The 249024-nt window shown below is 42.9% G+C and overlaps 1 protein-coding gene across 1 annotated transcript; it reads left to right on the forward strand.

The window, feature by feature from the left end:
- The first annotated feature begins 102308 nt into the window (after positions 1–102308).
- CLNK (cytokine dependent hematopoietic cell linker) lies at positions 102309–243264 on the forward strand. Its single transcript, XM_072946278.1, has 19 exons — positions 102309–102376; positions 117176–117228; positions 166296–166367; positions 174836–174864; positions 181314–181351; positions 186445–186586; positions 187794–187900; positions 192858–192903; positions 204559–204584; positions 204797–204816; positions 206356–206466; positions 213060–213087; positions 217860–217878; positions 219621–219702; positions 223369–223409; positions 226501–226634; positions 230138–230215; positions 235233–235388; positions 243121–243264. The coding sequence occupies exons 2-19, from the start codon at positions 117218–117220 to the stop codon at positions 243262–243264; spliced, it is 1284 nt and encodes a 427-aa protein (XP_072802379.1). The 5' UTR covers positions 102309–102376; positions 117176–117217.
- The last annotated feature ends 5760 nt before the right edge of the window (positions 243265–249024 follow it).

Here is a 249024-nt window from a genome sequence, read left to right on the forward strand (position 1 = left end):
TGGGAACCACTACTCTGGATTCTAAGCTATCCAACTAACCCCCTTCCATCCAAGAAACACATTCATATACTGAAATGCAAGCTCTGTGAGACCAAGGCCCCAGTCATATTTATCACTTGAGTCCTCAATACTTCATAATGCACCACGTACAAAAAGAGCCATTGATGAACTGTGCAAGCCAATAAATGAATCAGAGAACAGTGCTGATAACTTATTTTTAAAGCAAACCCAAGTAAAAGCACCTAATTTGTAAATTTGAATTTGAAGCACTACATATGAAATATCAGACATTGTTCTTCCTCATAATAGTTCTGTCCTTTTAGTATTTTTTGTTTCTACTCTGAGTTATATTTTATATGCAGGAAAGTGTGTAAAATACACAATATAGCATCGCAGAATATAATCTAATGTTTTTAAATGAAGTAAACATGTGAGTAACTAGCATCCAGATTAAGAAATATAATATTTCCTTGCTTACGTAGAAGCCACTATGTCTCACCTGCTCTGCCTCCGCCCTCGAGAAGATCTGTAATAATCACTCCCTCCCTTGTTTTCCCGTCCATGCATGGATCCTTCAAGAAATGCCATTAGGTTGTGCCTGTTTTTGAATTACAGTGAATAGGTCTTTGGGACTTCATTCTTCCTCTTTGGATGAAATCCATCCATACTGACGCATGTAGCTGCAGTTCATTTTCTCTGCTGTAGAATTACATTGTATCAGTGTGCCTTTTTTTTTTTTTTTTGATCCATTCTATTTTGGGGCATTTGTATTGTTTGCACATTCCCCAGCTACAGCAGTCATTGTCTCATGACCACACTTGAGCCAAATAGACCCAGTTTCCCCTCCCCTGGCCCCATTTAATTATTTTGAAGCAATTCAAGGTCTCATACAATTCCATCCACAATCTGTAAAGTTCTTTTGAAGAATAGACATTCTTAATTCTAATTGGCCACATTAAGCAATCTTATTTAGGCAGGACTGGCCTTTTAGACTAGTTAAAATTTTTTTCCTACTACAAGTTTATAAAGAAATGTTTTTATTTTATTTCTATTTTTTAAATTTTTTTACCTTTCATGTATAGATCTCAATCCACCTGAAACTGGTGTCTGTGTAGGAGAGTTAATTACATTTCTTGTTCTGTACGGTTACCAAGTTGTCTATAGGACACTGAGGGAAACTTCCATCAGTTCACCACTGGCCTGCACTACCATGTCCACCATATTTAAAGCTTCTGGATCTACACGGGTTTGGTGTCTGAGCTTTCTGCTGTGGTCAGCTTGCTCATACTACATAGCCCTTTCATCAATAACTTGTGTCCTCATAAGTACTTAAGATTTATAATCTGGTAGAGCAAGTATTCCCTTCCTTCTCTTCCTGGAGAACCACTGATACTCTTAACCTTTGAAATTTCCATGTAATTTTCTAGAATTAGCTCACTATGTTGCAAAGACATTGTGATTTTGGTTAATGTGGCTAGGTTATCTGTGCAGTATTGACTGTGTGAATCCATGCGCATAATACATATCTATTTTTAGGTCTTCCTTGGTATATTTTAATAGAGTTCTGGGTCTCTTTGAAAGACCTGTATAACTTTTTTTGTATTTATTGTTAGGTAGTTATATCTTTATGCTATTGTAAACTTATAAATTTGACTTCTGTTTGTTAGCATATAGAAAACAATTGATTTTTATATTGATTTTGTATCTAGCAGCTGTGCTGAATTCTTATTAATTCTAATATTGTATTATAATTTTTTTAATATTTGTAGCCATCTATTGTTGCATAATAAATTGTCCCAAACTCTAGTGGTTGAAAGCAGTAATAATAATTTATTATTGTTCATGCTTTCTATGGATCAGGAATTCATATAGGGTACCATGGAGAGTAATGTCTCCACTCTGCAATGTCCTCAGCTGACGGCTGGGGACTGGCATCATTTGAAGTCTTGTTCTCTTCCCTGCAATTGCTGCTGACTCAGCTGAGAACTTATCCGAGGCTATTGGCTAGAACACTCACATGTAGCCTCTCCAGCTGTCCTGGGCTTCCTCCCAATATGGTGGCTGGATTCCAAAAGCAAGTGTCCTGAGAGGCGGAGAACCATAGCACTATTTCTGCTGGACTCCATTAGTCTGGGTAGTCACAAATCCCCTCCCAGTTTCAAAGAAAGGGAACTCAGAGGCCCCCACTCCCTGGGGGAGTCAGTTACATTCTAAACAGCATCATATAAGATGCCATTGCTGGGGCTGTGTCAGAACCTACAACTTCCCGCAACATTGTGTGCACAGAGAAATTATCTACAGATAACGACAGTTCTGTTCCCTCTTTAACTATCTTTGTTTAGTTTGTTTTTGCCTTGCCGTACTACACCAGCAGGTCACTTTAATACCATGCCAAATAAAGGGATGAGGGGGAGATCCTTGTATTTGTTTCCCTTCATCTCAGAGGGACTCCTTTTAAACACCCCACCATCAAGAATCACTTTTGTTGCAGGTTTGTTTGGCTGTACATAGCATTGTAACACCCATGTGCCCCAGCAAGGAAGGATTTGCTGCCCAGCTGTAGAGATGTGGTCAGAAGACAGGTTCCAGCTGTCAGCCCTTCAGGGTATGCTGAGTTGCAGACAACTGTCTCAGCTTGAGGTCATGCCCTTCCCGGAGCAGCCTGCCTTGGGAGACCAAGACAATTGCAGGTATGAAGGTCTGGCCATTTTGGCCCAACATGGGATCCTCTGACGCATGGTACTAGATCCAGAGATCTCCACTGTATTTTCTGAGGTTCCTTCCTGCTTTGAACCACTTCCCTTCACAGGTGTTGATCCCTAAGGCATATCTTGCAGCCCAAACTCCATCTAAGTGCCTGCTTCCAGAAAACCCACCCTGCAGCCCCTGGCACAGGAAGTGATAGAACAAAGTGGGTATGAGAGGAGACTTGGAGATGAATGGTCAATCTCTTGGCTGGAATAGGACCCCATCCCTGGTAGTAGGTGGAACACAAGGAGCTTTGGAAGAAGATGGTGACCCAGTTGTTACAACGTTTACCAGAGGTGAATTCTGAAACTATCTTGATGGAAGACAATGCATTACAGGGAGAGGTGTATCAGGTATTTGAGATGGCTGGAGAAAACAGTAGCCATAAATTTAAGGGAACTAGATAATATATCATTTTGCTAGGGCTGCCATAATAGAATACCCCAGATTGGGGAGTTTAAACAATATAGATTTACTTTCTCACAGTTCCAGTAGCTGAGCCCAAGATGAAGGTATTGTCAGGGCTGGCTTCTGTGAGACCACTCTCCTTATCTTGGCTTGGTCTGGGGAAACCTCTTTTCTTGGCCACCTTCTCACTGGCCTTTACATGGCCTTTCCTCTGCGTGTGCACCCCGGTGCACTTCTTATAAGGACAGCAGTCCTATTGCATCAGGGCCCCACCCTCATGAGCTCATTCAACTTTTATTATCCTTCAAATACTGTCACATTGGGAGTTAAGGGTACAGCATATGAATTTGGAGGGAATACAATTCAGTCCACAAGAAATAGCTATTGCTAAAGCAGCACTGATGCTCTACAAAATGATAATGAACAGCAGCATATAAAATCATTGAAGCTAGAACACTCCCTCACACTATACACAAAAATAAACTCAAAATGGCTTAAAGACTTAAACATAAGACAAGACACAATAAACCTCCTAGAAGAAAACATAGGCAAAACATTACCTCACATACATCTTAGGAATGTTCTCCTAGGGCAGTCTACACAAGCAGTAGAAATAAAAGCAAAAATAAACAAATGGGGCCTAATTAAACTTATAAGCTTTTGCACAACAAAGGAAACCACAAGCAAAACAAAACAACAACCTACAGAATGGGAGAAAATATTTGCAAAAGATGAAATGGACAAGGGCTTTATCTCCAGAATATATAAACAGCTCATACAACTTAATAAGAAAAAAACAAACAACCCAATCCAAAAATGGGCAGAAGTTCTAAACAATCAATTCTCCAATGAAGACGTATGAATCACCAATAGGCACATGAAAAAGTGCTCAATATCACTAATTATCAGAGAAATGCAGATCAAAACTACAGTGAGGTATCACTTCACACCAATCAGAATAACCATCATTCAAAAGTCCACAAATGATAAATGCAGGAGAGGGTGTGGAGAAAAGGGAATCCTCCTATACTGCTGGTGGGAATGTAGTTTGGTGCAGCTATTGTGGAAAACAGTATAGAGATTCCTCAAAAGACTAAAAATAGACTTACCATATGACCCAGGAATCCCATTCCTGGGCATATATCCAGACAGAACCCTAATTCAAAAAGACAAGTGCACCCTAGTGTTCACAGCAGCATTATTTACAATAGCCGAGATATGGAAACAACCTAAATGTCCAACAACAGATGACTGGATAAAGAAGAAGTGGTATATTTATACAATGGACTACTACTCAGCCATAAAAACTGATAAAATAATGCCATTTGCAGCAACATGGATGTCCCTGGAGAATGTCACTCTAAGTGAAATAAGCCAGAAAGAGAAAGAAAAATACTATATGAGATCGCTCATATGTGGAATCTAAAAAAAATTAAAAGACAAATGAACTTACATATAAAACAGAAACTGACTCACAGACATAGAATATAGACTTGTGGTTACCAGGGAGGAGGAGGGTGGGAAAGGATAAACTGGGAGTTAAAGATTTGCAGATACTGACTGGTATGTGTAAAATAGATAAACAAGATTATACTGTACAGCACAGAGAAATATATTCAAGATCTTGTAGCAGCTCATGTTGAAAAAGAATATGAAAAAGAATATATGTATGTTCATGTATGACTGAAGATTGTGCTGTACACCAGAAATCAACACAACATTGTAAACTGACTATACCTCAATTAAAAGAAGGCAAAGACATTAAAATAAATGTTTGAAGTATAAAAAAATATATATGTGTTGAATCAGAAAAACACCAGCGCTGATGGGGACTTTGGATATTGTCCATCTCTCACATTAGGGAGAAAAAAATATGACCTCTGTCAAAGATAAATAAAGTCGGACACTGCTTAAGCTGGCAAGAATGGATTTTAATCAGTAATGTCCTATTGCAATAGGAAAAGAGTCCAGTCTAGTCAAGAAGATTGCTCAGCAGAGTCTGACTAGAGTCTACTCAGGAGTCTACTCAGGAGACTAGTCTTTGCTACATCTGAAGATCAAACAAATGATTATAAATCAATAAAAAATGTTTAAAAATAAATAAGGATCAAACAACTGGCCCAAGGTCATCCAAGAAAATATGGGAATACATTGGACCAGGACCCTAATTTACTGACTGCCACTGGCTGGTAACAATTTATGAACAGAAAGTATATACTGCCAAAGATCATTTCCCACCCATACGAAAGAGCCCCAAATCTAGAAAGCCAGCTACTTGAGCCATTCCGGCTAAAATAAAATAATAATATGAATCCTCTGTTCACTCGCTCTGATGAAAGTGACATATGGAGAAGCTTCTTTCTCAGCACACAATCCATAATTCAAACAGAAGCGCTGCCTACTTCCTCATTAGCTAAATTGTATTCATTGCAGAAAGCAGCTTTTGGTAGCAATATCGATCAGCAGGAAGTAAGATGGAAAAAATTAGCACAACTTGAAAACTCCAGTCTCTGGGGTGGAACTTGCCATCTGGGAGAGACTTATTAGGAAAGAAAGAAGGAAGCCTGTCCCTGCATTACTTTCCCACTTTCGCGTGTGCAGTCAGTCCTGGTTAATCTGAGCCCACCAACATGGAGTTTGTGTTAACTCAGAGATGACGTTTGTCATCCAGATGTTCCACCAAGACATTTAACTTGCAACCTTAAAGTTTCTAATGCAAGTTAGGTACGTTGTCCTTCACTTCTTGAATTGCTTTTATATGTGGCCATGTGTGTAATACCTACAATGTACACAGTGAGCAAAATGAGGGCATTTCATTTCTATTTTTTTTAATTCTCGCATTTCAGTTGCTTTGATAATTTTATCCTCCTTTCCTCATTTTAAATTAATACCATTTTATATGACAAGAACCATTTCCTTTTTATGGTGTGCTATTTTACTTCAAAAAGCTTCTTTCCACCTAAGTAACAGAGATAGATTTTTAAGTAAATTGTTAAGGTAAAAATGCAATAAAATAAGGGTCTGAGGCATGGTACTCTCCTCTGAGAAATTCGCAGAAAAATCTTATACAAAACATTTATTATTGAGGAATCATATTATCTTCCCTTTTGTGTGTTTCAATAACTGAATAATTAGCACTCTGCAAGTAAACTGAAATGAAATTACACTCTCCTAAATCCATTATCTAAGTTATTTTTAATAATTTCCTGTTTACTCGCAGTTTCAAAATTGTTTATATTTCACTCCACTTTTTTTTTAATCAGTTCACTCCTTCAGATGCAATGTAAATGGATTGACTAAAGATGTAAACTGTTTCCAAAGAACAGGAATTGACCCACATAATTGAGTGAGAATTTGAAGTTAATGGGAGAGGGGTTCTGTCATGAGGCAGAGACAATAGTAGGAGGTAAATAGCCTGTAATGATTCATTTCTTCCACTCACACTTCTGTGTTTGCTATAAATTTCCAATTTGTTTGAAGTGATTTCAAATTAAAGCTAATTATCAACTATCTCTCCATGCTTTTACTGCAGTAAATATATGATAGATATCTCCATGTCGACACACTGTGTTGGGGGAAACCCAAAGAGAAATAAGAGCTAGGCTCCTGCCATCTGAAGGGCTTGCGTGCTACTTGGAGAGGAAAATAGAAAATGGGTACAGAAATAATACATGGTGATCTATTAGTTTCCTGCAGCTGCTGTGACAAATGTCCACAAACTGGGTGGCTTAAAATGATAGAAATGTATTCTCTCATGGCTCTGGAAGACAGAAGTCCAAATCAAGCTGTCAGCAGGGCTGTAGTCCCTCCAGGGGCCTTAGGGGAGAATCTCTCCTTGCCTCTTCCAGCTTCTGCTGGTTCCTGGACATCCTTGGTGATCACTGATTTGTAACTGCATCAGTCCAGTCTCTGCCTCCATCCTCACAGGGTGCACTTCTCTGTGTCCTAGTGTGTCCTACTCTCTAGTTATAAGGGTACCAATCATTGGATTTAGGGCCCACCCTAATCTAGTGCAAAGGCCCTATTTCCAAATAAGGCCACATTCTGAGGTTCGCAGTAGAGATGAAACCTGGGAGGGGGAACACTAGTTAACCTACTACAGGTGGTAAAAAGTGATGCTGAGAAAGAAAGGTATGATCTGAGTTGGACTGAAAACCCCCAGAAACAGAAAGCAGGGTACCAGGCATCACGGAAAACAGGACTATGCGTTCTTTATCACTGTTCACCCCGAGCTTCTCACTTCTCCTGGGACAAGTGGTAGTCTTTTGAAACTCTGTAAAATGGTAAATGGATGTTTGCCTCTGTAATTTTTATTGAGACCCAAAAGCTGGGACCATCAAGGTGCATTGCTCATATGTTCTATCAGGAGGAGCTAAGTCCGTCTCTGCCAGACTGCAGGAGAGATGGACAAAACAAGTCCTGAGACCCAAAGCTCACCCCCAGCCTAACTGTCCATCGGTACAGCCCAGAGTCATTAAGTAGATTTTTTATTTTTTGGAAAGTTGTCAGTCTAGAAGGATGGACTGAGAATTTTCCTCCTCTCTCTGGGGAGGTTGGAACAGGTATGAGAGGAGGCCTTGAGTTCCAGTCCTGACACTGGGCTTCACAAAATGTGGTAAGAACTTTCTGATGAATTGATTCATGCCTCAAATAGAAGGGCACAGGAATGGTGCTGGATGCTTACCTCCGTGGGAAAGGCTGGCTGGATCTGCCCCAGCAGCAGACAGGGGACAGAGAACTGCAGTGGGAACAGCACTTCTCCAACAGTGCAGCAAGGTTAGGCTTCCTTTGTGTCTAGGGGATACTGCATAGAGCAGATGGATTAGCGTGGTCTCAAAAGGACCCTCTTCAATAGGTCTGCCTGCAGGAGACAGCGAGAAGCCAGCAGAAAATGACTGGAAGAATCTCATCAGAGGTAAGAATAGAAGCAGAGTCAAGAGCCATCAGAAGAATCAAGAATTACCCTTCTCAGGAAGTAGCGCAGAATGAGGAATCCAGCCTTTGTACTGTAAGATACTCTTCAAACACCCCAGGAGGGAAGGTCAACCTTAAGACATTTGTCATGTCAAAGAGCATTTAACACTTAAGGGAGCCCTACACCTGCACCAGCTACATAAAACTATACCAAATTTTTCCTCATCCCTCCTCATGTTAGGAGAGGAGTCAGAAATGGTGAATGCAGCAGAGAGGGAAAGTGGGAGCATTAACAGTAAAGATAAGCTAAGTTATGCTGTGATCACACACGCATGCACACACATATGCACCTCCTTAACTTAAAACAAAGACTTCTTTCTCACTCATGTTTCATGTCCACCCCAGAAGCTCTGCTAATTACATTATCCAGAGACACAAGCTGAATACTGTTGGTGTATCCAGGAAGGGAAAATGAAGCATTAACTGATTTTTATAGTTCCATCAAAATGGTACACAGCTCATTGGCTAAAGAAAGTCACATGGCCACAGCTAACTTTAAATGGAGGTCCAAGCGTGGTCTTACAGTTCTGAGAAGGAAAGAGAGCTGGAATGTCTGTGGGAAGTGCTAAGGAATACCAAAACAAGCAATGATAACACAACAGGCTGCATCCTTCCTTTCTTGCTGCTGGTTTCAGAGCCTTTTTACTGGACACAGAATAAGGCAGTGGAGCAGACCAAGAGCCCATATGCAAAGCCAGCTGACCTGTCATCAGAGAACTTCCCAGTCAAGACTAATCTAGTCCAGCTGAACCACAGTCACCCTGCAGAGAGGGCAACTGAGAATTTTTGCTCACTGCTGAAAGCCATTAAGTTTGAAATGGTTTGTTACAGAGCATTGTTACAAAAATAGCTGACTGATACATACATGAAAGTGGTTTAAAAACTCTTTCCAGACATCACCCAAATTTTGGAAAGGGAGAGATGACTCTCCCTCTTGATGGGCTTGATGGCAGAGGAGGGGAACATTTTTAAAGTGTTGTAGGTTACACTGTATCAAATTCAGCTTATTCAACAGATCAGTTGTGACTCTTCTCCTTTACCCATTCTGTCATTTTCCCTGCAGGTTTTCTCCATGTAAAACTCTCTGCTATCCTTTGATGACCCAAGTAACATGTTACCTCCTTCAAAGAATATTGTGACTTGGCCAGGCCTTGCAGTGATGCCTTCCCACAGCACTTCATTCAAGCCTCCACTTAAGGACTGAAGATTTTTATCTACTAGGCTGGATTTGGTGATGTCTTCTGTACTGGGAGAACTATAGAAGATTTTTTTCATATATCTACCTCCTCTCCTAGACCACATCCTCCTAATTCATTCACTCCATCATTTACTTAACATGTATTTATTGACTATCGACTGATGGTACAAGCAGGAACAAGACAAGACAGTGTACTCATTTTCAGACGTTTTATGTACATCACCACATATCTGTTAGGTTGTGTAGCTAAGCAACTCTAGGGAAGAAATTCATTGGTGGGGTTAGATTGTCAACTCAGCATTGGGCTTTATGTGTGTTTAGGGACAACCCAACGGAAAAAGCCAATGGAGATTAAAATCATAGAGATTTTTCAGGAAGATCTTAGCTACCATTATATCAGGGATTCATCTGTATGGCAGCTATGGATTTGGGTAACATAATATATCAAGTATACCTGAGGGAAAAGGTTCCTCAGACACCACAGAAAATACATAAAACACAAAATTTGAATATAAGTACCTGGAGATCAGAAATATCTTTCTGACCACTGTTCTATTCTCAGTCCCTAAAATAGTGCATTATAAGAAAGTACTCAGTAAGTGTTTGTGAAAGTTCAAAGAAATTAATGAGTTTGAGGGCCAGACAGAGAAAGAGAAACATGATATCAGACCTCGGAGAAGTGTCTAAATCAAGATTTGACCTAATGTCTCTGATTTCAAAGCTTTCAGTCTCTCTAATGCATGCCTCTGCCTTGTTAAAGGTAAAATGATGACTTAGAGAAAGGCCAAAGGCAAAAATGCAGTGCAGATGCATGTAGCTAATCCAGGTTATGTAAAATCCAGTCCAATCCATGTCCCTTTTGCCAATTTCTCTTGATTGCCCTAAGAGAATCTTTTCTTCTTATGAATCAGACCCTAAAAGAGAAAAGCATACTATTATCACTTGACGAAGAATTAGACCTGTAGTGGAAAAGCTGAGCGACTTTTTGTATTTTTGTTATTTTCTCAAACACACACATACATGCACACCCACACACAATCACACATATGGGAGACAGAAAGAAAGAGGAAATGAAAATGGGAGGAAGGAAGGAAAGAAAGGAGATAGAAAAGGAAGGAAGAGAGACAGATGAAAGGACAGGAAAACAGCAACCTCAATTTCCCTAAAACTCTGTCATTTAAACCTAATTACACCAATAATGAGGCACACTTATTTTAATGGAGATTTTGATTGTACAATTTTTAACAATTAGAATGTGGCAGAGAGCAGTATTATTCAAAAGCTAATTACAAACTGTACTTGTTAAAAAGTCAGAAGAGAAATTCCTGAGCACTGGTCTGCTCTCCTGAAGACCCCCATCTGAGACGTTCTGGATGCAGCAGTGATTAGCTCGAGATCTCTCTTTGCAGGGGACGTCCTGGGTGCACAGGGAATTCAAGGTAGGAATCCACCGTCCAGGACAGAGAAAGGTAAAAATGAAAGAGCCAGGGCTTTGAAATAATACAGAAATAAACTATAAGCACAAATGCCACTCTTTGACTTCCCAGCTGTGCAGAATGGGAGGCTCACTTAACCTCCCCAAATCTCTGTGGCATGAAGATGGGGGTGCCTTCCCCAGAGCACTGTTGGGTGGGCTGTCTGTGAAGTATGGACAATCCAAGCACGTAGCTGGCATTTAGCGTGTGGAGGGAAGTCACCAGTACAGAAGGGACGTTTGTCATGTGGACATTGTCATAGGGCCTGAGAATGACATCTGTGTTATAAATTGAATTGTGTCCGCCCCCCAAAATTAATGTTGTAAGTCCTAAACCCGGCTACCTGTGAATGAGACCTTATTTAGAAATAGGCTCTTTGCAGATGTGGTCATTAGGATGCAGCCCAGTGCAGTATGAGTGGTGTCCTTATAAAAAGCTGGCCCTATAAAGACAGAGACACAGGGGGAAGGCCACATGAAGACGGAGGCAGGGATTGGAATGATGTGCCCACAGGCCAAGGAGCTCCAAGGAGCAAAGTAAAAGGACTGCAATGGATTCTTCTAGAGGCTTCAGAGAAAGCACGGCCCTGTGGGCGCCTTGATGTCAGATGTCCAGCCTCCAGAACCATGAGGGACTCAGGTTCTGTTATCTAGAGCCACTCAGTGTGTGGTGTGTCGTCAAGTCACCCCTGGGGAATTAACAGTCTGTAAGGCATTTAGTTCCCCTCCCCTCAACCCACCTGTACTATTTCCTATTGTCAGGGCTGATTCCTCTCCTAGGCCTTGGGTTCCAGCCCCAGGAAAGGATTTGCTAATGGTTTGACCATAAGCACAATGGCAGTGCCTGGACCATGGCTCACCAACAGATGCCCCCATCACTTCTCACCCCCAGTCAGTCTCTTTGAAGTCTGAGTAACCATTTCAAAATGCAAGTTACATTATCAATGTGACCGCCACCAAACCCTTGCCAGGCTTCCCCACGTGCTTAAGATAAAGACAAGACACTTCCATGGCCTGTGAGGGCGGGCCTTGCCCTCCCGTCCGTCGGGGCCTTGGCCTCTGCTGCTGGGTCTTGGTCCTGCAGCCACGCAGAGGGAACACAGTGCCAGTGAGCGACCGAAGGCCAGGCTCAGCCCCTCTCCGCACGACGCCCTGCTGTCGTCATGGCCTTTCCTAGTTCGTGCCCACCTCCATGCAGGTCGGACACCATTCCTCGGGGCGAAATTAGGTCAGGCCTCCCTTGCATGTTATTGTTACCACAGGTGCCTTTTCTTCGTGGTATTCACCAGTTCTCATTTACATATGTATGTCATCACTACATTGATGCTTCTTGAGACCCCCACCATGTTACAAACTCTAAGAAGACGGGAACTGAGCTAGTTTTCTCAGCACTGTGTCTCTGAGCACTGTACCTACCATGCAAAAAAGGCTCAACATATGTTGGATGGGCAGTTAGGCTGATGGATGGGAGATGGATGGAGGGTCGGACGGATGGATGGAGGGATGGACGTCTTAACCAAAGCGTAGGATAGGTCTTTGGCTCAAGGAGTTGGAAATTTCCATTACTGAGGACTGGCAAGAACAGGTGCCCTAAATCTAAGCCTGACATCGGCTTGCCCTTGCCCTCTCTTGTTCCCATGGTCATACTGGCTGGGGACTTGCTACAGCATCTTTTGGAATTTCTGTCCTGGTTTCTGTCTACTTCCCTGGCTTAAGACCCATTGTTCACCTTGACCTCAATGCCCTACACATTCTAATAGTCTTCTTGACAGTCATTTTGTGGAATAAATGTAGTTTTAATGCCAGATATATATGAGTCCAAAGCCCAGCTTTCTCAAGTATATGCTATGTGGTTTTGCTTGAGTTATTTGCACTTCTTCAGTCCTCACAATAGCTATGAAATTATATATTATTATTCTTTTCATAGATTATGAGAGACTATCTATGTAAAAAAAATAAAGGAACTCTGTTTCAGAGAACATGATTGACTTCCCCAAAGTTAAAAAAAATGAAATTAAAAAAGCTGAGATTTCCAACTAAGTTCAATACTTATTTTCCCCTTCTTGATTGCAATTCATATATATATAGATTTTTTAAATCCAGAATATATTCCATTGTTTTCCAAGGATTACAGCACCTTCAGGCACATACACATTTGTTCCTGGTCTGAATTTAAGCTTTTCTTCATGCCTGATGTTCAGTTTAAATCCTCTGCTCCCACCTACTAAGAGAAAAAAAGGGTAAAATAATGAAGAGACCTGGAACAAATGAAAAGAGAAGTCATATCACAAGAAATCTTGATTACTCCACTTGAAATGCTGTGTTATTGCAGAATGTGTGCTGGGAGCTTTGGAGGGAAGTATTCAAAAAATTAGCCAAGGTTAAATAATTCAAGTGTGAATGTACCCGAGCTGAGCAGATTATAACATTCAAAGAGAAGTTTTACACAGGATGGAGAAAAATGTTATAAAATTAAAATTAATGAGGATAAGTTTGACATTCTTGCGTTAGCTTGGATCGACATGGATATGAAGAAACTGCACATCCTGCTGGGGAAAGGGAGGTGGAATGTCAGTGTGATGTTGGCTGATGCCTTCCCTGCATGTGGAGACAATCTCGACCTGCCCTGGGTGCTTTTCACATGAAAACCCACACTTTTCTTCGTTCAAGTTCAACTTTCTCACAGCTCCTCTGTCTCATCCTCTCAGAGCTAGGTCCATTTTTATTTTCCCTTTGGAGTCTTTTTGTTCTGTACTCAGAACCAATCCTGAATTAAGACGGAAGACACATAACCAGGATGGTGTATTTGAAAAGGCAGAGACGGAGAGTCATGTGGACTTGGATTTGTGTTCTGGCTTGGAAGAGCTGTGTGATGCTGCATTTTTCAGTCTCAGTTTCCATGTCTTTACCACGATGGTAAGAAGCCTTTGTCACAGACTTGTTTGGAGGATTGATTGCAGTTTAATGCTTGGGAACGATATTTAACACAGAGTCTGACCCTCAGTTGGGGGTCTTGGTTGCAAGCAATGCAAGATGACTCTGAATATTGACACAGAGAAAAGTTTCTTTTTTTAAAGAATATTGGGCAGCTCACTTGGGGAAAGGCTGGAAGACAAACTCAATACGGATTTCCAGCAATGTTCTAAACCAAGGGTGCTGGGGAAATGGCTGCCGCCCACAAAGAACTAGAGGAAAGGGCTCCAGCTTCCGCCCCAGAAATCCCACCTGGCCAACTCCAGCTTCTCAAGGAACTCAGCAATGTCCTCAGTGGAGGGGAAGCTCAAAAACCTTACATCCCGCCTTGGACAGGTGCTCACACTACTTGCCTCTTGGTGCTGCTCATCTGGTCCTCAGAGCAAAACACACTTGTCCCTTGTTCACTTAATTTCCACCACGACTGAGAAAAAGCACCAGACGAAAGCAGAGCTGAGTGCCTTCCCCTCAGACGCTTCTTTCTCTGTGCACAGTCTGTCTCCCCCACCTGCTGGACTGTCAGCTCCACGAGAGTCGAGCCAGTTTCTTTATTACTACGTTATCTGTGCCTAGAAGTGGGACCAGCAAAGGTGCTCAATAAGTATTCGGTGAATGAATAAATAAATACAAGTTGTAAATGGGGTAAATATCCCCTCCTAGGAGTCCTTCCCTGTTAGAGAGTTACATAGAGCAAATCTCTGGGAAGTCTTAACCTCCAAGTCCTCGTATCTCAGGTATGAGGCAGCGACTGGGAAGGGAAGGGGAAAATAATGATAAAAGCAGCTCTGCCCAAGAATTTAAAAGCATACATGGGCCTGGCTGACAATGCAAAACTGTGTTATCTAGTCCATTAAAATGATGCCAGTGTGTCCCCAAGGTTGTCCCATGAAACCCTCCACCTGCTCACTGCTCATTTCCTGCTCACTGACCCATGTGGTCCAAGGTCTTTCTCTCCTGGAGAAGAGCCCTGGGCAGAGGAAATGAACAGGGGCTGAGGAAACCCACAACACCCACTCACCCACTGTGATTCCTCTTTTTTTTTTCCTCACCCTGTTCAGTCTAGAGCCAGGGATCAACAGAAATTTAAGGAAAACTGACAGCATCAGATAAGCATGCAGGGTAACTGTGAGCACTTACTATAAGCAAGGCAGAGTCTAAGTGCCTCACACTCCGGCCTCACTTAACTCTCACAAACCTCTTTGAGGAAGACACCACTGCTATCCCATTTTACAGATAAGAAGGCTGCAACACAGAAGGGTCCAAACTTCCCAAGATCACACAACTAGTAGGAGGTTGAGCCAGACTCCAGATTCAAGCCATGTGACAAGAACAGAGGAAAAAGGGATTGGTTAAAAAGTAGGCAATGTTTTGCTTTATTCCTTGTATCACCCTTCCGGGTGATGCCAGCAAAGATTCATGACACAATCACATCCCCCAGATAAGAACTGGCCGAGAGAGAGAGAGAGAGAGAGAGAGAAATCAGAGAAGAAGGAGAATTCTTGGAGATTAAAATAAATATTTCCAAATTTTAAAAAATATCTTAGAATAGTTAAAGATTATAATTTAGCGGTGTAAATTGGAAGTTACTGGGTATCAATTGTAAAATGTAACTTGGAAGCACTGATACTAATATACCCAGACCCACTGGTCCAGCGACTGTTCTTCTGAGAGAGGTGCTTAGTCATGCACACTGTGCAGACCTTGGGGCGCCGTCCATCACTGCTGGCAACCCCAAGACTCTAGGAGATTCTTAAATGCCCGTTACTAAGCAAATGATGCAAAGTTTGTTCATCTTTATTATGGAATACTATTTAGAATTTTTTTTAAGGATGGCACAAATATGCGTATGATGTGGAAACATTCAAAAACTATTTTGTCTAAGAGCAAATTGCTATAATTCTATTTGGTGAAGGGTGAGGATGCACGTGTAGGTGTGAAGGTATGTGTGTTGGGTGGGTCTGGAAGGCTATATACAAACAGGATCCTAGAACTGAAAAGTGGCGAGGACAAGGACGGAGAGGTGAGAGGAAGAGCCAAGCCAGGGAAAGGGCTCTCCCCAGGCTGAATTTCCGTGTTGTGCTGAGTTTGTCTTCAAAGAGCATGTGCAACTTTTCTAATTTAAAAAATAAAAGAAAGGACTTTGCCAAAAGGTGTGCAGAGCTCAGGGATAGGAAATGTGAGCTCCAGTCCAGACTGCCACTTAATCTGTCAAATAAACAGAGGAGCTGACAGCCTGTAGGAGATGGTGGTGGGGTGCGGGGTGGGGGGCTGAGGAGCCAAGCTGGTGGGCAGAGAATTGCACCCACACACAAGGAGACACCTCAAAACGCGTCCACTGTTTTCTTGTTTCTCATGTGGATGGCATTCAGGAGGAACGCAACTTCTCTCCTAAAGTAAGCCTGAAGGGTCTTGCAAGGTCTCCTTTCTCTGTCCATGAGCAACATGTCGGATTCCTCTTTCGGCTTGATTTCTCTTAAGATCATGCCTGTGTTTTATGCTGCTTCTGCCTATTTCTGAAAATAACATTCTGCCTTCTCCACCTTGGACTGCACTGTTCTCTGCATCTGGGGAAAACTGAACACTTAACAGCCTGGATTGTCTCGCACGTCGCCACAAAGGACAGGAAAAGGCCTGGGAGAGTAAAGGAGGGTGTTCACTGCATAGCACTTTAGCCCCACCCCACCTTTAATTTGCATATTTCCGTGTCTCTGTAATAAATAAGCTTTGTTTTCAAACAGAGAGACACAGAACGAGAGAACACACACACGACGCACAGGCACAAGCACTCACACTCCAGCGGAAACATCCATCTTTTCATTTCAACCCGGCTTCAGCTGACACTGGTCCAGTCTCCAGGATCCTCAGACTTGGTCCAGGAAAGGTTGGGCCTGAACAGCTTCTGTGGATGAATGACTCTCTTGTGAGTGACAGCTCAGGGATTTGCCGGAGGCTCCCAGACTTGCAAATCCAACACCCAGACAAAGAGGGACCTGGGCCAACGAAAAGGGCCTGAGCCAGGAGTCAGGACTCGAGTCTCAGACTGAGACAGGACATAAACAGCTTCTAAATCCTGGCCAGGCCCCTGACTTCACGTGACGAGCAAGCAACTCAACCTTCTGAGCCTGTGTCTACTTCCTGAGGCGGTGGTGAAGTCTCACCAGTCAGGTGGTTTGAAGCAAAAGAAACTGGTGGCCTCTCAGTTCAGGAGAACAGAAGTCTGAGGTCAAGGTGTCACATGGCTGCTTCCTTCTGGAGGCGCCAGGGGAGGATCTCCCAGGCCTTTCTCCCTGCTCCTGGTGATTGCCTTGAACACGCATCACTCCGTTCTGTCTCTGTCTTTATGCGATGTCGTCCTTGTGTGTCTCTGTATCCCAATTTCCCTCTTCTTATAAGGACACTAGTCTTTGGATTAGGATCCACATGACTCCATTATGACCTTATCTTGAAGCAATTGCATCAGCAAATTCCCTATTTTCAAATAAGGTCACAGTCACAGGTACCCAGGGGTGATGACTCAAACACAGATATTATTTTGGGGGGGGCACAATTCTACCTACCTCAGAGCTCAAGTCCCCACCCCCACAGTATTTGTTGTGAGAGTAAATTTTTTAAAATCATGACTGTAGAAGCTAATCCACATAAGTATTCATATATATAGATGAACAATAATGATGATCTTTGTAACTGACTTTCTGATTCCAAATCCCCACAATGAAAATGCAGGGGTCTTTTTATCACCCAAAGGTATTTCTAGAGTTTACAATGTGAAAAGCACCACGCTGGAGGCCAGGGGCTCATGGAGAACAGAAGACCCCACAGAAAGAGGAGAAGGAGCTGGCCCAGCCCTGGCCCCACCGGACTCATCCCCATCAGGCTAGTGGCGCAAATCCAGGATTCCCCCAGTCCTGGCCCAGATGAGAGGTTCTCTCAGAGCCTGGGGATTGGACCAACTCAGCTCTGTGGTCCTGGCTGGAATCCAGGGGTCCTGGTCTTGGCAGCATTTGTGTTCCAAGAATGCAAATTCAGGCTGTCTCTTTCCCTTTCCCAGTTGCAAGACAGTTCTGGAAGAGGTTCAGAAAAGAGCTCAGAAGGGCCCCCACTTTTCTGAGTTGGGGGTTTGGAAGCCTATTTCCAAGTGACTGAGGTGCTGGGTGCAGGGCAGACTGTCTTAACTGGGCACAGACCACAGAGTTATCCTCAGACTCAGCTCCCTTCCCGCCTCCCTCGCCTCTGCCCTCCCCATCTATCCACCCCCTCAATCTCTTCTCTCCCCAGAACTGGGCTGTGAAATCTTCCCCTGCCAGTGCTTCAGTTTTCATCTCCTTTCCACTGCAGCTGTGCTGTCACTGCCCCTCTGTCCCTCCCCAGGGACCCCCAGGGGACCAGGTGAGCCCCTCTTCCCATCCACAGTCAGACAGCCTGACTGGTCTTTCACAGGAGTCACCTGCTCTGTCCTTGGCTGGGAAAACCTCTCCTCCCCAATCCCCTCCAAAATGTTGATGCTGATAGTAAGCTTCACAGACTAACGAAGACAGTGGGCTCAAAGTCCTCGAGCCTTTCTGTGTGTCAGGCATTTTGCAACTTTTTGTGACAAAAAAAAAAGACTAAATAATTTGCTCAAAGCAGGTGGAGAATCCAGGCTCAACCTCCCCTATCCACCATTCTGTAGACTCCAGACTGAAGCCCAGCTGGGCGCCCAACAGGGCAGTTTAGGGGAACTTGCACTGCTCTCTGGATCTAAGTTCTGGTCTGCGGGGACCCCTTGCAGCACCAGTCAGTCACCCTCCACCCCCTCCCCCATTTTATTGAGCTGCAGGAAAAGAATGGAAGAACCACATTCACACACAGTGTGTAGAACACAGGCAGCATCTGCATTTTCTTTCAATTGAAGTTGTAAAGACACGATTCAGCACCTGAGGGATTCCCACTGAGGGTGGCCTCTCACCTGACGCAGACTGGCGCTCTCCACTCGGATATTGTCAAGCTCCTCTCAGTCTGAGTTGGGGGTTGCATTTTATTTTATTTTTTAATTATTTTATTTTTAATCAATTTTGAAGGGGAGGTAATTAGGTTTATTATCTATTTATTTATTCATTTTTATTTCAAGCCATAAAATATCAGGGTTTATTAATTTTTTTTAATTGAAGTATAGTCAGTTACAATGTGTCAATTTCTGCTATACAGCACAATGTCCCAGTCATGTGTATATATATATACATGTGTTCATTATCATATTCTTTTTCATTAAAGGTTATTATAAAATATTGAATATAGTTCCCTCTGCTATAAGAAGAAAGTTGGTTTTTATTTATTTCTATATATGGTGGTTGTCATTTGTGAATCTCAAACTCCCAAATTTATCCATACCATATGACATCACTCATATGTGGAATCTTAAAAAAACAAAAAAAGAGGACACTAATGAACTCATCTGCAAAACAGAAACAGACTTGCAAACATAGTAAACAATCTTAGGTTTATTTGTTTACTTAGTTATTTAATGGAGGTACTGGAGATTAAACCCAGGACCTTGTGAATGCTAAGCACGTGCTCTACCACTGAGCTACATCCTCCCCACAAGTCTTGCATTTTAAATGCTTGGAGATCTAATGTAGAAATCTTTCCACGGGGTTCTTTATCTGGATTGGTATCTGGTTTATATCTATATCCATGACACCCATTTTACCTACATCCGAATCACACCTGCCCCCAGAAACAGGTGTTCTCAAATGCGGGGTGAGCAGGCATTCACTGCTTGCACGACCCTCGTTCCACTGAAACAACTCCCAGAGCCCCCTTGCTCAACGCCACTGCTCCACCCCCAGCTCAATGACTTTTGCATGAACATAAATGGATCCTGCTGTCATTAGTTTTCATTAAGCATGATAAGACCTCGACAGATATGATCGATGACAATAGTACAGCACTGTGCAGCCTCACCCAGGCCAGAAGGCTCTGACTTTGAACTGCCGGACAGTTGGTCCCATATGCATTGAACCTCATTGCACTGCATTCATGGAGGTTTCCACATCAAATGGTGTCCTTATAAAGGAATTTTTCTCCAGCCAGTCATCAAAAAGAAATTTGATCCTGCTAACAGGGGAGCTACCTACAATGACCCCCCCAATCAGAAGGACCAAGTGGACCAAGGAGAGCACACAACTGTCTTGGCTGCACCCTCAGTACAGCTTCCTTCCTTCTACAAACCTTAATCCACGCTGCAAAGATTCATCCAAACTGCAAAATTGTGGATAGCTTTTCTTCCCCGATGAAATTGTCACTGGAACACATTGCCTAATAAGGTAAGTGTTACGTGAAAGAGGTGAACACTTGTCGGTAACGACACCTCCATGCTCTGGAAAAACTACAGAGACAGGAAGACTGAAATCCCAGTTTCACAGTTCAGACTGAATGTCCATTGTGAGCCATAGAGTCTACAGATAGTCCAGGTGAACAGAGGAGTTTTTCAAGAAATAAACTCTAGTTCTAAAACCAGGAGACCAGAGCTAAAGACCAAGGTTACCCACTAGTAGTTCAATGGCATGGAAATTCACTTCATCTCTGAAACAAGGACCTGCAGTGACGTCCATGGGCCTAACTTGGCACATTAACCTCCATGAGCCTCCTGCTCCGTAGAAACATATTAAAAGTGATCAATTATGAGTGCGTTGTCCTGAAGACAACTTTGTCAATATTGTATGCTGAAATATTTTCTTTGACCTCAAGTTTATTATTTTTCTTCTGATTTTAGAAGAAATGAAAACATTTTTGTGGGCCCTTCCAAGCGAAAATGGACCCTAGGACCCACTGTGGTAGTGGAAGGGTCAGCTTTGCTTTCCAAACTGAAACTTCTCCTTATAATTAAAAGAGTAGAAGAGTATTAATTCCTGCATCTGAGAATCTTGAAGGTGATTAAATGAAATATTGTATGCATGTGACCCAATCCCCAGGTGAGTACCTGAAATATTTAAACTTGAGTCTCAGCGAGTGAAAGGCAGACTGGGCTTGAGTTCAGAGACTTGGAGCAAAGAATGAGCCGTGCCTGGGCATCTCTGGAGGGTGCATGTGGACAGCCAGAGCACAAAGGACAGAAAGGGGAGGAAAAAGTGCCCCACACAGGGCAGCCATGCTGTTCTCCCAGTGCTCCAAGCCCCTGGGCTGGGAGACCAGATGGGGCACACTAATACGATGGCCAGAGCCCCAGCTTCGCCTTGCGAGTGGGACAAGGTTGCAGGAAGGCTTCCTCCGAGCAAAGATACCCTATCCATTGCTGCTGTGCAAACTCATTTTCTCTAAAATACTTCCTCCTGTTCAGGTCCTTCACTTATAAATAATTTGTTGTTAGTGTTACTGTAGTGATTTTTTTTCCAAAGTAGAGGAAAGGATGAGTTTCACTTTTGAAGTCAACAAAAGTAAGGAGTACACATTGCCCAGGGAGGGGCAGCATTTTGGAGCTAGAAGCGACCTTGAGATGCAAGGACCCCAGGGAATTTACAGAAACCTTGGGGAGGGCTTCAGGGTCCAACCAGCCCTCTCTGAACCTCAAGAGTCATAGGACCACGACTGACATCCAGGTGGCAGGCGAAGTGTCTAGAGCACAGGAGAGGCACATTCAGGGACGCTTGCCTCTTCTGACAGCAGAGAAACTTCCGTCTTTCAAAGGATGCTCACTTGTGAGAAACACACGCCCACCAGCCGACTATCTCTGAACAAGGGCATTTGGAACGCAGTGGCTCCCCCTTGACCTATACAAGAAACTCCTTCCATGAGTCACCATGGGGCTCACTACCACCCGAGTCCCTCTTCCAGATGGGGCTCCTGTCCACTTCAGTTCTCCTTTCCAGCTACAATGTGCCTTCGACACAAGAGCAAGTTTACAGTACTTCTAAGGGGCTCTAAACACAGGCTCAAGAACAGAAGGCTGCAGCTATAGCTGGCAGTGGGAAGATGAGAGCCAAACAAGGAAGCAGCCCACGGTGCTCTGTGTAACAACAGAGCTCATCTAAAGCAAGGGCTGTGTGCATCCGCACACTTGAGCCTAGGAGACCTCACCCCAGCCCGCGCCCACTCCAGCACACAGACACCAACGGGTCAAGTGTGAAAATAAGAGGAGGGGGTAATTAATGGAATGGCATGTTTTAACAGACCACCAGCCCAGGAAGGGACCAGGAGGAGAAGCACGTACTGGAGGCTCTTCCTGAGAATGGAAGCTGAAGCCAAGAGAGGGATGATCCACTGTGAGACACAGATGCAGCCCAGCCTCTCTGAGCATCGTCACCTCCTGTTTTAGGATAGGCTTTGGATATACAAAAAATTATAAGCTAAAAGTCAACATGCTTATAGTCTGTAACTTAAAAAAAGAACTAATCTTGGTAGACAAAAAAAGAAACCCAAACAAACAAACAAACAAACAAACAAAAGAAACCTTGATTTAAACCGAGCCATTCCCTCTTACTCACTCTGAGACTTCCGGTGGAATCGTTAACCGCTTGCTGCCTCCGTGCTCTCCTACACAAAACGGAATGAGCAGTGTCATCTCCCAGAATTAAGTGGCCATTATTCTTCATAGCTTATGTAAAATCCGTGAAACACAGTAATTAATAATAAACACAACAACAGGAAAATAAAAGTAATATGTCCACCATTTAAAGAAAACTTTGGTTCAACATTTTACAAAGGAAGCTGGGCAGCCTTCTGGGTTTCAGGATTTAGTGTGTAAGTTAAAGAAGCAACGTGAGCAGTGCTTGAAAAGCCGGATGGTCTGGGCTCTGAACTCCAGCCCCGCCATTTCCTGTTGATATTAGGAATGTTAACGGACCTCTCTGTGCCTCAGTTTCTCCATTTGCAAATGGTATGCATAGGGTTGAAATGGAGCTGTCTGTTAAGCACACTAACATAAAACACTCATAAGAGTGCCTGGAATGTTACAGCTATTACACAATTATTAGCTATTACACTCTTAAAATGGTTTATTCCTAATCCAATCTGGACTCCAGTGGGCCTTAGAGATAAACATGATCAGGTATTCAGATAGTCTTTGGAGTTTCGTCTACAAGAGAGGTGGTTGAGAGTATTACACACTCATGTATGTATGTCTCCAAGGTAGGGATCTCCATGAGCTAATTTAGTGGAGTAACAGTGTTTTTCTTTATTTGCTTATAAGACTTTCTGACCTTGGAATCTGTAAGTAAAACTCATTGCTATGTTGAAATTCTAATGCTCAGTGTGATGGGATTTGGAGATGATGCCTTTGGGCGGTGCTTAGGCCATAAGGATGGAGTCATCATGAATGGAATTGGAGCCCTTATAAGACACCCAGTCTATGATGCTTTGTTATAACAGCCTCAATGGATGAAGGCACTCATAAAGTATTAAGATTCCCAATTACTTAAATATAACCTAATTTTTGTTCAGTAAGTTTTATTAACTGCATTCCATTTGCCAAAGTATCAAGCTGGGTGTTTGTGTAGGGGACACACATAATTCTTGGCTATGTCATTCAGTCACTCATATCTCAAACCTACCCAATTATAGAAAAGTTCATTTAACCTCAAAATAGAGGATTCTTTTTTCCCAAATGTAGGTAACTTTCAAACATTTAAAAGCTCAGCCTTGATCTGAGCAAAATTTTCAATTTTTTTAGTAAAAGTATTTTTTCAAAGTGAGTTCCAGGTCAACATCCCATCTCTCGTTTTTCAAAAGCTTTCATTGCATGTCTCAAGTGCCAGGGCCACTTTGCGGCCCTTAAATCAGAGGTGACTTGTACCTCGTCTCAGTCCCCGTCATGTTGTAACACCAGTGGACATGTTTCCCCCATGTCCTAAGTCATGTTTTGAACTTGGAGAGAAGAATCTGACTGTTTGCCAGGACATTTCTAGAACCGTATCATACATATAAAACCTGGTTTTTGATGAGAAAACCTAGTGTTGTTAATCTTCCAAGAGAATAAGTTGGATTTTTTTAAGGGCACGTGATAAGTTGTTGAAATAAATCTCATTCATTCAAAGTTATGATGTTCTTTGTTAGAGTATTCTTAGAGCATTTTTTGGTAAGTGCCCCTCATGAATGAGGGGCTGAATGGCATAGATGGAACACAAGACATCAAATAAGGGCACAGCCATCATATAGAACTAAGTTTAAATTTCAGGTTTTTAATTGAATCAAATCACAGCTATCAGGGAGGAAATTAAATTCTCCTAGTGTCTGGAAGGTTAGCCTGTAGCCTGAGCCAATGTGGCATTGCTAGATGAAACAACCTGGGTGGGGACCCTGACTGCACCTCTTCTGTCTATAACCTTGGGCAGCCTCACTTGACCTCTCTGAGCTACTCATCCTTCGCATATCTGAACTAAGAAAAATACCGTCTCTAAGGAGTGTGATGTGGGCCCTTCAAATGTTAGCCCATCCTCTCCAAAAGAGAACAAATCAAAACAAAACAAAAAAAAACTTTTCATTCTGCACCTGGCATTTAGGCTAAAAACAATTATTTCCCCCAGTGCTGACCCCCTCATTGGTGAAGTTGAGTACACAAGCAAATGTGCTCTGGCAAAGCAGAATGTTTTTTCAGCTGAAATGGTGGTGGTTCAATTAACTTAGCAGTTTGCAAAGAAGATTCATTCAAAACACTGAAAAGCAAACATTGGCAAAATGGAAAGTTATTTCCTAGCTTGCTTTGAAGATATTTTAAACACTGAAGCTCAACAGAAAAAGAGCTATAAGACGGCTTCTTGGTCCAACCAAAGTAGAAGTAGACTCAGATCGAATTAATTCACATAGAAACAAGGGCGTTTCCCACTTGGATTGTGTGGCTCTATGTTCCTGTTTACCAAGATGCTGGGTTCTGGGTCCCGGCATTCCCTCATGATCACTTATTCTTCTATGTAATATTTATCCTCTTTCTTTCTTTCTTTCTTTCTTTCTTTCTTTCTTTCTTTCTTTCTTTCTTTCTTTCTTTCTTTCTTTCTTTCTTCTTTCTTTCTTTCTCTCTTTCTTTCTCTCTTTCTTCTTTCTTTCTTTCTTTCTTTCTCTCTTTCTTTCTCTCTTTCTCTCTCTTTCTCTCTTTCTTTCTTTCTTCTTTCTTTCTTTCTTTCTCTCTTTCTTTCTTTCTTTCTTCTTTCTTTCTTTCTTTCTTTCTCTCTTTCTCTCTTTCTTTCTTTCTTTCTTTCTTTCTCTCTTTCTCTCTTTCTTTCTCTCTTCCTTTCTTTCTTCCTTTCTTTCTATTAAATGCCTTATTCTAGCCCTTGTCCCCTCTACTAGACCAAGAGCCACCTGAAGGCAAAATATCTTAACTCCAAATCAAAAAGAGTGAATAGCACATGGGCAGGTGGTCAGAAAGAAAGCAGAAATAACAAGCCTACAGGTTAGTCAAGGGCTAACAAATCAGCCATATTGGCTGGGCTGGAGTCAAGACATCAGGTTTTAGTCCTGGCTCCAATGCATGGAAAAGTCAGCCATCACCTTTCCGCCCCAGTTTTTCACCTGCGAAATGAGAATTACGTCTCCTAGGTCAGAAACTAGGTATGAGATCAGGTATGCCCTGTTAAGAGTGGGACACCTGAATGTTGCTGGATCTCTTCCTCTTAATAATCATATGATGGACACTGACAGCGAAGGGGGGCGGAGCCAATGACAAAAAAATATAAAATCAGAGAAACCTCTGTTGAGCATCTGCAGGGTATAGGTCCTTCCATGCACCAAGGCAAACTAGCCTGGGGCTCACTCTTTGGTTCCTGCAGTGGCCACCCTGGTGCTTGCGTGAACCTGGGAGTGAGTGCCTCCTTCCATGCCTCTTGCCACCTGCCTGCTGAGGCTCCTGTATCTGTGGTCTCAGGCTGCCCTAACCAATGATTACAAACTGTGTGGTTTACAACACAAAGTATTATCCTATCACAGATTTGGAGGCTGGAAATCCAAAACCAAGATGTCACAAGGCCTCGCCTCCTCCAGAGTCTCTAGGTAAGAAAGCTCCTTGCTTCTCTTGGCTTCTGGTGTCTCCAGGTGTTCATGGACTGTGGCTGCCTCACTTCAATCTCTGCCTCTATCTTTGCACAACTGTCCCCTCTTCTTCCGTGTGTCTGGTTTTAGGACATTTGTCATTGGATTTAGGGATCACCAGGGTAATCCAGGATCTTTAATGAGATCTGCAAAGATTCTCATCTACTCACAGTTTCTGGGGACTAGGACATGCTCATATATTTTGGGGGGTCACCACTTAACTCAATTCTCTTTTTCCCCTCTAACCTCCTTCTCACACTTCTTTCCTAAATCCCTTGCTTTGCAACAACAAAAAGTCACCATTATGCATGCTTGCAAAAGCAGAAACAGGGAGTCCTGTTAAGATAGGGAACATTCTCATTTTGATGGATGAGAATATTGACAAGACCTTATAATTCTCATTTGTGATTATAACACTCATCAAAAGTGTCATTAATTAATTTTAGACTGGAAACTCAATGAGGACAGGAACTGGCTCCCCTTAGAAGCATTAGCTCTAACACTGGCTCATCGGTGCTCAGAAAATGTCCCTGAAGTATATGGGTGGAGGGGGGTTGGGAAGTTAATATATCCCATTACACAGTTTCTAAGAGCATGGTCTAGGATCTACACTCACCTGCTGGGTTTAGACCAACAGGAGCATCCTAGGATGGAATGGGACTAGAAATCAGAAGAGCCAGATTCTGATCCTGTTGCCAAGTCCCAGTGTTTGCATCTGTAAAATGGGGAACTAATTCCTGTCCTGCCATTCCCCAAGCTCCTTATGATTTCTGGTGAGTGCATCCTAGGTCATTGGTTCTGAGCAGAAATACACAGAGGGCAAGAGGAGGAAATTACAAAAGGTAAGTAAGCCTGTTTGATAGACTTGAGCCAAATTATTTTGCACACTATCCTGACATTCAAATCCTCCTTCCTGCTGTCTTTCATGGGAAAGTCTTCCAGGAGGCACTGGAAAAGAGGAGATGAGGAGCCAGAGCCCCCATGCTCAGGAAGCCAGGCCAGGAGCCCAAGCCATGCTTTTCTCTGCAGCCAGATTCCTCCTCCTGCCTTGTTTTTCTGTCATGCATGTAATATCAGCTTGCAGTGAGATGCAATTAAAATGTGTGCCATGGAGCGTGAGCATCTTTACATTCTAATTACAGGTTAATAGAATGGACCCAGAGAGATTGCTTAATTAACCTCGGAAGAAGATACGTATGTTTAACAATCTTTCAATACAGGAGCTACATTCCCTCCAAGAAGATTGTATTGGAAGGGGGTTAAATTCAGGTAGGGGATTTATTTTTGAGTGAATAGGTACTATCCACATCAAGCTCACCAAAAATTAGGGTCCACCAAATGTATATTCAACTCCAATTTGTGAGTACTGCTGGTATTGTGAAAGTGCGTAATGTCTCCCACCCTGAATATAGTTTGGTGCAGCCATTATGGAAAACAGTATGGGGATTCCTAAAAAAACTAAAAATAGACTTACCATGTGATCCAGCAATCCCACTCCTGGGTATATATCTGGAAGGAACTCTAATTCGAAAAGGTACATGCACCCCAATGTTCATAGCAGCACTATATGCAATAGCCAAGACATGGAAGCAACCTAAATGCCCATTAACTGATGACTGGATAAAGAAATTGTGGTATATGTATACAATGGAATACCACTCAGCCATGAAAAGAATTTTTAAAAATGCCATTTGCAACAACATGAATAGACCTAGAGATCATCATTCTAAGTGAAATGAGCCAGAAAGAGAAAGAAAAATACCACATGATATCACTCATATGTGGAATCTGAAAGAAAAAGAAAAAAAGAAAATGAAAAAGGACACTATGAACTTATCTACAAAACAGAAACAGACTCCCAGACATAGTAAACAATCTTATGATTACTGGGGAAAGGGAATGGGGAGGGATAAATTTGAGAGTCTGAGATTTGCAAATGTTAGCCACTATATATAAAAATAGATTAAAAAATAAGTTTCTTCTGTATAGCACAGGGAACTATGTTCTATATCTTGTGGTGACTTTTAATAAAAAAGAATATGAAAATGAATGTACATATGTATAGGCATGACTAAGACATTATGCTCTACACCAGAAACTGACACATTGTAACTGACAGTACTTCAATTTAAAAAAAATCTCCATAATCTCTCCCACCCCAAATACACACGTTTTACATTTGAAACATTCATTCAGCACATAATTACTGAGTATATTCAACATATAATCATGGCCAGAAACCAATTATCTGATACGTCAGCGTCATCTGAGTCCCTGATGGTGACCCACCTGATCTACCACAATCACCTCCTAAATAATGTCTCTTACTCACATTTCTCCCAGTCCTAATCTGAGCACCACACTGTGAAGGCAGTGAACAGTTCAGTCGCATGATAATATCCTCTGGTTTAACCACACAAGAGGTCCTCACTGAATGGAAAGTGAACTCAAAATTCCTCAACATGATTTTCTAGATTTGTTGAAAGGTCTTGACTGCAGTTACTTGATCACATCATCTCCCATCTTCTCTCTGCTCCTTTCACCTCACAGGTAAGGTGTTTCTCAGACTATGGGTTGATGTGCCACCTGAGTCAGAGTCACTGAGCTGCCTGATGAAAAGGTAAATGCTGGCCTCTGGGCCGGACAGGCTAAATCTGAACCCCTGAAGGTAAATCCCTGAGATGTCTTTCTGTGAAGGATTCCAGGTAATTCTGATGCACTAAAGTAGAAGGACCCATGCTTGAGGAGTACAGAGCATTCAGCTCGATTCTGAAAGCTCCATTCTGTTTCTCACCTCTATAAATCCACACTGATTTCCCTGCCAAGATGCCTCTTCCCCTCCTCTCTTCTCAGTGAACTCCTCTCACCTTCCAAGTCCCCTCAAATGTCGCCTCTTGGGAGGAAAATTTCTACTTCCTTCCATTTAGTGCTTACATGACTCTCCTTCCTTTTGGGCACCTCCCCTCTTTGCTCTCCATTTCCGTTTATAATATCCAGTGTATTATATTGAAGAGATTCATATTCTTCACCACATTTCCAAGTTCTTGCAGAGAAAAAAAGTATTTGTCTCAAGATTTTCTGCTTGGAGCGCAGAGACTTGTATCTTTGACATTCATAGAGTATCGATGTCCCTTGAAATTAGGACAATGATAATGTGAACGTGACCGAGAACTAGAGAGAGTGTGGTTTGAAATGCAACTCCACCACCATTTTGTGGGGAGTAGACTATGTAAGCCTTAGTTTCCCTATAAAATTGGATTAATTTAACTTACTTGTAATAGACTTATTAATTTCTATAATTTTTTAACTTTTTAAATATATCTTACTGGAGATTAAACCCAGGACCTTGTGCCTGCTAAGCATGAGTTGTACTACTGAGCTATACCCAGCCCCCCAGTAGCTACTATTCTTCATCCTCCAAGTATCCACACCCTTTGCCTGCAACTATGAAGTTCCTCACTAAAGAAGCACAACCTGTCCCCCTACCCTGTGAATCTGGACCAGCCTAGTGATATGCTTTGGCCAACATAACGTGAAAAATATAATCCAAATGGAGGCTTGATAAAGTTCTAATACAGATCTGCTTGTGCCCTTGCAGGTCTTCTACTACCGCTGACACATCCTGGGGCTCACCTGCTGGAGGATGAGAGGCACGTGGAGTAGACTCACTCGAACCAAAGTCTGGCTGGATCAGCCAATAACCAGCTGACCCTCAGACACGAGTGAGCTGGCTATGATCAGCAGAACCGCCTTGTTTTCTCTCATCGAACTCCAGCAATAATCATCTCTTACAGTGGCTTTTGTAGCTTTGTGTTTTGCAGCATTATTACTGTCATAGATAACTGAAACATAAAACCACTGGGTTGTTGGAGAGATTAAATGGGCTGCACGCAAACATGTTTAGCTCAGCAGTTGGTATCCTTCAAGCTCTCGATTAATGGTATTGTTGCAATTCTTGACATAGTTCCATGTTGTTTTCCATAAAGGTATCTTTGGGAATTTGGCTCACGTTTGTCCCTTTCCTGTTGGTTTGACTCCTTCCTCTTGGCCCATGGCATTAAATAGACCCTCAGTTTCTCATAAATATGGTCAAAGGAGCAGGAGGCTACTTTTAGACACCTCCCTTGGCATCTAGCAGAGCTTTCAAATCAGCAGGTTCTGCAGATCTCCTACTGTTCTTCAAGGTAAGACTCATCGTTAAGCCAATAAATGTGCGTTGAGCCAATGTTATGTTCTAATGTACTGTGGGTATAAAGACATACAAGACAGACAGTTCCTGCTTTCTTAGAGCAAACAGAATTTTGATATACTGGTGACTACACTTAATCATTCTTTATTTCTTAATTTATTCATTAACTCATTTAATTCATTTAACATTATTAAAGACCCATTGGTACTGGGACTACAATAGGCACATTTCCCATTTTTTCAAAAGAAACTTTAACAAATTCCTGATTTTTATGTAAAACTTCCAGATTTTGAAATATTGAACCAAATTGAAAAAAAAAAACATTAAAGTTTTGTATGGGTCAAGAAAAAAAAAATCAAGGGCCACTGTTTGAGAAGCGGCTTTGTAACTCTCATAGTTGAAATCATTAAAATCATCTCTGTGCACTTTATCCCCCCTTTCAAATTATGAATCCATGTGAGAGATCAGTGGGTTTATCTTGGTGTCTCCTAGGTGTTCTGCACTGTGCTTTCAAGTCACAAGTGTCTATAAATATTTATGAAATGGCCAGTGAGACACAGTCTCTGTATTTTAGGAATTACAAAGTAATCACAGAGATAAGACAGATAAGACATGTTCACAAATAACTATTACACGTTAATGCTTATGGTGAAGGTACGAACAACAAACATTGCTGTTTACTGAGTCCCTGCTATATGCTAGGCTTTGTCTGAGTCTGGAGATACACTCCTAATTTAATTATCCCAGAAATTCTGCAAAATGTTGAAACCCAGATGTCACTCGCCTAAGTATCCTTAAATGTTCTTGTCTTCTGAGGTCACATGTCCTGAAGTTTCAATAAAATAGCTTATACCTCATTCTCCATAAAGTACAGAACCCATCGTCTGCCATGAGAGGTCTAGTGACTTCACCTCCTATTCCATTCTAGCTCCAGTTTCCTTCCTCTGCTGGGCTGCAGATCTCATTTCTGTCTCATTTCCTACAGTGGACTTGTTGTCATACAACTCAGATATCCAGACAGCCCCTTTCTCCTTTAGTTCTCCAAAGTGACCACAAAATAAATACTTTTCAGAGATTGCTGGAGGTTTGGGATTAACAGGTAAGGATTTTACTGAACACACCATAGAATGATATTCCTAAAAAAATAAATATTTGGGCATACTTAGCCACTTTGCCTTGCATAATATTGGGGAAATCTCACCGGCATCTTCTCATTCCTGATTACTTTCTATCATGTTACGCAGGGCCCCCTCTCCAAGACGGCCTCAAATATCTTGAGCTCTGCTACTTCTACCACTTTTCCACAACTACGTCCAGCTTCTTTAGCTGCCCTTGGGAACATCTAATTCCTGTGAAGTTCTTAGCAGAACATAACACTTCTTGTGATGGTTAATTGTATGCGCCAACTTGTCTGGGCTATGGTATCTACTTCTTTGGTCAAGCAGCAGTCTAAATATTGTTATGAAAGTATTTTAAAATGGGATTAACATTTAACTCATTAGATGTTGAATAAAGCAGATAATCCTTCATGATGTGGGTAGGCTTATTCCGATTAGCTGAAAACCTTAAAGAGAAAAGACTGGTGTCCCCCAATGAGGAAGGATGCCTCCAGACTGCCTTTGGACTCAAGACTGCAACATCAACTCTTGATAGACTTTCCGGGCTGCCTCCCTGAGGATTTTAGATTTGCCAAATTCATAGCTGAATGAGCCAATTCTTTAAAATAAAATTCATATATATATGAATATGTGTGTGTGTAAGAGAACGTGTGTCCTATTATTTCTGTTCCTCTAAGAACCTTAACTATTTTGTCCTTGCTCTTCTACTTTGACATTGCCTTTGGGCAGAGGAAGTCATCAGCTTTCACACCCAATTGGATCCATCAAGGCATATTGGTAAATATAGCCAACTAACCCTAAAGACACTTTTCCAATCCTTAAGAAAGCAGAACAAAGTGTAGGCAGATGGTTGTTGAAGAGCATTTTCCCTCTTGAATATAGTTTCATTTTGCTTTGGTTTGCTGATTTGAAAGTAGAGAAAATGAAAATCAGAGGGACTAGATCATTTCCTTCAAGCTATTCAACGGCCAGCCTGGACTTATGAATTTCAAAGTTCATGTTCCTCCACCCCACATCACTGCCCCAAAAATGTCAGAAGAACTAAGGGAGAAGACTATTTTGCATCTTGGCTCAGTTAGGAAAAGCTTCACTGAGTGCTGCAAGCACGGGGGCTCTGAAGAGGGGGTTGTCTGTTCCAGGGATGGTGGGTGGGATGATGGCGGGAGGAAAGGCAGGGAGGTAGAGAAGTAAAATGTTTATTCAGGGAAATAGAAAATAAAGATATCTGGCTGGAATATAGAATTCACTCTGGGAATATTAGAATAGTTTGGAAAGCTAGAACGGGCATAGCCAGAGAAGAAATTGAATGCCAGGACAACTACTATGATGAAAAACTAACACAGGTATACATAGTATTCACAGTCACAGGCCCCCTAACTCTGGTGTTACCTAGAAGAAAGGAAGCGAATAGCCTTAATTGCACAGAAATCAAGACGATGACAAAGACATAATTCATAATTTGCAACCCCTCTCGCATATTAAACAACCTGCAAAGCGTATCAACTTGAAGGTCATTTTTAGATCGTGAAAAAGACACTTGGCAAAGTTAAATTGTTTTTCTCTCAAGCTTCCAAAAACTCTGTGCCAGTGTGTTACTGTCTATCATCATGAAGATGCTACTGATGAGGAACTGTCTAGAAACAGGTGAGATTTCAATGGGCCCTGCTCACCTGAAATTGCTCCCTCCTGCAAGGTGCTACCTGAAATCTCACAGCTGCCGTTACTTTCCTAAGCTCAAGGCTTTGACCCCTGGGAGATGTCCTCCTCTGCTTAGAATCCATTTTGTCTTCTCATTCCCCTTAAAAGAAGAGGCAATTGAATCAGACAGTAATCAGGAGATGCAGGGTCTTCCAAGCCACGGGAAAGGCATTGTCTGTCTTCATCCTGACATTTTCCCTCAGCTCTCTCTCCTTGAGCCTGGCCACCATGTCCCCCGTCAGCTTCTCATATTTCCTGTGCTTGCTCCCCATCACGGCACTGACTTTTCCACAGGTTGATCCCTCCGCCTGAAGTGCTCTCCCTCCACTCTTCTTTCCCATTTATTTCCTACTCATCATTCAGATTGGGTGAAAAGGCTGCATTTTACAGGAAACCCCTTCATGGTGGCTGGATGTGGGCAAGCCTCCTAGATTACACCAACATGGCAGCCTGTACAGGGGATTTCTCATCTCTGGCATCCCTCAGGGCCGTCGGCACACCTGTCTCCATCTGACTTCTTACTCTTCCTTCAGATCACTGGACGTGTGACCTGCTACCTGCTACTCCCATCCCCACCAACGTCCCACACTGACTATTCTGGCTGCTTCCCCTTTGACTCACTTATTTTAAGCCAATTATATCACACACTATGGTAGACAGATATCTTAGTGAGTTCAAGCAGCTATAACAGAATATCATAGATTGAGTGGCTTATAAACATCAGAGATCTATTTCTTATAACTCTGGGGGCTGAGAAGTTCAAGATCAATGCACCAGCAGATTTGGTGTCTGGTAAGAGCCCCCTCCTTGGGTCACAGACTCCATCTTTAACCTGTGTCCTTACATGACAGAAGAGAAAAGGATCTCCTGAGGTTTCTTTGATAAGGGCACTAATCCCATTCATGAGGACTGCAACCTCATGATCTAATCATCTTCTAAAGACTCCACCTCCAAATACCTTCACCCGGGGGGATGGGTTTCTACATATGAATTTGAGGGGGAGGGGCAACTATTACATAACAACTTTAATAGCAGTGATACCTCCAAAGACAGTCTCATCTGAATCTGCAGAACCTTTGAATTTGTTATTTTACAAGACAAAAGGGACTGTACAGACTTATTAAAGATCTGAATCTAGACAGATAATTCTGGATGTTCTTGGAGGGTACAGTGTAATTGCCCACCACGTGAAGGAGTGAAAAGAGGGAAGCAAATGACCCACAATCAGAAAAAGACATGTGACAATAGAAGCAGAGCTTGGAGCTATGCACTTTGAAGATGAAGGAGGAAACCGTGGGCCAATGAACGTGGGCAGCCTCTGGAATCTGGAAAAGGCAAAGAAGCAGATTCTTCTCTACAGCCTCCAGAGGAACACCCTTTGATTTTAACCCAATGAGGCCAGGCTGTACTTCTGACCTCCAGAATAACAAGATAATAATCTTGTGTTGATTTAAGCCACAAAGTGTGTGGTGATCACTTGCAATAGCAACAGCAATTGCACACACAGCCTTGCTTCATTGTAATATAACGTCTTTTCCCCATCACAAGGCTACGCCTTCTCAAGAAGAGGCATCCTGCCTTAGCCACTTTTGTATTCTCAGTTCATGTCCCAAGTAAACTCATGAGATACACGTTGGGTTTTTTTTAAACTAAATAAATGCATAAATAAATGAATCACTCAGTCTACCAAATTTACTCTTAAAGACATTTTTTTGTTGGTTTTGGTTGTTTAACTCTTTAAACATATTGAATGTTTTCTTAAAATAATAGCATGCTTAGAGAGAAGAGCCAGTCTCATCTGCTGGACAGCTTGATGAATTTTCACAAAGTGCACACATCTGGCTAATCAACCTCCAGCTCAAGAAACAGAACATTAACTTGGCCTCCAGAGACCCTCACATCCCTGCTTCTGCTCAATGCTCACACCCCATTATCTTTCTAGCAGTTTGTACCACAATGTGCTTCTTTTTCAAATAATGCATTCACATGGTGAAGAACTCAAATGTCCAAAAAATATATACAGTGAAAAGTAAGTTGTTTTGACCTTATTCTATGCTGATTCTCCCCAGAAGCAACCATTGTTAATAACTTATTGTGAATCCTTTCTGAGACAACTTTTGTGTATGTCAGTATATACCCTGTGGCTTTTGAATCACTTTCTGCAGAAGGTTGTCATTGGGTTAACACTTACCTTTCATTTTTGCTCTAAGTGATTGTGCTAAAGCTATGTATTTTGAGAGCTAACACATGCAGTGTAATTCTCAAGAAAAATGACTTCACCGTAGCAGGGAGAAGGCTCACATTGCTGTGCTCACTGGCCTAATGTCCATCTCTGGTCCATCCCTCCTGCCAGATTCACCTGCTCTAATTTACAAAAACAAAAGAAAAAGAGGGGGGAGGGTGGGATCTTAACATGACTGAAAACAACACAGCTCTTGAAGAGAGCACATGAGTAACAGTTACTTGGAGGTGGAATTAGCACCCTGTTGCCAAAATCCGCCTTCTGTTTAAAGGCAGGAAAACGCAGCCATATGATTCACTGGTGGTGTGTGTGCATCGGGTGTTGGGTTCCAACTGCAGGTTGAAGTTGTCTGTTTGCTGGGAAAGGCCAGATGCAAGAGAGAATGCAAGGCCCCTGTCTGGGACTGCAGCCAGATAAAGCCACGGCACCACTTCAGCTGACTATAGCAAATCCAAAGCACAGTAGTTCTGTTACCCTAACTGCCTGAGAAGAGTGAGCCTCTTTCATCCTTTATGCTGATTTGGGACCTGCCAAATCACCTTCCCTTAGAACTCACTTCTGTACCCCCAAGAAGGCAGCGGAGGGCTATGGGCAAAGCATGGATCTTCAAGTCAGAACACGTGGGTCCAAACCATCCTCAACCACTTACAAGCCTTGTGACCTTGAGAAGGTCACTTAGTCTCAGGATTTCATAATGTGTACAGAGAAAGAAAAAGAATGCCTTACCTTGTCAGGTAGTTACGTATATTAAAGGAGATGATGTATGCAAAGCCACCTGTAACCAAAAGAATGCAATTATTAACTTCCAAGGATTTTCCACCGGAATTTTTTTTGGACTACTGGATTGAACTATTTTTTTTTAATTGGGGTATAGTCAGTTTACAGTGTTGTGTCAATTTCTGGTGTACAGCACAATGTTTCAGTTATACAGGAATATATATATATTCATTTTCATATTCATTTTCACTGTAAGCTACTACAAGATATTGAATATATTTCCCTGTGCTATATACTATAAAATTTTTTATCTATTTTATATATATCAGTCAGTATCTGCAAATCTCAAATTCCTACTTTATCCCTTCTCACCCCCTTCCCCTCTGGCAACCACAAATCTGTATTCTGTGTCTGTGAGTCTGTTTCTGTTTTACATATGAGTTCATTTGTCTTGTTTTTTTTTTTAGTTTCCACATATGAGTGATACCATACAGTATTTTTCTTTCTTTCTGGCTTAATTGACTTAGAATGAAATTCTCCAGATCCATCCATGTTGCTGCAGATGGCATCATTATTTTATTCTTTTTATGGCTGAGTAGTATTTCATTGTATAAATATACCACAACTTCCTTATCCAGTCATCTGTTGATGGACATTTAGGTTGTTTCCATGTCTTGGCTATTGTAAATAGTATGCTATGAACATTGGTGTTGCACTGGAATTTTTTTAATTAAAAAAAGAACTTACCTACTTTTTCTATAAACAATCTTTCCTCTTTGCATATACATTATCACCATTACCCCAAGTATTTAGGGAACAGACACGAAATTTGGGATCATCTTCACTCTCTTCTTTCCTTTGATGTCTCTCAATTAACCACCAAGTTCCCCCATCCCTCCTTACAATATCTTTTATCCTGTTCCTCTATTCCTGCCCCAACTCAAGCATATCCCTTCTTCCATCTAGTGAAGTGCTTCTCAGCCACAAGCAATTTTACCCCAGGGCACAATTGGCCAGTGTCTGGGGACATTTTTTTGTTGTCACTACAGAGGAGCTGCTATTGGAGCGTGAAGATGCCGCTAAATATCCTACAAGGAAAACTGGAGACCCTACAACAAAGCATTATCTGACCCAATGATCAAAAATGCCAGGGGTGAGATACTCTGATCTAACCTGTCTTTTCATCTACTCTTCTTTCCTGGACCTCTGCCAGACTAATCTTCCTAAAACTTTCTCTTATGCTCTATAACTCATGTTGACTCTATGTTCCCTAGAAGGTCAAACCCAAAATATGTTTACATTTTTATCCAAAGAAAATAAACATTAATCTAGTAGTAATTAACTTTTGAGCAATAAATATGTGCTAGAAATTGTTCTAAGTACTTAATATACACGAACTCATTTTATCTTCAAAACAATGCTATTAGGATTAAATTCAGGTGTTCATTGGTTCTGGTGTTATAAGATTCATTCTTTAACTGAGCTTGAGATGTAATAGGCACTCAAGTAAGGATTTGTTGAGCAACAATAGTTAATATCAAATGGACCTGCTAATATTTGTTGGGTTTGTTACATAACAGATACATCTATCACTTCACTTCATCAGCAAGATCAAACATCTCTCTCTGTAACAGGAAGGAAGTCCAAGTGTCCAACTTAGTCATGGTTGGTCAGGTTTTCATATGGCTTAAAACCCATGAAGAGACAGAGATTAAAATAAAATAGGCCATTTTAAAATTCTACAATAGGAGGATTGCTGTGGGGATAAGAACTCTAGATGCATATGAATATTTTGGTATTTTTCTTCTGTACCTTGACTGAAAAGGAGTATCTGAGGAGTGGTAGTCTTGAATCTTTGAAGAATGTATCTCCTGTTCACTGGAGCACATGTATCTCAGCAAGGTTTCCAATGTATTAACCACATCACCCTCATTCCATGGGCTCATCAACATTGTGGACCAGCATGATGTTCAGCAGAATGTCCAGCATGACCTAGACTCTTCATACTAAGACAGAAGATGAGAGAATTAGTGTATACATATAGTATGGTGGTGTATATATATCTCTTCTTTATCTATTCATCTGTTGACAGACACTTAGGTTGTTTGCATATCATATCTTGGCTATTGTAAATAATGCTGCTATGAACACTGAGGTGTATATATCTTTTCAAATGAGAGTTTTTATTTTCTTTGGATAAATATCCAGGAGTGACACTGTTGGATCATACAATAGTTCTGTTATTAGTTTTCTGAGAAACTCTGGGCACTTTGATGACATTTAAATTGACTAAACCATCTATTTGTTAACAACGAACTTGAACCTTTTTCAGATTCAGACTCCAGTTAATTAAAAAGCATACCATTCCTCCCCAAGTGATGAACAAGAGTCATCACTCTAAGCCTTTGTGGTTTTCAGGGATAATCCAGGTGGTAAAATAAAACAGTAAATTGGGTATCCAAAAAATTCTGACTCCTTATTTCCCTCATGGAATATCCTTGCTACTCACAGAGTGGTCCATGGACCAGCAGTCATTGCAGCTCCGGGAACCCTGTTAGAAATGCAGAATCTCAAGACCTGCCTCAGACCTACTGAATCAGAATCTGCTCTGCAGCAAGATCCCTTCAGGCGGTTCTTACTCTTATTACGGTTTGAGAAGTGCTGCCATATATGACCTTGGGCAATTAGTTAACCCCTCTGAGCCTGATGTGCTTCATCTGTAAAAGAAGGCAATTATAGCTAGAAGACTCCTTAGATCTCTTCAAGTTCTAAAATGCCATGACAAATCTGATTGGAGTTTGATCTTTAAAAGTTAACGCTGTGCCTCCCATAGAAAGTGCATTGAACTTCTGGCCCTTCTTATGAATGAACATTCTGCTTCCTGCAAACTTGACTTCCATCTGTGATGGGCAATTAAAGTCATGGTTGAAAGGAGATTTCTGATAGCCTAAATGTAAAAGGCATCCTTATTAATGTGTCAGCTCTGCACCTTAAGGCTAAAGTAACTTGCAGGCATCTCAGGGTAATATGTAAATGTGCTAGACCAACACTTATCAGAGTTTGAGAAGTGATGCGGGTGAGGCCAGCAAGGACTATTACCAATTTTACCATTTAGTGACTTGACCCTCAGCGAAGGACTGATGGCTCCTGGTTAGCCAGAATAATTTATGGAAATATGTCATTTAGATCCAGCCATCAGCAAGATAGTGATGGTGAAACGAGAAGAAAATATCTGGGGTGAGTAAAAGATGGAAGCTTTAAGATTGAACACCAAATCATCACCCACTCTTTCTCTATGGATCATTTGAAGCCCCAGGCCCTCATCTAAACTGAAACTTCCCAAATGATTAAAAACCCCAAAGTCATTTAATGGTGGTCTGCACATAGAGTTTCACATAAAAAATTCAAGTCAAAGTTTATCATCAAAAGATGTGTTCACTTCTTGTAGTGATCACAAGAATGAAGTTGCAAGGCCAGTGAAAACTACACAGAAATCATTGTTTCAAAAATAGTAACAAGATTAATACCAACATGCCAACAGAAATAATTGCAATTAGGCCTTATTATTTCTTAGTGCCAGTAACTTCTCGTGTACTTCATTCATCCTTAAAACAAAATAACGAAGCAAGGCTATTACTATGCCCATTAAACAGATGAGAAAACTGAAGCTTTGATCAGGAGATGTTCCAAATGTGGTGTAGCGGAAACAGGAACCCAGATAATCTGACCGCAAAACCTCTGTTTCTATACTGCCTTGCATTCTTTAATCCTCCAATCTTTGCCACCTGCCTCGTAAGTCTTCTTAATGAACATGCATTTAAAAATTATCATCCCTATTTTATAAATGAGGAGAGGTCGATTCCCAATTTATATCTGGGAAGAAGAGGCACATGTCTACTTGACTGGAGAGACTTACCTCTGTCCATAGTGCCCACCACCTCTCAGCACAAGGTCTGGGCTAGATCTTTTCCCCACTTGTTACAACTATTAGCTAGTCAGCAAAGAGATGCATATAATCCCCATCAGATCTCCTCTCCAGGTGACTTGGCAGGGCCCTACTTGGTACATGATAAAAATGAGGTTACAACTTCAACCTAAGAAGAAATGAACGTTCCCACTCTCACGGAAATAGAACCACGTGTAACAATATTGTTTGATGAATGATTTATCGGAAGAGCTATGCTCCAGATGCAGTCAGCGCTTCATTCATGCTGCAGAAATGTCCTAGGTGGTTGTCATGTCCATTCTATCAGTGAAGAGCCTTGGTTGAAACGTGTGCGGAGACGTGGCAGACACCATGGGTGCCCACTCTTACCTCTTATCCCAGCAGCACTTGCCACCCATGGACATGCCTCACTTCCAGTTGCCAGTATGCAGCTTCACTCCCTGAAGGCTCGGTTTCCTCTGGCAGACAAATGTTCTCTGCCTGCGTACCAGACAGGCAAGCAATGTTGGGAGTTATTGCCACACTCACCCCCACCCAGCCACCCTCAGACAATGCCTGGTGGGAGCTGATGGTGGGATCCAACGGCTTCATGCCCCAGCTTCCTACCCCCTCTAGTAAGTAACTCTGAGAAGTGTTCCACACTTTCTCTCAGAATTTGTAGTGTGATAAGCTATCCCCTACAGTGCTATAATCAAAAATTGTTTGATTACACCCCCCTTATTAGCTTCCTTTCCTTCTTTGTCTCACTTTTCCATTCCCCCAGTTTTTTCCCCCCTGGGGATCACCTTCCAAATAAACTATTTGCACTTGAAACCTTAATTTTGGTTTCTCCTGAAAGCAAATTCTAAGTCATGATAGATGATTTGCTCAAGCTGACACCCGTACTGTGGGCTGAGTGCCAGCTTTACACCAATCACTAGACTTAATGTCAGAGATATGACGCTAAACAAGACAGGCAGGACTCCTACCTTCATTGAATCTACAGACTAGTGGACAAGACATTGAAAAAGTAATTGCAAGCCATCACAGTGGCATGAAAGATTCCAGTCTAGAAGAGATTCATACGTAGTGTTCCATTTATTTTGATATTATTTTGGTAAAGAGGGAGTCAGGATGGGGGAAATGCTGTAAGCAGGAGGAACAGCATATCAGAAGGTAAAACCAAAGGACCACATGGTGCATTGGAGCAGGGAGACAATTAATGCGGATACAGAGGAGAGTGACAATGAGATGAGTGATGAGGATGGGGAGGTGGGCAGAGGCCAGAGCCCAGTTTGTGACTTTATCCTCAGGACGATGAAAATCTGTTGAAGAATTTTTAAGCAAGGCAACAGAAAGACCACTCTGGCTAAAATATGGAGACCTGATAGGGAGGAATCGCAGTTGGAAGGCCAGTTAAGAGATCTTAGACCTCTAGTCCAGGGTTTTTACAATAAGCACACTTGGCTTCCTTTTGCTGACTGTGTCACTTAGGGATTTAGTTTAGCAGCACACAAGAGAAAATCCATATAGTGGTGACTTTAAAGAGTTGCCAGTTTACTTATTTATTTTTTTCTTTCATAACAAGAAATTCAAGAGTAAGTGTTTTTGGCTTTGGTTTAAAGTCCTTGTGAGTATCTTGCTGTTGTCCTCATGGTCACAAGGCACTCCAATCCCAACCATTATCTCTTCATTCCAGATAAGCAAACACGAAAAGGAAAGGTGGGAAAACAGATGTTTGGCCGGCCAAGTCCACTTTTTAAGGATTTTTCATAACAGTCCATCCAATGATCTCTGCTTACATGAAAGTTGTCCCAGATTATCTCATGTGGATCATCCCCAGTCACTGGGGAAAATGGAAGATGCAGTTTTTAGCTGGTTACATTGCCACGGAACAAACACCCTTTCATTATTAAGGAAGGAAGGGGAAATGGATATTGGGAAAGCAATTAGCAGCCTCCGCCAAATCTACGTCTACAATAAAACAGTCAGATTAGATGAAGCAACAAAACCACAGACTATAGCAAGAGAAAAGCTCATAACAATGATAATAATTCTAATACTGCCTCTGTTTGCAGAGCATTTGTACTTTTCAAAGTACGTTTTGCGAATTCAATTCCCCCGTTTAATACACTTAATAAAACAGTGGTGCATAAAGATATGGATGTTTCACTAAGCAGAAATAACCCAAGAAGAGCTGAAAGCATGACAAGTTGCAGTGGCAGAGCAGCAACTTGTCACTGAGCTTCAAACTGCTTCTTTGCCACAGATTCTTTTTTCTTAGCTTCCATCTAACATTTGTGGTTGGTTATGTCTTCCTGAAGCAGGTGCCTTGGGGTGGTCACTTAAAGAAGGGACTGAAGGTACTAGAGTACGGTGGAAAAGGAGAGACCTGACTTCAACTCTGGCCTGTGCATTCCACGACTGTGGAAAAATGAGCAAGTTCCTTGTCCTTTGAGCCTTAGTCTCCTCTTTTGCAAAATCTGGTGACGTGAACCTGCCTTCCAGGTTTCACAAAGTTTCAGGACAATTCCTGGCTCAAGATATGTTCGTTTTAGAGCCTGTGCATGCTTCCCTCCTTAGGTTACTGCTGTTGATTAGACCCTGGGAAGAATGTTAGGGCAACAAATTAATAGACAGTGAGTGGTAAATTTTGACTTGGCATGGAAGGAAAAAGGTGCTTCTGTGACCTAACACTAAAAGGTAGCTGACTTTTGGCATAGAATGAGGATGTCTGCCCTATATTCCACACACCAGAGGCAGCTAGGAGCACCACAGGGTGTTAGACCATGAGGTACCCCGACCCCAGCAGCCTCTTTAGACAGAGAAGCACTGGACTGAGTGCGGGGAGAGAGAGAAGGGTGGTGACATCTCTAAAGAGAAGGCCTCTGACTTTTATTCTCCCTTAAAATGGGAAGTTTGAAGCATGACCAAAGTCTACTTACCTAAAATAGTCTCTTTCCCCTGCAAGGAGCTTTGGGACATGTGGTTGCTACAGCGACTCACAGCTCCCGAGGAGAAAATCCCCAGGGCTCAGGGACTGGCCTGCGGGACAGGATGGCTCCTGGATGTGCCTTCTGCTTCCTGCTGTGAGTCCAAAGCACTTTCTCTGAACTGCTGTGGTCTTGCCATCCCCTCTCACACGCCTGCAGCTTCTGAAACAACATTAACTGGATCCACCCCCTGCTGAGCCTGATGAAGTTGCTTGCTCGAAATTGCCAGGAGGGGACAGAGGAGATGGTTCATGTATATCTCAGAATGGCTGATGCCTGGCCTGAGCAGACAACCCAAACCAATCACTCACCCAAAGAGAACTCCACGATGTCTCTAAGCTCGGCTCTGAAGACCAAGGCTGATAGAGCAGGGGTCCTTTCTGGAGGATTCCACAGTCAGATGGGGGAGGGTCACAGGTAGGAGGAAAAGGAAGGGCCCCCAACTGCCTGAGAATCCTGGGGAGGGTCTCTGCAGAGGTGTTTTGCTTGTTTGAGCGAGTGAGTGAGTGAGTGAGAAACAGCAGAATAAGATATCAGATCAGGGAGGGAGAATGCCCAAAGGCATAGAAGAGAGACAGATGTAGCTTGGCACAGTCCAGTGGCTGGAAACTTGTTTTTGGAAAGATATGCTGGGTACCATCATGAATACAGAGCTAAAAGATGTAGCAATTTATTCTACAGTCAATAAGGAGTCAGTGAAGGATATCAACCACAGGTGGGATGTATTAAGATATTTATTTAAGCTAATAGTTGAGCAGGGTGTAGAAGGACCTAGAGTAGAGCTCCACGGGAGTGAGGAAGATGGACTTAAGGAAGTAATGTGAGAGTCCAGGGCACCTGAGAGGGACCAGTGAAGATCCTCTCCTGGGCGGCAGTGATGAGCATCAAGTGAGGGAAGGAGCCCCATTTTACGACGTGCAGACACAGGTGTCATGTTGAGTAATGTTCGTGACAATTCTATTTCCACTTTACAGATGGGAGGACTGAAAAGAAGACACGTCTCACCCTAGGGGCAGAATCAGGACTTCTGGGTCACGGTAACAATTTGTCAACCAAGGGCAACGTGTGGGCTCAAAGTTTGCAGTGAGGCAGGCCTTAGGGTGGAAATCATAGGTTGTCTCTGGAATTCCTGCCAGGTTGATGAGTATGCCCAATGCTTTTTAAAAGAGACCTTTTGCACAGATGAAGAGGAATTTCAAGGTTACATCTGGGGCCATGCATTTAATCTATCTTCGTTTAGGGGAGACTAGGAAGATAGATTTTGAAATGAAGTCCCCGGAAGTCAAGTATCTTTTCTCGGTCTCCCTCCTAAATCACTCTAGGAATCGCTTCTTGCTTCATCAACTCGTCTGAAGCAGATGTGTTTAGAAAGTACTAGTGATATTTGCTGGAAAATATAATCATTTCTTAATATTTGTATTCACGTCTTTGAGCTGTTAGCTTATTTCTGGATATTAATTTAGATCCACTCCTAATTTTAATTATAAGTAGGATTTAATAGCATTGAGGTTTTTATTTTATTTTATTTTATTTTATTTCACTCTTTTTTTCTTCTTCTTGTAGGAAAGAATGTTAGCGTCAGCAATCCAGGATTTACAGTATCTGTATTTATTCTAGGACTTAACAATGAATGGGGATTAATATTTGGGTAGGGAGTATGGGAGTGCATTCACTGTGCCTTTTGAAATTAATTAAAAATGTTTTAAGATTTTTTAATGGGTTATTTAGTTAAATCACTCTGAAGTAATGAACTAGCACAAGCCAAGCTTTAATGTAAGTCTTAGGCACTTGAGTGTTTTACAGTGTCTGGTTCTGCCCACTTCAATCAATGTTTGTTAACTCATTTCTTCCTGTCTCATCTCTCGTTTAGCAGCCAGCATCGTTCTTCTTTTCCTCCCATTGTACATTAGACGGAAGCACTGCTCAATTTCTTGCACCTTCTCTCACACACCTCACCAGTTCGTGTCCAAGTGCCTCTTACTGCCTCTGCTTGAACGCCCTTTCCATGTCCTTGTGCACCTGGAAAATTCCCACCCATTATTCAAAACTTGCTCATCCTCTTCTTAAGCAAAACCTTCAATGAATCTTCTAGACAGAATTTATACATTCCCCCTGTTGTCACTTCTATCCCTCAAACAACTGCATTTGTATTTATTAATGAGCTGCTCCATTTGTGCAGAAATGCCTGTCTCTCTTTCCAGACTATGAGCCATTTCAAGTGTGATTTGCTCCTGTGTGCACCCCCGAGCTTAGCATAGCCTTCAGAAAGAGTGCTGACTCAAAAGCTGAGCCCGGCTCCCTACCCCGCCTCTTCCGGGGGGGTGACGTAACTACACAATGAAAGATGCCTTTTTCTTTTTAACCTGCCAAGTAGATTATACTTTCAATTTGTCAACCGTATGGGCTGAATTCAATCACATGTTGGCAGTTTACTTAGTGCAGTTCCTGAACGCCAACGGAAGGAAATGGCAGAAAACGCTATCGATTTTATAGTTCAGAATTTACAATTTTCTATTTTAAGGAACTCCATTGACACCAAGAATTGAAATGCAATAACAATGATATGGTCTGACTAACCTGTGTGAGCAATATAGCTGAATTTTTGCTGCACTGGAAGCTTTCCTACTTTTTGCCGTGAAGGAATAGGAAGAAAAGACTTTGATAAGTGGCAAAGCCCTACTATTTCTTTTCTTGTTTGGTTTCTCGTGGTACCCGGGGTGGTACCCTTGCGCAGCAAGGATGAAGTGTATTTTAGAGACATGCAATGAGGTTGAGAAACCATGGTCTACATGGACTATTTTTTTTTATAAAGTTCGAGAATTTAACAAACGTATACCTAAAGCTTACTCCAACTGCAAAATTCCCCAGGGAGTTCACATAACCATTTTTTTTTGACATCTAGGATTTCATAAACTATACTGTCAAAAATGATTCTCTAGACTCAGAAACATCTGTCTTACTTTCCTTATTTCCCACTTCATTTTCTGTTACAGCATCTTGGGTGAAACATTTGTTTAACATACACCTCCTGCAGCGTTCACATTCCAGTGCTGTCACATGTGAGCTGGGTGATCCTTGGCCAGTAGTTCACCTCTCCCAGCTTTAGTTTCCTCATATAAGAGTAATCTCATCACGCAGTAGCTGAATTAGGCACCTTGCGCAATGTCTGCCAGGAAGAGTGTGATTAAGGGTGGTGAGGTCCTGCCTCCTTCCCACCATCCCCTCTTCCTTCCCCCTTGAAAGGAAGTAAAAGTAAACTTCTGTGCTTAAGCTTTCCATTCTAAAGAATGCCAAGTTCTGATTTAGCTTTTAATCCCTCGTGAATTAAGAAACCAGATAGCCAAGTTTATTTAAATTATATAAGAGAAACAATAAATGGAATTAATGAAAACAAAAACAGAAAATTTCCAGGAATTTACTTAAAATTTTATACCCAGAACAAAACCAGGGATCAGTAGAGTAGTGCTGAAGCCACATTTAACAGGTGTCATCCTATACAAAACAAATATTCACTCAACAAACCTTATTGCTTTACCTACTGAGTTCTGATCAATGTATTGGATTCTGTGGAATCCCAGATAAATTAAGACAGATGTACCCTCTCCACAATCTAAGAGCTAACAATTTAGTACAGGAACAAAGACACCTAGACTTGTAATCATCTGTCTTCCCACTTTGGTAGTGAAGCAGGCATCCAGGTGTGGCAGGGAGGAAAACAGAAGTCCGAGCTTATGTGTTTCTCCACCCTTTTAGGGAAAAGTGGGTGAGAGTAATTAGAGAATGCTTTGCTGAAAAGCAAGAGACAGAATGGCTAATGACCTGAAAGCTACAGAGAGTACTCAACAGGTCCTAGGCTGGGGAGGACCCAGACAGCATGACCAGATTTGTGTTTTGGAAATGTGATATTCAGAAAGCTGACCTTTGAGTTTTTATAAAATCTTCAATGTATAGCTAGTTGTATTGCAATTTTCCATAACTTCATTATACAGTATGTTCTCAGTATCTACAAATATCATGAGTGTAGTGAGAGGTCTCATTTTTTCCAAGCCACTGCAGCCCAGCATCAACAAGTAAGACTGAGGATGAGGACATTTTCTGGAGATGAGGACAGAGTTGTCAGAGGGTGGTAGGGAACAAACGTCTGTGGGTGACAGAAATAGACAGGAAGATTTTATTGCTTCTAGCTTTGAAGTGGAAAAGATTTCAAATCTATTTTCCCCAGTTTTCTATGGCTTACTTCCAGGAAATAATCTCTTTGTTATGATCATTGTTTTGCATGCCTTCATTCATCTGTTCATTCATTCGATGGAAGGAAAAGATCATTTACTGAGTGCCTATTAAGTTCCAGGCACAGGGTTGAGGCATTTTCACATGTATCATTTCATTAAATTTTCCCCAGATCCCTCTGAGATAGATGTTGTCTCTTCCGTGTTATTGTTAATGAGACCGGGACTCAGAGCTGGCATCCTTTGTCAAAGGTCGCAGGATTGATCAGCCTTGATTCTCAGTCACCATTACTTCTAGAGCTGCCATGTTTATCCAAATGGTTTATTCAAATGGTACCTTGCAGGGCTGTGTAGTGTGACAGCCTGATTACACTTGTATGTGACGCCAAAGCCCAGTGAATTCCATCCAGGATCCTGCTATACCCAGGGGCATCTTCCCACCAGTTTTCAATTGTATTCATTTGCAGCCCTGAAGCATTGCAGAAAGGACTCCGTCTACTAGAAAGTCAGTAAATTCACAGTAGTAACTCACTTGCTGTAGATATTTGTTTTGTTCTCATAAAAATTAATCTGCGTAGAAAAGCAAAGAATAAAAGTTGTTTTGAGGATTGTTACTTGGGTTTTCAGTCTATAATTCCATCTCATTTACCCAGAATCCTGAGCTGCCCAAAATTCTCTAAGAAAAACAGGGAAAAGCAAATAAAAACGTTAGAGCCTCCCGAATACCTTCTGAAGCACAGGCAAGTGATCCTCGAGGCCGGCTTAGTGCTTCCCTTTGCCCCTTCAGTCATTTTCTGCTAACTTAGAACCTATTTACTCTTCAGTTAGGAAGGATTCTAACACGCCTGATTATGGACTGACCGGCCCACAGCACAGATGAAGCACCAAATTAGGCGATCTGAGAGATGCTGATGCAGGAAACAGGAAGTCACGGTGGAGATGGAAGCAGGATGAGAAGAAGGCAGAAAGAAACCAAAAAGCCTACCGTTGGCTCTCTTTCAGGTGAGGGCAGACATCCATCCAGACATCAAATGGCCCTGGGGGATTCACTCTAGGGGAGGAGTCAGCAAACCAGGCCCACAGGCCACGTCCAACCAGCAAGCCTGTTTGTATGAATGAAGTTATATTGGATCACAAATTAATTTATCATGGCTGTGTCCTCGCTGTGATGGTAAAGCTGAGTGGTTGCAAAAGAGACCTTACAGCCCAGAAAGCCAAAACTATTCATTTTATGACTTATTCCAGAAAAGGCAGGCCTGCTCTAGAATAATCAGCCTTACATGGATTTCCCCCATCATTGGTTTAAGCTCAGTTCTGCGGGTCACCCCTGGTCTGTAAGTCTCTGGAGCAGCTGCAATTATCTCATAACCACAATATTCACGTGGTACTCAGAGCATCATCCACTGAGCAAAGATTCCCTAAAATACAAAGGCCTTGGAAAGAGGTTGATGCTTAAAATAGTAATTTTCCTACATGCACCACAATATTCATAGCAGCACTATTTACAACAGTCAAGACATGGAAGATGCTTAAATATCCATTGACAGATGACTGAATAAAGAAGACGTGGTACACACACACACACACACACACACACACACACACACACAATGGAATACTACTCAGCCATAAAAAAGAATAAAATAATGCCATTTGCAGCAACATGGATGGACCTAAAAGCATCATACTAAGCAAAGTAAGCCAGAAAGAGAAAGAAAAATACCATATGATACCACTTATATGTGGAATCTTAAAAAGGGTGAGGAGGGGTCACAAATGAACTTATTTACCAAACAGACACAGACTCACAGACATAGAAGACAAACTTATGGGTACCAGAGGGGAAATGGGGTGGGTAGGGGTAAATTTTGGGAGTTAGGGATTTGCAGGTACAAACTGCTATATATAAAATAGACAAACAGAAAGGTTGTACTGTACAGCACAGGGAACTATATTCAATACCTTGTAATGTCCTATAATAAAAAGAATATGAAAAGGAATATATGTATGTATAACTGAATTACTATGCTGTACACCAGAAACTAACACAAAATTGTAAATCTACTATATTTCAACAAAAAATAGTAATCTTCCCTTTCAGGAAAACTCACTCATGTGTTATTAATGGGAGTCTGCCTGGAATATTCTCTTGGCTACCTGTATGGTGGGCATTTCCATTTCATTCGGGACTCTGCTCAAATACCACTGCTTCAAGGAGCCCCCTGACAGTCCCAGACCCTGGCCTGCTTAGCCACGCTCCATCTCCTGATCCCCCTTGCTCTGCTTTATCTTCCTTCAAAGCACTGAGCGCTCCCTCCTGTCCTGTCGTATTGTAGAAGCATCTGTGCATCGTTGGTCCCTCTCACCAGAATCCATGGTCCGTGGGGCTGGGATCTTGCACGAATCATCATTAACTACAGTCACAGCCCTTGCGACCTTACCCTGCTGGCTTACCCTGCATGTCAAACGACTAAATGAACAGAGTCCAGCAATGGCACCAACAAATGAAATGTTACCTTCATCTCATTAATACTCAGGAGGCTCAGAAAGAAACAAGAAAGCAGGAAACATGAGCTCATTGAGACATGAGCTGTTTCTTTACCTCTGTGACATACCGAGAAGTCTAATGGAATCATGGAAGGAAACATTTATTCTATTGTATGGTGAGAATCTGAGAAAGAGTTTCAAATGCATGGAGTCACACCGGTCTGGGTTCAAATTCCAGGTCTGCTTCCTAATATTTGACCTTTTTATTTATAAAATATGTGAATATGTACGCATATGTACATTATTCAAATATATATTATATATAATCAACATACATTCACATATTTAATATGTTAAATATATTTCATATATCCAAATACTTTATTCAAATATTAAATGGACTTGGAATTTGAACCTAAAAAAATATTTTTATGCTCATATATATATATTTATATATTCATATATTTATATATATTTATTTATACATGTGTATGTATTCATGATTAGTTACCATGAAGAGTTATTATGAAGGAAGGTGATGTAGGTAAAGTCGCTGAGAGCTTGGTCCTCCACGTGCTCGCTGTTGGTTTGCTTCCACTTCCCTTGGAGAAGTGAGAGATTGCTCCTCAGACCTGCCTTTGTGGTTCTCCACGAAACTCTCAGTTCCTGACTTTTCATTTGGAAAGTAAAAATGAGAACCAAAAGTCATCTTCCAGGGGAGCCCCTTGGCTCACTGTCTCCTTTGTTGGAAGGGGAAGTGGGAGGCTGATTCACCTTGGTGGGAATTTCCGGGTTGCTTTGGAAGATGGCTGCAATTTGTGGACTGTTTTCCACAGTCTTGTTGGTTTGTCCCAGCTTGACTTGAGGCGGCCCTGGGAGCAGCTGCCTCATTAAACGAAAGCCCGCTGTCTGCCTTCAAAGGCCAGGGCTGGGCACCTGCGAAGACTGCTGGTCACGCCCTGCACGGGACCAGCACTTGTCATCAGAGGGGACAGGTCTCTAACGCAAGGGCAGGTGCCCATCCCCTGTGCCCTGCCAAGTGGTGCAATCACTCTAGAAGTTTTTGGGGAAAAAATTATCTTTCAGCATAAAAGGCAAATTTCATGCTCTAATCAAGATAACTGTCAGTTTTTTCTGTTTTGTTTTAGTTTTTGTTTTAATGCCACTGATAAAAGGCGTTCAGCGGAAAGGGTGCTCTAGGAGAAGAAAGGAGAAGGGAAGGAATGCTCTCACCTAGACACTACCTCACTGTGGGGAGGGAAACAGAATGAAATAAAATGAAATGAAAGGATTGCTTCTCGATTCTGAGGAAGGGTCGCCCACTCAGCAAACCAGGCGCCCTTCTGAAACGTTGGAACTTCTAATTATGACAAATAAGCTTGGCTTCAGACTAACTTCCACCCCTAAGATTTACAACCTCCAGCTGCTTGGAGATCTTAGTTCTTCAAGGTCCTTCCCATTATTGTAGTCAATTCTTGTTTGTCTGCAGTGTTGAGGAAATGGGGGATTTCTAGTCCATTGAGTAATTCAGGTAAGTAGTGACAAGTAAAACCAGACATGGTTTCAAATCCTGAATCTGTTACTTCATGGCTGTGTGAACTTGGACCAAATCTTTGTCTCCCTGAGCTCAGTGTTATCTCCCTGAGCTCAATTTGTAAGATGTGCAAAATATTGTCTAACTTTAAAGGTTGGTTGGGAAACCGAAGAAAGAATCTCTATTTTCAAAGTACCTACAATAGCGTGTCTTGCAGTCACCTATCTTATTCTGTAATCTCATGGGAAGGGTATAGCTCAGTGGTAGAGTATGTACTTAGCACACACAAGGTCCTGGGTTCAATCCCCAGTACCTCCATTTAAAAAATAAATAAACCTAATTACTTCCCCCCCAAAACAAAAACAAAAAATAAATAAATTCCGTAATCTCTTGACACCACACTTTAGGAATATAGAAAAGTGGCTCCGGACCATAACTTAGAAATCTAAAATAGGAGTGAGATTTAAGGGGACATGAAAACTATCTTCAAGTAAGTGTAGGGCGTTAGGTAGGAGATGGTTAAACTTGTGTAGGTGACATGAAGGAGAAAAAAAAAAAAAGCAAGGATTATCAATTATGGGAGACATACTTTAGCTTAAAATTGGGCCAATATGGAATGCTAATTAAAAGTGAGTTGAGAAGTCAGAGCTCAGTTCTTTAGTGAGCTGTGTGACCTTGGGAAAGCTGCTTCACTTCCTAGGTCTGTTTTGTTTCTGAAAATGTAACCAGTCATAGTCCTTATGACCAATTTATGACTTAGATATTAAATGCATAGTGATATAAATCACTCTGTGCCTGGCTCTTAAAAACATAATAAAGTAGAATGTAATGCAAAAAAAATAATGTAAAAAAATAATAATTATGGCAGCTGTCACAATTCTCTAACATGCAAAGAGAGTCATCTAGAGAAGTAGTAATAATTCCTGGTCATTGTTGTGAGGCTAATTCAGAAGTAACTGGACGGAGGGAGGGTAGAGCTCAGTGGTAGAGCACATGCTTAACATGCACGAGGTCCTGGGTTCTATCCCTAGTACCTCCATTAAAATAAATAAATATAAGTAAAATAAGTAAACTTAATTACCCCCAAATTAATTAAGCAATTAATTAATTAATTAAATGTAACTATTTTCCAGGGGATTAAAGCAAACCAAGATCATTGTCCTAGAAGATTTTCAAGATCCATTCAAACCTCGGGCATCTTTCATTCCAACCTTACCGTTATTGAAAACATGTTTTTTGTCAGTGCTGTTTTGAACTTTGTTGTTGCAGTGCTTTACATATAACTGTATTGAGATATAATTCTCATAACATAAAATTCACCCCATTAAAGTGTGCAGTTCAGTGGGGTTTAGAATACCCACCCATAGAGCTGTGCAACCATCACTAATATCTCATTTTAGAACATCTTCATGACCCCCTAGAAACTTCCACACTCATTAGCAGTCCCTCCCCGTTTCCCCTACCCCTTCTCCCTGACAGCCATCAATCTACCTTCTGTCTCTGTGGATTTTCCTAGTCTGGACATTTCTCATAAAAGGATTCATTGGTCTTCTGTGACTGGCTTCTTTCACTTAGCATAATATTTCCTGATTCATCCACGTTGCAGCATGTATCGGTACATTATTATTTCTTATGACCGAGTAATTCTCCATGAATGAGTATATCACACTTAGTTTATTCAGCTATCAGTTGATAGACATTTGAGTGGTTTCCACTTTTTGGCTACTATGAATAATGCTGCTTATAAACATTTGTATACAAGTTTTTGTGTGAAAGCATGTTTTCCTTCCTCTTGGGTATATAACTAGAAATAAAACTTCTAGTCATAGGGTGACTCTGTTTAGTATTTTATTCATATCCTCCAAAAAAAAGCCTTTTTGATTTCAGCCATACTAATGGGAGTGAACTGATGATACCCAGGTGAGACTGTGAGTTACGTTCTCCTAATGACTAATAATGTTAAGCACTGTTTTCATCAGCTTATCGGCCATTTGTGTATCTCCTTTAAAGACACCGTCTATATGTTTTGGAGAAACGTCTATTCACATTTTTGGCCCATTTTTTGGTTAGGTTATTTGGTTTTGTATTGTTGGAGTTTAAGAATTTGTTGTCTATTCTGGATACAAACTTCTTATCAAATACTTTCTACCATTTTGTGGCTGACCCTTCACATTCTTACTGGTATCTTTTGAACAAAACGCCTTTAATTTTGATGAAGTCCAATTAATATATACTTTTTTATTTTGGTTACTTGTACATTTGATGCCGTCTCTGAGAAAAATTGCCTGATCCAACGTTACAAATGTACACTCTTATATTTTAGTCCAAGAGTTTTATAGTTTTAGGTGATACATTTAGGCCTACAATGCATTTGAGTTAATTTTTTCAGACATGGTGTAAAGTAGAGAATCCAATTGCATTCTTCTGCATGTGTATATCCAGTTGTCCCAGAAAAGATCTGTTGAAAAGATTATTCTTCCTTCACTGAACTGTCTTATTAAGAATCAACTGGTGATAAATGTGAGGGTTTATTTTTGTACTCGATTCTATTCTGTTGCTTTAAATGCCCATTTTTATGGCAGTGCCCTACTGTCCTGATTACTATAGATTTTCAGTAAGTTTTGAAGTCAAAATATGTGAGTTCTCCCAAAAATACTGCTCTTTTTCAGTATAGTTTTGGCTAATCTGGGTTTCTTGCATTTCTATATACATTTCATGGTCAGTTTACCAGTTTCTTTGAAATGAATCTGCTGGGACTTTGATCGGGTGTTTATTGAATCTGTAGATGAATTTTGGAAGTATTGCCATCTTGAAATATTGTCTTCTGATACAAGAACATAGAATATGTTTCCACTTATTTAGGTCTTTAATTTCTTTCAACAATGCTGTATGATATTACAAATATTTCATGTATTTTGTTAAGTTTACTCTTAAATATGTTTACATTTTTGACACTCCTACAAATAAAGTCATTTTCTTAATTTCATTTTCAAATTATTTATTACTAGTATATAGAAATGCAATTGATTTTAGTATATCGGTCTTGTATTGATTTAGGCTTATGGTGGGCAAACCGGTTACCCACGTACCACAGTAAATAGAAAACTGGGATTTCAATCTGATAAATTCACAAGTAAAAGATGCCAAGTTGTGTGTGTGTGTGTATGAGTGTGTGTGTGTGTGTCAATCTCCAAAAAGCATGGGTTAGAATTACATTTTAAGCCAGTATTTATCAGAAAAGTGTGTTAATTTTGCTTTTCTCTTTGGAAGACATTGCCAGAGGACTTAGAAATCTGAATGATGGGTAGGAGCAGACAGGTGAGAGCAACAGCGTGACGACGGACCCGCGGGCAGGAACACGCTCTGCTCCGCTTGGCACTGCCAGCTCCCCTACAGTTTTATGCCATTTTTACTTTCTTGTAATAAAAGAGCACTGAGCACAGAAGTACTTTTCTTCATCAACGACATGCTAGAACAGTAAGGGAAAAAATCCTAAGTCTTTTTCAATGCATTGTGTTCAGACCCATGTTTTTAGATTGTAGTGAAATCTAAAGAAATCAACAGCATACCATCTGTGCTTCTTGTTTCACACAGTCTTGGTATATTCTCCCCCAAACCACTTCTGCTCCTGCTCCCTAGGGACTCTATTCCATTTTCAATTTTAACACCATTCTTGTTTTCAAAATCACTCATGCAGCACACAGAAGTAGAAATGTAGGCTACTTGAGTCAGCCTGAAAAAGTAACTATCCAGTGCACCCCCATCCGTAAATGACGGCTGTGACACGCTTACACCTTGTGCACACCTCCCTTGTAGCCTTTCTCCCATGGCGTACAACTATCGGTTCATATATCCATCCCCATGAACCCTTGGAGGAAAAAGAAAGCATGCTTTTCCGTTGCAGCCTCCCCAGAGCATCTCACACATTGTCTGGCTCATACTAAATGCTGAGAAAATGTTTTCAAATGAGTGTGCAAGGGAACTGTCTTTTGAGACCCTCCTTTACCCTTCCTGAGTCCCCAGACAGCTTTACAAACACAACTGCTTTGGCATAATTTTTCTAAGCATTTCTTCTGACATTTCTGTTGGGAAATAACTTTACCAAAAGTCAACAGAGTTATTGAGCACCCGCTGTGTGAAAGACTCTACCATATGTTATGGGGTGTATAGAGAACCGAGCTTTTGATCTAACTGGGGGCACAATTTATTTACCTGATAAAAGTAGGTGCAAACATGAGCCCAGTATGTACTGTGTATGAGGCATGGTACTTTAATGAATGTAACGCATTTAGTCCTTGCAGAAAACTCATGAGATGGGCGCTGACATCGTCCTCTTCAACAGGGGAGGGTGACCCACAGGTGGGCTAAGTAGCTTGTACAAGGTCATTCAACTCATCAACAGCTGGGCCAGGATTTGATCCCAGACAATCTGACTTCAGGACATATTCACATAATTCAATGCACTACTCTGCACATACAAGACCACACGTGATCACTGGCAGGAAAAGTTTTGTTTTGCTTTTTTTTTATTTCTTCAGCAATTTAGAGGAGCAGGTGACCCCTTTAGGCTGGGATATTCACTGAAGGACTCAAGCAGGTGGAAGATTTGAGCTGGCTGCAGAAAATTAAGTCAAATTTAAAGACAGAGGCAGGGAAGTCTAAACAACAGGAAAGCATGGGCAACACTTTAGAGGTGGGGCGGGGGGAGTGGTCCAGTCATTCTGAGGTAATAATGATTAACAGGGCTCAATGAACTAGTCTAGGCAATAAAGATTGAATAAGACAAACATCATGCTCTCATGGACCTTATAGAATAAACTCAAAAATAAGCAAAGAATGATTGTCCAGTGGTTAAATGGACTATGAAAAAAATTGTAAAAGAGGATAGAAAGGGGCAAAGGAGGTGTTGCTGTAGTATGCAGTGCTTGAAGGAAACAGCCTCTCTGAAAACAGGTGACATTTCACCAGAAACCCAAAGGAAGAAGAGGAGGGGGTCACATGGAAACATGGGGATGAGGCATTTTCAGGAAGAAGGAACAGAAAATCTAAAGACAAATATGGTAATAATATCACTTTTATGTGGAATCTTAAAAATACAACAAACTAGTGAATATGACAAAAAAGAGGAAGATTCACAGATAAGAACAAACTACTGGTCACCAGTAGGGAGAGGGGATTGGGACAATAGAAGTGGGGAGAGTGAGAGGCACAAACTATTAGGTGTAAGATAAAATTCAAGGATGTATTGTCCAACACGAAGCATAGAGTCAATGTCTGTGATAACTGTAAATGGAAAGTAAACTTTAAAATTGCATAATTAAAAAAAAATTTAAGAGACCCTGAGGTAGAGGATTCTTGAGTCTGAGGAAAGTTAGGAGGTCTGTACAGCTGGAGAAGAGCAAGTGAAGAGGAGAAGGAGAAATCTGGGAGGTAAGACCCAAAGGACAGATGAGGCCAGGTTCTGCAGTCTCACAGACCATCACAAAGGTTCTGAATTTAAAACGGAAAATGCAGAAGACCCATGCCTTGCTTCTGCGAGCCTTCTGGCTGAAGGCTCCTGGAATCAAAGAGTAAATGAACAGGTAACCAGGCATGTTGGAGCAGCCATCTTCCTAGAGAAGCAGTGAGTACTGAAGCTGAAGGATTGGATCATAGGTGGTCTTGGTTGCAGTGTTGGCAAACTTGGGCTGTGAGGCTTTGACCCTCTGTCAATCAAAGGGTTGAAAGAGGACACTATACCAAATGCATGATACGCGGCTCATGTTTCCAGTCTCAGATGTCTTCCTGTTCTATGAGTAATATGAGCACTGATGATTTTTAGATCTTTTTAAAGTATATTTGACCAGGTGAGACACAGGAAACCAAAGAAACACCAAAGCAGCAAGAGCATACCCACCACTGACCCTGGGGCAGGTAAGAGGCAGTTCAGGCCATTTTATCATAATGGCGGCAGACATCTTTGAGCATCTCCTGTAAGGCAGGCACTCTGATACATGCTTTCCTCAGATTATCTTCTGACTCTTTCTAAGAGTGGTGGATATGGAACCTGAGATGACGAGAAGTGAGATAACTTTCCCATGAGAAAGGTAAAGTCTGGGAGTGTTTTCATTAATATTTTATACTCCTTTTTTATATCAACATACACTAGCATAAATATTTACAGTTATGTTACTTAACCCGGAGTTTATGAACAATTCCTAGCAAGTCCTAAGGAATTGTTTACAATGGATAAACTAATAATTTCTCTGCAAAAACTAGTAATAATATGTTGAAAACTGTGTTCAGGTTAGGAGAGAAAGTACAGGAACATTGGGTCAACTGAGACACAGGAGGAAGCTTAGGAGAATGTGAGAACTGCATTCCTCAGTTCAATTTTGATGACATTGGGCCTCCCAAAAAATGGTCACAAAATCAAATTCAAAGTTTTTAAGCTAAGACAAATAGTTTAAATATTTAGTTTCCTATACAGGATTCTTATGAGCATCCAAATAATTACTCTGAAGGAAATTCTGTGACAATGCCAGCCTCATCCGTCACTTCCCAGGGGCTAAGAATAGCTTGCCCACAACTAGAGAGTCTTAAGCTACACTAACCTCAGGGTCACCTCGCTCATCCTGGGGTCTATCTTGTTGCCCAAGTCTGAACTTCATCTGATGACCAGTGTGGCCACTGTGAGAGGAGAAACAGATTCTCCACATTAGCCTTCCCTCAAAACCCCACATTTCCCTCCCAAAGAAAACAGGACTTCCTTCTGGCTCAGGATGTTGTGTTCAGTGTTTCGGGCTGGAAATTTTTCCTATCAAATGTGACTACCCCAGAGTTCTCTATAGAAGTCAAATATGAGAGTAATGAGTCCTTCACACTAATCATACAATATACAAGCAGAGGCAGGGTGTCAGAGAACTTCCTCCTGGCAGCATCTTTTATCCGTCAGTTTGATTTCACTTAGCAGAAAAGGCATCAAGGCAAAGGGGTAGCCACCCCTTTCTTCCTGACTGTGACTAAAGGTGACTCCCACGGATGCCACTCTTCTTATTTGTACAGTGAATGGATTCCTATCACATAAACACTTACTTGTCTTATCAGATATAATTGGCAAAAACATTTTTAATAAGAGTTCAAAGGAAACCACATCAGTTGTAGGTGACTTTGCAAAATTGAGTGCTGATGAAATTCAACAACAACAAAAAACTGGTTTACTTTCTACATTTTCAGGCACAGAATAGAGAAGGGAACCAACCATTTCAAAATAAGTAAGACGGACTGTCCTTAGACTTGTCCTAAGAATTAAATAGAAAGGTCATGAAGAATGAAAACATGATGAGCTAAGAGAACGGCATTGGCCTTCATCATTGCATCATTCCTCCTCTTGGTTCCACCTCTGTTATCCACCTGTGTATCCATCAGTCTGTCTATCTCACCTTCTGTTGTCTTATCTGTATCCATCGTCCATATATATTTATAAACTCTGCATGTAGCTGTCTATCCAGCTATCTCTCTCCACTCTTATTTTTATTATTTTTCTTTATTTTACAGGAATACACTGAATACTTGGGGCATCAATCAGTCCCTCTATTAGAAAGGATATTGTAATCAATAAAATCAATCAATCAGTAAAACTGCTCTCAACTTACATCAACGATGGAGAGAGTGTGACAATTGCTTATAGTGACAAGTTAGTGGGATAAAGGCTACAAACGAGGTTAGCACAGGTTCTTTGGGGACTCTGAGGGGTGAGGCTTGAAGGAGACTCAGTGAATGGACAGAAATTAAACAGTCAGGAAAGGGAAGAGGAACAGAATGCAGAGAGAACAGAGAGCTCCAAAATATGGAGTTATAAGAGTTGGAATCTGGTCAGTCTGGAAAGGTGCATGTTGGACCAAATTAAATTTTTGGTTCCACTTTGAAGTTGTTTTCCAACAAGAGTCATGAGTGTAACTGGAACTCTGCCCAGAGCACCTGCAATCCAAATGTAAATACTGTGCTGTGGCTTAATTCACTTTCCCAGAAACAGGTGAATGCTGATGTCATGTAAAACATTCAGACTGTCAACACAGACTCGAGTGTACTGTCAGTTTAGATTATAAACATGAATGCTGGGATGTCATCTGACATTATCTGAAAAACAAGTTACCTTTAAGAGAGGAACTGGTTGGGGGCAAAGAGGAAAGATAGAAGAAAACAATGGGAGAAAGCCAGCCCAGCCCCAGATTCATGCATTCTCTATCACTACTTGGACAGTTTGCTTTTCCATTTAATATGTTGCTTTCTCAGGTGAAAACAACTGAAAATTTCAGTTATTACCCAAGTAGGATTAAGAATTTGGTTTCTATACTGACGTGCAGATATAAACACGCTTTTCTCTTTGGATTTGGTCTTTTAAACACAGCCTATTAAAAGTTGCTTTAATTGGCATTTTGTTAGAAAGTTAATGCAAATTTCCCAAAAATAGCTTGTGAGAGAAGCAGATAAGAACACAAAAGAAAAATACATTCTAATTGCACACATTCTTTTTCTTTCATTCAAGCTTCTTTTCAAAGGCAGTTTTAAAAATAGAGGCTCAGTAACTTAGCCTCGGGCAGTGCTGTCTCTCTGGTGGTCTCCATTACTCCTTGAGGGGTCTCCTTGGCTCCTGCTTCAATTCTTCTGCTCATATATTGTGGTTAGAAGGCTTTCTTACGCAGCCAACCCGTACTGTTGATGACACATTGTGTATTTCTCCTTGCTGCACACAATTTCGGTTTGTTTGACCCTTTTCTGTTTATCCCTTTTATGAGAAACTACATTTTCATGTGTGTTCTTTGAAAACCGTTCACGAATCCTGTATTGGAGAGGTTTCACTGCAGTCAACTTTGATTCTTTTCACAAACACAAAAGACTCACGTTGCCCATCTTTGCTGGATAACAAAGGTGAGATATACACATAGTCCTCACCTCCAAAACGTTCATTGTCTGGTGGGCAAGACAGATGAACAGAAAATTACAATAAAAATCAGTATATGTGTGAACAAAAAATACAGTGAGCCTCATCAGTAAACAAAGAATGCTGTGGCCATCAAATCATCAGCCATTACCTGCTACCCCCAACAGTGAAAGGTGGGAACACAGGATGCAGACCAGCAGGCAGCCCTGTGTCTGCAGCCACCCCCAACGTTGCCCCCTGAGGGAACTCAGGATGGGAAAGAACAAGATACTGGCCCGACATAACTAGGTGCATATCGAAGGAATGATTTCAATGAGCCCAGACCTTTGCACCTTCCCATACATAGAAAAGTGCTAAATTCCTTAACTTGAGCTACCTGATCTTTTTCTAACAATGATCTTTTGGTATTCTGACTACCTGGCCTTTATTACAAAAACTTATATACTGGTTTCTGCCTTGCCACTTTGGCGCAGTCCCTCAGAGCGATCTGAGAGGCTGTCATCCAGCACTAAAGTCCTCAGAAATGTCCACCGAATAAAACATGAATCTCAGCTTTTAGGTTGTGTGTTTTATTTCAGTCGACAAGTGAAAACTTGACGATCTCTACAGAGACAAAGAGAAAGGTAAAGAAAGACAACCCTGGAGAAGGGGAAAGGACCGTCTATCCTTCCTGCCCAAACATGGAAGGTCTCAGATGTCATGAAATGGGTTACTGGGCTGGTCCAAAGTCCCTGTAATAGGCCCTTTATTTGCATACTCTTCCTTTACGTACTATCTTTGTATAATAGCCATATAATTGCCTTTCTCCTGAAGCCACAAAGAAGCCACTGAATATTTAAATTAAAACCTACCTGATTTGGCGTCTGTCTCTCTCTAGCTGGGTTTCTCCTTCTGTTCTGCCTCACACTCTATTTATATGTTGGTGCCCTGCTCCTTCTCAAACCCACACACCTGCTCTTCTCTCTCTGGAGCAAGTGGCCTGGTAAGACCACCAAGGTGTGACACAGGGCACAAGAGGCTGTCACACACCGTGATCACTGTCATGACTGTCATGGTGACTGTCACACATGTGGAGCACTTGGCAAAGATGTTTAATGTGTAGTGTGGGCATTTCACCAACACGCCTAAGAAAACCTCCTATCAACTCCAAGGAGGTGAGATTATTCTCTCTGCTTTGCAGATGAGAAGTGGGAGCTCAGAGAATTCCTACGTGTGACCAAGGTCACTCAGCTGGGCCACATTTAAGCCCTTTCTGGTGAGAACTGAAGCATACACAGGGGATGTCAAACTGACACTGGGTTCATCAAAACCGGAGCTCAGAGCCTGGCTCACAAGATCGGTGTGTCTAGAAGTGGTTCTGGAAGTGCCCACATCCCTCCTTCCTGCTTCAATCCTAGAAGGGCTGGCTGTGGGGAGGAGGAAGAGGCAGAGGGCAGGAAGCCAGCAGAACTGACAAGACAAGCCTGAGTGCCCTCCCTGCAGCGAGGAGGATGGTCCTGCCGTCTTTGTTCACCACTGCACTGATCTTGTTTGGCATGTGAGGGATGCTCTGCCTCTCACGGGAGAGCCAGCTTTGTTCAAGATCTTGTAGACACTGGAGGGGATTTAGACCCAGGCCTCTGAAGTGATAAGCCTGTGCCCCTCTGCTCTGCCAAGGCTACAGGCAACACATGAGCTGAAAGTTCTGAGTGTCAACTCAGCTTTGCTCTGGTAGCTTCTGACCTTCTGCACGGGCTCTGGAAATACAGCCTCCTTGTCACCCACAAGCCCAGCTGTCCACATGACAGCACAGTACCAGTCCCAAGCCCTCGTCTCTTTCTGGCTGTCTGTCCTCCAAGGTTGATAACTAGATTTCTACCCAACCCCTGGGTCCACGTCCCTATTAATTGTCCTTTACTCTCATTAGCTGCAATTTTTCAAAGACAAGGCCCTTAACTTTCTCTTCCATGGCTTCCTTTCTATCCTCAGGTAGAAGTTTCTGCTAAAACCAGATATGAAGCTTGAGGCCGCCTCCCTGACGTAAGACCTAGCTGATGCTCCCGTCTTACCACCTGCTAACTGGTAGGAATGGCCTGTTTTCATGTGTCTCTTATTCTTTCACTCAAGCCTTATTTTATTAATTTATACAGTTTTACCCGGCTGCTAACTAAAATATGCACCAGGAAATGACACCCTACAACCTGCTGAATAAAGTCTCAACTTCTTAACACATAGAGTGTGTCCATGATGATGACATGAACCCCTGACCTCTACCCAGCCTCATCTCTCACCATCTCCTGCTACACACGTGATGACACAGGACCAACCACCAAACTGCTCGGACTTCCCTGAACACATCATTCTGTTCACCCCACTCCCCATTTACATGTCTTGAGATGTTCTTTTCCCTGCTTGGTAAACTTCTATTCAACCTTCAAAACTAGAGCACATGCCACTTCCTCGAAGAGGGTGAAATCTGCCTGTCTCCTTGAGAAAGAGAATGTGTGTTTCTACTATCTACTGACAGTCTGTACAACCCCTGCTCCTTCCGTGAATATTTGTCTTTCCATTCACCTGTCCCCAGAGTTCCATGCAGTGGGTACATTGATAGAAGCATGAACTGAAATCCATTTGACTGTTTGGTAGCTTATTCCAGGGTATAAAAATGACAGTCCTGGGGGCCTGCATGATTGTCAGACATCCTAAATAGATCATGGTGCGCTTTCCGACTGAACTGCCCATGGTCCCAAAACCCTTTGTAAAGTGATGCTCCAGGCATCTACCACTAATCAATATGAAATGGAAGATGAACCTCTGTTGATCAAAAGATTCCATGACCCAGAAGGCAAGCCTCATCCTGGGAGAAGATATTTGAAAACGTACATAACAAAAGATCAGCATCCAGATTTTACATAGAATCCTGTCAATTAGGGAAAGAAAAGAAATGGCGCATTCCCTACTTTACTCTAGGAAGGAAGATTCCTGATCTAGGGGAGGGAGAGACAAGTTCCCTGAGCTTAGCCTTTGGAACATAAGGAAAGAGAGCCATGGGGACAGGCAACTGTTTGATGTCAACAGCAGGTGTGAGTCGGGCTTGTGGCCACTCCTCAGCTCTGCTCACCTGCTTTGTCCCAGAGTCAGCAGACTCCGGGCTCCTGCCAGCAACTGCGTGTCCTTGTGAGTAACTACCAGGGACTTCAACCTGATTTGGTTCCCCTTGACCACTGCACCCATCAGACAGACCAAGATACTTACAGAGCAAGATCCTCACATTGGGGTCCAGAAAGGGAAGAGATTTCCGAACAAGCACTGACACAAAACTTTGATGGTGGAGAAAATCCGGTGCTTCTGTTTGTTATGGCAGCTGGGATTTGGCCGTAATCTAGAAGACTCAGGGTGAATGCAGTTGCAAGTTGTTTAGCTGTGTCTCTGGCTAAATCTCGGTGCCGTCCATGGTAAGTCCATTAAACTTTCCTTTGGCTAAGCTTCCCTCGACTATGAAAAGAATTGTCAAAAAACTGGCCCCCATGGTAGAGAGCTGGAATAAAGAAGAGGTTTCCCTCTGAGCTGAGGGATGTCAGGAGTCCCTCAGCTGATGGAACAATGTTTTTGCTTTTGCTGTCATGTTCAGAGAGGTGGTAAGAACTGGTTCAAATTCAGAATGGTAGAACTGTAAGATTATTGGTAGACTGATAGCATTGCAGGTGGGAAGATGGCCAGGCTTTGGCGTCAGGCAGCCCAGGTTCAAGCTTTGCAAGTCATGGAATTGGGGGCAATATCCTTAATCACTCTCAAGTTTCTCTAACTCAATGACAAAACCAGGTGAAGGATGTCTCTCCACATGGTTGTTGTTGGGAGGAAATGAGATAATGCCTGGAGAATCCCAGTGTGGTGCAGGCATATGGTGGATGCTCGTTGAGTAGTAGTCTGTCTCCTTTCCTTATTAGCACTCCTGAAAAGAAAAATGAGAAGAGTATGTTTGCCTAATGGGATCGTTGTAAAAAGCCATAGACTTAACTTTTAAAATGCACTTTAAGGAAGTAACAGGCAACATGCATCCAGAAGTGACTGCTTAAGAGAAGGGCACAGATACGGGGTGGACACACAGGAACATCAGCTCTCTGGGTCCACGGTCTCCTCCGTTCATTCTCTGGTAGGTCTGTTAACTTGGCAGTAACATAGGGCTAATATTTTCTGAAAAGTGATAAAAAACATCTCTGGATAAAATACAACAGGCATCAGATAAATAAACCCTATGAATTATGGGACCAGCAAGGGACAGCATACCACCTGGCACAAAGCAGACACCTTGAATGGATGAGCACATTAATGGGTCTTTGGAAAACACATAAATGCAGAACAGGGAAGGCAGCAGATAAAAATAATAATCATAGAAGGTGACATGTTATCATTCATTGATTGGGCTAGGAATTTTGATATACCCATTTCCTCTATACCTAGCCTGTGGGGAAGGAAATGAATATTCTATTCCTCATTTTATGGATAAGAAAACTGAGGCGCTGAGAAGTTCCCTAACTTATCTAGTATCACATAATTAATACAGAATGAGGCAAGAATTTGATTGTCTTCCAAGCAGTTCTTCTTCAGGCTACCCCCAGCCAAGACTGACTCTGGACAGTAAAGCAGAGAAGGTGGGATATTGTCTGGAGTGCAGCGTGGCAGTGGCTTGAAGGGCATGGTGCCCAGGGCGGGTGGGAGGGGTGCTGTGGGACAGGGTGCAGAGGCAGACACAGGGAATGTGCTGGTTTCAGGGCTCCTGTCATGGAAAGGGGCGGGGGTGGGGTGGGTAAAGCAGATGCTGGAGAGGAACCTGGAGATGGAAGCTGTGGTTAAAACCTGGAGGGAGGAACAGGGGGGTGTTCACAGAAGACATGGACTTAGCCACAGCCATAAATAAAAGGGAAACCTCTTGCAGATTTTTTTTTCGGCTACTCATCAGTTTTTCTGAATCTTGGGTTGTGCTTCTGAAATCTCTTGCACAAGGAATTTCCTAAAATGAAATGTTGCAGTATTGACTGCCCTACTCATTCCCACCAAGAGGGGATGCCATAAATAACTCACATTACCCTTTTTAGGATCATGTTGGCAAAAAGCTAATAACAGATACAACTGCCTGACACTTCAAGGAAGTGATGTTTCAAAAATAGGAGCCCATGAAGAGGCAGGGAGAGAAAGGGAAAACACCTGACTCACTCTGCTTCCGGTGGCTATTTATTTTAAAGATAAGGTCCTTTTTTTTTTGCCTAAAGTTGCTGGCATATTTATATATATATACTTAAAACGTGGGAGATACCATTTCCAGGTTCTTAATTCATCAGTTCTCACCTCTTCTATCAGTCCTCAAAAAACTTCAGTTGTTCTGTGATAGTCTTGGCATTTCAGAGTTGAAAGGGATTTAAAGGGCATATAGTCCCCACTCAGAGCTTGAATCCTTCTCTCTGGGTGTTTATCTAACTTCAGCCAAAATCCTTCCAGTGACAATGGCAACCCCCACACCCTGCAAACCCACTCCTCCCACAACTGGTATTCCCCAAGTATAGCTTGTAAACCTGTGGGGGCTACACTTGCTATTAGGATGAGGAGCAAAAAGCCTTAGTGATCTCCCCAAGCTCAGTCTCACCACAGGGCCTTTGCACATACTGCTACCTCTGTGTACTCCCCATGTTTAGTTAAATTCACTCAAACTTCAGTGCTGTGTTGGATATAGCTTGCATGGACCCACAAGAGTTGACTACTACATTTCCAGGATTGGTTCCTTCTGGTTGTTAAACAGAATTATTTTTTTTTAATTACGTAAACTTATGAATAAATTATATTAAAACAAAGGTAATAAATACTCAAAATTCATCATTTCCTGATTCTTTTACTATACTGCTCAATGTCTATGTCCTTTTTTCCTAGATTTATTGAGATTTAATTGGCATATTACATTGTGTAAGTTTAAGGTGCACAACCTGTTGATTTGATACACATATTGTATGTGATTACGACCAGAGTGTTAGCTAGTATCTTCACCATGTCACATAATTACCATTCCTTTTTTGTGATGAGAACATTTAAGATCAGCTCTCTTAGCAATTTTCAGGTATATAATACAGTATCGTTATTATCACCACGCAGCACATTAGATTCCCCAGAACTTAGTCATCTTAAAACTGGAAATTTGTACCCTTTGAACAACATCTCCCCATTTCCTCCACCCCCAGTCCCTGGCAACCACTATTCAACTCTGTTCTTATGAGTTCAGCTTTTTTTAAATTTCACACATAAGTAATATCACACAGTATCTGTGTTCTTAAGGTCATTCTATGTGATAGACATGACCTTAAGAAATGACCTGTATGATGACAGTTACTGCACTGGTCTTTCCAACTCCACATTCAGATGTATCACATCGAGAACCTGAAAGCAGACATACAGAGATCATTTACACCATAGAAACTGGTGAATGCTACACAACCGGGCTCTTCCTCTCCTCTTCCAGAGAGCCAGTTGTCAGCCCTTTAGCTGCACACCACTGCTTCAAAATTGCCTTCACCCTCACTTCCTGTGGGTGCCTTTCTGGATCTCCAGTCTGGGTCAGATTCTCATGTGATGTGATATCATAAGACTGAATTCCTCTCTGCAAAGTCTTCTTTTTTTGTAATTACACATGAACAGTAAATGACACTCCTAAATATGGAGAATCTACACTTCAGGAGGACAGAATTCTTGCTGGGTTTTGCACACAATTATTATGCCCTTGGCAACGAAATGCTGTCAAGCTCATGAGAAGTTCTCAATAAATATCTGTAAACTGAATGTCAAACTCAAATATTAGAAACCTTTAACTTGAACTGAAATCTTCAGATCTCTTTAAAAGAGAACAATAATGTATTGTCTTTACTATGTCTGTGAGTCTGTTTCTGTTTTGTAGATGAGTAGAAAGGGGTGGGAAGGGGTAAATTTGGAAGTTTGAGATTTGCAAATGTCAACCACTACATATAAAAATAGATAAAAAACAAATTTCTTCTGTATAGCACGAGGAACTATATTCAATATCTTGTAATAATCTTTAATAAAAACAAATATGAAAACAAATATATGTATTTATATGCATGACTGGGACATTATGCTGTACACCAGAAATTGACACATTGTATCTGAGTGTACTTCAATAAAAAATTATAGTAATGTATTATCTTAACACATGAATGAGAGTTTCTTTTAGGAAGAAGCTATCTTCTTTTGAAGTAATATTGATAAGCTATTTGAAGTTAAAAAGAATGTCTAGGACTGGGTGTTAGCAGGAGGTGAGACACAAAGGATGTGGCTAACCCCACCCACTTCCCTGTCTGTGCCGCCCCGCCCTAGCATGAGAAGAAATGAATGGGTAGCCTCATAGCTTGAGGGCAGAGGACTAGGAGCTGTGAACCATCCAGTAAGAGATCACCTATGGCTGGGTGGCCAGAAAGTGTTTAAGAGAAAAGATGTCTAATACTTTAGTTGAAACTTTCATTGACATGAGGTAGGTAATGCTAGTCCTCCTATCTAACTATACTCAGACTATGGTGTAAAGTCCACTAGACACACAACAGCTGTGTGTGTGCACATGAGTGTAAGCTAAAGGAAGGACAATATTTCATTCTCAAGTTGATGTCACAATTGAATCTGCATGTGATGGCAAGATAATTCATAAACTGAAATGATTAAACATATTCAGGGGTCGAGAACTAGAGGTGTTCATAATTGTGTAAGCCCGGGAATTTAGGAAAGTCTCCTTGGCAGTTGTAAGGTTCCAGCTCATGAAGCATGTAAGATGTGGGGTTGTTTATTGTTGTCATTGTTTTTCCTTAAATCTTAAGGTGCTGGAAGACTGGGAAACACTGATTTCAGTGGTGGTCCTGTTTCTAAACCTAGAAAACAGAAAGTAGGTCATTTGTGGCTGAAAGTCCCCTTTGAGAAAGGGGAAAGGGAAAAGTTAGGGCCATCCATACCTGTATCCATATGCCAGATTAAAAATGTATCACTTCAGTGTGGTATATCTATACAATGGAATACTACTCAGTGATAAAAAAGAATGAAGTTTTGCTATTTGCAGCAACATGGATGGATTTGGAGGGCATGATGCTAAGTGAAATAAGTCAGACAGAGAAAGACAAATAGTGTATGATATCACTTATATATGGAATCTAAAAAAAAATAACAAACTAGCAGATATAACAAAAAAGAAATAAACTGATAGATGTAGAGGACAAACTAGTGGTTACCAGTGGGGAGAGGGAAGGGGGTAGGGGCAATACAGGGGTAAGGGATTAAGAGGAACAAACTATTATGTATAAAATAAACAACAAGGACATATTGTACAACCCAGAGAATACAACCAATATTTTATAATAACTACAAGTGGAGTATAACCTTGAACAATTGTGAATCACTATACTGTACACCTGTAACATATAACTGTATACCTTAATTTAAAAATAAATAAAATTACAAATTAAAAAATGCATCACTTCAGTTCAAGGCTTTTATACTCATCCAACAAGAATTAACAGACAATGAACTTTTTTTTCTCTTTTTTATTTTAATTCTTTTTCTTTATTTTATTTTTGATTGACGTGTAGCTGATTTACAATGTTAGTTTCAGGTGTACAGTAAGGCAATTCAGTTTTAAGTATACATATATATACATATATTTTCTTTTTCTTTCTTTTTAGATTCTTTTCCACTATATGTTACTATAAGAAACTGAGTATAGTCCCTTTTGCTGTACAGTAGGCCCTTGTTGTTCATCTATTTTATATATAGTCATGTGAATCTGTTAACCACAAACTCCTAATTTATACCTTCCCTGCCCTTTCCCCTTTGGTAACCATAGTTTGTTTCTATGTCTGTGAGTCTGGTTTTGGTTTGTTATAAATAGAATTTGTATCATTTTTCTTTAGATTACACATATAAGTGATATCTTTCTCTGTCTAATTTATTTCACTTAATATGATAATCTCTAGGTCCATCCATCGCACCAAATGACATTAATTCATTCTTTTTTATGGCTGAGTAATATTCCATTGTATATATATTCCACATCTTCTTTATCCAGTCATCTGTCAATGGACCTTTAAGTTGCTTCCATGTTTTGGCTATTGTAACTAGTGCCACAATGAGTATTGGGATGCATGTGTCTTTTTGAATTATTGTTTTCTCTGGATATATGCCCAGGAGTGGGATTGCTGGATCATATAGTAAGTCTATTTTTAGTTTTTTAGGAACCTCCATACTGTCTGGAGGCTGAATTTAATGAGGAACAAGAAAAGATGGTTGGACAGGGTTTAAGACATAGTTTAAGATATATTTTGGAGATGGGATCTTCAATGGGACTTGTTAATAGATTTAGGGTGAGTAAAACAGAGGCGTCTCAAATGACTCAGATTTCTGGGTATAATACCTAAGGGGATGGTGGTATTACTTAGCAAAAAAAAAAAAAAAACGAAAACAAAAAAATCTGCAGGAACACCACGTGCAGAAGGAGAGTCTGCAGTGTGAGTTCTGTGGTGCAGTGATGAGCTCCTGCTAGAAAAAGGATGGCTATAGATGGTGGGTGTGTAAGCTCTCACTTAGGAGCTGGGTGCCCAGAAATACTCACAGCGAGGTGCATGATTAGGGTCACACAGCCGCTGCCAGTACATCCACTGGCTGTATCTGTTGGTTTCTGTTCTTCAACTTGTTCTGATCAGCATCCTGTGGTGTACTCAGATAAACTTAAAGGCTTGAGTTACATTATTAAGTGTCTATATTTCAAATCCATTTCTTTTTCAAAAGCTAATGGTAGTAAATATATATATATATATTTATGTATTGGCTGAGACTGCATGTAAAAAGTATTCCTCTGCCAAATTTCCAACATGCAGCTTTCACAAATTGTTTATCTAATCTTTCCTACTTGCAAGAACCAGCTGTTAAACATTGAATGAAACATGGTCAAGCAGCTATCATGGAGGGAAGTGGGCAGAGGAGGCAGGTAATTATATTTAAATCAACTTTTTTTCAAAAGCTTTAGCACTGTTCTTATAATTCAAGGTTTAAAGAACATGAAAAGCAAACCAGGAAAATAAAATTCAGATGTGACCTCAAAATGCTTACATCATCTAAAAGCTACAGAGACCCCTGTGTCCCAAGTTACAAAGTGCCAAATGGGACAGTTAGACAAATTCAGAAGAGTGATAAATCATTCTCACTTAGCAATGATCCAAAAATCTGAGTATGCAATACTAACAGCCATCATAATATGTAACATGCATATGAGTTGAGATTTGTGTCCAAAAAAAATGTCTCCACAGAACAATTATTTGCTTTCTAAAGTGATCAAACTTGGATATATTTAGTATGCAATAAATAGGGGACAATATCACATATATACACTGAAATTACGAGAGAGGCTACATCATAGAACAAGGACCACTGAGCAGATGATAAATCTGCAGCAGTTGGTTGGCAAAAGTGCCTGTCTAGACATCTTGCTTTAGGCATTAAGCCAGGTTATTTCTCAATACTAAGGCCAACTGTACAAATGTATTTACATCACACACACACACACACACAGAGTAAGATAAAATATTGTTCCACTGATGTTTCTTCCCCTCAACACAAGACCTAATTCAAAACCCATGGCATATACGCATTCTTCTAAATACGATTTGACAAATACTGGTTTGGAGGAGACAAAAGAGAGGTTTTGTGCCAGAGATGGTTCAGGGTTTCTCAACATCATCACTATTGACATCGAAGGCTGGTTAACTCTGCTGTGCGGGCTCTCCTGTGCATTTTGGGACGTTTAGCAGCAGCCTCACCCCAACTTGCCAGATGCCAGGAGCATCTAGACTGAGAACCACGTCTAACGCAACACAGGGGAAGGACCTTAGCAGTGCTGCGCTCATTGCTGGTCAGCTTTCCCATTTTGTCTATTTGCTTGTGTAGAATCTCAGGTGCAGATACTGAGTGAAGCCCACTCCCCAGATCTTAGTACGTTATCAGCATTCATTTAGACAAGGATCAAAGCTTCCTTCTTTCCTTCCTTTTATCCCTCATTCCTTCTCACATCTCGCTTCTCATGTGGAGGAAACTCATCAGAATGAGGGTCACGCTCATCAAATATTTTTGTGCACATGCATACTTTTAATTTAAATAAATTCCATTGAACAGTAAACCTTATTCCCTTTCTTACTCTATGACCTAAGACTGCGTTTTAGTATCTGTCTGTACCTCTACTTCATAACCTCTTAGAGGACTTGCTAAAATTTTGTGGGGTCACCCTCAGATTTTCGGACTCATTGGAATAGGGGTGGGACCATTCATTTGCATTTCTAATAGGTTCCCAGGTGATGTTTATGCTTCTGGTCCTGGTACCACAGTTGGAGAACCACTTTCCAAGTTCACTTCTTCTAGCTGCTGCCTGGTGTCTCATTATTTGCATCCTCAGTATTTAACTCATTCATTCCCCTCGTGATGACTGTCTCCAACTCTCTGAGCCCACAACAGTGCTGCAGTCGGCGTCATCCTTGTGCCGGGGTGTGACCTTCCCCAGGCCCATCCCCAGGAGTGGCATTGCTGGCTCATAGGCTGCATGCGTGCTTTACTTTAATGAGTACTGCCTGATCACGCTCCAGAATGGCTGAGCCCAGCTGTATTCCCACCGACTGTCCCTAAATAGCTTTACCCCACTTAACAGAGAAGGGACTATGAATCAGGAAGTTAATGAAACTCACCCCACCGGCCCCGCCATTAACATAGCAAGTGAGTGAAGAGTCTTGATGAAAACCCTGATCTGACTCCACCCTGATGATCATTTACAAGACGCTCTTACAGCGGTTTTCAGTTCCACCACAGAATTTTCCACAACTGTCAAGCCATGAAGTGTGCTTATTTCGACTTCCCTGGGCCCCACAGCCTTAAGCTGGCAGATAAGCAGTCACACTGAGAATTTTATCAGTTAAAAGAGCAAAGGCACCCAATACTGATGAGCTCTCCACAGCCCAGTCAAATTCCAGCTTTTTTAATTGGCTGAGAATGAATCTCTGTGAGATACTCCCCCTCGTGCTCGTGCCAGCCTCAGACCTCTGCCTTGGCTTTCACAGATGGGGGTGGCTGGGACCGTGCTGTCTAAGGGGAGAGCTCCAGACCTGACGTGCTGCTCATACACACCTATTGCTTGTGACCTTAAAGAAGTTACCTTTTCCTCTTCTGTGTCTGTTAAAGTTGGTCAAGCACCTTCATGGCAAGGGTCCCGTTTGATCTTTATCTACCAGACCAGGTAATGCCAGGAGAGCATTGTTATAGCCAAGTGGGGAAGCGTAAAAATCCCAATAGGTGATTCTAGGTCTCATGGTTTGTAAGAGGTGGAGCTAAAATTCTGACGTGGGCAATTCCTTTCTACTCCTCCACCTCACTCTGATCTTTATCTCACTCTGGGCATTGACTTTCTCCTGCATAAAATGAGGAGGTTGAAGGAGTTGCTGGTGTCTAATCTTTGATGATTTTACTTAAGAAATCTTAGTTACACCATATATGGGTAAAATCGTGCACCCCCTCCGATTCACATGTTGAATTTCTAACCAACAGTATCCCAGAATATGATCTTATTTGGAAATATGGTTGCTGTGGATGCAATGAGTTAGGAGGAGATCGTATTGGGGTAGAGTGCGCACACATGGGATGATAACGCAGAAGCCAAGGATTGCCTGCAACCCTCCAGAAGCTAGGAGAGAGGCCTTCTCTTTCATTCCTCAGAAGGAACCAACCCTGCCAACCCCTTGACCTCAGGCTTCTGGTCTCCATCACTGTGGGAGAATACATTTCTATTGTTCTAAGCCACCCAGTTTCTCTTTAGCTGGGGAGTGGGGGTCATGGGGAAGTGAGGGTAGAGCTTTCTGTGTCTACAGCTGGGAGCCATCTGGATGGAGGGCATCACTTCTCATTACCAAGGAGCAGGAACAGGTGTCTTTGAAGGTGCTGCCAAGTCAGAGACTAGGGATGGGACGACATCTCCTTCTCATTTCAGACATCCACTCACTTTGACCTTGAAGTCGCACTGCACCCAGTAAAGCTTAGGTTCCCAGGCAAGTTGGTTCACATACCAAATAGTGACATAGACGTGTGAGTCCCTCACCTGGTTTAAAGCCACAGAGGTGCATATTCTGGCAAAGTGGAGATCATGTCCCAGGGTGAAGGTGTTAGTTACAATTAAAACTCCTTCATCCCATGGACGACAATTAGTCTCCTCTGGCTTAAGCAGTTCTTCACCAAAAGGATCCGTTTGCCATGTCCAAGGTGTATAGGAATTGGAGGAGAGTCATGCTCCTGTCTAGTTGTCTTGGCTCTTCTAATTCACAAGGGAAATAGGCTATGAGCTCAATAGACAGACAGCCAAGGATACACCCACTTGTGCCCTGTCACTTCCACCTCTCCCCTAGATTCCACACACGTGCCTCTCCCCTTAACCCCTTTCTCTGCAAGTGTCCTGTCTTCATATGTGTCCTCATCTCCACCCTCTTCCCCAGGCTCCAGCAGTCCCTGGCCTTGGAAATAATATGCATCTGTTCTCCCACCAGCATCCTCCTACGTCTTAGAATTTTTCATTTTCAAACAATTACATTTTGAATGGTCTTTCTCTTATCCCCATGATGAAGCCTCCTCTAAGGGAAAGCATGGGTTCTGGGCATGAGGTCTGATAGGTCACCAAGAAAAGGGGAGGCTCCCTTCCCACAAAGGAGCTGAGGGCTTAGGGAAGAAAGAATGGGTACCTTGAGCCCTGGGCTGCATCTGCTTCCGCCTGGGAGGGTCTCGAAGAAAACCCGTCTCTTCCTCACTGGGGCTATTTCCTCCACATCTGATTTATTCTTTTATTCCACTGATATCACTAAACAGTATACAACAGTGAAAAAAAACAGATAAAGTTCCCTGTTGTAGTAATGTTTATGTTCTAATGGGAGAAAAAGAAAATAAACTATGGATATAATAACCAAGTGAGGCTTATACAGAAGGTGATTTGAGCTATAAGAACAAAGAAAGGTAGAGAAGGAAGAGGAAGAATGGAATTCTGAAGCTGGAGAGCACATGATGTAGCATTAAGTAGGCTGGCAGGATGGGCCTCTCCCAAAGGTGACATTCGAGCAAAGACTTGAAGGATGAAGTAAGGGAGCTATCCATGTAGATATGCAGCAGAAGAGAATCCTGGGCAGATGGAATAGCAGGTGCAAATGTTGAAGATGGGACCATGGTTGGCGTGTTTAGGGAGAAGCCAAGAGGCCAGTGTGGATGGAGCAAAGTAAGCAAGAAAGTGATATCTAGATGACCTACACGACCTACATGATAAACTCACATGTATGTAAACCTTTACACAGTGTTCTTCCTAATAACAAGTGATTATTCTGAGAGTACCCCTCAACGTCACGTATTCTTGTCTGAAACATCTCAGAAAGTATCCTACTCTGTAATTTCTGGGAAAACCTGTGTATCCATCCACACGCAAGAATAACCAAAACCACACCGCCTTCCCTCCTCTCTCCCTCTCCCCCTCCCTCCCTCCCTGGCCCCTGGGGTATCCTCAGACCTCTCCAGAGAAGACTAGAATTTCAGAGAAGGTAGATTAATGTGATACAACTGGAAGAGAGACAAGAAGTCCTGCAATTTAAGAATTTCCAAACAAGCTGTTTCAGCAAACGTTTATTATCTACTATGTACCAGTAAGTAATATACTGAATTGCAGACATGATTATTTTTTGTAACACTATTATTGCTGTGCAAGAGTCCAAACACTGGGAATACTGAAATGAACAAGAAACAGCCCCTGCCTCGAGTGAAAAAGGAAGTGTACAGAAATGCAACAGAGACTTCCCATAATACAATAAGAACTAGCATTTCCTAGCCCTGCACACGTTCCAGGCAATTTTCTGAATATTTTCTATGTGTTATTTCTCTTAACCTCTTATCAGTCCTGAGATATGTTCATATTTGCATCCATAAAGTCATAAGGAGAAAGAGAGTCTGAGAGGTTAACAAGCTTCCCTGAGTTAAAACAATCAGTAAATGGGAAAAGTGGAATTCAATCTCCATAGTCTCTAACCATTTGACCCCTGAGCCTCCTAATACAGTCTCCTGGCACATGATTAGAACTTTAACAACACACATACTTTAGTGCTGCTGGAACAGAGAGGCACTGCCATTCACTCTCCCTTTGTGGAGTAACCAGAAAGTCACCAAAAGCTGCAGGACAGTGGGGCTTCGGGTTTACACGTGGGAAAAGAACACTCCTGTGGAGGAAACACATGCAGAGAAAATGGGAAACACAAGGAGCCCAGCTGAACTAGCAGGAATTGGGGCAAAAGGAAGATTAGAGCCACGTTGTGAGATCCTACTGAACCCTGTTTAGGAGCTTGGGTTTTTTACCAGGGATAAGCAAAATCTATCCTGATAAATGGACGATTTTATTCATTCTTTGACACACAATTGGTGAATTACTCACGTTTCTCACTCTATGTCTCCCTTATCTTATTTCCCAGGCTGTCAGAGGCTAATAATTTGGCACTCAGCTAAAAAAAAAAAAAAAAAAAACGCTTCTTATGTAGTCAATAAGCAGTTATAAAATTAGTGACATATATATTCATATTTTTATGCCAAGCCATAGGGCAGGCCTTCTAGATAGAGTGGGCACTTATTAATGTTGGTTCATTGGATGGATGATTGTTTGATTGGCTGGGTGGTTGGTTGAGTTGGTAGTGAACTTGGTTGATGACATATATAAAAAAATTACTGTGAGCTCCCTGAATTCAGAGGTCATGTCATACCCATTCTTCCACTTCCCTGGTGATTAGTACCATGTCTCATATAGAGTTGGTCTCAATAATTACTGTTTGAATGAAAGGTGAGATGAACAAGGGAATAAAAATGATTATAAACAAATGCATGTATGAGCATATAAATGTCTTCATTATTGTAGCTATGTAAATCTTGTAATTGGATTAACTGATTCCTACATTTTTTTCTCTCAAAAATTATTTTGGCTACTCTAATTCCTTTGTTTTCTCCTACAAATCTGAGGATAATCTTACCTATAAATACAAAAAAATATTGTTGAGATCTTGATAGTAATTGTGTTACACCCAGCTATCAAGTTGAAGAGAACTGAGGTCTTCACCTCTTTGAGTTTTCCAATCCATGAACAAAGTATGTATCTATTTAATTGTCTTTTTTTTAGTAAACATTTGTGGTTTTTTAACATACAAATTCTGTACATGCTTTCTTAAATTTACGCCTAAGCTTTCTTTTATTTTTCATAGTGATTGTAAAGGGTATTTTAATTTTGTTGTCTATGTGTCATTGCTCATATATTACATACAATTAATTTTTTTAATGTTTATCTTTTATGCTGAGATCCTGTTGAAGTTACTTCTTATTTCTACGAGTTTTTTTGGTAGATTCTTCAGATTTTCTGTATAAACATCTTATCATCTACACATGGGGACAGTTTTATTTTTTCCTCTCTCATCTGGATGACTTTCATTTCCTTTTCTTGCCTTCTGAACTGGCTAGAAATTCCAGCACAATTTTGAATAAGAGTAGTGAAAGCAGATATCCCTGCTCTGTTCCTGATTCTGAGGAGAAAACATTCATTCTTTAACTGTCAAATATGATGTTAGCTGTGGGTTTTTGTAGGTTCTCTTTATCAAGTTGGGATTTACCCCTCTATTCCTATTTTTCAGAGGGATTTCATACAGTAGAAGTGTTGAATTTTGTCAAATGCCTTTTCTGCATCAACTGATAGGATCATGTGATTTTTTTCTTTAGCCTGTTAATATAGTGGATTGTGTGGTTGATTTTTAAATATTGAACCAGCATTGCAACCCCAAGACAAAGTAAACTCCAATTTGTCATGACATACAATTCACTTTAGATATTGCTGAATTCCATTTGCTAATATTTTTTGAGGATTTTTGCATTTATATTCACAAGGGATATTTGTCTGTAGATTTTGTTTTGTTTTGTTTTGTACTGTCTTTGTCTAGTTTTAGTATCAAGGTCATACTAGCTTCATAAAATGAATTAGAAAGTTTTTCTTCCTCTTCTGTTTTTGGAAGAGATTGTGTGGAATTGATGTTAATTGGTCTTTAATGTATGATGGGGTTCAGAGGAACCATCTGGGCCTAGAGATTTCTCTTTTTTGGAATAATTACAAATTAAATTTCCTTACAAGTTATAGGGCAATTCAAATGATCTATTTCATACTGTGTGAGTAGTGGTATTTTGGATTTTTTGAGAAATTGATCTATTTTATCTTGGTTGTCAAATCCACGTGTCAAATAATATTCTTTTATTACCCTTTTACATCTTCAGAGTCTGTAGTGCATTCTCTCTCTCCTTCCCAATACTGATAATTTGTATCTTCTCTCTCTCTGTTTTTTTGTTTGTTTGTTAGTCTTTCTAGAAGTTTATAAATTTTACTGATCTTTTAAAAGAAACAGATCCTTATTTTATTCATTTTCTCTAATGTTTTTTGGTTTTAATTTCATTGATTTCTGCTCTTATTATTCTCTTTCTTCTGCTTCCTTTGGGTTCATTTTGTTCTTTTGAGTTTGTTTGTTTGTTTGTTTCTTAATGCAGGAACTTAGATTATTGATCTGAGATTTTTCTTTATTTATAATATATGCAGTTAGTGCTGTAAATTTTCCTCTTGGCATTTTTTTTTTAGCCATGCCCTTCAAATGTCTATATATTTTACTGTTATTTTCATTCAGCTCAATGTATTCTTTTATCTACCTTCAGATCTCCTCTTTGACCCATGAATTATTTAGAAGTGTGTTATTTAGCTTTCAAGAATTTGGAGATTTTCCTGTTGTCTTTGTTGGCCATTTCCAGTTAATTCCACATTGGTCAGAGATTTCATACGTTATGATTTAAATCACTTTAAATTTGTTTTGGTTTGTTTCATGGCAGGATATGGTCTATTTTGATACATATTTCATGGCACTTTGAAAGAATGTGTATTCTGTGATTGTTGGGCGTTTTATAAATTGCTAATTAGATCTTCTTAATTGATGGTGCTGTCAGGCTCTTCCATATCCCTGATGGTTTTCTGTCTGGTTGTTCTATTCATTGTTGAGAGAGGAGTATTGAAGTTTCCAAGTATAACTGAGGATTTGCCTATTTCTCCTTTCAATTTTTTCAATTTCTGGTTCACATATTTTTCAGCTCTGTTTTCTTGGTGCATACATAGATAGAATTGCTATGTCTTCTTGGTGGGCAGGATTTTTTTTTAATCATATAATGCTCTCCTTCCTTTGATTAACATTGCAAATTAATTAGGATTAAAAGATTACCATCTTTATCCATCATTTTACTCATTATATTTGAAATGAGTTTCTTTTAGACAGCACATAGTTAAGCCATGTTTTTTAATCCACTCTGCCAATATCTGTCCAGATTATATGTAAATCTGACTATTTACATTTAATGAATTATTTATATGTTAGGATTTAAAGCTGTCACTTTATTTTTGCCTTCTATTTGTTCTTTCTGTTTGCATTTCTGTCTTCTTTTTCCTATCTTCCTGTGGGTTTTTGAACATTTTTTAGAATTACATTTTGATTTATCTATAGTATATTTGAGTATCTACGTTGAATAGCTTTTTAAACGATTGCTTTAGTTATTAATGTTACACATACAAAACTGATAGTTTATTGGATTTGTCCTTTTACCAATTCAAGTAAAATGTCAAAACCTTACCTTTCTTTACAACCCTCTACCCTTCCTATTTTAATTGTCTTACATACTTCCTGCACATGTATTTGAAACCACACAGTGTTATAATTTTTGCTTCAGCAATCAAATATAATTGATTTAAAGCAGGAGGAAAGTACATGCTGCTTATCCATAAGCTTACTGTGTTCTTTTGCTCTTCTGATGTTCCAAATTTTCTTCTTTTAGCATTTCCTTTCAGTTTAGAGAGCTTCCTTTAGCCACATTCAGGGTAGGTATGCTGGTGACAAATTCTCTCAGTTTTTCTTCATCTAAAATTGTATTGATCTCCCCTTCATTCCTGAAGTAAGGTAATATGTAATTTCTCTCTTGCTACTTTCAGGATATTTTAGTTGCCTTTAGTTTTCAGAAGTTTGACACTGATGAGTCTTGGTGTGGATTTCTTTGGTTTGTCCTGTTTGGAATTTATTCAGCTTCTTGAATATATAGATTTATGGCTTTTATAAAATTGGGAAGTTGTCAGTAATCATTTCTTTGACATTTTTTCAACCTACCCTTTTTCGTCTCTTTTTCTGGGACTCCCATAACACAATTGTTGGATCTTCTGTTACACCCACAGGCCTCTGAGGCTCCCTTTGAGGGATTGGGGAGGGGGCAGTGCAGGGATGTTCGTCTATTTTTGGTCCATGTTTTTCAGATCGGGTAATTTCACTGCTCTACTTCTGGTTCACTGATTCTTTCGTCCTTCCCTTCCATTCTGCTACTGAGCCCTTCCATTCAGTTTTTTTTTATTACTGTTATTGTGTTTTTACTTTTTTACTTGGTTCTTCTTTATGTCTTCTATTTCTTTGCCAAGACTTTGCATTTCTTTGCTTAGATTCTCATTTTTTAAAATGTGTTTCCATCATGTTCTTAATTACTCATTGAAGCATTTTTGTGATGGCTCTTTAAAATCTTTGTCAAATGATTTTAATATGTTTGTTCATCTGGCTGTTGGCAACTACTGACTGTCTTTTTCCCATGAACCAGAGCATTCTGACTCTTGGCATAATAAGTGATTTTTAATTAAAACTTTGTATTTTGGGTATTAAGACTCTAGATCTTATTTCAAACTTATGTTGTAACTGGCCTCCTCTGACACCACTCTGAGAAGAGAAGGGAAGGTGATGCATCCTTAATCCCAGGGGAAGTGTGGAGATAGAAGGTGAGATACCCCCTGTGGACTCATGGTACACAAGGAGGGGTGCCCCTTGTTATTGCTGGAAGGAGGGGAGACCTCCTCCCCACCAGGGCTCACTCAGACCTCCTTGTTTGGGGGGTTGAAGTGTCTCATTATGACTCCCTATCAGTTCTCCTGTGACTCCACCCCAGCGTGTGTGTAGGGGGAATAACTCATTACTGCCCAATCAGGTTGGAAGCCCAGTTGCTCCACATGGTCTCCATAGGCACTGTGATGGAGAGGGTCTCATTACTGCCTGGCAGGGGTGAAAATTCCAGCTTCCTACTTGGCTTCCTCTGACACCACTCCAGCAGAGGGATCAGGGCACCTGGGAGGGTGGAAGTCTAGGCTCCTCACTCAGCCTTAGCTGGTGTTGGTGGGCCAGATTTTTCTATGGTGTTTGGCTGCAATAAAGTAGTATGTTCTAGAAGTTTTTTCTGTCTTGCTAGTATACCCTTTTCTTAATCCTCAGGGTAGAGAGGGTAGGCTTTTGCTAAAGTTTTTTTTTTTTCTGTCACTACTATTATTTTTTATGTGTGCCTGTTGGCATTTCTGAGTAGTTGGCTTCTTCAGCTCCAAGTTTGAGATATGTGAAGCAGAAAGCAAACTCAGGGAACACATTATCTTGTTTCTCTTTGGATGTAGAGGTCCCTAGCCAGTTTGTCATCTTCCCCACCATGTTTCAGAATTTTCTTATGTGTTTCTTAATGTAATATCTAGGGTGTTTAGTTCCACTTAGTGGAAAGAATAGGTCAAAGTACATCTGCTCCATCTTCCCAAAAGCAGAAGTCTTGAGGTGTTCCTCAGTGTTCTTCTATAAAATACAAAATTGCTTATATATGTGTCTTCAACTGAGATATTTATGTATTTTTATTAACCTATTTACTTACCTTTATCGGAATTCTAAACCTTAAAGCCCCCCTCTCTGCAAAAAAAAAAAGGGGGGTTGGAATAAAAGAGGAGAAAAACCAAGTTATAGAATTTTTCCTGAGCTGGTGACTACTAATGTTGCCACTTATAAAGAAGAAAACTCTTGAGAATTAATTCAGATAGAAACTGCTTATTTTTTATTTAATATTGCTGAAACCTCGATTCTATGGCACTCACTCAGAAATCTCAATTTTAAAAATAATCTTGCATGCTCAACTTTTGGTTAGCTATCATTAAAAACTTCCCTACCTTTTTACGCAGTAGAGACTCAGAGACTCAGGAAAATAATTCATCTTTTCTTGATGACTCAGGTCCTAATTCAAGCTGCTAGGAAATCTTTGCTTTCTGTCTGCCAGACAACTGCAAGCTCTTAATGCACTTTTCTGTAGGAGCCATTCCTGTATCCCTAATTCCTGCTCCTAAAGTTCTAGGGATTGCAAATGAGATAACCATGCCTGATAGAGTTGTGGGTAGACTAAAAGTCAGATGCTGTGGCTAAGGACGCAGGATCTCACCTACTACACAACAAGCAAGGAATTTGACTCATGATAGGTCTCATAATAATTTTAGTGTCCCTGAAGAAATGTAAACTTTAATTCAATATTCTTGATTATACTCTGGGTGGCTGAGATTGCCAAACAAGCAGAAGTTAAAAAAGAGAAGAAGAAAAAGAAAAAGAAGGAGGGAAGGAAGGAAGGAAAGGAGAAAGGAAGCAAGGAAGAGAAACTGTTATTTGGACAATGGCGGGTATGCTGTTATCCTGTTGGAAATAAATTTGTGGAGTGCTGTTATGAATCAGATAGAACACTGGATCCATTATAGACACTATTTTTGAATATGTCCTACTTTAGCTGGCAAGTTAAGTGAATTAATTGCCTGAGGTTACACACCTTGCAGGCAAAGTAGCTGGATTAAATCCAGTTCTGCTCTTACCCCGCCCATGATGATGGTGTTGGGGTGGGAGTCACAGGTCTAGTTAAGCACACAGATGATAAAGCCCATGCTAAATATAGCACAGCTATCTAAAAGAGTGCTTCTCAAACTCCAGTGGGCACAGGGATTCCAATTCAGTAGGTCTAAGAACGGGGCTTGTGGTCTGTCACCATTCCAGGTGCCATGTTGATTTTGAGCTCACATGACTCCACGCCAGCTCCTCCTTGCCCATGGCACTCATTCTGTCTCTGGAAAACAATCCCTCGCACCTCTTTTTCACAGAGAAATTGTGGAGTGCAGGATATCCAACACAGCCAACAGTGCCCCACTCCACCAACTTCACCCATGTGCAGCTGATCAGTTTATCTCCAACTCTTTAGATTTGTCAGAGGAGACTCAGATTCCAGAACACTGTGACCACTCCTCCCTCATGTCCCTCTGCAGGGGACTTTGCAAAATTCTCTGAATGGTCCTACTGAGGGCCACTCTTCACTGGGCTTGTGGTGAGAAGCAGGCACCTCCTCTCCTCCCTGAGGTGGAAGGGTCTCACAATACAGCAATATACTTTTCAAAAATGCATATTCAAAAAGTTCTCTGCACTCCACTCTGCTACCCTGTTCATATCCTGGACAAGAGTAAGACATTGAACTAGCTTTTTGATCATCTACTTTGAGCTTTCTGCATATGATCTAGCACCTCTTTTGGAATGAGATAGCCACTGTCTCCTGGTGCCTCAGCCAACATTCTGTTAAATATGCTCATAGACCTCCAGAATCCCCAAGAATGTTTCTGAAATTCCTTCCAACTTCAAATCTTCTTTTCATGTGGCAGATCACAGGACTAGTTTGGAACACTTCTTATAAATACTTCAGTAGAATTCTGGCATTGGGCAGGACTTTAGAAATAATCTATTTCAATCCCTTCCTTTAGTGGAAGAGATGATCTGGGGCCCAGAATATTAATTGGTGAGCAAAGTCACCCAGGTTCTGGGTGGAGGAACTGGAACAAGGCCAGTTGTCCTGACAGGTAGACACTGCCATTAGAAAGCCAGGAGAGTCTTCAATAGTTGAAATTGAAAAGAAGAAGGATAATGAAAATATCTTCCCTCTTAAGGGGAACTAACCCAGGCTATCAAAACAAAAAGGCTTGGTGGAAAAGACTGAGCATTGTGAATTTCCAAAATGCTCTGTTCCAGTGTTTTCTGAGATATTTTGTTTTATGGATTAATGTATACTTTTTATATCTCCAAATTATTTGGCACTATTCTTTGGGAGAGGATGTTCTGCGACCCACCAATATTAGTCTAGAAGGGCTTCTGTGAGATTAAAGACCAAAGTTAGAGAGAACTTGTTTTGCTAAGAGAAACCAATGATTCTTACACATGTTGCACGCCAGGTCCCACGTGGCGTTGAAGATACTCCCTGAGCCCAAAGCCCATAATGTTGGTGCCACAAACCAGTTAAGGGCATGGATGCTTTAGTGTTCCAGACCACCAGCTCACACCTTTAGAGAGAGATGGGTATGTGGGCTACAAATTCTCAATCTGTTATACTGGTCTAGAGATTTTCCTCTTTGTTGAGGGGTTGGAACCCTCACACCTTGGCCTGGAAACCACTCATGAGAGCAAATCAGACCCTTGGTCTATAAATACCACTCATCTTATTCTAATGGTCAAGGACCTCAGAACGGAAGCCTTCTTCCAGCATTTGGTTTCACATTCAAAGCAAATGGGATGTCCTACCCATCTCTTCAGTGATGCTTTCTCATTATATCATTCACCTGGCTTTTATCAAGTGGGTAATATGTTTGTAATTGCTCCTTTTATTAATAAGACAGGCCGTGAGTTTGAGGAGATGACAATGTAAAGGGAGACACAGACGTAACCAAGGCCAGCAGTACACCCCTCTGGCAGTAATTACCCAAAGTGTCTGGGAGACACTGAGGACGTTTGGGAGAGAGCCAAGCACTCTGCCTTTGGAGTTGAATACATTACAGGTGTCCCAAAGATGCAGTAACTTCGCTTCCTCAATCCAGAACCTTCCTCTCCAAAGCAACTGCTTCCTCAGCCATAAAATGGGGACAAGGGCAGCACCTGACTCAAGGATTTGTTGTGAAGATGAAATGAGTTAATACTTTCAGATTAGCTGGAATAGGGTCCATCACATCAGCAGTGCCTGACAAATATTAGCTCTTTTTATTAGAAAGGAAATGTGCCAATAAATAAACAGAGAGGAGATGGCATCTTTCCTTTTCTCTATGAGTGTTTCTTAGCCCACTTCTTTTGCCTCTACTTTCATTTTGTGACCAGCTTCATTTTTGCCCCCATACTGGAACTAGTGTCCTTATAAGAAGAGGAAGAGACCAAAGTGCTCTCTCTCTGCCACATGAGCACATGTGCACTGTCTACAAGCTAAGAAGAGGGCCCTCACCAAGAACTGAATTGGATGGCACCCTTGATCTTAGACTTCCAGCCTCCAGAACTATGAGAAGTAAATGTCTATTGTTTAAGCCACCCAGTTTGGGGCATTTTGTTATAGCGGCCGAAGCTGACTCAGACTGGGTCACTTGGCAGTGTTCCAAAAGAGCTGAGAAAAATATGTAATGGTTTCCTGAGGCCTGAGCTTGAAACAGGCAGCGCATCATTTCTGCCACATTCTATTGGCCAGACCCAGTCACAGCGCAGCCCAGACTCAAGGCGGGGGAAGTCCATTCCACCTCTTGATAGGAAGAGCTAGGAAATCACCTTGCAAGGGCCCAGCTACAGGGAGGGATGAGAGTTATGGCTTTTTTTTTTTTTTTTGCTGTCAATATACCTATGTCACCAAACTTAAACAACAGAAAATAGAAGTTTTAGAGTCAAAAAGATCCAAGTTTGAAATTAGCTGTGAAAATTAGCTTGGGAAACTGACTTTACTTCCTCAAGCCTCCATTTGCTTGTTTCCCCACCTACACAATAGGGGTTGTTGTAATAAGCACTCAACAAACATCAGCTTTATAAACATTCTATGTAAAGTCCCTTCTAGTAAAAACAAAACAAGACAAAAATGTCTCTCAAGTGTTATATGTTGCAGATGGAAACACAGAGTCAGTATAAGTCTCAAATTCAAAACACCTGACTCCTGTCTGGTACACACCACTCTCCAGGATTAATGGAATCTTATTAATACGAAATATACTCACTAAAACAATTAAGTGAGTATCGTTGCTTAAGCAGAGTATTGTAATGCTGTTTTGTATGTTCATCCAAATTGGTTCATTAAGCCAGGCTTTTCAACAGACCTTATAGAAAAACCCTGGAGAGACAGCCTTATAACATAATCATAGGAGTAGACTCCCTGGCATGCTGGCAGCCTCTCTTCCTTTACAAACTGTCCTCTTTCTGTGATGCTGTAAAGGCTATAACTGTCCACTCTTTAATCTCTTTCAACAGACTTAAAATGTCCTCAAATATCCTGCGAAGACAATATGCTGGCTCATTCACTCCAAACCTTTCTGTACGTGGCCACCAGCACAATCACCCCAAAATGAAAACTTAACCACATCACACGCAACCTTCCCTGGGCTCTCAGTGATCTGCTGGAGAGAAGGCAATCCAAGCCCTTCAAGATCTGGCCTCTGCCCTCCTCTACTGCTCGACAGCGCCCCCTCTGCCCCGCCGTGAGCTCACTGTGTGCAGTACACGCTCTCCACACACGCTAGTTAAGAGCATGGCTACATCTGAATTCCAGCTCTGCTGCTGATTAACATGTGACTTTGGACAAGTTACTTTTCTTTTCTTTTTACAATTAGGTCCCTCATCTATAGAATAAGGGAAAGCACAGTGTCTAAAACAAAGAGATGAGAAGATTAAAGAATTAATAGCTATGAAACTTTTAGAATAATGTCTGGAAGCAATACATATTATGCTAGCTATCTGACTATTTCCCAATGTAATAGTCATGAAATGATGCAGAAACATATTTCTGCTTCCAGATGTAAAAACCCAGTAGACAGAAAGATGAAACAGCAGCAGTAAGTGGCACAGACACACACGGGATTTGAGCCCAGAGCTCTCTGACATCAGCGCTGAATACTGTCCAATAAGCCAAGTTTCCTCCTGCTACCTCTTCTCTCATCAGAGGGAACCACCTACTATTCTCTGGAAGAGCTAAGTCATCTTTAACTTCCGTCCCATTACCTGGAAACCCTGCACCCCATTTTGGTCCAACGAAGACCCACTTTGCCTTCAGCAATTAGCACAAGTATCATTTCCTTCCTGTCCAACTTCTAACCATTTCCATACTGGTTCAAGTGACTCCCTTGGTTCTAAACACACCTTGCACTTTCCCCCATCCTGACCCGTGTTTCACTGTATCGCCATCAGTCTCCACCTCTGCACTGTGAGATGCTTAAGGGTGGCAAGCAGTCCTTATTTACTCTCGTGTCCCCTAAATGAATGAATAATAAATGTGCCATAGTTGTGTCCTAAGGAAGCCCCGGGCATTAGAAGGGGTAGCTCAGAGACCTCACATATGGAAAGGAGGTGCATGGTGCTTTGGTCTGGTCAGCAGTCAGCTGGGTAACCTGGGCTCCACTTTCTTTATCTGGACAAAAGCAATCATCAAACCCATCCTACAAAAATTTAAAGACTCAGAGGAGGGATCAAATAAGGAAAAATGAATGGGACAGCACCCAAGAGAAATTGTATTCCATCAAGTCTTACATCCACTAGAGTTCAGCTCCTCCTCTCTAAATTGTTCATTCAGTCCCCCATGGACTCAAGTCCAAGGACAAATCTGATTTAGAAAGCCCTGTTTTCTGACCCCAGAAATATTTCTTTAGATCAAGTGTATATGCCTGACCTTCATGTTCATCTGAATGAGTTTACTGGGAGTTCCCTCCCTTCTACGTGGGACTAAAGAATCTCAAATCCCATTTAAGGCTGAATTTAAGAAAAATAAGGAAGCCAGCAAGGACCAGGTCTGTTCTGGTTTATCTATACTGAAAACCCACTGTGTACCAGGCATTTTACCAAGGAGTTTATATAATCATGGCATTTATTTTTCTGAGTTCAGAGCTCTGAGCATCAGAGAGTTAACCCTTCCCAAAGTCCACTGCCAAGAAGCAGCGTATTTGGAACGTTGAGCACAAGGAGGCTCCACCCACTGGGTGCAGAGGCTCCACCTGCACCAGCTGCCCTGGGCAGAAATGTCGTATCCAGGATACAGGGGTGGGCAGGCTGTCCTAGAAGCTCCACCCTGCCCATCCCACCCTGGGAGAGGAGGTTGGCAGGCCTGGACCTCCTCCAGCATATGGTTGATCAAGAAGGGAGGAGGGAAGGTGACTGAAGGCAGCACCATCCCCAGGGCCTCAGGGTAGGCAGCTGCCATCAGCCAGTAAGAAAAAAAAAAGTCCATTTTTAAAGTGGTATAAGAAAAATTAAACTTGCAGTCCCACCATTTCATATGAAAGAAATCAAGAATGAAAATAAAAACGGTTCCAAGTTATTTTATTCTGAATTTATTTTTAATGCCAATGACAACAAAATAGCTCTTTTACGTGAGTCATTTTACAAAACAGAAAGCATGATTTCCTGAAATGGCATTTTACAGAAGCTGAGAGGAAACTGCTATTTGACACGAGGAAAATGGAATTCAACTAACTGTTCACTCGGGCCTCCCCACCCTCTTTCTCTCCCTCTCCCTCCCTGGCATGGTCTCCTCTCTCTTCTCTAGCTAGCTCTTTGTTCTTCCTGCAAATCTCATTTAAGCTGTTGCTTTCCCAGAGGGGTCTTTTCTGGTCACCCCCCTCATTTTAGATGAGCTCCCCCATTACACACTCCCAGAGAGTATGTACCATTTCTTCATTGCACTTTCCAAAATTGTGTTCTTTACTCTGTATGTGTTCATGTGCCGGGTGCTTGGGACATGATGAAGAGTAGACCCAGAAATGACCCTGCCTTCCTCAGAGCTTACAGTTTAATAGGGGGAGCTAGAAGTTGTCTGTGTCTCTTTCAGTCAATTATATTAAGAAATGCAGAATTCCAGAAAACAAATGTCCTTAAGGTAAGAACCATGAGAGCACATAGCAGGGAACTGTGCTTACACATTAAACAAACACCTAAACACACGTCTCTCTCCTACCAGACGTGGTTTTGTTTACTGTATATATGTCCCCCATCCACTGACCCAATGTTGGGTACATATTAGGTGCTCAGTAAATGATTATTGAAACACTCAATGAAATGGGAAGTAGCCCACTTCTGGCACGTGGGCTCGTGGTGTAGTTAATGCCTGTGGCTGTGGGTTCAAAGCTGAACCCAGCGGGTCTAAAAGAAAAATATTTGGTCTGTTATTACCAACAATCCTGCAAAGCCAGCTCTCATGCTTGACGTGGATTCCAAATCCAATGAATTATTCTCCATCTTTAACTTCAGTGTTCTCCGAACTGGGTTGGGTCCTGTTAGCACCACTTCCTGGAAGAAACGTACTTGATGTGACGTGAGCTTCTGCTAAAGTTCTTCTCCGTCTCTGGGTGGTCCTTTCAGCCTTATTTGATCCCTTTCTAGGATGCTGGTCCTGCTCAGGCTCCTCTCTTTGTTCTCCTGCCCAACGGCAACAGGTGTCAAGTGAGAAGGAAAGATCAGCTGCCCTCTAGGTGGGTGTTCATTTATTTATTTAGCTTAATAAGCATTTGACCAGCAATGACTAAGTTCCAGGCACTCTTTCAGGTGCTTTCTAAGTAATAATTCATTGAGGGCTACGAGCTTACAATGTAAGATTAAGACCTGGCTGGTAGCAGAACTCCAACAATCCTCCAGTACCTCCATCCTTGAGAAACAGCCGATATTCTGTATCACTATTCTGTAGACACAGCTGTCAACGCCCCAGTCACCGCTTCTGCCCAGATTGCTGCTGCCTCTCAGCCAGCATCCAGCATCCTCCCCATCCAGATGTGATCCCTGCTGTATCCGTGGTGTGCAGGAGTCATCCCGGGCAGAGCTCCCAAGTATCTCCAGCCCTAAATATCTCAAATAGGGCTATCTCCTCCTCCCTGCTCCATCTTACATGTTCCTGGAGACCCATCCAACCAAGCCACGGTCTTCAATTTCCTCATCAGTAAAACAGAGATGATAGTAACCTACCTCACGGAGTCACTGCAAAGACCAAATGAGCTAATAAATGTGAAGCCCTTATTACGGTGGCCCATGGCAAGTATTGTGCAAATTTTTATTATGATCAATTCCCGCATATCCTCAGGCTCATTCCCAAACGCTTACTGACATCTCTGTTTGCTCATTCACCAAACAACGTGTCTGCTTATCTTCAGTCTCTTGCATCACAGCAAATTCCTTGAAAGCAGAGACTAAGTTTTATTTGTCCTTCTAACATTTAACACAGAACCTGGCAAGGACCAAGGGTTTAGTAAAGGTCTGTGGTAGTAGCAAATATTACCTGTTTTCACCTGTGTCCTCAACCTGGTATAGAGGGTCTGGGACACGCCTTTACTGCAGGACATTCTATCACACTGGTTAGGAGGCAGGAAGGGGAGGGAATGTTTCCAAGGGGAGAATTTTGGCTTATGTCCCTAGGCAATAGGTGCAACCAAGCCTGAAACAGATAATGTCTGCTTGCTCTGTCTGCAGCACGATTTTAAGCATTTTCTTGTCAAAGTACTGAAAAAGAAATCGAGCAGATATATCTTACTCGTGGCCAGGAAAGGGGGATGGTGGCAGCCTCGTGGATATCTTTATAAAAGAAATGGAAGAAGTGATTAAGGGCTTAAAATAATTTTGACTAGGCAAGGGTTAAAGCTGGCAGAACATTTTACAGGCACAAAAAGTGATCACCATTTTTCATCAAGATGAAATCACTACAACTGCTGAAGTGTTTTAAGCAGTAAAACAGTTAAATGACAATTTCTAAATGCAAAGTCTCTGTGTAAATATATCATTGTATATGTTCTGCTATAGTATTTGCATATTCCTACTTGCCATCAAAACTGTGTTTCTTTTATTTTACGAAAGACATAGAGATTGTTGTAGGTAATTTTCCCTACCCATGTTCATTGCCTTACCAGCTCATGTAACAACTCAAATTCCTTTAAAAACCAACTCCACAGAATAGCCATGAAGCACATGGCTTGGAGTCAGGAGGTCTGAGCTCCAGCATGACCACTGCGTTCAAGCTGCATGATTAGCCACTCACTTCTCTTCTTTAAGTCTTGAGCATCTTTTTTGGTGAAATTAAAAACAACACCTACATCACAAATTGGGTTCTGAAGTTTGAATGAAATAATGAATGTTAAATGTTTGGAGACTGTGAATGAAGACTGTGAATGCATAATAAGAGCCCACTTAAGATAATTCCAGGGTCTCTATAAAGTCACCTTGGACATTTATTTGACTTTGGAGTTAGACAGGCTTGGATTCCTTTTCTGGCTCCATATACTAGGTATCTGTTTTAATAACAATGACCTTTTGTTTCCTGTGGAATAATTATACCAATCTCATAGCACTGAATGCATAATTAGTGTTAAACGCATTACATAGACTATCTCATTTAATCCTCATTGCAATTCTGCTTTCTTTATCCCCCAGATCCACCCCTTCATCTCTATCTCATGCTGTAAATCCTGTAAGTAGATTTTTTTCCCATTGCCAAACCTGTTTCTTCTCTAATTCTCATTGAAATACAAATACTTTATACATGAGTGTATTAGCCAGGTGATTCTACAAGGATAGATGATAGATGGGTAGATAGATGGATGATACATACATACATACATAGATTATAAGGAATTGGCTCATAAAATTATAGAGGCTAAAAAGTCCCAAGATCTCCTATCAGCAACAGGGATACTCAGGAGAGTCAATGTATAGTTCCAGCCTGGGTCCAAAGGCCTGAGACCCAGGAGAGAATATGGTTTAAGTTCCAGTTTGAAAGCTGGTGGGCTCAAGACTCAAGAAAAGCCAATGTCTTAGTCCAAGTCCACAGGTGGGAAAGCCCAGTGTGCCAGCCCAAGCAGTCAGGCAGAAAGAGTCCCCTCGTCCTCAGCCTTTCCATTCTGTCCAGGTCATTATTGATTCGAGAAGGGCTGCCCACTTTGAGAAAAGCAATCTGCTTTGTGCATCTGAGTTAACATTCATTCCATTGTTGTTTAGCTCAGAGAAGGGTTTTCCTTCTGAGTAAAAATCTGTCTCTTTTAGCTTTTACCTCTTCAGCCCTATTTATAGCACAGAAATCAACACAAAACCATCAACACTTCCATAAACACATGTCCTGTTCCTGTCTTCTTGGCCCAGTTTGATGATCATGATGATGATGAAGATGACCCTTAACTACGATTTCTTAAATCCCTATAACACGTCATGACCCTTCTGTAATTAGCCTCATTTCATTCACACAACCTACAAAAGCTGAACCAAATTGTCTGTTGTCCAAATGAGTCGTCCAAAATTTAGACATGGGATTAGTTTGCTCAATGTCCCCAAGAAAGTGGAAGGCAAGTTGGGTTTTGAAATCATGTCTATGTGACTCTCTAGTCCATCCTCCACCTACCACATTAGGTAGCTTTGCCCAAAAGTAGCCAAAAAAAAGAAAATCAAAAGTAAATTTATGTTGTACCCACCCAGGGGTCCTGCTAACTACACCAAGGATGTGCTGGAGCAACAGGGGCCCTTGAACTTAGAGAGTGAATCATTTAGGGGGAAAAAGGTAGTAATTATATTCTCCCTCCTATTTTTATTCACTGCTGTAATTTTGTTTTCACTGTACTTATAAACACCACCAGTAGCTTCTTTTGCTTACCAAGAGAGATGATCAGCTGAAATTTCCTGGCTACCCCAAGGCTAATTCTGCAGGGAACCTTCCTAATTAAGTCAGCTGTGCAGACTTTCATATGATTGTCTTAGTTCTCAAGAAGTCTACCTGTTCAAGCATCATGTCCCCAGACTGCAGATGTTCAATGAACTGTGCAAAACTCAGCAACTCCTCACGGGTAACACTGAGGTGAGAGCAGGCATGGGGCCAATGGTAGTAGGATGGCTGCCCTGAAACTCCATGGCAGCCTTTGGTGATGCCAGGTATTTAAGTGGCTTTTCTTGAATGGGATTTACTTACGATTTCTCTTGTAATCCCATGCATCTATAATCACTGACCTGTGGCAGGAAGTGTATCACAGGTTGAGGGATGGCAGGTGGGTCTGCAAGTCATAGCTAGGGATTCCTCAGTTGTTCCAGACAAACAAGATGCCAAGGGTTGGTCACATATCCTGCTCTTTCCCTCAGTTTACCCTAAACTAGAGCACTGGTTCTCAGACTGTAATGTGTGTAAGAATCACAGGAGAACCTGTTTATGATGGACAGCCCTATACCTGAAGCCCAGAGATTCTAAATTATAGGTCTTGGGTGGAGCTTTGGAATCTGCATTCTAACATGTTTCAGTGATACAGAGAAAACACTGAAACCAACCATAGAGGGGACCTGTATTAAACTGGTTCCCCAGGAAAAAGAGCTTAAGGCATTGATGGTTGACTACTTTATTGGAGAATTTGATCCTAGGGAAGCTGGAATGAGGGCAAAATGGGATATGACAGGCTGGGAGGGAGTGCCAATAGGATGTGATGACACCAAGCTGGCTGAGCACTTCATGTCATGCCCAAGGAATTATTCCATCTCACTCTCTCATGACGTTATCTTCCTGGTGGCCTCACAAGCCACTGTGTTCTGGACAGTACCTTTGGGTAATGGAGAGGAAGAGCATATCTGCCAGCTTAAGTTTCCCAACGTCAAAGATAAAGCCCAAAGGGTTCTAACTCCCCTGTGTGTCCAGTTGTTCCTCATGGGCCCAGGTGAGTCCTGCAGCATCTCATACTCGAGCAGCAGCTGAGGGGCTCAGTGTTGGAGGTGAGAGGCTCCAGGTGTGGCTGTGAGGCTGGGTGCTGGCAGCCTCTAGAAGGCAGAGATGGAGTAGACGCAGCAGAGACAGCTAAGGAAGCTCATGTAGAATGCCACTGCCGCCAGATCTGGCTCTGAACTAATGGCCAAGAGGACCTGATGTGGCACTTCCAAGCCATCTGACACAGACTCCAGGGCCAAACCTCCTCACCTCACCTACTTGGAGAAGAAATCTAATTATGGACAAGAACAAAATGGGGTTGAAGGTGAACCATGGGGACTATACTCTCCATGGACTGAAATATGAAACTCTGAGCTGGAAACTCCTCTCTGCTCCCTTCCCCTCATGCACCTCTACTTTGGACAAGATTGACTAGAGAACCACATGCCTGGAAAGCTGATGTGGACCAGGCTGAGGGGAGAAGGAAACAAGCCTCAGGGAAGTTACCTGGGGGAAAGGACTTTGTTCTCCCTTCACGTCTCTCACCTCTGCTGTGGTAAGATCCAGAAGATCCCTGCAGGGCCAGGATGAGCATAAGGAGAAGCAGGTATACAGCAGGCCGTGGAGTTTAGTCTAGTCTTGGAGGAAGGGTGGAGCCAAGGGAGGGCTTCGGAGTTGTCCCAGTGCGAGTTAGGTCAAGCCGAGACCCAGCCACTGTCTGGTTTTCTAACACTTAAACTCTCAGAGTTCCAATCTCCTTCTTTAAAACAGAGAGTAAAGTCTGTCCTGAGAAGTGGTGGCAGTGTTCACCTAGGATAACACATGCAGAATACGTGGGACGGCACAGGTGCTAGCTGGTGTGAATGCCTTCCTTCCTTACCCTCTGCCCCAAGGTGTAGTCTGAAGGCCCACACTGGGTCCCACCTCGCAGGACAGAAATTCAGTAGAATTGGGGAATCTCGTATGAGTCAGCAAAAGAGGGGATGCTTTCGACTGTGCTTATGCCACTGGTGTTTATGCTGCTCAAAAGGCTGACATGGCAGTTGTTGGGTCCTAGGGGATGATTCAGGGGTGGGCCCTGAAAACGGTTCCTTCTCCTCTATCACAACCAACAGCAAGACAACCAATGTCAAGCCAGGGCAGCCTTTGCATTGAAAGGCCTGGAATATTGAAGGCATGACCTCAGGTGCTATTTAAACAGAGATTACAGCTGCTGTTCATAGGATCTCTACCACCAGGGCTGCAAGATGATTTAAAGCTATGGTCTCCCTTTCTGCAACACACAGCAAAGGTCTATCATATTTGCCTTCCTATAAAACCTCAGATCATTTATTTAAAATGGCATTATAAAAATACTGTTTTGATGAGGGAAAAATGTGTTTGGAACTAGAGAATTATGGTCTTGCAGTATGAAAATTGTTTCTCTACAGGAATTTCCAAAACAATGGTGTTTCAAGGTTATTCATATATGCTTCCATGTCAGTTTCCTAGGTCTGCCATAACAGTACCACAAATCATGCAGTTTATGACCACAGACACATGTTTTCTTACAGTTCTGGAAGCTAGATGTCCTAAATCAAGGTGTCAGCTGGGCCATGCTTCCTCCGAAGCCTCTAGGGGAGATCCCTTCCTTGCCACTTCCAGCTTCTGGTAGCCCAGGCATTCCTTGGCTCATGGCAGTGGAACCTCAACCTCTACCTCCATCTTCATGTGACCACCTTCTCCCTGCGTCTCTGTGTCTTCACAGGCTGCTCTCCTTTCTGTGTGTCTCTCCTCTTCATTTAAGCACACCAGTAGAAAGCAAATTCATGGTTACCGGGGGGTAAAGGGGTGGGAAGAGATAAATTGGGAGTCTGAGATTTGCAGATACTAACCACTATATATAAAATAAATAAACAACAAGTTTCTACTGTATAGCACAGGCAACTACATTCAATATCTTTTAGTAACCTATAATGAAAAAGACTATGAAAACAAATGTATGTATATGTATGACTGAAACATTATGCTGTACACCAGAAATTGACACATTGTAATTGACTGTACTTCAATTGAAAAAAGAAAAAGAATCTACTCAATCCATAATGGGCAATCCCTCAGTACAGGAGCCATGCTTTCATCTAAGACCTGGTATTAATGACACGAAGTCTTAATATTAAAATTATTTGGCATAAATTGAGAAATCTAGGTAACCCCTTATTAACCCGTCCCATCTGCTCATCTGTAAAGTTTAGTGAGTGTTGTTCCAGGTGCTGGGAACAGAGCATGAACAACACAGATCAAGTCCAGGCTTCAAGCAGCTTGTATCACTCCTTCACTAATTCACTGAGCACCTACTATATATATGTTTGGGGATGTTCTACATGGCAGATTTCAAAAGGGACAACAGTCCATCTGCCTGAAGCATGCATTTTCTTCTTCTCTCCTTGAAGTGCCTTAGAATTCTTCTTTCCACATTTTGCATTGTTATAACCTTCCTCTTAGGAGTTATGGACCACTTAAATTTTATATGTTGAATTCCTGCTCCTCAATGTGATAGTACCTGTCAGTGGGGATTTGAGGGGTGGTAATTATGATTACATGAGGTCGTGAACCCTCATAAATGGAGTAACACCTTTATAAGAATCATAAGAGAGCTTGCTTCCTCCCTCTGCCCTCCGTCCTGTGAGGATGCAATGAGAATTTGGTGGTCTGCAACCTTAGAGAGGAAAGTAATTCTGGTTTACTTCTCTTTCCTCCTAGAAAATATTAAAAAGAAAGAAAGAATTAAGGGAATGAAAAGTCTAAGATGTGGTATATCTATACAATGGACTACTACCCAGCCATAAAAAAGAATAAAATAATGCCATTTGCAACAACATGGATGGACCTGGAGATCGCATTCTAAGTGAAGTAAGCCAGAAAGAGAAAGGAAAATGCCATATGATATCACTCATATGTGGAACCTAAAAAAAAAAAAAAAAAGACCAAAATGAACTCATTTACAAAACAGAAACAGACTCACAGACATAGAAAACAAGTTTATGGTTACTAGAGGGTAAGGGGGGTGGGAAGGGATAAACTGAGAGTTCGAAATGAGCACCTCTTGGGGAGGGACAGAAATGTTAGCTATCTTGATTGTGGTGGTAGTTTCATGCATGTATACATCTACCAAAATCCATCAAATTGTACATCTGAAATACGTGTTTACTGTACAGGAATCATAGCACAACAAAGATGTTTTTAAAAAAGAGGAGAAAAAAGAGAAAATATGAAAAAAAAAAAAAAAGCTTGCTGTGTTCCTACGTAAAAGCCAAAGCCCAGTTCCACTTTGGGTGCTGAGTTTGGCTTCCTTCCTCTCCTCTGCTGCTCTGAGCCCTGCCTCGTCCCACCATCCCCTCTACACACTGTTAATCACCGGGGTTAAGCGAAACCCATCAAGGACTCCTCAGCGGTGTTTGTGCTGTTTTCATCTTTCTTCATCTGATTCTCTCTTTGAGATTCAAATTCAGCCGATGTGAAGACAGATGGCATGAGGCCCCTTTGCCCTGCCAGCTTAGCCACCCTGGCCAGGATCCAGGCCCTGTGTGGAGAGGGAGCGATTTTGCCAGCATGGGCTAAAAATACTACTGTGTTTTTAACCTCCGGGGAAAGTGTTTGGCAAACAGCCTATAGCAGATCCGTGTGTGTGCGTGGATGATGTCATAGTCCTGGCCAGATTTGTCTAAACAAGGCTCTGCTCAAGAAAAATGGCTAGCTAGAGCCGCCACTGAAATGTAAAATTAGGAGATATAGCTATGCTGGTCTGGAAAGAGAACTGGCTAAGAGATTAGAACTTGGGCCACTGTCGGTTCTTCCTCCAAATCACCATAGTGGTTGGTCACTTCACCTCAAAATGACTCCACTTCCTTATTGCAAAATGAGGGATTCAGTCTATAGCCAATTTAGTTCAACTATTGCTGGGTGATGTAGTTCTTGGTATTGTAATGGACTCCAAGATGGCAGACAACCATAACCACCCTCAAGAAATGGATACTTTGTTGTGACATGTATAGCCCCAAACCTCATCCCTTCCTTGGGAACCTCTCGTGAGGCTCCCTCTGCTCAGAAATCTCTTCTCTCCCGAGCCGCACTTGGCTGGATTCTTTCTACCACTCAGGCCTCAGCTGAAATGTCACCTCTGCAAAGACTCAACCCCAGACCACCTTATATAAGGAAACCCCCACCCCATGCATCCCAGGCCACTCTCTGTCCCCTTATCCTGTCTCATTCCTTCATTACGCTGTGCTTTCTCTTACATTTTTTTCTTTCTTTATTTTTGTTTTAATTTTTTTTTAATTGAAGTATGGTCAGTTGCAATGTGTCAGTTTCTGGTGTACAGCACAATGCCCTAATCATGCATGTACATGCATATGTTCATTTTACGTATTTCTTTATCATTGACATTTCACCTGTCCCGTGGCCCTGGCAGAACAAAGCCACTAATGTCCTGGAGCTGTCGTGGTGCCAGTGCTGAGAAGGGACACCTGGAGACAAGTGCATCTATCACCAGTATGGTGAGAACTTGGCAATTCTGAGACTCTGTTTTGTTTTGTTTTTTTCCAAACGGGTAATGGCAATAATGACACGAACGTAGAGGTGGCATTGTGGTGATTAAATTATGCATTTATGTGAAGTGCCTAGAACAACGTCCAGTATATCAGGATGTCTTAATTTTTACTGTTAGCGCCATGAGGCCCTCCTGGGGAAAAGTAATGTGAGCTACACAATCTAATCGTATTTAGTGGGTAATCAGTCATTGATAAACCACCTATCATTTCTGTGACTAAAGAGGTTAGAGGAGAATCACTATGCTGCACACCAGGCATTAACACAACATTGTAAATCAACTATACTTCAATTTAAAAAAAATAAGAGTAAATAAAATTTTAAAACAGAATTAGAGGAGTCTAAGAACCTGAACAGAGACATTCAGGGGAAAGCTCTTCCTGCGTTTACTTACCTCCTTCACCTCTGCGATTTCCAAAGGTCTGGGGCAGGGATGCAGCTAAACTAGGGCAGGAGACAAATCCAAAGGGGAGGAGATGTTACGTTCAGCAGAGCCGTTCACCTCTGAGCTGTGAGATACCACACTGAGTCCTGGATCTCCCTGTGTTGGGGATTGCCTTCCTGTGGGGTGTGTCAGGGTGGTTGGGCCAGGAAGCAGGGAACACCTGAAGATTCCTTCTGGAAAGAATAGACTTCTATGGGAACAGCCCTACCGGCTTTCGCTCACTGAATATGGCCGGATGTGTTTATGTGTCGAGATTTTCCCCAGTGCTTCTTAGCAGCCATGAGAATTACCCACTGAGCAGCACAGACCCAGGTGAAAAGGAGCACGTCTGAATTCCAGCAGAGGACGCGACTTAACGTTCAGCCGAGGTTCTTCCAAAAAATGTCAGAGTGATGCCAGAGGGAGAGCACAGCTACGTGGAGGGCTCAGAGGTGTGCCCTGAAGGAGCCAGGGTATGAGATGAGAAAGGAAAGGTAATTAACGTGAGGTGAGCCCCTCCTAGGGGCTCACAGTCAGACTGCCCGAGGCACCCACATAAACAGGTGCTAAACAATAATTAATCAGAAATGCCGGTGCTAATTAACCAAGGGATCCACCCAGGAGCTCCTGCATAATTGGTAAAAAATATACAGAGATTTTGATCAGTTGCAGGAGACAGTGCCCTCAACTAGGAGTTTATAAAATAAACAACACTCCTACCCTGAGGGTGCTGGACAGTCTCTTGTGTCTTGGGGGGTATCTGTATATGTAAGCTGCACAGTGTGACCCCAGACTTGACACCATCCCGAAGCCAGCTTTGTGACAGCAGTCTGAACTTGGCAGTCACCATTGGCTGAAAGGAAGATACCAAACACCACATGGTATCGGGATGTTTACCCAGGACCTGCAAGTTTTTTATCACCTAAATTTGTTTTATTCAAAAAAGTTGGAAAGAAAATTAGGGGGAGAGCAAGAATAACAGGAAACTGATACGGTTAGGTCAGGCTTTGCCATCTCTCCTCTTTTTGTTTGTCTCCTCCAACACATTGTCTCGGCCTTAGAGAGGAAGTCAATTAAGAATTAAATCTGTTTCTGCATAGAATGGTTATTCATAAGAAGTCAGTTTCTGTGAAGAAAACTGGGTGATGGATACTTCTTAAGACCTCTCTGTAATATTTTGGCAATTTCTTGTGAGTCTACAATTATTCCAAGATAAACAGTTTAAAAATACGAGCTTTTTTAAAGTATAAATAAAAACTTCAGTTTCTCTTCACATGCTTTCAGTTCGCAAAAGCTGAAACAAGTATTTAAAGATCTGCCTGCAGGTGTTCCAGGTCATTGACGTGTTTTCTTATAGGTCCGTTTGTGTGATAATTTTGTGATTTCATGCACTGAAAAATGCCGTGGGGCTAATCATGTCACACTCCTCTTTAAAGGTGAGAAAAGAGAGAATCGTTAAATTAGATAACTTGCTGAAATCCGTTCAATGCGTGGAGCCAAGAGGGCTCTGAACTAAGCCAGTGTAACTCTGAAGTCCGACAGTCTTGTAGGTCTGTCTCCCAGCAGGGCCTGTGAGAGCCAGGAGAGTCTTCCTTTCGCTCCATCTCAGGTACCATGGACCTACTTGAACATGATGGGGCTTTAAAACCCCTGCTTTTCAGGGAGGAGGTATAGCTCAAGCGGTATAAAGTGTATGCTTAGCATGCATGGGGTCCTGGGTTCAATCCCCAGCAGCTCTTCTAAAAATAAATAAGTGTAATTACCTCCCCCACCCACTCCAAAATAAAGTAATTAAGTAATACAGTGATACATTGTTTTCTTAATTCCTGCTTTGTGGTTCTTTTGGTTTGTTGGTTTTTTTTTTTTTCCTGTAGTTCTTCCATGCGATCTACCCAAGGGCTTCATACCCTGCGTGGGCTTCCCAGACAGTAAGAGCTGGATAAGCTCCCCCTCTCGAGCGCTGACATAGGAAGGTCCTATTCAGACTCACGGGCAATCTGCATGCATCCCGCATCCTTGATTCACACACGTGGGGGATCACGTACCCACCAGTTAGTGTCTGGTGGCCCCATGACATGCTTTAGTGGCCCTGTGGGAGGCTCCAGGGAAGATCAAGGCAGCTGGGCATTTAGACATACGCTCCTTTTGACCTTGACTCTTCTCCCCGACATCAGCTTTACTCCCTGTCCCTCCCTTCCCTCCTCTTCCCCTCCTGACTTCCATTCTTCCTTCCTGCCTTCCTTCCTTTCCTCTCCCTTCACCTTCCCCCCTCTTTTGGTCTAGCAAATTCCAGCTCATCTTAAAGGTTTCAGCTTTAATATCACTCCGCCTTCCAGGGAAGTCTTTCCTGACTCCCCAGACTAGAATATATTTGCCTCTTGTGCACTTGTGGGTCCTCTTTGTTTCTGTCTCTGATCATTATTTCTCATTCAGTGTCTCTCTACTCTGTTAGATTTTAAACTCCAAGAAGGTAGGGACAAGATTTTTTTCTTTTTCACCTCTGTATCCAGCCCAATACCTGGCAAATAGCAGGTAGGGAGGTGGATAACTGTTGCTGAATGAATGAATGAATGTCCGATCAGGTCCTATTCACTGCATTGATCGCAGGTTGTAGTTTTATAGATACTTGTAAACTCCATTCATTGACTTTCTCCTCCTCTGGGCTGTGAGCTTCACGAAGGTGACGATTAGGTTGTCTTCCACCTAGTTGTGTTCTTAGTGCTTAACAGAGTGCTTGGTACATGATAAGATGTTCAACAGATAGTGAAGGGATGGATGAGCAAATGAATGAATAAATGATATTTCAGGAAAAGCTATAAATACTACCTACCCTATTAACCACATTCTCACTATCCCAAACTGCTTTCAATTCTTCTTTGGTAAAAAGCAGGGATTTTTGTAGCATCAGACTTAGGTTCCCATAGCCGTCCAGCCGCTAACTAGATGCAAACATAGGTATTAGGTTACTGGTCTTTGAGACCACAACAGCCTCCTTCCCCGTTCCTCCCACCTGAGTGATCTTCTCCCACATTCGTTCGGATTTGGCCTTGTGATTTGCTCTGGCGAACGGGCCATAGCAAACAGGATGCAAGCAAAGTCTTGGAAAAGGCTTGGGCATTGGGACGTTCCCTTTCTTGCTGCACTTGGAGCCCTGAACCTATCATGTGGATGAGCCTGAGCTAGCCAGCTGGATGATGAGAAGCCACCCGGAGAACTGAGGTACCCGGCTGACTTCCTGCCCATCGACAGAAACATGAATGTGACAACCCCACATCATCCAGCTGCCTTCCAACCCCCTTGCAGAGACCAGATGATCAGGTCCTGTTATAGGTTGAACTGTGTCCCCAAAATGCATATATTAAAGTCCTAACCTCCAGTGCCTCCAAATATGACCTTCCTTGGAGACAAGTTCTTTAAAGACACAATCAAGTTAAAATGAGATTCTTAGGATGGGCCCTAATCTGATGTGACTGGCGGGCTTAAAAGAAGGATAAACATGGACACAGACACAAGAGAATGTCGTATAAAGATGAAGACTGCCAGGTATCCTTCCCTCACTGCCATCAGAAGGAATCACTCTGCCGACACCTTGATTCAGACTTCTAGCCTCCAAAACTAGGAAACAATTCACTTCTGCTGCTTTAGCCACCCACTCTGTGGAAGTCTGTATTATAGCGGCCCAGAAAACTAACTCGGGCCCAGACCAAAAGAGCTGACCAACTGACCCCCACCACAGGGAGCTCAATCAGGCGGTTATTGTTTGAAGCCCCTCATGCAGCAAAAACTAGTTGATCAAGTGGGTAAATGAATCTCTCTAGGCTCTAGTTTTCACAATTACAAAAGGAGTTTAAACCCATTTTCCTCCCATGGTTATCAAAATTTGTAGACACTGACAGGCATAGGCAGAATAGATAAACAAGATTATACTGTATAGCACAAGGAAATACATGCAGGATCTTGTCCTGCTCAGCACAGGACCTGACGTATAAATACTATTTGATGAGGGCTTACTTTGTGTTACCTTGGGAGTGTATGGTGAGTCAAAACCAGAGTTCTTAACCCAAGAAAATATAAACGTCTACTTTTGAATTATTTTAACTGATGCTGTATATAGAGCATCAGTTTATACAAATCTACAGTATCAAATGGAGAACACTAAGAGAACAACAGACACTTGACAATGACTTGCTGGCAGTTTAAATGGACCAGGGTTCAGGAGGAGCAAAATTAAAATATTGATAAGTATTGAAAATAAAATTATTGAAATACCTCTAAAACATAAATAGATTACCCCTCAGTTGTAGCGGTAATGGAAACTAGTTGAGAAATGAACTCCCAGTTACCCAAGATCACATAGCTGATGTTCAATATAAGCAAGAAGAAGAGACAGGTGTTTCTCATTCCAGATCCCAAGTTCCCTCTACAGCACTTGAGCATTGGGTCTATGTGCCTTGAATGGCCTCAGGAAGCCACTGGCAATATCAAGTCACAAGATAATCACTGTTCGTGTGCATCGGAAACAATACTAACGAAACGCAAATGCACTGTTCTAGTGCATTCTGGCAATATCGAGGTGCCACATAAGGACGCTGTGTGTCTTTAAGGACACCCTTTGGGTTGGGAGACCTCAGCCTCCCACAGCTTCATTTATTGCACTTGAACTCAAGAAGAGGAAGTCCCACCTGTACACAGATCACAACAACCAAGGGCTGTGGCCACATTTCACAGGAAACCAGACCTAAAACGGACTGAGGCAGAGCTTTCTGCTAAAGGACACTACTTAACATTGAGAATAACTCTATCCTCAGCCAACTGAACGGATTGCCAGCTCCTGAAGTTCCTCGTGATGCTACCACAGAGCCCCCCACCAAGGGACATCTCAGCACAAGGCTGTTTGCGCTCCCCACGTTGCTCAGGTAAGCCATGTAGGCCAGCCTGGTCTGAGTGGTCATCTCTGTGTCATAAAGGATCATTGGGAAAGAGCTGACCACCAAGAATAAAAGGTTTTTCTAACATGGAATGCAGGGCCTTCTATAAAGCATCAAACAGGCAGAAAGCAAGCCAGTTCTCTTAATCAGCTTTTAAAAATCCCTTTATTCTTCTGGAAGAAGGAATCATGATACTAACCGATAAAAAATGAAAAGATTAAATGTTTCAATTGTCTCTTCCTGGAGCTTGGGGCCCTCGACTGTGGGCCACTAAAATCTAGAGGCCAGAAAAGCTGTGGGCTTTCTTGGCTGAATTTTATCAAGATAGCCTTGATTCAAAGTAGGCCATTGAAAGTAGATGTTAAGTCCTAGAGCTTCTGTGGGAATATGTGTATTTTTTTAACTTTCTAACTTGAAATGGTTTTCTTTCTGTCTTGGTGTGGAGGAGGGTGTGAACTCTGCATTCATGCTGACCATCCTCCCTCTGTAGAGGTGAGGAGTCCAAAACAGGGGAGTAAAGTTAGGGTAAAATGCCCACCTTCTGGGGGTACCAGGAGACATCTCTTCCAGATGCCTCTTCTTCTTAGAGAGAACAAAGAATAAACTAGAGCAAGGCAGAAAAGAGAACGGGTGTCCCCGAATGTCTATACTTTAAAAGATGCAGCTGGATTCCATCAGCGCTGGTTTTATTACCTGAACCAACGTTACTTACCTACTTATCTCTCCCTATTGTGGCATGGCCCCTCAAGGAAGTTGTTCCTTCGGATTCTCAAGGGCCACCCAAGTCACAGGGAATAGGCATTTCAAAAACCAGGAAGCCGATCGTAGGTCAGGCTAATTGGAGGTCAGTCACGAAATGACAAAGCTTCAGAAATCCTCTGAGAAACTAAAGATAAAATATGCCTTAGAGAAGCAAGAAGGGCAACTGGTGTTTATTTAACTCTGTTTCTTGCCAACCCATCTCTATACATTAACTCATTTAATCCTTACATCCAACCTTGAAAGTCAAGTATCATTTTCCCTGGTTTACTCATGAAGACCTTGAGTGGCCCAAGTAAGCGCTCAGGGTGGTCCAGGCACTGATATCAGTAACAGAATTCAAAACTGCACTGATTTGCACCTGATTCTGACTGATGTGAATGGTGGCCACTGTTCCTTTGCAGCTTCATAGAGCTCATCTTTTGTCTGTTCATGGAGTGGTCTTTGACCCCTGCCCTCTTAAAGGTGATATTTCTCTTTCTTTTCTCCAAGGAGCCCTCTCAGATGACTCTATAAACAAGACCATCCTAAAACCAAAGGTCATGTGGTTTTCTGTACTATCTGGCTCCCTCTTGCTTAATGCTTGAACCCATCTCCAGCTCACTTTGCCATGAGTCAGATGCTGTCATGGAAAGACTGTAGAATTTAAAATCTAACTCAGTTGCTCAGGATCCCAACTCTGCAGCTTGACCAGATATGTTACTTTATTCCTTCTAATCCTCAATTCCTGCATCTTTACAATGGAGCAAGAGCACATCACTTGTATTGACAACTTTTTAGCCTCAATAATATAATATTTATATTCAATGACATACAGTGTATAGTTAATACCTAGCATGTACTCAACAAATGTTGGCTCTTTCTACATTACTTTCCTTTCCTCATCCCACATCAGCTCTGGCCTTATTCCTAAAACATGATCATAATCAGCATGGAATTGATTCATACAGATAAATTATGATGATGATTCATACAGATAAATTATGATGATTTCACTTTAATAATCTCATTAGAGGATAGTCACATACCACAGTTACATGGCCTTGCACGACATACAGAGCTTTTGAGCACATTGTCTATTTAACGATCTCAACAACTTAATGAAGTAGGCAGGGTAGTATTAGATATTAAAACTGAGGCTCAGGTAGTTGATGAGGATGGACGGTATGGTGATAGGGAGAGGAGGCTTTGAGGTCTGTCAAAGCTGAATGTGAATGGGGCGTGTGACTTAATTATGTGTTTGGGGGGTAAGTGGCTTAACTTCTCTGACCTTTGGTTAGCTGTCATTGGTGTTTCGTAGTTCAAAACTGGGTGGATTAATACACATTATGGGTTGCTGAGTGATGAAAAAGAGCATCTTTGGAGTGTCTGACACAGGAGATGTGCAGGAAATGGATAAATGGCAGCCATGGAGTGTTGACACCAAGGTCACAGGGAGCAGCAGAGTTAAATCTAAAAGTATCCTTTTATGAATACCACCACATCCAGCAGTTAGAGTCACCGTTGCAGGCAACTGCCAAGGTCCACCAGGCCCTGGGCTCTGGACAGTGGCTCCAGGCCACGCCTACCCATCCTAGCATGAGAAAGACAGAATGTTCAGAAGGGTTAAATTATTAAACAGAAATGAGTAGTTGAGCCTAAGTTAGATTTAAAATTTTTAACAGATTGAATAAGATTTTCAACGATTTTGGAAAGTTATCAAGAAGGCTGAGAAACATCAGGTTACACAGGTTAGCTATGAAAAACAGAATTGTGGGAAACAGCATCATAGAAATTTTTGTGATTTTTTTGCTTCTGTTACATCTGCAGACAGAATACTTTGGGAATCATCGCCATGCTTCTTCATCTTAATTTTAATCATGACTTCCAAACAGCAATGACCAGTAGATTGCCATTTGAGTGCCTACTATGTGCTGTATAATGAATACTCATTGTTTCTCACTTTTTTAGTAGATACACTTATTCTTATTCCAAAAAGAGGATACCGAGGTTCAGAGATTCTATACATTGTCCATTTCACACCAGAAAGAGGAGCCAGGTCTACTGAAATCCCAAGCTCCTGCTCTTTGCACTCCTTTCCATCAGAGCCCTGCTGGATGTGCTCAGGGTCATGATCACAGCATCATTTTCCTTCAGACTAACCAACAGCATTTTAGAAGTCCCAGATATGCCATAAGCAACAGTAACGATATGCATGTGAGTTTGTTTTTCATATTTCATTGGTGATGCTAACTGAAACACTGTTTCCCAAGCACTTATGTGTGGTAATTAGAATGCCACCTTGTTTACATGGCTTTGTGCATAGCTGTTTGCATATTAATGAGCCAAGTATGAGCCAAAAGATCTGGGTACCACATGGAAATTCAATATCCATGCATTTGAGGGCATAGTCCTTAATTGTGGTGTCTTCTCTGTTGTATTTAGCGTGAGATAAATACAAAAGTTGGCTAGTAACCCCAGCCCAGCTTCTGAGAGGACTGAGCCTTTGTGGTGTCCTTGGGGACCCACATTTAGTCATCAGCTTTGCAGATTCAGAAGACTTATTTTATCCAAGGCACTCAGAGTTGATGGGACTTAAGGGCATTGCCTGACTCTGGTATTCGGGGCCCTACCTCCATCCATCTTCTGTGACTTTGTTCAAGCATTAAAAGTGTACTCAAGTTGTAAGTTCACTCTCAGGAGGCAAATCTACACAGGATATCAAATGACTGTCAGGAGGTAGCTTGGTTAGCACAAAGTCAGAGCTGGGTCATTGTAATAGCTGGGTTTGCTAAGCTATTGATGGTCTGCTATCTCGATAGGTACCTGGGAGCCAGGCTGCCCTACAACTGCTTATGAATATTCATAGAGCAGGTCACCCTTACTCTTGGGCAAATCTAGGGATCTCCGGACCACTCCATGGTCAGGGGCCTTCCCAGAGAACACATCCACACAGTCCTTATCCCAAACTCCTACTTCTGTTGCCAAGCTCTCTCTGTTAAACCACCCCACCCAGTCTCTAAGAAATAGATATCCTGGGTTTGAATTCAGACCGTTACTTCCTAGCAGGTTAATTTTAGACAAGTTATTTAACTTCTCAGAACCTTAGATTATCATTTATAAACTGGAATTGCAAGACCTACCTTTTGCATTTGTGTTGAGAAATGAGATGCAATATGTAAAAGTTACATATTATATAGTGTCTAGCAATAATTAAGTGTAAAGTAAATGCTAATGGCTATATTATCATTTTTAGCACAGTTATCATGAGTTTACATTCAAATAAACCATCTTTAGATTCTTTTGGGGAGGGTGTCACTTTTTAAGAATTTTGACCTATAAAGAAGTCTTATTTTGAGGTGATTTCTACAGAAAGTTAATCTCCTCATTTTTGCATTTATTTCAATCAGTCATCTATCAAAGCTTTAATAGTATCTCTCAACTCCTCAAATGCACTGATCCTCTGAAAATACAAAGATTTCATGAAAAATGATAGGAATTCCTTTGGAATACTTTCCTTGCCAATTTCATATCCTCTGTGCCGTTCATGGTACTGAAACTTAGAAGTTGCTCAATACTTGCCTGTTGAACTAGACTTGCAAAAGTTCAGAATTTAAAAAATGCTTTCACTTCCATGATCTCATTTGGTTTCCAGAATCACCCTCTGAGTAAAGGAGCATGAGTGCTTATATCCTCATTTTTCAGACTAGAGATAGTGAGGGTCAACTTGTACAATTCACGGTACAATTCAGTGTACCTGGGCTTAAAGACCTGCCTCACATCTTGCTAGGAAAGTGATCCTGAATAAAAGAAGGGACAAAGAAAGCATTAATTATATAAAGGAAGTTCAATTTAGGAGTTAAATTCTAAATGCTCTTGAAGTTACAAATTAAGTGATGATCTCATCTGAATCCATACTGTGCATTTGTTCGCTAGACAGATTTGGCCAAAGAGGACTCTCACTGAACAAAATGACAGAATTGTTCAATATTGAAAAATCTGGGTCACTTGGATTGTTACCTTACCATGGAATCTAAATTAAATGGAATGTCCTACATAGTGTTCTAGCATTCAGTAAGTGGTACCACCAATATCATTGTAATTATCATCTTTATTATTATTATTATTATTATTATTTATTATTATTATTATTATTATTATTATTATTATTATTATTAATTACATCACTCTTAGTCCATTCTTGGTTAGACTACCTGACTTTTCATGCCTTTTCTTTTTTTTCTTCCCTTTTTTTTAAATTGAAGTAAAATTTGACTCATAAAGTTGTATTGGTTTATGGTGTACAACATAGTGTTTCTGTGATACACATAAATATATACATATTCTTTTTCATATTCTTTTTCATTACAGGTTACTACAAGCCTTTGAATATGGTTCTCTGTGCTATACATTAAAATGTTGTTGTTCATTCTGTGCATAGTAGTGCTTTGTATGTGCGAATCCCAAGCTCCCAATTTATCCCTCCCTCCCACCTCTTTCATGCCTCTTCTTTGGATTTTAAGTTTCCCTCAGACTTCTTTGAGGTCCTTCTTATGGTGAAACTGGTCCTCAGATAATGACTAGCATACAGCAGGTGCTTAGTAATGACTGGGGAGGTAGGCTGTCCTGTATGTTGTGATTGGCAGACAAATAGATCCATTCCTGAATCTCAGTTTATTTTCTTATATCTTTCTTTTTCCTAAAATTTGCCTTCAGTACTGCCCCAATGTATTAATCAATCAATGGAGAATCCATCACAGTTGGGAATCTTCAGATTAACCTCAGCCTGGCGGTACCTGCCCATAATCGGTGTGCTTCTAGCATCATTTATGAGAGCCAAATGAAAACAGGAACAAGGTGAACACATGAACTTTCAAAAAAAATTTAATTAGACTCTTAATCATCTATATTTTATTTACAGTCTCATTTTATCTGAACAGTAAAATAACTTTAATGATAAGAGAGCAGAAAGAGGAAGGGAGGAGGAAATTAAGCAAGAAGGAAGGGAAGACAGAGAGAAGAAAGGAATATGAGAAAACAAGATGAGTGAATGAGGAAAAGAAAGAGCTATTTACTACTGAATGGGGGAAAAAGGGAAAAGAAAAAATTCATATCACTGAAGGAAGGGAATCTTTTTTTCAAAATAGAAAAGGAGATGGCTTTTGACAACAAAAAGCTCCAGGAGTAATAAAATTCCTAAATGATAGATTGCATCAGCTCATTAAGGGTGTTTTCAAAACCATTTAAAATAAAAAACGGATGCACATGCACATGGCCTAGAGATACTTAAGGGAAGTTACTTATTACCAAGACAGTTGGTAAAAATCTTTTACCAGTTAACAAAATATGTCCATACTTAAATATCAGAAAAAATAGGAAAGCAATCTCCCATATTCCTCAAAAAAAAATCTATAATAACAATCCATTTGATTTCAAATGCCTCCATTCACTGGAAATCCAATAAAATTAAATGTTATATTTAATTAAATTTAGCTGATTGCCCTGACCAGGAGATAGAATTAGAAATCCAATCAGCATATATCTTGCTCTAAGTATGAGCATCTCTAAAATGAAATTTTCCCATTTGTGATATGAAGATAGAAGAAAATTACATATCATTGTGACCAAATTAATAAATATCTTCATCTGAGAAATCTTGGTTTCAACAAGCTTGCTCAAAACCCATGCGTGCATGCACAGACACACACACACACACACACACACACACTTCCTGGCTGTCTTCCCCAAATATGTCATGTCACTCCCTCCCTTGACCCCAGATGACATCCACCATTTTAGATATGTTGGGTGCTACTGTGTGAAGAATTAGATGCATGTTGTATGTATTTTATATTCAGTTCTTTTCTTATTTTCCTGTTTTAATGAGAAAAAGCATCAACCCTTAATTTAGACCCTCTCCTTCAGCCTTGACCTAGTTTGAGCTGCATGGCTACATCTTCGCTTTATGACAGATTCTAATATTCTTTTCAGCAATTCTTAGTTTGCTTCCGGTCATTTCCTGTATCTATTTAGGTACGTCGTCATTATTAGAATGATGTTTCTTAAATTTTGCAATAAAACAGAGGCTAGCAGTTTCATAAGTTTTATCTTCAAGGAATAAAGAAGAAATGTTTGGGAGCAAAACAAAAAATGTCCTTACTGTAAAAGCATTGTTTTCCCTTCATGAAATATTAATTTCAGGTCAGGTTGAAATGCAGCAGAAATATTTATGATAAAAATGTCTCTTTGCAAGCTCAGTTTGGCATCAGTGAATTCCCAGTGGAGAACAAGAGTTCTCCAGGATAACAAGGAAATAGGATTTGTTGCTTTACATGTTTCCAATTGTTTAAATTGCTTACAATACCAGAAGGGTATTAATTATTCTTGGATTAAGATCCTCACCAAAATTCATTCTGTTTATAAAACAAGTCTTTCCTTCCTAACACATTCACTAGGACCTCAGGTGTGTTCCAAGCTCAGAAGCAGCCATTCTGGTTTTAATGCACGAATGTAATGTCTATTCTTTGAAAGTCTTACAAATGCTCCCAATCTGCAGAATCCCATTCCCTTTATTTCGGTGTTCTGAAACATGGGTGTGCTTTAACCAACAAATCCATTACCTTTACAAAATGCTTTTCAGCCTACAGAGTGAGCTAATCAAATATCATCTCCAAAATGGTGGGGTTATTTGGCCAAAATGGACGATTAGGGCAGGGACCCCTTTACCCTCAGGACTCCAGCCATGCTGTGCACCTATCTTTGACATTGTCCTCTTTATACCTTGAGGGGGATAAATAAGCTTTATAGGGAAGCAGCAGAGCATAGGGTGGCATTTCTCAAGTTGGGGTTCCTTTTGGACCCCCAAGGAGCCCCAGACGCTTAGGGGTCTCCACATCTCACAGAAACTCTATTATTGAAATGAAAGTATAGATTTCTAAGCCAAAATAAGTTAATCACAACCCTATTCCAGCCCTTTTGCCTAGGCTTTGGAGCCCAGTGGACAGTCAGGCAATTTTAGCCTTCAGCTTGGCATTTACAATTAGATCTGCACTGGTGTCTAATTTTTAATGCAGTCAGTATTTTCCCTTGTTGGAGAAATAAACAGGTGTCATGAAAACAGGTGGCCTCTTCCTGTGGCTCCCCGAGGGCCCAGGGTCTCTTCCTGCCCAGTCCCTCCCTGACTGGGGGACCGTGCAGGCAGTGTGCAGTCAGCATCCCCACGGCACGGCCAGCTCTGGACAGATTAGTACCATTTGCACTGAGCGCCCCGCTGTGACTGACCGATGGCACCTAAGCGTCACTTCTCTTTGGCAGCCAAAGCCATGCTTAGGCTTTATTTCTGTGGCCAACTTGGAAGAGAAATGATAGAAATGCCTTGGTTCCTATAGAAAATGAATGTACTGAACACAGTGAGATGTGGCCACGGCTGGGGCACCCCAGCCTCTCGGGTCCATGAGTGAAGGCAGGAAAAGCAAGGATCTGATGATGCTCCTTTATCTCAGACGGTGTCTAGATCCTAAAGCTTCCCATAGAAAGACCTGCAGGCCTGGGGATGCTCCTCAGCCTGGAAGTCCCTCCTCCCTTCGGTTATCAGGCCCCAAGTAGGGATCAGGGTTCCTTCTAAGGAAAACTATAGAGGAGTTGGGAGGAAACCCTTCTCCGTGGATTCCCTCGGCATGCCTTCCCACTGGGTGTGCCTTCCTCTGAATTCCACGAACACCTCATGTTCCTCTATTATTTAGAGGTACATATTTAATCTCACCCCTTTACAATTATTTACAGCACCATGGAGAAAACAGACGAGTGCTATGAGGTCAGAGCCTTGCTCTGTGGTCTCCCACACCTCGTGTCTGGACCATGCCCTGCACACAGCAGACCCTCAATAAATGTTTGCGGAACAAATTCTACCTTGTACCACAGCTGTGGGAACCCAGCTTTTACTTACTTGTTGCTTACAGACAAGATCTGTTTTTTAAAAATATTCATTTCTTATTCAGGTGAAATGCACCTAACATAAAATTAACCATTTTAAAGAGAACAATTCAGTGGCATTTAGGACATTTCCAGCATCGTGTAACCATCACCCTATCTCGTCCCTGAAAGTGGTACAGACAAGGTCTGACAGAGGAACTGCTGTTCGGTGGCCTTGCTCACTCTCACTGAGGTCATAAACATTGGGATGCGGTAGATTTCTTTTAAACATTTCATCGAGAATTAACTCAGAATTAACTCTTAACGTATGGAGGATTCTTGGTGAGCAGTGGCGGTTGCTCTCTTTCCATTTCAGATGAGCTTAGAACAGCAAGGAGAATGGAAGTGTGATTATTTGTTACTTTCCATAACAGAGAATTGTCAGCGAGGGGTGGGTGATGCGCAGACGTTAATGAGTGGGTTAACATTTGTACATCCACTTCCTCTGCTCACTGTCCATTAAAATTCCTGGGACATCTGAAAAATGTCAGTCCCTGGGCTCTAACTCAGAAGAACTGACTCAAAAATTGGGGGCATCAGTATTATTTTTTAACATTTTTTATTGAGATATAGTCATTTTACAATGTTGTGTCAAATTCCAGTGTAGAGCACAATTTTTCAGTTATACATGAACATATATATATTCATTGGCACATTTTTCTCTCTGTGAGCTACCATAAGATCTTGTGTATATTTCGCTGTGCTAGACAGTATAATCTTGTTTATCTAGTCTACAATTTTTAAATCCTGTCTATCCCTTCCCACCCCCCGCCTCCTTGGCAACCACAAGTTTATATTCTATGTCTATGAGACTGTTTCTGATTTGTATTTATGTTCTTTTTTTTTTTTTAGATTCCACATATGAGCGATCTTATATGGTATTTTTCTTTCTCTTTCTGGCTTACTTCACTTAGAATGACATTCTCCAGGGACACTCATGTTGCTGCAAATGGCATTATGTTGTCGGTTTTTATGGCTGAATAGTATTCCGTTGTATAAATATACCACTTCTTCTTTATCCAGTCATCTGTTGATGGACATTTAGGCTGTCTCTGTGTCTTGGCTATTGTAAATAGTGCTGCTATGAACATTGGGGTGCAGGTGTCTTTTTGAAGTAGGGTTCCTTCTGAATATATGCCCAGGGGTGGGATAACTGGGTCATATGGTAAGTCTATTCCTAGTCTTTTGAGGAATCTCCATACTGTTTTCCACAGTGGCTGCACCAATCTGCATTCTCACCAAAAGTGCAGGAGGGTTCTCTTTTCTCCACAGCCTCTCCAGCATTTGTCATTTGTGGATTTTTGAATGATGGCCATTCTGACTGGTGTGAGGTGACACCTCATTGTAGTTTTGATTTGCAGTTCTCTGATAATTAGTGATACTGAGCATTTTTTCATGTGCCTATTGACCATTTGTATTTCTTCCAAGAATTGCTTGTTTATGTCTTCTGCCCATTTTTGGATTGGGTTGTTTGGGTTTTTTTCTTATTATGTCATATGACCTGCTTATATATTCTAGAGATCAAGTCTTTGTCGGTTTCATTTGCAAAAATTTTCTACCATTCCATAGGTTGTCTTTCTGTTTTACTTATGGTTTTCTTTGCTGTGCAGAAGCTTGTAAGTTTCATTAGGTCCCATTTGTTTATTCTTGCTTTTATTTCTATTACTTGAGTAGACTGCCATAGGAGAACATTTTTGAGATGTATGTCAGATAATGTTTTGCCTATATTTTCTTCTAGGAGGTTTATTGTATCTTGTCTTATGGTTAAGTCTTTAATCCATTTTGAGTTGATATTTGTATATGGTGTAAGGGAGTGTTCTAACTTCATTGATTTACATGCTGCTGTCCAGTTTTCCCAACACCACTTGCTAAAGAGGCTGTCTTTATTCCATTGTATATTCTTGCTTCCTTTGTCAAAGATTAGTTGACCAAAAGTTTGTGGATTCATTTCTGGGCTCTCTAGTCTGTTCCATTGGTCCATATGTCTGTTTTGTACCAATACCATGCTGTCTTGATGACTGTAGCTCTATAGTATTGTCTGAAGTCTGAGAGAGTTATTCCTCCAGCCTCTTTCTTTCTTTTCAGTTAATGCTTTGGCAATTTTAGGTCTTTTGTGGTTCCATATAAATTTTATTATGATTTGTTCTAGTTCTGTGAAATATGTCCTGGGTAATTTCATAGGGATTGTGTTAGGGCATCAGTATTATTTTAAAGTTTCCCAGGTCTCTCTGAAGGGCAAACAGGTATGAGAATACATGCTTACTTCACCTGGTGGCCACCAACTGTAGGTGAATAAGCACTTCTCATTTCTGGAGACTAAAACCCAAAGGTGATATAGGGCCTTGAATTAATCTTTAAGTTCAAGTTAATATTAATGGGCCATTTCTCCATGTCTGAGACCCATATATTCTCAAGTGATTCTCACAAGAACTCTACAGATAGCTGTGGTGTGACCCCCATCTTACAGATAATCAAACTGAGGCTGGGAGCAGATGTCCCAACACATGACTAGAACGTTTCAAGGCCAATGGTTTGCAATACCAGCTGGTAGAGAATGTTACTTAACATGTGTGGATGTCAATTTGGTTTTATATAAAGTAAGGCTGATAATGCAGATCGTATGGGCTTATTACAGTGGATGCGGGGGATACATAAGAGGCATTCAGTGTTCATTCATATTTGTTTTGAAAATATACACGTCAGAAAGAGAAGGGCCTTGTCTTTTCTATAATACATTACCTTCATAAAACCTATGGACGTGAAGTTCTGTCTGACTCACCACATCTCTTTCTCGCCACATCCTTTACAAAATGACTAAGATCTGATAAGACCATGGTGCTCTCAGATGGGGCTTAGACATTCTGAGTAGAGCAAAGAGCAATTCGCCTTGTGGAGTGCCGTCCAATCTGTCATGTGGATGACACCACAGGGCTGACTCATCCTCTGATGTGGGTCACTAAGACCCTGAATTTTGCTTCTCAAATGCCAGAAGAGTTGGACTGTCTTCATGACATTTTAAAATTCTTTTTGTACAATAAATTGCTCACATCTCTCAAAAGCTGCTAGTAAAATATCTCTTTGGAATTTGTATTAAGACGTTAAAATACAAACCTAATTTGATGGTACAGATCAAATAATTTGCAAAGGTTTAAGTATAAAGCAAAAGCTAAGAATTCCTTCCCCAGCCTCTTCTGTCCATCCCTGCTGCCCTGTGTTCACACTTTGTCAGAGTCTTTCTGCAATTTTGCTCTGCCAGGAGCTCTGTTAGAGAAGACAATAAAATGTGAGAAATGGAATAGCAGGCTTCCAACTTTTTAAAACCATTTTTTTGTCACCAAATATGGATGGATTGTAGTTTTTCAAATGGAACTTTTTTTGTGGAATCTTTGAGCTGGAAGAGACCTACGGAGCCCAACCCGTTCATTATTCGGGAGAAAAAATTGAGGCTCGAAACCTTCCAATGCCTTGTTCAAGGCTACCCCTTGAACAATTCAGAGCTGGAAAGCAGCTTCCCTAGCCACCTTCCCAGGCCTCTGATCCAAGGCAATAAGCCTTGAAGGAAAGTGTCCTGTACTTTGTGATTCCTTAACTCTGAGTGTAAGCACCAGCCAAGAGCCAGGCATATGGGGAGCCTTCCATAAAGATCAACTTATGTTATCTCATTTCAACACTGCTTCAGTACTGCTGGTTAACACACTCAAAGGAATGAAATAACTATATAAGCAAGACATTTAAGTTGTGAATGCTCCTAAAGTGGGGAAGGGGTTGTAAATTTGACCTGTGTTACTCTAATTGAGTAACTTAATGCCTCTAAATAGTAATATCCAAAAATCAGTGTCAATAACCCTAGATACCCAAATATATAACATGACCAATGTTAAAGCAACTTGCAAACTGTACTTTGTTATACAAGTAATTGCATACCCATGTTTCCATAAAGCTTATAGTTTATAAGATTTTTTCAGATGCATCAGCTTATTTCACACTTAATTGTGGAAAAGGAAGATATGGACTTTGCCATTTATAAATGAGGAGAGACCACACGCTCAGAAGAGGTCACACACTACTTAATGATAGCAGCGGAGCTGAATAGAGTCCCTCAACTTCCAGTCCAGGACTCTTCCAGTATTAGATGTCCCTGATTTGTATTATGTTGATAAAGATTCAAGTCTTCTTCCTGCCAGCATGGATGACAAGACAGCTTCCAAATCGGCCGTGCATGAGCTAGATACCCCACATTCCATCCAGAGAGAACTGTCAATGCATGAGTACTTAATTGCTACCTCCCTTTCACCTGCTGTCATTCATTGACCTAGATGCACAAGGTGAGGGGAATGGCTGTGGGGTAATACAGAGGGTATCTGAGGACCTGAAGCTTAGTCCTAGTTCTTTAATAACTTTCCTTCAATTACTGGTCCAAGATCACACAGCTCACATCCAGATCTCATCCTTTGTCATGTGCGGTCCTTGACAATCAAAACCCAGTGGTACTTCCCAAGCTCATTGCCACATGCTATCAACATCCAAGCTGCTGGCTTCCACGGTCCCACCAAGCTGTGCAAAGCCTCTGTGTCACACTGTGTATTCTAACCACACACTTTTGCAAATGGCACCCCATTTGCCCAGAGCACCTTCCTTAATTCTAAGCCAGGAAGATGCTGACTTATTCTGCAAGCTCCAGCTCAAGTATTACTTCATTTATGAAGATTCCCCTGGCTGTCCAAGGCAGAGTTAGAATTTTGTTTTTTTGTTTGTTTAATCTGCATCTGTTTAATACAGAATCTATCTCATGCTGAGTCTCAGGCATGCCTGGAGGCAGGGAATGTTTCTTATTGGGCACAAAATTTGAGCAAAGTTAGTTTCAGTAAATCATGATCAGATAGATGAACGGATGAATGGATGGACACAGGGATGGCAGAATGATCTAGGAGTAGTGACTGGCTAGGAAACGGAATGTTTGAGTCCTGTGGGCTCTTATTGCAGATGGGTGATCTTGGGCGCATAATTTAACCTCCTGGAGCCTCATTCTCTTTAACAGTGAGATCCACTCTCAAACCTACTGCTCTCAGCTGGGAGCCCCAGGGGGCTGATGGATAGAAACCATGCCAGTGGCTCCTCTCACTTGGCTTCCTGTTGAGTTCGGCTGATGGGAGACAGCAACAAAAGAGATTCGGGGTAGGAGGGGTCTGAGATGCAGATTTTTATTCCACCTGCCACAGCTCCCTCCCTGTGGGTCCTTCAACTGGAAGCCACAGTTCTTTTTCCACCGTCCTCGACTCTGAGTCCCTGTGACCCCTGGCTCCCCGGACTCCTCCAGGCCCAGGCATGGTAACAGCCCCTCCAAGGTCTTTCACTATCCTTTGTGGATTTCCTACACCCTGCCCATATCCTTTAAATGGTCTCTTTATCAAACTGTTCTCAAATTACCCAATTTGAGGGTGCCATCTGTTTCTTGCTGGAACCCCAACTGATCCCGTGGGTAATATCCTTTACACCTCCCAGCATCTCTGTGTAGATTGAATGCAATCATTGACGTAAAGCCCTACTGAATACCCCCAGGGTCTCTGCTGCTAATTTATATGGTTAATGGGGCTAATGATCTCTCCTATGCGGATGAATACAAGCCGCAAATAAATTGTTGCATCCTGCGTGAAGCGGTTTATAAATATAATTTCCAATAAACATTTCATGACAAAAATCACACTTGGAAAAGAAAAGCGTCGCTTCTCCTGCACGCACGTGGGCTCCCCGGAGCACAGCCTGGGCTAACGCGCCCTGGGTGCCCGGGGGGGCGCACAATTGCACGCCAGGGAAAACAAGCTCGGGAGAGGTTCGCTCATTTCCCCGGGGCGGATGGGATGGATGCTGACAGAAAGAGGACAGCATGTCAGGGACGAAGCCCCCTCCCCCACCTGCTCCTGAAATAAACCAATTATCGACCTGGATTGATTCCCCTGCTGTCTTTTCCTCTAAGCTGACACCTGTATCCCATTTTAACAGGAAGTGGCAGGAGCATGTTCCCCAGAATTAAAACATGGTGGGTAAGGCCCAATAATGAGCTTGCTTTTGTTTCCGCAGGCTGAGTTGAAGATCCCTCTCATTTGCCCGGTGCCAAGCACGATGAACAGGCAGTAAGTACCGCACGTCGCTGTGAGCACTAGTTCCCTGGCTCCTAGTCGGGATGGGAGTCAGGTCCCCGAGGAGCACTGAGGAGGGATGCTAGTGCGCCCCCACGAGGATGTGTGAGTGCTCAGCGAGCACCTGCCCCATTAACAGCGAATTTTTTTGCGGGCAGGCCCCTTGCTGTCCGCCAGAGCAGATTCACGGATGCAGGGGGGTCGTGGGAGCAGGGTGCAGGGACTAGAGACACTCAGCACCAGAACGCCGGGAGGGCATCCGAAACCACCCATCACTTCACACCCACGTGTAGCATGAGAACGAAAAGGCCAGCAGTTTGCACCCTCATTCCCACAGCAGAGAACCTGGAATCCCATCTTCTCTGTGGAGCACCCGGGGTGGGTGATGTGGTCGGTTGGGGATATCCAAATGTGTATCTGAATCAGTAGAAAGTTTGTCCCATACCTTATGTCTATGAATATAATAAAAAAGGTAGCAGGTCTCCAAGTTGTAAGAAAACAAAAGACCTTTAAATTGAGAAAGTTAGTGTACTAATTTTAGAATCAGTCTACATATCTATTTTCTTTATTTTGCCAATTGGAAAGGCAGCATGGTTCTTCTCTGTGTGAAATGAGCAGTCGTTGTGTGAAAACGAATATGAGATTCAGACTCGGGCAGACCTGGTGTAAATCCCTTGCCTTGCCCGGTCACTGTATAGCTGTTCATTATTCAGGAAGTTACCTGACTCCTGGAGATCTGAGAAGTTACTTACAACCCTCCTCCGAAAAGTAGGATCTGACCTGGAGAGGAGGAGTGCCTGGCTCCTGGGTGGATCCCTGGTCCTAGAGGGAGGCTGATGGACAGCCCAGGGTAACCAGGTGATGCCTGGGTCGCACAGGTGGCCACTAGGCACATGGTTGGTGCCCAGGGTGGCACAAAGGCAGGAGCCCCAGCTTCAGACCCATATCCCTCTTTGGGGACAAAGTAGGGTTACTCAGACAATCTCAGCAATATTTGCTATGAGTTTCCCTTTGGCTTTGTAGTCAAGAATCCCTACCCTTCAGCCCTTGCTTCTGTTTCTCTCCGTGGTGGCATCCTGTGCCGAGGGTCTCCTTCATAAAGAGGAGCGGCGTCTCCCTCTCATGACTCGGGGTAGCTTTGTTTTTCAGCCACACAGTGAGCTCTTGGCAATTGCTTTTGATCAAGCTTTCCAAAGAGCACTTTTTGAGTTCAGCTTTAGAGTCACATCAGATGTGAAGCTGCCAATACATAGACCAGAAAACAGACCAAATCGTCATAAATTCATAAACATTAGTTTTCTCCTGTAAGGTTGCTGAATCCGAATCTGTCCTTTTATAAGATCCCCAGTTGATTTATAGTCACGTTAAAGTTTGAGAAGCATCTGACTGAAGAACAATGGTTCCCAGAGCCATCTCCGTCCTGGCAGCCTGCACAGGTAGCTCTGATATTTATCAAGATGTGACTCAGAGAAGTCAGTCACGAATTGGATGTTGCATGAGCACAATAAATTGGAAATTTGCTTCGCTCCACCTACACATGTACATGCACACATAGCTAACTACACACACAGGGTTTTGTTCTGCTATGCCTGGGGGAGCACGCCTTCCTCTATGAAAAGCATTAAACCAGTTAATTCAAGGCAGTAGATTTTAAACCTGGCTGATCAGTAGAATAATCAGGGAAGCTTTAAACAAACAGCAGTTTCAGTGACCTTCCCCCGACCAAAGAAATCAGAATACTTGGACCGTGTGATGTTCTTTTTTTTTCATTTTTCAGTTTTATTAGGTAGAATTGTTACAATTTGACCACACATATAGAATATATTGCATGTAAATACATGTATACAATATACTGTACATATTTTTAAATTTATGTGTATGTACTGTTCACTGTTTCTAAGCGCTTAGAGCTTTAGCTTTTTAAACTTACATAGTTATCAAAGGAATAAAGCCAATCACAAAATAAGAATGAATTCAAAAAGATACATACACCCCACTATTAATGGCATTATTTATAATTGCCAAGATATGGAAGCATCATAGGTGCACATCAACAGATGAATGGATAAAGAAGATGCAGCTTACATATGCAATGGAATACAACTCACACATAAGAAAGAAGGATATTTTGCCATTTGCAGCCCTTCATTCCAGTGGGATGTTCTTTTAACGCTCAACTGAGTCTAGTCTGTAGCACAGCTTTCAAAATGCGGTGTAACACATCTCCCAATTCTATAATCTGGAATTCTGATTTTATAACGTGAAATTCTTAATGGTCTTTGTAACTACAGCTAATTTCTTACTCTCTCCATTTGGAACTTTTACAAAGAAGGAATGAATAAACACAAATAAAAGGATGATATAGAAATAGATTATATATTTATACACATGCACACACATATAGATGTATATGTATATACACACACACATACACACGAGTAAGTACGCGTACGTGCATTTCCCTTTAAGTGTATCAGTTGGGTCAGAAGCATTTACCGACTAATACACACTTTGCCGGGCACTGAGCCTGGCACCTCCCTTATAAAGATGAACAGGATCTAGTCCCTGCCTCAAAAAGCATTAGCCGTAAGTTAAGAAAATCATTTTCGTATTATGTAGGAAGTGATGGGAAGACTCCACAAAGCTATGGCGTCCTGATGTCCTGATTCTAAATTGCTTCTGAAATTAGAAGGCTAGTCTACATGAACTGTCTCAGCAACAAAACTTGCCCTCTGTCCATTACGCCCTCAGGGCTGGACACCGGAGTCTCAGATTTGGTTTCCAGTATCTCTTCATCATTCTGGACAGAACAGATTAGATCCCTGGTGCTGCAGTTCTGAGTGTTTGGGGAGAGACGAGGTCACTAGAGTGATTGCTTCTCGGCCCTTCCAGTAAGCAAACGCCCTCTCTGGCCAGGCTCCTTTGGGAACTCAGGGGAAGATGCTCTCATACATCCCGGACAGGGGGCTGATGGGAGAGCCAGTGCCCTCAAGGCATCCACTTTGAAATATGCTATAGAGTTCTAACAGTAAACTAGCTTTGTTCATCCTGAAAATGACTCCTAGGCCTCACAGAAATTTTAGAAAATATACAGAAGTACCAAGAAGAAAATGAAAATCACCAATTATGCCAGTGGCCAGAAATAACCACTCTTTTGTTACAAATTCCGTTTTCTATATCTGTGTGATATTTTGACACTTCAGGAAGCCTACTTTTAAAACTTGTACTGTTTTCAGTTATTCATAATGCTTTGTATTATGACCCTAGGCCCACATGAGTAAATCTTTTTTAAAAATCAGGGTGTTTATAACAGTAATGCTTAAAAAAAGTTTCATTATCCCTTATCCATCATTTCAAAGCCGATAGGCTTCAGGATACTGAAAACTTTTTCATAACGAATTTGATGACAAGATGCGACCTCCAGTGAGGTGAAGTGCTGTATGTTCTTTGTTTGACCCACTTGGTGTGAATATCCACGTGTCACTGCAGGAATAGCAACGTGTTTAATGAATGGGTGCCGCCTCAGAGCTTACTGGGGATCTTACATAGGATTCAACACAGGCACAATATTACTTTTCTAAAATCCAAAATATCCTGGACCCCTAGCCCTAAGGAATTTGGAGAACAAATGGTGGATCTACATTTTATCTGGTGGTTTTTCTCTTGACCTTGATGTTGGACGTTTCAGTTGTTACCTATAAAGTTTTACGAGGCAGTTTTATTGCCAAGATTTAACTTAATACTTTATACCCTAGGAGTGTTAGAATAGGCTGTGTCCCTCTGGTTCCTAGCATGCAGTGCTATGTCACATGTAACACAATTATTCTGTGATAGTCTAGTATTACATAGGAATGCAAGTTTAATCAAATTCTTTAACAATAACCTAGTATTTCTTTTCTTGCTTCGGGGAACTTGTCTTTCACGTCTATTTTGGAAACAGTTTTGATGGTAGAAAAAAATAAGAGTTTGTCTCAAAAAGAGAGAATCTTAGAGATTTGGAATTCAAGCTTCCACACATGGCTGTAACCCCATTAGCAACAGCTCTGTGAGATAGAATTGAGACTCTTTTGTTTTTTCCAGCATGCACATGTAGTTTTTATTAGGCAATGTATGCTGTGGTTAAAACCAATTACCAAGGCTAATTTCAGCTTCGGGTCACCCAAGGTCGTCTTAACCCCAAAACTTCTCTTCCCATTTCAGCTCTGGATTTATGTTTTCAGATGATTGGACTCTGTAGATAAATGTACAGAAGTGACTGATCATTGTTCTCACATGAAGGCTTCTTCGTTACTTTAAAGTGTACAGTGGTTTTTAGTATATTTATGGAACAGGGCAACCATCACCCACATCAATTTTAGTATTTTTATATTCTTTATATATTGCAAATACAAGTTCCTTACCAGATGTCTGAACATTTTCATCAACCCCAAAAGAAACCCTTACCATTTAGAAACTTCTTGAATAGTCTTAGGATAAAGGGCTCACTACCTTCTGAGACAGTAAGTTTAAAAAGTATAAGAAAGTGCCTCTTTGTATTGACATCATTGAAGCCAGCTTCAAGTAAATGTCAATCATTAATCAATAAGCAAAATAATAATACTTTCCTAATACTTTTCCACTTGAATTCAGTGTCTAGTTATGAGAATGAAAGGGCAGAAAGAATAAAAAGTCCTACAGGCGAGTCGTGACTACAAGCCAAGGACTCTGTTAGTCATTTGACACCATCTGCGCCATGCTGTCAGCTACTCAGCACTGAAACCCCCTTCCCATGTCACCACATGAGAATCCCTCACTTTGGGATAATAGCCTCCCCAGTTCAGAGTCAGTTAGAGCCACATCCCTCTGACTCCAAAATCTGTGATCTTTGTGCCATACTGAACTGCTTCACAATGACTAGGAAAACCATCCTTGCGTGTAGCCCACAAGGGACACATTCCCAAACTGAATGACTGTTTTGCTTATGAGGGGCATATTTTCCCTTTGAAAACTTGCCTGATAAAATTCATTCAATCATTGGGTGGTGATGGATACCCAAAGGGCCCAGTTCAATATCTGGTGCACAGGAAATGCCCAATAAATATTTCCCTCTATATGGATGCATGATAAAGCTCCTTGTCAATTCCAGGTCATTATTTTCCATCATGATATATGTGAAACCCCCCGCCTTTGACCTCAGGGAGCAACTGCATTTTGATTTGCAGGAATTAATAAGTGTAAATCCCACTGAATTTGGGGGAAAGGAGAAACAGTAATGTTGGCATCCTGAGATTAGAGTCTTGCACCCAACAGAGTAGTCAGTGTGGCTGCCTTTTCAGGACTAATTATGAACCAACTCTCAAGCCAACCAGTGTCTCCCACTAGTGCCATCAAAGTCACGTAGCTGAGATTCGGTGTCGTGGTTGGCTGGCAATTAAAACACTACAAGCTGTGAGAGGTCACAGGAGCGAGTTGGCCAGAGGTTGCAGACACGGCCAGAGACACCACTGCAGGAGCAGCAGGTGTGGCTGGCCCTGAGACTCGTGAAGCTGGGTGGTGATGGGGGAGTGGAGGACTTTAAGATAGCCTTTCTTCTTTCATAATGACAGGATTGTCAGCTGCAGGTGGACTAGCTGATTTAACTCACCTACCACCACTTGGGAAACTTCCATTGAACAAACTTAGTCTCCTGCTAACTAGCCACAAGGTTGGACTTTTCATAGATATGGACTTTAAAAACACCACAAAATAAAGAAGGTTGTGACTTATTTAACATCTGCATTTATTGTTGTCATTCAAGTAATGTATATTTATTGTAGAAAACTTTTAAATACAAAAAAATAGGACTAAAGAAAAAATACACTAATCAGTCCACTGAAAAAGAGTTAGCACTGTTGGGTATTTGCTTTTTGGCTTCCTTATACAACTATTCATTCTATTTTGTTTTTTAACTTTAATATACCATAAATATTTTCCAATGTTACTAAAGTCATTTTTACAGATACGCAATCTTTCATCATTTGGGTGCCTCATATTTTATATTCTTCCACTGCTGGAAATTAACACACTCCATGAACTAATTTGACAAACTCTATGACTCTAACCATGTCTGAATGTTAAGATTTGGACATCTGTTGTTACCTGGCAATGAGCAAACCCAGCCATCCCAGGGAGTGTTATCAGCCAAGCCAGTGTTTGGAGAAGCTGACCCCCAATGACAGTTTATAATGATCACAAAGTATTAGATTATGTAAATATGCAGAGAAATTGAAAACAAGACCCAGCGTTTGTGGTTGAGTCCTTTATGAAGGCCAAATAACTAGTTGATTGCATGTTCCACTTTATACATACCTGACACTTTCCCCACAAATAAGGTATAGGAAGGAAAGTCAACTTCATGCAAACTTTGTATCATATCCAAATACACTCGATAACCAAAAAGGTGAAAAGTTTTCCAGAAGTTTTGAATAAATTTGACTTAAGGCCAATAACAGCACATCCTGGAAAATGAACCCAATAGAAAGAAAAAAAAGATATTTCCTGACAGCCTGGCTGCCTGGAATTTCAGAATTTCTGAAGAAGAGAGACCAGATCACAAACAAGAGCAGAGAAGTTTTATCACAGGCTAAATATCCAGTAGGAAAGTATGAGTTTCTCCTGCTTGGTTCTCCATTCTCGACTTCAATTCTTCCCCTATTATTATTTTGGAGAGGGGATGTAAAATTTAAAACTGAAGGTATATATTTTAGAAGCTTAAAAATACCTCTATTGAGTTAACCCAAGAAAGGCAATATTAGACTCAAACATTTATTTAGCTCCCATGTTGAGGAGGACAAATGCTTCAGTGAGTAATACAGTGGGCCCTGTGCTGACTTAATGGGACTCAGCTCTGACACTGACCAGCTGTGCCATTTTAGACAGCCTCTCTGAGCCTCATTTTCTTTTCTATCAATTAGAAATAGAAATAGTAATTATCTAAAAGGGTTGTTGAGAAGGTTAAGTGACTCAATGTGTGCAGTGTGTTTAGCACCATGTCTGGCATGTGGGGAACATTTGGTAGATGTTGTAGCCGATGGTACTTCCTAAACGTGGCGACAGTATCTCCCATCCCACCTGCTCTAGTGCCATGTGACCTGCACACTCCCCATTCAGAGGTGAATCTATTTCTTCACCTGCTTTAACTTGTGTGAGTCTGTGGCTGTGTTGACCAATGGGATATGACAGAAGGGACACTGTGCCAAGTCTGGGCAGAGGCTTTAACAGCCAGGCAGCTCTGCTTTCTATCTGCTTCCATCAGTCATATGCTATGACTGCCATGCTGTGAGGCACTCCTGCCATGTGAAGAAACCCTGGGAGACAGATCTCATGGAGAGACATGGAGGCTGAGGGGCACTGGGCACCAGGCACTAGACTTAAGAGTCAGCTCAGTCCAGCTTTGAGATAAATATCTGAATGCAACAGCATGGAGGATCTAAGAGGAACCCAACCAGATGAGAACCAGGAGAGATCAAAACAAATCATTGTTTCTAAGCCATTGCCTTTAGACTTGCATGTTATGCAGCAAGACGGCACTTAAACAGATACTGTCTGCTATTTTTATCATCATCACAGTCATCACCTCATGTAAGACCCTTTGCCGTTAGATATTCAGCATTCAACTTAGGGATTTGTAGGATTTGATATCCTACCTTGAAGAACATCCAGTCTAGGTGAGAATGACAATCAACAACTCACAGTGGGCAAGGAGAATGCTAATAAGGGTTTTTTGTTGTTGTTCCAAGTGTGTGCAAAGTGCTAAGGGGACACAGAGGAGTGACTGGTGACTCTGTTAGGGAGCAAAGCTTGGGGATGAGCAAGGTGGTGTTAGAAGAGACATCCTCACAGAGGAGATGACAGTTGAGCTGAGCTTGGGGAATGATGAGATATTACACAGCAGTAAATGGAGGAGAGCAGGGATAGACTTTCTTCAGTAATTACTGCAGCTGGAAAAGCTCCATCAGGACTTAATACAAAGAGCAACATTAAAATAGCTGACAATTTGAATTTTGTTACTTAAAAACTGAATGTAAGTAATTGAAGGAATAATTTCTCAACAATTTATGATGGGTGGTGGAATTCTATTTCCCGTATCTCTTTATCAATGGCAAAAAGAAGGAGCATCAATCTATAACCACAAGGAAGATAAAGGCCTGAGTTTGGGTTACATGATTTAAAATCCTGTGTTGCTGAAATGGATTTTTTGCTGCCCTGCTATGTTGCCTTTTGGATAGGCTGCAATTAGAGGCATTTGTGCTGCCCTTTGTTGTCAAACAAACTTCATTATCCAAAACTTCTTTGGATAATGAAAATTCTACACCTGGGTCAGTTTCTGTGGACTTTTCTAAGGATTCTATCAGCAAAGATCCAAGAAATTTTATCAGGAAGAAGTAAGTCTTTTTCTGCCATGTCAGCAAGTTTTCATCTTCTTCCTTTATTTTCTGCAATTGCTTTCAATATTGAATAGAAACAAAAGAATAGTTATAAAATATGCATAAGGTATACAGAACAATAAAACATTTAGACACATGCACTCATTCTCAGTTTTTTTAAATTGCTCTTATTTTTGCAATTTCCATTCACATTTCTATGATCACAACTCCTCACCCTCTACAGGGAACAACTGTCCTGAATTTTGGGTTAATCATTCACTCACTTTTATTTTTAATTTTACAACATATGGTTGTATCATTAAAAGTAATCCATTTGGTTTTGCTTGATTTTGAACTTTAGGCCAAAACCAAATCATACTACAGAGTCTGTTTTGCACACAGACTACCTGGTTTTTGACATCCGGGTCCGTTGCGAGACCTTGAGCAAGTTAGTGAAGTGTGTCGGTTTCCTCAACTGCAAAATGAAAATAGTGAGAGTGCTTCCTTCCTAGTGGGCTTGTGAAGATTAAATGAGCTGATTGTTTAAGACATTTGTATATAAATGGAACATAAGGCAGGCTCTATACATATTAGCTATTATCATTCTACAGTCTGTTTTAGGACTGCCCCAATTTACATTTCAAAAATAATCCATGCTATTGTGGTAGCCACAGTTCCTTCAGTTTCATGGCTGTATAAGCTTTCCTTAAGTGCATATAATGCTGTTTATTTATCACTGTTCAGGCAACAGACGCTTGGATTGTTTTCCAGATTTTGTTTACATCAGGGCTGCTAAGAACATTCTAGTTTGTGTCTTGGACCATGTATTCAAGAGTGTCTGTATATAAAGGCATATTCTTAGGACTGAAATTTCCAGAGCACAGAGTATGCCCAGCTCCAGTTTTATCAGATGATGCCACAGCTTCCAAAGTCAGCAGGCCATTTTACATTCCCGCAAATGTGCATAAGTGGCCCATTTTCCTCACCACCTCGTCAAACCTCCATACTGGCCGTTTCAATGTCTACCATACTGGTGGGCGGGGGGAGGTTAATCTACCTATTGTTGACTGTGGTTGTGGCTGAGCATCTTTTCAGATATTTACTAGCCATTCGGTTTTCTCGTCTACACACAGTGATAGTTAAAACCTTTCGTTCACTTTTCTGTCAGTTTTTGTCTTTTTCATGTTGATTTGTATGAGTTATTTATTCTGGATTCTTTTCCCAGTTTGTGACTTGAGTTTTCATTCTCTTTTGATGTTGTCTTTTGGTGACAGTAATTTTAAAGCAATTGAGCATAACAAGCTCTTCTTTCTGGTTTGTCGATTTTGGGTATTGCTTAAGGAAACTTTCCTTACCCTGAGATCATTAAGATAGTTTCCTATAATGAATTCTAACCATCGTAAAACTTGTCTTTTACTTTTAGGCCTTTAATCAGCCTGGAATTGATTAACTTGTGGGTAGAATCAAGTTGGGGAGGATCATTTTTTTCATACAGATAATTTATTTAGCATCATGTGTGAAAAAGCCCATCCCTTCTACACTGATCTGCAGTGACAGCTCTGGCATGGCCAAGCTTTCTTACAGAGGTGGATCTTTTTCTGAGCATCCTCTACTGTGCCGTGATTAGTGTGTCCACACGGGGTCAATTACACAAGTCCTAATTAGTATAACTTTGTAGTAATTCATGGTATCTGGGAATTAACAACCCCCAGTTTGTACTTTATCAACAAATTGCCTCTTGAATGTTTACTCTTTAATAGACACATTAAAATCAGCTTATCAATATGTACACACACCCACACAACCTTTTGGGATTTTGATTGGAATTACTCTGAATCTACAGATAATTTTGAAGAGAAATGGCATCTTTATGAAACTGAATTTTCCTGTTCATGAACGTATTACATATCCCCAGAGAGAGAGAGATAGAGACAGAAAAAACTTCTTCAACATAATTTCATAGTGTTTTATAATTTTCTCCCCCAAAGGACTAGACTTTAACATATTTTGAGAGATTTGTTTCTAGGCATTTTATGTATTTTAATGGTATTATAAATGTTAAGATACCATAGTTTTGTGTTTAGATGTTTGTAGCTGGTATGTATGTTTTTAGAGATGATGTCTACAGCAGGCTTGCCAAATGTTTTATCAGTTCTAATAATTATCAGTTCATTCTTTGGACTTTGCTATGTCGATGATAATGTCCTCTGTAAGTAATCTAATTTTATTGCTTTCTTTCCATTTTTCATACTTTTTTTTCCACCTGATGGTACTGGTTAGGACCTTCAAAACAATGATAAACTAAGGGGTGATAGTGAACACACTTGTTCTTAATGGGAATGTTTTCAATAGTGCAGCACAAAGCATAAGCCTTGTTTTCAGATATTGGTAGGTTTTGAATATCAGGTCAAAGACTCTAGGTTGCCAAGAGTCTTTTTTTTTAATTATAAAGAAGAATTCAATTTAATCAATATTTTTCTGTATTTATTGAGATGATTATATATTTTCCCTTCCCTTACTGTTAATGTAATGATTTAAATTAATAGACTTTCTAATGGTAAACAAAACTTTAATTTCTGAGATAAATACTACTTGGGCATGACATGTTAATTTTTAGTATATTGGCGCAATGAATCAGTAATGAGTATTAGTGAGAATGCCTCATAATTATTCTCTCTTTCTCTCCTTGCTGCATATTGGCTCAGACTTGTGCCAGCTTCATCCAATGAGTTAGAGGGTATTTCCCGATCTTGTATTCTCAATGGGTAATAAATTGTCCCTTTATCAATAAGACTATCTTACATTGGTATTTCCTTGGGGAAGATTTTCAACTATTGATTCAGTATCATTGTTGGTTCTAGAAAGATGCTCAGGTTTACTACTTCCTCATGAGTAATTTTTGATGTTACGCATTTTTCTATGTATTTGTTTATTCAATGATATTTTCTTATTGTTTTAACCTCTGTTGTGCCTATAGTCTCCTTTTCCATTCCTAATTTTGTCTGTTGATGACTCCCTTTTCCTTCTTGATCAAGTTTGCCCAAGGTGATCAATGTCATTAGCCCTCTCCATTACAATTTTATGTTCTATTTTAGTAACTTCTGCTTTTAGCTTCCTTATTTCCTTCTGTCTATGTTCTTGACATTATACCTTTGTTATTTCACTGATCTACTAAGTTAGGTGCTTTGGTAGTTAAATTTTAGCTTTTCTCTTTTTCTAACATAGGTATTTCAGCTATGTATTTTTACATTATTTTTCAGATTTAAATATTTTTATTTTCATTATCATTTATTCTTTGACTTGTGACTTGATATTTCCAAGTAGAGTTGGAGTTTTTAATTTCCTTTTGTCACTAATATCTAGCCTAATTACACTGTGGTCATAGAAAATAGTCTACATGATATTATTTCGTAAAAATTTTTGAGAACTTTCTATATGTTCAAATAAAGGGCAATTTTTTTTGCAGTGTTCCATGCATGCTTGAAAAGAAAGTGTGCACCATCATAATTGAATGCAATGTTTCAAAAATAACTGTAAGAACAATCTCATTAATTATATTATTTAAATCTTTATTTGAATAGATCTTTTGTATTTTTATCTTATCAGTTACAAAACTGGATACTAAAAATATTTAATAGGGTGATGTATTTGTTTTTTTTCCTGATAGTTATTGCAAATGTGTATATTATTAGGAACATAGAATTTTCATATTGTTATACTTCCTGATGAGCTAATTATTTTTTCACTATATAGTGACCCTCTTAGGAAAAACTGATTTTTTTCTAAAAAACTTATTTTGTCTGGTATTAATATAACCAAGACAGTTTTCTTTTAGTTATTATTTTAATAGTACCTCTTTTACATTATTTTATACCAAAATTTTCATGCCCTTATGTTTTAGGCACACCTCTTATAAAAGATACAAAAAGTGTATGACTGGATTGGGAATCATTTGACCCAGTAAAATAGAAGAATCTTTCAATGAAGAATTTACTAATTCACAATTATTATAATTACTGAACTACCTAAGTATATTTCTATCCTATTGTGTGCTTTCTATTTATTCATCCTTTTCTATTTCTTCCTTTTTACTCTTTTTGATTTTCTACTTTCCTTCTTTGGGTTTGATGTGCGTGTGTGTGTGTGTGTGTGTGTATAGTTTTTTCTCACTCCATTATACTGCTACCAGTTTATTGGTTATGTCTTCTAATTCTATTTTTTTTGTAATTTCCTTAGATATTTTAATACATAATTAAATTATCAACATCTAAGTTTTTTAACCCTCTTCTAGAATAACACAGACACTTTTCAATTCCTTATTTGTGATCACCCGCTCACAATGTGTGTGCTACTGCAGTCACGTGTTTTAATTCTGTTATTTATTAATCCCTTAAGACTTAGTCATTGTGTTAAGCAGTCAGTGCTTTAAAATAGTTACCCAAATAGTTAACATAATCTTTGACCATCTTTTCTTTTTATATTTCAAAACTTTTAGTGAAGATCACTTCCTTTCAGTATGAAGAACACAAATTGGAGTTTTCTTTAGTGTCAAGGCCCATTATAAGAAAATGAAAATGCCTTTATTTTTCCCTCATTCTGTTTTTTTAAAGGAAAATAGCATTTTATTTTTTTAACATTTTATTGAGTTATAGTCATTTTACAATGTTGTGTCAGTTTCCAGTGTAGAGCACAATTTTTCAGTTACACATGAATGTACATATACTCATTGTCACATTTTATTTTTTGCTGTGAGCTACCACAAGATCTTGTAGATATTTCCCTGTGCTGTAAAGTGTAATCTTCTTTATCTGTTCTTTATTTATTTCCCTCATTCTTAAGATGGTGTCTTCATTGGACGTATAATTCCAGGTTAACAGTTATTTTCTCTCTGAACCATAAAGTTATTTTTTTCTGACCCTTGGATTTTGTGGTGTAAACATGTGATGCCTGGCATTACTGCAGCCACCTTGTGACCATGATATTTTTTTCATAATGGGTTTTTTCATTAATTTTTTAATTGCATTAAAACCATGTTCACCTTGACTACTGCGTTTTTTTTGGCACTTTCTTAAATTGTGTTCCTAGGGTGAATGCTTCACCTGCCTCCCCCTGGTCTCCATCCTAAGCTTTGACTGCATTCTAGGCTGCAGGGAGTAGACCCAAAGCTGGGCTCTGCCTCTTACTAGCAGGGAGGAAACTTGCTATGCCTCAGTGTCCTCATCTGTAAGTGGAAATACTAAGACCACCTATCATTGAGTTGTGAGGTTCACCTGAGTTAGCAGATGGAATGTGGTAGAAGAAGGCCAGTCACCTGGAAAGTACGGTATTAAGTTACAATGAGGCCACAGATAAATGTGAGCCATCGTCATCCTGACACTGCCAGCTGCTCTTTTGTCCCCACTTCTCACCAGAGCAACAACCAAGACAAGCCTGGTGCATAAAGCAAAGCTGGTGCCTGAAGATTTAGGAGTAAGACGGAATAGGAAGGTCATACTCTACACCATGCCTGATGTAAATCTCATGATAGACGTCCATTCCCCAGGTCCACTTTTCCCCACGGCTTCACCTCACATAGCTCAGCTCATAACATCCCCCTGACTCCTCCCCCTGCCCTCCGCTGTGTCTCCTTCCCACCCTCTTATTCCTATGTTGCCCGAATTCACGTCTCTATCATGCAGAACGTTTTGACCTCCTCCAGTCCCTTCTTCCTGTATTGGGAAACCTGAAGCCTGTGTGTTAGATTAAGAATGTGTAGATGATGACCTTCCACATGAGGAGGTAGAGGCCCCCCACACAAGGTATGCAGGGAGCTCCCTCGGCATCCAAGCTCCCACTCTGGGGAAGTGAGAACCCCAGTGCCTCCTGATTGACGGCGCAGTTTCAATACACACTCACACAAAGGAAGGAGAGTCACTAGACTTATTTCCCAGATCAGGAAAGAGCAGGAGATGGAAAGCAGGGGAGCCTGTGCCTGGTACTTACAAGGTGGTTGGGGCAGATGGAGATCACGAACTTTTCACAGGCTCAGCTTTAAGTAGTTATTTTAAAAGGTGCCCTGGGCAGAGCAAAGCAGAAACTTGTGGCAGGAATCTGAAGCTTAGGTCCCCCTCTAAATGTCCAGACTGTGGGTGTGAGCAGGTTGTCATACTGTAAAATGCCAAAGCAGCAACTCAAATGGCTGTTTTCTCAGCACATAAACCCAGCTTCAGGCCTTCTGGATGTAGCCCTTTTTTTTAATTTTGAAGTTTTTGAATGCACAAAAAGAACATTCCAGAAACAGAACAGATATTGACTTACTAACAATGCAGCACTGTAAAGAAGTCTCCTCCCCACTTAGTAAATAGGAATGTAGTGTGAATCGACGTGGAAGGAGGTGAACACTTAGGATTAAATGCAAATCCCAAAGCTGTGTTGAGCTTGAGGTAGTCATTGAGGTTGACAACAGAAAAAAAAAAAAAAAAAAGAGGGAGTGGGTAGTTCCATGCACCATGATCTAGGGAACCACAGTTATAAACAAGAGCATCAAAGAACTGTGGAACCGCAAGACATCTGGTATGGTTGATGCTCAGAGACACCAAGGTGGAATTTTCCTCTGGGACATCTGGACCTTCCTTTGGCACGCTGAGAGTTTACAGTTTTGCAGTTACTGTGGAATGTTACCACCTAATTTTGAAAGCTGGTTGGGGGCATGTTAGAAAGTGGAGGAATTCTGAGGTTGCAGGGACACTGGTGTAGCCACCCCCACCTTCACCCTGTGACAGTCCTCTACTAGCCTATCCCTGCACGTGAAAGTGTATCTTTTCCTAGTGTGCTGTCTTTTGTTCCATCAGCCTCTAGCTGGGTGGTAGCAGGAGATTCTGAGATGGTAGCAACAGGTAAGAGAAAGGAAATAAGTCATTATTGGGCAACCGTGAAAAGCTGTTTTCTTGCTTCTAGAAGGCAGGCACCATCAGGACAAGGATGACTTCTCCCTGGGTCATTGCTATATCCTCAGTATGCAGCCCAGACCCTGGCACAGAGGAATCTTTTGATGAACATTTGCTGATGGGGTTATTGCTGGAGCAATTGACTGAAAGATGAAGGGAACCTAAAGATAGAATCTCATGCCCGTGAAGTCATGTGAGCTCCTCCCTCCGCAGCTATTCCAGGGAGGAGAAAACATAAAGAGGCATTTACCTCCTTCCAGGAAGAGCCATTCTTCTCCAGGCGACATGAGTTAGAAATACGGTCAGCAAAGAAAACCATGAAGTAAGGATCACATAATAGCCAAAATCCTGAAAATTTACATCCTAGAGTAAAACCACCCAGTTTGAAGTATCATGTCTGTCTATCGGCCTGCCTTCCCTTGTGGGGCCACATAACCTGTATTGTGCTCGGCAGATCTATCAGCCACCCATCAATGTGGATTTGCCAGCTACATACTAAAATTAAATTGTTGAAGTGTGGCTTACACTTTGAGGCACTTCACATTGTAAATGTCCCTCAGTGTCCGCTGTTTTACTTCATCTTCCCAGAAGCTCTATGCGAGTGTCAAGGCATGTGTACATATTTCCACTTCACGGTTAAGACAACAGATAGTTTTAAAAGTTAGGTGACTTTCCCAGAGCCATTCAAGATATTAAATGACAGTACAGTCCCATGAGATATGTTGCATTTTTTGCTTTATTTAGTTTTTTCCTTTCTATTAAATAGATAAAAACTGAAGCTCAAAAATTCCATGACTCACCCCAGGCTCCTATAAGTCGCATTGGTGGCAGTAGCAGGACTTACATTAGCAAAGTCAGATGACCTGGTTTTTCCTTCTAATATCCACGTTGCCTGTCTTCCCCTTCCTCATTCTCGCCTCCCTGCCTCTGTCCCAGTAGCTCCCTCTGCCTGGAATGACCTCCCCTCCCCGAACTGGTCCACCTTGAGGATGTAAATCCGGCGACTCTCTGGCAAAAATGTCTCCCTTATTCCTTCAGACCTCAGTGAACATCTTCTCTGTACCTGTTCATCCTGACTTTGCATTTTGTTCACTTTGCCCCTGCATCTCAATCAGAAGCTGCCTGAAGGCAAGTGCAATGTCTTGGCCACCTCTGCATATCACAGAGCAACTGTGGGCCATGTGTCAGGTACAGGGCAGGACGCACTGAACATGAAGTCGGAATGCACATGGCAGGTAATCTGAGAACGGAAAGGGCTGTATGTGTCAGACTTGTTTATTTATTTTTACTTTGATTTATACATTGCCCCTTTCCCCCCAAATTTAACTCTAAAAAAAGTTTTTCACGTATTAGTGTGATCAAATAGTTATATTCTTGAGAGCAACAAATTAATGGGTGAAGTATTTGAAGGATGCACTCTTGTGCATCACTCCTTCACTCATGTACTCATTCATTCCAACGAAGAAGTCTGACAGTTGTCCACAAGCATTACTGCCAGCAGCTGGGGGCAGAAGTCCCTCAGTCCTGCAGGCTGGTTGGGGGAGCACCCACAGCGTCCACTGCAGAGTCTTGGCGTGGCTTGGGCTCTATCCAAGTGCAGTGGGGGTCCGGTGGGGTGAGAATGGTATCTGCAGTTTACCTTTCGCTCCCAGTAAACTCCTGCTTTCTGCAGATTCAGATTTAATCAACGACCCAGACCATGGGAGCCATGTGGCTGTTTCTGCCTCCCCTGAGTCTTCTGCTCCAACCAGCGTAACTTCGTAAGGCCATTGCAACTAGCCAGGTCCCCCACACCAGCCCTCCACTCCACTCATGAGCCCTGCCACATGCTCCCCCCAGCCACTGTCCCTCAGGAGGCCAATTCCTCTCTCCTTAGAAGTCCAAATCAGGCTTCAAAGCACAGCCTTATTCCCCTATAGCTTTAAGATTCTCAGGGCAAAAATGATACATTCTGATCTAAGTTGTGATTTTTTTTTTCACATGAAAAATAGCCCCGCCGTGCTCAGAGGCGGGGGTGCAGGCAAGCTTCCAGGGGCAGCTGCCCTGAGCCTCTCTGAGCTGTGGCTCCACTTCCAGCCGTAGCAAAGGTCTGCCTCTGAAGCTGGAGGCGCAGGCTCCCAGGCGAGCACTTCCTGCTGGCTTCAGGCATCTGCCTTTCATCTGCCTCTAAGTAGGTTCCACGTTGCTGTTTATAGTTCCTGCTACAAGGACAGTTCTTGGGTCGGGAGGCAGAAGCCTGCAGTGCTCGGGAGAAAGCAAAAGCGTGACGATGGAAGAGGAAGAACAATAGTAGGAGCTCCGACTTGCACGGCTCTGTGTAGTCCACATCCGAAGTCCCCAATAAGAGCTAATGCCCCAGCAATAGGATCCCTATTTTATTAAGGGGGTGGAAGCGAAGAACGTCTATGCAGCTTGTTTAAAGTTGCACAGCAGTTTGCATTAGAGGAAGAATTGTGGTACATGAGGGGTGCAGGTGTGCCTATGTTGCAGAGAGAGCAAAGAATGAGAGAGAGAGAGACAGAGAGGAGGCAGAGAGAGAGATACCTTTAAGATCTCTTCCAAAAATTTTAGTCCAGCTCCAGCATTGCCCTGGATAACCTCCTTGGCAGAAGCTTCAGAAACCAAAAGCTCACTCATCGCCTTTCAAGTTTAGACTATAGCGTTCTTGACTCTAATGACTGAAGAAAAAGAATTCATTAAGCTGAATATAGAAGGTTGTGTGGTGTAGTGAAACAGAATCCAGGCTCTAGATTTGCAAATATTAACCACTATATATAAAAATAGATTTTTAAAAAACAATTTTTTCTGTGTAGCACAAGAAACTACATTCAATATCTTATAATAACCTTTAATGAAAAAGAATATGAAAATGAATGTGTGCATATATATGCATGACTGGGACATTGTGCTGTACACCAGAAATTGGCACATTGTAATATACTTCAATTAGAAAAAAAAAAAAGAAAGAAAGAGAGAATCCAGGCTTTAGATATTGGGCAATTCTGGGATTGAGGTCTAAAATATTCCACTTCATATGTGACAGAAGAATTTAACATCACTGCGCCTTGAATATCTCACCCATGGAGTGATAATGATGTCCTTCCTGAGAAAAGACACGTAAATCTCCTGCAGTGACACCATCCAGAACTTTCTGCAATGATGGAAGTGTTCTAAATCAGAACTCCCCAAGATGGTAGCCATTTGCTACATTTGGATATTGAAAACTTCAAATGTGACTACTGCCACTGAGAAACTAAATGTCTCAATTGATTTTAAGTAGCCTCATGATCATGCATAAACCTATGGCCTCATTTGTTCCCCACAACTTTGTGAGCTGTGTGATGCAGAATGTCTTTTCTTGTTTTATTGATGAGGAAATTGAGTCTCAAAGGAGATCCTGCTATAAATCTCACGTGGGCATCTCATGCCATCAGCAGGCTCCTAAGCTCAGGAGCTATAAGGAGCCCCCACCCACACAGCCCAGCTGGCACACGCAAGCCCTGAGGCCAGTCAGGCACAGCCTGAGCAGAGAAAGTGTTTTGCACAACGAGTCACGCCACTGGCAAAGTATTGTTCGTTGTGTCAGTGCTAAGGCATTCTGTCTAAACTGTTTCCCATCACCAATAGGAGAGGGCTGTCTGGGTAAAAGGCTCTGAGTCATTCAATCAGTTTCACACGGCCTCACTCAGCAGTACAAGAAAGGGCTTACAATTTGTTGTTAGACTGTGCTTTGCATTAGCCAGAAATGTCTCCAACTCACCCGATCAAGCGTATTCTTAGAATGCCTTCAACACGCTGGCTTTTGACCTTGATATACACTGGCAGTTCTGTGTCCCTGACACCCGACAAATTCGTATGTTGAAGTCCTAACCCACAGCACCTCAGAATGTCACCACATTTGGGGATAAAGTGGTATTTAAGGTAAAATGGGGTCATTAGAGTGGATCTTAATCCACTATGGCTGGTATCCCTATAAAAAGGGGAAATATGGACACAGATGTACAGAGGAAGACCAGTCCAAGCAAACTTACACAGTCATCCTTTGGTATCATGGGGGATGGGTTCCAGGACCCTCACAGATACCAAAATTCATGGATGCTCACGTCCCTTATATAAAATGGTGTCGTGTTTGCCAATAATCTGCACATATCCTCATGTATACTTTATTTAATCTCTAGATTACTTATAATGCCTAATAGAATGTAGAGGCTACGTGAGTAGATGTAAATACAATGTAAACGCTGTGTAAATAATTGCTGGTGCACAGCAAATTCAAGTTTTTTTTTCTTTTTGGAACATTCTGGAGTTTTTGTTCCCCAAACACGTTCAATCCATGGTGGGCTGAATCCACGGATGCAGAAGCTGCAGATGCAGAGGGCTGGTTGCGTTTATTTGCTCAGTCATCCCAGGTGATTCTAGAAAGCAGCACAGGTGAGGAATCCCAGCTTTAACTCACCAAGGAACAGCAGCCATTACACTTATGTCAACAGCAAGGACGATAATGATAAATTAAAGCATGATAAGTTTTTTAAATTAATACATCACTTTCACAAACATGTTCACAATGTGGTTATGAGAATTAACCATTCTTCCTAATTTATAGACGAGCAACTGAAAACTCAGAATCTATAATTAATAAAGACAGGTCATGCACACTAGTTCCTGGGCTACTCAATCTTGAGCAAATCCTCTTCATCTTATTACCTGCTTTTCACCAAAACCATCCTTGAGCAGGGTGAGCATGTGTCCCAGTTTGCTCAAGACATTCCAAGTCCTCAGTGGTTTCCCAGAGTAATTGTGAACAGTGCTTTCACTCTCAAAAGCATCTGGGTTTATGTAACTTATCACACGGTCAACTTACAGATAAGCCACATTTGACAGTAAAGGTTTTCTTGGTGTGCTTACAAATCCCCACAAGAGCTGTCGATAAGGTAAGGGAATGTCTTTGTGCAATCCGTAGTCTCACAGGCACATGTATTGGGTAAATCACAGGTTGGATGATGGGTTGGATGACAGGGCACACTCAAGTGCCCAATTCAGGAGACCAGGACCCCGATTTCACCTGCTTCTGGCTTGCAGTGGGGGCTTAGGTATAATGAAGGAGTTAAGCTGATAACCCTAAGGTCACTCCATCTTTAAATCTCTGGTTAATCTGATGAGTGCTGAATGTGTTTAAGGGAGTGTGGAAGGGATAATAGATGAAGAATGATCAGTGTGGTCCAGGGTCTTTTGGGGAGGTAGGACATATGTGTACTAGTGATGATTTGCCCCAGAACATCTGAAATTTACATCTGTTGATGTTTTATAGCAGCAAACAAGCCCCAGAAAGGTCAGCTGCTTCCCACATAAAGGTTTATCATTTTGTTCCCATGAGGTGTGTTGTGAGGCCAGCAGTCCCCAGAGCAGATCCCTTCCAGGCAGTGATTCAGGGATTCAGCCTCACATCTTGCAGCTGCACCACCTGGAGCAGGTGTCTGAGACAGGGGGAGAGAGAGCTGGGCAGCGGTAAGGTACTTCCTTTCTGTTCACACCCCATTGTCCAGAACTAGTTGTGTGGCCCTGCCTAGCACCTGGGTTCCCTGATAAACCCCTCCCTTTGGAATTCAGTCCCAATCTAACTCTTCCACCTCATGGCCTACGAGCTCCAACTGTCGTGCCTTGGCACGCTGCTGTCCCCTCCTGCCATAGTGTCCCCCCCACCCCACCCAACAACACATGGGCCCCAAGGTCCACTTGGGTGATGTCTGCTTGCATCAGTTTCCTAGGGCTGCTATGACAAATTACACAAGTTTCGATAGCTTAAAGCAACAGAAATTCATTCTCTAACAGTCCTGGAGATCAGAATTGTGAAATCAAGGTTGTCTGCAGGATGATGCCCTCTCTCCTGGCTTGGTGGTTGTCAGCAATTCCTGGCACTCCTTAACTGGGACCTGCCTCGCTCCAGTCTCTGCTTCCACATGACGTGGCCACTTTCGCTCTGGGTCCATGTCTTCACACGGTGTTCTCTCTGTGTATCTGCCTCTGTGCCTTTTTTTTCCTGTTCTTGTAAGGACACAAGTCACATTGGATTAAGAGCCCACTCTATTCCAGGATGAATTCAACTCATATCTTAACATCTACAAAGTCCCTCTTTCCAAATAAGGTCACTTTTGCAGGTACCAGGGCTTAAAACGTCAACATATTTCTTTGGAGGACACAATTCAACCCATATCACTGCTTGAGAAGCCTCCCCAGCTGCCCTTGAGCAGAACTGCTCCCTTCTCTTCCACCTCTCGGTTCTCACAGATCACGTGCCACATACTGTGAGGGGGGCACCTGTTCCATTGTGGGAGTTACTGGTTTGCACACCTCTCTTGCCCACTTTGTGGACAGGGATGATGTCCCGTGTACCCTTGACATCTGTCTAGCAGCATCTCTCATGATGCCAGACGCTGCCCAGAGCAGCCTCGTCCAGATGAAAAAGCACGGGCTCTGGAGACAGGTGTTCCTTCGAGTTCCAACCCTGCCACCTCCTAGCCATGTGACTTAGAAGAAGATATTTAACCTATAAGATTTTCAGTTATTTTCGTTTTTAAGTTGGGAATAAAAACCCAAACAAGCCCAACTTAAGCTGCAAAAAGGAATTCATTCTTCCCCAAAGAATACCCAGTCCAACTGCGCATTTTACCCAAGTTCCTGCCAGTGCTTATAGTCACTGGTCCTTCCTTGTCTCTGATGACTTTCACTAACCTGAATGAACCTGAAGGGAAAAGTCAAATTGCTCTCCCGTGCTCTGCACAGGAAGGAAGCTAAAGAGCTTCAGAAGGCTGAGCAGTGACAGGTATTTCAAAAAACCGAAGTTTGACTGGGAACGCCGGGAGCAGGGAGGCGCATCTGAGAAGCAGGGGGACAACTGAACGCACCGAAAGCAATTAGCGCTCAAAATGCACCGGCTCTCGGAGAGCAGCGGAGGCCCACCGGGCAGAATCGGGGCTGCGGTGTCATTTTCTCTCCTGTTAGATCAAATGTGGAAAGGTAGGAAGCGTGAAGCCTGAGTTGCAAAGGAAACGACAGGCAAATGCACTAAATAGAACTAATTAACTTCAGCTTCACTCTCAGATTACAAAAGGGCCGAGTGTGCAGAGCAAGCTGGCAGGGAGCAGTGGGGTCCCTGGGCCGGCCTACTGGCCCAGGGATAACGTGTACGATTCCTCCCAAAATGACTGCCCAGGTGTCTCCTTTTGTACCCAGAGCTTCCTGTGGGACACTTTTTTGAAGTAAATATTCATTCTCCCTCCTCAGTCTTTCTTCCGTGTCTCCTCTTTTCTCAAAATCTTTCCCTGAAATCCCCACTGGCTTCTGTCCCCCTTCTCTGAGCTCTAGAACTTTCAAGAAGCTAATGTTGGCCAAAAAGAGGGAATGTCACATAAGGATTCGGGGCAGGGCTCGGGGTGACTCAGAGCCCTCCCTGTGTGATCTTAGAAGGTAACTGAACCACCCTGGGTGAAATGGAAGTCCTTATTCTAACCTCATTGGTTGTCCTTACTATTATGGGACTAGGTGAACACAGCCCATGGCCATCATCTTTATGTGGCAGAGCACCCAGCACTGTTTAACCTGCCCCCTGTCACCCAACCTCACAGGGCTAACACAGGAAGTCACTGAAATATTGCATGTGAAGGCACATAACGATGTCAAGTGCTTCTTATGTTGCCGGTCCGATTACAATGAGTTCTGCTTCCTGTATGTATGTCTTTCAGCCCAATTTCATTCCTACTGTTCAGTACAGTGTGAAACAGTTATAAAAGCTTAGAGAGAAGGATGACCGAATGCTTGGCCTTCGGAGAACTTGCAGACACCCAAGCCGGCACCCCGGCCAAGGGGAGAGGGCATTAGTTCTAGAGTCTGGTCTTCCTGGATCAGGGATGACATCTCCATCCAACTGTTTCTCTCATTTCCCTCACCTGCAAACTGGGACCACAGTCGAACTTCCCATCTAGGGAAGGAGAATTAAAGGAGAGAATGTGGATGGACTGTTAGCATATCACCTGCACTCCGTGAGTGCTGAGTGAACACCAGCTCTCATCTGATCCTCTGAGAAAGCCACAACCCACTAACAGGACGATGTGAATGGTCCCCATGACTAGTTGACGGCACAGATGACAATGCTCTCCACCCGAGATAATATCCATGCCTCAACTTAAGACCGTCTAACTCAGCTCTAATTCTATAAACAAAAAGAAACTCCAGATCTAAAATGCTTCTGCTCTGAGTAGCTTCCCTGTGTTTGCTTATCTGGACCTATGTTTGAGGTATTTTTAAATTATTTAGTTCGTGATATGCAATAAATGCAACAGTAGTGAGAGCACTGACAGAGGTGGAAACAAAGATGGAGAATTTTTATGTGAAAAGTGAATAAAAATGACGGGTGTCCTCTGGTTTAGGTACTATGACTCAATAGTAGGAATATTCTGGAAGACAAACAGTGAATCTGTTGTTTGAAAAGTGTGGCCAGTGTGCACAACAGCATGAATCAGAAGAAGAGGAGAGTGGCTGCCAGACCCCGAGCTAGACCGGGCCCGGGGCAGGATGCCTGGCACACAGAGAGCCACTCCACACCCTCGTGGCATCATAATGTGGTGGAAGAAGCAAAGGTTCCACAAACAGCCACACAGAGGTCAGATATGCTAACTGAAAGTTGTTATGTTGTGACACGTATGAAACGCTAGGCAGATTGCCGGGACAAAATAGAAGTCCCCCACCCTCTAAGGGTTAAGGATGTCATGGGCATACTTCATGGACCAGGAGCCCAGAAAGCATGATGGTGGGTGTGGAGCAGGTCAGATAGACATGGACAGAGGAGGTGGTGTGGAGGGAAAAATCTCCAAGAATGGTGATGGCTCGGTCTGGGGGTACCAGATGGTCGAGGATGGTTCCGGGACTCTTCTGTGCACAACTGGTGAGAGAAGGGGCCACTTGCAGAACCGAGGGAGTCTGCAGAGATGGAGGTCGGAAGAACAGGAGTTTACATTTTGAACATTTTAATTTTTAGATGCTTGTGAGGCATTTAATTGTAGGCACCTGGTGGCCACCCCATCAAAGGGCTGCCCAAGCCATCAATCACTGTTCAATATCACAACTTAGTCTGTGAATCAAGTGCCATGCATATCAAGCCCTTGATTCATAAAAAGAGGCTAGGAGTTCAAACAAAAAGACCTTAGAAGCAGACACACGAATTTTTACTTCATTGTCATTAGCTGTGTGACATAGAAGGACAATTGGGAAAATCCTTTTGTGACTTGAGCTGCACTAAAATGTAGAAATAATTCCTGTGTCTCCAAGAGACCTGGAGAATGAAGAGAGATAGAAAATGTTTCATTGGCTGACACGATAGTTTCCCTTTTCCCTTTTCCATTTTGCTTTCTCTCCTCTCTTGCGCTCTTACTTGGTGATGGTGCTGGAGTATATTACTAGACATAGAATTAAAATCACTGAAATTGTTACATAATGAAAAAGAATGTGAAAACAAATATATATATGCATATGTATGACTAAGGCATTATGCTGTACACCAGAAATGGATACATTGTAACTGACTATACTTCAATTAAAAAAAAGAAAGTTAAGAATTTCATTAAAAGTCAAAAAAAAAGGAAAGAAAACTTACTTGCCTTACCCCAAGTTCCTAACTATTTCAGATAGAGATAGATAGACAGACAGACAGGTAGATAGATAGATAAAAAGACAGGTAGATAGACAGACAAACAGACAGACAGACATAGCTGTACAGATCTATAAAGCTAGGTTAGGTACCCATATCAATACAGATACACCAAGTCTTCTCAACTTACTTTCCGACAACACAATGATCTGAAAAATGTCTAGCTCCCTGTAATTGTGATCCATCCTCTCCATCCATTTCATTTTCTTTCTCTTCCTCGGAGCATCTGAGGCAGAGGCAGTATCTATCCTATCACCTTCCCTTCCTGTCTCTGGTCTCCAGCCTTCTGCCCATCCTAGAGCAGAATACAATTAAATGACTTCCTGCAGACGGCAGTTGGCGCTGGGCCTTTCTGAGAGAGGATGTGTACCTTAGACAGCCTGCAAACCCTTTTCAATCAATATGCTCTGGGCAGGGGTCACAGAGGGTACTTACATCCTTTAGAATTCTGCAGGAGCTGACCTCATCACGTTGACCCAGAGATGACTAGACACCAGGAGGAGCAGGAGGGACCTAGGAGGTCAGAAGGGAAGGCTTTCATTGTGTTGTGATGGGACGTGAAAGTGGACCGGGAAACGCTGATTCCCTAAAGTGGCCCTGGCATTGGCAGGATTGGTGTGAAATGGAAGAAGGGGGAGGGCAGTGTCTTTTATGTTTCTCCTCAACACTTTTTGTAAATACCTTCATTACAGCCCTTGTTCGTTTCCCTATCCGTTTATTCAGCGAATGTGCATGGAGATAAGTGTCCGTGGGGGTTAACCACCCTCAATTCTGCTGACCTGTTTTAGGGGGCTGCCCACTACGGCATGCATAGGACAATAGTGCCTGCCTGACTTGTGGTAGGTGCCCCATAAACAATGATTTATTGGTGTAATTACTGAAGAGGTGTATGAATTTATGGATGGATGAATAGATAAACGGATGAATGAATGAATGAAAAGAAATGATACTCAGCCCAGCCTATGAAATGGTGTGAAGGAGCATAAGAATGAGTTATATTAGAGGAAAGAAAGATGAAACTTCCCACCCCGCTGTGTTGCCAGAGTTAATTGTATTGGCTCCTCCCTTCCTAGCCTTCACAGTCTATTTGGAGAGAGAACGTCTCCCTTATCTCTGAACCCACAAGGCATAGCACAGGGCTCAGCATTGAGCGAGAAGAAAGCAGGGACATAAACGGATGAGCACACGCAGGTTGGAATCCCGGCTCAGCCACGTGCTACCTGGGAGCCCGTGGGCCCATCCCTGGGGATCTGGGATCTTCCTTTTCTCTTCCATACAATAAAGGTCATGAGAGTATCCCTCAGCTTATCTCACAGGATGGTGACAGAGTCCTAAAGGGGACAAACGGGTGTCACAATCAGTTGTCATCCATCAAGACAGGCTTGTTCAAGACACATCAGCATCTCAGGCGCAAAATGACAGACAGGAGACCCAATTCCACTCAGCTGTACAGTATTGAGTCAGCGTCCACATGGTGAAGAATTTTCTCAGAAAATAACGTGATGCCCAGAGTGGGACCCCAGTGAGGCTGTTCTCTGGTCCACCCCTTAAATACTGTCTGTCCTTGGTTATTTCTGGCTCCCGCAGCTCTCAGAAGTCCTCAAACACCATGCCTGGACCAGGGCTGGCTGGCAGCATCAGGAGCACCAGGCAGGGCTTTTTTTTTAATTTTCAAAATTTGTATGAAATATTCTTAAAGATTTAAAAAGAATAGGTTATTGGACATCCCTCACGGAGGTTCTAATTCCTTAAATCTTGAGAAAGACTGTGACTATCTATCTATAAAGGACCCCCAAGTGAGCAGCCATGGGGACCACTGTCCTCTCACACCCTGTGGCCTTACACCCTGTGCTGTACCACTGGGAAGACGTTGCCTGGGGACTGGGGGCGGGGAGCATCTCACAAGTACATGTGCAAATGCCCTGCGGTTGGCTGAAACCCTAAAGCTTTGGTTGAGGTCTTTTCTAGGTCTGGGCGTCCCCTCTCCCAACCTGGAAAGAAGTCAGGGTTTCCTCACTCCTGCTTGGCCAGAGTCCACTTCCGGTTCCTAGGATGGGTGAAATGTTGGGAGGCTTCCCAAGCAAACACTTACTTGCCTTGGCTCTCAGTGGCTGCTGTATTTGGGGAAGGTGAGACCCTCCTCATTCCTCTTCCTTAAAACACCAAGCCAGATACGCTTTAGTTGTAACTCCTAGTTTTTGACCAAGCCTGTGAGGGAGGCTGGCACTGCTGTCCTCATTGAAGGTGAAGAGACAGAGGCCAATGCCTACAGTTCGTCCCAGGCAGCGAGGAGCTGAGCCATCTCCTGGGGCCTCCAAGGCCCCTCTGCCCCTCTGCTCCATGCTGTAGTGCCCCGGGCGTCTTTCTCGGGGCCGTCATACCCTGGTGAGCAGTGGAGAAACAGACCCTGCCTTTTAGGAAATGGACATCAGTTCAGAGAGGAAGAGAGTGAATAACGTCAGAGGCAGATGTCTGCCAGCTGCAGCAAGTCCAGGGGTGACTCGTGAGAGGCTGTGTTGATGTTCTCTGAGCAAGCGTCTAACCTTGGGTAGAAATCTGAAGGACAACTGGAAAAGTAAACAGAGTGAAGAAAAATAAACAAATAAATAAACTTCCCATCTGAGGAAACCACATGGAGAAAGACCTTGAATTTAAAGGGATAATGACCTTTTTGAAGAAATGAGAGGTCAGTGTGGCCTGAGTTAAGGAGGAAGATTGGGGTAAACCTGAGAAGGCTGTCAAAAGCCAAGCCATGTGGTCCATGTGGTCTTTGCTCTGAGAAAGAGGAGACACTGAAAGTTTCAGGCCTGTGATGGGCATAAACAGATACCTTTTAAAATATCTGTATCTGGAAGTATCTGAAAACAGATAGAGGAGGACAAGAAAGAGGAGGCGTGGGACGGCCAGCAAAGAGGCTGCTCTCCAAGTGAGAGACATCGAGCTGCTTAAATCTACCTCATTGTCTGCTAAACCTTGTCCCGAACATCAGTTTCCATAGGAGCAGAGCCTGCAACAGGGACTGGTGAGACAGTGACCTAGGAGGGAGTGCTGGCAGGAGCACCCACCGGGGAGCAGGGCAACCAGGAGGGGCCTGGTCTGACCCCACCCGTGGGAACCTCCCCATCACTGAGGTTGTCCATCCCACACAGAGACAAGGAGCTGGATCAGTCCCTGGCTCCGGATGCCCATGGAGCTGAGAGTGGGGAACGCAGCTCTCAGGCATCCCTAGGCCAGGGGGCTCTTGTCTGTCAAAGGAAAAGGGTGTTCCGGAAAAGGGTGCAAGTCTTAGCTGTTACTGGTTACACCCAGTGGCAGGAGGAGGGGTCCGCTGGCCCAGTAAAGGGGATGCACTGGGGGTACCAGTGGTATCTGCTTTGCCTCCAACTGTGGCCCCAAGTGCTCATATGGTTCGAATAAAGAAATCAGTATCATGCTATATGTTAGCAAACTATGTAGATGTTATCAAATAGGTAACTAGACAGAAGTTTACATGAACAATAGCTTTTCCTCCAAAAGCCAGAGCAGAGGGAGGAGGAGCCAGGCTAGCAGAGAAAGGGTCTCATTTCTTCCAGGCTCTGAAGTCCTGGGACACCACGCACACACGGGGCCTTGGCCAATGACTGGGAGGGGGAAGAAAAAGGTTAAGACCTCAGAAGAGGAAGGCACTGTTGTCCCGGACAGGCCTCTGACGTCTGTGCAGCAGTAGGTGAGCTGAAGTTCACCAGCCTTTCATAGTAAACCGGAAAGTACGAGAGCTGGGGTCGAGGGCTAGTCCTAAGGAAGGAATTTGGCAGAAAGTTCTCCCTGTGGTGCAGGGGAGGAAACTGAGGCGCAGAGAGGCCAAACAGCGTGCTCAAAGAACACACGGGTAATGAGTGTCAGGACCAGGGCACTTACTAAAGCCCACGCCACCAGCTTGGGAAATTGTCAAAAGCCGTGTTCAGAAATGTTACGCAGCCAACCAGCATGATTTCATAGACGTATATTTAATGATGCACCTATGTTTTACCAAAAAAAAAAAATGATCATTCACCCGTGTGTGTGCCACGAACCAGCATATGTCTGGATTTGTGTTGCATAATTGTTGTTTCTTGTTTTGCCTCATAGCTATTTTCTCCATCTTTTACAATGTCTATGAATTATTCTTGTAATTTAAATGTTATAGAAATAACTTAAAAATCATATTTAAAAGGAAAAAGGGAAGGAAGGGGAAGAGGGAGGAGCTGGCCCTCCATCTGTTGAGAGAGGAGCGAAGGAACCGTGTGTGAGTCAATTCAAGGCCCTTCAGGACAGCCAGAGGATGTGAAGGGGGCCTGGTGCCCATCCCCGAGGTGAGAAGAGAGGTGAGAAGATGAGTGAGAAACAGAAAGGTGGGGCACAACCTGTTGTCCAAAATCTATGCCTCTTGTAGATAAAAAATATTAATCAGACCATTGACCTCAGAGAAGTCCTCGTTCCGCAGATGTAGAAACTGAGACCTGGGACTCAGAGGGAATGTCCCCCAGACTCCGCAGGAGCGAGGCAGAGCTGGCCCGGAAGGGCGGGTCACTGCACAGTGCAAGAGGCATGAGCTCTGGGCAGAAAGACCCAGGTGTGAAGCCAGAGCTGCTACCCACCAGCCAGGTAGGTACAGACAGGTCAAGGACATGCCCCAAATTCAGTCGCTATGGTTGGAAGATGAGGAGAATCCTTCCTATGCCCAAAGGTTAGATTAGATTAGCAGCTGGAATGAACATGCCTGGACCAGAGCAGGTCACGTGTGCTGGCTTCCTGTCCTGGCTCCTCTGCTCCCCGAGATGGGAACTCACCCCCCTGCACCACGTCAGCGGTGGGAGTTTACATGGTAACAGACCTGGTGCAGAGTCAGGAGAAGGAGGACGCTTGATGTGGGTGCCTCTTTCCATGTCTTTGTCCCTCCCCATGTCCCTCTGTCTCTCACTGTGTCTGTCTCTGTGTCTCTCTGTCTCTGTCTCTGCCTCTTTCTCTTTTGCACAAGCACGAGTGCATGCACGTGTACGGACACACACACACACCCTTAGTAAAATAAATGCCTCTCTCTTCATTTCCAAAGTTCACACATGATCTCATCGGGTCTAAAGGAAACAGTCAATTGGAAAGAGAGAGCTGAGCCCAGAAGAGCCAGACTCCGTGTAGAGACAGCGAGAAAAGCAAACACAGCTTGTGAAAATGACCTCCCAGGGGTGTCAGCCTCCCACGTCTGCCTCCACTCTCTCCTTTACGAGCAGAACGCCCCACTCCACGGAGGGGATGACAGCTCTGCTTTCAGTCACATTGGTTAATGTCTCCCTGCAACAGTAAGGCTCAAATCCTGCCAGACATCCGCAGAGCCTGCTAGGCTGGCCCGCTGCAAAGTCTTGGGTGGCTTTATGACTCCAGACACAGGAAGCTCCATGTCAAATCCCTGGCGAGTGTAACGCCTTTGTGTCTCAGTGTGCCTGGGGCTTTGGGGATGAAAGGCTCATTTGCATTCCCAATATCGTGATGGTTATCATTCTACTGCCCAGTAAAACCCCTGCAATTTGTTCCAAGGTAAAGACATAGCTTGCTAAGTGTGACCCTTAGCATATCCCCATGCCCCTCTTCACTTGTCCACCTTCTTACCCAATGAAGTAGATCCTGGTACAACACCAGATTTAGAGGCAAGAAACCAGAGGTTTAGAAGTGTATGCCAACCCTCGCTAAGTCCACACAACTAGGAGGTTAGGGGCTGACATTTGAACTAGGCAGCCAGACCCCAGAACTCTCACACTGACCATCCTATTACATTGCCCAGAGGCCCTGACAAGATGCTAACAAACATTTGTTGAAAGAAGAAATGACAAAGCTTTATTAAAGGAACCTTCTAGAAGGGGGCTGCTTCTCTGATTTGGCACGCTCTGAATCTTGGAGCTCATAGTCCATTAACCCTCTTCAACCAGGCATCTATTTCGAGATACTCATTGACGGATTTGTTGTCAGGAGCTCATTAAGTCAATCAACGGACTAATTGAGTTAAGGAGGATCCATTCTTCAGAATGAGAAATGCATACAGTGTAGATTTTTAAAAATAATATTTTAATAACTTTACTGGGTATAACTTACATAATAAAAGCCATTGAATCCTACACTTAAAAATAGGTGAATTTCGTAGTATAGATACATTGTGTTTCTGTACCGAGATTCCCTCTACCACAACACGACAAGGGGCTTTGGTACCAAACTCATGCTCTTTCTCAGTGAACAACTGGTGCAGATGCAGCCAAAGCGGAGACATCTCTGCTGCTGCGTGAAGGCCCCTTTCTGTCCCTCATCCTCTAGACCGAGGGCCACAAAGAGACCCTCTCCCACTGGGCCCGGGCCCTCATGCCTGGGTCACAGTTAACCTTGCTGTGTTGCCACAGTCACACCTCCTCACAAAGCTCTCAGAGGACAAGCGGAAGCCAAGAATGAGCAAAATGACACGTGTCTGAAGAGAACGTGGAGCCTGAGAGCAGGTCACCCAAAGTGGCTTTCCAACCCCACCCCTTTCTAAGCTGCATGGCCGCCAGCCTCAGTCTCCCCAACAGCAGAGTGGAAATGACACCCGCAGGCTGCTAAGGCCCTGACTGGCTCCGGGGTGCTTATCAAACAAAGGCGTCCAGCTCAAAGCCAGTTAAGCATTTTCTACTCCTTGAAATCCTCCAAGGCCTAGAATTTAAGGACTCAAATTTCCAGACAAAACCTCTTTTCTTCCCTAGTCTCTAAGCAGCCATTGTTCCCAAACCACTTGCCTTTATGACCCAGACTGCAAATACCAAGTCCTGTTTTGCCCAGATGGGAACCATTCAACGGCGCACATTTCTCGGCATTGCAATCACAGAAATACCTGGGCTGAGCGGCCCCGTGCTGATCCTCGGTGAAAACTGGCGGCGTGTTCAGTTACCCTTAGAGTTATTCACCTCTTCCCCACGGAGCCCCAGCATCTAATCATGGAACAATAGGCTCCAGGTGGGAAATTGTTCGCTGTGCACAAAGGAAGTTCACAGAGAAGCCACAGGCTCCAGGCCCGGGGTGCAAAGCGAGTTGTCCTTTATTTTTCAATCCGTGCAGCATCCTTCTCTTGGCATTTTGTTCTTAACACCTTCCTGAGAGGACAGAATAGCAATGGCTCTGACATGGGTGTAGGGAATCTGAGGATAGAATGAACTCAAGGGCTGGAGATCCCCCTGGCGAACACGTGTGGGTCTTAGCTGGGTGTGGTTCACTGCAGACACAGCCCACCTTTCTGGCAGTAACTCTATGTCCTTGTCTCAAGGACCCCAAAATGGAAAGACCCCAATGAGATCTAGCCTTCTCTTATGGAGTTAAACAACTTCGTAAGACTTACGTAACTTATATAAAGTTATAGACTCCATCCATTCCCTATTGCACAAACATTTAATAAATACCAATTATCTGCCAGTAACTGAGCTTGGGGCTCAGAATTAGAAGCCAGGGGAGATAGGCTCCCTGCCCTCAAGAATCTCCCTGTCTCAGATAGATTGCTGCTCTTCTGCCTTCTCCAGGAAGATCTTTTTGCTCTCTCTCAACGGACAGTCAGACAAGCAAGCTGGTAGTTACAACTTGGTAAACATTATGAGAGAACTAAGCACGGAGATCATGAGACCCAGGAGAGAGGCCACCTAGCAGGGAAGGTCGGCAAGATGGACTAAAGGAGGCAGAACTGGACCTCAGTTTAGAAAGAAGATTAAGAATTAACTGGCTGTGGAGGAGGGGGAGGCTTACAGCCTGGGCAGGGGAGACTCTCTGGGTATGAGATGCAACGTCCCATGGGTGGAGGGCATGCTGCCTTTATGGGAAATGAGAGAGACAGACCCTGAGGTCAGACAGACTCCCACTGAGCAGCTCCAGATAGAATCAATGACAATTCTGTGACAGTGAGTCAGTGTCTGAGTGAGGTGACTTTATGATGCCTGGGTTTCTGGCATCAGTGTTAACATGGATGCTCTGGGTACTAAAACCCCACTGAAAAGGATAAAGCAGTCAGTCCCTGTCCCCCCACAAAAAACACGCAGAAACTCCTAGTAGGATGCACCCCCCGGAGAATGGAGGTCACTCTGGCTTGTGTGGGCTGGGTGTGCAACTTTCCATTTCTGGACTTCACGAGTCTCATTTTCACAGTGAGGCGCTGTGAGGTCCAAGAGGGGCGGGGGTGGCTGTAAGAAGATGGATGCGTGCTTAGTTGCCTTCCTGCTACACACAGAGTTCCCCACTTGGCCGTGAAGACCAAGGGGGAAGAAGGAGTGTCCAGGCTGCAGATGTCCCCCGTTCCTGTGTGAAAGAAAATCTTACCTTCTTTCCGTACCACTTAGAATCCATCAGTGAAAATTAGGACAGGACATTGTAGAAAGAATCCTGGGCTTTGAGGCGAACAGGGGTAAGTTTGGCTGGCAGCTGCCATGCATCACTATGGGGCAGGGTGTGGCACACCCGTTGGCCTCAGTTTCTTCATCTGAAAAATGGGGACAACCACAGCAGTCCACAGAAAGAATTACCTGAGACTCTATACATAAAGCACGCAGCTTTCCTTATTTGCTTGTGCTTTGAATTTTTGTGGGGTAATTTTTTTTTCAGTATCGTAGAGATCTGTTCCAGCCCATTTATAAGGCTGAGTGTCCTCTTTCCTTTCATTTTTCCTTTCTTTTCTTTTCTTATTATAGCCCACCCCCACCCCACATTTCCTGCAGAAATGAAGCCAATTCTAATAACTAATCAGAGAGGTCCCTGTCGTACAGAGAGCAGCCAGGGTGCTCTGAGAAGGACGGTAGCCTGTAACATTTAATTTTATTCCAACAAGATGTCAACTGCATCATTATCACCCCCATTCAGCCCCAGAGTCTCCCTCTGTCTCCATCCATGCCCAGCCCTGGTGTGCTGGCAGCAGTGCGAGGAGTCTGACCGGCTGGAAAACCCAAAGCCTCTAAAACCAGAGCAGATTCATTTTCCTAATAGGTGTTACTACGGTTCACTCCAATGTGGAGTGAAAAGGTGGGCAGTTGCCTTCAGAGATAGCTGGGTGTTGTCAGAATGGACTACAGCACCTGGTCCACGGTGCGCGCCGACCTGCAGGTACAGGTAGGGAGACCTAATCCACCACGGAGCTCCAGCGGCGGGGAGGGGTGGTGCCGAGCAGGCACCCACTCACTGCTTTTCTGTGGATGAGGACAGAGCCTGGACACTCGCTGATGAAGGATCAAAGTTAAGGATGCTGGCAATATGTCATTTTCTCCTAAACCTTTTATTTTTATTTAAATTTATTTTTAAATTATCTTTTAATTTTTTAATTTAAATTTATTTTAAAAATTTTTAATGTTTATTGTTTAAATTGATTTTTTAAACTTTAAAGTCGTTATGCGATATTTTACCTATCACATAATTCACCCATTTCAAGTACACAATTGAACGATTGGCTTTTAGTAAATTTACCTAGATGTATAACCATCACCATGTAACAGTTTTAGAAAATTTCCATCATCCCCAAAAGATTCTCACCCCATTTACTATTCATCTTAGACTCCCGACCCCCACCCGCTGCCCCAGGCAACCTCTAATCTACTTCCTGTCTGTATAGTTTTGCCTTTTCTGGACATTTCATGTGAATGGAATCAGACAACATGTCATCTCCTGTGTCTGGCTTCTTTCCCTTAACATGTGTTTGAGATTTACCTAAGTTGTAGTATGTGTAATAGTTCATCATTTCTATTGCTAAACAGTATTCCATTGCATGAACAGACCCCATTTTGTCTACCCATTTGCTAATTGTTGGATGTTTAGGGGTTTTTTGCCCATTTTTTGGCTTTTAAGAAAATTTTTTTTTCCATTTTTGGCACTTGTTTGCAAGTTTTGGGTGGATATGTGTCTTCGGTAAATACCCAAGTGTGAAATTGCTGGGTTGTATGGGAAATTCATATTTAAATGGCTAAGAAACTGTCATGAGAACCCATTTCCTCTTTGCTTCACGACGAAAAGGCTGTGATTCTAACACAAGAAACATAGCCTGCTCATCCTTTTTCACTACCCACACCTCTCCTCACAGCCCAGGATTAAAAACAAAAAGAAAAGCTATTTTTTCTCTCCTGATTGGATACATACAGGAAGAGATATGGAGGGTTTGAACCACAAAGTGAGGCTGCCAGAGAAGTATAAAATCTGTTTGCTCTCTCCCTTTTTTTTTTCCTAGATACATGGTGCAGGGGGAAACACGCACACGTGCGCGCGCGCACACACACACGCACACATTAGAAGTTACTGGGAACTCAAATCTGACGCTTCAAAAGTTTGGCTTGGCTCCTGGATCACTAGTCACAGTCTTCATTTTTAATGCCCTGAGCAAACATTAGCTGTTAATCAATTAGAGTTTTGGGGTCCCCACCAAGTACCTCGCACAGAAAAAGACGAAAGTAGGAAAGTACCTTCCAGTGAGCACCCTCTCCCCATCAGCAGGTTGTGGTCCCACCCATGGGAATCCCATAGTTACTTGTAATCACGTTGTAGTTTGTAAGGGAATTTTGGGTCTTTTCTCCTTTTTGCTCCTACATCGGCTGACAAATAATTTTTCGAGAGGAAGAAAAGACAAGAGTATTTGAACTGAGATCTGGCCCTGAGTTCACAGCTCCTCCAAGTATAAGCCATAGATGCGGGGGAGTTGACCCTGAAGATGAGCAAAACGAAGACTGATGCCATCAGCATATTAGGGAGAGGGGAAGGAAGCCATCAGTATATGAGGAGGGTATAGCTCAAGTGGTAGAGTGCATGCTTAGCAACCACAAGGTCCTGGGTTCGGTCCCCACTACATCCTCCAAAAATAAACAAGCCTAATTTAACTCCCCCTCTGCCAAAATAAATTAGCCAAAGTATGTTAGGGAGGGGATAAGGAGACCCACTGATTTCCACCCACTTTGGGCCGGGGGAGGGGAGCAGGGCTGCGTCATTCTGTGGGACTGTGTTCCTTTTCTGTTCCTACACTTGAAAGCAGAATAGAGTTAATTTTTCCGGGGTACCCAGCTTCACATCCCATCTGCCAATGCATTATTACTGTTCCCACTTCAGAGATGAGAAGCGTGTGGCTCAGAGCAGTAAAATCAGTGCCTCAGGCTGAAGCCCAGGACCTAATTACAGATGTTTCTGGCACCTAAACTGAGCTCATTCTGCCTCAGGATACTGTAAATGGCAGTGGTTCAGGGGGTTAGCCAGTAATGGGCTGGTAAATTTTAGTAAATGTTTGTCAGATAGCTCCCTGGAGATGAGGGAAAGGTATGCTTAGATAGGTACACAAGTTTGTTATGAATTTTACTGATCTAAAGATGTGTGGCATACCATTCACAAATAATAGTGAAATATCCAGTATTCTTTATAAAAAATTTTCAGGTACCCAACTGATTCTCACAGAATGATTTCACTGATTTTTGCTGAACTCGTGTCCCTAGCCAGCCTCTGGTTGCAGTTGACAAGAGTTCAGTTCGTTTGAGTTCAGCGGATGGATATTTTCCTTTCTATTGATGAGTAAAACAGAACTGAAACCACAAAGGCATGTGCCAGAACTTCACTGGTCCATCGGTGATGTAAGCAGCTTCTCTGCTGGGTCAGAAATTAGTTTTGAAGGCTGGAAAATAGCACCTCAGGTTTCCTGCTATTCACAACGGTACAACTACAGACATGACTCATAGTCGATTTACAATGGTGCGTTAATTTCTGCTGTAGAGCAAGCGGTTCATTTATACATAAATAGATGTATTCTTTTTTGATATTAATCCTGCAGTGCATTTTTCAAATTGATGTGTAGTCAGTGTACAGTGTTGTGTCAGTTTCTGGTGTACAGCATAACGTTTTGGTCACACACATACGTACACATATTTGTTTTCATGCTCTTTTCCATTACAGGTTACTACAAGATATTGAATATAGTTTCCCGTGCTGTACAGAATGAACTTGTTGTTTATCTACTTTATATACAGTTGTTAGCATTTGCTAGTCTCGAACTCCCGACTTACCCCTTCCCTCCCCATTTTCCCCCTGGTAACCATACGTTTGTTTTCTATGTCTGTGAGTCTGTTTCTGTTTTGCAAATAAGTTCATTGGTGTCTTTTTTTTAAGATTCCACATATGAGTGATATCACGTGGTATTTTTCTTTCTCTTTCTGGCTTACTTCACTTAGGGTGACGCTCTCCAGGTCCATCCATGTTGCTGCAAATGGCATTATTTTTATTCTTTTTTACAGCTCAGTAATATTCCATTGTGTGTGTGTGTGTGTGTGTGTATAGATGCATATACATATATAATGTGTATATATATATGTATATACATATATAATATATGTGTGTGTGTGTGTGTATACATATGTATATACAACATCTTTATCTAGTCATCTGTCAATGGACATTTAGTTTGTTTCCAAGACATGACTCACTTTTAAATGAAATCTGCTTTATTAATATTTCTTCTATCACTTTCTTAAGTTAGTCTATCGACAAAGCAATAAATCAAATCCTGATCTGCAGCATGTGCCAATATCTGTGGTATAAGTGCTCCCACTGTGGCCAAAGTCAGCACTGATGTGAGGTCATGAAGTGCACAGCAGCATTTTCCCATCAAACAGGTACAGCAGACAAAAACAGCACCAAGATCTTAGGTAATAGCAAAATGTACTAAAACGGTTCAGAAGTGATGCATTTTGAGTGTGTATTAACTTTGTTTTAATATCTGTATTCAATTGTAATTTTATTTAAATTTTTCAAAAGACTGTGTTTAACTACTGGCTCTCAGAATGCCTGACATTTTAACCATCAGCTCTGCGGAGTAGTCTGAGCCGAGCCCAGCACACCACTGTTAACCCCGGGAAGCCCTGCCCCCACCCCATGCAGGTCTGAGGTCGAAGGCCCCTGTCATCGGTCATTGCTGCTTTCTGTTAAAAGACTTGGGACTTTCTCTGAACACTGACAGTTACCACTTGACCTTGGGCAAGTTGGCCTCAAGACTCGTCCCTTTGTTGTAAAGTGGGGATGGTCATACCTTTATCGTAGCATCACTATGAAGGCTGATAAAGTGACCAGCTCCATCATGAGACAGCACACCTGCTCAGTAACCAGGAGTTCGCACGCTAGTCTGCCCCATCATACGTCCCACGGTCCATACCTGGGGCAGGTGCACGGAGAGCAGCACTGGCTTCCAGTCATGCTTCCGAGTTCTGTCATCACTGCACCCAGAGCTAACAGTGACCACAGGACCGCTCAGATTAGAGACTGCACACACGTAACACTCAGTAGTAAGTAACAAGGCTTTTCAAGGATTAACTCATTGGATTCTCGTGACAGTTCTATGCAGGAAGTGTTTTATTGGCTTCCTTTTGCAGATGGGGAAAATCAGGTCACTTATCCAAGGTCACATTATACCTATACCACTTGAAGCGCACGCAGATCCCACGGCCTCTTGTCACAATGCAGATTCTGGTTCTGTAGGGCTGGGGTGGGGCCTGGGAGTCTGCATTTCTAGCCAGCCAATAGTCCAGGGACCACACTTCGACTAGGGAGGAGCTGGATGGCTTGGCTGCAAAGCAGGCATTGCCACTTAGGTGATTCCAAAGCGCACACTCTTATCTCCCACAATGTGCAACCTTCTGGATGAAAAGAGATTTGTGCCAAGTGGGGGTCTACTGATGGGGACTCCAGGGTGCACAGCAGTATCAGAAATGCCTGCGGAGCAGGGAAGATGACTCAGCTCCAGGACTCTACGTGAACAAGCTCACCTACCCCAGTCACATTTATAATGATAACATTTACCCTTATTTCAGCCACTCATCAAAGTGCTACATACCATCCATCCAGGATGTCTGGTACCCCACAAAAAGCCCCTATCAACAGGCCCCTGCCAACATCTCACCCAGGCATCTGCTGGGGAGAAAACTTAATCACTGAATCCATTGAAGTTTGAGCCAAAAGAACCTTAGTATTCAACTCATCTGAATTCTTACTCTGCAGCTGGAGAATTTAAGGTCCAAAGATGCCAAACACATCATGAGGCAGAGGCCAGGTAAGGACCACTAGCCTGGCCCTGTCATTCTCCAGCCCGTGTGGCAGTCGCCAGCCAGTGAGGGCGGCCTGGGCATCCCAGGCACCTGCTCAGCTCCCTGGCTCCCTGCTGCCTCTGGAATCCTAAGCATAGCTTGGTCTGGGCTCCAGTGGGGCAGAACATCTCCAGCAGCCTGTGATATCAGACCAAGCCAAGTAGTCGAATAAACAAGGGAGACAGAACAGAGGAAAACATGAAATGCTGGAAAACTTGCTTTTCTGTGGTTTCCAGGGGAACCAGCATTAAGGAGAGGTTAATCCTGTGGGCAGAGCTAGGGGAGGTGATACAGGAGACCACTCCAGAGTTTCAGCCGTTGTTACTTGGATAATAACAACTCTCCTGGCCCCACCCGCTGCCATCCCGGAGACCCCAGGTCCAGCTGGCACCTGCCCATGCTAATGCAGTAGCGTCCCAAAATGTCCCCTGCTCTTACCTTATTCACCCATGATGTAAGTATTCTCCACATGGCAGTCAGGAAAAGCCTTCAGAAACACAGCACGTCACTGTGTTCCTCTGTCAGAGGCCCTGCCGTGGCTTCACGTTGATTTGGAGCCTAAGTCTAAGCTTCCTGATGTCTGCAGCCCTCCCTCCATCCACCCTCACTCCCCCAAAAGCCCTTGGATGGGTGTTGCCGATCCATCCCCGCACTCACGCCTGCTCAGCCATGCCTACCTCCTCACCTCGACCCAGCTGCTCAGCCCTGCCTCTGCCTTCAGGCTTTCGCCCCTGAGTCTGGATGCTCTTCCTGCAGACACCCCAGAGCTGACACCCACGATGCCTTCTCCCTGCTCACACCTCCTCCATGAGGCCCACTTTGACCACCCCACAGAAACAGTCACACCTGTCCACCCATCTTTCTGTCTACCGTGATTGTTGGCTTTCCCTCCCCCAAGGACAGAGACGCCTGTCTGCTTTGTTCCATGGGAGGTAGGAATCTTTATCTTGTTCACTGATGTATTCCAACACCAAGAACTGTCCCTGTCCTATCCTGGGCACTAAGAGAAAAAAAAATGTGTTGTTGAATTAACTTTGAGAAAGATTTCCAGCTCAAACATCTACTGAGCACGTAGTACATTCAAGCACAGTTCTAAGCATTTTGCATGCATTGTCTCATTTAATTCTCACAATGTTCTCAAAACATAGCAAAATCTAAACACCCCCCACCCCATGCCAAGTGATGCCACTGAAGAGTCCCTGGGAAGCATAGATATGAGGATGTGTTACAATGACTAGATTCAACCCTGGCTTTCCCACTGTGATTGTCTTTTGATAAGTGCTTTGAAAACCACCGTCACCAAACAATGTTAAGCTAGTCCTGCTGTGGCTCAGAGCTTATCAAGGTGGGAAAGCAACTGGGTACAAAGGACGGCATGTAAGCTCCGGGGTCAGCCTGGAATCCTGGTCTCACCCCATTTCCATGAAACCTGGCATGACGCAGTAGAAAGAAGTGGCCTTTGAGTCAGACAGGCCTGGTACTGAACCCCAGCCTGGGCAGTTACTGCTGTGTGGCCACAGGCAATATGTTTGGTGTCTCTGGGTTTCCCCATCTGAAAAGCGTAAGATACCAACAGGAAGAAGTGAGAAAAACGACACACTAAGTTGTATTTTAGGTCAATTTGTCCACTATCCCTGATTTCAAGCTCCTGCTTCATCAGGACCATGATGCTGGACGGACCTGGTGTTGAAGCTCTGCTCTATCACATCACTCCAGCCTGTGTTGAGCCCTTCCTGTGGGTGGGGCTTCGTACTAAGAGCTGGAAACACAGATGCCCAGTGATGCTCTCTTTTCACTGAGAGATGCGTGCAGGCTTCTCATCACTCAGCTGCTGATAGGATAAAACAAGGTGTGTCCGGGTAAGAGAGCTTGCACTAGGTGTTAGTCTGTGGACTTCTGGGAAGTTGGGAATGATATCGATGCTGTTTACTCTGCATACGGACAGGATTGGAGGGACCAGGCTCACAGGGGGACAGGCCATGATGGTTGCCATGAGGGTGCAAAGTGGAGGCTGTAGAGAGAGAACCGTGGAGAGAAGGTCAGGGACCAGACCATGGAAGTCCTTTTCCTTCATGCGTGCCATATTCCGAACATGGACTATAACTGCAGGCAGTGGAAACACCAGATTTTAGAATGCAGACCCAGCTGCAATATGGCCGAAGGATTGAGGGAAATGCAAGGTGGTGTGGATTGAAGTGGAGAGATTGCTGAGAAGACGCTGCAGGTTGCAGAGCAGAGAGGTGGAGCCAAGCCCAGGAGCTGGCACCTTCGAGGACCTTCCCTTTTCTCTTCTCATTTCCCTTCCCTGCCTTGATTTCCCTTCCTTTCTTTGGACCTTCTGGAGTCAGGAAGTGTTGGTCCAGGAGACAGGGGAAAGGATATTGTCTTGGGGGCCTTCATTCTCTGCACCTAAGCACGAGGTCCCTCCCTGGCGCTCCCCCAGACGACAGAAGGAGGCCCGTCAAGTCCCTTTTACTCTTGGGTTTTTATGGCGTGTGTACCAACCAGGCACAAATCAGGTTATTGTTCTGAGAGTTTTTAAAAGGTAAACATACTGCTTTTTTCATGTTGTTTTCGATCATGCATCCAGAATCTTTCAGGCATGACCATCTATAAATTTTAAATTCCCCTATGAATACATCTATGGACCTATGAAAAGGGTAATTCACTGTTTTTATTATATTTGCTCATTACATACATCGATGGCCTATTAGGAGCTACATCCCCTGACAGTCAAGACAGATGGGGAAGAAAAGGAGAAAGCATTTGAAAAGGTGATATGGAAGGCTTCTATTTTTTGGTTCATTTGTTTCCTTTTGCTGAATCAAAATTTAAACAACAACAACAAAAAAAGGAAGAAAGAAAAAAGGCTTTATGGGGTTTCTTGAAACTTGAACATAAAAGGATTCAGGATTACTGGCTTGTTTTCTAAATTAGGTTATCTTTCGTTTGTCTTTCTGTCCTCAAGAAGATTAAAAAGAAAAAAGGAATTTATTTTGAAGGCAGACAAAGAGCCTTAATTAGAAGACAAGCACTAGGGAAGCCAGGGCCAAGTGACAGGGAGCTCAGGCACCACACGTGGAGCCGGGAGCTGGGCCAGGGCCTCCCCCGTCAGCACCTGGTCAGGGCGGGCAAGTCACCTCGCGTGCCTGGTGCAAGTTCTCTCATCAGAAAAATTAACAGGTTCAAGCAGAAGATACCCATCTTTCCGTGAAGCCCCGTGCTCTGGGGCTCTTTGAGGCTATAACTCTGGGAAAGCAAAGAGCTAAAGTCAGACACCCCCACCCTCCCACGCTGCACCTGCAACCTAGAGGCACAGCTGTCTGCGCTAGAGTCTTCCGGGCCCATTTTCTGCCTTGATAAACGAGTATTAGTAATTCCCTGGAGACGCCAGCCTCTGTACATGGATCTTCTCAGGCACAAATACATCCTCTGCTCTGAGTCTGCATGAGGGGAATGACAGGAATTCAGAGTTTCGATGGCAGATGCACACCCCGATGATGACCACACAGGTGGCAATTCCTAAAAATGGAAGCCTGATTCATTTCATCCAAGAACGCAGATCCTCTCTCTGAGTCCAGGGAATCAGGAGGAGGAATCACAGCCCAGGTGGAGCCCAGGGGCCTGAAGGAGTCCAGAGGGAGCTGGCCAGGGCTACGTCCTAGCCAGGCACAAATCCACAGGCAGTTCACCATCAGAAGGAAACAAGTCAGAGCCAGGTGGGCTGTCCTGAAATCAGGCAGCCATTCAAATCAGAAGTAAATAAAGATAGGAAGCCGTGGGGAGAAAGAAAGGCAGAGGAGGTGAGCATCTTGCTCAGTAGCTTGGTTCCCACTCACAGGCTGCCAGCTTCACGAGGCTAAGACCTTTTGTGTCTTGTCCGCCCATGTCCCCAGGCATAAGACAATATCCAGCATATAGCAGCTACTCAATAAATACTTGATTTGAGGATGGCCCCAGAGTCCACTGCCCAATTTCAATTCAGTTCAGGAAAGGATTTGAGTTTGAGAGGATTTTCTTCCCCAGACCATGAGGCAGAGCCTTATAGGAGCTGTCAAAGAGGATACAGGAGGATGGGGTGGGGGCTTAGGAAACATGGCTGCCTTCCACCAAGATAGAGAGTGAGAACCGTTTTAGCTCACAGAGGGACATAGGACATCTGCCTAGACATGTTTGGGAAAGCTGATTGGAATAGATGGCATCTGTGCCGGGCTCAGAAGAGCAGAGGGTTTGATGATGGGGAGGATGTGGAAGGAAAAGAAGAAAAGAGAAATGGATCACAGGCAGAGGAAACCACATGGACAAAGAGAATTTCGATGTGCTGTGTTTCAGCCGAGCAAGAAGTTCAGTTTGCCTGGAACATAGGTTTGTAAAAGAAAACTGAAGAGTTGAAATGATGGCAGACACAAAATTGCAGGGGATCTTTGAGTAGAAAGAGACTGATGTCCAGGAGACCAGTTAAGGAGCTCCTGGGATCCAGGCGAAAGATCGAGGGGGCTCCAGTGAGCACAGGACACTGAAGTTAATTCATCTTCCTGCCACCAAGTCCTCAAAGCCTGTTACTTAAATACACCCTCCCTTATAACGTGGCTTTTAGGACTTTGCCACAAGACCTTCAGCTGCTTTTGAATCAAGACTCTTATTCCCCTCCTTTTAATGCAGTGACAGGAAAGTGTTCGGGATACACTCAGTAATGATGTCTCGTGGAAAACACCAACCTGTCGCACCCTCTAATTTTACACATGGTAGAACCATAACCAGGGTCCAGAGTGGTTAAGTAATGTGGTTGAGATAACACAACGAGGCAGTGAAATAGTTAGGGCTTGAACGCTAACCCTAACCCGAAAGTCACAGGACCAAACTGGCCTTCCACGCTAGCTGGCTGTCACCGTAATTATTGTCCAGGGTTGTAGCTATAAACACCACAAATGGGAGATACTGGACAAGACAGACAGGAGGCTCTGAGCAATGGCCCCAGCACTGAAGCTGCTTGGGAACATAAGTCTGTCTTGCATGTGGGCCATTTCCCTCACTTTCTGCTGCACATGTCCTATGTACTCAGGCAGGGCAGGACCATCTCCAGATGTGGTGTGCTGTGGCCTCCCGGTGTGTCCAGACACAAGGCTAAACAGTACCTCACTGAATCCCCTTCCCTGAGCAAGGCTGGAAACCCTGCCTTATCACCAGCATTTGCTCTCCAGCAAAGGTGGCTTCCTGTGAGGTATCTCGGCGTGGGTTTACTGCAACAACCCAGACAGGCAATTAGACCACGTCCCGTAGACAGCAGCCCACACTGTCTTCACGGGCAGCTCAGATTCCTCTCTGACTCAGGCAACAAGCAAGGAGAGGATGTCCCACCGTGAGGGCCACGGCCCCCTGACAGGACCATCTCACACGTCCCTGCACTTAAGTCTCCTCAGCAGAAACTGACTCAAAGCCTTGCTCAGTTCTAGAGGGATCCTTCAGGACAAAAGTTCTTCTGTGTGTACATCTTTCCCCATTCCTCATAGAGTGGAATATCTGCTTTCCGTGGCATCTGTTCAATAAAGGAACCGGTTCTACACCAAGATTTCTTTGACTTCCATGACTGGGGTCCTGTGTCCTTGTAAAGTAGGAGAACATGAGGGTCGGATGTGCAGGGTTGTTGTGAGGATTTAATTAGAGGTATTTGAGTTGAGGTTCTCCAGAAAAACAGACCAAAAGAATACATATATGTGTGTGTATATATATATGTGTATATATATATATTCATATATATGGAAAGAGACCTATTTTAATAAATTGGGTCACACGATTGTGGGGGCTGACAAGTCTGAAAACTACAGGGCAGGGGGAGCAGGCTAGAGATTTAGGGAAGTGTTGATGCTGCAGTCTTGAATCCAAATTCCATGAGACAGTGGGCTGGAACCTCAGGCAGGGTTTCTATGTTGTTGTCTTAAGGCAGAATTCCTTCTTCTTCAAGAAGGAAAACCTAGGTATTTGCATTTAAGGTCTTCAACTGATTGGGTGAGGCCCACCCACACTGTGGGGTCATCTGCTTCACTCCAAGTCTACTGATTTAAATGCTAATCGCCTCTAAGAAATACCATCTCCGCAACATTTAGACTAGTTTTTGACGAAACAACTGGGCACCATAGCCTAGACAAGTTGACCCAGAAAATTGGTCATCACAGAGGCATGAGTCAGTGAGAGACAGCAATTAAAACATCTCATTGTGATCCATTTGTTAATGAGTGGATGTTCCTTTCAAGTTCCTCTAGGAAGGCCACTGGCTCAAGACTTCAGGTACCAGTCAATCAATCTAAAAATGCAAGATAGGAGGGAATGAATGATGAGGCTTCGTGGGCTTGAGAAAATGTGCCCTTGTAAATGTCTTCAAATTCAAACTTGAAAAAAAAAAAAAACCCTGTGGCAAGAAGGCTGTGCATGTCCTTCACGTTTTCTGGGTTCAGCAGAGCAAGCACATAAAAGTAGCCATCATCCAGGCAATGGCGTGTCAAAAACCCAAGGACCTGGGCTTTTCTCAGATGCTCAGAGAGCATGTTAAACATCTCCTAGGCTTAGAGGAAGCTAAATACACAACTTCAAGGAAGTTTGCATATACCACCCAGACAGCTGAAGGACCGAATGGAATGAACAAATCAGTTATGAAGCACTCGGAGCAGTTATCTGTGACAACCAATGTGGTGACCCTTTTAGGGAAGCTAGAAGTACAGCATCCTGTTGTAAAAAAAATGATTATAACAGCCCCTCACATGCAAGAGCAGAGTTGGAGAACAAGTTTGTTGTGTATTTTCCAGGCTCTTCTGGAATTATCTGAAAAACTTTTGAAAATTGGCCCAATGTTTTCAGGAGTCGTGGAAGGTTATAAAACAGGCTACAGAAAGACTAGCTGATGTGGTTTGTAGGTTTGCCAAACACCTTCTGGATGTTACTCAAGTGTCATCTCTACTCACACACAATGAGTGAGCAAAATGCATGGTGGACAGACACTCCAATGGCCCCCAGTACCTCTTTGCCTGGTACCCATGCTCCTCCCTGTGTAATCCATGCCCTCTTCCTTGTAAGCGAGACCTGTGACTGCTTCTAAACAGTTGGATATGGCACAATTGGCAATATGTCATTTCTGTAATTGCATTATGTAAGATTGCCACTTTCCCCTTGTCTTCTTAGTTTGCTTGCTTTGTTAAGCAAGTGGCCATATTAGGGAGGCCCATGTGGCAAGGAACGGGGGACATCCTCCACCCAACACACAGCAGAGAGGGAGGCTCTCAGTTCAACAGACCATAAGAAACTAGCCCCTGACAGCAATCACGTGTGCTCAGAACCAGATCCTTCCCCAGTTAAGCTTCAGATGAGCCCTCAGCTCTGGCTGACACTCTGATCTCAACACAGATCATAAAATGGAGGCTCCAGCAAAGTCATGCCTGGATTCCTGACCCACAAAAACTGAGATGATAATGCACACGTTTGGCCTGGGTGAAGTACTTTAATTATCAGCTGTCCTTCTCATTGCTACTGGTTGTCTATCTCTGGTATTCTTTGATTATTTTGAGTAGAATTGAGTCCTAGATAACAGAAATTGATCACTAACATCCACTCAATATGTGAGGGAGTTATTGTAACTCTGCCCTTCCTTGTCTGAAAATGGGTATGATGAGATAGATTGACCACTTATTCAGCTGGCAGAACCTGATTCAAATCCAGATCAAGTACCAGTGAGCGCTCTGAACCTTTGCATCCATGCCACATTACATTGTGTGGAGACTAGCATCTCTCTGACTTGCTTATCCACTCCTTCCGAGGGGACAACCTGCCCTCAGGGTCATCCTGCCCTTAGCCCCATCCTTCCTTCCCACCTCCGTCCATTCTCTCTCATTCTCTCCTACTGAAAACTACAGCCAAGACCTATTTTGACTTTGGGTCCTCATACTCTCTAAAGAGTTGGAGTCCAATACCAGACTTTGTGAGTCTGCCCCTCTCAACCTTCTTTGGGAATTAGTTGAGTGGAGTTGCCTCACCTGGGGCCACCCACATCTACTAACTGGTCCACCCAGGAGTACAGAGGATGCCTCGCACCCACCACAACATGGGACAGTCTGGAAGGCCATCCTGCCAATCTCAGAGCACAGCCCAACTCCTCCCCCTGCCCAATCCAGCTTCCTTCTCTTCCCTCCATGGAGGCTGATTCCAGAAGCTCACCCTAATGTACTTCCTGCACCCCTTTCTCCCTCTCAGAGTGTTTCTCTAGGAACCTAACATGTAGCAGTTCCTTAGCAGACAGAGCATGAGCTGAACACGCGGTAAAGAAATTCAACAGGGTTGAGGACAGACTAGGACTGGCTCATAAGGTTGTTGGGAGGATCTGATGGACTAATATGTGTGAAACGGCAAAGACCAGTAAGTTGTGAATTTATCTAAGTTTCAAGCTGTTGTTACAATCATTATAGCTATAATGCTATACACCGTATTATTATTATGCATGATCTTGGAGTCAGCAATCCAGCTGCACAAGTCCTTGAGAGAGAGTTATGGCTTAGGAGCAATTTGTAGGATTTCTCAGAAGTCGACAGTTGCCCTAAGAGTGTGTAGAATGAGCAGCTTCTGGAAAAAGCTGAACTTGATCTGCAAATTTATTAAAAGAAGCGTAGTTTCATGATGAAATGGTAATTCCTTATCCGTGCGGGTCAGACTGTACCCGCCATATTGGATGTACCTGGGAGCACAGGTAAAGGTGAGAAGTTGGAGGAAAATGACCAGAGTAGATCGGAGCAGGCATCTTTCACTCTCAGAGTAATTTGCACCCCCTCCCTCCCCACCTCCCAGCTCACCATGTCCTCTGTCTGCCAAGTACTTGCATGTGCTCATTCACCACCCTGCGGAAGTCTCCCTTGACTACCCCTCACTTAAAGGTTCAACCCATTTCTTCCCTTTTCCTTCTAGACCAAATGTTTTTCTCTATCATTACACCTGTTGTATTGCCCTGTTTGGGATCTGGGTCTGATTCATTTTCTGTAACTTGGGACAAGTTAGATGTTCTGTGAGTTAGTTTCCCAGGGGTATGAGAACCAATGTCCATAAATCAGGTGGCATAAAACAACAGAAATGTATTCTCCCGCAGTTCCAGAGCCCAGAAGTTTGAGGTCAATTCAGAAGGCTGTGCTTTCTCTGAAGGCTCTAGAGAAGAACCCTTCCCTGACTCTCCCAGCTTTGGGGGACCCCAGGTGTTTCTTGGCTTGTGACCGCATCTCTCCAGTCTCTGCCTTCATCTTCACACAGGACTTCACATGCCCTTCTCTTCCACATCTTCTCCTCCTCTCTTCTCTTCTAAGAACACCTGTCCTTGGACACAGGGTCCACTGTAATCCAGGATGATCTCAGCTCATGATCTTACCTTAATGGTACCTCTTCCCAAATAATTCACAGTTTCTAGGCAGGCATATCTTTTTCTGGTGTGTCTACCATACACTGTTCACCACAATTAGTACCTGTTGATTCAGCCACACAGAACTGGCTTTTGTTGGACCTGCCTGAAAAGTAGTGAGGATCTGGAGAGGGCAGACTCAGAGGACAGACGAGATAAGGATGGAGCAGGTGTACAGAGCCATGTCACAGAGATGCAGAGAGTTTAAGGAGGGCACCACAGTGACCCCGCTGATGTGGGGGTGCCCACGTCCTCTTCCTGACAGGGTCACTCATTCTACCCATCGCTGCTGCCCCTTGTAAAATAAAGCTCTTACATTAAAAAGAAAAATGTAAGTAATTGGGTTACTTTAAACTCAGGTTTTGTTTAAGCCCAGTGGAAATGCAAAGAGAGATTTGGAATTACGTGTGAGATGTTAATTACTTACATCTGACTGGGTGGTTGTTTCTATGAATGAATGCAATTAATTAATTTTTTCCCCCGGCTCCTTGCTATTTCCTGACTATAATCTATTTTCATTCATCACAGGGGCAATAGAAAAACCACAAAAGAAGGACCCAGTGATTTGAAATTCCAGAACGTTGCTCTACCGAAAAATAGGTTAGAATTTTTACTTGATTATTAGAGGAGTAAAATGTTTGATTCTGGGGCAAATAAACTTACCAGCACACACACATGCAACGTTAATGTGATAGAATTATATTGCTGTCAGTGACCTTAGAAGTTACACGGAGACCAAGGTCCAGAACAAGAAGGGACTCGCTGGGGGTCGAGCATGCATGTGACACAGGCACAGGTTTTTAAGGAGCCCCCGGGCGTCCACAGCGTTTCAGGCCAGGGCTATTTCCACCACCCACCCAGGCCTCTAAACAGCCCCAGAGATATTCACCAAGGGAGAAGCTTCCATTCTTCAGGTGCTGAATGATTTGAGTGAGGAATCATGGATGGATCAAGCCACAAGTTCACCACCAGGTCTGAGAAGTGAGGAGTCTAGAGGGAGCCACATGCCCATTTGGTTTCTTTTGTCCTTCAATTGAGCAAAACTGTTCTTGAGCAATTATGGCATTATTTCGCATGCAGGCTCCTGAAAAGGCAGAGACAAGAGGCAAAGTCTTAACTCCAAGGGGTGCACAGTCATGACTTAAAGCTCAGGAGGAGGACTGACTTGACGAAATGATTGACAAGAGACCAATCCTGAAGTCAGATCCAGCTCTGCCACTGACTGAAGTCTCATCCTGAGCAACAGCCTGCTGTTCGGAGGGGTGTGGGCCTCCCTGTGCCCAGCCAGACCACCTTGCCAAGCTCTGCATCCGGAGGTACCCAAGGATCTCTGCGTGTTGCACCAATCCTTGCCTCCCAGTGAACTTCAACTCAAGCCAATCGCCAGACATCCGTTCAGTTCCTACTGCGTGCCAGGCATAAGGAGCTTTCCCGGCATTCTAAGATGTGCTTGAATAAATATTTTCCCTGAACAGAGCAAGTGAGTGCCTGCGAAACAGAATATTTGAAATATTTTCAAGATTACATTAAGCAAAGGAAAATTTGTGGCTGTTCTCAGACTTCTTCAATGTTTACATTAAATAGATTTGAATAATGCATTTTAAGTCAGTTTTTCTTATTTCTTGACAATAGCAAGAGATGGGAGATGGAAGGGTTAGAAGTCTTCCTTCAAATGGAGATGGTTGCAGCAATTACATACATCAAAGTAATATTTACAGTTACATTTGGGGAAAAAAAAACAGAGAGAGAGAGAGTGCAGTGTTTTTTTCTGAAGCAAATTATTTCAGGATGTGTCACAGTGTGCTCGAGATATATTAAAAAGAGCAACAGACGATGTTTCTGCAACCTGTTCCAAACCATTTATAAACTCAAATTAAAAAGGAAGAAAACTCCCAGATACATGCAAATCTCTGTACTACTGCATATTTTATAATGGAAGTATTATATGAATATAAATTTGTTTCTGAGGTCTATAAATCAAATCAAAATGTCTGAAAACAACATATCTGACCTACTATCTTACTTTAATAACTATTAAACCAACGTATTCATTCTGCACACAAGTTATAATGATCAGGGTCTGATGATGAAGGAGAAGGGAGGGTGTCACTGCTGGGTGGTGCTGCAGAACAGAACGAGTCCGCTGGGGCTGGATTGAAATCTCTGGCTGAGTGACCTTGTCTAGACAAGCCCATTTTCATTTCAGTGCCTCGTGGATTTTAGAAATGGCATTTGAAAAAATTCAGAAGAGGTGGTCTTGCCCACCACTGACCCCCCAAACCGGAAGCAGTTCCTATGTTTGGGGAATGAATGCATGACCTCTATAGCGTGCCTGACACATAGTAGGTTCTCAATAAATCACAAAGGCTAGAGAGAGGGGAGAGCTCAGTGGTAGAGCATGTGCTTAGCATGCATGGCATCCTGGGTTCAATCCCTAGTACCTCCATTAAAATAAATAAATAAACTTAATTACATAAAGAAAAAAAATTGTTTTAAGGTTCTCAGTCACTGGGTGCTCACCACGGGCTAGGAGCTATTTTAAGAGCTTAATACATGTATCTCCCTGGATTCTAGCCATCACACTCTCACTAGTTCGCCTTTTCCAGGAGAGAACAGTGCAGACTAGAGACGGTAAATAACTTGCCCAAGGCCGACTCGCTGGTTGTGAGTCACAGTAAACGGTGGGCATCATTATTACTACGAGCCTCTAAAACAACGCTGCCACTCCATGCCGCTTCCCTCAGTACTGCCACCCGGTGGGTGTAGGGACAGGCTCAGCAGAGCCATCCACCCCCGCCCACCCCCACACTCAAACTCACACGGGCCTCCTGGTAACACACAAAGTAAAACAGGAAGCTACGTGCTGGGGCTTCACCCAGGTGAGACAGCCCGGGAGACGATCAAGAGAAAGACAGGATCGCCGCGCACCCGTTAACCACGCCCCACCTACAGCCCTGAGATGAGTGTTTCCTGGAACGTCCCGTGGAACTTACCTGGCTGAATCCCCAGGGCCCACTTGTATTCCGTGCCATGTCCCCATGAGGCCAGCAACAGGAGATCACTGACTGAGGTTTTCCGACCAAGACCAAACTGAAATCAGTGGTTGAAGGCCTACCAAGCGCCAGACGCCACGAGAAGAACACGGGCATCCGACGCTCACAGCGATTCTCCGAAGTAGGTGCTGTTGTTCTCATCTGAGCGATGAGCAAAGGGAGCCTGAGAGACGATGTGTTTTGGTCACAGAGCCAGGAACTAGTAATGGCTGGGTTTGGATTCGGTCTGACGTCAAATCGAGCGCCATTTCTGGGGTCTAAGTTATCACACGTGAATGTTGTTCTCTCTTCCTATGAGTCACGAATCTGCTCAAGACTCTCCACTGTGAAGACGGGACGCATGCGTCAAACTTCGGAGAGGACGGTCCACATCCACGATGGCAGAGCCTCACAGCGGCTACTCTTAGACGTGGTCGCTGGACCAGCGTCAGCATCGCCTGGCAACTACTGTGAAATGCAGATTCCCGGGCCCCACCTGCTGACTCAGAAACTCGGGTGTTGGAGTCCAAGCTCCTGGGTCTGAACAACTGGGTCTCCCAGTGACTGTGATGCCCGTTCACCTTTGAGAGCCTTGCATCCTTACCAAGAGGCAAGCTTTGGAGCCGAAGTGACAGCCTCTGTGCTCAACGCTCACTCAGCCCCTACTCTCCACGTAAACGGGCTTGGGGAGGAAGAAATAAGATAGGGACTGATGGGTGCAAGAGAGTAGGAGGGAGGTGGGAGAGAATGCTATCCCCACCGGGGAGAGACCACTACACTGGGGACCAGGAGAATCACAATGAAGAAGACAAAGCTCCTGCCATCAAGATGTTCAGTCCATGGTGGAGACAAACACAAAAAGGCAGGTGGAACCGATCGTAAGATACCGTGCACGTGCGGTGACAGAGGCAGAGCATGGAGGAGACCAAAAACCAGGTGTCTGAGGGCTTTCCAACGTCCACCTTCGAGCCACTCGCAGAGCCAGGGTTCTGAGCCACGTCCTCCCGCTCCAAGTGCCAGCCTCTGTTTCCTTTCCCGTTCCTGGCGGGGCCCTTCCTAACACTTTCCACATTCAGACCCTTCCCAATTCCTCACCTCATCGACTATTGATTTTTCCCTTCTTCCACTATCAGCTGCAGCACTGGTTAACTCCAGGGAACAAGGTGCAGGTGGCTGTGATTTCTCAGGGCCCAGAAGGCCGGTCCTCCAGGAGATGGCCACACTGTTCTATTCCGCGCACTAGGAGGCCCCCTGCCGAGCCTCCTGGCCACGCACACCCGAGTCTCAGGAGACGGGATGGGCGGCTAGAGCTGTTGGTCGGCTCTTAAGTTCTCTGGTTTTGCTCCCCGGCCCCACCTGTTCTCCAGCTGCCCTGGGCACCTGTGGCACTGAGAGAGCCGTAAGAATCACTTCTGCTCCCTCTGGCCCCCCTCACTGTGCAGGAAAGTGTCTTCCCAAAAGATCTCAGTAGCTGAGAGCTGTACGGAGGGTCCAAAGTGCTCTCAGAGGGTGTATGGAATAGTGTGGTGTCCCGCCAGCCCTCCAGGGTTGTCTACAAGGAGCTCCTACGTAGCAGACGCTCAATAAACATGGCTGAGGGAGAGGGAGGGAGAAGGGCGGGGAGGAGCGAGAATAAAGTCAGGACCCAGGAGGATGCTCCAGGATGCGGCTGGCTTGTACTACTCCCAGTGCCTGGCATAGACGAGATCCTGAAATAGATGAGGAAAGAAACTTTTAACAGAAGGCGAAGGACGGAAGAAAGAAGAGAGGGAAGACAGAGCAAGCAGGGGAGGGACAGAGAGCGTGGAGGGGACTGTGGGCTCAGGAGTTGCTCAGCCCCCTGGAGCTAAACCAGGCACAACAAAGCATCCTGCTCCGATACGCCCACTGTCTGCCGTCCAACCCAGCAAACCGCCCGATAGTTTTGTTTTCACCTTTCAATACAGCCCTCCTAGCTTATCTTTCAGGTTCCTGCTCTCTGAGCTCTCAGCTGCATTCCTAAACCTTAGCTCCCACTGCTCCCTGTTGCAAACCCTCCACCTCCCTCTGAGAGGGGGAGAGAAGCAGCGGGCGGGTCCTGCCACCAGACTGGCTGGGTGTAAAACATGACACCATCCACTCCCCACCGCCCCGTGAGGCCAACCTGCGCCTCAGTCAATCCATCTGCAAAATGAGAGGGCCAGTTGGTGGTCCCGTCAGGCACAAACACCCAATAAGAGCCCTCAAATTGAAATGAACACACTGTCCGACAAGAATTGCTAGGAAGTTTGGCTGAAATGGTTTATGCGAAGTACACAGTTCCCAACACGGTGCAGATAGATGTTCAAAGAGCGGGAAGGAGGGAGTGCCTTTAGGAACTTCATGTCTGTCTTCATCTCTTTCTAGTTTATATGAAATATGAGTTCAGTAACTCTTAAAAACATCAATCATCTTCCAAAACTTAGAGAATTTTATTCTAGTCTCTGCATTTCAGGGGCAGGGCTTAAAGTGAGGTGTGGCGCTGAGCCAGTTCATCTTGGCGGTTTGGGAGAGGGGAGGGCTGGCAGGGTGAAATCACCCTCTTTCCCAAGGGTTTTGCTGTCTCATTCTGGACCAGCTGCAGGGGCCTGGGGAGACCCAGAGGGGACCACACACACCACACTCGAGGGGGCGATGAGGAACTGGTCTCCACGCCAGGAGCCTGACCCTGGAGACAGGACCAAATCCCGTCTCTGTGGGACCGGAATAACACACTATCCAAACTTTGTTCCCATGGATAAAAGAGCGCAAATGGGACTTCATCAGACCCAGGTCTCCCAGGTAGCAAGGGTGGGGGGAGTTTAATTTAATACCCTTTAAAAATTAAAACCGATTACACCCTTTAAATGATTAAGAAGGATTAAAAATTCAAAATAATTCAGCAATTAAAAATCTTCATTTGTAATGAGCCTGAAATATTAAAAACCACAAACCTCTGGAGGTTAGCTTTGTTCATTTCATAGCCCATGAGCAGCCCTGCCCACATTGTGGACACCTGCCCGTCCGGGCCGAAGCGGGGAGAGAGACTGCTCCCCTCAGGCCAGATGTGGAAGTGAGCAGGGGGCTGAGGAGGGCAGAGGGGCGGCTGCCAAGCCACGCACCATCCAGCTGCGGCCCGTTCGCACGCGGCTGCCTTACTGATGCTGTTGACGAAAGGAAGCCAGGGAGCATCCTTGTGATTCCCTGGCAAGAGGCAGCTTGCTAACACATGGGCCTTGCCTGAGCGCAGAGAGAACACATCAAATTTCCAGGAAGTTTGCTAGGAGCATCTTTCATTAATCACCCTGGGCTGTCAAGCTGCAAAGAGGGTTAACGCAGGAGCCTTTTTGGAGAGCTTGTCAGCTGCCGGTGTCCAGACACTGTCCGCGCTCCAGCCAGACATAACTGGAGTCCAGGACGTCTCCCCAGGCCCCTCCTTCCAGCCTCCCTCTTCTCCCTCCCCCCGTTTCGGGCTCAGCTGGAATAACAACATTGTTCCCTGCTCTGCTGCTGCTTCCTCTGCTAATTCATCTGGCTTGCGCTGACGCACGGAGAGCCCTGGGGTGCAGAGTCCCCGAGGACATGACATATGAATGAGCACCATCGCTCTGGGGCCCCGTCAGATGAACCACCTTCAGACAGCCCTACGATTGGCCTTACAATCGGGAGCGAGCTTCTAGATGCAGGCAACTCGCATCTGCTGGTAAATAATAAGGCCAATCCCAGTTCTGCCAACCGCTTGCCGTTCCCCTTTGGAAACACCGCTTCTCCCTTCTAAGCTTTAGTTGCATCTGCAAAGTGGGGAAAGTCCACCGGCTGGAACCGAGCCTTGCTCGGTGCCTGAAGGAGCATTTTCCCCTTTAGCTCCATTCTCTCCAGCTGTCAAAAGACCCCAGTCCTGCCTCCAAGAGCCTGAAACTTGGAACCACACACTGGACAACATGATCTCTGATGCACTTTCGAGCATTAATGGTCTTTGATTCTAAGAATCGGGGGAGGCCAAGGTCAGAATGAGGACGAAATCCTAATCTGAGACCTGAAGTTCCTCCTAGGACCCCGGGGAGAGTATGCCTCGTATTCAAATTCCTGGGGCTCAGGACTGCATCCTGCCCTCAGTGATGTGCTGCCTTCTGTCCCCAGCCTGGCCTGCCTCTTACATTATGCTACCTGTACACAGTCACAGAAACATATCATCTCCACTTCACCTGTCATGAGTTGCAAGTCTAGGGAACATTTTGAGGCTTTAATCAGAGACCAAGCTGTCGGGGACGAGGCCACTTGTTGAAAGTGTTAAGAGAGAGCTCCCAGGCCCCGATAAACAATCGGCTCCCCCCTGGCTGATCTGTTGATTTCTGCAGAATCTCAGGCAACTTGAAAGCGTGCCAGGAGCCAACCACAAAGCATCCGAGACAGCAGATGCACCGTCCCTCCATGACGCGCAACTGCCTACGGGCAAGGGCCAGGGGAGGCGGCAAGAATCTGGGGGGCCCACAGGCTGCTGCCCATTCCCTGGCTTTCTGTGGGATGGGGCACGTTGTGAATCCCCCATTTCCTCGTCTATAAACTTGGGACAGTAATAGTTACCAAACAGATTCATTCTGAGCATTAACCTGTGAGCAGAGAGCCACGGGCTGAGCTGGAAGCGGGACCCACGGGCTGTGGTCTCCTGGTGACTTAACACCTCCCAGCTTAACTCTTCTGTGCCCAGTGTCCCCGCCACCAATGAGGGCTCATAAATATTTACAGCCCGCTTGTGTTGCGATGCTCAATTAATCGCCCCTGTGACGCACTTTGAGAGCCTCGGAGGATAAGTGCGCTGCGAGGGCCGGGGATTAAAGGCACAAACAAGTAAGCTCACAGCAGCCACGGGCTTCGGAGCTTCCTGCCGCCTAGGGCTTTTCATGTCATTGCCCAAAATCTGGGGAAAAGTTGCTTTCAAAACACACTGTCCAAGGGTGACTGTGGTGACCAGGAAGAGACCCCGTTGGTCTTTTCAGATAACTTACCAGCAAAGAAATGCAAATGGCCCAAAACCACTTGAAAATGGTAATAATAATAATTCCATCTCACTGGTCAGCAGGGAAGTGAAATAGACAAAATAAGGCATCAAGTACCAAGCAGGGAAATTTGTTTAAATGGCTGTGAATTTAAATATATATTCTTTTTCATGTTCTTTATCATTATAGGTTATTACAAGATATTAAATGTAGTTCTCCGTGCTATACAGCAGGACCTTGTTGTTCATCTATTTTCTATATAGTAGTGTGTGTCTGCTAATCCCAACGTCCTAAATATCCCCTCCCCCTTTCCTTCCTGGTAACCAATAACTTTGTTTTCTATGTCTGTGAGTCAGTTTCTGTTTTGTATGTCAAGTATACTTCAAATTTCTTTTTTTCAATGGTGGTAAGATACGGTGAGATGGTCCCTTCTCACTGTGTGGATAAGAATGTAAATTGACACAGCCCATCCTGAAGGCACCTGAGGATACTCAACAAGGGGCTTAGAAGACCCTCATTATCAGACACTTTCACTGCCCTTGATGGAGTCTCTCCATGGAAATACTCAGCCATCAGACTAAAACTGCAAGCAGGGAGACACACTGCAACATTATTTGCAACAGTAAAAACGACCTAATTTCTTCCTCCGAAAATCACACAGCCAAAAAATACCCTGTTTTTGAATAACAGTTCAAGATATACAATGCATTTTTTAACATCAGGATCCTATACGTACTTTCGTATTATTCTCAGACATCTATACATTGAAATGTATACACACACCCACACACACACACACGTGTGCATGAGACTCAGCAAAACATCACCTGTGGTGTTGACTGTTATTTCCTTCTCCACACATTTTTCTGTTTTTTATATTCTCTGTAGGGAGATGTTCCTTTAGGTCTAGAACAGCATAAACAGAAAGCAACTGTTCCCTAAGCTGATCCCTGAAATGTCTTTGATGATCACCCACTCCTTCGGGGAGGATGCTGAATTGCATGCAGCTGGCACTTAACCTTGGTTCTTTTTTCTGCCCTAGGTCATGGCCCCGAATCAGTAGTGCCGCAGGTGAGTCAGCCCCCACTGCCCCACCTCGCCCCCACTGGGACCTAAGCAGCGGGGATGTCAGCATGAACCTCTTACTCTTCTTTTCATTCTTTTCTGTTTTTCCTTGGGTAGAACTATTGGCCTATTCAAGGTGACATTAGTTACTTACAGTCTTTCCCTCTGGTTGCTCCCAGGGTGGAAGTCTGTGACATCTGCAGACGTCAGATGTCTGGCTCTCCCTTTATTAGCTGTGCAGCTTTGGATGAAGCACAGACCCCTGTGGGCCCAAGTTTCTCCATCTGTGAAATGGGTAGAAGTCTGCATGAGTGCCCGGATTGTGGTTGCTCACGCGGGTTTGTTCCACTCCACTTGACATAATGGGTTCCCCCCCAAAATACGTGTGGAGGGAGAGAATGGGGCAGAAACCTCATTTTAGGCTTCTCTTGCATCTTTTCAGAGCCTAGTTCCTGTCACCAGACACTTAGTAGGACCCCACGAACGTCTGAATAAAGTGGATAGCATCCATTTTGCAGCATTGTTATGTCAAGGAAAGTCCCGTAGAATTTCTTAGAAATCTGGTGACTAGGAATGAGGACCAGAATGAGCCACAAAAAATGAGAAATAGACAAGAGGAAGCATGCAAAGGAGTGATAGGTTCACAGGGCGTGATGTCATCAGCAAATGGATCCGAAAGGTTCATTACAGAGCAGGTTGGAGCGTGGAACCAGCACCCAGCGCGCCCCGCAGAGCAGCAAGAAGGAGGAAGGCAAAATCAACATCTCAAGTATGAATATAAATAGGAAATGAGCGCCCAGCTCTAATCCCTTTTGCAGAACGTGTTTTTCTGAAGCTTCTCAGTCAGGTCCCAAGAAAGGCTGCATTCTCTCCAGGTAGCTGCTCCCAAATTGCACTGAGTCTGTGGTGTCAAAAACTACCCCCCTCCCCTTGCTGGCCACCTCTCACCCCTTCCGACCATCCACTTAGAAGAGTCTTGCGGGGACTGTAGAAAATTCTCAAGGGGGTGGTGCTGGGAAATGAGGTTGTTAATCTGATGATGCAGTGGCTGATGAATTATAATCGTGACCTGTACCTCTCTCCTCCCGGCTTGTTCTCCGCCTGCTGACAGGTAGGGTGCTATTTCATCAACAGCATTGCGAGACACAAGCGGGGAAAAAAAAAATCAAAACCATTAAAAAAAACAAAGTCAATTGAGATAAAGCCGCCCACAGGCATTCAAATCTATACCCCGACAAAAACACTTAGCCGCAAACCACTTCACCCCTTACACACCCTGCCGCGGTCTATTAAACTATAATAAAACTGATACAATTAAGGAAGCACGTGATGACTTATAGGAGACTGTTCATCACGTTGATACAGATAACATTCTCAGATACTTTAAAACTGTTTGCAATTTTCTACCATGGGAGTCATTGAAAATATGGTGGGGCACCCATACGAGAGAATACTACGGAGCCATTAAATATAATGCTGTGACGCACACGGATGGATACGTCGTAGCCTGCTATTATATGAACAGGCAGGCAAGAAAACTGTGTGCACGCACTGTGATCGTGTATACATAGACTGTATCGCACGTGTGTGTTAGTGATTTTGTGCTAATCAAGTATTTATAGTGGGTGTGTTGGTGTGGGGACATTACAGTGATTTTTATTCTCCTCTTTTTTGCTTATCTGTATCTGATTTTTCTACAGCAGCAGATATTTTTGTATACTGAAAGCAATCTGTCAAAAAAAAAATCTCTAGACCTGGAGAAGACAGACACATATTCAAACTTGGACAATCTGTCAATGCCAACATCTTCTGCGAAGTTGATCCATAGAGAACAGTGTCATGTTTTTCCGTAAAATAAACTCAGGAGTTTTTCTCCTTCCACTGAATATAGAGTGAAATTGGAGAGGACAGCCCTGCTTAGAAAGTGAGTCCTTCTGTCTTAAGTTATCACACACAGTAAAAACCCTGATCAAGGTATATATTGGTTGATTCAATTAAATAGATAAGAAATTTCATTTTGTCCAGGAACCCTTGTTTTGTTTTGTTCTGTGTTTTCTAAAGAAATCAATCTTTAAGGTTGGTTTTTCCCACTTTTTTTAGTGTTAAATATCCTATTGTTTAATCTATTAATTAATTAAAGAGTTTTTTTAATTGAAGTGTAGTCGATTTACAGTGTTAGTTTCAGGTGTACAGCAAAGCCATTCAGTGGTTTTTCCCACTTTTAAAAGAAAAATTAATAAGAATTTTAGGACCAGAGGGAGGAAAGGCAGGTATGGAATATGTGAGCATCCAGTGCCTCCTGCTGACCGTTTCTGGACAGTGCAATACCTGTATGAACTTAGCAGAGGCTGGTTCTCCCCAAGAATCTGGGGAAACTGGTGGACAGAAACAAACTGAAAAGTGAACAGCTAAACTGCAGGAAAGGCTGTTCACCCAGTTCTAGTAAGCACAAGCCAGGATTTCAAATCGTCCAAGGTTGATAAGCCCCAAAGATGCACCATCGTCTTCAAAATTCAGCGTGTGTCAGAGTCAGAGCAGTTAGGAATGCACAGACGCAAGCCCACGCCCGGGTTTGCTTTGGCACAGCGGCTGCGAGGCCAGAGGACCCTTACCTTTAACAAAATCATTCTAATTCAGGTCATTCTGGGACAGTCTTTTGAGAATCACTGGCTGAAGCAAAAAATAAACAGATAGATAAATGAAAACTATCAAGACTGTCCCCACCAAGAGGCAGCTGTCAGGTCCCTGGGAAACAACTTTCTCAGAGTATTTCATTTGAATTTCTGGAGATCATATGAGAAATGGGAGAGGAGGCCCCTGCCTTACACATCACCATTCAATCATTTATTCACTCATCCATCCATCCTTTTAACCAGCTGTGGTGGTTTCTTAATGGGACAGATTCTATAACCAGCTTTGGGCACAGGTTTTATAAAAAAAGGAAATGAAAATGAAAGGTTCTGGGAACTCAGCTAGTTTGAGATTCTAATACTGTGCTTTACAGGTGAGGAAGCTAAGAATCAGAAAAGGGAAGGAGGCAAGAGGCAGCGCCAGGCCCAAGTGCGCTCCGCAAGGGGGCGGAGCAGGCGCGACTTGGAGTCCTGCTGCTGGTTCCCGGGGCTGGGTGTTTCCCCCGCAGCCCTCCCTCTAGCTCACAGCCGACTGCCCATTCGCTGTCACCTACAGACACCGGGTTGCAGGAGTGAGCAGGAGCCTGGAGTCTCACCTCTGCCTCGGGGAGGCAGGCGCGCCGTCTGTAACCATGTGGCACACTCGTCCCCACGCGGTGCTCCCACGCGCTGTGGGGAAGCCGAACAAGGTGTACTGATCAGGGAGGACTCACACCTAGGACGCATAAACCACAGATGTTAGTGGCTGACTGAAATGAAGGTTTATTTCCTGCTCATCACAATCCAATGTAAAGTGAAGGAGGTCTTTTCCCAAGCGCTCACTGGGGATCCACTCTCCTTCTACTCAGTGCCTGAGGGTCTTGGGTCCTCTCTCTCTGCCCGGAGCCTGGGGCATGAACGAGAGGCGGAGTGGAATCCGTCACACCCGCCTCTTCGCAGCGGCCACAGCACCAGGCCATGGCCACCCAGTGTAAGGGGCACTAGGAACTGTGTGCCCGCCGACCGCCCCCAGGAAGAGGGAACGGGGTTTGGTGAGCGCACAGCATTCTCTCTGCCATCCCAGGCGCCTGAGGTAGTGACGACCGGGGCTGGAGAGGTGCTTCTTAATTTTCACCTGAGATTGGTAGTCAGCGACGGTCCCTGAAGGGAGATGACATTTAGGAGAGCTGAGGCAAGAACGTTCTGGACTGAGGGACAGAGCACGCAAAGCCTCCGAGTGGGAGGAGCTTGGGGTACTGGATGGACTTCAAAAGAGGCTGATGTGTCTAGAGTTCAGAGAAGGAAGACACTGGAAAGAGATGAGATTAGAGACAGGCCGAGGCCGGGCTGTGCTGGGCGGTGCTGGCCTCTGCGGACCACGGCGGGGAATCTGGACCACGTTTCATGGGCCATAAGTGACACGAACTGATCTGCACTTTTAAAACTATGCTTTTAAAATGAAATTTCCAATAACAGAGAGAGATAGTGAGGGCAGTGTACGTACACAACAAAGAAGTGATCAGAGGCTGCCTGTTTTTATGTGTATCACTGTGAGTGAGGCAGAAAACAACGGCTCCAACTGTTCCCTGCGTCACGGTGGTCTGGCGTGGTGGGAAAGGAAGGCCCGGGAGGCTCTCCAAGGACACAGAGCATTTTGGAAAACAAAGTGCAGGAGGCAGGGCCTCCCGGTGGAATCAACACAAGGCAAGACCCAGGAGTGGCATGTGGCATATCTGGGGACGCCGGGAGAGTCCCAGACAGCAATGCCAGTTGAAGAAGAGACCTCACAGCTCTCCAGGAGGATGTGGGCATAATGACCATGTTCAGTGAGGCCAATTTCCTAAAATGAAATTATTTGGCCCCTGAATCAGACAGTGGAGCTGCTTTCCGAATCCCCAATAATTCCATGCTCATTTGTTCCTGCCAGACAAGCTGGTCTTTAATGGGCGACTTTATTAATTTAATTTATGAGCATGTACAAATTGCTACTGTAAAGGGCTGGAAAACCTGTGGGTTTCTCTGCCAGGGATCTCAGGAGGGTGTAACCGTGCTGGGACAGGACGGTGTTATTAGTGCCCCAGGGTACTGGTAGCTGCTAGTCCTACCAAAAGGATGGATGGAAACTGGTGGCAGGTGCAGACAGGATTCTGCTCCTCCAGGCCCATTATCTCAAGGAGATTAGCTTTGGCGAATTAACACGTCCCCCGTGCACAAGTCCTAAACAAATTCCAGAGAACCGTGTTTCCACTGAGCCAAATTTCCATTAATTTACACATTACACCCTACAAAAGACTTGGGCATGCTGGCACAAATTCACAGCTATTAATTTTGTATTTTGGTCCGGTAAGAGATTTCAGGGTGAAAGGACAAAAGTTTAAGAACATGATGAAGCCAGACCAAGAAGCACAAATACATTCATGTCATGGTCCTCTACGCTACTTGGACTCAGACCAGAAATTTGCCTTGAGAGTCTTAGCAGCCAAAGGAGGAAGGGAAATATGATCTCTTATAGGGTTGATGTTTTACGTTAAATCAAAGCAAACTAATTGCTAAGAAGAGTGCAGCTTCTTGTCCTGAGACCTACTAGAGACGTCTCATGTATGTGCTAATAAGGAAAATGTAAGCAGAATATTTTCTGCTACAATGTTCCTAAATTCAGACTAACAGCATGAAACTACGCTGCAACTTGGGAAAAGTAAGTCTATGAGGAAGCAAAAGCCCTACAGATCATGTGAGCAATTATTTGGTGATTTTGCGTAATCCCAGGGTATAAAGTAAAACAGTAAACACTGAGCGTGCTAGATGACCTTTAGGCAACTTTTCATGAAACCAGTCCAAATGAGGAGCTGAGTGTTGAGAAATCTCGGCTGCACAATACGAATTCAATACATGCCTATCGAGAACTCATTCGATCATTTACAAAACAGAAACGAACTCACAGACACAGGAAACAAACTTATGGCTATGGGGGCAGGGTGGGGGAAGGCATAAATTGGGAGTCGGAGATTTGCAGATACAAATCTGCAACTACTATACTATACTACATATAAAGTAGATGAACAACATGTTTCCACTGCATAGCACGGGGAACTGTAGTCAATATTTTGTAGTAACCTATAATGAAAAAGTATATGAAAAGGAATACATGTAGGTCCATGTATAACTGAAACATTATGCTGTACACCAGAAGTTGACACAACATTGTAAACTGATTGTACTTGAATAAAAAAATGCAAAGAAAAACAAATAAAAATAAATAAATAAAAGAAATAACATAGCTAACTAAATCCTTTCATACCTTAAATGATGACAATTTAAAAATCACTGAGTTTTCCTTTCCAATTAAAAAGAAGGAACTCATTTGGTCAATATTAGGCCCTGCACCTGGTGTCAGGGACAGATGAACGAATAGATAAGGCTCTTACACGGGTAGAATGTAAATGCATGGAATCTGTTCAGGGAGACCCTGCATGGACATGTGTGCCGCAGGGGGTGAGCGGAGGGGAAGACACACCTGGTCTTTGGCTGAGATGCTACTAAGTCATCACTTTGGGCGCAGCTGACGTGGGGGCAGGGTTCCTTCTAACACTGTTTCTCTCTGAGTGAGAAGGCTGGCCTGCCGGGGAAAGAGCCAGCCTTCTCGGGTGGGGTCTGATTTTCTTTCCTCCTTTCCCATTGCCCCAGTTACGCAAAAGCGGCAGAGAGAATGAGTATGGAAATGTGCACTTGATTTTGAGCGATTACAGTCAAGAAGAATTAATTGAAATGAGCACAAGACTTCTGGAGGACAAGGGCCCAGTCTTCCCAATGCTTTGCAGTAACATTTTGGTCTATTTCTCTTGGCAGGCCAGTACCAGACTATTAATGAGCCTCTTCCTGATGGTGTAAGTCGGCTGCTTTCCTTACCTATTTAGTCAGTCTTTGATATTTACAAAGTAAGTGGCTTTTTTCAAGGTACTTGGTTTAATTCACCAAAAATGATCTTTTCCAAAAGGCAGAATTTCCTGGCAGAGAAAACTGCATTTCAATTCTTGGGTATAAAACTATATTCCTATAATATATGTAAATCACATCATCATGCTGTATGCCTTAAACTTACACAGTGATGTATGTCAATTATTTCTCAGTAAAGCTGGAAAAATAAATAAATAAATGAGGCATCAATATAGAGAAAGGCAAAAAAAAACTAGGTTTTAATCCCTCATATAAAATGGAGATAAAAATTAATTCACAGTAGCCATTGCGAAGATTGAGTAAGGTGAAAACACCAACACATGGTGCTCGCAAGTGTGTGATGAAAATAGTTCTTCTTAACACTCAAGGTGAAATTTTAAATTGCAAAAACCTCTTTGAAAAGCAATTTGATAATAGTAACTAAAGAATTTTCTCAAGCCCTGTAATTCTATGGTTGGAAATTTAAATTAAAGAATTAACCTAAAATTTGGATGAGTGTTTAAACACATTAATTTATATTTCACAATAATGTATTTTAAATGGCAACATATTTGGATGTCTTAAATATTAAATCATAGAAAAAATCATTGAATATATTATGATATATTTATATTATTAAACTATCAAAATATTTGCGAAGAATTATAATGATAAAATAAAATTTTAAATTTATAACATGAAATCAGGTACCTGACAGTGCATAGATACTAGGTAGGTTAACAGAAAAACAGGTAGGTGTAACTCATTGGATGTAAAATAAAACTCTGTCTCTTTCTCTTTCTGGAACGAAATAAATCAAAATATTTATATTGGGCCCCCTGGGGGCAAGATCCTCAGGGACTGGTGGAGCGTCTCCTCAGAGTTTTTGGTTATTGTGGTGTATCATGTTGATTGATTTGCAGATTGAACCGTTCGCATCCCTGAAGTAAATCCCACTTAATCATGGTGTGTGATCCTTTCGGTGTATTGTTGTATTTGATTTGTTCATTTTTGCTGAGGACTTTTGTATCTATGTTCATCAGTGATTTGGGCCTGTAACTTTCTTAAAAACTGTTGTCCTTGTCTGGTTTTGGTATCTGGATGATGTTGGCCCTGTAAAAGCTTCCTTTCCCATCAGTTTTTGGGAGAATTTGAGAAGGATAGGTATTAAATCTCCTTTGAGTGTGTGGTCGAATTCACCAGTGAAGCCATCTGGTCCTGGACCTTTGTTTTTTGAGAAGTTTTTAATTACTCTTTCAATCTCCTTACTAGGGATCAGTCTACTTAGATATTCTATTTCTTCATGATCACTCTTGAAAGATTATTAATTCTAAGAATTCATCCATTTCTTCTTAGTTATCCAATTTGTTTGCATATAGCTATTCATAGTAGTCTCTTACAATCTTTTGTATTTCTGTGGTAAGCATTACAACGTCTCCTGTTTTATTTCTTATTTTATTTATTTGAGCCTTCTCTCTTTTTTCTTAGTGAGTCTAGTTAACGGCTTGTCCATTTTGCTTACCTTTTCAAAGAATCACATCTTAATTTCACTGATCTTTATATTAACCATTTCAGTCTCTGTTTAATTGATCTCTGCTCCGATTTTTAGTATTTCCTTCCTTCTGCTGACTTTGCGCTTTGTGTTTTCTTCTTTTATGTGGAAGGTTACGTTGTTTACTCAAGACTTTTCTTGTTTCTTGAGGTGGGCCCGTACTGCTGTCTTCCCTCTCGGTACCATTTTCGCTGCATCCCATAGATTTGGTGTATCATATTTTCCTTTTTATTTTTCCTCATGTATTTTTTTTAAACTTCTCCTCTGACGTTTTTCATCAACCCAATAGTTGTTCAATAGCATGTATCCATAGTCTAATTTTTCCAACTTTCTTCTTGTAGTTGTTTTCTGGTTTCATACCCCTGTGGTAGGAAAAATGCTTTATATTATTTCAATATATATATTCATTCACACTAGTTCTGTTTCCCAGCATATGGCCTGTCCTTGAGAATGTTCCACGTGCACTTTAAAAGAATGTGTATTCTGCTGCTTTTGAATGGCAGGAGCTAGATAGGTAGGAGGTAGGTAGGTAGGTAGGTAGATAGATAGATAGATAGATAGATAGATAGACAGACAGACATTCCATTGGTAATGTTTAATTTAAAGCCAGTTTTTCCTTATCGGCTTTCTGTCTGGGTGATCTGTTCATTGAAGTAACTGGGGTGTTAAAGCCCCCAGCTATTATTGCGTTGCTGTCAACTTCTTCCTTTGGGAAGAATTCCTCCTGTTAGTAATTGCTGTTTATGTCTTGGTGCTCCTGTGTTAGGGGCATATATCTTAATACATATCATGTCTTCTTGATGGACTGGCCCCTTTATCATTGTATGATGTCCACCTTTGTCTCTTGTTAATCTGCTGTCTTGCAGTCTGTATTAGTTACCTGTTGTCCAACACAAGCATGGCTACACCTGCTTTCTTTTGGCTGCCGTTTGCTTGGAGTATCACGTTCCATCTTTTCACATTGAGTCTGTGTGTGTCTTTAGAACTAACATGAGTCTCCTGGGGGCTGTGTGTAACTGGGTCTTATTTTTAATAGATCTAGCCACTTTGTGTCTTTTGATTGGTGAATTCCATCCACTTACATTTAGGGTGATGATTGATATATGAGGGCTTAGTAAGGCCATTTTATCCTTTTTGTCTGGTAATTTATATCTCCATTGTTTATTTTTTCTTGCATTTCTGTCTGCCATTTTAGTTTGGTGGTTTTCTATCATTTTTTTTCTCAGCTTCCTCTATTTTTATGTTTCACGCCTTTGCTCTAGATTTTTGTTTTGTGGTTACTGTGAGGTTTGTGTCAAATGTCTGGTAGATAAAGTAGTCTTTTTTTCTGCTGATAGCATCTTACATTCATTTGTCCATACAGGTTCCATCTTTTTCTCCTCCCTCTTTTATGTTTTTGTTGTCATAAATTAGCCCTTTTTATGTTGTGACTTCATTACCAAATTAAAGTAGCTATAGTTATTGTTAATGTTTTCCCCCTTTACTTTTATAGTATAATTAAGTGTTTAACAACATTTTCTGATAGAGTCACATTGTAATATATAGAGTTGCAATTTTCTGATTCTCTTTGTCTATATATCATCTTAGTTTCGTGTACTTTCACTTTTTGTTTATGATTCTATTTACCATCTTAGAAAGTTTTGTGTACTTTCACTGTTTTGTTTCAGGTGGAGGAGCTCCTTTCAACATTTCTTGTAAGGCAGGTATACTGGTGTAGAACTCCCTTGGTTTTGTTTGTCTGGAAGAGCCTTTATTTCTCCCTCATACCTGAAAGATAACTTTGCTGGATAGCGTATGCTCGGCTGACAGTTTTTATCTTTCACTATTTTGAGTATGTCATTCCGCTCTTTCCTGGCCCGTAGCGTTTCTGCTGAGAAAGCTGCTGACAGCCTAATGGGAGTACCTTTGTACGTTACTGTCTATTTTTCTCTGACTGCCTTTAAATTTCTCTTTACCTCTGACTTTTGACAGTTTTACTACAACGTGTCTTGGAGAAGGTCTTTCTGCGTTAAGATAACTAGCTTCATGGACCTGTGTATTCAGTCCCTTCCCCCAGATTTGGGAAGTTCTCAGCTATTATTTATTTAAGTAAGCTCTCTCCTCCCTTCTGCCTCTCTTCTTCTGGAATACCCACCATTCTTATGTTGCTTTTTCTAGTAGAATCAGATAGACCTCATAGAGTTTCTTCACTTTTTAGAAAATCTCAGTTTTCTCTCCTCTTTTAACTGAATCATTTTTAAACTTCTATCTTTAAGCTCACAAATTTCACGTGGTCTCCTCTATTTCCAGTGCTTTCTATGCAGTCTTTAATTCATTTATTGAGTTCTTCAGCTCCAGAATTTCTGTTTAGTTTTCTTTTTTTTGGAGTTTCAGTCTCTTTGGTAAAGTTTTCCTTCTGTTCATTGGTTTTATCCCTGAGTTCATTGAATTGCTTTCTGAGTTTTCTTGTAGCTCACTGAGTTTCTTCATGACAACTATTTTGAATTCTCTTTCAGTTAGGTCTCATTCAGCTGTGACTTTCAGCTTTGTTTCTGGATAATTGTCATATTCTTTTTCTGATTTTGTGTTACCATGATTTTTCATGGTGCTTGATGAGCTGTTCCTCTGCTGGTGCATTTGAAGTAGTAAGTACCTTCCTTGTTTAGGTAAATCTGTATTTACTTAGACTCTAACAGTTCCACAGATTGGTAATCAGAGGCCTTTTCGTTTTTCAATAGTTGCCACTGTAACACAAGTTTGTGTTCCTTCTTGCCTGAACTGCCTCTGGGCATACTCGAGAACTGGCACTTTCCACCATTCACTGCCTCTGCCAGTGTTGTCACTGGTGCCTTACTGCTGCCAGCGGCACCGCCACCACTTGCATCTTCGTATCCAGGGTCGCTTGGGTCACGGGCACCGCCTCCCTAGCCAGGGGTGGGGAGCCGGGGTCTCAGGCACAGCCGCCCTGGGCAGGGGGTGCAGGTGCCACAGGTGCCGCTGCGGCTGGGGGACTGGGGCTGTGGGCCCTGCTGCTGCCGTTCAGCTCCGTGTGGCCGCAGGTGCCACTGTGGCCAGAAAACCAGTCCTGTGCGCTGCTTCTGCTGCTGCCACTGGGCTTTTTGGGGTGGCAGGTGCAGTCACCATGGCCAGGTGGGCCCCACCTCTACTGTCCTGTCCCCTCCGTGTGTTCCAATCTGCTCACCTTTAGTTGTACAAACATGCAGCTCTCTCTGGGGTTCTGGTCTGTCAGGCAAAGGAAACTGCTGAGCCATGGATGTTTTACTAGTTGTACATTGAAGGGGAAATTCAAGTGTCCCACACCACTGTGATGCTGACGTCATTCTAGGGTCACTGTTCATATTCTACCTACCACAAGTATTTAACTGCCCCAGACCCCAGACCCTTAAATCTTTAACTCCCAGCTGAGAGAGTTTGTATCACTCCCTTAACCATCACTGTAATCTTTGTCATTATTGTACCTTCCCTTGACTCACTCAAATGTCCCCTCCTTAGGAAAGGAACTTTGCTGCAGCCCTGGATGGAGCAAAAGACCACACGGATGACGACTATGAAGACCCCGAGCTTCGTGTGGCAGAGGCGTGGCAATCAATGAAAATTTTACCAGCCAGGCCCATAAAGGAATCTGAATATGCAGGTAACATCTGGGGCCTGAAATCTGAAAATGCACATCCACGCTGTGATTCTGTGCAGTACCTAAGGGTGCAGCTCAGGGTTAAAATCCTGCCTCCATAGCTTATTAGCTGTGTAACCTTGAGCTAGCATCTAAGAATAATTTCCTTTATCTCAAAATAGGGTTCATAATAACAGAACTTACCCCTGGAGAGTTCTTTTGAAGATTACATGTATGATGCATGTTGAGTTTGCACCGGAGGACTTGGCACCAAGTCAGGGCTCTGTAACTATTGGTTGTTATTATCATGATGCTCCTCTTGAGTCGTAAAAATGACTGATGAGCATGGCAGAAGATGGGTAGTCAGGGGTGGGGGCAACGTCCTTGTTAAGATGGAGTTTGCATAGAGGAGAGGAGAAGGAAAGGGAAGACCTTTGAATATGGCTGATTCGTTTTGCCAGTGGCCAGCATATGAGCAGCAGTAAGGCATGGCAGCACAGCCAGACTTTTCAAGAGAAGGGAGACCTTATCGCACACCCACCTTGGCCTCTTTCTAACTGGGGTGCCGTAGGCTTCCGCAGGCTCTCTGAACCTTAGTAAAGCACACCACTGTAAAGGAGAAGAGGAAGCATTTGTGATTTCTGAGTGCCTGACCTCCTGAAATTAATCTACAGAAGTTCTTTGGGGAGAGTCACCTTGTAAATAATAATGATACTCCTTTGTTCATTGACTCACAAGCATTTACTGAGTATCTACTGTGTGCCGGTTATCATGTTAGGATTGATCAAGTGACACAAAGATAAACAAAGCATGATCCTCGTTCTCAGGCAGGTCACAGTCTAGTGGCAGAAGCAAGCATAAACAGATAACTGTGACACAATACGTTAAGGGTATAACATAGAAAGGGGGGCCGGGGTGGTGTGCAGGTGGGTGGGACCAGGGTGATTTTCAAAGGGCTTGACACAGCCCACGCCTTGAAGGATGAGTAGATTTCCCCAAGTGATAAGAGAATGAAGAATGTTCAGGTCCAGACTTTGGCTTTGACGCCCATGGACCCAAAGGAGTGATGTCTCCTCTTTGAGTCTCAGTCTCTTCCTCTCTTACGTGGAAGTAGAATTCCTTGCCTCATACCTACGTTGTGATGGTTCAGTAAGTTTGTAGTTCTGTGAGTATTTTGTAAATCATGAGTCCGTGTAACGTATGACTTTAAATTCTTTTTCTCTTCTCACAGACACACGCTATTTCAAGGATGTGATGGACACGCCCCTTTCCTTAGATGCCAAGACCTCTATCCCCACAGACGGGCAAACCTGGAACAAGTGGATGAGGCTGGAAGAAGTGAGTAACCGAACAGGTGTAGGGCACTTCCTGGAACCCAGGAGTTTCCCATCTGTCCTTCCCGAGGCATACTGTTAGGTGATGAGCAGGTCAAGCTCAGTGAGGTGCAGGGGGACACTGGTGGCATCATGGTCCTGTAGAATGAGCCCCTAGACGGAAGGAAAACTAATATTTGTTGAAGACTTTCTGTGAGCCAGGCACCAGGCTAAGGAGTTTCACTCGCATCTCATCTAATGTTCATCTTGTTTTCCAGAAGCAGAGCTTAGACTCTAATCTTTTGAATAATGACATATCATTTTGCCCAGATTTTAGGACCGATGATTCCAACTGCTACTTGTGTGGTGATTCATATAGTCAGCCCTCCATATCTGCCAGTTCCCCATCTACAGATTCAACCACACAAGAATTTGAAAAAAAAAAACATTTCCAGAAATTTCCAAAACGCAAAACTTGAATTTTCTGTATGCCAGCAACTATTTAGTATTTACAACTATTTACATAGCATTTACATTGTATTAGGTGTTATAGGTAATCTAGAGATGATTCAAAGTGCAGCTGGCCCTTGAACAACCCCGGGGTTCGGGGCCCGACCCTCTGGGCAGCTGAAAATCTGCACACAACTTTACATCACCCCACCACGTGTGCCATTCCGCGTCCGTAGATTCAAGCAACCGAGGATCATGCAGTGCCATCATATGTACTTAATGAATACAAATCTCATTATAAATGGACCCACCCAGTTCAAACCCGTGTTGTTCAATGGTCAGCTGCATGCAGGAGGACGTGTGTAGGTTATTTGCAAATCTATGTCATTTCATATAAAAGACTTGAGCATCCACGGATTTTGGTATTCACAGGATTTTGGTATCCCCTACCGATACCAAGAGACAACTGTAAGTCACACAACCTCTCTGAGCCTCTTTGTAAACCCACAGACAAAACACGAATAAAAGTCCCTCCCATGCCTACTTGGAAAAGCTGTTTGGAGACCACAAAAGATAATCTTAGAAAGCTATCTTGTAAATGAAAATGCTCTAAACAGATATAGGATTTTGTTTTTAATAACACTTTTGCTAATGGTTAATTTTCTTAATGCAGAAATGCATAAAATGCAAATTAATCGCCCCTGGGGTTGCAGGACTATCAGTTATAAATAACGCTTTGGTGCATTTCATGTTGATGTTTTCTGTGCAGATATACTTCACGGAAGGGAGTCCTTTCTTTTAACATTACATTCTGGTCATAAAACTATTTCCCATATGATAAGCAAGCATTAATAAGCATGATCTTCATAGATATATCTTTCCCCATTGTAAGATTTTTAATTATTTTATGTAACAATTTAGTGAAAACATTTGAAAGGCTTTGGGTACATGCAGTAAAATTTCTCTCTGAAAAATCATTTCAATTTACCCTCCTGGAAGCCCTACATTGGAATTTCCACCTCACAGAATTCTCACCAAAACTGGCTATTACTTTTTTAATCATAATTTTTTTAAAAAGGGATTTCACTGTTCTTGTTTTAAAACTTGTATCACATTTATTAGTGAGTGTGAACATGCTTTTGAATATTTATAGCACATTCTTCCTTGTGCATTAGCTGTTCACATTGTTTACCTATTTAACTCCAGGGCTTCTGTTAAATATTGACAAGAAGAGAAAAACTACAATTTTTACCAAGCAATGCCATTCACACAGAACACAGCCGATAGAGACTGGGAGACCAAGATGAGGCATGAAATACTGAACATTTCCTCTTTACACAGACACCCAGCTAAACACTTTAACCATTCAGTCAACAAATTCATTCAAGAAATATGAGTTGGAGTATATATATAAATAGATTTGAAAAAACAAACATCTTCTGTATAGCACAGGGGACTATCTTCAATATCTTGTGATAACCTTTAATGAAAAAGAATATGAAAATGAATATATGTATGTATATGCATGACTGGGACATTGTGCTGTACACCAGAAACTGACACATTGTAACTGACTGCACTTCAATTAAAAAAAGAGAGAGAGAGAGTCCTTACAGGGGCCAGTTCCCATGTCGACTCTGTAGGCTGGTTACAACTGTCTTAAACCACCACACCATTACCCAGCTTGTCATTTCTTGGGCACTTGTTATATACAAAGTATTCTGCTCAACCATGAGGATAAAGACTGAGCCAGGGCCCATAGTCTAATGGAGGAGGTGGTGGCCTGACCTGGCAGTTTCAATGATGTCAGACAAGATGCTAAGACAGAGATAACACAAGTTACAGAGAGCAGGGAGCTGCGTCTCTGAGCCCAGTCAGAGACTTTTGAGAAGTCTTCTGGAAGAAGCAATACAAAGCAGTCTTTGACACCAATAACACATTGCTTTATGTGGCTCTCATCCAGGACCATTTTGCCCCCGAGCATTCATTTGGCAACGCCTGGAGACATTTTCAATCAGGACTGGGGGAGTGCCACTGACATCTACTGGGTGGAGGGCAGGGATGCCACTAGGAATACTGCAGAAGCACTGGGCAGCCCCCCAACAGCAAAGGATTATACAGCCCCAACTCTCAACGGTGCTAAGATTGAAAAACTTGCCTTTTAATTGAACCTGTATTACAGTATGTTGTAAACCCAGACCTGCATGCATGTTGGAGTCTCCCTTTAGCATCCAAGCTCTTATTCCTCTTTGGTCCCTCATAATCTAGCATTGATGCAGGTATACAGTAGGCACTAATAAATATATGTTTGATAGAGGAAGAGAGTAGCCCTGGGGAGGGGCAGGAAATATTCCTAGGCTGGGGATCCTATACTCATGCCATCAGAGGGCACCTCCCTCTGGGGAAGATGCACTGCAAAGAAACTCTCATGCAAAAGATCCAAATGGGGCTAATACCCAAAGGCACAAAATGGAATTTGGCCACCAAAGGGGGAAAAAAGCAAGAACACTAAGGAAACCCTGCCCTGACACCCTTATCATGCAGGGTCCTCCAGAGACAGAGACAATCAAGAACTTCTCCTTTTCCAGGCCAGCAATGGGAGGTGGGCAAGGGCATTGAGAGAGGCTGCCTCTGTGGGGCAGGTGCACAGGGAAGCTGAAAGGTGAGGATGCAACACAAACTTTGTAAAAACCCTCCAGCACACCAGCCTCCATAGGGTCACCCTGGAGGAACTGGAAGCTGATGATGTGCTGAAGAAAGACAGAGCAACAACAAAATCCAAGAGTGGACTCAACTCTTGACTAGATTGACCCGCAGAAGAGCCACGCCCTTTCCAGGCATAAATACAGTGGTTCAGTATTCCACAGAGGAAAAGAAGTGGATGTTGAACACCAGGGCATAAGCAGTAACGAGGGGTTCAGTGGCCCTTCCTCTCCACCCACCTAGGCCAGCTCAACTTGATGCCAATAAAGAGCAGCACAATGTCTGTGCATTAGTCAGGGCTCTCTAAAAACAGAGGTGATGACAGACAGATAGATAGATGGATGGATGGGTAGATAGATAGACAGACAGACAAACAGATAAGATAGATATGATGGAGACATATAGAGATATGTGAAGATAGACATATATACATATAAATAGTGATCATCTCCATCTCAGTCCCATCATCAGCCATCTGAAAGCTGGAGACCCAGGAAAGTCAGCCATGTGAGTTCCAGCCTGAGTCCAGAGGCCTGAGAACCAAGAGAACCAATGATGTAAATGTCAGTCCATCAAGGGCGGATAAGACCAACATCCCTGGTCAACAGTCAGGCAGAGAGATCAGATCTCCTCTCCTCTGCCTTTTGATTCTATTCAGACCCTCAATGGACTGAGTGGTGCCCACTCACACTGGGGAGGGCAATACGATTTGCTCAGTCTATTCCTTCAAATTCTCATCTCAGCTAGAATCACTTTCACACACACACACCCAGAAATAATGTTGAACCAAATAGCTGGACACCCTGTGACCTTGTCAGTCTGACACATAAAATTAACCATCATGGACCCCAAGACTGACCTAGGCCTAAAGGCTTTCAAAGGCATAGAGCATCATTACAATGTCTCTATCATCTTCTTCACCCTCATGTGGAACGATCGAACAGCCCGCCCTTAATAGTCCAGCAGTGCCTTTAATACAATGAGTAATGACAGGGAACGGTTATTCAGCTTGCACAGTGTCATTTCCTGTTCCAGGCACACTGCGTGTCTTACTGCGTGTGTCACCTCCCGCCCTCATGAGGTCTCAGTACTTTTGTTCCCTGCATTTCACAGATGAGGAGACAGAGGCTCAGGAGGTTAAGTGACCACGTTCTCCTAGCTGGAATGTGGTGGAGGTGCAGTCCCCACACGGGCATCCCACGAGGCCACGCTCTGATCTGCCTGCTTGTTCGCTTTATGTCCTTGATCATGTATGTTGATCTTCACAATAAGTCAAAGAGATGAATTGACTAAGTATTTTCCCTGTTAAAAAGATGAAAAGTGTAAGGCTCATAATACAGTAAATGCCTTTCCAAAGTTTCACAGCAATAAGAAGCAGGAGTGGATCTCAAACCAAATTTTTTTAACATTTTTATTGATTTATAATCATTTTACAATGTTGTGTCAAATTCCAGTGTAGAGCACAAATTTTCAGTTATACATGAACATATGTATATTCATTGTCACATTTTTTTCTCCATGAGCTACCAGAAGATCTTGCATATATTTCCCTGTGCTATACAGTATAATCTTGTTTATCTATCAAGCCAAATATTTTTATGCCACATTCCACCTGAACACTCATCACCGGCCCAGCGGTACATAGATTTACACATATTAACACATGTTTTCTGAGGGCCAACCACACACACAGGGCGATCTCTAAGAATGATGAACCCAGGGACTCAGGCCTTTATCCTTGGGACTCTGAGTCTGTACTGTACTGAGTGGCGTCACGAGACGGTATAGTCCCGATTTAAGAGGTAATGCTGCCATATTGTCTTCTGCAGGCAGAACAACCCATCTCCAAGGACATCAGAAGCCAGCATGACAAAGGTAAAGTCAAACCACAAAGTCTGAAGTATCAGTGTATTTGTATACTTCTTTGCTTCCAAGATCCTCTTGCCTTTTCGCTTGTGGTCACAAATTTTCTTCAAGGTTATCAACTGAATTAACCTTCATGAAACAACTAATGTTAGAAAGACTCTCTCCCATCTGATGCCTTTTTATCACCTTACCTGACTGATGGAAAAGTTGAGTGTGAAAGTCATATTCCGTATTGTGCAATTCTGGGGAAGTGTTTTGAAACATACCGGTTGCATCAAATATAAAACTAAGTTACTTCTGTAAACACACCCCCGGTAAAATGGCAAGACAGAAATCTAATTTTAAAATGCTGATTAATTAATATGAAAATAGATTTTTAAAGCTTTAGGCAGAGCAACTCAACTTGGAGATGAAGAGACAGGTAAGAAGCTGAAAGGAAATAATCAATTTCAGTAGCGCTGGAAGCACACGTGGAGGAGAGACAAAGAAATTTAATTGGATTGTACACGTTATAGCTTCTCTCATCACGTCCCCCAGTGCCCCATCTCCTCTACAGTGTCCAGTTAGAAAAGATGACAGTCCCATGATTTACATTTCCCAATAACTGAAACACACCAAATTCACCGTCTGTGTCTGATGCTGTATTCTACAACGTATCAGTAACATCACGTTTTCTTTAATGGAAAGTGTAATAGTTAGGGTCCTAACAGGGAACAGATGGCATACCCAAATTAGGCCACCAAATAAAGAGGTTCATGTACAAAAGAACTATTTAGTAAGGAGTGTGAGGTGTAGGGGAAAAACAACGGAGGGTGTTGTAGTGCTGTCACCACCCCAAGACCCAAAGGGATCGGGGACAGCTAAGGAGAACCAGAAAGAGCACACCACCTTGAGAGGAGCGATGACCACTGGTTGAGGGGCACCACCAGCCCACGAGGACCTCACAGGGTGGGAGCCAACACGCCAATTTCATCCTCCAGCCTCTCTCAACTCTCCTGCTGGGACTTCCCAATGGCTGAACCCAACTAGAAACCACAAGGCAGGGCAGCCCGCATGTGCTGGTTGGTCCCCCAGGCTCGAGAGGGGGTGGAGCAGGGTGGACAAGGTGGAGGGCAGACCTGGAGGGGCACAGAGAAGATTCCCACAAAGGGAAACATGGTGGAAGGAGCAATGAGAGCAGCCGAAGCCCGGGCTCGGCCACTCCCTGGCCGTGTGTCCTTAGGTAAGGCAGCTCTCCTCTCCTCCTCTATAAGTGTGAGGTGGGCAGGGTTATGACCACGCAGGTCAGTTGAATCAGCAGAGGCAGGAAACAGCAGCTGTCCCCTGGTCCATCTCTCCTCTCCATCCTGCACAGCCTGACAGGTCCCTGTCTAACTTCCCCGTCCACCACCCTAAACCCCTCAACACAGGGGAGCTTTCACATCAGTGCTCCGTAGCCCTTACGCATGGCAGGACCTTGGATGTACACAGCACTTGATTCAGAGCCCTTCTCCATTAACTGATGTATTTTCAGTCCTTCGAGAACCACGTGAATTATGCAGAGGAAGGACTTTCACACCTCTTGACAGAGAAAAGGACCAGAAGCACAGAGAGATCCCAGATCAGACCATAATCATTCACATAGAAATGTTCTAGGTCATAACAGAACCTTCATGGGCATTTATTGAGAAATGAGTCCTGGGGAGAAAGTGGACAAGAGGTGGGTTTCACAGTCTCTCTTTTTTATAGACATCCTCCTTCACTTCTTTGGTTTCAGAATCTTCTTTGACCCCCGTTCTGCATATAGGAATATGTCTGTTTGACTATCAAGATGGTTCTAATCCCAATTCCAACTTGTGAGGGGCTTGCCCTCCACTATCAAGCAATTCTCTGGACACCAGTGGGGTGTCCTATAATCCAACCCAATTCTGACACTATCTACCCAGAGGTAGCATCAGATCCCACAGCTTAAGGGCTCAGCCCTACAAGACCACCACCCCAGATGCCATCCCAAACCCAGTTGTCACCTGTGGTTCTGACAGACTGGCTCTAGATTGGAGGTTCCAACCACCCCCTCCTTAGGTTTGATTGATTTGTTAGGGTGGCTCACAGAGCTCAGAGAAACATTGTACTTACTAAATGACCAGCTTAGTATAAAAGGATATAACTCAGAAACAGCCAGAGGTAAGAGACAGATAAGTCAAGGTATGGGGAGAGGGCACAGGGCCTCCACACTCCCCAAATCTCCAAGTGCTCACCAACCCAGAAGCCCTCCAAACTTTCAGGCTCTTATGGAGGCTTCAGGACATAGGCACGGCTGATTAAATCATTGACCATTGGTGGTTGAGCACACTCTCAAGCCACTCTCCACTCCCTGGGGTGTGGATGTGTGGGTAGATGTGGGAGACTGTAAGTTCCAACCCTCTAATCACATGGTTGGCTCCACTGGCGGCCAGCCCCCATTCTTAGGTGGGGTCCAAAAGTTGTTTCCTTGACGTTACAAAAGCTTGCTAGCATAGCATCATCTGGGAAATTCCAAGGGATTGAGGAGCTTGGACCAGACTCTAAAGACCAAATATATATATCTTATTATAAATCACAATATCACAACTATTTATTGTATTTATTGTATTTCTCTACATGTATTTATCTACACTTTGCCTCAGCTCACAAATATTTGGAGTAGTTAACAAAAACTTGCATGGTAGACTAGAAGAACTTTTTTTTTTTAATCATAGCAAATATCTAGATAGACTATGAGACTAAGGTAAAGATAAAATTCAGGATCCTCAGGCACACATCAGTACATTCTATTAAAATGAAGCTACTAGTTTGCCTCTGAGCTTCCCAGTAGTCTAAGCAAAAAGGGGATCATGCTTTTTTATGTGAAATTAGCTGCTCAAAACAAAACAAAAGCAGTTCCTCAGGAAGTGCCACAAGAATGTATCTTTCAGAGTTAAGTGAGTGCTGTCAATTTTGTAGGCAATGTTGGCTGATATATGGGTATCATGGCGACAAAATATGACTGTTTTTCAAAAGTCAACCCCAGTGTCAACTGAAGTCATAACTGCAGAGAGGACCTCAGTGAGAGTGAGGCTCACGGAAGTTGAGCTTGTAGGTGGTGCGCAGAACTTCTTCAATAAGAGTTATTTTCTTTACGTCTTCTTCTCCTACACTTCCGTAATTGATGGTTCTCCATTACCACCCAGAACTCTAAGGCACTGTACCGAGGAGACTGAAAGAGGGGAAGGTAATATGAATACCCCCATTTTTTTGGATCAGGCATCGTGCTGGAAAATGCTTGGATGTTTTATGTGTTTATTACAAAATTCTGTATTTTTGATGCAAACTCATTCTCAGATAATTTATTCATTCTCACAAAATGACATACAAAAAAACATATTGGATGGTTCAGTCATGGCAGAATTTTATGATGATATTTTTCATCCAGTTGAGCAGTTATAGATTTATGTTAATGTACATTTCATATTATTTTTCTTGGAATCATATTCTGACATTATCCGGAAACTGTCAGAGTTTGAGAACTTATCTTCCCTGAAGATTGTTTTTTTTTCATTCCTAAAAATGGGTAAAAGTGGAAGTATTTATAAGATGTAAGTTGTTTGGGATGAACCATTAGCATTAGCCACAGATCAGAAGAAATCATCTCTTTTCAGATAAGGATAGCTGCCATAGTCAAAAACGGTGTGGCTCAGCGTCTCACTGCTGAGAATAAAGGAGGCTAAAATGAGTTTCTCTTTGCCTTACATGTGAACCAAGCACAAACTCTAAACCAATTTCCTCTAGGGTGAAAAGTACACCATATACAAGAATGAATTTATAACGAAATACAATAAACCAGCCAAGAAAAGAAAGAGGGAATTATGCCTAGGTGGTTGAACATGTGTCTCTGGAAACACGAGCTTGCTTGAAAAGAAGCAAAAGAGAATTCCACATAATGCCATCAAAAGGCCTTTCTACTAGTTTGCTTTTAGCCGAATTTAGATGTCAAAGAAATTAGAATCAGAAATGAGCTTAGAGTTAATCTGGTTGAGTACCCTCATTTTATGCAAAGAATCCTAGCAAGAGAAGTAGCTCGCTCAAGGTCACAGAGCAAGCAGTCAGAGCCTAGACCAGAATCCAGTGTTTTGTCAACCGCAGCAATGTTTTCAAGATTTTCATACATTTGCAAGTATCTAAAGCTTTTTCTGCAAACTCCGCTTCCTGTTCCCTAATTTCCCACCCATCCAAACTGTACAATGTTTAGTGCAAAGAAACATGAATTGATGGATGATATTGCCCCCTAGTGCCAGAATACAGCAACACAAAACTTTGCAAAAATGGAATTTGGCGTCCTATAGATTATATCCTTAACAAAAATAAAACCTTTAGTCCACAGACCTAGAAATAATTAGAAGTAAATTTAAAATTACTCTCCTACCATTTTGGATTTAAATTTATTTCAATCACTGTCTCAAAATCAATAGAGGCATTGGTACAACATTCAGTTGAAAGCTAATGTTGTCAACTTTGGAAAATCTCTCATTAATGACACTACGGGACAGTATTTTGTCTCACCACCATTCAGAGAAAAGGAAAGGCATTTGGCAACTCTTTAATGTCCCTAGTACACTTTCCCATAGAGAAATATCAAGTAGCCACAAATAGAAGAATTTTAAAAAGGCAGCTGCAACACTGTAATGATAACTACCAGAGTAGAAGGTCACTTTATTCAAATAATTTTGTGCCAGGGGATGGAGTCACATAAGACCTTAGACCGTGAGGTGTCCACAGTCCAGTTGGGTCTATACTAAGTGCTGGGGTAACTCAAAAAAGTGTGCACGTATCAATTCTGCCTCAGAGGAAGAATTGTGTGTCCTAAGAAGGATTCACAGAGCAAAGGACATTGGACTGAGGTGTAAAACAGGGGAGGTTAAACATTATTTTTGATGCACAGAAGCAACTTTAATGTGGTTGCATGAATGTTGGGCTTGGGGACCAGGAGCCCTGGGTTCTAATCCCAGTGCTACCGCTTTCCAAATTGAAATCTGCAAGGAACGTAACCTCTCCAAATTTAAGTTTCCATGTCTATAAAACAGAGGAAATGCACCTACATCATAAGATACTTGTCCATTTTAAAGGTGATAACCAACCGAATCCTAGAGCACAGTTACTGACCCATGACGGACCCTGGACAAAAGGATGTTGAACTGAACTGATGATTTTCAGGATTCTTTCCTCCCTCTTTCACCCCCTGCCGTCCTGCCTACACTGGGAAGTCGCCCTGCCTCTCCGTGTAGGCTGAAGGCATCTCATGCTCCATCTAGTTCGGTGTTAAGCATACACAGTAGACCTGCTGCCCATGATTATCAAACACAAAGACCAAAGTTTAGTAAATGTTGTTTTCCCTGCAGCAAACACGTGGCACTGTGCTGAGTGCATAGTGGCTGCACAGTAAACACTCAATTATGCTAAAATTTAGCCCATTTGATTAAAATCATATTAGATAAGCATTGCCAGGAGTCTTAGAACCCCCTGGAGACAAACCTGTGACCCTCGGCCACACCTTCCCATTAGGTGGAGCATGCAAGGGGCAAGTCCAGAAGCCTGGTTGCTTCTGGCCCCATCTCTGTCGCTGCTCCTGACTTTAGGCAAATGATACTCCCTCGCTGGCCCTTAGTCTCCCACCTATAGAAATGTGGTAGGACCCAGTGGTCTCTCACATGCTGTGAATCCATGGATATGGTTCATAAACACAAAGCCACCCAGTCCACTGCCCACATCATCACCCCTGAAGTCTTGGTCCTTCACGCCACCCTGCCTGCCCACCTCTCCTGCACTCCCTGGGACACCCAGGTCAGCAGAAAAGACGGCTCCCCGGGCATGTTCTGGAAAGATGCCGCTGTCCCACATCCATCACGAAAGCCCATCCTGCTACTGTCCCAGTGCCTGTTCCTAAGAAATTGCACTTTCAGATGTTACTTGAGGAATTGTTAAAACAAGCAGGTCCTCTCCCACGCCCTTAGCTTTGCCTAACTTTATCCCTCCCCTACTCAAGCCGAAGAATACTTTCAGCAATTTACTGCTGTGATTAATTTCTGAAAGTTTCAGCAAACGTGGAGAGGTTTCCCAAACAGTCCTTGTCAAATTGGCACTAGTCCTTTGGATCATAAGTTGCTTCTTTGGACTCTTGTGCAATTAATCATCAGGACATGGAATCCTAATGGTTCACTTTCATATACCATAAAACTCTTAGACGCAATAAATACTGTGACTGAGGCCAAGTTTTATCCAATTTTGTCCAGAGTCTATTTCTCTAATTACAGAACATTATACTGATGGTCTGTTTCTGAAAGTGCTAATTGTCATGCTCATTCATAGATAAAAGATATTGCATATATTTAACACAAATTGAATAGTAGCTAATGGAAAAGCATGTATTACTTTACTTAATACTAACTATCCAAGGAACTACACTTCATTATCTGCATTTTATAAACATGGAAACAAGCCCAGAACATTTAAATAATTTTCCCAAGATTACTCAGTGATAGAGGTAGGGTTAGAAGCCACCTAGAACTTAAATGACTTCAAAGATCTCATTTGTGACCACTCTATTGTGTCACTGTCCCTTCTATCAAGAAACAAATTTGTGGACCTACATGTCTTCTTTTCCAACCATTCAAATCACCAGTGAGGATACCAGAGAGGCCAAACAACTTGTATTAAGTCACACAGCACATTAGTAGTAGCCTCCAAACCAGATCACAAGCACTGGCAAATATTTGACCTCTAAATCTCTGAAAAAAATGTATGGGAACAAAGTTGGAGAACAGATGCTACCCAGCTTCAAGACTACAATAATCAGCATGGCGCGGTACTGATGAAAGACTAACAAATAGATCCATGGAACAGAACAGAAGACCCAGAGACAGACCCCCATGTAGTCAACTAACCTTTGACAAAGAAGCAAAGGTGATAACAGTGGAGTAAAGATAGTCTTTTCAACAAACGACATTGGCACAACTGGACATCCACCTACAAGAAAAATACATGTAGATACAGACTTTCCACCCTTTGCAAAAATTAACTCAAAATGAATCATAGACCCAAATGAAAAGGCAAAACTATAAAAGTCATAGAAGATTACGTAGAAAACCTAGATAACCCTGGGTATGGTGGTGCCTTCTTAGCTAAAACAACAAAGGCATGATCAATGGAAAAATACATAATTGAGAAGCCAACTTGAGTAAAATGACAGACTTTGGCTCTGCAAATGACAATATTAAGAGAATAAGAAGACAAGCCACAGACTGAGAGAGAATATTTGTGAAAGACACATCTGGTGGAAGGCTGTTCTCCAAATATACAAAGAACTCTGAAAATTAAACAGTAAGAAAACAAGCCACCCAATGGGGAAAAAAAAGCGTCAAAGACCTCAACAGACACCTCACCAAAGAAGATGTGCAGATGGCAAATAAGCCTAAGAAAAGATGTTCCACATCATACGTTATCAGGGAAATGCAAACTGAACAGTAATGAGATACCACTACACATCTATTAGAATGGCCCAAATCAAAACACAGACGCCAAACACTGGTGAGGATGTGGAGAGACAGGAACTCTCATTCACTGCTGGTGGGGATGCAAAATAGTACGGCCACTTTGGAAGACAGTTTGTCAGTTTCTTGCAAAACTAAACATATTCTTACCATGTGATCCAGCAACCACATTCCTTGCTATTTACAAAAGGACTTGAAATTTTATGTCACAGAAAAACCTGCACACAGACATTATGGCAGCTTTATTCAGAATTGCCAAAACTTGGAAGCAACCGAGATGTCCTTCAGTGGCAGAATGGATCCATAAACTACAGTCCATACAGACAGTGGAATATTACTCAGCGCTAAAAAGAAATGCACTATCAAAACATGAAAATGCGTGGGGAAAACTTAAATGCATATTACTAAGCAAAAGAAGCCGATCTGAAAAGGCTACATTCTGTATGTTTCCAACTATATGACATCCTGGAAAAGGCAAAACTATGGAGGCAGTAAAAAGTTCAGTGATTGCCAAGGGTGTGATTTGAGGGAAGAGAGGACTATGTAGAGCACAGAGGATTTTTAGTGAAAACATTCTGTATGATGTTACAATGGTGGATTCAGGTCATTACATATTTGTCCAAACCCACAGAATGTACACCACCAAGAGTGAGCCCTTAGGTAAACTACGGACTCTGGGTGATTATGATGTGTCAGTGTAGTTTCATCCTTGGTGAAAAATGCAACATTCTGGTGAGGGATGTTGATAAAAAGGAGGAGGCTCTGCATGTGTGGGGCCAGAGAATAAATGGGAAATCTCTGTACCTTCCTTTCAATTCCGTTGTGAAGTTAAAACTGCTTTAAAAATTAGTCTTTATTTAAAAAAAGAAAGTAATTTACCCACCACAGACATATTAAAGAAAATATTGGATCTCAAAAAAGTATGCATACACAGTTATTATAAATTATACTGGTAAAAAGACGTGTAGCACACAATTTTAAAATAATAGAATATACAACAGTCTTAATCGTCAGCTTCATACAGCCAACTGATTTTCACAGTGTTTTTGCTGATTTTTTTCCGCAAACTTTTGTATCTGTAGCCTAATGATGGGGACAATGTAGATAATGACATGAACAACTTCTTAGCTGAGACAGGTGACGGTTTTTCAATACCGGTAGTACACTCCCTCAGCCTGCCTCTTCACGGTGTAGCGGCAGAGGCCACAGATCAACACCCTTATAAACTGAAAGTGCTTTGTCAACATGGTCTCCATCTTTTTTTTTTTTGCGTCTAGACAGCAGTAAAACAATAAATCAAACCCTGATTTGCAGCTTTTGCCAGTTTCCATGGTATAAATACTCCCCCTGTGGCAGAGTCCAAGCTACCAACATGATCATTGAACAAAGAGCTGGAAAGAGATACCATTTTCCAGTATTTCCGCCATAGACACCACAGAGGTAAATAACTTCAAGAGCATATTTAAATGTGATGGAGGAGTTAGGAAGCCGTGAGTTCTGAGCATGTGTTACCTTTGTTTTTGATACAAGTGTACATTTACACAACTTATTTTTTAGTAATGGCTGTGTTTAACACCTGTATTGCCAAGTCCTGAAAATGCAACAATCAGCTCCTGGAAGCTGGTACCGGCCCCTCAACTCCAACCCGGAAACACCACCACAAGCAGGTTTCACCTTCCTTCTTCTCCAGGAAGCTTTGCTTTAATGTCACAGAACCCTTTGAGGTTGACAACTTCCTCATAAACTCACCCTGAGAAGTTATGGAAGTAATAGTCAAACCAGGTCCAACAGATTCTACAGCCAGGCTTTTTCACCTGACTCCGTTTATCTCCCAAGAAGCAATGCGTTTTGCAGCGAAAGTGAAATTATCTTGTCTCCGACGGAAGGGCGACATGAGGACAGAGGCTGGGCAGGTGGTGCTAATGACACATGCGGCCACCAGATGGCGAGCACGCCCGCCTCCTCATGGTGAAAGCTGCTTCGTTGAATTTCAAGATGAGCAAGACCTCAAAGAACAGCTGCCTGGGTCTTAGGTGACGGCGAACGTTTCACAGCATTCGGGGATGTTTGTGTCGCCCATCACGGGGGTAGACTGCCATTTCCCCCCTAACGGTCCATGAGACAATAATACCAGTAACAGTGGGTGTGCCTTAAAGCCTAAAGTGCATTGACATGTTTACTACGCACAGAAATTCCCATGAAGTGTGAGTAACCATTTCTTAGTTTCCCAGATGAGAAAACTCAACCATTCCTCCATCCAATTGTTTAAGTCATCGATACTTATTGAGCACCTGCCGTGATCCTTCTGTAGTAACAGAATCAAAACTCAATCAAACTTAAGGAACTCAGCTCCAAATCTCCTCTTCCATTATTCTATTCTCCCAAATGTCTGAGTTGCTGTTACTTTATGAAACGAACTCTATTTCCTCCAAAAAAAAAAAAGCTGTTTGCATTTAATCTGGATTACGATCAAAGCTACATGACAGTAATGACGAGTCACTTCTCCTGCGCGTCTAGTTCTCTCACTTGTGGAGTTCTCACCCTGAAGTTCATGTCTACCTCTTAGTCTGTGGGGTTTCAGTTACCTCAGCAACGAACAAGGGAAGCGTACCGGCGTAGATTGCTGCTGGTAGGCATATGTGATAAGGCTGGAGCCCTCAGGATTCGTGCTGCTGCTGATAATATCATACAGAATTTTTTTTAATGAAGGGGACTACTAACTGATGGCAGGGAAATCCTTACCTTATAATGAAGGCACAGGACACGTGGACAGTGTATCAAAAAGATGCACACGGTTAAAGCAAAGTTCTCACCAGAGCCTGTGAGACCCGGTGTGATCTGGGCACCCCCAGCCCCACCACCTCTCAGACAGTGGCCCCCCCCGGTCTCATCCGGCCTCAGGGCCTTTGCACTTGCTGTTCTATCAGGGGTATTCTTGCCCAGGTATTCTCATGGTGTGCTCCCTCAATTTCTTCAGGCCTCTGTTCTCATCACCTGTCCACCAAGGGGGCTTCTAGGGTCTGCCTAAAACATAGTAGTCCCCTCCCCCATCTTTCACTCAGCCCACTTCAGTCTCCTTTGTAGCACTGGCAGCACCGGCCATCACATATTCTTGTTTCCTTATTTTCTGTCTCCTGCCTCTGGAATGTACGTTTACCTGGGAATAGCACCTTTTTTTAGTATTATATTCCCCAATGCCTACATCAATAAATATGTTAAAAATGAATCCATGCCCGACATACACTCTAGGCTCCATAATAAGCCAGTGAGAGAAAGGAAGATAAATGTCCTTTTCTAACGTCACAGTCACTGAAGCCAGTGGGATAGATGTCTCTGAAACAATCAATGGAGCGTTCCTATTGAATTCCAGGTGCTTAATCTTTTTATTGAATTTTTTTCCAGTGAATTGAATTGATCCCCAGCAGATATAGTGGTAGCTGTGAGAAAAGACCGCTTGGACACCCGACACTTAGCTTCACAGGGAAAGTCATCGGCATAAGCAATAAGGCAGTTCCCCAGGGAGCCCTGAAGGCGAAGCCAATACCCAATAAAATGAGGGGAAGTTAGTTTTTAGTTTTCTAATTTCATGCCTTAAGAAAGCAGCCTGTGGCCTGAGTTTTTCAGTCACGTCATTGAACTAGCCGAAGATCTAACACTAACTAGACCGCTGCTGTTGTTGAAATACATCCGGGGTCATAGTCTGTGTTTTCACGATGCCGGGAACATCTACGATTCCCGTCTGCCACCCGTGTTCGATTCATGCACAGAAGTCTACCCTGTTTAACAAGTGTTTTCCAAAACAGAAACAAAACAGGGAGAATGGTAATTTTGTTCAATGAAGTGGTTATTTTAGACCTAAAAGATCCCTTAAATCATCCAGAACAGCATGTGTTTTGTTATATTGTTTTTGGACAGCTGGATCTTTCCCCAAAAGAAATCTTAAGAGGAGATCACAAAACTAAAGCATTTAGCATGGTGCTGGGTATCTAATAAGATCTCAACAAATACGAATTGCCATTAGCAACAAGATGATTCAAACAGGAGTGATTTCCATTTAAACGCGTGTGGAAATAGCTTGATGACATTTTCTATAAACTCACTGCTGTTCCTTCTTATGTTTTAGGAGACAAATCCACAAAGGAAAAGAAGGTAAGAAGAAGCATTAAAATGCATTTGTACCCACTCTTTACTTTAGAAGCATAGCAACGTGGACAGTGTGACGTCTCGGATGTCACTTGAAAAATAAATCCCAGAAGGTTGGTTGGAATTTGTCATTTCTATTTGTAAACCCCAAAACCGTCAACCACGAGCTCTGCTCAAAGAACAATCAGTGTAATTTCTGATTCTCTTTCCTTTTGCAGAAGCCGGTGCCACCTCCTCGGTAAGACACTTAAAATAGAATTTTGTTTTGCTATATACTTAAATGATTACTTCAAGAATTTGAAAAAGAGAAACATAAACATCTGACAACTCCTATGAGCTGGTCAATGAATAAGATGAAACAAGCCTCATTCATCCATTTAATAGTTCGTTCATCCACAGTCATCTGTCCAGCGGACCTTCACTCATCAGTCCTTAAGGAACACCTTGCTCCCCTGTTCCTTCCTGTTTCTCTCCTTTCTCTCAGTGCAGAATCTCTCCCTCCTTTTAACACAGAAACCTGCCAGAGAGTATTGGCCCTGGGAAATGCCTTCCAGGGACTTAACCATAGAAGTATAGATTTATATAAGTACATATGTGTATAGATCGTACATATGCAAACCAGATGTTATACATGTAATAAACACATATGTAAATATATAATATGTGTGTTATATATAAATTTATATATATAAATACATTTATATGTAACACATATATGTATAAATACATATTTATATATAAGGCTTATACATGTAACAAATACATATATAAATGCATGACATATGTAAATTTATATATGTATATATAAATGCATTTATATATAATACATATATACATATAAGTATATATTTATATATAATACTTATATTTATATATAATACACATATAAATACATATAAGACATATAATACAGATATAAATCACATATAATACATGTAATAAACACATGTATAAATGTATAATGCATATATAATAATATATAAATTTATATATGTATAAACACATAAATATATTTATATGTAACACATACACATATAAATACATATTTATATATAATACATATATTTATATATGGTGTATATATACATGCAAATACTATTACACATATTACACGTATGTCAAGCAACAGACTTGATTGCTCGGCTCTGAGCGAGTCAGCCTCTCCGCTGTTCTGCTTGGACCCCGTGAGCACGCCCGTCCCAGCGCTTACCCCTGGCTGGGGTCTTCGCACCACTCCTCCCTCTGCCCCCCCAGAGGGAAGCATCTTGAGTCAAGCACCGTGTCTCTTTTCCCCTTTCTGCACCTCCGGCACCCACCACCACCCACACTTCGTGGAGGGGTGAGGGGATGGGTGAATATATGAGTGAGTGAGGCATTCATTGACTTTCCGGCATTGTCCTGTTTCTTTGGGGAGATTAAAAAGCTCGTGTCTTCCAGTCTGGGGCAAATGAAAAGCTATCATCATATTTTCACCCCAAGCCTCCTAAAGCTCCAGCAGACGGCATGTGGATACACCCGCGACACCCTGGAGAAAGTTACGTCCCACTCTAGATGACAGAACCAGCCCCGAGAGCGAGGCGCAGGGACGGGGACGAGGCTGGTCGGAGGAATGACTGCTCTGACACTCGAGGCTCCTTGTAAAGCACTGAGCCCCCAGAAGGGATGTTTCCAACCCAGAGCTGGGGGCGTGTAGATTCGGGCAGGGCAGTGTGAGTTCTGGGTCTGAGGGTCCACCAGCATGACAAGCCTCAGGTTCCCCCTGTGACTCTCCACACAGGCCACCCATCACTCTTCCAAAGAAGTACCAGCCGCTGCCCCCTGAGCCGGCGAGCAGCAGGCCACCCTTCCCGCAGAAGCACACCTTTCCCGAAGCCCAGGGAGGGCCCAGGTGAGGGCTGGCTGTCACTGGCGGTGAGATGACCAGGGGACTGGGGCGCAGGGGGAGGGCGGCAAGGACAAGCAGTCACCTCTCTGAACGGGTCCCCTAATGTGGTGGGGAGCCACCTGCACCTGGAGGGAAATCGTCCCAGGCATCTGTAGTCTGACTCCTTAACAGAAAACACACCTTCTTTGTGATGAAATAAGTTATTGGAAGAGTGGCTCCCATGCGACATGAATTAGTTATTAAAGAAAATATTAAATGCCAGGACTGAAAGGAAGGTCAGACTGTTTGAGGACCAACTCAGCCCCCCGTTTTCTATCTCCAGGATAGAGGAAGGTATAACTGCTCATGAAAACCCATTCATCAAAAATGCAGTTTTTTTTGACAAATAAATATGAAAAAACCAACCCTCTGGTATTAAGTGCTGATGACAGAGCCCCACTCCGAGCGTGTGAGGCAGTGAGCAGCCAACTTTGATCACAAAATGTGACAAATACAAATGGGTATGTATTTTTTTTCCCGAGAGAGTTTAAAGTTCGAAAATTACCTTATTTATACGTCAGAACAGAGATTGGCATTTCCCTCGTTTCTGCACAGAAGGAGTGGTGCCGTCTCATCATAGCTGGTCAGCTGCGTGGGGTCGGCCGGTGGGGCCCAAGGCATTGCTGAGTTCGTAACCATTTCTCGTGGACACAAAATTCAAAATTTTGAGCTTCGATGGAAAATCCATTCAACCCAGGTTCTGATAGAGTATGTGAAAAGTCTAAAATGCCTCTTCCCCACTGAATTTTCTGGTGAATGCCTCTTCCCTTTTCATCCTTTATAGCCTGTCACAAACATGCATCTTCCCTGCAGAATCCCCTCCTGCCCTCCCTTCCTCCTCTGTCCTCTTCTCGACTGGCCGTGGCCAGAGAAGGGCCGAGAGTTCTCAAGTCTCAGTCCAAATTGCCCGGCCTGAAAGGCAAGGGCTCCTTCTCCTAACTGGCAGAGGTGGGCAGTGGTCTCAACTGACGGCGACCTTGCCCCCAAGGAAGGTAGCAGTGTCTGGGGACATTTCTGTGGTGACCACATCAGTGGTGGGGATGCTACTGGCGTCTAGTGGGCGGAGGCAGGAATGCTGCTGAACATCCCACGGTGCCCAGGACGGCCGCACAGTGAGGAGCTACTGGCCAAGAGGTCAGTGGTGCAGAGGTCGGGAGACTCTGCCTTGGCGCAAGTGACTCACTTCTCGAAGCCCGAGGTTTTTCTCGGAGGCAAAGTGAGGATGATAATAACGCTTACCACGTCCCCCATGGGCTAATGTGAGGACTAGATAAGATGATGTCTGTCGCGTGCCTGTCGGTGCCTTCCCAGCACATACTTCTAACCAACATCGGTTGCATTTCCTACCTTGAGCCATTTTCTCTTGGTGCCTCTGCTATGTTTGCACCCAAGTCTGTCCCTTCCACCCCAAAAGGAGGGACTGGCTCACTTCCGCACACTGCTTTCTCAGCACAGTGCCGGACCCACAGTGGATGTTTGATAAATGCTCATTCCCATCTGCAGTTTCTCAAGGGTCCTCCCCAGAGTAGGAGTCACTGGACTTGCTCTGTTCTGATCTCTCTTTTCAAAGCGAGACTGAGAAGCAAAAAAACGCAATGGAATGTCATCAGAACGGGAAGTGGGACACCGCACCGTCCCTAAAACTCCTGGTCAAATAGTCCGGTATGTCAAGAGCTGGTCAGAACTCAGAGAAGGAGACAGGAAATCGGATGAATAACCGTCCAAAAGCGGTGTTTAGGGCAGAGAAGAGAGGATTTGTATTTTCCTTCTGTTTCTTTCCCCGGGAAAGAACAGGACCCTGGGACCCAGCAGAACGGGGTTTGGATCCCAGCTGTGTCACTTCTGGCTGTTGAGTCCTGCTTTCCTTGTTGGTAGAAAGCAAGCGACATCCGCTGAGACAGAAGTGCGGCGAGGAGCTCCGCGGTGTTTCTAAAGCGCGGGGGTGATAGCTGTCACTGGGAGGAAGAAAGACAAACACTGATGCGTCATCTCCCGTCTGTGCCCCACAGAATCAGCACCCATGTCCCTATTTTTTCTTGAAATAGAAGCTCCATATTCTAGTGCAATGTTTCTCATCTGGGCTTTACATTAAAATAATTAGATAAACTTTTTTAAAGTACTGTTCCCCAGCATGTGCTTGATTTCCCCTGGAGGTGAGACCCAGGCAACACTGTTTTTTGAAGCTCCTGGATGAGTCTGATGTACCTCCAGGATAAAAGCGCCCAGAGGGAGCCAGGTTCTAGGGGTGTTTCTGCCACTCGAGTTTCGAAGGTGCTTGAGCCTTACCCATCTGTGCCAAGCTCCTAATGTCAAGAATAAGGCTCCCCTGGTCTCCAGATGCCCCCTCGGCTGCTGTCTCCATGACACCAGCCTACTGTCAGCTGTGTCAGTGGTGCTGGAATCATTCGACGTGTGCGTCCTGTGTCTCTGGGGTAGTTAGACTTGACAGCTGTGTGCTCACCCTTAGATGTCATGAGAGCCCCTGGTTCTGTTCACCACACGCACCTCCAGAGGTCGGTCACCTTCCTTCCCACTGAGTCTGCCCAGCAGCCCCGTAGCGTAGGATTTCTAAGGCTTTGGAAGGGCCAAGTGCCCAGGCCAGTGGGTGCACATAGTAGGTGCTTGGTAAGAATCACTTCCCTACCCACTGGGCACAAGAGGTCACGAAGACTCAGAGAAGTTAGATGACTTGGTCCAAATTATAGGGTTCGTGTATGATGATTGAGGGAGCAAAAATATGCAGAGCCCAGTCACTGGGGATGCCACCAGGAAGGAGAGAGTTTTGCTGTAGGAAGAGAGCTTTCGAATCCATTTTCAGTTGGCCCCATCTAGGTAGTCAGATGGCCATGACTAATGACCGCAGGTGACCAACCATGTGAGGCTGTCGCAAGTTTCACTTCCTCTGAAAACAGAAGGAACACCAAGAGCCAAGCTTTCTGGGGGGAAAATAGCGCCCGCTGCCCTCCTGACAGCTGCTCCCTCAGCACCTCCCAGGGATGAATCGCCCTCCCCAGGGAGGCTGTGATTTATGTCTGGCAATCCACCTGACCGCTGCCGCCCTCACCACCGCTGTGCTCAGCCTGGGTGGCAGTGGTGGTCCCCACCATTGTGTTTCAGCCCCCATCGGTCTCTGACAGCTCTGCCCTTCTCCATTTGAAAGCTAAGTCTTGGCTTCCCGAAACAGTTGCCGAACTGAAGCACTTCAGTTAAGGGAAATGTCATGCAGATCGTTCACTGACAGCTGAAAACTCAGAACACTGAGGTCTGGGGAATGTTGGTTGGACCTTCTCAACCACTAATGACCATTACTATGACTTTTACAGCATCCATGGACTTAGTCAGTTTTGCTTAACTTGTTTTGTGTTTTTTTTAACTTGAATAAATGCATGTAAGAAGGAAATGTCATTACTGTAACTGCATCCAAGTTTCAGACCAAAGCTTTCAACCTGGGGAATGTTTTCTCCGTGAAAGGGAAAGAGAAGTCGATGTTGGAGCGATGTTTAGGATATACTAAGCGCCACGTGGAAACTTCCTTGACATCATGAGACAAAGTAATAATAGTAATTTCCAACTACGCATCCATTCCAATTTTAATACCATGGTACCTGCACCAAATAAATATCCCCCTGAGCTACCATGAGCGTTACGGACGCCTGCTGAGTTCCAGCTCTGCTCAGCCCACTTTGGAGACTTTTGGGTGCGTGAACTCATTAAATCTCACAACAGCCCTGTGCAGAAAGCAACGCTGTTGTCCCCAGTTTTCTGATGAGGACACGGAAGTGCAGAGCGGTCACTGAGCCACGAAATTTCCTTTAAGTTTCAGCCAACTCAGTGGCCCAAGGTGCGGTGTTCAGACAAAATATACTTTAAATAAAGGACATGATGTTTTTCAAACAAAACACCCATTTGCCAAACTGTGGTTTTCCCTTTTCAAACAGCAGTGCTGCCACGGCATCAGTTCAAACCATCTTGGTGGCAACTATGTGTATTCTGATGATTTGGGAAGTGGAAAAAAGTCTTTATACGTCTCGAGAAACCATAAAAAGAGAGAAAGTAGGGATTACCAAGAAGATGCACAGATTCACATTTTTGAACGGAAACTATTGATTTTAAAGTGTGAACTTTATTATCAGTGTAGGTTTGCAAGACATCACCTTTGGGGGATGCTGGGTGAAGGGCACATGAAATCTCTCTGTATTATTTCCTACCACTGCATGAGACCTACAATTATCCAAGAATAAAAAGTTTAAGTTAAGAGAGAGCGTGACTGTTAAAAGTGTTCTGCTGATGTAAGGTGGCATTTTATTCCAGGGAGCTTTTGCATATATTATTTCATGGGAACCTTAATCATCCCGCTTCGTACCTGTCTGCATTTACCCATTTTACAGGTGGGAAAATGGAGCTTCAGAGAGGAAATTTCACTTGTTGAGTGTGATGGAGCTCATACAAGACAGAAAGAAGATTCAAATCCAATTTATGTAAAGCTTAACCAAAAACTAAGGGAGACTCAGAAAGGGCTGTTTTCATAGTAAAAAGTGTTAACCTCAGACACACACTGAGCACCTGTCATGCACAGGAAGGATGTAGGAAAACTTATTCTATGGAGTCAATGACCATGTTTTATGTATTGACATCTCCAGCGGCAGGTGATGGGAAAATTTCTGAGTGGGAAGAGGTTCCCCGGGAGGCCACGTGGTGCTACCGGGAGGAGTTCCCGCCCTGCTCTGCAATTTGGTCACTTTGTGCAGGTCTCTCTGTCTTCACAAGTCTCATTGAAGACACCTCCTGAGGCCTGAGGCCTTCATCTTCCACGTGAGGTCTTGTGGGGGTCTCGTCACCATGGGCATCTCAGTGCCCAAGGACGGTGGTTGTGTTCAGACAGGACTTCTGACAATTTACTTGGGTTCTCACTTAAAAATCCAAGTTTTTAAAGTTACCAATTCCAAAGCCTAGCTTTCCCGAAGCCTCAAATTTCCATCTATAAAGTGTATTGTTCAGTACATAAATGGAGTGACTTTATCTAAACAGGAAGACAATCACTCTGTCACATTAGAAAGGCTAAGACCATGAGATATTTAGGAACTCAGTTAAAGCTCCTTAAATATTTGAAATACCTTTATTCAGTTAATGTAATTGACTTGTAGGCCCTTCTAATGCTGACAGGTAGGTTTAACCCTAACAAGAAAAACTTCAACATCTAATTTTTATAAAGCTAATAAAGTCAATGTATATATATAGAAAAGTTCAAGTTCTCTTAGACAGTTCAAACTGTTTACAAATGGAGTTGAACATAGCTTGATTCTTACAACTTAATCACAAGTCTAAAATCAATTACACATTTAAAAAATAAATAAATAAAATTAAATCAACTACACATTTTAAATTGAAGCCACATGGCCAATCTGTATTCCTAAGATGCCAGAGTTTCTTAAATATTGAAAACACTGAAATTAGCCTCAATTTAACCCCCAAAGAGTGAATACTATGGGTATCTGATCTACTTTATTACTTCTAACCATTAAAAGGGGAAGGCAGGGTGCAGATGTACCATCTCAGATGGCTGAAGAAATCAGTTTGAAAATGTGGGACCCTGGTACACTTGCTTCTTGCTTGGAGATCTGCGGCCAGGAATAGAGCATCTGAGCACTGTATGCCTCTGGGATCATCTTACCTGATACAGACAAACCTTCCTAACTCTAGATCAGCAGCCTTCAACTGGGATTGGTGTTGCAGCCATAAGAACGCCAGTCGTTTCCCCGACAGACCTAGGTAGAGAGATGTGCACGTTGCCCCCACTCCCTCATAGCCTCCTCATCTGGCTTTGCCCACATCTGCCAGTAGCGCCCGTTGGGCACCCAACATTATCCCTTTTACCTCTAGCAATCCTCATAACAACCCTCTAAGACTGAATACCTCTGTGGCCACTTTGTAGATGAGACCAGTGAGGTTTAGGGAGGCTAATTGACTCAGCTGTCAGTATGAAAGGAAGCTTGGCATTTCTTCTGAGACCCATCCAATGGCCACTGTATCAGTTCCAGGTTGAATTCCTTCCCGCCCTTCAGTGTCGTGTTTTTTCCGTCTTAGATCTCCTGTCATTACCAGCATCCTTTCTCTCACACATGCCTCCCTGGGGTCCCGCTGTACCAGAACTTCATATTTTAAAATACTTTATATTTCCGCAAAGCAAAAAAAAAAATTAAGAGCTTTAAAATCAAGGAAATGTAGCAGGTCTGACCGTGCTAATGAAACCTGAGGTGGAAAACCAAACGTCAGGAGAAATGATGTTATTTAAATTCTCCAAAAATGAAAAGCAAGTTTATTCATGTCTTTTCTTTCACCACCTTTTATATTGGCTCATAACTTCTTCTTTTGCTTGGAAAATTATGAGAAAAATGACCTGGCTTTAATTTTATAAAACAGTGGTAAATATCACACTGGACTATGGGCTATTCATTTGACAGTGAAATGTAATCAAGGGTTTTTAAGGACTCAGAATGATTTTGTCTTGATCACTATGACCTGTATTTTATTTGACACCATTTTTCTTTTCCTTGCAGACAGATAAGCTTAAAGGACTTGAGTGAGGTAAGTAACAATTCTGTCCTCAGAAACAAAGAAGGGAATTTTTGTACATTGTCTGCGATGGGCAAGATCCTTAATTATCATAATAGTTGTGCTCGATATGTATTAATACCCCTATTTTAAAGGGGATAAAACTAAAGCAAAACAAGGTAAGCTTGAGACTTTAAACCAAATTCATATTTTGCCACCATAGTCAGTGCTTATCGGTAAAGTGATGAGGAGAGATGGCCATGACCCATGGAAGACCGATGGCTCCCAGTCTCTAGCATCACAGAACCAAATGTGGGAAACCGTCCTATAGCGTGCCATTTGTTTTTCACAAGAAAGACGGGTCTGCAAGGTGGAAGAAATATGAGATACAGAGTCACAGCGACCCGGGTTAGAATCCCTCTCTGCCACCAACTACTTTGTGAACTCAGGCGAACCCTCCCACCCCGACTCCACCCCAGTCCTGGGTCGTAAAAAAATACAGATGGGTGCACTCAGCTTTGCAAAGTTGTTGTGACAAAGGCAGAGTCACTCAAAGCCAGCACGTACACAACCAGGTGACAGCAGAGGCTCAGTAAGTGGCACGAAAGTCGTGTAAGACAGGAGCCACCTCAGAGTCCCTTTGGGTGTTTACTTCCTTAAGCCCCCAAAGAAGTTCCTGGAGCAGATGGTGGGTCCTCACCTCACTCCCACTGGCCTCCTGAGGGGTTTGGTTTTTGTCTTGTATTTGACCTCTGCTTGTACATCTAGACCGTGAGGGTGGATCTCTTTTCCTTCCTTCTTTTTTCTCTTTCTTTGCTCCTCTTTCTTTCTCTTTCTCTCTTTCTTTTTCTCTCTTTCTTTCTTTTTTTAAACATTTTTTAATTGATTTATAATCATTTTACAATGTTATGTCAGACTCCAGTGTAGAGCACAATTTTTCAGTTATACATGAACATATATATTTATTGTCACATTTTTTTCTCTGTGAGCTACCATAAGATCTTGTATATATTTCCCTGTGCTATACAGTAGAATCTTGTTTATCTATTCTACAGTTTTGAAATCCCAGTCTATCTCTTCCCACCCCCTGCCCCCTTGGCAACCACAAGTTTATATTCTATGTCTGTGAGTCTATTTCTGTTTGTTTTGTTTTGTTTTTTTAACATTTTTTATTGATTTATAATCATTTTACAATGTTGTGTCAAATTCCAGTGTTCAGCATAATTTTTCAGTCATTCATGGACATACACACACTCATTGTCACATTTTTTTCTCTGTGAGTTACCATAACATTTTGTGTATATTTCCCTGTGCTATACAGTGTAATCTTGTTTATCTATTCTACAATTTTGAAATCCAAGTCTATCCCTTCCCACCCTCCACCCCCCTGGTAACCACAAGTCTGTATTCTCTGTCTGTGAGTCTATTTCTGTCCTGTATTTATGCTTTGTTTTTGTTTGTTTGTTTGTTTGTTTTTGTTTTTTAGATTCCACACATGAGCGATCTCATATGGTATTTTTCTTTCTCTTTCTGGCTTACTTCACTTAGAATGACATTCTCCAGGAGCATCCATGTTGCTGCAAATGGCGTTATGTTGTCGGTTTTTATGGCTGAGTAGTATTCCATTGTATAAATATACCACTTCTTCTTTATCCAGTCATCTGTTGATGGACATTTAAGCTGTTTCCATGTCTTGGCTATTGTAAATAATGCTGCTATGAACATTGGGGTGCAGGTGTCATCCTGAAGTAGGGTTCCTTCTGGATATAAGCCCAGAAGCCGGATTCCTGGGTCATACAGTATCTTTCTTTCTTTCTTTCTTCCTTCCTTCCTCCCTCCTTCCCTTTCTTTCTTCCTCCCTTTCTTTCTTCTTTCTTTCTTCTTTCTTTTTTCTTTCTTCCTCTCTTCTTTCCTTCCTCCCTCCTTACCTCCATCCTTCTCTTTCTTTCTTTTTTTCTTTCTTTCCTTCTTTCCTTCTTTTTGGAGTTACGAGAATGTTAAAATTAAAAGACACATTCCTAGCTTGTCCTCCAAACAAGACATTTATTACCTCCAATCTGTAAGACCGTCATGTCAAGGAGGAAAACACATGACTGCTGAATGAGAGGCTCCATTCAAGACTTCACCCGGCTCATTCTCTTCTGGGCATTGTTGGACTTCCCAGTGCCACCAGGAAGGAGAAAGCCAGTGGGTGGGGGCATCCTCTGCTGCTAGGGGAATCCACACACCTAAAGGGGCTCCACCACTTTCTTCCTGCAGGTCAGATTTATGTAGCCTAAGCAGGCTGCCACTCAAGATGACCGACATCCATATGTCATTGGTCCGTCTCAAAGGACAATAGGCCCCCCAGTCACAAACAAGCAAGAAGGAAATGGGGGCAGCCAGCCTTAGACAGCAGGCACCATGCAGGACTGTTTGTTTTTCTGGCGACTTTGGTTGGCATTCTGCTAGAAGTTGATATCCTCTAAAGTACAGCAAGGCCTAGTGGAAAAACAAATTCTTCCTCCTTGTCATTTGCCAAGACACGTCCTCATTGTTTGTTTGGCCGAGGGTCAAGGTCACTCCCCAGTCCAAAAGCCCATCTCATGGGACACACGCCATGCTTGTGTAAATGTTCAGGGCTCGCTCACATTACATCTTGGGGACCAGAACCCATTCCAACAAAAACGATGTCCCAACTCGAATTCACATAGCACTTTGTAGTTTTCAAAGAAAGCAGAAACTTATTGCCCCCTTTAATTCTCAAACAAACAAACAAAAAACCCGAAGAGAAAAAGAAGCCTCAGAGAAGGGGTAAGACTTCCCAGAGCTCTCACAGCGGCTGAAGACAGGGCCACCACGGAAAGCCCGAAGTCCCAGTCTATTCCCCATCCTGCTGACTCTGCCCTGCAAAACACCGAGACACCCCTGAGGAAAAACAGTGGAAAAAAAGAAGAACGAATACAGCAAGGAAGGAAAGGATGGGAGGGAGGGGTGGTGGGAAGTAATAAAGAAGGCCTTAGTATTTAACTTGAATATGTTCATTTTCTAACAAAAAAAGTTAAAGAAATGAGGGAGATTTCACTCCACTTCTCTAATTGCATTTGATTTTAAATTCAGAGCCCTCAAGCAAAACTTGGCTGGATCTCAATTAAATCAAACAACCGCTCCCCCAGACAGATGGCTTCTCAGCTGTATTTACAGCAAGGCGTTCCCCCTCCTTTGACAAGCCTGAGAACCACAGCCACAACTGATGGGGCACTTTGAACTGCTAGGTTCAAAGTCCTGGGGAGAACTCAGTGAGGGGGACTTTCAAACCACTCACAAGAAGGGATTCATTCAATACGCTTTTCACTTAGCCTATGGACTTGCCTTGATTTGCTGTCCACGATGAAATGTACGTCCTCTTTCCAGAATCCTGGGGGACGCCAAATCCTTTGAAACAAAAGGGCTTGTCTGTTGGCTAGCCTCAGAGGAGATGGACGATGCCTCTCTGAGCTATTTGTTGATAAAGGTTTTTTGTCTACGAAGCCAGAGTGAGTCTGGAGACCTGGGCTCCAGGACAAGCTCAGCCACAAGATAACTGTGGGAACCTGGGTGAGCGGCCCCACCCCTGTGGCCCTCCTCTGCAAGCCACTGGTTGCAACTTTTCATGGAGCTCAGACAACTTTGAAAATTTGATGAAAGGTTATAATGAAACTTCCTCACCCTGAAAAAAATGTACGTATTTATAAAGGGAAAAAAAATTTGGCTTTTAATTTCAGCAATGTCATAGACCCCATTAGGCCATCCAAGGACCCCTTCCATCCTGCGAGTTAAGAAGCCCTTGTCCAAATGACACCCATGGGCCTCCGGAGCAGACACAGTGCATGAAATGGACTTTGGAAAATTATTTGCAGTTAAGAAAATACTTCAGCAAATACTGTCCTTCTTGCAAGGCGTTTCGATTCTTCAAGAGCATAACAGGGCTCAAGGATGCAAGGCCCATGTGCACATAGACTTTCATGATGAAAAATGATCAGGAATTCTGACCAGTTAAGGAAAGAAAGAGAATGGAAATGTTTGGGAGGATAAAATGTGAACGTTTTCATGTTAATTTTTTAAAATAAAAATTCTAGAACAGGTATAAAGAAAATTAACTGTAGCTCTCATCACTTAAACACAACCTTTATTAATATTTTATCATATGTTCAACATCTTTTTTCGACATACACACATACACACACACGCACATACTCTTGCTTGTAAATGTGTCATGAGCCCAGTTTTTATCCTGAATTTCTCATGTGACTTTGAGACATAGTATAATCTTATCCCATATTCCACATAAGTACCTGCAATGCATTTATTGTATTACAGTAAGTAAGTACAGCTCCAGAATGACTTAGCTCTTAGGTCGTGAAGATTGTCTCCAGCGTTTTGACATTATGAGTGATGATGTACTGAACATCTTTGCATGTGGAACGTGACCTAGATTTCAGGCTGTTGTCTTAGAAAAAGGATCTCATCAACTGAATCATTGGGGTAAATTAAGAGTGTTTCTAAGGCCCTGGATCGCTATGGTTAAACTGGTTTCCCAAAGAGTCAAAGCAATTTATAGTCCCATCTGCAGACTGTATATTTGCCTGTTATATCACATAAAGAGCATAAAATTTTGACTTTTGCTTAGTCTTTTGGAGAATTATTTGTAGATTTTTTTAAATCTGTACTAATAAAAATATTGCCCAAACTCTACTAACCAATTGCTCCAAAGACACACACACTATAAAGTCAAATTCTCTGTCACTAAAAGTCACTCAACATTATTTGTTTTTGATTCAATACAGGTCCTCGGAACAGAAAAAGGTGAACTGTTTGCATTTGCTTCTTCTCCTAATATCATGAAGTTAAATTCTATTCCCGCGTTTACAGCACTAGTCATTTTTTAAAGGATTACTTGTTTCAGGGCCTAGGGTGTACAGGCGTGTGTGTTTGTGTATGTGTGTGTGTGTGCGTGCGCGCATGATGACGTGATCCAGATGGATTCGGGACCTCAGAGTCTGTTCAAGAGTCCTGTGGTCTAAACAGGGTGATTTAAATTGGGGATAGGCTGGAGATCTTTCTTCAGCCACAAGGGGACACACTGTCTGTCACCCCTTGCCACTTTGGAAGGACATTGCTGGCCCCCGGCTCCAGAGAAGCTCTTGGTCTCTCCGTCTTTGATGTCACCCATGCACACACACGTAAGCCCTCATGCATGCACGCATACGTGCATGTGTGCACACTGCTGGTGCCATTGTTGTGGAAACATGCAATCCAACACTCACTTGCTAGCTGGCAGGATGCTAATCAGGTGATATCTTCATGCTCACCTGCTCTCCCTCTGTGAGTCTCAAGTCTGCTCTTCTTTTTATTGAGAAAGTTAGACTTCATTGGGGGCCTAACCTGGGCTTGTGGCTTCCCAAGGGTTTCTGATGGAGTAAGGGTCTGGTGGCAACTCTCAACAATTTTAAAATCTAAAGAAAACTGTGCCCTTTTCCACAATAAATCTCAAATTCCTAACTGAATGTTCAGAAGTTGTTGCCTCAGGCTTCAGTGACTATCAATGCCACGATGTGACATTGTTCAGCTCAGAGGGGTGGCTGTTGATGACTTGAAATGACCTGAAGGACGTGAAACTAGTGGTCTAGTCACTGACTCCAATCCCATTTCAGGTAGTCACAGTCCTTCCGTCACAGCTGTCTGGTTTGTGATCAGGCTTGGACAGAGCACAGAGTAACAACCAAAACTAACATGAGTTCGTGTTGAGGCTTCCTTAACTTTATAACTTACAACTGTAACTGGGAGAGTGTTTTATGGGATTTCATATCATAGTATTATTATGTGCCCTTGGTGATTCTGGATGGCTGGTTAAGATCTGTCCATGATGAAAAGGAAATACAAAGTGGTAACACCAATGACATATGTAATTACTAAGTAAGTCCGGTTCGTAAGGTTGGCAAAACTTTTCAAAACTTGGAGGTCAGGAGGGAAGAACTGAGAAAATGCATGCCTGGTGGGAACCAGGTGGGAACCAGGTGGGAGCCTCTGCTCTACATCAGAATCCTGGGCACTCTCCCGCCCTCTCACAGGAGAGATTGGAGGGTTCCGGTGTGCATGGGACAGTGTCAGGTGTCCCCATACCCTGCATTGCTCAGAATAGTTCTTAAGTTCAACTTTTCTGTTTATGCTTCTATGTAAGTTCTCATTTGAATGCAGAATCCAGCTTCAGTCTACTTCCACTTTCAGCCCTTCCAAAACCAAATGCCTTCCAAGGTAACATTCTATATTTTGGGAAGCTCGACGATGAGTTCTAGATTTAATATTTTTGATAAACTTGTTGAATATTCATCATTCAAAGCAATTTTTATAGTCTCAGGGAGGGGCCATTCCCTGGAGCCAGGGTCCTTGTAGAACATGTGGGTTACAGTTTCCACCGACCATCAACAGACCACTCTTAATAATCAGAGACTTCTTGGAGGAGATTATAGCAGTTCCAAGAGACCTCTAATGGCCCCCAATTGTTTCTCTTTTGCAATCTGATCAAATTATGTGATGCCTTTACACAGTTCCTCACCACCAGATGAAGCCTGAATCATCTCATCTGTCACAAAATCAAAGTACTCAAGAGATTCCTCTTGCCGTTGCCAGGTAAGGAGCCAGGAATCCCTTGTTGGGTCCCAGCCTGGGGGGCAAGCCACGTGTTGTCTGGAATAATGACTCACTAAGGCTTCCTGAGAAAAAGAGCATCTTTTGCCTTTGGTAACGAAGCTCAGTGACGAGGCCCCAGGGAGACCTGTGAATCACGGTTGTTGTTGACGATAATAGCATTGCTATTTCTACACTTTATAAGTGATTGGTTGCTTGTTAGGGACATTTGGGAGATTTAAAGACTTGAATATTAACTAGATAGGATCAACTGGAACTGAGGCAAATCAACCTGGGAAGAAAAGTCGGCGTTTCTAACGAGTCTCAGCTGATGATCACATGGAAGCCGACAGTGACTTTTGAATAGCATTTTATGAATGGCCAGGGGTTGAAAACACCCATTATCTGATGAAATACTTGCCTGATCAGGTTATTGTGACAACTGTCATCCCAACAGAAGAGTCAAGGAAGCTAATAAGGCTCAGGCTGGTGATTCATTGGCCAAGGTCATGTGAATTAGGGGTGGCTTCCTTAAAACAACATGGAGAGCCTCCAAAATCAGTGCCATAAAACCCTCATGACCCCAGCCTGGCCAGTCTCTCCAGCCTCAGTTCATGCCACTCTCCCACTTCCCAGTCTCCATTGCCCCCCTCCCCCGCCACCATCACAGGACATTTGCAAGTGTTATTCCTCTGCCTATAACACTTCCCCTCCCCCATTTCCCTCTCTCTACCCTCTCCCTAATTGGAAAACTCCTCTTTATCCATCAGACCTCAGCTTAAAGACACCCTGAATCCAGGAGATAGTTCTGACCCATCCCCCAGAGGGAATCAAGGAGGCCCAGAGAGGCTGAGTCCCTGCCCATTGAAATCAGTCCAACTCCACTTTTCAATAGTCCATAGCATTCATCCTGACTTGATTCTAAAAACGCAACCCGTGAATCTTGACTTTCCTTGGCGCCTGCCCCAGTTAAGATGCTCTTTTATTTGTTTAGTAAGTATTACCGGACATATACTCTGTTAGTGATGGAACAGAATTGCGGTTAGGAGGGACCCCCAGGAGTCAGACTGGGTTCCTCGCTAGCAAACCATGTGACCTTGGGCAGCACCACTTATCTTGTGTGTGAAGTTGAGTGCAGAGCTAGGCCTGTTCCAAGTGCCCGCTAACCATCACTCTCATTGCCATCGGCAGGCCCCGCGCATCGGGGGTGGGGCCTCCGGCCCCTGTGCCCTTCCCCACCCTCACTTTCTTGTCCTGTTTCACTCCTCCAGTGACACTGTTCTCACTCTTTGGTCTGAGTATTAGGGCTGTGGCTTTGTAACTCTCATCAGGCTGTTTTCTGTGTAAGGCCCAATCTGACACAAAAAACCCTTGCCCATACAAGAAACACTCTTTCTTAATGAAGTTTTCTGAAAGGGGGAAAAAAACCATCACACTGTAGTGAGAGGATAATGAGCTTTCAGTTGGACACACATGTGTAGTACTTGTTCAATGTGATTTGGCTTCTACTGTTTGTTTGTTTATTTGTTTGTTGAATTTAATGAACAAAGTCTCCTGAATTTTCTCCCTCTCTTAAATGTTGCTTCTTCCAGGTCCCCTCTTTGTACTTTTCCCCAAACTGACCTCTAAATGTTGGTATTCCTCAGAGCCTTCCAAGGTCCTTTTTTCTATCAGTAAGGGTGTAAGAAATCCATCCATCTTCACAGTGACAAATGTCAACTCTATACTGATAATTACTAAACCTGTATCTTCTGCCCTAACTGCCCTTTTTAACTCTGAACCCACGTATTGAATTATCCACTGGGCAGTTTTCCTTAAAGAGGGCACAGGCATCTCATATACATAATGTTCAAGTTGAACTCTCCATCTCTACTTTCATTCCCAAACCAGCACTTCCCTCCTACAAACTTTCTCACCTCAGTAAATACTCTCTTTTCCATCTTCACTCTTCCCATCCAATCCTTTTCCAACTCCCAAAATTCTACCTCAAAACATGTCTTAAATCTATTCATTTCTACTCATTACTCCAGTTCCTGACATAGACCACCCGCCATCAACCCTTGTCTGAACTACTGCAGTCAGCTTCTAATGATACTGAACGTCTCCATACCCTACTTTCCACCCACAAGGAACTACTTTCTGACCTTTTGCAGAATAAGCCATGCTTTCTTGCCTCTGAGACTTTGCACCTGCTGTTCCCTCTGCGTGGAACACACCCTTACACCTCACCCATCTCCTATTCACCTTTCAGAAGTCAGCTTAGCTAGGGTATCTCCTAGGAAGACTTTTTTTTTAAGGATGAAGAGATGGTTTTTTAATTTTTAATTTATTTTTTAAACCCTTTTATTGTGGTATGGTTCCTTCCAGGAAGACTTTTCTGACAACCAAACCAACTTTCTCTGAATCAAGCGACTTTCTTCTGCTGCCACAGGATCTATCATGACATTTATCCCACATTGTGATTATGGTCCAGTCATGTCTTCCCTCCATAAATGAAGCTACTTCAGAGCAGAGGCCATGTCTTATTCATGTGGTATTTCCCCAAACAGACTATGCACTTAATAAGTGCTCAGTACATGTTTGCAAAGCGAGAGAATCATCATTTCTATTTGTCCTTGAGACTGAGAATATCCTCGGGGGAAAGTCCTATTCTCTTGACATTTTCTAAAAATGCCCCCAAAGTTAGGGAGGCGAAATTCTGCTATCCATGATTTTTTCCCAGACATTTAACAAAAACTGTACACTGACTCCTAGTAAGAGGATCTTAGTTTTAACAGAATTGAAGGCTTAGATGTCAGTGGAAGTCTGACCAGTGATGGCAACACAGCATGGAGGTTCAATGATCTAATAGCATTTTTATCTACGAAGCAAGTCATAAGACCCCCGGCTACCACGTAGATATAGCAAAAACCAGCTATATGCTCAGTTGATTTCCTCGGTGCTGGAAAAGGGCTAGATTGCATTGAATTAACCCAGAGGCTTGCTTCAGTCACAACACAGAGCACGCTCCATGTAATTAGATTTAACTGTAGTGGCCCCTAGAGTTTATAATGACGGCGCTGACCACAGTGCAAAGTGAACCAGAAGACCAGAGCAGTGTTGCACAAGGCTTAACAGGAAGTGAAGTGCTAACTTGAGACGTCGGTGAGCAGTCTTGGTAACATCGTTACTGTTATGCATAAAAATGCATACTGTGTTATTGTCTTTTATTATATTTTTACAATTCCTCTTTCTTTATGGATTCCCTTATAATAATCCACACAGGTTTCTTTTCACCTAGCTCATAATTTTAAAAGGAATAAAATATACTCTGTATTCGTCTTCCTTGCTGTGGCTGACTCTCCTTCAATCGGTAAACAATTACTACAGCGTAGGATCCCAGTCAGTCACGTGGCATTTTCTACAGTGACTGTACCTATGAGGCAGGTCTACACCCATGGCCTCATTAAAGTAATATGGGAAGAACTTAGATAGGTCAATTTGTTCCATATTTGATGTTTGACTGTCTTGAGAAAGGAATGAACCAGCCTTCTGTCACTTTACAAAACAGAGGATTCTTCTGGCTCATCCAATAACATATGAAGTGCTCCGTCAATGTGACGGGGGCCATGAGCACTGACCTGGCAATGGGAAATACTAACGTTCTTTCAACTGTAACGTTTCCTTCAGCTCCTCATTCATGACACGCAACCACAGCTTACAAAGCAGAGGTAAGAACCCTTTTCGGAAGAATTCTAAAATAAGCAGGTAAGTCATCACACTACGATGTACCTGCACTGTGGCTTAGCTTGTCTGAGCCTCGGAGGCGCTGAGCTGATGTGTATAAATGTATATTTGGCTTGTTTTCATTGGTAGATAACACATTGTCATGTTAATAGAACATACATTTTATCCATAATTAAATATGATCACTTAAGTGGTTTCCAGTTTCTTTCTCTTGGGAATATTAGTTTGTTAAGAACAAGATTGTAGCTGTCTTCCCATGCATATATGATGCTCATGTTTCCCAAGTATGTAATATAAGTGCTCTTTCTAAGAGTGAACGCCCAGATCTTAGAATATTCCTCTCTTCATTTGCACTAGATGCATTTCCCAAAGTAGACACATCACTTCATTTCACCAACAGCTTATGAGGCCCCAAGGTTCCCCATCTTCTCCAACAGTTGTTTTTGACAAATGTTTAGCTATTACCAACCCACTGAGTATAAAATAGATTCAGCTTAAGAAAAGTCTGTGATGGGATTTCAAAATTTGCAGATACTGACAGGCATATGTAGAAAAGATAAACAAGATTGTACTGTGTAGCACAGGGAAATCTATACAAGATCTTGTGGTAGCTCACAGAGAAAAAAAAGTGACAATGAATGTATGTATGTTCATGTATAACTGAAAAATTGTGCTCTACACTAGAATTTGACACAACACTCTAAAATGCCTATAACTCAATAAAAAAAGTTAAAAAAAAAAGAAATAGGCTTAAAACTATAAAAAAAAAGTCTTTGAAATGGAGAAAATAAAACTAGCCTCTCTTACTAATTGATTGTGAAGATAAAAATCAGAAGGCTACCAGGTCCATGGAGATACCTGAAGCAGCATGTAAGTGTAGTGATCTACTACTGTGGATGGTGGATTTTGATATTGTTAGTATTATTTTGCCCAAACTGCCCAGATTTGTCATGTTCTTTTGTCTTTCTCGCTTCACTCGCTATGCCATGGAGATTGTGTGTTCAGATCTAATGCTTTATTAATCTCTCTCTGCTGAGCCACCAGAGAGGGCGTGGGGCTGGAGGAAGCAGACCGCGTGGGATACAGTGGAAAGGCCGGGGGGCTCTACTGACCTCGCCCAGCTCTGCCTCTCTCCACGTAGGGTCAGCGTGAGCAAGGGGATTCTTGGAGCATCACCATCCCCTATTCATAAAATTCAAATGACAATATTAACTCACAGGGTTCATATCCCCTTCCCCAAAATACAAAAAAAACTTAGGATGCTTTTGTTCTGACGACACAGACTCTGCACTGTTTGGAGGTAGTGATCTTTTACCGATAATATAGAATTTGAAAAGCAGAGATGTCTTTAGCGTTATTCCTATTCTTAGTCATAAATTGGTGCACGAAATTAACTTACTACAATGGATGTAATTTAAACTTTAAGTAGTCAAACACTTTTCTGCAACAAACATTTTGACACATGTCATTCTCTATAACACTCTCAGGCTCACCGTTAAAAGCCACAATCCTTGGGACCACTAAAATACAACTTCCAATGTTTCAGGAAAACTCTTAGCTCTTCCTAGTAAACCTAGAGAGAAATGTGGTATTTGGATGACAAAAAGCAAAATAAATACACATATAACTTAAGCGTTATGGTAACTGGCTTATAAATATTTGCCAATGTTTTATTTAGTATTTTGCCTCAAAAATATAGTGTGTGAAAAGCATCCTGTTCTTTCAAAGTTCTTGAGAAGCTGCTGACCAGACCTGTAAGTTTTGTTATGTTTGCTAGACTGAATTAAGACAAAATAGCTTATAATTCTGCCTTTACGTTAATCAACTCATGTCCATTTTATATGTTATTATTGTCCAGTATTTTATTTTGGTATTGTTTTTATATCCTCAAGGCTTTATAACTTTTACACAGTTAATCCTTGCTTAAAATTACTAACATATTTGTGAGTATCTTTGTTTAGTGTTCCTTCTAACACCTCACTCCTTCCTTGTGGCCCTAATTTCTTGAAATTCATCTTTTATTAATATTTATGGGAATGACACAATGGAAATATGTTCTTTTTACTGAAGTATATAGAGAAAGTGCCACGTCAAAACTTGACGAGTAGTAGTGGCTTAGAGCTTAGGCACCATATGAAATCAAAACCTTTCCAGTGAATTTTTTGTATCCTGTTACTTACGATCACTTGATCTATCTTCTCTTTTAAAGAATCTTTTACTCAGGCACAGTTTTGTAACATGATACATTAGTCCCTTGGGAAACAGCGATTCATAGACCTGCGCAGATCTTTCCCATGTTGACTTATTATGTAATAGTTTTTAAAATCACGTTTGCAAGTAACACCTCGGATCTCATCAGAAAAGGCGAACTGTGGCTATGCGGTTACGTCACAGTGGCACATATAAGTATTTCCAAATTCCAGTGTACACTTGAGAAGTTTAATTTTAAAACTGGCAACAAATACCATCAGTTATTTTCCATGCAGTGACAGGCCCACGTTGTTCATTTTTAATAAAGTGTCTGCCAGATGCCCAAGTCTGAATAACCAGAGTTTGTCTGCCAGTCATTCTTTCAGGTTAAAAAAGAGATGTTCCAGAAAAACAAAAAGTTACTCTTTAACATTTTTTTAAAAAAGGTGTGTCCTGAGTTGGGAACAAACTTGGCTTGTTTCAAAAACTGAGCAGAGTTCTTTGCAGTCAGAACAGAGTGGACAGTGTAGGGGGCAGATGGAGAAATAAGAAGAGAAAGATTATCCGGGGCCTTATTGACAGACTTTAAAATATTCGGATTTTCTTTCGAGTGTAAAGGAAATCGCGGAAGGCTTTGTCCCCAGGGGGTAGCAAAGCCAGAATTACATTTTTTAAAGATTACTCTGGATGCCCAGAGAGATGGAAACAAAAGCTGAAGCTAGAGGACGGTCCAGAGGAGACTGCTGTCCAGGGTGAGATGCTGGTGGTGAAGACCAAGAGGCCGCCACAGACGCAGGAGAGAGTGATGCGTTCTGGCCCCTCGCTGCAGGCAGGCAATCTGAGACAGTAACACATCATGTTTCAATGTGAATTTACTTCCCCCAGATCATAGAGAAAGCACGCAGTCCTGCCCTCCTCAGAGATGCCCGTTTCCAGCCAGCCACGGCCCTCAGGAACACTCCCCACACTATAAAAACGCAAGCTGGAAGAAACCTTTCCCTGCGAGGTCTGATGAAAAGGTAAAAACAGATGCTTCTCTGCAATATTTTTCTAGATTTTCTGGATTTGCAACCTTTTTTTTTTTGCCCTCCAATATTTTCTGGAATTTAGACTCTAAAGAAAGCTTTACTGAACAACGCCTAAGAGGTGGTCGTTTTGATTGGCTTTGATTCCCCCGCCCCTTTCTGGCCATATATTATTGGATTTTAATATTTTTAAAGTATTTTGCTGTATGACATTTTATATTGCCATTTCACTGGCTTCTTTAGCTTACATATTTCCAGATTCTCAAAGTGCTTTATTTTTAATTCATCCAAAAAAACATAGAGATATTTAGGACTGGTTTGTATTTATTGGCTATTCAGTCATCTTTCAGGATTAATGAGGATTTACATATTGCAACTGTTTTTCCAACAAAATATTCACATGTCGTATGCTCATTACGCTTGAACAGTCTGCCAAGCATGTGTTGAGCACTTATTGTATATCGGACAGGGTGCTAGAAGTTATGGTCCCTGCCCCAGAGGAGGCGTAAAGAGGGGAGAGACGCAGACAGATAATAGATGTATTCTTGCTTGTCCTTCATCTACTTCCTGGTCCCTTTCTAAAATATTCTCCATCCTGACAATCAGTTCTTTTCAGATCATGTTGCACTTACATTTGCCTATATGGGAGGATGAAATTTTCTTTGTCTCTTCCGTGTGTCTTCCTCCATCACCTTTCGACATTACTTATTAGTGTCTTTGACTATAAGGCACAGAAGGACACGCTTCCTCTGGGTCTCCATCCCATGGCCTCACATGCTCAGGGGCCTGCAGCAGAGCTTACAGAATGTTTTAAGCAGAAGCAGGACGTGTGGGATATTTCTGGTCAGTTTCTCGTACCTCCTGTGCTATCCTAAAGGTCACTTGTTGTTCTTATATTTGTATTATTTAATTTGACCTTAATTCCAAAAGAAGTCCTCCACTCTCAAGTAAGACATTGGGAAGTCTTTGCACATAATTCTTTGATTGCCCCTCCTTCTGCACCTGGCTCCCCTCCCCTCCGTCATCTCCTTCGTAAACACTGGAATCCCCGGGTCCTCACCACACGCCTACACAAAATCAGGCCCCTCCAAAAGCCTGGATTCCTGGGCGTGGGAGAGGTTTACACTAACGCAGGATTTGCCTGATTTCAACTATTTGAATTCACCTTCGTGTTCTGTGACATATCCACGCAGCATCAATAATAATGTTATATTTATCAATATTCTTAGTTAACTCCTTTTTCATTTTGTGTGGCTGCTCTACACAGAAAACCAGCATTCACATACCGTAGGTAGAAAGCAACCTTAAAACTAACTGTAGCCTTCCCCTTCTAGGGATACACCTGAAAGAAATGAAAGGAAGGACTCGAACAGACATTCGCACATTCTTGTCCATAGCAGCACTATTTACAACAGCCAAGCTGTGGAAACGACCCCAATGTCCATCAGCGGATAAACGGAGACACAAAACGTAGTAACACAGCTCTAAAAAGAAATGCAATTCTGACACGTAGAAGAACCTTAAAAACATTATGCTCAGTGAAATAAGCCCGAGGCCAAAGGGCGAATATATGGTTTTACTTACATGAGAGTCGACTAGGTCAATTCACAGAGACAGAAAGCAGAGTGTGGTGACTAGGGGCTGGAGGCGGAGGTAGTGGGAGTCGGTGTTCGCTGTGTATGGAGTTTCCATTTGGGATGATGGAAGCATCCTGCAGCTGGATGGGTAGGGGTGACGGCTCCAAAGCAAAGCAGTGTGCCCAATGCCACTGCCTTGTACATTTGAAAATGGTTAAATGGTAAATCTTCTGGTGTGTGTATCTCACCACATTTTTTAGAAGTCTCGCTGTAGCACCAACAAAACAAGGCTATTAACTTGTAGCAGGACGCCGTCGCTCGTGAGGGGATCTCAGTGCAAGGGCTGCCCCTCTGCCACAGGAGCGGGGGAGTGCCCGGGAGGTGGTAAGGGCAGACTAGCATCAGAATGAAGCAGTCCTCTTGAGTTATTCAAAGGGCTGGAAAGAGAACCGTGAGGGGACGATTCCTGCCCCCAGGTAATTCCGAGTCATTTATGCCAGCCAGCACCCATGACCACCCCTGGAGGACCACGGGGCTACTAAATCTTTAAGCGTCTTCCAGCCTGAACAAGTGAATAAAATCAGAGGAGACGGAACGCACCGTGACTGCGCCTTGTCAAAGCCCCAGGCGGGCCAAGAGGCTCCCCAGAAGCAGCAGACCACTCTGAGCACAGAGAGCTCACTCTTCGGCAGGGAGGTGGGGCTCTGGGGCATCCTTTGTTTCTGGAGCCTGTTTCCGGGCTTTACTGGGATGGAGCAGAGCCAGTCCTGCCTCTGGACCTTCCCTGGGGGTAGGGACTAGGCAAAGGTATTCACTGCAAAGGACGCCTCCAATAAGAGATGACTTTGATCCCGAACTTGATGGAGAATAGCAGAGTCAGGTAGGAGGAGAGAGTGAGGAGCAGGGGGATTCCAGGAAGCGGGGCTCCTCATGCCAAGTCCTGACGCTGTGCGTCCAGACAACGGCAAACGGCGTGCTATGCCCGTGTCCTCAGACTGGGCGCAGGGAGCGGGAAGTGAGGCTGGAGAGGTAGGGTGAAGCTAGCCCATGCCTTTCTGAGTGGTGCTCACACATGCTTGGTGTATCCGGCGCTGGGAGGACCAGGGACTCACACTGAGAGCACAAAGCCCTGATGCCGCGTCCCTGGTTCTTGCCAACCACGGGACCGAAGCTGGCTTCCTGAGCCTCCACTGTCCTGGCAATGCCTGCATCACAAGGTTCCTGCAGATGTGGACTGGGACAATAAATGAGGAAGGGCCTTGGGGCTGTTGGATCCATTCAGGGGCTGAATCAATATTATTATCCTTGAAACTTGGTAAAGGAATTGCAGATCCATGGTGCATCTCTCTGACTTCCCTTCCTTCCTCTCTGTCATGGTAGATTTTACAAACAAAAGAAATAAATGAGTGTAAATAAAGTAGATGGCAGACAGCTAGGGTTCGAATCCCAGTCCTACCACATGTGACTTTAGGCAACTGGTATAAAGATGCTCTCAGTCTGCACCTGTCGTCCCCTCCCCTGCTGTTTTTATGATGACTATGGCCTCTTAGAGGCTTCATAAACAATGAACACCCCACCTCGGGAAGCTTCAGCAGGTACAGATTCAGAAAGCACTAATAGATAGGTTTATGACCCATTCTGAGTGTGGAGCCAAAGCACCTTTCTCAGGAGATGGAGTGACATTTCCGGTTCCTTTCAAGGACAGACAGACTTTGTCATGCCAATTTCATGATTCCTAAGCTGCTGCTACTTTTTCTGTGTCCATCTCGATATTCAGGGACGGAAATTTTGTACTGCATAGCTGCTATGAGTCCAACTGTGATTTGGCACTGGTGGAACAAAAGTAAATTTTAATTAATTAATCATTAATCCTTCCTTCCCTTTGAGCCTAAGATATTCATCACTTAATCTGTCCTGCAGGATGTCCAGCACAATGAATGGTACATTGGAGAATACAGTCGTCAGGCGGTGGAAGAGGCATTGATGAAGGAGAACAAGGTAATGGCTTAGACAGGGACCATCCCACTGTTTCTGTAGCCATCCTGTTTCTGTAGCAGCATGTTTTCTGCCCATAGATCGTGGGATGTGACAAGCAGTGTGACAAGTACTGGGTCCTGCCTCACCCTGTACTTCTCAGTGCTGGGGAGGTTGTAACTGAAAGGGGGCTTTCAAATAGAGTTTTAGGTTTGCGACTTGGTTGTATCACTTATCAGCTGTGGGACTTTTTCAAGTTCTTAAGCATCTTTAAGTGCAGGTCTCTTTATTTGTCAAATGAAAATAGTAAAGTCAACTCTAAGGAACTATCTTGGAGATCAAATGTGGAAGCTGGGGTAGAAATGGGGGTTGCAGTGGAAGAGGCCTTCCTTCTTCTTTCTTCAAGTTTCATCTCCTTCCTACAGATCTGCCTGAAGTACAGTTGGGTCTTTATGTTTCACTTCTACAGGAATGGAGCAGGGCGCGTGAATGCTGTAATAGTCAGAATGTGATAGGTTATGCTGTAGTAACAAACAACCCCAAGATTTCAGCTACTTAGCGTAACAGAGCTTTATTTTTTGCTTGAATTCTGTGCTCAAGGCAGGTTTGGGTGGGTGGACCTGGACTGCTGGAGGCTCCATCTCCATGTGTGCTCACACCATACACAGTCTGTCAACACAGCCTCTCAAATGTACCCGACTGTGTATCTGCTCACATTTCATCAGCCAGAGTAAATCACAGGACCAGACCTAACTTCAACGAGGGTAGAGAAGTACAAAGCTACCATGTGACCAGAAAAAAGAGAAGACCTGGAATATTGGTGATCAGGTCAAATGACTACTATAACCATCATCATAAATAGAAAACAGTTACTAAGCAACTACTCTACTCTGTGCAAAGGACTACACTGGATTGTCTAGATGTGATAGAAAGGCTCTCAAGGTAAATGCATCATCAAAACCTGTCCTCAACTAACCAATACAACGGTCATTGTTGAATGAGGAGATAAAACCAAGTCAGTTAATTAGTGGATGAGTGAATGAATAGTAGGCCCCCAATGAATTTTAATAAAAACCTAGCTCTCAGAATTGATATTATAAAATTAAATAAACTATATGTAAGCTGCTACAGTAAACAGAATAATGTTCCTTCTACCATGATATGCCCACGCTCTAAACCCCAAGACCTGTGGCTGTGTCACCTTATATGGAAAAGGAGTTTGCAAATGTGATTAAGTTAGGGATCTTGAGCTAGAGAGGTTATTCTGGATTATCTGAAAGGGTTTAATGTAATCACAAGTGTCCTTATAAGAGGGAGGCAGGAGTGTCAGAGTCACAGTGAGAGGGCCACAAGTCAAGCACTGGTGGAGGCTTCTGGAAGCTGGGAAAGGCAGGGAAAGGCATTCTCCCCTAGAATCTCTAGAAGGAACATAGTCCTGCTGAACCTTGATTTTAGCCCCTTGAGACCCATGTCAGACTTCAACCCACTGAACTATAAGACAATAAAATTTGTGTTTTAGGCCACTGAGCTCATGGGAATTTGTTATAGCAACAGTAGGATTGTTGCTATATTGCTAACATTGTTATCTTGAACATATTCGGAATTAATGAAACCATCTCATTCTCCAGATGAGGAAACCTAAGCTACATCAAGGTTTCAGTCCCAAGGTGGAGAAAGAGGCAGAACCTGAACTCAATGTCAGTGCTCACAGAACCACAGCTGCCTCTAGCAGACACTATAGTTCTTTATGTTCTAGAAGGGGAGTCACAGGTGGCTGGGTAGCACCTTGCCTCGAGGACCCTCCCTCCCCGCTCCCCTGGGAATCCCACCCACAGCTGACCTCCGCTGGGTTGAATGGTGGGGCAGTGGTGCCGACTCCAGCCCTGCCTCTTGTCCTTGGCTAACCAGCCATCATCCTCCCTGAGACTACTTCCCAGGGGAAAAACCCCTCTTAGAAGGCAGGCTTCCAGGAGGCTGTGCAGCTGGTGCTGGAAGGTCAGCGTGCCTGTCACGTGGTGTCCTCTCGGCGACGTTAGGCACTCGATGCTCCCTTGCCTCCCGTTCTGTGTGCCGTTCTCTGCCTCCTCCCAGAAAAGCCCTGAGAAGGCAGTATCTTGCTGAATGACTTCATATTTTCCTATTTTGTTTGCCTCAGTTTGTTTTGTCAAAACCTGTTTCCCATTTATGTCAGATAATTAATTGCAGGATTGCCCAGATTCATTGTGACCAAGTCGTCGCGGAGTTTAAGATGATAAATCCCAAAACTGGCCACGTGTCTTGGCCGCCTCTCACTTGCTGATCTTTGGCAGCATTCTGGGCTTGAGTCTTTTGTGGGGTTTTTTTTGTTTTTTTTTTTTTTTGAAGTGTAGTCGGTTACAATGTGTTAATTTCTGGTGCACAGCATAATGTCCCGGTCATGCATATACATACATACATTCGTTTTCATATCCTTTTTCATTAAAGGTTATTACAAGATATTGAATATAGTTCCCTGTGCTATACAGAAGAAACTTTTTTTAAATCTATTTTTATATATAGTGGCTAACATTTGCAGATCTCAAACTCCCAAATTTATCCCTTCCCACTCTTTCCTTGGTAACCATAAGATTGTTTACTATGTCTGCGAGTCTGTTTCTGTTTTGTAGAAGAGTTCATAGTGTCCTGGCGTGAGTCTTAAAGCTTTAATTACAGTGAATGTTTTAGGCAAAACAGGTTCCAGAAAATTCCTCAGTCCCACTTTATGTACTTAGAGTCGGTATACTGAGAGCAAGAATTTGGACTTGACCTTTAGGGATTCCATTGACTAGCTGCAATGTGTTAGGGGTTCCACTTAGACAATTAGACCCCAATTCCCTCACCTGTAAAGTGGGCATAAATTACCTCCTCAAACTTTATGTAAAGATCAAATGAGGGAACGTGTATAAAGTGCTTGGCATCTTGAGGGCAGTCCTCAATAAACCTTAGCTGCCAGCATCATCATAGCATCACCATGGTTTTATAGTATTATTTATAAATGTAATATATTTGTAGTATTATTATAGAGTACCATAACCATTATTATGTATTTATATATAATATCTATAAATATTTGTCATAGGTAATGTAATTTATATAAACATATAGGTAATAAATAGAGGAGACAATAATGTATAACAATTAGTTATTATGAATATAAATTATCCCATATAACACCTATCTATATAAAGAATAGATAGCACATACTACACACACCTAATTAGATCTATTATTTTTTTAACTAATATTTTATTTTATTTACAATGTTGCCTTAGTTTAGGTGTATAGCAAAGTGATTCAGTTTTACATATATATATATTCTTTTTTCAGATTCTTTCCCATTATATGTTATTACAAGATATTGAACATAGTTCCCTGTGCTCTACAGTAGGTCCTTGTTGTTTATCTGTTTTTTATATAGTTGTGTGTATCTGTTTTTTAGATCTATTCTTTATGTGTTACTTATAACCAGCTGTAGAGAATCTATGCAATTACAGTAACAGATTTTTCAGTATTTTTCATCATACAAATGACGTGACGTAACCACAGAACTACGCCATGTGTGTGTGTTTATGTTCAGGAGAACCGCTCCACTTCTTAGCCTTTTACAACCAGACCTTCATCCTCAGCTACCCCACAGGGAATGCCTTATTACTTGATACTATAGTTAGAGTCTACCTATTTGCAGCCCCCAGATCATTTCACACTGTTGACTTTCTTTTGGAAACCCTGGCTGTCCGCCCCTCAGCTTCTGTGATGCTGAAGCTTCTGGATTTCCATACCGCTGAGATGTCTCCTTCGACTCCTTCCCTCTCCCCTTCCCTGCTCAGCACTCCCTGCACCTTGCCCCAGGCTGCATTTTCTTCTCCCCTGTAAGTTTTGATACCAAGGACTTTGAAGCCCCACATCTCTTTGGGGGATCCTAGTCCTATATTGACATCTCCCCACGCAGAGGACCAATTTATAACGCTCAAAGCTTCTCCTGCTCAAAGCCTGCAGTGGCTCCCAGTATCTCTAGAACGATAACCTGAGCATCCACAGAACAGGAAATATGTGACCACTGGCTGGTGAAGGGAAGCACACCCAGGGAGGGGAGGAGAGAGCTACTCCATGCAAAAGCTGGGAGCCCAAAAGCAAGATGGTGCCTTTGAGAAATGGTGGCTTGACTGGCGCCACCATCCAGGGGCTGGAGACTGAAGGAGTGATGAGAGATAAACCGCAGGAGAGGCTGGTGCATTTCTCCATGGACCAAGTTTGTAGGTATGATGCTGAAGACAGGAGGGGACGTCAGAGTGTGAAGGAAAAGCCCAGCTGGGCTAACAAGCTAAGTCACAAATCTAAGGATAACAAGTGTCGGATTACTGATCTGAGTTCTGCTGGGCTAACTCGTAAATCTGAAGTTTAGTGTCAGTCTATTGGGCTAACGAGCTCAGTCACAAATCTAAGTGTGGTAAGTGTCGGTTTACTGATATAAGTTCTGCCGGGCTAACTTGTAAATCTAAAGTTTAGTGTCAGTTTACTGGGCTAACAAGCTAACTCGTAAATCCAAGCTCAACAAGTGTCAGTAACGTGATCTGTTCCAAATTGATAAGCTCCAATATACTGATTCCTTGCTTTTTGTTGTTTGAACCTTATTGGCTAATAGCCCCATACTTGTAATTAACCCTATAAAACCTCACGCGCACGTCTTGGAGGTGCTCAGAGCTTCGGAGCAGAAGCCCCTCTGAGCCCGCCGGCGTAATAAATCTGAGTACTCCAACCCTCCGAGTGGTGCTTATTTCTTGGCTGGCCTGTCATTTCCATAACATGAGGATTTGCAAGAAGGGGGTGCACTTCTCAGAAAGTAACAAGACCCCTTATACACGCTAACCCTTGATAAATACTTACTAAATTAAATTGTACAAAGATCTGGTTTGCCAAAAACTAAAGCCATTTGGGAATCACACACAAGCTTCACTGCCGCCCAGGGGGGGAGGGCGGGACACTGGGATGACTGCAAAGATCATTGTTCTTCTTTTTACTTCAGGACGGCACTTTCTTGGTCCGAGACTGTTCCACAAAATCCAGGGCAGAACCCTACGTGTTGGTGGTGTTTTATGGGAACAAAGTCTACAACGTGAAAATCCGCTTCCTGGAGAGGAATCAGCAGTTTGCCCTGGGGACAGGACTCAGAGGAGACGAGGTGGGTCTAACTGCATGGCTTCCCTTTTCCAGGCTAACGACAACAATAAGGGGAGACTTGGGGGATGTGTGGCCAGGTCACCTCCATATCCCAGGACTCCCCAGGGTTGGAGGAAGGAACGCCGCCCTGGAGGTGGAGAATGTAATCGAATCCTTCCAGCCCCTTCCACAAGCATCCCCGCCCACGTCTTACACTTCAGCTCACTGGACCTGCAGCCAGTCCGGACCCTTCCATGCACCCTCTGTCCTGCTTTGTTCGTTCTGTAAGGCACATCTAAATCCTGTCTGCCATGAAGCATCGGCCGAACCCCCTGTTAAGGCCACACTCCTTCCCCACCGCAGCACTGAAGTCCCTCTGCCGCCACTTCTGATGACACCTGTTAGCACTGGGAATCAGTAGGTGTGCGTCCCTACAGTGCATGCGAGCTCAGTCACAGATGCCCGTCCTCGGGACACGTCTGCTGATAGGCAGCTGGCTGCAAGCATGAGTCAGTTAAATCACTCACTAATAACTCTATAAATAAATCAAAGAGACTGGGGGAAGGAGATGGATTGCCACTGAGCTGATGCCAGGCCTGGTCTATCTGCATTACCTTAGTTTAACCCTCAACAGCTCTTTGATAGAGCGGTCATTCCTATCATAGACATAGGGAGACTGAGACTTAGAGAATTCAGTAAATGGCTAGAGACGCACAGGGAGTGAGAGGGCAAGGCGAGGCTGCTCTCTTAACTCTTCTAGGAAGGAAGGGAGGAAGGAGGAAGAGAGGAAGGAAGGAAGGAAGGAAGGAAGGAAGGAAGGAAGGAAGGAAGGAAGGAAGGAAGGAAGGAAGGGGCAGGGTACAAAATCTGTCTCCATTTACTAAGCATGTGAGCCCAGGCCAGTCACTTACCTTCTCTGGGTTTGAGTTTCTCCAAGTGTAAATATTCTCTTCAAGCCTGGATTTCTATAATTCAGTGATTCTCATTTAGCATCTCCAGCACTCAGCTGTGTCCACTGGTATTTATTATGGGCTGAATTGTGTCCCCCCCAAATTTCTATGTGAAAATTCCAGCCCCGGCACCTCGGAGTGTGACTATACTTGGAGACAGGGTTTTTAACGAGGTACCTACAGTGAAATGAGGTCATGTGGGTGGACTCTGATCCAGTATGACTGGTGTCCTTCCAAGAAGAGGAGATCAGGACACAGACACACACAGATGTGAAGTCACAGGGAGAAATGGCCGTCTACACTCCAGGGAGAGAGGCCTCAGAAGAAACCATCACTACCGACACCTTGATCTTGGGCTCCTGGCCTCCAAACTGTGAGAAAATCAATTTCTGTCATTGAAGCCCCCTCCCGCCTACACCGCAGTCGGTGGTGCTTTGTTATGGAGCCCCCGGAAAACTGGTACGGTGTGAAACCAGAACTTCTACAGAACATCTATTGTTCTTCAGTAGATATCCAGACAAGGCATATTGCCAGGGCTGCCAAAATGCTCCAGGTAGGCACGTGCGTGAGGATGCCCGCTCAACCCCAGCGTCTGGCCCAGAGCCCTTTTCTGAGAACCACACGTGGCTGGAGGGCTTGGTCAGCACCAGCCAGGGTACCATGCGGTCAGTTCACCCACCTTCGCTACAACCTCAGAAAGTTTTGGCATAAATGAGAAGATGAGTGAACAAATAGATTAACACATAAACCTGCCAATTGTAGCCACACTAAAACAGGGTGACAGCAAAACTAAAAAGAGAAGCGGCCGATTGTTCCTTTTGTGATAAGGATTGGTGACTTAATGGATGTAAAACACTCAGAACACTGCCTGGAACACCTCGATCGGTGTGAGTGGTTATTTTTTCATTATTCAGATGGCGTCATGGTAATAATTAGGGCAGAGTTCCCCGCAGACCCAGATACCTGTGGTTAATGGAATTTCCAGCTCAGTTTCCCTTTATCCTTCTGAATCTTCCTCCAGGTTCATAGAATTCTCGTTTTTTTTTTTTTAAAGCTTTACATGACTTCTAAGTGCTCGGGATGAAGGATTCTTTTCCTTAGAGAATTCGGTAAATGGAAACCACAAGCCCTGGTATGCGCTGTTTAATTTGCTCTCTCATTTGGTCCTTGAAAACACACTGGAGACGTGTTACTGAACCCTTTTATCAGTGAGGAAACCGAGATCTAAAGAGGTTGCAGCTTCTTTCCCGTCCAGCCACGCTTTGCTCTGCTCATAAAAGAGAGGAAAGAGCGACCTGTGATAACTTCCTAACAGCGTTTCATGGGCTGTCAGCAGGTTCGCTGTCAGCCTCAGCAGGTAAACAGCTGTCCCCATGACAGCCCGTGGATAGACCCTCCGCCTCCAGGTGAGCTGCTCTAATTACTGTCACCAAGGACCCCTTAAGAATTCAGATGTCTATTTTAAGAGGACCCTTTTCATGTTGTGACAGAATTTTCTCCTCTTGTGCGTCCCTCAGGCAAGTTTCCTTTCCATATATCGATTTAACACGTACATACATTTATTACGCCCAGGCACTTTTCTGTGCAGTTGACAATAATCAATTAACTTGACCGATTTAATCCTCATAGCAACCCTGTGAGGCAGATGCTCCAGTAAACAGCCGGTGACACTGAGGCACAGAAATGCAAAATAAACCGCCCACAATCACAGCTAGTAGGTGGCAAAGCTAGGGTTCAATACAGTCTGCAGAAATACTGACTTTCTCATACAGTCTGAGATAAAATCATGACCAAATGTGAACGACCCCTAGCCCACTTGAAAGCAGCCCAGAACTGTGGTTGAAAACTAGTTAACACTTACATGGAGCTTACCGTGTGCCAGGTGCTGGGCGAAAAATCACACTGGACAGGGGCCCCTTCCTGCCCCTCCTCTGAGCGACCGTGCCCTGGTGTGAGAGGGGACGATCCAGCGTTGCTCTCAGTTCCCTCGCACCTTCCACAGTTCCAGCCCTTTGCCTTGCTGAGGAAGAATCTCCGGTCTTTAAAAAAACTTTTTTAAAAGATAGAACTTGATACAGCAAGTCTCTGCCAAGTGCAAGCCAGCTACTGGCTGCTGCATCTGGTGCTTGAATAAAGAACTCGCATCTTAGTCTGACTCTGCAGGGGAAATGCAATGAGACACAGGGTCTTCAAAGATAACTTTGATCTCGGGTGGCTTTTTGGCTGTCTTGCAAACTTGAGAATTTAACCACATGTGCAGTGCAGTGACACCTATTCCAAGGCAGTTGTTTTGCGTGGAAGATGAGATGATGTGAATAGAGTGCCAGACAGGTGACAGCAGGTGCTTACTAAGTATCAGTTTCCATCTTAAATGATTCACTAACGCCCTTTCCCTGGGCCTGTGTGCCCTGGACATGAATGAGGAAAAGCTCGCACGGGGCCATGAGAGTTGCAGGAGAAGCCTGGACGGGGCCCCAGGGGAGGTACAGCACGCGGCCACCTCTCACAAACACAGAAGGCAAGCAAATCCACCTGTCCCTGCAAAGAATGATCCTGGGAAGGTCCAGTTCGCTGCACGTTGTAAATCTAGGTCATTCTGTTCGCCATGGGCTAGAACTGAATTTAGATGTAGAGAGCCTTCAGTGTGTTAGTTTCCTGTGGCTGCTTGTAAAAAGTACCACAAACTTGGCAGGTTAAAACCACCACCAGGTATTCTTTTGAAGTTCTGTAGGCTTGAAATCTGAAATCAAGGTCTTGGCAGGGCCACCTTCTTCTGCAGGCTCTGGGGGAGACCCTCCCTGCCTCTTCCAGCTTCTGGTGGCTGCCGGCAGTCCAGCTTGTCTTCCCTGGCTTGCGGCCACATCACTCTGCTTTCTGCCTCCGAGGTCATGCTGCCTCCTCCTCTTCTCTGAGTGAATCTCCCTCTGCTTCTTCTGTCTTACGAGGATGCCTGTGATTGCCTCAAGGGATAGCCTAGGAAAAGCCCCTCTCTCAAAACGCTCCTCTCAAGACCCTAAACTTAATCCCAACTTCTGTTGTGTAAAGCAGTATTCACTCTTTGGCTTAGAAGGTAATATTCACAGATTCCAGGAACTAGGACACAGCGTATCTTTTAGGGGTCACCATTCAGCCCACATCTCTCATTTGCTAGGTTTTTGGCCAAGCATTAATTTTATACCACATTATACTGGATTTAATGTTCCATCCTGGGGGCACAGAGCAGAGTCAGGCAGAGTCCCTGCCACCCAGGGGACCCCTTGTTTGTCTCTGCCCCTCTGCGCCTGCACATAGCGGAGGTGCGGCTGGGAATATTTAGCACCTGGTGGAGCTCTGGACCCGGACCAGCCAGAGAAACACCTGCCGGTTAATAACCTGCACAGCGCCACCTGCTGCCAAGTTCTAGCAATCACATGTATCAGCGTTTCTGTGAAGGCTCATAGAAGGGAGCAATTTCAATCAGACCTCTCCTTGTCCTGCAAATATTTGTGATAAGTTGCTGAAACTTAAGCTTGATAAATTAAACTTTAAATACTAGGAGACAGGCAAGTAACCAGTTTATTTCTCACTTCTCCATCTGCTTCTCTCTTCCCCCTTCTCTGCATCTCTCTCTTTTTCTGTATTTTCTTCTTTCACTCCCATGTGGGTACCCAAACAGACTTGGTTATCTTTCTGGTGGTGAAACATTGCCTACAGTTGGTAGTTAGAGCAATCACAAAAGGCTTAAACAAATTTTAAGATCTAATATTAGGATAGCATTTGCTATCCTCCTGAAAAAAATTAATATAAAAATAAGAGCTTAACACTATTTACAGTAGCCAAGACATGGAAGCAACCTAAATGTCCATCAACAGATGACTGGATAAAGAAGTTGTGAGTGAGATAGATAGATAGATAGATAGATAGATAGATACAGTGAAATATAACTCAGCCATAAAAAGAATGAAATAATGCCATTTGCAGCAACATGGTTTGGCCTAGAGATTATTATACTAAGTGAAGTAATACAGACAGAGGACAAATACCATATAATATCACTTATATGTGGGATCTTAAAAAAAATAACACAAATGAACTTGTTTACAAAACAGAAGCAGACTCACAGACATAGAAAACAAACTTACCAAAGGGGAAAGAGTAGGGAGGAATAAATTAGGAGTTTGGGATTAGCATATACAAACTACCGTATATAAAACAGATAAACAACAAGGAAATTGCATTCAGTGCTTGTAATAAGCTATAATGGAAAATAATCTGAAAAAGAATATGTAAATATAAAACTGAATCACTATGCTGTGCGCCAGAAACTAACACAACATTGTAAATCAACTATACTTCAATTTAAAATGGGGGGAGAGAAGGAAGGAGCCTAATTATAATCTTTTTAAAAATTATCTTTAGGGTAATACATCAGTTGTTGGCCTATCACGAGAAGTCAATAATAAGAAATGACAGAATGACTTATTGCTTCTGCCTTGCTTTCTTCGCACTACTTGTTAAAACCATGATTTCTTATAAAACACCATCCATGTAGGAGATAATAAAACAATTAGTATTGAATTCATTACTTTGGGACCTTCCTAAAGAAACCAGGGATAAGAACACAAAGCAAGCATTCTCCCTCTGAAGATTAGTCCCAGGAAGGAGGACTTCCTCTGGGCCACGGGGGGTCACCCATTTTGTTGAAGAGTCCTGCATGGAAAGTTTCCTTCTGTAAATCACTTTCTGTTTTATCAAGTCTGAAGAAAGAGAAAAAAGCTCTGTCCTTCGTTTATGACTGGAAATGAAATACAGAAATGTCCTTCCTTCCTAAAGGCTTGCAGGCGGAGTCTATGGACCTCTCTGGTGATTTCCTGGGTCCTTCATGTTCTTGGCAAACTTGGAAGGGAGGAGGTCATGGCAATGACTGACATTTACTGAGCACTCACTGTATACAAAGCTCTCTCCTAAATGCTGCGTAAGTGTCAACTCAGTTAATTCTCACAGTGGCCTCAGAAGTAGGTCCTAGTATTACTACCACTGTTCATAGATAAACTGAGACAGAGAGTGCAAGAAGCCTGCCCCGGGATGCACAGCTAGTGGTGGGAGAGTCCCGCCCGGAACGCAGCATTTGGGCTTCGCAGCCTTTCACTTACAGAACAACCGCTGTCCTCGTTGGACAACGGGGAAGCCAGCTTACCTCAGCATCAGGTAGGGGCCGGCATCGGTTGTGCACCCACTGGGTACCAGATAGGGTATTTCATTGAAAGGTCTGCCACAGATCCGGTAACGGGCTCAGTGGGGCAAGTCACCTACAGGTTTAATTGGAACTCTTTTCGTGTGAAAAGACAACCCCCACTCAAGGGGCTTAGGGGGAAAGGGGGAGTTTTGTTGACTCAGTGCCCAGGAAGAACAGGGTGGAGGAATCCAGGGACCAGTTGATGTCAGGGGAGGCCCCCTGGGAGGCCTGGCAAGGGTCTCGAGCCCCGGGTTGATTATTTCCACAGCACATTGTCCCTAAATGATATTATCTACTTGTATAGGGGATTATTTTCTGTCTGCTCCCACCTGAATGCAATGCACCACTCTCCCTGAGGACAGGGACCTTGGCGATCTCGTTCCCTGTCGAATATCCTGCAAAACTCCCGTGCCGGGATGTGCTGGGCAGAGAGAGAGTGCACAAAACTAAAGAGAAGCCAAGTCGTCCCAGCGCTGCTCCTCCCTTCAAGCTGCATCATCCGCTCACAGGCCATAGGCAACGTTGCATTAAGGAAAGAACTGATGTGCATCCAGAAAAAAACCAGATTGCACTCCTGGTCCTGCCCATGGGCTCTGAGCAGGGCAGTCCCCACATCTGAGCTGCAGGTCCCTGGGCCCTTCAGGGAACGTCATTTCCTGCATCCTGCTTGCCTCGCTGTGAATGTGCTGAGTTAGAAAAGACAGGTTGTGCAAAGTCTTCCCGATTATCTCCCAACAGCCCCTTTCAGGAGCTCAGCCAAACCCGGCCAATCAGAATTGCTGTCTGTGCCCACGTGCTCCCAGCACCTGTCTTTGCACCTGCATCTTCCTGTGCTTTCTTTGGTATCTTTATGCCCAACTTGCCCACTTACCTAGACTCGCCCCCAGGGTGTAGCCCATTTCAAGTCTGTCTCTTCCACAAAGCACTTCCTGATCACCCCCCACACTGGAAACCATCTTCCTTTCCATTCAGTCACCACAGCGCTTTGTCTATTCGTCTCCGGAAACATAAAAGTGTCATGATCTGCGCCACCTCGTGATTTCACAGGAAGGCCAGGGAAGGAAGCTTTATCACTTGGCTAAGAACTGCCGGCAGCCTGCAGTCATCAGCATCCCTTCTGATTACCTAGAATTCGTTAGAACAAGAAGGGTTTCCAGGAGGGAGAGATCACTGCAGGCCTTTCCCACCAGTTTACAAGGTGAAGGTCAAGCCTTGAGCTTCTACGCTTTAGTTTGTCAGAGCTGGGGGCAAGGTAAGGGTGGCAGCAGGGAGTCTCTGTGGCTGAGGAGCTGGACCGGTGTGACCTGATGCTGGTGAACACTCCGTGGGTGGGAAGCTTCAAGAACTGCGGGGGTGGGCTCTTGGTGGTCTTCGTTATCTTACCAATCTCATCACTGATCCTTCAAGAGCTTCTTTGCCACATCCTTCTTTAAAAAAAAAAAATCACTTTCTAATACACCTTTACAATCCCAAGAAATGTTAAATGAGTTAAACTCTTCCCTAAATAAACTGAAGCACCTTAGGCTGTCCTTTAACCTACAGACACAGAGATACCTAAATTTTCATTAGCTTTCTCTTGTGTGTTTCAGAAGTTTGATTCGGTGGAAGACATCATCGAACACTACAAGTATTTTCCTATTATACTGATCGACGGGAAAGATAAAACTGGGACCCACAGGGAACAGTGCTACCTGACTCAGCCACTGCCCCTCAACAGACACTTCTCACCTTAGTAGCCTGGTCTTTGTTTCATCTTCAGTTTAGTGGATCCAATGCCTCTATCATTTTTTCATTTATTTCAAAAGATTATTTTCTGTGGCTTCAAGAGATTACTTCTTTGACTTTACAAAAAAGAAAAACATTCTGTCATGGAAACTGGAAAATCAATCATGGTTTTGAAGGCTCTAACCCCAGGAGAAATATTTATAAGACTCAAAAATAAAAACTAGCTTTTGAAAAATATCTTCTAAAGAAAAAAACACGTTCGTGTTACAGATGAGCAGCAACGGCTACAAGAAACTATTGCTTAAATGTTTGCACCGAGCATACGACAGGTCCAGGGGAAGGTCCCAAATCCATGGTCTTTTTAGGACCTAGTGTTGCCTTTATTCCGGAACTGTTTGGACTTGCGAGTTGACAGTGTTTTCATGGTCCCTTATACTAAAGATGTTGGTGAATGTTAGCCTGATTTTATTTGTAATTCTGGAAATTCAGTTCTAGGGAAGGATGTGATATGGAAAAACAGATCACTTGTGAATATCAGTTGAGGAGAGAAATCAGAAAATCAGAAATGCTTTTACTGTGGTGTGAAATGGCGCGAGGACCATCTCCAGCCCGCTCTGTCTACAGTCGCTTCAGGCCGAGTGGAATTAACAAATTCATATTAAAGGAGGAAGGTTAAGTCTGAGTGAAAGCATAATTTGTTAAAAATTCTAGTTGTAGACTTCGATTCAAAAGAAAAGAACTGCCCTCAGATTAGTGCTAGTATTCGCAGGAACGTTGCACACATCACGATATTGTTCCCTCTCAAAGCTAAGAGGATTGCATTTTATTCCTGTTTTATAACACAGATGAGGAAACAAAGGCTCAAAGACATTACTGACCTTACTCAGTACAAGAAGAGAGCCCAGATTTTTATCCACTTTGCCTAGTTTCGTCCAAGCAAACCTTCCCAGGTACATTCTCTGCTCTACAGAAATTTACCAAGTTGAAAAGCTAAGTTTAAAAGGGAGAGGGAGAAACAATTTGAAAATGCAGATTTACTCATGCTAAAATACAGAAATAAATAAACTCTTGTAGTGGGATAAGTTGGTTTTTCTAGAGCAGGTGGGGGTTCTGATTGAAATTGATAGTACATACACAGTGACGTCAGATGTTTCCAAAGCCTACAGGTGACATGTATGGAATGTTTATGTAACTGTAGCTTTAGCACAGAAACAAAAACAAAGAAAGAAATTAGAAGGCAAGAGATATCAGCGAAAACAATGCAGATGATACCCAGAGTCTCTCCTATTTAAAGGAGCTCTTAGCACCTACCAGCCAGCTTGGGCGCAGGCTGGCTCCTTCACGAGGTCGCTGTGAAGTGGTGCCTCTGAGTGAGGTTGGGAGCATCTGATGAAGAATCAAGTTGGGACTCTTAATACCCAATGGAGCCTAGCTTAGAGCACACCTGTGTGGGTGAGCGCACTTGTGCGGGTAAACACAGGAACCAAGAGACAGGAGTGTCTAAACTGGAGCGTGGCTAACTGAGAAGCAGATAGCCCAGAGCTGAAGGCAGCATGGTGGCTGATCACTCTCAGCTGGACTTCGGCAAATCCAGGCCAGTATGGAAGCAGACTCTGCAGAGAGGACACGGGCTCATCTGCAGGGAGAATCTGACCCTGACCCTAAAAAGCTACTGAAGGATTACGGGTAACTCTGATTCACTTCCTCCCTGGAGCCGTGCCATTCAGTGCTGTGTTCTCAAGAAGTCAACCTTGCTGCTGCTAAAGGAGGTGGACATCAGGAGGCAGTGAGCATTTTATGAGCTTTTTAAAAATGCTTTACCACCTCTTGTTCGTAAATGTGTGACATGATGCTAAAAGGAAAAAGAAGTCGAGCTCCACTATCTTGAATAAAATGCCCACAAGCTTATACATGTGGAAATCTCTGGAAAGAAGACCGGGTGGCTTTAGGGGACTGGGATTTGAGGGACCACGTTAGTCGCGTCTTCTGGAACTCAGATGCCAAGACAGGAGTTAGAAGTGCCAACGCTGATTGGAGGCAACGCCTAAGAAAGACAAAGGCAAGAAGAAGCAGGGGGAGGCAGGGAGAGCCTTCTGGCTGCGATGTAGGTGTGGCATCTGTGAGAGGAAGAGGGAAGGAGAGAGGAAGGAGCAGGAAAAGCATCAGACTGAGCTGCGGCTCTGGGAGTCCTGACCAGCCCAGTGGTAAGATCCAGAGCAAAGACCACTCACAGAAGAGAGAGCCCCCTGTTGTGCAGAAATGGCCGGGTCCTAGGGCACCACCATGCTAAGTCATTGCCAGAGGCTGCCCAGGCACACGTGACCTTCACGTGCTCTGGCGGATCTGGAAGGGACCACAGAGGAAGGCTGTCAGCTTACATGACGATCAGCAAGTTCTTTGAAGGGAGATCCAGGTGGCCCACCTCTGTGCCTGCCACAGTGACTTGCTGGTTTTCAGTGTTGACTGTAACAAGGACATTTTGCTTGTAAGAGATGACAAAAGAGTAAGAGTGTTTAAATTTCAGTTGTACTTGACTCTTTCAACAGTTCTGTAAAGAAGGCGGGGCAGATATTCTTAAGGCGTTTTGTAATTGTGGAAACTATGCCTCCCTGACATACTTGCGGCAGGAACCAAGGTCTTCATACGCAGTTCTCCTACTCAGTGTCTAGATGGTCATCAGATCCGTAATTGGAAGTTCAGTGATTTGGGCTTGGCCTGCCCAGATTCCAAAGGGCTTTAGTCCTTTTTCAGCCATTATTTCATTGTTAGTTGAAAAGAGTCACTTGATACATAGCCTCAATACAGTAACGGAATTTTAGCTTTTTCTGATTATAGCATTCTATTCATTCAAGGTACTTCTTTTTGACTACATGATCCATTCTGAATCAATTTATATCTCCCTCATATTTAATAATATCTTACTATAAGCACTCGTTTGTATATTGCATATCTATTCATTACTAGGCATTGGAATAATAGATATTGGGATAATAGCAGTGAATTAAGCGGGAGAAACAGACAACAAATAAGTGTACAATAAGTAAGATAATCTACACTGGTTCCCCATCCCTTTGCTGTGTTTCCTCAACACTTACCGCTGAGTGCTTGTGAGTGGAGCCAACATTTAGATATTTTGACAAAGCTCAGTTGAATTGGCTTTAAAAAATTTTGAGCCAGAAAATTAAAAATTTTCCCAAATTCACTTAATGGAAAACCGCCTCTCTTGAGGTGTGGGGGGACGATGTGGTGTGGCTTGCTTAAGTACCCACATCATAGCTGAAATCAATTAAATCTTCTGTTCAAATTACTGCAGAGAAATCAAATTTCAGCCCATTGTCAAATGTAGTGCATTGCCATGTGTGTGTACGCAGACACACTTTTGTGTAAGGACATCTATATAATACATGATTAGCATTATATTTGTGTATCTACTTTCTACCCTGAGTATTATTGTTCTAGTGAACTGTGTTAACTTTTTTTAAACATTCCATGCTGTACTAATTTAAATGAAAGCCAACATGTAATTAAATGTCATAATATTTCTGAGTATTAAAATAAATTGAAAATATGGTTTAATTTTGTTTGATTCATGCACAATTGTGTCTAAAGCCCCTTTGAAATCATATTTGGGGTAAATTTATAACAAAATTTCTGGAACAATTTTTGACAGATGACATAAGACACTAGCACGTGCTAGATTTAGGGGATAAAGACGAAAAAGACCTAATCCCTGTGATAGAGGGCTAAGAGCCGGGCTGGCAAGATCCACATATAATTAAAATTATGCAACGCAGAATAACAGATTTGGCAGTTCTCTCCTGGCACCACCACTGTGTTGGTAGGCAGACGTGGATGTGTCGGGGGAGGGTGTAGTCAGGGAAGCTGCCCAGGGAGATGTCCAGGCAGGGAATTGAAGGACGGCCCTACACAGCAAGTCTTAGAATTACAAAACCGTTGTCAGTCTATTTCTGAGCATGCTTATCTTAAGGGAATCCTAGGTCATTCTTGTCACCAGCGAAGCAGTGACCACCTGTTGAACGGATGAGTGAACACGGCAGAGGCAGCTTCCCTGGGGAAAGGACAGGTGATTAAGTAGTTCTGGGGAAGTTTCAACTCTTACTCGGAACACTGTAGCATAGGTGCCTGACAATTAGCTTTTTGACTGTAATGCAAGTGCCTGATGTTAAGCTTCTGATGGCTGAGGCTTCCACTTCAAAGACGTCCATCTGGGGGTGGGGGGACACCTAGCCATCTACACAACTAGACAAAGAGCCAGACTGCCCGCTGCCCATGAGTTTCCCTTTTTGGAAAGCTCTGGTTGACCTAGATAACTGACTGTTAGACCGACTGCTTGCTTTTCTCTTCCTGTGCTTTAACTCCCGCCCTTCGGTTTTAATTTTGCCAGTAAAGAATGAAAACCCCAAAGCACCCAACCGTCAACCCCAATAAGGGCAAAGAGAGCCACACATTCTCTGTCGCTACCTACCTGGGGCCTCACCAAGTGGTCCAGGGCATGACCAATACCCCCCAGGATGTGTGAGTAATGAACCTTGTTTTTTCAATGTCCCCTGATAGTTATTGCTGAGCTGTCTCTCATAATAAGAACCACAAGGGCTGGTCCAGCACCTACATCGGCTTCACCTGGGGAGATGTCTGTGTGGCTCACCACAGGTAGCCCAGATGAGTGCCCTCAGCCATCACTGCCCATAGCATCACTATTGATAGGCTGAGACCAACCTAAAACAAACACGAAACAGTGCCTCACTTTGAAAAGCAATTTCACAATGTTTAGTAAAATGTAAAATGTATGTACCCACTGCAATAAGACTTCTAACTAAAATATGGCTAAATAGGAACTTACCTTTGATCCTTCTGGAAACTCCACTATAATGACAAAAAAGGAATTGAAAAGGCAAGAACATAGGATAAAGGGAACAGAAAGAAGAAAATATGATAGAAGAAGAAGAATGTCAAAATTTCAGATGAGGTAAATTAAATGGAAAAATAGTAACTGAGTTAACAAAATAGAAAAAACAAAAATGCAAGCTTGCTCAGAGGAAATTCAGCAAAAAAAAAAAAAAAAAAAACAAGCTGGTTCCCATCACAAAAGTCTGTAAAATCTCAAAAATTGGGGTCACTAGTTATCCTTAAATACTGGTAAAGGGACTCTCGTGAAAAGGGGATTCACTGATGGTCATTACAAGTTATAATCAACATCTCTCCCTCCCTCCCTTTCCCCGGTGGCCATCCAAAGACTATTGCTACAGAAAATATTTACAATATGGAAAACAAATACAAGATACTGCTGAGAGTGTGCTGTGCTAAAAAACAGGGTTTAAATGAAAGTTTCATTTCAAATTTTTAGAATTCCAGCCCCTCTTAAACACTTGGTTCCTGGGAGATAGAATCATAACTCTAAACCAAGACAGCAGAGCAATTCTGCCACAAATAGTGGCATGTGCTGGTCCCCAACAGAAGAGGCTGATCCTCATTCTGTCATGCTCCAGTAAGGTCCCACCCATAAACACACAAGTTCCAACCAGCATTTTTGTGCCTCACTTTTCCATATGAAGAGTCGAGACCTTGGAAAAGAGTATCTAATATGAAACACATTGGAAAAAAAAGTATAAATCAGAAGAAAAATTATTAAAAGGAAAGCTATAATGTGGGATGCTGAAGAAAACTAAAAGAGAAATAGTTAATGCGATCAGAGAGATAAGACATGAGTCCACAAAATATGAATAGAATGCTATTTAAATAAGTAAATA

This window comes from Vicugna pacos, chromosome 2, assembly GCF_048564905.1.
Source record: "Vicugna pacos chromosome 2, VicPac4, whole genome shotgun sequence".
NCBI lineage: Eukaryota > Metazoa > Chordata > Mammalia > Artiodactyla > Camelidae > Vicugna > Vicugna pacos.

Bases quoted from the DNA above. Each gene is read 5' to 3' on its own strand.
- CLNK (XM_072946278.1), top strand. The intron at 186,587-187,793 runs GTAACATCTGGG...CTCTTCTCACAG, and splicing joins AAAGGAATCTGAATATGCAG to ACACACGCTATTTCAAGGAT. The intron at 204,585-204,796 runs GTAAGAAGAAGC...TTCCTTTTGCAG, and splicing joins AATCCACAAAGGAAAAGAAG to AAGCCGGTGCCACCTCCTCG.